Source organism: Lepus europaeus, chromosome 7 (genome assembly GCF_033115175.1).
Source record: "Lepus europaeus isolate LE1 chromosome 7, mLepTim1.pri, whole genome shotgun sequence".
Classification (NCBI taxonomy): Eukaryota; Metazoa; Chordata; class Mammalia; order Lagomorpha; family Leporidae; genus Lepus; species Lepus europaeus.
Window position 1 is genome coordinate 51,727,682 of NC_084833.1, and position 288,358 is coordinate 52,016,039.

The 288,358-nt window shown below is 45.9% G+C and overlaps 2 protein-coding genes and 2 non-coding genes across 13 annotated transcripts; 1 reads left to right on the plus strand and 3 right to left on the minus strand.

The window, feature by feature from the left end:
* Positions 1-2,230: 2,230 nt before the first annotated feature.
* Positions 2,231-2,307, minus strand: LOC133764943 (small nucleolar RNA SNORD81). Its single transcript, XR_009866511.1, has one exon. It is a non-coding gene; the product is annotated as a small nucleolar RNA SNORD81 (small nucleolar RNA).
* A 338-nt stretch (positions 2,308-2,645) lies between these two features.
* On the minus strand, positions 2,646-2,703 carry LOC133764951 (small nucleolar RNA SNORD44). The gene has a single exon (XR_009866518.1). It is a non-coding gene; the product is annotated as a small nucleolar RNA SNORD44 (small nucleolar RNA).
* Positions 2,704-36,789: 34,086 nt separating this feature from the next.
* Positions 36,790-108,355, plus strand: BTBD10 (BTB domain containing 10). Of its 4 annotated transcripts, XM_062196466.1 has the most exons (10): positions 36,790-36,963; positions 59,161-59,226; positions 62,660-62,817; positions 85,419-85,615; positions 87,802-88,087; positions 90,573-90,675; positions 92,481-92,601; positions 98,215-98,412; positions 100,770-100,880; positions 107,242-108,355. In XM_062196466.1, the coding sequence occupies exons 3-10, from the start codon at positions 62,717-62,719 to the stop codon at positions 107,550-107,552; spliced, it is 1,428 nt and encodes a 475-aa protein (XP_062052450.1). In that variant the 5' UTR covers positions 36,790-36,963; positions 59,161-59,226; positions 62,660-62,716; the 3' UTR covers positions 107,553-108,355. The 4 variants fall into 4 exon arrangements, with proteins under 4 accessions (XP_062052450.1, XP_062052449.1, XP_062052453.1 ...); XM_062196465.1 differs by lacking the exon at positions 59,161-59,226; XM_062196467.1 differs by lacking the exons at positions 36,790-36,963; positions 59,161-59,226 and adding an exon at positions 58,897-58,917.
* A 922-nt stretch (positions 108,356-109,277) lies between these two features.
* On the minus strand, positions 109,278-218,063 carry BMAL1 (basic helix-loop-helix ARNT like 1). Of its 7 annotated transcripts, none has more exons than XM_062196471.1 (21): positions 218,043-218,063; positions 180,155-180,227; positions 144,993-145,121; positions 142,482-142,606; positions 141,770-141,917; positions 141,273-141,293; positions 139,634-139,672; positions 139,292-139,333; positions 138,163-138,320; positions 136,446-136,525; positions 130,163-130,255; positions 128,240-128,357; positions 125,741-125,890; positions 122,142-122,388; positions 120,684-120,790; positions 119,372-119,522; positions 118,527-118,615; positions 117,220-117,328; positions 114,404-114,497; positions 110,454-110,556; positions 109,278-109,902 (listed from the first exon to the last, which is right to left on the minus strand). In XM_062196471.1, exons 5-21 carry the CDS (start codon positions 141,907-141,909, stop codon positions 109,742-109,744), a joined length of 1,902 nt encoding a protein of 633 aa, XP_062052455.1. In that variant the 5' UTR covers positions 141,910-141,917; positions 142,482-142,606; positions 144,993-145,121; positions 180,155-180,227; positions 218,043-218,063; the 3' UTR covers positions 109,278-109,741. The 7 variants fall into 7 exon arrangements, with proteins under 7 accessions (XP_062052455.1, XP_062052456.1, XP_062052454.1 ...); XM_062196472.1 differs by lacking the exon at positions 218,043-218,063 and adding an exon at positions 214,051-214,156 and having other exon boundaries at positions 122,142-122,385; XM_062196470.1 differs by lacking the exon at positions 218,043-218,063 and adding an exon at positions 214,051-214,156.
* Between the last annotated feature and the right edge of the window lie 70,295 nt (positions 218,064-288,358).

The following is a 288,358-nucleotide window of genomic DNA, read 5'->3' on the forward strand; positions in this document are numbered from 1 at the left end:
AATTTACAATAGAAGAATATCAGCAACTTTCTGGCATCCTGGTGCAATCAGTCAGGCTTTGGGTTAAGTGCGAACATCTAATTTAAGTGCAACATGTAATTTAAGCAGGAGGGATGCATTCCAGAAGCACTGAGAACGCTGAAAACAACAGACTCTAGGTCACACTTGAGGAAAGGTTCTCAAGCCACCTAGGGATCTGTTCTCTCTTCCAATATGAGGGGGCTTCAAAAAGTTCATGGAAAATGAACTTGAAGGATAATTTTATGGGTGGGCGTTTCATACAGTCAATAAGATGTTTGGGGCCTTCACATCCCACATCAGAGACCCAAGGTCTGAGTGATACTGGGTGATAGTACAGGTGCTTTAATACCTAATACACATGTGGAAGATCCAGATTGAGTTCCCAGAAAGCAGCTGCCACTTGACCCAACCCCCAGCTGTTGTGGGCATTTGCGGGGTGAACCAGTGGATGAAAGATCTCTCTCTCTCTCTCTCTGCTTTTAAACAATAATAATGATGATAATAATTTTAAAGCAATGAAAAGCAAGTGTACTTTGGTCTTTCCTTCTACCTTGAGACTGCCCTGAACAGGAAACAGCTGCTCCAGAATCACACTACTCCAGCTGCCACCCACCCAGCAAACACGGATTCCAGTACTCTGCCCCTTGCCATTCCATCAGAGCCTTGTCACTGGACCCTTTGCTGACACTAGCACAGCAAAATCAGACCTCTTCCCAGCAGTGCTTGCCAACAGCAAGGGAGCAGGGGCAAAATCACCTTTCTGCCATCTAATCTCACAGGACTGAAGATGATTGGCTGAACTAAGCTCTTCAGCACCTGAGCTGCGGGTGTGTCTGGGAAATGTCCTTTTTAGCTTTCCAGACTGTATAATCCAGGAATGCCCACTAGAGGGTGGCGTAGACAATGCCTCCATCTCCCTGGTAGCAAAAAAAAAAAAAAAAAAAACAGAAGGAATATTCTTGATATCCGTTTGTGGAACTGAGAATTTCTTTGGGACATTTGTCCACAAGTGACAACCTAAGACTTGAAAAAGTTTCGTAAGATGCTTGTCGAAAAACATAGTTTATACTTGCTCCAGCAGAGCTATGGATTCTCATATTCCTATTTCCACCTCTAACTGAGATTTATGTGTCTTTGGATAAAGTGTTGGGGCCAGCAGTGTGGCACAGTGGGTTAAGTTGCAGCCTGAGACCTGGCCTCCCATATGAGCACCAGTTAGTCCTGACTGCTTCACTTCTGACCCAGCTCCCTCTAAAGCACCTGGGAAATCAGCAGAGGATGGCCCAAGTAAGTAAGACCCTGCGACCCATCTGGGAGGTTTGGATGACATTCCAAGCTCCTGGATTTGGCCTGGCCTAGACTTTTGGCCATTGTGGCCATCTGGGGAGTGAACCAGCAGATGCAAGATGTTTCTCTATCTCTCCCTTTCTCTCTGTACTCTTTCAAGTAAATAAAAAAAATCTTTAAAAAAAAGTGTTGCCATTCTAATCAAATGGTGTTCAATGTTTTGTATATCTCTGATCACTAGTGAGATTGAACTTCTCTCTACACGTTGGCCATTCAGGCTTCTCTATCTGTGGACTGCTTATTCCTATCACTTCTCAATCTTTCTGTCAGTTTTCTGGCCCTGTTGGTTTTGAGTTCTCTCTATATTCTCTCTCTCTCTCTCTCTCTCTCTCTTTCTTGACAGGCAGAGTGGACAGTAGAGAGAGAGACAGAGAGAAAGGTCTTCCTTTGCTGTTGGTTCACCCTCCAATGGCCGCCGCGGACAGTGCGCTGCGGCCAGCGCACCATGCTGATCCGAAGGCAGGAGCCAGGTGCTTCTCCTGGTCTCCCATGGAGTGCAGGGCCCAAGCACTTGGGCCATCCTCCACTGCCTTCCCAGGCCACAGCAGAGAGCTGGCCTGGAAGAGGGGCAACCGGGACAGAATCCGGTGCCCCAACTGGGACTAGAACCCGGTGTGCCAGCGCCGCAAGGCAGAGCATTAGCCTAGTGAGCCGTGGTGCTGGCTCCCTGGTTGGTTTTACATGTCACATTGTATCATGTATTTGCTACAATTTCTTTTTTTTTTATTTTTTGGTTTGTAGAAATTTATTGATATTTCAGAGATGTTTCCTCTTCTATCCCTTGAGCACCCAACCAGCTGCCTGCAACAAAGAGCACTTTTAGCCACATTACAAGATTTCAGATTAAATGACTACTGACAAACAGAATATCAGATCTGTTATTTTCAGCAGGTAATCAGTGAGAGAGTTCAAGTTGGGGTGAGATCATCATGTATTCTGGTATTAAGAATGGTGCTGATATTTCTAATCCTCACCTTTCAAGAGGTGGCATGTCACTGCAGTCAGAGCCCCTCATTTCCATGGTTAGAGCACAAGTTTCAGGATCTTTGTCTCATGACTTCTTCCTTCACGGACTGGAGCCAAGCTGACACTTCATACCTTTAAGCAAAAGGTCTCCAAAATCTGCACCCAGGCATCCATGGACAGTTAACAGGTAACCAGTTTCAAGAAAATTAAAAGCAGGTTCAGAAAAGAGTTCAGGTCCCCACCTAAGAAGTAAGAGTGATTTTTAGTGCAGTCAGAGCTAAATATTTCTCACCCTGAAGCTCACAAATGCCAACTCAGAGCTAATTAAGACCCTCACATTCAGTCAGCATTTGCTTATCGTCATCCAGGGCTACAGTTTCTATGCTTCGTTTTGATGCGTTCTCATAAAATTTTTCTCTTATTGTTTGTACTTTGGGAAAATTTGCGGAAGAAGTCTTTACTCAAATCTGGGTAACACAGTTATATCTTCTTCACTTTAATGCATTTAGTCACCTGAATTCCAATTCTGGGTAGGATAGATTTCTGTGTTTTGTTTTATTTACTTATTTATTTTCCTATGGACAGTTGATCTAAACATCATCTATCAATTTATTATTTCCTCATATTTTATGGAGATATTTTTAAAGTACTTCAGTCCCTATGAACATAAACTTCTGTTTACTTTCAATTTGTTTAACTTGGAGTGTCAGAGGGGAGATGAACAATTGCGTTACTCTGCCCTGTGAATCAACCTTCACTCCTCGCAAACTCAGTCTCAGGGGGAACCCAGGGCATTGCAGACTCCCTGAAAACACCCACAGCCATTCAGCTGCTCCTTCCGCTCTCACCTCCCAATGTCAGCCAGAGAGGAAGCAAGGAGATCCCAGGGCACAAACATAGGAGATGAATGCCTCATGCTCCTCTGGTGGTTCCACCTGGGAGTTCTCACATCTGACACTCCCCAGGTCATTGAAGAATACAAAGAAGCCATTGCCTGCCGCCAGGTCCCAGAGCCAGTTGCCGTAGAGCATTAGCATCCAGCTACACATGCTCAGCAGAGTCGTCATCACTTTGATCTCAGCCACTTACTTCCCTGGGGTCATGAGGGTCTGGGTCCTGTCCATCCAAGAGATACTAAAGCACTGAGGACAGGAGAGAAATCTGTCCTGGTTCCCCTTCTCCCAGTGCCCGAGGCAGGTGAGGCAGAAGTCATGTTTATCACCTGTCCAAGGAGAACTTTTGAAATAATCCATGCAGCTGGGGCCTAGCCACCTTCTGTGCTTTTCTGCCGCGGTCACTATCTCAGTGTGACTGCTCTCAGTTTTGTAATCCTCTGGGATGCAGCACTTCCTTAACTGGATTCTGAACTTCTCCTAGAGGCATCTTGCTTTCTATGTCATTGCTGAATTAATATTCCTAAGGGGGAATGACTCCAGATACTTCCTATTCCACCATTCTGTGGATGTCACTAACACAGATTTATTTTTGAGCTCTATTTTTTATGTTCTGCTGATGCATTTTTCTGTTTCCACAGAATAAAGGAAGCATGTGCACATGCATATATCCTTCTCAATAGGCCTTTATTTTGCTATATAAACTTTTACAATGTGTTTGTTGAGTTCTCATCTAAAAACTTCCAAGTTGCCAGCGCCCGTAGCCCACTTGGTTAATCCTCCGTCTGCAGCGCCGGCATCCCATATGGGTGCCAGTTCTAGTCCTGGTTGCCCCTCTTCCAGTCCAGCTCTCTGCTGTGGCCCGGGAAGGCAGTGGAGGATGGCCCAAGTGCTTGGGCCCTGCACCCGCATGGGAGACCAGGAGGAATCTCCTGGCTCCTGGCTTCAGATTGGCAAAACCAAGACCATAGCGGCCATTTGGGGAGTGAACCAACAGAAGGAAGACCTTTCTCTCTGTCTCTCTCTCACTGTCTGTAACTCTGCCTGTCAAATAAATAGATAAAATCTTAAAAAAAAAAAAGTCTAAGTTAATTTTACTTGGAACTGTTTAAAATTATATATTAGTTTTAGGAAGAACTGTTATCTTCAGTATAATCCAGTTTGTCAATATAGGAAGAATCTTCATTGATTCTGATCTCTTTTTATGCTTTTTAAATACTTCAAATATTCTCTGGAAAGATCTTACATATACTTTATAAGTGTTAAATCATGTATATTTTTGGGCTTGTTTTGTTACAGTTTATACTTTGATATTTTTGTCATAAAGGAGTATTGTTCATTTTTCTAATTTTATCTTATATCCAAAAACCCTGCTGGAATCTCTTATTAATTCTAATAATTTTTAAAATTAAATTTGTTTTTCTTTGTAGATGATTATATTATCTCAAATAAAGACCTTTTTATTCCTTCTTATTCCATTCTTTCCCCTGATGATGCATTTTCCCCTTCATTTCCTATAGTATTTTTTAAAGATTATAGTTATTATTTGACAGGTAGAGTTACAGACAGTGAGAGGGAAAGACAGAGAGAAAGGTCTTCCATCCGCTGGTTCACTCCCCAAATGGTGCAACAGTCAGAACAGCCAATCCGAAGACAGGAGCCAGGAGTTTCTTCTGGGTCTCCCACACGGGTGCAGGGGCCCAAGTGCTTGGGCCATCTTCTACTGCTTTCCCAGGCCATAGCAGAGAGCTGGATTGGAAGAGGAGCAACCAGGACATGAACCGACACCCATATGGAATGCTGGTGTTGCAGGTGGAGAATTAACCTACTGCGCCACAGCGCCAGCCCCTCCTGTAGTATTATTCAGTGCCTCTTGTACCATGTGAGTGAATGATGATATTGGGCTTCCTTATCATATCTTTAAATTAAATGTGAATTTGTCAAATTGTGTTTAGCATTTTAATATTAAATGCCACAATACAAAATAAATACATGCTACCAAAATACTTTTAAATCATTTAGTTTTGTGATTAAAATGTTTTAAGATACCTTGCCCATGTAAAACTATCTAAAATTACAGCAAAGGGGCCTGGCATTGTGGTCAGTGGGTTAAGCCACCCACTTGCAATGCCAACATCCGGTACAAGTCCCGGCTGCCCTGCTTCCTATGCAGCTTACTGCTTATGCACCTGAGAGGGCAGCGGAAGATGGGCCACACACTTGGGTTCCTGCCACCCATGCTGGAGGCCTGGATGGAGTTCTACTTTGGCCTGGTGTAGCCCTGACCATTGTGGCCATTTGGAGAGTGAATCAGCAAATGGAAGAGATCTCTCTCTCTCTCTCTCTCTCTCTCTCTTTCTCTCTGACTTTGCCTTTCAAACAAATAGAATAAATCTTTAAAAAATAAATAAGATTACAGAAAAGTAGTTAAATATGATATTATATGCTTTAGTATTCTCTTGAAATGTTGAAACAAAACATTGTGAATGAATAATTCATACATACATGAAAAATTATGTAATTTATTTAAGTAGAGTTAAAATTACATTTTTCCTATAGAGAATCCTTATTTAGATTATTTTATGGCTCATAGAACACTTGGCCTTGTTTACTGACATTGAATGAACTGACTGCTGAATTTTATAAGGGTATTTGATAGCCATTTTTCAGCTCTTCTTCATGACATTGTCATAAGGCCATCTCCCTCTGAGAAGAGTAGAGAAGCAGAGCAGAGACATCGGAGGCCAATAGGTGAACGCGACAAAGCCATGATTAGGCACCGGTGCTGCTGTCCCCCAGCTATAGTGCTTGTATCTAACGCAAACTTTAAAAAAGGAAAACATGCATTCTTTTGCTCCATCAACAGTCTCATATTGCACAATGAACTGAAATGTAGCAGATTATGTTTTGTATACTACTTCCATAGGATGTAAATTTTTTTTCAAAGATTTATTTATTTTATTTGAAAGGCAGAGTTACAGAGAGGAGTGAGATTGAGGGGGGGGGGGGGTCTTCTATCCACTGGTTCACTCCCCAGATGGCCGCAATGGCCGGAGCTGCGCCAATCTGAAGTCAGAAGCCAGGAGTTTCTTCTGAGTCTCCCATGTGGGTGCAGGGGCCCAAGGACTTGGGCCATCTTCCATTGCTATCCCAGGCCATAGCAGAGAGCTGGTTCAGAAGTGGAGCAGCCGGGACTCAAAACAGCACCCATACAGGATGTTTTACCTGCTATGCCATAGCACTGACCCCATAAATACTTTTAAAATAAAAATATATGGCAATTTTATGTTTATATTAGAAGGTAGGAAACTGAGCCTCTAGAAAAAAGCACTTCTATACTAACAGCCTTTGCAGTTATGAAAATAAAGATTAAGGCAAAACTATACTATCTTGATAGAAAAAAATGGGCAACAAAGGCAAGGGCTAGGATGCATACTAAAACATTACTGTTACTAAAGTAAGGTGAAGAAATACGAAGCAGGAAAGCATCACTGCGTTAATTTTTTTTTTTTTTTTGACAGGCAGAGTTAGACAGAGAGAAAGGTCTTCCTTTTCTGTTGGTTCACCCCCCAAATAGCTGCTACGGCTGGCACACGGCACCAATCCGAAGCCAAGAGCCAGGTGCTTCCTCCTGGTCTCCCATGCGGGTGCAGGGCCCAAGCTCTTGGCCCATCCTCCACTGCCTTCCCGGGCCACAGCAGAGAGCTGGACTGGAAGAGGAGCAACCAGGACAGAATCTGGCGCCCCGACTGAGACTAGAACCCGGTGTGCCAGCGCCACAGGCGGAGGATTAGCCTATTGAGCCGCGGCGCCGGCCCACTTCAGGTGGAGCTTTGTCTGCTATGCTGCAGCACAGCCTCCCAAGATTTCTAATACTACCAAACTTTATATCTGATCTATTGCTAGCCATTAACTGTGATTTCAACTGATTATCTTTATTCTATCTTCATTCATTTAGGAGTGCTTTTACTTGCCTATTTATTTGTTTATTTAAAGATTTATTTTTATTTATTTGAAAGGTAGAGTTGGAGAGAGGGAGAGGGGAAGGGAAGAGGGAGAGAGAGAGAGAAGGTTCCTCCCCATCCATTCGTTTACTCCTCAAATGGCTAGGCTGGGCTGGGAGCCAAAGCCAGGAGGTAGGAACTCAATCCAGGTCTCCCACATGGGTGGCAATAACAAAATTACTTCAGTTATCATCTGCTTCTCCCAGGGTCTACATTAGCAGGAATCTGGGGTCAAAAGCCAGAGGTGGGTAATGAATCTATGTACTCAGATGGGGGACACAGGTTTCTTAACCACTACACTAAATGCCTGCTCCAAGAGCTCTTTTAATTATTCTGTTTCTACTGTTTATTCTTTTTAAAGATCATTTTTTCAATGCTTAGAAATAAGCTACACTTTTAAAATTATTTTATTATTTATTTATTTTTATTTGAAAGATAGACAATGAGAGACAGAGATCTTTCATCCGTTGGCTCACTCTCCCCAATGTCTGCAATAGCTGGGGCTGGGCCAGTCCAAAATCAGGAGCCAGGAACTCGTTTGGGTTCCCCAAGTAGGTGGCAAAGATTCAAATACTTAAGCCATCACCTGCTGCCTCCCAGGCTACACATTAGTATGAAGCTGGCTCAGAAGCAGAGAAGGAACTCAGATCCGGGTTCTCTACTATGGGACGTGGGCACATCAAGTGGCTGAGCCAAAACATGTGCCTCAAATTACATGTTTTACTCTTTCTCCCTCCTCGTGAGGCAAAATAAAACATTTATAATCCTGATTCTAGATCCATGAATGTAAGCTGTTCTCACTTGTGATGAGCACGTCCTTTTAGGCATGACTAGCACCCATATGTTTATGTTGGTGATGACTAGGCAGTACAACACACAGTGTGGTTTTACACACCTGTTTCGTAATTTTTGCACAATATTATTTTATTATGCCCAAAGTACCAAATTACTGAAGGTCTCCAAGTTTCAGCAGATAGATAGCATTGCCCTTTTCATTTTAAAAAAGGAAACAGGAGTCAGTGCTGTGGTGTAGCGGGTAAGACTGCTACCTGCAGTGCCCGCATTCCATATGGGCAACTGGTTCTGTCCTGGCTGCTCCACATCTAATCCAGCTGTCTGCCATGGCCTGGGAAAGCAGTAGAAGATGACCCAAGTCCTTGGGCCCCTGCACCCACGTGGGGGACCCAGAAGAAGGTCCTGGATCCTGGCTTTGGATCAGCTCAGCTCCAGCCAATGCAGCCATTTGTGGAGTGAACCAAAGGATGGAGGACCTCTCTCTCTTTCTGTCTCTCTGTCTCTGTCTCTCTCTCTGCCTCTGCCTCTCTATAACTCTGTAATAAATAAATAAATCTTTTGTTAAAAAAAGGGAAATTAAAATATAGAAAGTGGCCTGTAACTTGAATGCAGAAGCATTTGTCTCTACACAAATCCATTGATTATATTTCCAGTTTGGACTCCAGATGGCAAAGAATAGAATTTGTATACTTATCAGAAAATAATTTTGTTTATTCACTTGTCATTTGATAGATATCTTTTCATGTCTGTTATTCATCATGGACTCTACTGGAGTCTCGGCATACAACATGATTCCTGTCTTCAAGGGACAATTTTTGTGGGGAAGATAAACACTAATTCATTGTGCACTTTGCTAAGTGCAATGTAAGACAAGTACAAGATATTGCAGGTGTGTAAAATACAAAGCCCAAGTCTACTTAAAAGAGATCAGAAGTTTCCTCAATGATGGAAATGTCCTATATTCTGTGCTGTCCAATGTGCTAACCACATGAGTAGTTATTTGAAATATGGGTAGTATGAGTGATGACTTTGATTTTATTGCAGGTAAAATAAATGGTCACATATGCTAATGCTACTACATTGAACAGTAAGATGAATCTCAAAATGATCCCGCTGAATCAGAGAGGTGAGGAAGACTTACTTAACTAGGTGAAAAGGAGTAGGAGAGCCTTCCAGGCAGGAGGTGCAGCAGGTGTGACAGCCCTGAGTTGGGAGGGAGCATGAGTGCACTGCTAGAAAATGGGATTCCAAAGAGGAGAAAGATACCAGGCCTGAGTTCACGGAGTTCGTGGTGTAATGAAGAATTCAGAAAGGTAAACAAGTAATTACAAGACAGATGCAAAATACTATGAAAGGCACAAAGAAGGGAGTGGATCTGCCTGATGGAGAAACAATAGAAATGGGACTTTAGCAACTAGTGAACAGATGTAAAATGTACAATCGGAGAATATTATCAATTTTATAGTATTCTGGTGAAAGCATTAGGCTTAGTGTAAGGGTAGAGAACAGAATGTAGTTCTCAGGACATTCCAGATGCATTGCAGAATCATTGAGAATGCTGAAGAAAACAGACTTTAGGTTGAACTTTGAAGAGAAAGACCCTCAAAGCTAGTCTGTCTTCCAATGTCAGTAGCCACCTGGATGGATGTTATTCTGAATCCCTCCTGCTCAGGAGCTCACTGCTTGCTGCTGCTGCTCTGCCTCTGCTGCCACTCAGCCCAGCAAAAACGGACGGCCAGTGCTCTGCCCGGTGCCATCCAGCCCTTGTCCCTGGAACCTTTGAAACACTAGCACAGCAAAAACCCACCCCCTCCACTGCAGTGCTGGCCAGCAGCAAGGGAGCACAGGAGCAGGGTGCATGCTTGGCTGAACCTCAGTGTGTTCCAGAACCTTAGCGGAATAAGTATCTGGGAAATGTCCTTTCCAGCTGTCCAGTCTCTGCAATACAGGAACGCCCACTAGTGGGCAGTGAGGATAGTGCTGCCAGCTCCCAGGCGCCATAAATAGCAGAGCACTCTTGATAGGTCTCCTTATGGAACCCTATGAGAATTCCTTTGGTAGACTCACTTAATTCTAATTAATCCTAACTTGTAAACAAGTTTCTCAAGATTGCTGTGGAACAAAAGTATTGTTTATATTCCCTCCAGCAGAACTAAGCCTTCCTGTCTCCCTCTTGCCACCTCCAATTTAGATTTCTGTGCCTTTAGGAAAAGTGTTGCCATATTGATGTCAAGTGACAGCTGATTGTTTTAGTTTTCCTATCTCTAATTACCATTGAGATTAAACTTCTCTCTTTGGGCTTCTTTGTAACCTGCTTAACTGTTTTCTTTGCCAGTTTTTCTCTTGATTTTCTGGCCTTTTTAACTGAGTTCTCTGCATATTCTAATACAAATACCTGGTTGATTTTAATGTCTCAAACATATTTCCCAATGGGTCACATATTTGCTTTCTCTGTACTTAATTTTGATGGACTCAAACACATCCCTTCTTAACTTGCTTATCTTTTGGAGATCCTTACTGAAGACATCTTTCCTCAGCTGCAGGTAACAATAGTATATTTTTATCTGCTTTATATCTACTTTCAAATATTTATTCTTCTGGAGTTTAATTTTGTGTATGACAAAATATTGTGTTTGGGTTTAGTTCATTAATAAGTTTCATATAGACAGTGTTCCAAATTCCATCATTCAAACAATATATTGGAGAGCTGCTTTGAAAAACTTCTTACATTCCCCGCTAACCATAGATATATTTTCCAAGTTAGTTATTTTTTGGTGAAAGCTGAAAATTTGCTTTATTTTGTCCTGTGAGTCACCTTTCAGTTCTCGCAAGGTGAGCCATGGGTGAGGGCCCGCAAAGCCTCTCTTCTCCGGCTTTCCCTTCATCTCTCAGTCCTGTGACTCTGTGAGCCTCCGAATGCTCCAGCCTCAGGATTTTCTTTGCCATGTGGCCCTTACCCGGGAAGCCTTCCCCTCTAACTCTTCAGTGGTTGAGCCTATGAGTCTAACCAGACACTCTTCACAAACCAGTTCTTGGAAACATCCTGAAGCAACATTCCTGGAGGACCCTCTGAGAAAGACAAAACATGATGAAACCATCCCATAACCTACAGGCTTTTTGGATCTGCTTCAACTTCATCCTGAGCAAAGACTGGGCTAGAGCCAGATTTTAAAATTATTTCTTTTTACAATTCTTTTATTTATTTATTTATTTGACAGAGTTAGACAGTGAGAGAGAGAGAGACAAAGAGAAAGGTCTTCCTTCTGTTGGCTCACCCCCCCCAAATGGCCGCCCACCGGCCGGTGCGCTGTGCCGATCCGAAGCCAGGAGCCAAGTGCTTCCTCCTGGTCTTCCACGCGGGTGCAGGGCCCAAGCACTTGGGCCATCCTCCACTGCCTTCCCGGGCCACAGCAGAGAGCTGGACTGGAAGAGGAGCAACGGGGACTAGAACGCCCATATGGGATGCCGGCACCGCAGGCGGAGGATTAACCTAATGAGCTACGGCGCTGGCCCCTCTTTTTGCAATTCTAATCCTAAGTCTTCCTTTTTAGTGAACAAATTATATAATTATCCCAACCTTATAAATAGGTAATGTTCAAAGGAGCAAGAATGTTCAATGGTTCCATCCCATAGGCTCTTTCTTTTGGACAGAGATCAGACGAGTCCTGCAGAGGACTGGGACCAGACTGGACCCTCTGCAGCGTGTGTGGTTCAGATCATCACAGACTGCCAATTTCAACTTCTGTTGGAATTGCCAGTTGCGAAAGTGGGCACAGATACTCCAAGGCACACACATTTTAAGGGTGTCTACATGGAAGCCATCAGAGATGTTGGTAAATGAAAAGGCTCTCATATCACATCCAGAGAGATGCCTGGCCTCTGGAAGTTTGGGTTCACAAGGAGATCAGTCCTCCTATCTATGATGGCAACGGCTGCCTGCACACCCCCCCCCCCCCCCCATGACTGTCTCAGTCTAGATGCTGGAACTGAAGATGCCAAGAAGAGTCTTTCACCATATGCACATTTCCTGAAAACACCTGCAGCTTGCTCATCTCCTGTGTTTACCTGCCAATAGTGTCAGCCAAAAGTGAAGCAGGAGGACCCAAGGACAGAGACAGCAGAGCTGAGTATCTCATCTGGGAGTTCCCCTCATGGGACTCTCTTCAGGTCTTTAGAGAACACAAGGAAGCCAGTGCCCATGGCAGGAGCCAGAGTCGGTTTCCACGGAACCCCAGTGTGCAGTTACTGTAATGCCCAGCCGGGTCAGCATCACTTTGATCTCAGCCACTCACTTCCCCCAGGCCATAAGGATCTGGATCCTCTGGACCCAAGCGATGTCAAGAAACAGGGAACAGGTGAGAAGTCTGTCCCGGTTCTCCCTCTCCAAATACCTGAGGTTGATGAGGCAGAAGTTGAGTTTACAGAATGTCAAACAGAAGTCTCTGAAATACATGTACCCATTTCTAACTGCTTAATCCGTGATGATGACTTATGTAATGGAGAACAATGAATCTGAAAAAATTTTGTGGTAATTTTTTAATTTGAAAGAGAGAAAGAATGAATTCGTCTACTGGTTCATTCCCCAAAGTTCTACAACAATCCAAACTCAAGAGCCAAGAACCAATCTATGTCTGCCTAGTGAATGACAGGAATCCAGTTAGTTGAGACATCACCACTGCTTTCCAGGGATCTGTAGGAAGCTGAAAGAAGCTGAAATTAGGAGCCAGAGTCAGCTAGCAAATCCAGGTATTCCAGTGTGGGATGCAAGCCTCTAAACCACTAGGCTGAACACCTCCCCTACCTAGTGTTTTTACTGTACTTCTCTATATTTCCATATGTATAGATATACTAACACCATCGTGTTATAATCACCTGTGGTATGAAATACAGTAAAATGCTATATAGGTTTGTAGCCTAGGAGCAATAAGCTATAACACATGGACTAGGGTTGTATGTTTGGGTAAAATGAATTCCTCAAACAATACATTTCCTAGAATCTATCACTGTCATTAAGCAACACATGACTGTAATAAATTCAGGTATGAAATGTCAACTGAGTTTTTGTGCCAAGGTCACCATTTCAACGTAGCTATTCTCAGTTTTGTACTCCTCTGGGCTACTGAACTTCTTGACTGAATTTTGTGCTTTGCAGGGCTGGAGTTGTGCCACAGCAGGTTAGGTTGACGCTTGAGACACATCCCATGTTGGAATGTCAGTTTAGGTCCTGGCTACTCTGCTTGATATCTAGCTTCCTAGGAAGATGTGGATGATGGCCCAAGGACCTGGGCCCCCTGCCACCTTGGGGGAGATCCAGATGGAGTTTCAGGCTCCTGATTTCAGCCTGGCCCAGCCCTAGCTCTTGCAGGTATTTGAGGAGTGAACCAGAGGATGGAAAAACTCCCTCTCTCTTTCTCTCTCTCCCTCTCCCTCTCCCTCATCCCTCCCTCTTTCTCCTTCTCTCCCCCTTTATCTATCTCACTCTGTATTTAAGTGGGTGAACATATACAAATGAACACTGAAAAAAGCTAGACATTTCATTGAGGTACTTTGCTTCCTATACTGTTGCAAAGCTGATGGATCTGCAGGATACAGATCCTGCACTTCCTATTCTGCCGTCTTGCTGATGTCACTAACGTAGGTTTAAGTTTGAGCTCTATTTGTTCTGTCCTACTGGTGTATTTGTCTGTTCCTGTAGTATAAATAAGGTATACTTATTATATACCTCCTTACCTGGTCTCCCATGCTGGTACAGGGCCCAAGCACTTGGGCCATCCTCCACTGCCTTCTCGGGCCACAGCAGAGAGCTGGCCTGGAAGAGGGGCAACCGGGATAGAATCCGGCACCCCAACTGGGACTAGAACCCGGTGTGCCGGCGCCGCAAGGTGGAGGATTAGCCTGTTAAGCCACGGCGCCGGCCTGGGTTAGGATTGTGTTGTAGTAACATTGTCTGTTAATTTTAGCAAGAATTGTCACCTTTGCTATATTCATCTGTCAATATATTAGGTCTTCATTTGTTTTCATATCTTTATATGCCTTTTAAATAGCTTAAATTTTTCTCTGAAAGATAATGACCCTTGTTAGTTGTAATTAGTGTATCTTTTTGTGAATATTGTGAAAGATATCTGAATATTCATTACATTTTCTTCATTAGTTAATTTTGTAAAGAGAAACCTTTTGCATATTTTTTAAAGATTTATTTATTTATTTGAAAGTCAGAGTTACACAGAGAGAGGAGAGGCAGGGAGAGGGAGAGAGAGAGAGAGAGAGAAAGAGAGAGAGGGAGGGAGGGAGGGAGAGAGAGAGAGAGAGAGAGAAAGAGAGAGAGAGAGGTCTTCCATCCATTGGTTCACTCCCCAATTGGCCGCAACGGCCGGAGCTGCACCGATCCAAAGCCAGGAACCAGGAGCTTCTTCTGGGTCTCCCACGCAGGTGCAGGGGCCCAAGGACTTGGGCCATCTTCTACTGCTTTCCCAGGCCATAGCAGGGAGCTGGATAGGAAGTGGAGCAACCAGGTCTTGAACCGGCGCCCATATGGGATGCCAGCACTTGAGGCCAGGGCGTCAACCCACTGTGCCACAGTGCCGGCCCCAGGAACCTTTTTCATTTAAAAATTTTTTGTGTTTATATAAAGGGAACAAATTTTATATATTTCATAAATACAGTTTTAAAAACATAATGATAAGGCCGGCGCCGTGGCTTAACAGGCTAATCCTCCGCCTTACGGCGCCGGCACACCGGGTTCTAGTCCCGGTTGGGGCGCCAGACTCTATCCCGGTTGCCCCTCTTCCAGGCCAGCTCTCTGCTATGGCCCGGGAAGACAGTGGAGGATGGCCCAAGTGCTTGGGCCCTGCACCCGCAAGGGAGACCAGGAGAAGCACCTGGCTCCTGGCTTCGGATCAGCGAGATGCGCCGGCCGCAGCGGCCATTGGAGGGTGAACCAACGGCAAAGGAAGACCTTCCTCTCTGTCTCTTTCTCTCACTATCCACTCTGCCTGTAAAAAATAAATAAATAAATCTAAAAAAAAAAAAAAACCATAATGATACTTCCCAACCTGCCCTCCCTCTTTTCCACCTCTTCTTTTCTTATTTTCCTGTTAATTTTTACCATGACGTACTTTCAATTTACTTTATAATTACAAGCTTAGCCCCCATTAAATAAAAAATTAACAAGCAGTAACTAGAAAAGCCATTGTTCCTCAGGAATATAGACATGGGCCATAAACAATAATCAAATCACAAAATGTCAATTTCTCTCATACATATTTTTGTACTCTATATCACTTTTCTTTCTTTTTAAAAATATTTATTTATTTATTTATTTAAAAGACAAAGTTACAGAGGCAAGGGAAGAGGCAGAGAGAGAAAGAGAGGTCTTCCACCCTCTGTTTGACTCCCCCAAATGGCCACAACGGCCGAAGCTGGGCTGATCTGAAGCCAGGAGCCTGGAGCATCTTCCAGGTCTCCCACATGGGTGCAGGGGCCCAAAGACTTGGGCCATCTTCTACTGCTTTCCCAGGCCATAGCAGAAAGCTGGATCGGAAGTGGAGCAGCTGGGTCTCAAACCAACACCCACATGGGATGCCAGCAGTGCAGGCAGCGGCTTTACCCTCTGCCACAGCGCCGGCCCCTCTATAGTCATTTTTCTAACTATTTTATGTCCAAGAACCCTGCTGGGTTCTCTTATTAATTACAATAGCTAGTCTTTCAATTAACTTTGTATTTCTACACAGAAGGCCTTTTACTCTCTATTAATGACATTTAATCCTTTTTCTCCTTCTGATTACACATCTTTTATATTCAGTACCTCTGAGAGCATGTGCATGAGTGATGCTATTGGGCTTTGTTACCATATTCTCGACCTTAATGGAAATGTGTCAAAGCATGTTTAATATTAAATGCCACAATACAAAATAAGTTTGTTTCTTTATTTTGTATTAAAATTATTGAGAAAACTTTTTTTAAAATTCATCTGAAATTACAGAAAAAATAATTCGATTTGATATATTTTTTAGTAGACTCCTTATTGAAATTCTGAAATAAAACAGGATAGTGGTGAATGAATAATAGTGTTGAAAACAATATTTTTTTTAAACAGGCAGAGTTAGACAGTGAGAGAGAGAGACAGAGAGAAAGGCCTTCCTTCTGTTGGTTCACTCCCCAAATGGCTGCTAAGGCCGGCACGCTGCCGCAACGGCAGGAGCTGCGCCAATCCAAAGCCAGGAGCCAGGTGCTTCCTCCTTGTCTCCCATGTGGGTACAGGGCCCAAGCACTTGGGCCATCCTCCACTGCCCTCCCGGGCCACAGCAGAGAGCTGGACTGGAAGAGGAGCAACCGGGACATAACCGGCGCCCCAACTGAAACTAGAATCCGGAGTGCCAGCGCTGCAGGCGGAAGATTAGCCTAGTGAGCCGTGGCGCACGCCTATAAATGTTTTAAGTACAGTTAAAATTCCATTTTTTCTGTTGGGCATCCTTATGCAGATTATTTATTTTATGGCTAATAGAAAGTTCAATCTGTGGGCTGACGTTGGATAACTTCAGTTTTATTGCTGACTATCTATTTCCTTTACATAAACGACAGCCTTCTCAAATTTTCTATTCAGAAAATTGTGCATGATTCTTAAGGATGTTTAATAACCATTTTAACTATTTTCAAGCTTTTTTATTATATTCTTATGAAAAGTCTATCTACCCGTTAAGAATAAGGATGCAAAGCAGACATGTCTGAGATCAGTAGGTGAACATGTTAAGGTTGCTGAATTCAAGGATGCTTTATCCCTGTTAGATGAAGATGGTGATGGCACCATCACAACAAAGGAACTTGGAACTGTCATGAGGTCACTGGGTCAGAGCCCAACAGAAACCAAATTGCAGGATATGATCAACAACCAAGTGACCATGATGGCTAAAAGCATTCCAAGTCTTTGACAAGGATGGGAACATTTATATCAGCGTGGCAGAACTATGTCACATTATGACAAACTCAGGTGAAGAAACAGATGAAATGGCCAGAGAAGTCAGTATTGACAGAGGTGGACAAATCAGCTACGAAGAATTCATACAGATGATGGCTGCAAAATGAAGACCTGCTTTCAACTCCTTTTCCCCCTTTAGAAGAAACAAATTCAAATTTTACTTACCTCTTGCAAAAAAAAAAAAAAAAAGAAAGAAAAAGAAAAATTCATTCATTCATTCATTCAATTTCTATAGAACAAAACTGAACGACAAAAGTACCTTCTGTATACACACACACACGCACACACAATCTGCATGCATTCATGGGCAAGCATTGTGACATAGTGGGTAAAACCGCCACCTGGGCTACTGGCATCTCATGTAGGTGTTGGTTCATGTCCTGCCTCCTCCACTTCAATCCAGTTCTGTGTGGGTGGCCTGGGGAAAGCAGTGGAGGATGGCCCAAGTCCTTGGGCCCCTGCACGCACATGGGAGACCCGGAGGAAGCTCCTGGCTCCTGGCTTTGGATCGGCGCAGCTCCTGCCGTTGCGGCCAATTAGGGAGTGAACCAATGGAAGGAAGACCTTTCTCTCTGTCTCTCCCACTCACTGTCTGTAACTCTACCTCTCAAATTAATAAATAAAATCTTTAAAAAAATATGTTATGATAAATTGTCATAGTTGGATACTGAAAACAAACATTTAAAATTGGTTTACCTCAGGATGACGTGAAGTAAAATTGCTGGAGGATAAGCTGTTGAGATGCAATCCCACTAGTAGAGTGCTCCTCTTGGACATCTGTGTGTTCCGGCCCATGGTGACAGTGACACAGCCCAGGGGCATGCCCATGTATGATGGTTTAGCATTGTCGGCATTGTACCAGAGTGCGATGGGTATCGGCCTGTCACCGTTCACACAAATTTTTAATGAGAAACCTTTCTCAAAGGAGCATCTTTGGACTCCGGGTTTTTAAAGCCTTCTGAAGCGTGGCCTGGAGCCAGCAGAGTAGGCTGCGGCTGTGGACTCCAACACAACCACCAACATTGCTGTTCGAGAAACTACAATTTATGCCCATTCCAAGTTGTAAATGCTAGTCTTTCTCTTTCCAATTAAAAAGACCATTAACTTAAAAATAAACAAACAAATAAATAAGGAGTATCTAGCTCCTTTCTGTATGTGTGAAGAGGCAGAACACTGAGCATTTAGAGAAAACACTACCATAACCGCTACCATGGAAATTACTGAAATGCAGGTTAACGCAAAACTAATTTATATTGAAATAAGAAACTTTATGAGCAAAAGAGAAAAGAGCTAACATGTATACTAAAACATAATTGTTAATAAAGTAAATTGAAGAAATAAGATGCACAGAAGCATTTTACTAAGAGTTAAAGCTTGAAATCATAGACAGTAATTAATCACATGACGCTTTGACACCTTTTAGTGCTAGAAGAAGTATGCATTAATTCAGCAAAAATCTCTAATCAGGGTCTATTAATGTGGTGTTTATGGTTATTATTGCAGTGTCAGAAATCAATTTACTAATGATAAAAGTATTTGCTAATAAACAAATAGTGGTAACAATTTACTTAATTAAGAAAGGTTGTCATTTTCAAGCAAATTATAGTCATGCTTTTCTGAACAGCAGGAACACTTCCTGAGAAATGTATCCTCAGGCAGGAACATCGTGGAGTGTGCTCACATGAACCTAGATGGTACAGCCTGGCATACACCTAGGCTGTATTCTACAGCCTAATGCTCATTGGCTACAAACATGTACAGCCAGTTACCAGACTGAATACTGTAGGCAATTATGACACATTGACACTGGTTTACCTAGATATAGAAAAGATCCGGGTTAAATACCAGCACATAGAATTTATCAACCCCATTAGAATCTCTTGGAATTACTATCTGATGTGGTTCATTGTGGAGTGAAATGTCACTTTGTGGGTAATGACTGTATAAGCATAACCAACAGAAAATATGAAAATAAATTCTTAGAAGTATGCTCTTTCATTCTCCTTGTGGCTTAAAATGTACATATTAACACTGGCACAAGAAATCACAAAAGGACATCTAAGAAAGTAAACTAACCTAATTCCTCCATCAAATTATGCATATACATATATAATATATATTAATGTATCTGTAAATTAAAGAGGCAGATTCCAAAAGGCTCTCATGAAAACCAAAAACAATGATTTGCTGTCACTCATTGGTTGCAATATGTTTATAAACGGCTATACATATATTTGTATAGTTTGTAATATTAAACATTTTGCCCTTTTTTACCATTTGATGTTTTATTTTTTCATGTTAATGTGATATTAACACAAAGAGAACAGATTCAATGTAGTTCATAGATACAGTTCTAAGAATCTATTCCCTTTCTCCCTCCTTCCATCTTTGTCCTCCACCTCTGTCTCTATCTCTCTCTCTTGCTCGCTCACTCTCTTTCCTCATCTTTTTTAATCTTTGAAATAACATTTCTAATTTACATTACAGTCAAAGGCTTAATGCTCCACTAAATAGAGTTTAACAAGTAAGCAGGTGTTCAGCAGGAATATAGGCAAGGGTTATAAAGAATAATCAAATGGAAACATGACCATTTCACCAATATATAATAAATTTTAAAATTATCACAGATCATTAAAACTACAGTAGTATAACATTCTTAACTGGCAAAGATATAAAACAAAGTTTGACAAAGTTATATTTGCAACAATACTGATACACAGAAGCATTTCTATTTTTTGTTTTCGTTTTTTTATATTTTTCTTTTTAAATTTTATTTCCCACATATAAAGGAGAACATGTGGTATTTGTTTTTCTGTTTCTGATTTATTTCATTCAACATGATGTCCTCCAATTCCATTTTTATGCAAATGGAAGAATTTCATTCTTTTTTAGGGTTGAATCATATTCCATTATATATATACAAATATATGTGTGTGTATATATATATATATATATATATCACATTTTTAGCCATTCACATGAAGATAGATACCTTGGTTGATTCCATATTTTGGCTATTGTGAACAACGCTGCTATAAATATAGTGGTGAAGGTATCTCTCTAATACAAATGTGGGATTCCTGGATCATAGGGCAAGTCTATTTCTATCCTGTTAAGAAATCTCTACTGTTTTCCGCAGTGGCTGCATTAATTGATATTCCCACCAGCAGTGTCTATGTGTTCCCTTTTCTCCACTTCCTCATCAGCATTTGTTAATCTCTGTCTTTTGGATAATAGCCATTCTGACAGGGGTGAAGTGATATCTCATTGTGGTTTGATTTGTATTTCCGGGATGGCTACTTCTATTGAGTATTTTTTTCTTATATTTGTTGGCTGTTTGTATTTCTTCTTTTGGGAACTACCTGTTGTGGTCCTTTGCCTATTTCTTAAATAGATTGGTTGTGGTTTTTTTGTTGTGCTTTTTGAGGTACTTTCCATTTTCTTTTAGTGAGGATCATGTCTACAAAAGGCATGGTTTAGTAATGATCATGTTTGTGATTTGTTTTCTGACAAAATTGAAAGGGAAACCTGTGCAGTAAGTACTACATGGTGAGGGCATAAGAATGGGCTGGTTAACAGTGGCTTTATGATTTGGAAGTGAGGAGCTAATGGTGTGGCCCATCTGTCTCTTTTTTTCCCAGAACGAGAGCTGTGAGTGAAAAACAGCGTCTTTACAACCTGAGGGAATATCTGTGCACCAAAGAAAGGACTGCTGGCCGTTCACATGTGCAGGAAATGAACCATCTGGACACATCTTTAGCCCCCAAAGAGGGTGAGTCCTAAGGCTTCCAAAAATAAGAAGACAATGGCCTGCTTGACAATCATAAAAAAAATTCTTAAATAGGCAGACAAAGCTGTTTTGGGTGCATTAGCTAAAACTGAATAGCAAGGGAGACAGATATGATCAGAACACTACTCTAACAGCAGAGGGCAACAATATTACATGCTGCTTCACTTTTCCAACCTCTAACAAGTGCTAAGATTCTAATATTACCCAACTTTACATGGAATACATTGTAATTATTAGTTAGATTCCACTTTTATTCCTTTGAGAGCTCTTTTAAGTATTCTATTTCTGTTGTTTATTTTTAAAGAATGTTACTGCTTAACTTACAAAGGAATAAAATTATACTTTTAACCTCTCTCCCTGTTTATAATGCAAAATAAGAACTTAATGATTATTATTCTAAATACATGAAGTTAATATTTATCAGTTGTTACAAGTATGTCTGTTTGCTAGTGTCTGCTAATACTAACTGATAGAATTAAAAAGGAGAGAACAATCCAACATGGGAAGCAGGATACACAGCAGACTCATAGAATGGCAAATGTCCTAAACAGCACTCTGGCCTCAGAAGCAGCCCTTAAGGCATTCCGATCTGGCTAAAAAGCCCATGAGAGAATTTCAGGCGTGGAAAGCCAAGACACTGTGGCAAAAAAAAAAAAAAAAATGACCTAAATGAAAGATCTCTGTGAGTGAGATCCCAGCAGAAAGAATGGGCCATCAAAGAAGGAGGTACCTTTCTCTGAAGGGAGGAGAGAATTTCCACTTTGACTATGGCCTTGTCTAAATAAGATTAGAGTTGACGACTCAAGAAGCTTCCATAGCCTTGGCAGCTCATGACAAAAGCCTCAGGTAATTACTGACGTCATAAATAAGAGTGTCAATTGTTAAATCAACAACAGGAGTCACTGTGCACTTACTCCCCATGTAGGATCTCTGTCCTTAATGTGTTGTACTATGTGAATTAATGGTATAACTAGTACTCGAACAGTACTTTATGCTTTTTGTATCTGTGTGGGTGCAAACTGTTGAAATCTTTACTTAATGTATGCTAAATTGATCTTCTGTATATAAAGATAATTGAAAATGAATCTTGATGAAGAATGAGATGCGAGAGGGAGTGGGAGATGGGATGGTTGTGGGTGGGAGGGTGGTTATGGGGGAAAAGCTACTATAATCCAAAAGTTGTACTTTGGAAATTTATATTTGTTAAATATAAGTTAAAAAAGTATGTCTGTTTGGTTATGTATATGGTTATATTGATCATGACTAGGTAGAATGGCACAAAATGCCTTCAGGTTTAATATTGTGTTTTGTATTTTGATATTTTGAAGTTACCCTTTCAGTATTACCAAAGTACCAGATCCTCAAGTACTCACTAGCTGGCTTTGTCCTCTTCATTTCAGGAAAGGAAGAGAAATACCTGGGAAAAAAAGGCAGAAGGTGGTCAGGAACTTGAATGCAAAAGCATTTGTCCCTACATGGACTCATGGATCATAGTTTCAGTCTTGATCCCAAATTTCAAGGAATGGGAATTAGAAAATAATTCCATTCATTCATCACTTGGCAAATTATCTATTTAGCATCATTATCTGTCAGGTACACTGTACACAATGGTAGAAGAAACAGGGTTCCTGTCTTCATTGGCTGTACAATTAAGTGGAGAAAGACAGAAATGATTCTATTTAGATCAATGCTGTCCAACAGAACATTCTGGGATGATATATTTCCATGTTCTGTCCAACATGGTAGTCACACCGACATTTACATAGGATGTTGCTAGTGTGACTGATGTCTGACCTTTAGATTTTGTTGAATGTGTTTGGATTTTGTTGAATTTATTTTAGTTTGGATTTAGAGAGCCACATCTGATTAGTGGCTACTATATTGAACAGTAAGATAAATCTCAAGAAGATCTACCAGAATGAGAAAGATGAGTAAGACTTATTTAGACATAAAGGAGTAGGAGAATCTTTCAGGCAGGAGATACGGCCAGTATGAAGGCCATGAGTTGAGAGCGAGCCTGGCTGCAGTGCTAAAGGGTGGGATTACAAAGATGAATGAAATACCAGACCCAAACTCAGAAAATTAGTGTTCTAATTAGTAAGACTGAGAGATAAGCAAGTAATTGTTACAAATGCAAAGCACTGTGAAATACACAGAGGGGGCATGGATCTGCCTGATGGAGGGGAGAGTTGAGATGGATTCTTACTGGCAAGTCAACTTTTCAAAATGTACAACAGAAGAATATTACTAAATTTCTGGCATCCCAGTGCAGTTAGCGATTAGTTTAAACGCAGAACAGAATCTACTTTCGTTTAAAGAGAAAGGAATGCTTCTGGAATCAATGAAAATGACAAGACTCTAGGTTGAACTTTGAGGAAAGACTGGCAAAGCCACCAAGGAACCTGTTCTCTCTTCTAATATCAACAGCTGCCTGGATATTATCCTGAGTCCACCCTGGCCAGGAGCCAGCTGCTTGCTGATGCTGTTCAAGAATCACATTGCTCCTACTAACAACACTCAGCCCAGCAAGAGTCGATGGCCGGTACTCGGCCTGTTGCCATCCAGTCCATGTCCCTGGAAGCTTTGCTAACACTAGCACAGCAAAAATCAAACCCCAGCACAGCAGTGCTGGCCGGGAGTAAGGGAGCAGGCATAGAGTCACCTTCCTTCTGCCTGACCAGGCTCACAGGAGTGCATATGGTTGGCTGAACTCAGATTTCTTCTAGCTCTTTAGATGCAGAAGTGTCTGGGAAATGTCCTTTTGTTTTCCAGCCTGTGTAATCCAGAAATGCCCACTAGAGGGCCGTGTGGACAGTGCCTCTATCTCCCAGGAGGTACAAATGCCAGAATGAGTATACTTAACTATGTCTCTTTATAGAACTGAGTGAGAATTCTTTTGGACTTTCAACCCACCATGAGTGGCATCCCAAGACATAAGCAATTTCACAAGATTGAAATACAAGAATAGTTTATACTTGTTCAAGCAGATCTGAGCATTCTTGTCTCCCTATTTCCACTTCCAGATTTGAATTTCATGACTTGTGAAAAAAGCATTGTCATACTAACATGAAATGGCAGCTCATGGCTTTAATTTGCCTATCTGTGTTTACTAGTGAGAGTGGACTTCTCTCTACATGTTGGCCATTTCACTTCTCTGTGAACTGCTCATCTATATCCTTTGGCAATTTTCTCATTGGTTTTCTGGATGTGTTGATTTGGAGTATTATTTGTGAGTATTCTAATACAAATTCCTTGTTGGTTTTAAATGTTTAAATATTTTCTTCCGGAGTGTCATGTATTTAATAACAATTTCTATGCTTAATTTTGACAGACCAAAATACATCAGTTTTTTACTTTACTGTATTTGGAAGATGTTGTTGAAGAAGTCTTCCACTAAACATAGGCAACAATATTATCTTTGATATCTGCTTTACATTCATCTTGAAAATTTATTTATTTTCATATTAATCAAAAAGGAGGGGGGAAGAGAGAGAGAAGTCTTCTATTCACTGGTCCATTCCCACACGCCCACAACAGCCAGCTCTCAGCCGAAGCCAGGATCCCAGAACTCAATCTAGGTTTCTCACATGGGTGTCAGGGATCCAAGCACTTGAGCCATAATCTGCTGCCTCCCAGGATGCATTAGCAGGAAACTAATCAGAAGCAGAGGAGCTGGGACTCCAACCAGGCACTCCTATATGGGGTGGTGGTATCCCAAGCAGCAACTAACCACGGAGCCGAATGCCCATTCTACAGTCACTCTTAGGTATTTATTCTTCTGCAGTCCAGTTTTGCATATGACAAAGTGTTGAGTTTGGATTTTATATATTTGTTTATTTTCTTGAACAGCCAATGTTTTAAGCACCATCTATCAAACAATTTATTATTTCTCTATAGCTTTGTATTTGTAGAACAATTTAAAAAGTCGTATCTTAAGTACTGAAAACAGAGATCAGAGATTGGTATTTTGTTCTATTAACTTGAAACTGAGGACTGGAAACTATTTTTACTTTGCCCTTTGAATCAACTTTCAGTCCATACGAGGTCAGTCTCAGGTTGGGGCCCACAAGTCACTCTTTCCTGACTTTCCTTTCTCTCTTGAGTTAACCTTAGACACTGTGGCCCTCTGAGTGACTGCAGTCCTGTGATTCTCCTTCCCATAGAGGAAACCTTCCTCCTGAGCTTCTCAGAGGTTGAGACAGTGGATATTCACCCGAGGCAGTATTCACAAACTACTTCTTTGGTGGTCCCTGGGAAACACACAAGAAGACACAACAAGACTAAACTATAGGCCTCTTGAATCTGCTTCACCTTAATCCTGAGCAAAGACTAGGATTTAGAATTAAGTCAAGTTTTAAAATTAATTATAAATCTATTCTCAAGGCTTCCTTTATGAAGTACAAAGTAGATGGTCTTCTCAACCTTATAAGCATCTGTCAATGTCACAGGAGTTTGGGAAAGTACATGATTATGGGATTCCACCCAATATGCTCTTCTTTTTGGACAGAGATCAGGTGTCCCCATGTACAAAACTGGACAAACTGGACCATCTGTGGCTTCCTTGGCACTGATGTAGTTGGGTTGCACCTTCACCAGCCTGTTGGAATCCCAGGTCAAATGACTGAACACAAAGGCTCTGAAGTAGGTACATTGTGAGGTTGTGTAAATGCAAACTATCAGAGGTACTCAAAAGTGAAATGGCTTGCAGGCCACATCCAGGAAAATGCCCACATCCTGCAACTTTGAGTTCATATAGAGAACAGCACGTTTCCATGTTGGCAACTTCATACACCCCCTAAGGCTCACACATAGACCCCCAGTTCTGAGGATACCAGGAAAGGTCCTTTGCCACGTGTAGATTTCCTGCCAAACACTCACAGCACATTCAGCTGCTCCTCTGACGATCACCTCCCGATAGTGTCAGCCAGAGGTGAAGCAGGAGGACCCCGGGACACAAGCAGCAGAGATGAATGTCTCAGTCTTCTGTTGTGGTCTCATCCGGGAGTTCCCACACCCATTGCTCCCAAGGTCGTTAGAGAATACAAAGAAGTCGTCGCCTGTGGCTGGATCCAGAGTCATTTTCCCATAGTACCTCCGTGAGCAGCTGCATGTGCTCAGCAGAATCATCATCACTTCCACCCACATCAGCCACTCGCTTTCCCTAGGCCATAGAGCCTGGATCCTCGGGATCTAAGTGATGTCAAGAGACAGGGCACAGATAAACAGTCCACTGTGGTTTCCCTTCACTAAATGTCTGAGGCAGGTAAGGCAGAAATTTTATTTACAGAATGTCAAGCAGGGATCTTTGAAATCCAGTCATCTGTCAGTTACAATATTTCATTCATTGTTAGCATATGGGACAGTAGTTCCTTAGGCATTTAATGGAGCTGAGAAATTCCTCTGGTCTAGTATTTTCACTGTATCTCTTTGATGTTAAGATACACAAATACTTATAATTTCTATGCTATTACATATAGTTATAGGCTGCATAGGGGTATAGCCTAGGAGAAATGGGCTACACTGTATAGTCTAGGTGTGTAGTAGGCTATATCACCCAGGTTTGTGTAAGTCACTCCATAAAGTACCCTCTCTCTGACAAATTTGCCTCACAATATGCTTCTCAAAATTTATCCCTGCTATTAAGCCACACATGACTGTGGTCCATGCAGATGGGACATGTCCATCCTTTTCTGAGTTTGTTTCCTGTGGTCACCATTCCCATGTGGCTATATTTGGTTTTGTGCTCTTCTGGGGTCCTGCAGCTTCTTAATTGGTTTCTGACTCCCTGTGTGATTACTAAGTTGATCTATCTGTAGGGTACAGTCCTGGCATATCCTATCCTGCCATCTTGCTGATGTTATTAACATAAGCTTATTTTGTACTCTGTTTATTCTGTCTTACTCATGTATTAGTCTGTTACTACAAAATAAATGAATAATATGCACATGCACACATTTTTCTTTTCTTGACCTTCATTTTACCAAATAAATGTTACATGAATCTGAGCTCTTTAACAACAGCAACAAATAAATAAACAAAAAGGACCCCTGCCCCTTCCTCTTAACACCTGAGTTATTCTCTTTTTAAGTGTATTTATTTATGTTTATTTATTTGAAATGTAGATAGAGAGACTGAGAGGTTTGGTTTTTTTTGTTTTTTTTTTGTTTTGTTTTTTTTTTTTTTCCGCTTTCAAAATGCCTGCAACAGCCAAGACTGGGCCAGGTCATATCCAGGAGCCAGGAACACTATCTGGGTCTCCCATATGGGTGACATGGGGGGGCACCATCATTTGTGGCCTCCCTGGGGGGCACATTAATAGGAAGCTGGATTGGAAGCTGAGGTAGGACTAGATTGCCGGCACTGGGGACGGAGATACAGGTGTCCCAAGTCGTGGCTTCAACCCATTGTGCCATGATGTCCATCCCCTAGGCTATTCTTTATCCTTTCCACTTTCATATTGCCCTTTTAGACCCAGTTTGCTTAATTAGTCTCCTACCCCTCAAACACACATACACACAGACAACACATCCTTACACACATGTAAAAATCTACTTGTTTCCTATTGACCCTACAGGTCAATTTTCAAAAAATTGATATCTGTAAATATTAAGTCTCCAGTAATCACTAGGGGCTAGAGTTGTGGCCCAGGGGTTAATCCTCTCTCTCTGTAAATAAATAAATAAATAAATAAATCTTTTTAACAGGAATATCTTTAATTTATCCCAATAAAATAAATAAACCTTTTTTAAAAGGAGTATCTTTAATTTATCTCAACAATTTTTGCACGTACTTACATAATTTTTATGTTGCATATGAAATTTAGAATTGGGAAGTTTTACAAATACATTTTCAATCTCCAGAAGTTTTTTTTCAAGCATTAAAACAGAGATTGTTTTAAAAATGGGACCCAAAGACTTGACTGAGGTATATAATCCAATATAATTAGTATCCTTTTTTTTTTATAGTTTTCTTGATACATTGCAACATAAATTCACCCATTGTAAGGACTGATTTTTTAGTACTTAAAGAGTTGTGCAACTGTCATCCTTCCTACTTTAGAAGATTATTATCTGCAAAGTTTCCAATAGCCTATTTGCAGTCAATCTTCGCTCCCACTCTTGGCCCCAAGCAATTATGGATCAATTTTCTGACTATATAAATTTGCCTTTTCTGGTAATTTTATATAAATGGAAGCATATAATATGTAGTCTTTTGCATCTGGCTTCTTTTCACTTGGCATAGTGCTTTTGCATACTTGGAATGTTTTATCCATGTTATAGTGAGGTAGTATGTGACAAGTCCCAGCTCCATCAACCAGGAAGTGAGCTGAAAAACAAGACACAAGCAAAAGAACCAGTTCCAATTAGCTGACTCCAAGATGGCATCTAACCTAACCACAAGGAGATCTGAACTCTCATTATACGCTCATTACAATGCCATAAGCAAGCAAAGAATCACTCCCTCTCACATCATGATAATTTACAGTTGCCATGACAACCTGTAGAAGTGACCATAATTCCTGAAAGTCATTGCCCCTTTTCCAGAAATAGGGTGAGTATTTCACTTAGATATTAACATACTTTTCGTGGACCCCATAAATGTAGAAATGCAACCACACACAGGCCTGCTTTGTCTGTGGAGTAACCTGCCCTTTGCTGCTTTTTAAAATAAAACTCTTGCTTTCATTTTACTGCGTCACAATTGAATTCCTTTTAAAAAAAAGATTTATTTATTTATTTGAAAGATTGAGTTAGAGAGCGGTGGGGGAGAGCTTCTGTTCATTGGTTCACTCCCCAAATGACCACAATAGTCAGGGCTGGGCCAGGCTGAAATCAGGAGCCTGAACCTCCATCTGCGTCTCCCATGTGGGCAGCAGGGGCCCAAGTACCTGGGCCTCTTCCTTTGCTTTTCTAGGCACACTAGTAAAGAGCTAGATTGGAAGTGGAGCAGCCAAGACACAAACTGGAGACCATACAGAATACTGGCATCAATACTCTTTGTACTCTTTTAGTATTTGCACCTTGATTCTTTAATCTGCTTATTAAGTTTGTGTTTCCTAGGCTTCAACAGTTTCATATAAAAATCATGGTTATGCAAGGGGTTCAGTCACTGCCTGCTGAGGATGGATATTGCTTGCCATTGGGACCCTCAGTGAGGGCCGTGAGAGAATTTTATTCCTCCTGTGATAGGCAGGGCCCACATGCATGATCAGCAAGAAGCAATTACAAAAGATGAAATCTCCATAAATCACTCCAGGGGGACTAAAATAGTGATGTGGCAAGCCCCAACGCCATCCACCAGGAAGTGAGCTGAAAAACAAGATACAGGTGAAAGAACTGGTTCAAAGCAGGTAACTTCAAGATAGCACGTAACCTAACCTCAAGGATTCCTGAACTCTCCGTATACTCTCATTATTATGTTTTGGTATAGTAAAAATCACTCCCTCTAATATCACGACAGTTTGCAATTGCCATGACAACCTATTGAAGTGATGATATAATGATTGAAAAGAAGTAGATCCCTAATTCTGGAATTCACTGTCCTTTTCCCAGAAATAAGGTAAGAATTCTACCTAGATAATAACATATATTTCCTGGACCCCATAAAGGTAGAACTGCACCCACATACATGGCTGTAAAATTCTCTTGCTTTCACTTTTCAGGCTCACCATCTCTCAGATTCATTGGAGTGAAATTGCTAGATAGCACGGTATAGGGTAGGTAAAAACTTTTCCTCTACCATCTTTGTCCAACAGCTGGAAAGCTTGTGAATTAAACTGACCAAAGACAAGTTAACAGGAGAAAAGTCATACAACTTAATTAATTTCAAATTTTACAACCATGTGGGTATTGTGGAAAGAAGTGAATACCCAAAGGAGTGATGAGATTTGAGAATTTTTATGCCATATTAAAAGAAGAAAGCGAAGGAAAGAAGGCCACTTATGGGGGAGCAAAGGACGTTCAGGGAAGATAAACGAACCCTAGGAAAAGAGCTGGGAGGTATTCTAGTTTGTCACAGTGTCTGGGTGTGCTGCTGGCTTTAGTCTTGTCTTCGGTGATGTCAGTCTTCCCCGGTAGATGAAACCTCCAGGAAGAGATTTGATAAGTTTTTTTGAGGATCTGTTTATAAGCAGAAAAAGAAAGTTATGAGAAAGCCCCTTCCTCATAATCCTGTGGTAGAGGGCCATATTCTGGGGTGAGATATTTCAAGCTCCTACAATGGTAGGGGTTTGCATTTAATTGTAAAAAGCTGTCAAACTGCTTTCCAAAATAACAGCAATCATGCCAGCAATGTATGAGGGTTCCAGTTTTCTCTATCTCTGCATCTACACGTTTTATTGTCTGATTTTTGTATTGTAGCTGTTCAAGTGCATGTACAATGACACGTCGTGATCTGAGTTTATATCTACACATTGACTAATGATGGTGAGCTTTTGTTATCAAGCTCAATGCCCATAAAAGCCGATACTATGGCACTGACTTTAGAGAAGAGCAAGGCTTTATTGCAACGTGGACTGGCAAGGAGACAGGAAGCAAAGCGCAAATCTGTCTCCTCAGTTTGGAGTTTGGGACAGGTTTTATGGGTTAAGGAGGACAAGTGGGTATATGGAAGTACTAACGATGCAAGTTCTGATTTGGAGGCTTTAGCACCAGATCTTGGTCCAGCAGAGCAGCCCCATCTGTTTGCAAGAGGCCCATCACCTGTGTTAGGATCTGTGTCAACAATTAAATGCACCTCAGGTACTTGAAATTCCCAGATGTTTCCTATCTATGGTGATCGAGGCTCTCTAGATTCAGTTAGATTACAACCAGACAGAAACAGTTTTCCCTGAAATGTGTGGCTTTAAGGATCTTATGCCAAGTCTTGCTGTGGGAATCCTCTAGTACACTTGAAACTTTCATCTTTAACCCAGTAGCCTTGTATCATCTTATTATTTGAATCCAGAGCTCAGTCCAAGATGGTTTTCTTTGACTGGGAAAGTTCCACTCTACTTGTTATTGACAGAACAGGGCCAGTTTGACCTCATTCTGCAGTTACATGTTTCTTATGCTTATTAGCCATTTGTATGTTTTCATAGAAATATCTGTGCAAGTATTTTGCCATTTTTGAATTTTCTTGTTATTTTTTCTAAGAGTTCATTATATATTTTAGATACAAGTTTTTATACAATTTGCAAACATTTTCTGTCAGTGTGTCACTTATCTTTTAATACTGATTTTGAAGCTCAAGAGGTTTTAATTCATTTATCATTTTTAAAACTTTTATTTTAATTTTTAATTAGTTTTAACAGTCAATGTGATTTGTAGATCCAGTTCTAAGAATGTCATGATTACTTCCTCTTCCCTCCCTTCCACTCTTTCCTTCTCTTTTTTTTTTTTTTAGTTTTTGAGATAACATATTTTAAAATTACATTACAATAAAAAGGTTTAATACTTCACCAAATAAGCAGTTTAACAAGTAAAAAAGACCCTAGTTTAGTGGGAATATAGACAATGCTATAAAGAATAATTGAATGCTTTTGGTGTTATGTTTAGGAATTGACTGATCTAAGGTCACAAAGATTCTCTCCAATTTTATTTTTTATTGATTTATACCTACAATCTTTAGTTTGTTTGTTAGTATATGATGTGAGGTAAGGATCCAACATCTAAGTTTTTTGTTTTACTTTTTTGCATATGATTGTCCTGGCAGCATTTTTTGAAGACCATCCTTTCCTTATTAAACCATATTGGTACATTTGCTGAAAACCAACTGCCCATAGAATCTCAATTCTATTTCACTGATCTATATGCTTAATTACATGCCATTACCACATCATATTGATTTCACTAGTAAGTTTTGAAATTTTGAAGTACAAATTCTCCTTTTCTTTTCTTCTTTCTTTTTTTTTTTTTTTTTTTTTTTTTTTTTGGCCAGGCAGAGTTAGACAGTGAGAGAGACAGAGAGTTATAGACAGTGAGAGAGAGAGACGGAGAAAAAAGTCTTCCTTCCATTGGTTCACTCCCCTAATGGCTACTATGGCCTGCGCGCTGCACCAATCTGAAGCCAGTAGCCGAGTACTTCCTCCCGGTCTCCCATGCGGGTGCAGGGACCCAAGCACTTGGGCCATCCTCCACTGCCTTCCTGGGCCACAGCAGAGAGCTGGACTGGAAGAGGAGCACCGGGACTAGTATCCAGTACCCCAACTGGGACAAGAACCCGGGGTGCTGGTGCCACAGACGGAGGATTAGCCAAGTGAGCCATGGCGCTGGCCCTTTTCTTTTTCATAAATCTTTTGGTTAGTCTAGGTCTTTTACATTTACATGTAAATTTTTAGATAACCTTGTTAATTTCCACCAAGAAAGCCTAAAAAGAATTGTCAAATTCTGAAATTTTACCCTATTGTAAGGTAACAAGTTTCAGAAAAAGTTTACAGCCCCTCACTTTGATCTAACATCCCAGGTCCTTGTGTCCCAATTTCGATTTAGTTTTATTACTTACTATTCATTCCTTTTCATTGCTAATTGTACCCCTAAGAATATACTTACCTTCCATTTTTATGTCTTTTTGGTCTCTCCATAGGAATGTCCCTTCCTTTTACCTCATGTATGAATCCTATACTTTTAGATCCAGATCATTCTTCCTTTCTTCACCCCTTCCTCACATCTTCACAAAGATCTTCAATCAGAAGCAATTTTTCTGATCTCCCACTGTCCCATGGCACTTATTTACATCTCTATGACCCAACCTGTCTTCTGTTACTTAATTTTATATATCACTTTTATCATTACAGTAAGCTTATTAGTAATGTCTGTATCTCAATATTCTTAGATAAGGTCTTGACTAATATACAATACTTGCTGAAAGAGATAGAATTCTTTGTGTGCAATATTCCTATTCCTGCCATTAGATAGCTTTGCATAAATTTTGTTGTATAAAGAAACCTCAGGCTTTAAAAATTAAATAGGATTCTGGATCTGTGGCTTATCATCAGTTTGTCAAGCATTTATCTTACCCTATCTTATTCTCTGCCTTGAAACAACTTTCTTAGCATGCTATAATATAGATGACCAAAGTAATTTTTTTATTGCTTCTATACAAACTTTTTATTACTTCTGTATTTACCTCTTTGGTGTGTGTGCTGATGTGGGAGAAGGATTTTTTATTAAGGGTCTGAACCTTAGCATTAGAATTTATAAATCGGCCGGTGCCATGGCTCACTAGGCTAATCCTCCGCCTTGCGGCGCCAGCACACCGGGTTCTAGTCCCGGTTGGGGCACCGGATTCTGTCCCGGTTGCCCCTCTTCCAGGCCAGCTCTCTGCTGTGGCCTGGGAAGGCAGTGGAGGATGGCCCAAGTGCTTGGGCCCTGCACCCCATGGGAGACCAGGAGAAGCACCTGGCTCCTGCCATTGGATCAGCGCGGTGAGCCGGCCGCGGCGGCCATTGGAGGGTGAACCAACGGCAAAGGAAGACCTTTCTCTCTGTGTATCTCTCACTGTCCACTCTGCCTGTCAAAAAAATAAATAAAAATAAAATAGAATTTATAAATTATTGTGCAAATTTGTGATTGTCTGAATCACTGACATTACCTACTGTGTGTATAGCTGTTGCCAAGACTACCAAATTAATATTTGAAAGGTTTTCTTTTTAAGCAAAAGACAGTGGCAACTTTATTATTATTTCTTTCTCTGGTTACTTCTTTTTCTTGAACGTAAAAGAGCTCCAAGAATCATCAAAGTAGGGCAAAATGGTTTGAACTGATACCAGCATGGGATAAAATTTCCTGATTTTACCTGGAATCTTTTACTGATAAGTCTTCTAATGTTCTCTGGAAAATTCCTAGAACTTGAACTAGAACTTGTGAATTATACTCAACAAAGCATCTGATTGACATGCAGCATGAGAAGTATGACTTCGTTTTGTTGTCCTATCAAGTAGTGAGCTTATTTGTAGGGAAAGCAGCATGAGCCAAATGAAACTACAGTATATATAAATACATATAATACAAAAATAAATCAACTGGTCTTCAAAAAGTTCACAGAAAATGCAAATTATGAAAACAGCTAGATTTCCTTTTTTTTTTTTTGCACCAAAATCAACTTTTTTTTTTTTTTTTTCATTTTCCCACAAACTGTCTGAAGTACCCTCATATGTGTCTAAAGGACGACTGCTGTAGTGGGCAGACATTGTGGTGCAACGTGTTAAGCCTCCACTTGCTATGTCAGCATTCCACATCAGAGCACCAGTTCAAGTACTGGCTGCTCTGCTTCTGATCCAGCTCCTTGCTAATATGCCTGGCAAGGCAGCAGATGACGGTCCAAATACTTGGACCTCTGCCACTCATGTGGGAGATCCAGATGGAGCTCCTGGCCCCAGAATCTGCCAGACCCAGGTATTTTGGCTATTTGGGGAGTTAACCAGCAGATGAAAGGTCTCTCTCATCCTCTGCCTTGCAAACAAATAATAATAATAGTAATAATAAAGATTGGTAGAAAATCTATAGTAAAATATCAGAGCTTTTTAGAAAATGACATTTTTTGATGCAAGGAATGATTCCTGTTTGACAGATCTCACTAACCTTAATTTGGTTATACAATCACCTCCGTTGAGCATAGTTTACAAGAGAACCTTTGGTAATACATCAAGATTAGTGAGGTTTTTGTTTCTGTCTTTTTGCTTGAGGATTTTCAGTTTTTCCATGAGAGAATGTATGTCACAAAATTCCTGTTAGAATTTCCTTACTTGGACATCCTCAAAGATTATTGGTAGTTTCCAATTTAGCAGTGTTGGCTATAATTCAGTATACTATGACATTAACCTATGATTCTCTTAGGTCTCTAACATATAAATGTTCTCAAAGGAGGAAAAGATAGCTAACAACTGTGAGCCCATGCAGGGGGCTCCAATCGAAAAGGAAACAAAGTTTGCCGCACTTCCGCATCCCAGTGACTCAGCGTTTCCAACAATCCAAGATGGCCCCCCGGGGAAGGTACCTAGCCTGACTGGAGACTTCCATACTCGTGAACAGTATGTGTCCTCGGCTGTGATTGGCCCTTGAGGGCGTGCCCAGCTCATGTCCTGCCTTACCTTTCAGCTGGTTGGCTCAGTCCCCTTGTGCCCTGGACAGCCCCCTTTCTGTGTCTATAAAAGCTTTTCCCCCTCCCAACAAAGTCGAGAACCCGGGTGCGCCCTGGGCGTTGACTGATCTCTCGGCTTTGGTGTGGTTCCTTTGCCGACGACACTCATCAACTGGCTTGGCCCGAGCTCCCCGAGCTCCCCAGGCTGGCCCTGAGGAGCTCTATCCGACCTGCTGCCCGGTGACGATCAGCAAGCCCAGGCCGTCATATCCTTAGCATAAAACACTAGTTTGGGAAGCACTAAGGGTATTACAATGAAGACAGGTAATCTTTTTTAAAGATTTGTTTATTTGAAAGAGTTACAGAGCTAGGGGAGAGAGAGAGAGAGAGGTCTTCCATCCGCTGGTTCACCCCCCAATTAGCTGCAAAGGCTGGAGCTGCGACGATCTGAAGCCAGGAGCTTCCTCTGGGTCTCGCACATGGGTGCAGGGGCCCAAGGACTTGGGCCATCCTCCATTGCTTTCCCAGCCCAGAGCAGAAAGCTGGATCGAAGTGGATGCCGGCGCCTCAGGCCAGGGCGTTAATCTGCTGCGCCATAGCACCGGCCCCAGGTAATCTACTCAGAACTAAACAGTGATTAAAGGTCTTTCAGCAAATGACTTTTTAAAATTTTCATTTATTTGAAAGCCAGAGTTCCAGAGGAGAAGCAGAGAGGGACAAACCTTCCATCTGCTGGTTCGCCCCCCCAAATGGCCACAACGACCAGGGTTGGGCCAGGCCAAAGCCAGGAACTTCATGTGGCTGCAGGGCCCCAAGGACGTGGGCCATCTTCCACTGCTTTCCCAGGTGCATTAGCAGGGAGCTGGATGGGAAGTGGAGCAGCCCGGGACCCAAACGCGCAATGCAGGCGGCGGCTTTACCTGCTAGGCCACAGCGCCAGCCCCTCAACAAATACCTTCTTTCTGCAAAGTCGGTTTTCATACCAAACTACCCAAACCAGGTTTTCTTCCTCTTTTGTTTCCTCTTCTTGCAACACCCTTCCGACTCGACTCCAAACAGGCGAGCTCTTACTCATCCTGCGGATTCAGCTCAGAAGTAAACTTCCTGGTGGAAGCTTCCTCAACACCTCAGCCTGCCAGGTGGGGCCAACAGGTGGATCCCTTTCTGCCCGCTGCGAGCCGCGCGGCGCTCACCACATTTCCTGAGACGACCCACCTCCTCTCCCGTGGGGCTGGCTCCCCGCGTTGGGAGCTTCCAGAGTGGAGACGCTGTCCCCCCACCCCCACCCTTTATAGTCCAGTAACTGAAGACGGCGGGCTCTGGGGTGCCGAGCGACTTGAACGCTCTCACGTGGCGGTCCTCCGGCCACAAGAGGCCTATCCCATCCCGTCTGCTCTCCGTGTTCTACAGGCCGGCCGGCTCCAGCAGCTCCAGCTGGCACGCTCCTTCCCGCCAATCGAGCGTTCAAATACAGGCAGCGGCGGACGCCGGGGTGCGCCTCGCGACACCTGCCTCCCATCAGCGGCAGCCGCTCCCCCGCCGGCTCGCGGACCCGCCCCGAGCGGATCTCGGGGTCCGCGCCGCCGCGGGAAACGCGTCTCCCGAACCAGCAGCCCCACAGGTGTTTCTCCCACTCTGGGCTGGGGACGCCGGCCGCTTTTTTTCTAACGGTGACGGGACGTGAAGGGGCAAACGTGGGATTCGAACGTTTGGGAGTGACGGCTCGCAGCCACTCAGGCCCCGGGCTCGTGGCGTATTCCGCCCTGACGTCCGTGAGGAGGGGGTCGCGCGGCACGTGTCACCCAGCCGCGGCAAGCGCCCACCTTAGCCGGCCGCTCCCTTAACTGCTCCCGTGCTCGCGCCCCACCCACCTTGGGAGGGGAGCGGCCGCTCTCGCGAGAACGCGGCTAGCCTCGCCTCTTAGGATTGCGGACTCTCGCGAGAAGAGGCGGAGGAGCCGGCCTGCAACCTGCCCGGGCGGCTCTTGTAGGCGCAGCCGCCTGAGCGGCCGCCTCCACAGCTACCTCTGGAGGGATCCGGCTGAGGAGGAAGCGGAGGTGTCGCTGGCCTCGGCGTTTGCTTTGATCCTCAGCGGACGCTCAAGGGGGACTACAGGTTCGAGGGTGCCTGGACTCGGCTGGGGGACGGTGGTGGGGCGGCGAGGGAGGCTGGGCTTGGCAGGGGCGAAGGAGGAAAGGGGCGGAGGGCCAATCTGGGCGTGATGGCCCGGCTGCCGAAGCAGTGGTCCCGGCGGCGGGACCCTGGTTAGGGGAGCGTGGGTGGCGTTCTGCGCTCCGGCCCCCGGCGCCCGGTTCGGAGAGGCAGGGACAGGGGCTTGAGTTTCGGGGCTGCTGCTTTTGGGTTGGGAGTCCGGAGGCCTCTCCCCGGGGATGAAGGCGATCCCTTCATCCCTCCTAGCCAGGGCAGAGTAATCCTGTGCCCCGCCCCTTTCCTGTCATCTCGGGGCCAGCCCAGCGACATCCTGAGGAGGGCGCATCACAATGGGGGATGAGGTGGTGGGTGGGTGGTCTCCCTGTGGGTGGAGAAGAGTGAAACTCTCCTAATGTGCGGCGTGTTGTTATGCTACGACAGTGTCCCGTGTGGTAGAGCTTTGTTTTCTCAACAGTTGCCCCGAAAGGGTTCGGGGTGCCAAGAGGGGAGACCTCACTTAGTACTTGTGTTAGTGTGGGCCAGTGGGAGCACCCCGAGCCTCCCAGATTTCCGCCTCTTTGCTCCTCAGTATTTTGGGTCCGTGCACTGAGCAAGTGAATTTATTTCACAGTTTCTACTTTAGAGCCTTCCTGCTTTTTATTTTAATTAGCAAGCTGAATAAAGTACAGGATATTGGTTTTACTTGGATTGATACTGTCAAAAAAAGTGTGAATGATTTTTGAAGGTGTAGTTTCATAGATTTCGGTGACATTTCGGAGTTTGTGACCTAACTTCTGGAGCCACAGACTAACACAGGTGTTCCTCTGGAAAGCTGTAAGTGTCTCAACAATGTTTTTGAGTGCTTGCACCTTTCTCTCAAAAGCTGCCAGGTTTTTTTTTTTCAGGTATTATATTTTGTCCTTCCACAAATCCGAATTTTGTTCTTTTTCAGCCTTGTAAGAAAGTTTTTATTATTAACTATGAATTGCAAACTATTTACTTTGTGGCTTTTTGCGTGCCATTAGTGACTTAGTGAAGTATGGAAGTGCTCTGGAAAATATGCACCTTTCAAAGGGGTAGGATATGAGTGACAAACTCACATGCCTTTGGATAGTAGTCAGATACTGAAAATGAATGAAATACACTAAAGAGTTTATGCTTTTTGTAAAGCGGGACCTCCAGTAATCAGGACTACCTGATGAGTGTCCTATATGAATGCCAGTCTTCTCAGGCGTGTACAATAAAACTGGATTTTTCTGTGCAGTTTCTTGATTTTAAAGTCTCAACAATTAGTCAGAATAACTTAAAATAACTTCACATGGCCCAGTTAAACCCAAAGCGCTCTGTAGTGGCATCCTGCTCTCCATTTTAGGAGCTCTGCTATAGGTGAGAATGAATGAAGTTACAACCGAAAAAATATATAGGTTCAAAGCAAGCTTGCCAGTTAGTTTGGAATTTCAAGAGGACTTGGGAAAAATTTCAAGTCTAATTGAACCGTATTTGAACTTGTAGATAGGATTCAATAGCCTTTATATACAGTGGGACAAATTGAAATGGTACTTTGTACAGTGGTCCCCCTTATCTCTTGTGTTGCTTTCCATGGTTTCAGTTACCTGTGTTCAACTGTGGTTCAAAAATATTAAATGGAAAATTCCAGAAATAAATTATTCATAAGTTTTTAACTGTGTGTAATTCTGGGTAGCATGTTGAAATTCCTTGTCATCCTTTTTGTCCTGTCCAACACATCCACACTGTGTGTGTTACCCACCTGTTGGTCACTTAGTAACTTGGTTGTCAGACTATCTGGGTATGGCAGTGCTTGTGTTCAAGTAACCCTTATTTATTTATTTATTTATTTGACAGGCAGAGTGGACAGTGAGAGAGAGAGAGAGAGAAAGGTCTTCCTTTTGTCATTGGTTCACCCTCCAATGGCCGCCGCGGCCGGCGCGCTGCGGCTGGCACACCTCGCTGATCCGAAACCAGGAGCCAGGTGCTTCTCCTGGTCTCCCATGCGGGTGCAGGGCCCAAGAACCTGGGCCATCCTCCACTGCACTCCCGGGCCATAGCAGAGAGCTGGCCTGGAAGAGGGGCAACCGGGACAGAATCCGGCGCTCCGACCGGGACTAGAACCCGGGGTGCTGGCGCCGCAGGCGGAGGATTAGCCTATTGAGCCGTGGCGCCGGCCATAACCCATATTTTACTTTAATAATGGTCCCAAAGTATGCCAGTAGTGATGCTGACCATTTTGGGTGTGCCAAAGAGAAGTTTGAATTGTTTCATTTAAGTGAAGAAGTAAAACTTCTCAAAGAAAAAAAAAAAGTATGCAGCAGTTGTTAAGATCTACAGACAATAATATGACAAAGACCACAGTCACCTTTTATTACAATGTTATAATTGCTCTATTTCATTGTTAATCTCTTGCTATGCCTACTTTATAATTTAAACATCATTAGGTATGATTAGGAAAAAAACATACTATGGGTAGTATTTGTTCTAAACTATCTGAGTTTTCAAGTACCCATTGTGGGTCTTGGAATGTATCCTCCATGCATAAGTGAGGACTACTATAGTAGCATTTAAAACATGAGCATAGCTAAAGGGAAAATAAACCTCAATGTTTATGGTTTAATCAGAGTTCTTTTTTTTTTTTTTTTTGACAGGCAGAGAGGATAGAGAGAGACAGAGAGAAAGGTCTTCTGTTTTCCGTTGGTTCACCCCTCAATGGCCTGCTGTGGCTGGTGCGCTGTGGCCAGTGCACCGCGCTGATCCGAAACCAGGAGCCAGGTGCTTCTCCTGGTCTCCCATGCTGGTGCAGGGCCCAAGGACTTGAGCCATCCTCCACTGCACTCCCGGGCCACAGCAGAGAGCTGGACTGGAAGAGGAGCAACTGGGACAGAATCCAGCGGGACTAGAACCCGGTGTGCCGGCTGTGGTGGAGGATTAGCCTATTGAGCCGCAGCGCCGGCTTTTTTTTTTTTTTTTTAAGATTTTATTTGAGAGGCAGAGTTACAGAAAGTGAGAAACAGAGAAAGGTCCCCAGATGGCTGCAAGGGCTGGAGCTGGGCTCTTCCTCCAGCCTCCCACTTAGGCACAGGGGCCTAAGCACTTGGGCCATCTTCCACTGCTTTCCCAGGCCATAAGCAGGGAGCTGGATAAGAAGTGGATCAGCCAGGACATGAACCTACACCCAAATGGGATGCTGGTGCCACAAGTGGAGGCTTAGCCTACTATACCACAGTGCTTGCCATAACCAGAATTTTGACCAAAGTTGATGTATAGGTTTCTTGTCAGGAAATAAATTTGCTTAGATGCTCTTTATTGTACTTGAAGCTAATATGTAAAATTGGATTCAAGAGACCCAATTTAAAACATTTTAGGATTTGAAAGTTTGTTATTTTGCTATGCCATCCCACATTGTCTTCCCTGGATTTGACTTTACTGGGAAAAAATAATGATCTGGGGGCCGGCACCATGGCGCAGTGGGTTAATCCTCCGCCTGCGGCGCCAGCATCCCAAGTGGGCCCCAGTTCTAGTCCCGGCTGCTACTCTTCCCATCCAGCTCTCTGCTATGGCCTGGGAAAGCAGCAGAAGATGGCCCAAGGCCTTGGGCCCCTGCACCCGTGTGGGAGACCCGGAAGAAGCTCCTGGCTGCTGACTTGGGATTGGCGCAGTTCTGGCCATTGTGGCCATCTGGGGAGTGAACCAGCGGATGGAAGACCTTTCTCTCTTTCTCTCCCTCTCACTATCTGTATCTCTACCTCTCAAATAAATAAAATCTTTAAAAAAAAAAAATTGATCTGTTGGATTTTATTCATTGACAGTTGGAGATAGGGGAATGTTAGCAAAGGGATGGAAAGGAATGGGATGGGGCAAGTGTAATGAGGCAGGCATTCTTGTGCCTCTTCCTTATATTGTCCATGAAAACACTGATTAAAGTTAACTAGTTCTTTCCACTGGAACTTTTTTTTTTAAGATGGGTGCCAGGAGCTTCTTCCAGGTCTCCCACGTGGGTACAGGGGCCCAAAGACTTGGACCATCTTCTACTGCTTTCCCAGGCCATAGCAGAGAGCTGGGTTGGAAGAGGAGCAGCTGGGACTAGAACCGGCGCCCATATGGGATGCCGGTGCTTCAGGCCAGGGCTTTAACCTGCTGTGCCACAGCACCGCCCCCCCCCTTTTTTTTTTTAAAAGATTTATTTATTTGAGAGGTAGAGTTAAAGAGAGGGAGAGAGAGTGAGAGAGTGTGAGCAAAAGAGGTTTTCCATTTGCTGGTTCACTCCCCAAATGGCCCACAACAGCCGAAGCTAAGCCGATCTGAAGCCAGGAGCTTCTTCCGGGTCTCCACGCTGGTACAAGGGTCCAAGCACTTGGGCCATTTTCTACTGCTTTCCCAGGCCATAGCAGAGAGCTGGATGGGAAGAGGAACAGTCAGGACTTGAACTGGTGCCCATATGGGATGCCAGAGCTGCAGGTGGAGGCTTAATACTATGCCACAGCACTGGCCCTGGTTAACTAATTCTTATAAGAAGAGATACTTTGAATTGATTAAACTTAGTGTCTTATATATAGTAGAACTCGGTGATGTTTGTGGAATTGAACTTTGTGGATTAAAATTCATTTACTTGGCTGGCGCCACGGCTCGCTAGGCTAATCCTCCGCCTGTGGCACTGGCACCCCAGGTTCTAGTCCCGGTTGCTCCTCTTCCAGTCCAGCTCTCTGCTGTGGCCTGGGAGGGCAGCGGAGGATGGTCCAAGTGCTTGGGTCCCTGCATCTGCATGGGAGACTGGGAGGAAGTACCCGGCTCCTGGCTTTGGATTGGTGCAGCGCCAGCCATAGTGGCCATTAGGGGAGTTAACCAATGGAAGGAAGACCTTTCTCTCTCACTGTCTAACTCTACCTGGCAAAAAATTCATTTACTCATTAGTATGAAGTACTTTAATCACATAATCTGATAAATAGATCATGGAGAAGGGCAATATCAGACATCAGACCTGAGTAAGAGATGGGCCTTTGGCATATAAAGGGCAAGGGGAAAGAGCTCAATAAGGGTAATTGTCAGAGTTGGCTAGGTGAAGGATGGTTTTGAAAAGGATAATGAATTGGTGAAGTATTTACCTTTTATTAATAAACTTATCATAATTCATGCAAAGACTGCATAGGATACTTTTAATCAAGTCTGCTGTGGGTATTTACAGAATAGATTTTTTTCTTCATTTTAGCTGTCTTCTCAGGTCAATCCAGGCTAGTATTTCTTCATTCATTTCCTTTCTGTAGAATAAGAGGTGAAAGGAGAACTATATATTATGTTTGTGAAGGATTCCTTTTTGAGAATTTTTAAAACATTTTATATTTGGAGATAGTGCTTGTTGAAGGATGAACCATCATTTTCCTCTACCCATGTTTCTACTTCTAAAGTAGGAAATTCTGTCTTGAAAGTAGCTTTCTCCCTTCTTTCTACCCCTTGAAATGCTTTCTCAAAGGAGGGTTGGGTGAAGCTAGGGGAAGGAATTGAGTATACTTTTTCTCAGTACCTTCTGATTGTTTTGGTATTCCTCATTCTTACGATATACATTCTCTGTTCATGGACTTCCAGGAGAGGAAAGAAAATGGAATACCTACAGTTCTAACAGCTTATGATTTATTTACAGTCAAAATAATACACTTTTTAGGGGTCTGTTTTTTTGTTTTTGACAGGCAGAGTGGACAGTGAGAGAGAGAGACAGAGAAAAAGGTCTTCCTTTGCCGTTGGTTCACCCTCCAATGGCCGCCGGGGCCAGTGCGCTGCAGCCCGTGCACCGCGCTGATCCGAAGGCAGGAGCCAGGTGCTTCTCCTGGTCTCCCATGTGGGTGCAGGGCCCAAGCACTTGGGCCATCCTCCACTGCATTCCCAGGCCACAGCAGAGAGTTGGCCTGGAAGAGGGGCAACCGGGACAGAATCCGATGCCCTGACCGGGACTAGAACGCGGTGTGCCGGCGCCGCAAAGCAGAGGATTAGCCTATTGAGCTGCGGCGCTGGCGGGGTCTGTTTGTTTTTAGTTATTTTTATTTATCATGTTTCTTTGAACTAAAATTGAGGGAAGAGATAGTTATAGGTGTTTGTTTATGGAAGAACTGCAATTTGAGTATCCCTAACCCAAAAATCCAAAACTCTCTTGAGTGCCAGTATGCCTACAAGTCTGATAATTGAGTGTATGCAATCTTTATTTCATGCACAAAATTATTAAAAGTGGCATATAAGGGGCCGGCACTATGGTGCAGCGGGTTAAAGCCCTGGCCTGAAGGGCCGGCATCCCGTGTGGGTGTCAGTTCTAGTCCTGGTTGCTCCTCTTCTGATCTAGCTCTCTGCTATGGCATGGGAAAGCAGTAGAAGATGGCCCAACGCCTTGGGCCCCTGCACCCCCGTGGGAGACCTGGAAGAAGCTCCTGGCTCCTAGCTTCGGATCGGAACAGTTCCAGCCGTTGTGGCCATCTGGGTAGTGAACCAGCGGATGAAAGACCTCTCTCTCTGTCTCTACCCCTCTCTCTAATTCCGTCTTTCAAATAAATAAATCTTTAAAAAATAAAAGTGGCATATAAAATTATCTTCAGGCTATGTATATAAGATGTCTAGGAAGCATAAATGAACTTTATGTTTAGACCATCCCATCTCCACGATATCTTCATATATACACACACAGATATTCCAAAATCTGAAAAAAAAAATTAGGAATCTAAAACACTTAATAAGGAATACTCAACCTATATTAAGATTTTTTTCTCTCAAATAGAATATTAATTAAGGTTCAAGTCGGTGTTTGATTTTCCCTAGTATGGTTTGCTCTGGTTTACTTGGGATCCTTAAAACAGACCTGCCGAGAAGGTAGGAATATTAAATTACTGGGTGGAAGGTGACTAATCAGAAATGAAAGAGGGGCGGCACTGTAGCCCAGGGGGAAAGGCCAATGCCTGTGGTGCCTGCATCCCATGTGTGTCGCCGGTTTGAGTCCCAGCTGCTGAACTTCGAATCCAGCTCCCTGCTCTGGTCTGGGAAAGTGGTGGAGGATGGCCCTAGTCCTTGGGCCCTGCAGCTGCATGGGAGACCTGGAAGAAGTTCCTGCCTCCTGGCTTCAAATTGGTGCAGATCCAGCTGTTGCTGGGGAGTGAACCAGTGGATGGAAGACCTCTATTTCCCTACTCCCTCCCTTTCTATAACCCTGCCTTTCAAATAAAAATAAATCTAAAGAAAAAAAATGAAAGAGATGTCCTCTCAGGATTAAGAATCTGGTAAATGTTAGTTGCAAAGCCAAGGAAATACAACAAACTGAATATATGTTGAGCACCCCTAATCTAAAAATCTCACATTTTGAATTTTTTGATTTTAGGAATGCTCAAAAGGCAGTCTATGCAAATATTCCAAAATTTGTAAAACTCCAGTATCTAAAATACTTCTAGTCCTAGACATTTCACATAAGGGATATTCAGCCTATAATGGAAATAGTAAAACATAGAGGGAAGGTTTTATATCAAATATTTGTCACCATAGAATTCTGAAGATGTTAGGTATCCTTGACAAAGCGCCTTCCTTTATACGATTAGATTACTCTATTTAAAAATGTAGAGTACCTGATTATATGGTAAAGTCATCCCTTGGTATTTGCACAGGATTGGTTCAGGACCCCTACAGATGCCAAAATCAAATATCAACATATGCTCAAATCCCTTATATGATTTTTTTTTTTTTTTTTTGACAGGCAGAGTGGACAGTGAGAGAGAGACAGAGAGAAAGGTCTTCCTTTTTGCCGTTGGTTCACCCTCCAATGGCCGCCGCGGTAGGCGCGCTGCGGCCGGTGCACTGCGCTGATCCGATGGCAGGAGCCAGGTGCTTCTCCTGGTCTCCCATGGGGTGCAGGGCCCAAGGACTTGGGCCATCCTCCACTGCACTCCCTGGCCACAGCAGAGAGCTGGCCTGGAAGAGGGGCAACCGGGACAGAATCCAGTGCCCCGACCGGGACTAGAACCCGGTGTGCCGGTGCCGCAAGGCGGAGGATTAGCCTAGTGAGCCGCGGCGCCGGCTCCTTATATGATTTGATGTAGTATTTGCATATGGCCAATATATGTTCTCCTATGTTTTTTAAGTTGTATATTAGTTATAATACCTAATCTATATAAGTACTGTCTAAATAATTGTTAGACTGTATTGCAGGGGTGGGGAACGTCCAGCCTGCGAGTTGTAAAGGCCTACAAAATCATTGGTCTGGCCCTGCCAAGGCAACCAACCTCAGGCAGAACTTGAGATTCAATAAAACTGTAGCAGACTCATGTTTAAGTTGATAATTTTGTATGGCCCACAAATGTTGAATGATGTCATAAATATCCAAATGGTCCTTGGCAGAAAAGATTCTCCACCCATGGTAGGGAGTAGTGACAAGAAAAGTCTGTAGATGTTAAGTACAATTTTTTTTTTTCCTGAATCGGTTAAATTGATGGATGCGGAACCTACAGAAATGGAGGGCCAACTACTTATTTTTTTTATCTCTAGAGTTGAAATTAATGATATATTGGTATTTTTAGTCAAACTAATTTTTACTACTTAGCTGAGGGGAGAAGTCTGTCAGTGAAATCACTGAATAAGTGACTACTTGATTAGAAATTATGAATAATACTTTTCTAAGATCATTTTAAATTGTAATCTTATTTTGCTGTTTGGAATGCCTTTTTTTTTTTTTTTTTTACAGTAATTTAGATCTGAGTTTAGAGCATGCTATTAACTTTCTTGACGTTAAAGTTACTTAACCTCTTTGAGCCTGTTTCCTCAGGAATAAATGTATGTAGAATTAGCCAGGGATTTAAGTATGAAATGAGGTATATAAAAATGCTGATGTATGAATTTAAGTTGTTAGCGCATTGTTCTGTTTTTACTCAGCAGAGAGCACTCTGGCATTACTGCCTCCCTCCTCCTCTTTTTCTACTAGTTATTCCTGAACGCATATGTCAGTTAATTTACATTCACATCTGTCTGATTTGGAGAGAACAAGTTCAAATGACATGCCAGTATGACTCTTGCTGGAAATTATGAAGCTTTTTGTCCTTTCATTTATTCTAGTAAGCATTGAACAATGGGAAGCTCATTTAAACATTTTAAAATTTATATAAACAGAGCAGATTTCATGTATTTCATATATATGGTTTTAAGAGCATAATGGTACTTCCCACCCTAATGTCTCTCCCTCCCTCACTCCCAGCTACCTTATTTTTTATTTATTAAAATTACATAGTTTGAATTTATAATCACAAGCTTAACCACCACTAAATAAAGAATTCAACAAGTAGTAAGTAGAAAAACCATTATTCCTCAGGAATATAGACAATGTCTATAAACAATAATAAAATCTCAAAATGTTAAATTTGCTCATATATATATTACATTTTTGGGGGGGAAGCTCATTTTTGTTTTCATGTTGGCATCTATTGACTGATACCTGTTCTGTGTAATTTGAATTCAGCTGGAAAAGTAAACAAAGGGAAGAGAATAGATTGAAGACAGCAATATTGTGTTTGAAAAAAAATCATCTAGTGGAGTACTGTTATCTGCTTCTATAAATAAAGATATTAAACATTTTTATTTCTCTTTAAGATCTTTGACTATGATTGTTTACAGAAGTTGAATAGAAATTTATCATGAGGTTCCTTTTTGTAGATTATATTGCGCATCAGCTTAGAAATAAAATTTAAAGATTTAAAGCTCAGATAAGTGATAAAGGTATCAGGTGCAAAATGCTCAGCAAATATGATTAGGCTTTTCTCACTTTTGGATAGACATACGAAGGGCTAAATTATTTTAAAGGTAATTATTTCATTACAGGCGTTTTCTTTTATATGATACAGGCTTACATTTGATTTTTCACACATCTAGAAAGCAAGCTATATAGTCTTCACCTTTCAACTCTTTCACTTACTCATTTAGAGTTTTCTTCAAAAGTCTAGCTTCTTGTAAGATGATTAAGTGTTGGGTACTCTTGTTTCCTTCATGTTAAATTTTCCAAATGGCCTAAGTTTCTTTTTTAGAAGATAATGTTTATTGGATTAGTAAGATTATAAAATCATAATACTGAAAGTACTTTAAAAATCAGTAATACTCTAATAAGAGAACTGAAGCATGGATCAATCTCCATGGAAGATTTTGATAAAAGGTAGTAGGAAGTAGCTGACAGTAGGAAAACAGAGACTATAGTTCATATCCATGAGTCTCCCATTGTGAGTGGTTTATTCCAGAGGCCTCTCTCATTGGCTGCATGTTCTTTCAAGGTGGTATATAAAAAATGTTCCATTGTGTGATAAAGTAATAGAACTTGTGTTTATATTTTTCACTGTATTTTTTCCCATTTTTGTATATATGTATTATACTGATAATGTTATCTGAATTATTTCTAAATATGCATACATGAGTTCATTTGAGTTGACATTTTAAAGGAAAAGTGGCATGGGATCTTGGATCATCTTTTCTCCTCTAGTGAATGATACTATTTAACAGTGTCTGTGAACACTTGTTAACTTTAAAATTGTTTTATAACGAGTACTTTGAAATTTCTCTATAAAAGTTGCTTTTGAGTAATTTCTTTCTAAGGGTAATGCACAGTGCATGTAATTTGGGACATTTAGCAATGGGCAAAGAAGAAAATAACACATTCCATGACCCAATGACAATTATGTCCAGTCACAAATATATATGTGTACATACATACACACTCAAAATTGGGATTCTGTATGTAATGACTTAAAAGTTTTATTTTGAGAAATTGAATGAAAATTCAAGTAATGGTCACTTATGACTAGATTGAAAAATTAACATCTTACACATGTGAATTTATTATTACCTGTAATCACTTAAGAATTAGTAGAAACTGTTTGCCATGTTATTATATTCTTCAGCACGGTGGTACTGTACTATATTGTATTTACTTTATCAGTACCCAACTGTTAGAAATTTGGACCTTCTCTTTTCTGATATAAACACTCTGATAAAAATACTAGGATAAATTTTTAGAAGAGTTCTATGTCAAGAATGATTCTCTGAAATCAATTTAAACTCCGATGTACTTGAGTAACCATTTTCCCGGAACCTTAGCCGTCACTGATTATCATTAAAAATACATATCTGACAGGTTAAACACCTCAGATTAAGGCTGGTGCTGTGACATAGTGGGTAAATCCACCACCTGCAGTACTGGCAACCCATATGGGCACCGGTTTGAGTCCTGGCTGCTCCTCTGCCTATCCAGTTCTCTGCTTATGGCCTGGAAAGCAATGGAAGATGGCCCAAGTGCTTGGGCCCCTGTCCCAGTTGGGAGACACGAAAGAAGCTCCTCGCTCCTAGCTTCAGATCTGCTCAGCTCCTGCCATTGTGGTCATTTGGGGAGTGAACCAGCAGATAGAAGACATTTCTGTCTGTCTCTACTTCTCAAATCTTAAAGCTAAGAGCTAGGAACTCCATCCTGTTCTTAACGATTAGCTTCCCAGGTGTGTTAGCAGACAGCTGGATCAGAAGTGGAGCAGCTGGCACTCCAGCATGGGATGCCAGCTTTACAAGCTGTAGTATGACCCACAGCACCACTATACTGGCCTTTGTATGTTTATTTTACTTCCCTTTTAGGTCATAAAAGGTGGCAAACTATATATTGTTCTGCACCTGTTCCGGCCTCCTCCATCCCCCCAACACCTATCACTGTGCCTTGAATATTAATCCCTATTAGTCCACGGAAATCTTAGTGGTTTTACAGATGCGTAGAGCCATGGTGTAAATATTAGTTTGAGTGTTCCCCTAAAGGCCATGTGTTAAAGGCTTGCTTGATCCTCCAAAGTTTATGTTACTGAATTAAGGATGGAAATACCCAATTCTGGTGTTGGAAGGTGGAGCCTTTTGGATGTGATTGGATTAAGTTGATGCAGCAGCTCCCTTGTGATTGAATCTTCCTGGCTTTATAAGGGGTGGTCACATAGAAGAAACATACTTCCTAGCTCTCTGTTTCCGCGTTTGTCATGTGCTTGTTCCTCCATACATGCTCTGTGTTGCAGCCTGCAGCCTTACCAAATGCCTGAACCAGTGGGGCTCACTCCATCTTGAGCATAACCTTTAAAACCATGAGCCAAAATAAACCACCTTTCTTCATAAGAATAGATATTTAGTTATAGTATTAGGTATACAAAAAGTATCCTATTGTGTGGATGTATGAGTTGTTCAATTAGCTTCTTTTGATGCACATTCAAATTTTTTTGTTTTATTATTTTTTCCCAGTGATACCTTTTATTTAAGAAATATAAACTTCGTGCATTTCATAAATATGACTTTAGGAATATATAGTGATTCTTCCCACCATTCCCGCCCTCTCACCCACACTCTCACCCCTCCACATCCTCCCTTCGTAACCTCAGTCCCATCAATTCTTTTTTTTTTTTTTGAAAGCTTTTATTTAATGAATACAAATTTTATAGGTACAGCTTTAGGAATATAATGGTTCTTCCCCCCGTACCCACCTTCCCACTTCCATCCCACCTCTTACTCCCTCTTGCATCCCATTCTTTATTAAGTTTTGTTTTTAATTAACTTTATACACAGAAGACCAACTCTATACTAAGTAAAGATTTCCACAGTTTGTACCCACATTGACACAAAAAGTATAAAGTACTGTTTGAAAACAAGTTTTACAGTTAATTTTCATAGTACAACTCATTAAGGACAGAGGTCCTATATGGGGAGTAAGTGCACAGTGACTCCTGTTGTTGATTTAACAGTTAACACCTTTATAAAGATTTATTGATTTATTAGAGTTACACAGAGGTGGGGGGCAGAGGGGGAGTAGAGAGGGGTCCAGAGGGCGGGGGGCAGAAAGGGAGCAGAGAGAGTCAGAGAGGCAGAGAGAGAGAGAGAGCAATCGATCTTCCATCCGTTGTTTACTCCCCAAACGGCTGCAACAGCCAGAGCTGAGCTGATCCGAAGCCAGTAGCCAGGAGCTTCCAGGTCTCCCACGCGGGTGCAGGGGCCCAAGGACTTGGGCTATCCTCTTCTGCTTTCCCAGGCCATAGCAGAGAGCTGGATTAGAAATGGAACGGCCAGTACTCAAACTGGTGCCCATATGGGATGCTGGCACTGCTGGCGGTGGTTTACCCACTACACCACAGCACCGGCCCCACCACAGACTTTTAGTTATTGAAATAATCCTAAATCCAAAGATCTTTAATGTAAGAAAATAATTTTTATTAAAATGAAACTACCTGTAATATTGATACATAAAGTGTCTAGAGAGTTTCTTTGTGAGCAAGTATTTTGCCTCAGGACAAATTTTAGATTCCTTAAAATAAAACATTTATATGGCCCTTCTTTAAATTTAAATTAATTAAAAAGGAAATTGAAAAATTTAGTTCTATATTTGTATTTGGTAGCTACATTTCAGGTGCTTAGTAACTACATGTAGCTAGCAGCTACTTTTTGGACATTGCCGATGTAGAATATTTCCACTGTTACAAAGTTCTATTGGATAGAACTGTAGACTGTCTTGAACTTGAATTATATTTAGAGCCTGTCCTGGCCTATTAAGTTGATAGAAGATAAACAAAAACAAACATATGAAAGGAGTAGAAGGAAAAGGAGTCATGAATAGTTCAAAATGGAGCAATGCAATAATAATTACATGAAAATAACATGACTTATAAAGAAAAGCATGGAGAAAAAAATACTGCTTAAGAGTCTGACTTTGTTTAAAGGATGTTGCCTCTTAGTAGTTAAATGTAATCTCCTTTGATTTAGTCACATCATCAGCTTACAAAGGAGCTTTGCCTGTATAAAATAAATATGTCAAGGTGATTTGCTTCAACTGAAGTATTTCTGGTTTTGAAGGTGGCCGTAGTAGAAAAGGAAGAATAGGGTCATAAGTCTAGAAAATAAAACAGTAAGACTTTATTTTAGAATATTAAAATAATTAGTACTGTTAACAGAATCTAGCTATTTGCAGAGCAAATTATCTAATGTAAGTACTGTGTAAATCCCTAAAATTTAGAAAGATTTTCAAACATTGGAATATTTGAAATAGGGAAAAAATTGAATGAAAACATTTCTTTAAGTATTAACACCTTAATTATGTCAGCAAATTTGAATAGGAATCTATATGAAAGTATCTTTTTTTTTTTTTTTTTTTGACAGAGTGGATAGTGAGAGAGAGACAGAGAGGAAGGTCTTCCTTTTTGCCGTTGGTTCACCCTCCAATGGCCGCTGCGGCCAGCGCACAGCGCTGATCCGAAGCCAGGAGCCAGGAGCTTCTCCTGGTCTCCCATGCGGGTGCAAAGCTCAAGCACTTGGGCCATCCTCCACTGCCTTCCCGGGCCATAGCAGAGAGCTGGCCTGGAAGAGGGGCAACCGGGATAGAATCTGGTGCCCCAACTGGGACTAGAACCCGGTGTGCCGGCGCCTCAAGGCAGAGGATTAGCCTGTTAAGCCAATGCGCCGGCCGAAAGTATCATTTTTAACTGTGGCAAGTCAGGAAGGATAAACCTTGACATTTGGAAGGGCTTCTTTGTAAACTGGCATCTGAGAATATTTTGAGCTTATTTGATATCTTGAAAAATATTTCTAGGAATGTTATACTTTTTCTCCTTTATTCCTACTTTGTTAATACTGCTTGATAGAGCAAGTATTGGCATTAAAATTGAACTATTGTAATTTCCGCCTCTGTTTATTTTATTTATTTTATTGTTTATTTTTTGACAGGCAGAGTGGACAGTGAGAGAGAGAGAGACAGAGAGAAAGGTCTTCCTTTGCCGTTGGTTCACCCTCCAATGGCCACCGCGGCTGGCGCGCTGTGGCCGGCGCACTGCGCTGATCTGAAGGCAGGAGCCAAGTGCTTCTCCTGGTCTCCCGTGGTGTGCAGGACCCAAGCACTTGGGCCATCCTCCACTGCACTCCTGGGCCACAGCAGAGAGCTGGCCTGGAAGAGGGGCAACCGGGACAGAATCCAGTGCCCCGACCGGGACTAGAACCTGGTGTGCCGGAGGATTAGCCTATTGAGCCGTGGCGCTGGCCCCGCCTCTATTTATTTTAATGATAGTTACAGAGAGAAAGAGGAGACACAGAGAGAGGGAAAGGTCTTCCACTGCTGGTTTACTCCCAAAATGGCTACAATAGCCAGGGCTGGGCCAGGCCAAAGCTGGCAGCCAGGAACTTTTCTAGGTCTCTCATATGATTGCATGGCCTAAGAACATGGGCATCTTCCACTGGTTTCCCAGATGCATTAGCAAGGAACTGAATTGGAAGTGGAGTAGCCAGGACTCTAACCTGTGCCCATACGGGATTCTGGCATTGCAGGCAGTGGCCTAACCTGTGTCACAGTACTAGCCCCGAATTATTGTAAATTTTGCTCATTTGAAGATAAGATTCACATGGTTTGTGTTCTTTTCCATAGCTAAAATGTGGGTATAATTATGTGATAATATTCTTTTTTTAAGACAAGCAACTAGAATTGAAACACTGCTTATGAATCTTAATATTTTGTATTTCCTCTGCACTAGTGGTTGCTAAATGAAGGGTCTTTCATTTCTTTGATCTTAAAGTATTTTGAAAAGATTATTTAAAATTTATACTAGGCTGTGGGGACATAAACATAAATCATACTTTGTTCTTGTTCTAGAGAGTCTTATGGTCTAATGGGAGACTTAAAGCAGAAACGTTCTGTTAATGCATGCTTATTGATTATATGTAATCAATCCACAAAAGTATAGGACCACACTTAAGCAGTAAGTTTTTAAGCAGTAAGGTTTTATTTTTTATTTATTTATTTTTACAGGCAGAGTTAGAGAGACAGAGAAAAGTCTTCCTTCCGTTGGTTCACCCCCTAAATGGCTGCTACGGCCGGCGTGCTGCGCCGATCCAAAGCCAGGAGCCAGATGCTTCCTCCTGGTCTCCCATGCGGGTGCAGGGCCCAAGCACTTGGGCCATCCTCCACTGCCCTCCCGGGCCATAGCAGAGAGCTGGCCTGGAAGAGGGGCAACCTGGACAGAATCCGGCGCCCCAACCGGGACTAGAACCCCGGGGTGCTGGCACCGCAGGTGGAGGATTAGCCAAGTGAGCCAGCAGTGAGATTAAAGATTAGAAAAAGAAATTTTCTAAAACTAAGTCACTTTCAGATGCTTAATTATGGAGCCTTCATTATAAAAACAGTGTGTGGAGAATTCAAATAGCATGAGAGAAGGGATACAGTAAAAGTAAGTCTCCCTCTTAATTCAGCATTTCCTTAGAGGCAACTAGTTATAAATTCCACATGATACTTCTAGACATCTTAAATCTGGCTTGTCTCATTTAGCTAATGCTTTTCAGATTCATCCCTGTTGTATGTATCAGAAAATCATTCTAATTACTTACATGTTGTATCATTAGATACTGTCCCACCCATATCTGCAGCCTTATTCATTTTTCCTCTCTGTCTGCTATTGTGCCCATCAAATTTTTCATTTTATTATTGGCAACTAGAGCTGAATTTCCTTTTTTATTTTCTTGAGAGTTTTTACTACCCTTCTAAAATTCCCTGTGAATCAAGACTTTTTTTTCAGTTCTTTTGATATATTTTTCTTTAATTGTTTGAATATATTTATGATAGGTGCTTTAATGTCTTTGCTAATTCAACATCTGGAACTATTTGAAGTCAATTTTTTTATTATCTTTTACTATCTTGTTTCTTTGCATGTATCATAATTTTTAGTTGAAACCTGATCGTTGTGGTGTTCTTATGAGGATTTTGTTGTTGTTGTTCTAGTGACTGGTGACTCACCTGGACTCAAACTGCAGACTTGTTTCCCCTGCAGTGTATAGCAGCTACTATTTGTGTTCAGATCTAACTTCTTCAAGATACTTATTTTTTAGCTTGGTCTGAGAAGAGGAAAGGCCCTCTTGTACCTCTGTATTTTGATGGTCAGCCAAGAATTTGGGCAGCGATTATACTCAGAGTTTGGAATTTATCTTGTGTGTCCTTTATTTCTAGGAATTCCTTCTTAATTGCCAGCTGCGGTGGTCTCTGTTCTCTGATACCCCAACCAGTGAGGACTTCCCACGTTGTGTTGCTTAAGCTGTGTATAGTCAGGAAATACATTCAGTTGAAAAAGAATCAAACTCAAGGATTTCGTGCTAGGCTACTTTCAAGCATAGATGCCTCTGCTAGGCCATCCAGGGTCTCCCCTGCATGCATGTGTAATTCAGCAGTAAGCAAGGGGTTTGAGCAGTTTTTGTCAGATACTGGGTCTCACCTTTCTGTGGTTCTCTCATGCTGGTGTGCCTGACTTAAATTTCCATCTGCACTTCCAGCCTGTAAGTTTTCTCTACCACTTTAGTCTCTGGCTGATTTCTGTCACCATATTTGTGAGGAATGGGGAATACATTCAACACGTCAACTTTAAATTGAACTCATCCTGTTCTCCATTTGTAGTTTTTCAGGAGTAAACTCTTGAACTATTTGCTTTTGGACACTTTCCAGTACTTTAAGTTTTTAAGAGATAAAATACTTAAACAGAGATAAATTTTTGTAGGAAGCTTGCATGATCACTTTACCAGGCTGCATTTACAGGAGGTCCCTTTTTATCCTTGTTTTCCTTTTAAAAAATTGCTTCTATTGATTCTTTGTGCACATGATTATTTGAATAGTAGTATCTGCTTTCTCAAGCTCCTCCAGTTTTTAACTTTCCTAAAAACAACTGTTCAGTTCCTTGTCAATTAACTTATGAATTTATGTTATGCTTAATGGTAAATCATCAAAAAATACTTACTGGGCTCTTAGAAATAAACTCTAAATTCCAAATAATCCAGAAATCATCTCTACAGAGGCAGGGATAATTGATCCTGTTAGTTAGGGACATGTTTGGAAGACTGGCAAAAATCAACTGAGAAAAGGGTGATTTAATTATTTCTCCTTCTCTTGGGCATTACTATCTAAAAAGGGGACAGAGGAATAGTTATAACAGAATCTTCAAAACTACAGTGACATAATAAATACGTGCTGCCTGAGACACTGTTTCCAGATAGCATTAACTAATGGCAATGATCCATGGAAGGCTTTTTTAAAAACATGATGTAAGGAGACAATTTTTTCTTACTATCAATCAGTGTGCTAAAGAGTTTTTCTCCTTCCTCCTATATAAAGCTTTAAACAACTCGGTATTGTTATCCTGTTTCATATATGAGAAATCTTGGAACTAAAATTAACCCATTATGCCTATCTCATCCAAAGCCCATATTCTTTCCTGTGTACCAAACTAGGTCTATAGGATCAGATACTGTGATTCTTTATTTTCAACAGATGTCCCTTTTAAGGCTCAGCCGTCTTGTGTCTTTGACCATCATATTGAGATCTCAATCTAAATACTGTCATCAGATAGAGTTTTTCTAATAGTGTTGTGAAATCTCTCTCAAACCTTGCAAACAAAGTAAATTCAAGGATAGTGGTTGTGGTTATTGGGTAGAAAGACTTGGTAGGCAAAAGAGGAATGGTGAAAAGGGCAGAGGGCTAGGAGCCAAAAGTTGCCTTTGGCTGGTTAGAAAGCCAGATATCCAGAAATGTGGGTAGTAGAGGCTAACTTGGAGGTAACCAAGAAGACCCCTTGAGCCAGCTAAATGTCATAAGGTAATCATCCCCATGTGGAAAAGGGGGAGACAACCACATAGAGAAAATGAATCATTTGAAACTGGAAGTCAGAGGAAAAAATGCCTCTGCCTTCACGCAGTTAATTCTAATTGTACAGGAGGTCTTCTGAGGGACCTAGAGGGAAGAATTCTGAAGGACTAGAAACTTGAGGATCATTTGATGAGCCTCTATTTTTAGAAAACTGTACCACCCAGAAAAGCAGAAAATATAATGATTATAATCACTTTGAAAGTTTTGAAATTTTTTTCTTTTTGAAATAAGATCCAAACAACAATACATTTTATTTTTGCTTAATATATAATAGATATTGGTGATTCAAGTATCGGAATTTTTTTTAAGATTTCTTTTTATTTATTTGAAAGAGTTACAGAAAGGCAGAGGCAGAGGCAGAAAGAGATCTTCATCTGCTGGTTCATGGAAATGACTACAATGGCCAGAGCTAGGCTGATCGAAGCCAGGATCTTGTGGGTCTCCCACATGGGCACAGGGGCCCAAGTGCTTGGACCATGTTCTGCTTTAACAGGCCTTACCAGAGAGCCGGATTGAAAGAGGATAGCTGGGACTCGAACCAGCACTCAGATGGTATGCTGGCACTGCAGGCTTTACCTACTGTGCCACAGTGCTGGCCCCTCAAGTGTCAGATTTTGAAGGAACTTTTTAAGTTAAGATTAGCTATAGGAAATGGTGAACCATTATAAGCTTTTAGAGAGATAATTCTGGTTACAACAGAGGAAATACAGAATTTAATGGTGATAAGGATGTCAGCCAATAGGCTTATGTGATGAGGTTTTAAATGAAGGTATTAGCCATATAAATGGAAAGGGAGAAAAGTAAGAAGAAAATTTTGAAGTAGACCTGATGTGGAGAAATGAGAAGTTAAGAGTGACATCAAAATTTTTTGACTTTGTGAATAGTAATGACACTAGTTGATGGAGGAGACCAATCTAATGAGAATTTGGGGTACTGGGGCTGGCGCTGTGGCACAGCAGGTTAACGCCGTGGCCTGAAGCACTGGCACCCCATATGGGCGTTGGTTCAAGACCCGGCTGCTCCACTTCTGATCCAGCTCTCTGCTATGGCCTGTGATATCAGCAGAAGATGGCTTAAGTCCTTGGGCCCCGGCACCTGTGTGGGAGACTTGGAAGAAGCTCCTGGCTCCTGGCTTCGGATAGGTGCAACTCTGGCCGTTGTGGCCAATTGGGGAGTGAGCCATCAGATGGAAGACCTCTCTCTCTCTCTCTCTCTCTCTTTACTTCTCTCTCTCTCTCTGCCTCTCCTCTCTCTGTAACTCTGACTTTCAAATAAATAAATAAATCTTTAAAGACAGAATTTGGGGTACCTATTGAAGAATTCAGATAGTGATAATAGCTACAGATTGTATGAAGGTATTTCAAAAAGTTTGTGGAAACTGGAATGAAAAGATTACATTTTTTGCCTCATTTTTACCCATAATGTGCATTTTTCCATCAACCTTTTGGACATTTCTCATGTACTATGTAGATCCTAATGTTCTTAAGGGTCTGGCCCTGATTTCTTTTTTTGTCTGCTGTCTTCCTGGACCCAGCAAACAGAGTCTAGAAGGAAGGTAGAATCCTAAAAAACCGAGATTTAGTGGGAATAAAGGGTAGAGTTACAGCACAAGAAGTTGAATAGAGGTGCTACAGGAAGGAGAAAGATAAAGGAGGAAGTGGCATATGGAACCATACTGGTATGGGGGTAATCAGGGAGGAAGGTTAGATAGGGATAAATTGAGAGGGAACATTTTCTCACAGTTTCTGCCAGACCCGCATTGTAACTGTATCCCCTTACCTGTCATCTGGTATGCCCACTTTCCCAATGTGCAGCTGGGTCTCATCTAGGACCAGGAAGGAGGAGAGGTCATGATGACCACATGGAAATTAAACTCCCAATGGAGCTGCATCCTGTTTGTATGTTCAGTTAGGACACTGCCCCCTATCTCAAAAGAGACATAATGTGGAAGGGGTTGGCTTTGACTCGGGGCTTCTGGACCATGCATATGCATCCTTCTCTCAGCTCCTCACTCTCTCCTGATAGGCAACTCTCTAGCCCACTCGTGACAGGTATTTTCCCATGTGGGGTGGCCCACACTCATTTGTGAATGTAGTTTTACTCTCATTTAAATAAATCGTGCTATCACTTGTGTACTGTATTTATGCATCTGCTTTGAATCCTTAACTCTGTGGGAACAGGAACCTGGAATAAAGATTAAGATATTTAGGCTCAAAACAATTCTAGGATGAAGTTTTTGAGGAATAATGTCTGACTTGTTTTAGTATCTTGCAAATTGGTTGGCATATTGTAATAGGTACTCAGTAAGTGCTTGAATGAATAAATGAAGCCATACAAATATAATGTCTTTGAGTGTGGTACAGAAGGTGGTTAAAATTAAAGAGATTATTAGTTTTTCTGTTACTATTGAGTACAAAATGGCATATGATGTATATCCCGTACCTTTTAGCCATTTATAGTTACATTATAGTTTAGTAATAAAATTTAAAAATATTCTAGCATGTAGAGGCAAACATAGGCTTACTTTTCCCAAAGATCCCAACTTGAATTAATGCTTGTATTCCTATGACTATTGTCAGGGAGAAATTTCTCAGATAATGTTATAGACATGAAATGTGAACATATTTTTTTAAAAATATTTATTTATTTGAAAGACAGGGAGGTCTTCCATCCACTGGTTTGCTCCCCAAATGGCCCTGATGGCCAGAGGTGGGCCGATCCAGAGCCAGGAGCTCCTTTTGGGTCTCTCATGTGAGTTCAGGGTCCCAAGCACTTGGACCATTTTCTACTTTCCCAGGCACGTTAGCAGGGAGCAGCCTGGACTCAAATCTGCGCTCATATGGGATGCTGGCACTGCAGGCGGGCGGCTTTTCTCTGCTACACCACACTGCTGGCCCTGTGAATATGATTTTTTCTTTTCTTTTTCTTTTTTTTTTTTTTTTTTAACAGGCAGAGTGGATAGTGAGAGAGAGAGAGACAGAGAGAAAGGAATTGCCGTTGGTTCACCCTCCAACGGCCGCTGCGGCTGGCGCATCTCGCTGATCTGAAGCCAGGAGCCAGGTGCTTCTCCTGGTCTCCCATGCGGGTGCAGGACCCAAGGACTTGGGCCATCCTCCACTGCACTCCCGGGCCACAGCAGAGAGCTGGCCTGAAGAGGGGCAACTGGGATAGAAGCCGGCGCCCCAACCGGGACTAGAACCCGGTGTGCCGGCGCCGCAAGGCGGAGGATTAGCCTGGTAAGCCACAGTGCCGGCCCGAATATGATTTTTAATTGAATTTTTGATAGCCTTCATGTGAACATTCTTTCTTGTGGCCTTCTTGACATACATGCTTATTAATTTCAACAGGATTAGGAAAACATTGGTATTTTCCTACTTCTAGATGAGTGCTATCACTGTAATGGTGGTGGGAAATCTGAATCTGAATTTTCTTTGTTTCTTGTGGTTTTACTTTTTGGGACATCACCTTCCATGTTCTAGAAACATCTTTCCATCAGTGGACATCTGTGGCTATCCTGTTCAGAGGAGTATCTCTGATGGTTAAGGGTAAGGAAAAGATAAATTGCCTCGAAGAAATGTTAATCCCTGAAATTGCTTACTAAAAGACCTGCAGAATTAGGAGAAAATGTTGTCTCTAATAGAACAATGCTGTGTCTTTACGTCTTTCTTTTTCCTGTTTACTTTGCCCTACAATTTTTTTTTTTTAATTCATTTATTCAGGAGACAGAGTGACAGAGAGAAAGAAATCTTCCATCTGCTGTTTCACTACCCAAATGATTGCAATGACCGGGGTTGGTCCATGCCAAAGCAAGTAGTTGGGAGCTTCTTCCAGGTCTCCTATGTGGGTGCAGGGGCCCAAGCCTTGGGTCATTTTACACTGCTTTCCCAGGAGCGTTAGCAGGGAGCTGGATTGGACACAGAGCAGCTGAGACTCAAACTTATGTGCTGATGATGTCAGCATTATAGGTGGTGTTTAACCTGCTGTGCCGCAAGGTCCCTTCCCTATTCTTCTTTATACCTTTTGTTTGTCTCTTGGTGACTGTATCTGTCAACTTTTTCCTTTGTATCTCTGATTTCTTCTTCTTTTAAATATTTATTTATTTTTCTGAAAGAGCTACAGAGAGAGAGAGAAGGAGAGACAGAGAGAGAGAGAGGTCTTCCATCCATTGGTTCACTCCCCTATTGGCTGTAGCAGTTGGAGCTCTGCAGGAGCCAGGAGCTTCTTCCGGGTCTCCCACACTGGTGCCAGGGCCTAAGGACCTGGACAATCTTCCACTGCTTTCCCAGGCCATAGCAGAGAGCTGTATTGGAAGTGAGCAGCCAGAACTAGAACTGGTGCCCGTATGGGATACTGACACCACAAGTGGAGGCTTAACATACTACGGCACAGCACCGGCCCAAAAGTTTATTTGTTTTTAAGGCAAAGAGACAGAGGGAGGTCTTCTATTCGCTGATTCACTCCCAAAATGCTCACTACAGCCAGGGCTGGGCCAGGCTGAAGCCAGGAGGCAAAAACTCAGTCTCAGTCTCCCACATGCTTTGGTCAGGAACCCAAGTACTTGAGCCATCAACTGCTACCTCCCAGGAAGCACAGTACTGGAAAACTGAAATGGAGAACAGAGCTGGTGTTTGATCCCAGTGTGATATTCCATTTGGAACTCCATATGAGATGTAGACATTCCAATCACTTTCTTAACTGCTGAATCTAAATTTTCTTTTAGTGGGTGCCAGACACCCATTCCACTGATTTTTTTTTTCTCTCTCCCCTTCTCTTCTGCCTCTTCAGTATAGGTAACTAGCCATAATATAAATTTTTAAGTTTCCTTTGTAGTAAAGACATTTTATTTTTATTTTTATATTTAAAATCCCAGATAAGATTGAAGTATTTCTGTGTTCAAAATAATTTCATAGTTTTTGTTACTTCTTAATACCTGATTTATTTTTGATAATTCAGTGATTTTTAATAGATTTCCTTTTCCAAGAGTATTCAGAAAATAAACTATGTATCATCTACTTAGATATTTGAATCAGCCATTGTACTAGTCCTATTTTCTTTTTTCTACTTTTTTTCACTCATTGATCTATGAATATTTTAATGTATGAAATAAGTTTTTTTTTTTTTTTTAAGATTTAGTTATTTGAAAAGTAGATTATGGAGACAGAAGGATAGACAGAGATCTTGTATCCCCTGATTCACTCTAAATGCTTGCAACAGCCAAGGCTCGGCCAGGGAGGAGCCTGGTGCTTCTCCAGGTCTCCAATGTGGGTGGCAGGTGCCCAAGGACTTAAACCATCTTCAGCTGCTTTCCCGGACACATTAGCAGGGAACTGGATTGGAAATGGAGCAACCCAGGACATGAATTGGTGCCCTTATGGGATGCCGACACTGCAGGCAGTGGCTTAACCTGATTCTCCAGAGTACAGGCCCCAAGATTTTCAGTTGTGTTTGGAAAGAAGGTACTGAGGAAAATTTGTAAAACAGCAAAACTATTTATCTAAAATGGAAGTGCTGCTTCTATTGATTTGGATACAGATTAAAAATTTTAATGAGTTTATTTTTGTCATTCTTTGTGAGATTGTACTGGAACACCATATAAAACTGAGGAAGGTATCATATTTCCCAACACTAGGATTTCCCTTTGACTTTTGTGTTCAACTGCCTCTCACTTCCTTCCACTAATACAGCTCCAAAAAGCATAAAAAAGTAAAGAGGAGTGGGTTGGAGGAAACCTGGGTTATGTTTCAACTTATATAACTTCAAATTGTTTGGCTTCACTTGGTTTCTCTTTTGATGTTTACAGTCTTTATCAAATCTGATCTGTTTTCAAATACTGTAACCTGAGCATTTTTCAAGATGAAGACTTTTTTTTATACAGTGAATACTACTTTTTTTTTTTTTTTTAAAGACTTGTTCATTTGAAAGGCAGAGTTAGAGAAGGAGAGATTTTTCCTTCTGCTGGTTCACTCTCCAAATGGCCCCAAACAGTTGCCAGTGACAGGGGTTAAAACACTACCAGACAGGTAGGCCCATTACCCCACCAGGTACATCAGCAGAGAGCTGGATCAGTACTGGAGCAGCCAGGATTGGAACTGGCACTCAGATGGGATGCTCACTTCACAGGCAACCACTTAATCCACCATTCCACAACACTGGCCCATGTATAGAAAATTCTCATTGCTCTTTATAATTCTACCATTTACCAGCATTGTGACCTTTGACAAAGTTACTAAAATTGTGAGGCTACTTTATGCTTTATATATGGGGATTACAAACTTATCTTCCAAGGTGATTGCGAAGATTAAATTGGGTAGTGAATATACTTTGAAAGTGCTAAGCTTAGGTATCCTGTGAAACTATTGTTCAAGTGAGGATTTTAAAAATAATTTCATAAGTCTATAGTAGAAATAGTCACAAGCCTCACATGAGGATACATTTAGTGTATGAATCACATTGACAACATTTCCGTGGTAGTTGCATCATAAACAAACATCAGAATGTTTATATACATTTATATTTGTCTTTAACTGGATTAAATAAATAATACCATTGTTATTTGGTCTTACTAGATGCTTTATTAAGTATCTTGACTTTTAGTAATTAAAAAACGTGTTCTTTGTAAAATTTTATCTAAAAGAATCATACTATGGAATTTTTTTTTTTTTTTTTTTACCATTTTAGGCCTACCTTTATGTTTGGAAATAAGTACCTAGGTGACAGTTAAATATATTTACTAAAATACAAATATCACAGTATTAAAGTATTACCCAAGGTAGCAAATTTAATAGTAAATCAAATGGAAAGTATCTAGAAAAGGTTTCTAGCATTTATTTTCACCTGATTTGTGGCATTTTATGCATTTAATATTTTAAAATCTTTTCATCACTTCAAAATATGTCACAATAAATCAAGTGTATTACATTCTATGACTTTTATTCTGCATGGAATAGATTTAAAGGTCAACACTACTCTTTTATGTAGGTTATGGGTGCTACAAGTGTGCTTTCAGAGCAGTAGTTTGAGGAAACTTGAAGTGGGATGGCAGGACGGCCTCATCCCTATGACAGTAACTCCAGTGATCCAGAGAATTGGGATCGGAAATTGCATAGTAGACCTCGTAAACTTTATAAACATTCAAGGTAGGTAGAAAATATGTATTTCACATATCAAAGCTCTGCTAAAACTGCATTTGATTATGGCAAATCCTGTGAGAGGACAGGGACTGATTTACAAAATATTATGAATGTTTGTATTTATCCTTAAATAACTTTTAGAGAAACATTTCTTTTTTTAAATTAATTTATTTGAATATTTGTTTCTACTTCTAAATAAGTTCTATAATTGATTTATTGGAAACTATAGCAAAGACAGGTTAGTTCTTTAAAACTCTTCTAAAAGGAAGTCTTTTCATGCTGTATATATGTTGTGTATGTAGATTATATATGATAAATTGTGGGTTTTTGTCAGTATTTGCCGCCATACGTTTTTAACTAGGTGATTTTGTGTTCTCATCTTGATCCTCATGGGGAAATTAATGTATCTGGAATGACAACTGGTTCATGTAAAGTGTGATGCATGCAATGAATTTCTTTTAAAAAGTTTCAGTCCATCTGTGACGTTTTTTAAGCTTTCATTTTGTGCTCGGTGACTTAATGAGTGATAACCTTATTTAGAACAGCACTTTGTGATCTGATATTCTAAGATATTAATTGACAGCCCATAAACCTCACATTACAGGTACGTAAGCATGTTTTCATATAGGAATTTGCTTTATGAATATTACTTAGGGGATATTATTGAACATATAACTTACTTGAATATAAATTCTCCTGATCATTGATAAGAAATACCACCTTCCTTAAAAAAATGCCATGATATTGAAATCCTTTTTGTAATATTAAAGAAATAGTTCATGTACTTTCCTAGTATAGTTAGAAAATTTGAATGACTGGAGTAATTTTAAGTCTCCTGACAAGACTATTCAACTTTTTAATAGACCTTTAATGTGATGATATATAATGTTAATATTAAGGGGTATGTGTGTGTGTTTCAGTGTCCTGCAAGTGGGGCTGTAGTTCTTCTCTATTTCATGGATAATTTTCTTATCTTTTGAGATGAAAGAGTTATTGGTTTTATCATATTATATGAAATTGTATTTATATCTACTGTATATGTTTTTTCAGATGAAATATGTTTCCTAATTTTTTATAGTGTTATGATGAGGTACACTACTGCATTGGTATTCAAGAGGTGACTAGGGTAAAAATAAGTCGTTGTTTGCTTTATAAAAAGCTACGTGCTTACAGTGGAAAAATATAAAAACAACAGTATTCTTTTCATTGCTGTTTCATTTCAGTAACAAGTATCATAGCTGTTCTTGATAACTATAATGTTATTGACTTGTTTTTAAGTCTCTTGTGTTAGTATTTAGGATTCTTTGAATGAAAAACCCTAAAGTGAAATAAGAAAACAAATATCAATAAATTGATTTTTTTAATAAAGATCAAGAAGTACTTTGAATGAGTTTATTTAATCTTCATTCATGGAAACTCTGCCCAAGGAAGAACAGCTTACTTTTAGAAACCTCTTTTCCGTATGTACTTAGAAACGTACAAGTTAGGATATTTTAAAGAATACATTTTGACTTTTTTTTTTTTTTTTTTTTTGTCAGAGTGGACAGTGAGAGAGAGAGAGACAGAGAGAAAGGTCTTCCTTTGCCCTTGGTTCACCCTCCAATGGCTGCCGCGGCAGGCACGCTGCGGCCGGCGCATCGTTCTGATCCGAAGCCAGGAGCCAGGTGCTTCTCCTGGTCTCCCATGCGGGTGCAGGACCCAAGCACTTGGGCCATCCTCCACTGCCTTCCCGGGCCATAGCAGAGAGCTGGCCTGGAAGAGGGGCAACCGGGACAGAATCCGACGCCCGGACTGGGACTAGAACCCGGTGTGCCAGCGCCACAGGCGGAGGATTAGCCTAGTGAGCTGTGGCGCCGGCCAACATTTTGACTTTTTAAAGATAGTATGTTTTGAGGTTGATAGTAAATTAATTGCTTGAGAGATTTTAAAAATAACAGCAAGTACTATTGAGAACCTCAGTTTATGAGAGAGTCAAAAGTACATGTGGAATACTTTATTATCCATATATGTGTGGAACAGTTAAAGGACTACAGAGCACTTGAAGTATGGTATTGGGTTGTAAAATAAGAGTGAGTGAAGAAATCATTATCATCTTGAGTAGGTGAAAATGAGATTTGAGCTTATCTTTGGACGATGAGAGTATTTGGATAGATGAAGGCCACTACTGACAGGGACCTTTAGTAGATTACCTTGGCTGGATCTGGAGATAGAGCTCTGGATAGTATTACTGTCCCCATGTGTCAGATGAAAAAAATGAAGGTTAATATACTTACCCAAGGCCATCCATATTGTAAATGCCAGAGCTGAGATTTATAAACAAATTTCTCTTTTCCTTTCAAATTTTAAATAATTTGAAAAAAAAAAAAAGGTATAGTGAATCCCTGTTACTTTCAGCTGAATTTTGTTTCATGTATGCCTTACCTACTTTGTGAATATTCTGTATTTTATTTCAGGATGCTTGAGTAAAAGTAATCCAGAGTAAACACTGGTTTAAGTTAGGAATTTACTTTTCTTGTATGTGGGAAGTTCAGAGGTAGGCAGTGACTGCTGAATCTTTAGTGGCTTAAGGATGTTGGGGTGAAAAATTATTTTCTTGACTTTTCCCTCATAATCACAAGGAGGATACTATAGTTCCAGCCATCATGTTGACCCTTTAGACAAGAAGGAAGGAGAAAGGAGAAAGAGACAATGAGAAAGGTTTTCATTTATAAAAGGAAATTAAATTTCTCAGTAATTCCCAGCAGGTATCTGCTAATAAATCATTAGCTAGAACCATGTCATATGGCCATCCCTAGGTCAGGAAGACTAAGAAATGTAGGAGTTTTTTTGTTTTTAAGATTTATTTAATTGAAAGGCAGAGTGACAAAGGGAGAGACAGACCCAAGATTTTCCATCTGCTGGTTCACTCCCCAAATGGCCGCAAAGTTCAGGGCTGGGCCAGGTCGAAGCCAGGAGCTGAAACTCCATCCATTCGTTACATACTAGGACCATATTCTGCAGCCTTCTCAGGTGCATTAGCAGGGAGCGGAATGAGAAGTGGAACAGCCAGAACTCAAACTGGCACTTATATGGGATGCTGGCATTGTGGGGGACAACTTAACCTGCTATGCTGTAATGCCAGCCCAGAAATGTAGTTTTTAAACTGGGCAGATAGCCACCTCAAAAGAAATTGGAGATTTAAATTTACAATATATAAACAAATATACTTTTCTTTATTGATTCAGTTTTCATAAATAATATGGAAGTCTTGTTTCAAGTTGTGTTTTGTCTTGTTGTATTTTGGAATAGCTTGGTATTTTTTCAGGCTTTAGTTTTGATTTTTTTCCCCTATTTTTTGGTGGCTGTGACAAAAATAAGCTTTTGAATTGTAAAAGTAACAATAATAGTTACTGTCTTTTGTGCTTACTATTGACAATTGAAAGTTTGGACATTGCCTTATGATTTCTATTGTATTAATACAATTTTAAGGTATGGTTTTAAGGTTTTTTTTTTTTTCAATTTAATGTAGACTTTTAAGTGTAATATTCTGTGATATAAAAATGGACAGAAACTGATCTGGGATGGTGGACTTCAGGGTGCCCATGATCTCTCTGCAGGCGTATACAAAAATAGTTTAAAATTAGTGACCTTAGTGTGAGTAGTTATAGTTAATACTATAATGAAGGATTTGGTGTCTTGCTGTGATGTTACAGATCATTTCAGTTGAAGTATACTTGGCCTAAGATGTGACAACTTTTCTTTAAATTATGAATTAGAAAAGATTTTGCTGTTTAAAAAAGAGTACCTTTTCTGTGTAACATTGAAGAGTCTAGGTAGACAGTATTTTAAAAGCTCTTTGATATTTGAATTGGGTAGAATACAACTGTATAAAACTCAGATATGCAGTCTGCTCAGGTTACTAAAGATAAACGCATCATACATTCAATATCAGACTTTGCCGCAAGGTTTCATTGCCACGTGGAAGTACGCATGCTCATTTCTTCTGAGACTGCATGAAGCGTGAGCTTCCCAGTTTCCCTTTTAAGTCATTAAATAGTCACAGCAGTTTAGAAATGGAAAAGTTTGGTTGCTTGAAAGAATAGTTCTTGAGTGAATTCTTAAATTACAAATAATACTTTGGTTTTAAAGAGAAGCTTTATTGCACGGAATGGATACACAGACATTGAAAGGAGAAAAGAAAGTTATCTGCATCCTAGTTCTCCAAAACCTGGCAAGCTGGCAGAGCTAGAATTAGCTTTACAGATGGCATTGGCAGCATATCTACATATCTCTAAGCCCTCATCCCCTGCCTTGTCTTCAACCTGTCCATCAGTTACAATACCCAATCACTGCTCAGAGATGGAGAAAGGGGTTGATCGCAGCTCACAGGATCCTGTTTGGTTAGAAACGTCAGTGCTGCACAACCCAGGGCTGAGTCAGTGTCTGTGAGAAAATGAACTGAATTAATATATAGAGGGGGTTGTGTCTCTGAACATTTAAAGCCTAAGTAACCGCAACAGCATTATTACACAGTAGAGGGAGGAAAGCTAAAAGAAGTCTGGACAGGTGAGGTAGGGGAGCCTGGGAAATTTTCTGTTTGTTCAGAGGAATCTTGAAGATAATGGAAATATCAGATGTTTTAAAGTTTCCTAGTAATGCCCAAGGATCCTGACCTGGCTTTCAGTGCTGCATTATTTGAAAGAGCAGAGTCCCTTTATACTCTGATTGCAAAATTTTTTTCTTGTTTTTGTGTGTCTACCTTGGCATGTACTAAAGGAAGGTGTGTATTCATTTATTACATGATATCTCTGGGTTATAATTATGTACATATAGAAATAGATTGAAAGCTATGTATGGCTCTTGTTTCATTATGGTCATTTACATTTCTAGATATAAAATATCATAATTGTCAGTTTAATGGTGAGTTAATTAAAATAAATGGAGTATGTTTTCATGGGTTTAATGCTTTATTTTTTATTTCATGTAATTTGAGGAGGTATGTTTAGGATTGTTTTAGTGAATATATAAATTTAAGGAAAGACTAATTGTGAAATAATATTTTTGATATGCTTGAAAATAAAATTTAAGGTAGAGAAATGAAAAAATAATTTCCTAAAGAAGGAGTTGAATATATTTTTACCTTTGAATGAATTAAGGATTGGTTCAACCACTTAGAGAGTAGTATTTTACAGGACTAAATGTATTTGAATGATAGAGTTCTAATTGATTAAAATGGTTTTTCATTCTAGGTTTACAGAACACAGATTTCAAATAGATTTAGATACTGCTAATAAAACAGATAAAAGATAACTTTTTGAATTAGTGCAACTGATTTTCAACTAGATAAATTTTCTGTATAAAGATAATTGTTCTTTCTGTGAGATGTTAACTCTTAACAGGTGACATTGCTTACTTTATTAGGAAATTGTAGCATAATTCCAAACATTTTAACTGATTTTTTCTCCTTCTCTACTACCCCCTACCTTACCCATCCTTCATTTTGTAGGGACTTTTGGTATATACACATCTTTAGATTGTTTTAGTAGTTCGTAACATTGTTTCCATGCAATATAAAAAACTCCTGTGATTTGCCCCATTTAATTTCTAATAGTTTGAATGGCTCTCCTGATCAGTGTCATGACTTACTTATATAGCTAGATTAGTGGTATCTTATATTGACTTTTTTGTGGTTGGGGGTCTATAAATGTTTTTCTAAGCTTCTGATAGTAATAGTGGTAAAGCAGAAACTCTAGGTAGACATTTTTATCTCATACTTTGTAGAATACTTTCCTCTGATTCTGCTGTTTTAATATAATAATGCTTGTTTTCTTGTAAAAATGCATATTCATTGCATAAATATTAAATATAGGACAGCATATAGAAAAATTATCCTATTGAAGGAAGAATACTTTAAATATTTTGGCAGTAGCATTTTTTTTCTATGTGTACATACAAATAAAATCAAGACATGTACAATTAAAAATTTCCAGATATTACTGTATGTACTGTTATATAATCTATTTTCTTTTAAAAATTATGAACATCCTCTGTCATTTAATAGTCTCCTATAGCATAATGTTAAGAATTATATTTTGTGGGTATATATATATTGTAATTTATTTCACCAACCTGAGTTTTTCTGATACTTGATCAGAGAAAAAGGTCAACATGATTTGATAGCATAAATTTCTCCAGAAAGGAAGCCTATCTAAAGGATGTAAGGAAACATGTAATCACATGATAGTGTGATTACAAAATGAACTCTTAAAAAATATGCTTACTACTTTTAAAATAAAAGTAGATAGGATTGCCATAATAAGGTCTAAAAAATAAATCTTTTTAAAAACACTAGGAAAACTAAGGCTCACACAAGTTGAATCTTTAAAAAAAAGCTAAGACAACCCAACATTTGGTAAGAAGGTAACCAAGAAAAGTATAGTAATGATGTATGACAATGAGGGTAGTAGAAAAAGAATTTTAGTTCTTATTTTGAAACTTGTTTATCAAAGTGGAAGAACAAACTACCACCACCACCAACAATAAAAATAACAACTCAAACATTTCTAAGAAGGACATAAAAATCTGTTTAGGTATGGAAGTAATGAATGTGTTTCATTAAATGAATTGCCATGGGGGTCATTTGAAACATAGTTATAAAAAGAATTGTTTGCAGCATCTTAAAATTATTGGTAATAATCGTTTTCTTTGAAGATTTTGTGAGAAAAGAATAGCTGTTAAAAATGGGAGATTCTACTCCTGATTTCAAAAGAGATATAAGATTTTAGGATATGAATAAAAATAATTATTTATGACTAACTTGAACAAAAAGGATGAAGAATGATCTTGAATGGGTTTGTTAAAACCATTTTGTCAGACCAATTTTGACTTTTCACTGATTCAGTTAATAGACTGATAGGTTGGTAAATCTGGACTTGAGTTTGGCTTTCAGTAAGGCCCTTTTTGATATACTTGAACATTAAAGTGAGGGAACTAGTAAGCTAAGAGGTGATTATGTTGATTAATATAGTTTTGATTTTGAATGACCCTATTCAAAGGCAGGTTGATCTTGGGAAGTGGCTTTATTCTTGGCTTTGTCTTCTTGCTCATCTGGAAAAAATAAATTGCCAAATTTTTCTATGAGGCTAATGAAAGGATAGTAAATATATATACTGAATGATCCAAAATCATGTCTTAAGTCTAGATTGTTAGAATAATTCAGATGAACTTTTTCAGAGTCTTTGTAAGGCCTGAAAAACAGCAGTTTACCTTAAAGTTGCATGGCTTTAGGATACCACATTTGAAAAAGACCTAAAGGTGGTTTTTATCAGTAATGTGACTTAAAACAGTAGTACAATTAGGCTGTCATCATCTTCCTCAGAGCAGCCCCTCCCCAAAAACCATTTGCATTTCAGTTAATGGAAAAGAAGATAGAACTGCTCTGCTACACACTGAGGTGCTGTTTATTAGTTGTGTGTATATTCACGGGGAAGGATGCGAAGAAGTTGGATGCCTTGTAAGCTTACAGAACTAAGAACTTAAGAAAGATCTTGATGTGGCACTGGATGGATATTAAGGAATCTTGCAATGAGAGATATCATTACATATTTGAAGAATCATCCTTTGGCAAAGGAATTGGACTTGATTTGATTCAGACTTGTTTGAGGTTAGGAATGTGAACTGTGAAGTTAAACCCTTTAACCTCAGACACACTACTGAATTAACTATATGATTTCAGGCAAGTTGTTCAGCTTCTAAACGTCCATATTCTCAGCTGTGAAATGTGGATGGTTTTGAGAATTAAAGTACTCAATATTATTGTGTCTGGCATATAGTAAATGTTCAAATTTAGCATTGTTGCTGCTTTTATCTGATCCTACCAGGTAGAACTAGGGAAGTTGTACTCAGCCCAGGGTGATTACAACTGGGGACCTAATGAGTGTAAATATTTGGGGGCCAGGATTGGTACTAAGATATCTTATGGTGCACATAACAGCCTCCCTACAACAAATAATTTTCTGGTTTAAAACCTTAAACTAGGGTTAAGTAAAAAGATTTAAGACTTAAATGTTAAGGAAAACCTGCCTTAGGAGTTTTCCAAAGGTAGAACAAAGCTATTGAAAGATAACTCATGCCACAGGGTCTTAGAGAGCTTCATTTCATAGCTCCATTTCTTAACTTTCTTTAGGTCTTTGCTCAGACATCCCCCCTCAGAGTTCTACCTTGAGCACTCAAAGTGGTGATGCTCTACTTACTCGGCTTTATTTTTCCTCATAGCATTTATCACCATATGACATCAAATATGTTTATATACTATGTCACTCTTTACTAGACTGTTTTAATTTTCAGGGCAGAGATTTCTTCAGTTATAGTCACCAGGGTTAGAACAGTACATGGCATATAGTTCAGCTAATTTATTAGAAACATCTATTCAGAGTCTCCTCAGTTTAAAGAAGTGCTTGTTTAACATCTTCCTTTAAAAAAAATAAAAAACAAGATCATAAACATTTTAAAAGAAACCTCTGCAAGTAGGGAAGTGGGCATTTACCTCAGCAGTTAATAAGCCCACATCCCACAATTGGAGTACCTGGGTTTGATTTTTGGTTTAGGTTCCTGACCTCAGCTTCCTGCCAAGGCAGACCCTAAGGGGCAGCAGTGATAGCTGAAGTACTTCATTCCTGCCACCCATGTAAGAGAGCTTGATTGCTTCCTGGGCATTTGGAAAATGAACCAATGAATGGGAGATCTCTGTCTCTCTGCCTCTCAAAGAAAATTTTAAAAAAGTAAAAATATAGCTTTTTTTTGTTTCCACATAAAATCAGTTTCTCTCATCTGAAAAACTTTTACCTTGTAGTAAAATGTTAGTTTGGTCATTAAGGATACTTATCTGTCAGGACTGCTAGTATCTAGATCTTAAGTGACTTCAGTTGAAATTTGAACATATTTCTGAGAGCAGCCCTACAATGGTTGAGAACTTCCCTTTTCTGTAATTGGCCTTTGTATCTTGGTACACTGACTATGTATTAAAGTGGAAGAGCAGAAAGTTTATAGAAGGCTAATTGAACAAAAGAAGGAAATGATGAGAGAAGTTTTTAGTAAAGCTGTTGAAAATAGTTTTAAAAGTTTGACAGCATTTCTTACGTCATCAGCCATTGAAAATATAGGGGCCAATGAATGTTTTCTTTACAGGGTTGGTTAGCAAATATTTTTGGTTATGTGGGCTACACTGTTTCTAATACTGTACTTTGCCACTGTAGTGTGGAAGCTGCCATGAACAATAATATAGGTTGAGTAGCTTTTATCTCAAATACAGAAATGTTTCAGTTTGGATTTTTTTTTTTTCAAATTTGGGAGACTATTTACATATATATATAGTATATATATATATAGTATATATATATATATAGTATAGTATATGTATATATATATATATATACATATATATATAGTACATATATATATATATATATATATATAATGAAGTACCTTGTGGGTGGAATCCAAGCCTAAATATAAAATTCATTTGTTTCTTGTATACTTTATACACCTGAAGATAATTTTATATAACCTGAAGATAATTTTATATAACATTTTTTATGTACCTGTGTTTTGATTGCAGTGGTCGTGTGAGGTCAGTTACAGAATTTTCCACTTCTGCTTAGAAACATTTAGACTTTGGAGTGTTTTGAATTTCATATTTTCAGATTAGGGATGCTAGGCTTGCCTCAAGCAGTTTGTGTTTTGACCAAAAGGCTACTTCTGGTGTACTGTTTGTATCTGTGTATGCTCCTGACACCTTACCACAATCAGGATTATAAGCATGGATATCACACCAAAAAGTTTCCTTGGGGCCCTCCTTAACCCTTCCCTTCCAATCCCTATAGCTTATGCCAGTGCAACCCACAAGGTTTTTTTTTTTTTTTTTTTTTCCCCGACACTACACTTTAGTCTATGTTTTCTAAAATTTTATTTAATTTTTTGAAGAGTCTGGCTTCTTTCATTCAGCATAGTGCTTTGAGGTTGACTCATGTTCAGACTTGTATCAATAGTTCATCTTTTTTATTGGTGAATAGTGGTCTGTTATATGGATATTGCAAATTGTTTATCCATTCACTTGTTCATGGGCATTTAAGTTTTTAGTTTTGAGCTTTTACAAACAAAGCTGCTAAGAATGTTTTTGTACAAGTCTTTTTAATAGACATGTTTTCATTTCTTGTGAGTAAATGCAGAATGGAATGGCTGGATTATATGGCTAGCATATGGTTAACTTAAGAAAGAAATTTTTCCAAAACAATTTTCAAAGTAGTTTTGCCATTTTCTATTCTTGCCAAAAGGGTATGATAGTCCCATCTTATACACACACTCATCAGTACTTGATATGGTCAACGTCTTTAATTAGCCATCCAAATAGATGCATAATGGTATAACATGGTTTTTAATTTGTATTTCCTTAATGACTAATATTCAACATCATTATGTGTATTTATCTTTTCCATCTGTGAACATTTTGCCCATTATTTTGAGAATTCTTGATATAATTTACATACAAATCCTTTATTATACATGATTTCAGATTTTTTCTCTGAGTTTGCTCATTCTCCGAGCACTATTTTTTAATGTTTATTTTTATTATTTTTTTAATGTTTATTTTTATTTATTTGAAAGAAATCTTCACTGGCTTATTTCTTACATATCCACACCAGCCAAGTTTGGGCCAGTCTGAAGCCAGGAACTAGAAACTCCCTCTTGAGTCTCCCACATGTGTGTCAGGAACACAAGTACTTGAGCTGTTGTCTGTCACCCAGGGTGTATATTAATGGGAAGCTGGTTCAGAAGCTGAGGCAGGACTCAGACCCTGGCACTCTGATATGTGACTTGGCATCCCAAGTGACAGCTTAACTCTCTGTACTACAATAGCTGCCCCTTAAAAAGTGGGTTTTTATTTATTTATTTATTTTATTTATTTATATTTTTTTTTTGACAGGTAGAGATACAGACAGTGAGAGAGAGAGACAAAGAGAAAGGTCTTCCTTCCATTGGTTCACTCCCCAAATGGCTGCTACGGCCGGCGCTGCCGCTGATCCGAAGCCAGGAGCCAAGTGCTTCTTCCTGGTCTCCCATGCGGGTACAGGGGCCCAAGCACCTGGGCCATCCTCCACTGCCCTCCCAGGCCACAGCAGAGAGCTGGACTGGAAGAGGAGCAACCAGGACTAGAACCCGGCGCTAATATGGGATGCTGGTGCCGCAGGCGGAGGATTAGCCAAGTGAGCCACAGCGCCGGCCTCTAAAAAGTGTTTTTGAAGTGCAAATTTTTTTTTTTTTAATTTATTTGACAGGTAGAGTTATAGACGGAGAGAGAGAGAGAGAGAGAGAGACAGAGAGAAAGGTTTTCCTTCCATTGGTTCACTCCCCAAATGGCCACCACGGCCGGCGCTGCAGCCAATCTGAAGCCAGGAGCCAGGTGCTTCTTCCTGGTCTCCCATGTGGGTGCAGGGGCCCAAGCACTTGGGCCATCCTCCACTGTCCTCCTGGGCCACAGCAGAGAGCTGGACTGGAAAAGGAGCAACCGGGACTAGAACCCGGCGCCCATATGGGATGCCAGCGCTGCAGGTGGAGGATTAACTAAGTGAGGCACGGCGCCGGCACCTCCCCAAAACTTTTTTAATTTTGATGAAATTCAATTATTAGTTTATTCCTTTTGAAACTGTACTTTTCTATTTCTAGAAGTTTTATGGTTTTAGATTTTAGATGTCTGTGATCCATTTTGAGTTAACTTTTATATATGATGTGAGCTGTTGATCAGAGGATTTTTGTGTTTTAAGAGGTGCTGGAAATGAATTAACCATTGTATATGCATTTATTATAGGACTGTTTCATGGAAAAACTATTCTTGAATTGTTTCTGAACTCTGGTTCAAAATGAGTTTTCTGTACATGTATAGGTGTATAGATCTTTTGCTAGAGTTTCTATTCTGGCCCACTAATCTACTTGCATGCTGCATTCATTACTGCAGCTTCATTATCAGTCTCAAAATCAGATGTGTTAGTCTTCTAACCCCATTTTTCCCCCTTAAAGTTATGTAGGCACTTTAAAGCCCTTTACATTTGCATATTAATTTTAGATTTAGTTTGTCACTTTTGAAAAGGAAGCTGGCTTAATTTTTGATTGTGATTTTGTTGGATCTATACATCAACTTCGGGAGAATTGACATCCTAACACTTTTGAGTCTTCTGATGTGTCAGAATATTCGAGTTTTTCAATATTATTGTAAATGGTATTGTTTTTAAGTCTTCAAATTCAGATTTATTTATTTATTTATTTATTTATTTTTGGCAGGCAGAGTGGACAGTGAGAGAGAGACAGAGAGAAAGGTCTTCCTTTTGCCGTTGGTTCACCCTCCAATGGCTGCCACGACCGGTGCGCTGCGGCCGGCGCACCGCGCTGATCCGATGGCAGGAGCCAGGTGCTTCTCCTGGTCTCCCATGGGGTGCAGGGCCCAAGCACTTGGGCCATCCTCCACTGCCTTCCCAGGCCACAGCAGAGAGCTGGCCTTGAAGAGGGGCAACCGGGACAGAATCCAGCGCCCCGACCGGGCCTAGAACCCGGTGTGCCGCGCCACAGGCAGAGGATTAGCCTATTGAGCCACGGCGCCGGCCCAGATTATTTCTTTCTTTTTTTTTTTTTTTTATTAAACTTTTATTTAATGAATATAAATTTCCAAAGTATAGCTTATGGGTTACAATGGCTTCCCCCCTCCCATAACTTCCCTCCCGCCCGCAACCCTCCCCTTTCCCGCTCCCTTTCCCCTTCCATTCATGTAAAGATTAATTTTCAATTCTCTTTGTATACAGAAGATCAGTTTAGTATATATTAGGTAAAGATTTCAACATTTTGCCCATATAGCAACATAAAGTGAAAAAACTACATTGGATTACTAATTATAGCATTAAATAGCAATGTACAGCACATTAAAGACAGAGATCCTACATAATTTTTTTTCAAATTAATTAATTTTCTATGCCATTTCCATTTTTTTTTTTTTTTGACAGGCAGAGTGGACAGTGAGAGAGAGACAGAGAGAAAGGTCTTCCTTTTGCCGTTGGTTCACCCTCCAATGGCCGCCGCGGTAGCGCGCTGCGGCCGGCGCACCGCGCTGTTCCGTTGGCAGGAGCCAGGTGCTTATCCTGGTCTCCCATGGGGTGCAGAGCCCAAGCACTTGGGCCATCCTCCACTGCACTCCCTGGCCACAGCAGAGAGCTGGCCTGGAAGAGGGGCAACCGGGACAGGATCGGTGCCCCGACCGGGATTAGACCCGGTGTGCCGGCGCCGCAAGGCGGAGGATTAGCCTGTTGAGCCACGGCGCCGGCCGCCATTTCCATTTTAACACCAGGTTGTTTTTTTTCATTTCCAATTCTCTTTATATACAGAAGATCACTTCAGTATGTAATTAGTAAAGACCTCATCAGTTTGTGCCCACACAGAAACGCAAAGTATAAAAATACTGTTTCAGTACTAGTTATAGCATCACTTCGCTTTAGACGACACATTAGGGACAGATCCCACATGGGGTGTAAGTACACAGTGACTTCTGTTGCTGATTTAACAATTTGACACTCCTGTTCATGGCGTCAGTAATCTCCCTAGGCTCTAGTCATGAGTTGCCAGGGCTATGGAAGCCTTTAGAGTTCGCTGACTTTGATCTTATTCCGATAGGGTTATAGTCAAAGTGGAAGTTCTCTCCTCCCTTCGGAGAAGGGTACCTCCTTCTTTGATGGCCCCATTCTTTCCACTGGGATCTCACTCACAGAGATCATTCATTTAGGTCTTTTTTTTTTTTTTTCCATGATATCTTGGCTTTCCATGCCTGCTATACTCTCATGGGCTCTTCTAGTTGACTTTAAAATAATGATCTTGTATTCTGCACCCATGGTAAACTAACTTAGTAAGTCAGTAGTTCAAATCACTTTTTTGTACTAGAGTGAATATATAATCATGTTATCTACAAATAAAGATGGTTTTATTTCTTTACCCGTCTGAATTCTTTCAATGTCTTTTTTTTTTTTTTTTTTGCTATATTACACTAGCTGGAATCATAAGTACATGATTGAAAAGAAGTGATAAGAGTGGATATCTTTAGTTTTTTTAAAATTTATTTGAAAGTTACAGAGAGAAAACAAGTTGTTTTTTTTTTTAAATTTATTTGAAAGAGTTACACAGAGAAGAGGCAGAGAAAGAGAGAGAGAGACAGGTCTTCCATCCACTGGTTCACTCCCCAATTGGCCGCAACAGCCGGAACTGTGTTGATCCGAAGCCAGGAGCCAGAAGCTTCTTCCAGATCTCCAACTTGGGTACAGGGGCTCAAGGACTTGGGCCATCTTCAGCTGCCTTCCCAGGCTAAGCAGAGATCTGGATCGGAAGTGGAGCAACTGGGACTCGAACAGGCGCCCATATGGGACGCCAGCACTGCAGGCAGTGGCTTTACCCACTATGCCACAGTGCTGGCCCCTTGTTTTGTTTTTTTTAATTTATTTATTTGTTTGAAAGGCAGAAAGAGCGAGAGCAAGCAAGCTCCCATCCATTGGTTCATTCCCTAGATGACAGCAATGGCCAGGACTAAGCCAAGCCAAAGCTAGGAACTTCATCTGGGTCTTCCATGTGTGTAACAGGGGCCCATACGCTTGGGTAATCCACCACTGCTTTTCCCAGGCCATTAGCAGGAGCTGGATGGGAAATAGAGAAGCCAGGACACTGACTGGCTGCCCATATGGGATGCTGGCATTCCAGGCAGCTGCTTTACCAGCTATACCTGGATCAAATGTGGAGCAGCCGAGACAACCACCACCACCCATATGGGATGCCTGCGTTGGAGGCTACGGCTTACTGCTACATCACAGCACTGGTCCTGAAAGAGATTTTCCATCTGCTGGTTCACCCCCCAGATGGCGCAATGGTCAAGGCTAGGCCAGGCCAAAGCAGGAGCTTCACCTAGTTCCCGTGTGGGTGGCATGGGATATTTTACTGCTTTCCCAGGCCCATTAGCAGGAAGCTAGGGCTGGCATTATTCTGTCTTAAAGCCTTAGAGGAATTCTTTAGTGAAGCCACGTGAAATTTTCTTGTAGAGGATGTTTTTATTACAAATTCATTTTCTTTGATAAATACCCAGCTCTTTAGCTTACCTTTCTTCTTGAGTGGGCTTTGGTAGATTTGAATTTGTTCAGTTCTTCTTAACTTGTGAAATTTGTTTGCATAAAGTTGCTTACAATATTTTGCTATTTTAATATCTGTGGTTTTGAAGATATTAACGCTGTTATTTCTGATGTTAGTAATCCATATCTTCTATTTTTGAACCATTCTGGTTAGAAATTTATCAGTTCATTTCTAAAGGACCAGGTTTGTTTTCATTGTTTTTTCCCTGTTTGTTTTTTCTAATTATGTTGATTTCTACTTTGATCTTGGTTATTTTCTTACACTGCTTTTTGGTTTAACTTGTTCTTTATTTTCTTCAGGTGCAAAGTGAGGTCATTTCCTTAGACTTTTTTTTTTTTTTAAATGAATGTAGAAATTTAATGTTACAATTTACTTGCTAGGTGTGCTGGTATAATGTCATGCCATGCCACAAATTTTAATGTTGATGGGAAATTTTTTTGTTTTTAGTTTCTCTCAGTTCAAAATGTACTGATTTCCTATTTAATTTCTTCTTTGCCCATGACTTATTTGGATAAAATTATTAATTTCCAAATACTTGGGAATTTTCCAGATAGCTCTGTTGTTGAATTCTAATTTAATTACATTGCGGTCAGAATAAATGCTTTGTATGATTAAAATTTTCAAGTTTATTAAAACTTGCTTTATTGCCCAGAATATGATTGAATAAATTTTCTGCCTTTGTTAGGTGAAGTGTTCTGTTGAATGTCAGTTAGGTCAAGTCAGTTGATTGGGTCATTCAAGTCTTACTAATTGATTTTCTGTTAAACATTATGATGTTTTTTTGAAATCTCTGACTATAATTGTGGAGTTGTCTAGTTCTTGTAATTTTACCAGTTTTTTTCCATATATTTTGAAGCTCTGAGGCAGAAAAAGCTCGGATTGTTGTATACTCTTAATAAATTAGCCCCTTTATCCTTATGAAATACTTTGATAACATTCTTTGCTCTGAGCTCTATTATTATTATTATTATTATTATTATTGGACAGGCAGAGTTAGACAGTGAGAGACACAAAGAGAAAGGTCTTCCTTCTGTTGGTTCAGCCCCAAATGGCCGCTTACGGCCGGTGCGCTGCGCCTATCTGAAGCCAGGAGCCGGGTACTTCCTCCTGGTCTCCCTATACTTTTGCTTTCTTTGGACTAATTTAGCCTGCTGTATGTTTCCTCCTCCTGTTATATTAAACCTCGTAATACCTTTATATTTAACATATGTAGATGGCAACAAATAGTTGGGTTTAGTTTTTATGTCCAATTTGATGATAATCCCCTTTTATGGCTTAGATCATTTACATTTAAGTGATTTAGACCATTTATATTTATGTTTTGAGTCTGTTATGTTGCTTTGTATTTTCTATTTGTCCTATGAATTTTTCTTCTCTATTTCTCCCTCTTCCTTTTTTATCTTTGTTCTCTTTTGGGTTAAATGTATTGTTTAAAATGATTTCATTTTATCTCCTTTGTTGGCATATTAGCTATAATTCCTTATGTCTTTAAAAAGAGGAACTTCAAAAAGTTCATGGAAAATGGGATTAAAGATAAGTTTATTTTGATTCAAGAAATTGTGAAATCCATATGTCTTATTTTCATAGTATGCATTATTTGTGAAAGTTTTGAAGATCCCTTCTGTTAGTAATTGCTTTAGCATTTATGGTATGTATTTTAACTTAGCACAGTTTCCCTTCAAATGATGTTACACCATTTCTTTTCTTGTATAAAAACTTTACAGTATGGGGCCAGCGCTGTGGCTTAGCAGGTAAAGCCACCGCCTACAGTGCCGGCATCCCATTTGGGCTCGGGTTCAAGTCCTGGCTGCTCCACTTCCAATCCAGCTCTCTGCAAAGCCTGGGAAACAGTAGAGGATGGCCCAAGTCCTTGGGCTCCTGCACCCATGTGGAAGACCCAGAGGAAGCTCCTGGCTCTTGGCTTCAGATTGGCGTAGTTCTGGCCATTGCAGCCAATTGGGGAGTGAACCAGCAAATGGAAGACCTCTCTCTCTGCCTCTCCTTCTTTCTCTGTGTAATTCTGACTTTCAAATAAATAAAAATCTTAGCTGTGTAGTCATACGTGTATGTTATAAACCTCACATTATAATGGTATAATTATTAATATTTTGAAGAGATTTAAACAGTGAGAAAAGTATCATATTTGTCCATGCAGTTACTATTTCCAAGGTTCTTCATTCCTTTGTGTAGATGCATATTTTCATTTGGCAGTATATTTTCTGCTCAAAGGACTTCCTTTTTGTAGTACAGATCTGCTCATGGTAAATTTTTTTTGTCAAAATGTCTGTATTTCTCTTTTTTGAAAGATGTCTTTTCTGACTAACAAACTTATTGGCAAATTTTGTTTTAGTTATGGAATTTGTGCATATCCCATCTGTGAGTTTGATCTTAGGAACACATTTCTTTTTGCTTCCTATTTCTCTTCCTGTAAGGACTCTATTTATACCTGTATTGGGCCAATTAAAGTTGACCCACAGTATACTGCTATTTAATAGCTATTTTCTCTATTTCATTTTAGATAATTTAATAAATACTTGTTATCAAATTCATCAATCTGTAACATGTAATCTCCCATTAATTCCACGCAGTGGTTTTTTTTTTTTTTTTAAGATGTATTCATTTGAAAGAGTTACACATAGAGAGGAGGAGAGGCAGAGAGAGAGAGAGAAGGAGGTGTCTTCCATCTGCTGGTTCACTCTCCAATGGTCCACAATAGCTAGAGCTGCACTAATCTGGAGCCAGGAGCTTCCTCCAGGTCTTCCCATGCAGGTTCAGGGGCCCAAGGACCTGGGCCATATTCCACTGCCTTCCCAGGCTACAACAGAGAGGTGGATCGGAAGTGGAGTAGCCGGGTCTTGAACCGGTGCCCATTTGGGTTGCTGGCACCTCAGGTGTCAGCTTTAGCCACTAAGCCACAGCACTGGCCCCTTTTGTCTCATTTTTATTTCTGGAAATTTAATCCATGTCTTTGTCTTCTATTTCTCTGTGTAATTTTTTGGAGGAATACGGTTATGACGACTTTTCTAATGCCTTTTTTTTTTTATAAAGATTTATTTATTTGAAAGAGTTAGAGAAGGAGAGACAGAGAGAGAAGGAGAGGTGGGGTGGGGAGGTCTTCCATCCACTTGTTCACTCCCCAATTGGCCACAACAGCCGGAGCTGCACTGATCTGAAGCCAGGAGCCAGGAGCTTCCTCTAGGTCTTTCCATGCAGGGGCCCAAGGACTTGGGCCATCTTCCACTGCTTTCCCAGACCATAGCAGAGAGCTGGATGGGAAGTGGAGCAGCCTAGTCTTGAACCAGCGCCCATATGGGATGCTGGCACTGCAGGCAGCAGCTTTACCCGCTATGCCACAGCACCAGCCAAATGCCTTTGTTTCTAATTCTAGCATATGTGTCAGTTCTGGCTTGATTTCAATTGATTTTTTTCCCCTTATCAATTACGTGTTCTTGCTTCTTTACATAGTACTTGGTCATTTTTAAGTTTTATTTATTTATTTGAAAGAGTGACTGAGAGAAAGTAGCAGCAGAGAGAAAGGTCTTCCATCCATTGGTTTACTCCCCACATGCTCACAACAGCTAGGGCTGGGTCCCAACAAAGCCAGGGACCAGGAACTACATCTAGGTCCCCCCATCTCTCTTACCCTAACTTGGGCCATCATCCACTGCCTCCTAGGCACATTAACATGGATTGGAAGGAGAGTCAGGACTTGAACCCAAGTACTCTGTTATGGAATACAGATTTCCCAAGGGGTACCTTTTAACCCATTTCACCAAGATGACTTTCCTGTGCTTGGTTATTTTTGATTGAATGTCATACATTATGAGTTTTACCTTGTCAGAGTTGATATGTTTTATTCCTACAAATATTCTTGAGCTTTGTTTTTTATTCAGTTATTCAGAAACAATTTGATGCTTTCAGGTCAAGTTAAAATTGGTTAGGTGTGACTAAAGTAGTGTTGACTCTGGGTCTAATTATTTATTATTTTGGAATCGGGACCTGCCTGGTTCTCTCTTCCATGTCCTACATATACATTACAAGGTTTTTCACTGTGGTTTATGGAAAGAGACCCTATTACTGGTTCTGTGTGTGTGCTGGACATTGTTTCCTCAAATCCTTTGAGTGGTTTCTTTCTCTACCCTCTTGTAGTTTCCTTGTATGTATTTACTTCTGATATTTAGTTGAATACTCAAGGAAGACTCTGCTTATCTCTCAAATGTTCTCTCTCTGTGCTACTTCTCCTCTCTGGTCCTGTTCTGAGAACTCTGGCCACCTATTCCAGTATCTCAGCTCTGAATCTTTAACTTAAGAGTCTACTGGGTTTTCCTGAGTTTCCTGTTTTTGTGCTTACTGTGGAAATTCTCTCAAGTTGAACAGTCAGCTGGACTTAATGTCATTTGCTTTTCATCTTTGAGGGATTACTCTTCTTCATTTAATGCTATATTGTGTCTTGAAAAACTGTTGTTTCATATTCTATTTTTTTTTTAATTATTTCAGGAAAGTACGTAAAATACAGTCCTTATTCTGTCACGGCTGGAAGCAGGTATTGGGGTTGATTTACTCTTCATCTCCTTACCTGTCCTCAATTCATGTCTCTCACATCCTTTCAAATGTACCCTAAAGAAGAACTGTCCTTTTAAACCTGCTCATCCTCATTTTCTTTTGCACATATTAATTATTTTTATCTTTAGAGTGCTTCCCTGATCTGAAATTATTTAATTAAGCAGAGTAGGACATAATTAGTCCTCTCTGACATCTGATTTTGAGATCAGGTTCCAGGTACATAGCTATTTGGGAGTGAAAAGAAAGTAAGTAGAAGTGTATTATGACACTTTTTGCATTCATTTAAAGTATAAGCAGTTTAGAAATGAAGCCAATATTTCATCAGAATACTTAGCAGTGTCTAAGCTACTGAGGTGTCTAGTAGAAATGCTTTTTTAATTAATCAGTCTACTTGGCCCTTGCTCAAACTGAGCATTTACTCTCCATTTGCCTTAGTTGTAGCTGTGTTTATTCCTTATTCATTAAATTAGCAGACAAACTTTTAGAAAATATACTTATAGTTGAAAATGTTTAAAATTTAGCAACCAGAATAATTTTAGGTTATTTTTTTTTCCTGTGTATGATCCTTGTTCTATTAATATGGGTTCTTTTTCTTTTTCCTACTTTAGAAAATGAACCAGTAATTCCAGTGTTCCTACTCTGAGGTTTTTAAACATAAATGCATTAGGATCTTTTGACTTCTTCTATTTGAAGAAAGATTATCTTTCAAAGATACAATCATCATGTGAATTTTTTTTTTTTTTTTTTTTTTTTTGCCAGAAAGTAGATGGGAGTGGAATTTTTTTCTCTGGATGTTTATCAGAGACAAATGACTGTTAAAGGCTCGTAGCTTTTTTTTTTTTTTTCCTTAAATTTTTCTAGAAGTGACTTTTGGCATGAATACAAAGTTCTTGTATTCCATGTTATAGCAAGGTGATGATTGGTTTTCATAATGAAAAAAACTACTAAAATGATGAAAAGGCTTATAGCTAGTAAACCAGCAAAGGAGATGACCCTGAGACGTTGAAGGATTTAAAACTTTCTAAGTCACTAAGAAAATTAAATTTTAGGGGTGCATCTTTAGCATAGCAGTTAAAGCACTGCTTGAGATACCTGCATCCCATATTGTAGTGTCTGAATTTAAATCCCAGTTCCAGTCTCAATATTCCAGCTTCTTGCTAATGTACACTTTGGGGAGATAGCAGGTGTTGGCTCAAATATTTGGTTCCCGCTACCCACATGGGAGAACAGAGTTAAATTCCTGACTCCTAACTTAGTCCTGGCACAGTCCTGGTTGTTGTGGGCATTTGGGGAGCAAACCAGGAGATGGGAGATCTCTCCTTGTTTCTCAAAAAAAAAAAAAAAAAAAAAAGAAAGAAATATTAACTAGTATGATTTTGGTAAAGATGAGAAGTATAATATTATGGAGGAGGCACTAGAATGAACCAAAAAGCTTAAATGATAGAGGATTTCCACTAAATATGATGTGACAATTAAACTGACATTTAATGGGTAGATTATATTGTGGCAGCTGATCAGTTTACTTATAGTTCACATTTAATCCTCGTGTTAACTTACTTATTACACTTTATTTAATCCTCATGTTAACCTTCAAAGGTAAATAGAATCTACATTTTACAGATGGGAAACCTAAGCTTCCAAAATATTAAATAACATTCAAAATGTCAATTTTAGTATTAAAGGACAATTAGATTGCCTTTATAATTCTAAATTGATTAAGTTCCTTCTGTTTCTTAAAAAAAATTAAGTAACTTTAAACTGTGAGCCATTATGTATGCTAACATGGTAAATTTCTGAATTGCCTGTGTCTGGTGCTCTCATTTTTATAACCATCAATTTTCTAACCTGCAATATGTTCTGATTATTGAAATCTTGTCTATTTGTCAGGGCCTTTTGGACTAGCATTAACTCTGATGTATAGCAGTGTCATCTTGTGCTGAGTTCCTAAAGCATCTCTCACTCACTCAGTAGTTATATAACTGGGATATATGTAGTAGCTTTATATTTGGAAGATGAGATAACTCCTGAAAATTGCTACATGTTCATATATTACTGCTATGCCTAGATCATAAGCTCGTGAAGGAGCTTCTCCCCCTATTGACATTTAGCAGTGTTGAACACATAGTACATGTAAATAATTGTGAATGAATTTAGAATATTTTGATTAACATTCTCAATGATTTTACTTTCTCTGTGTGTGTGTGTGTGTGTGTGTGAGAGAGAGAGAGAGAGAGAGAGAGAGAGAGAGAGATTTTACTTCTTGTGGACCAGTTTACTCTTTAAGATGTTTTAAAGTCCCTTGACTTTATCTAGGCAGTCAGTGCAGTTAAAATTTTCAGAGAAATATTTTTCAAAATTTTTGTTTAAAAATTAATAGTGTTTTGAAAAAGCTTCTCAAAGTGAATTGATTGAAGTTGGCATGTAAATTTACTTAGCAGGGAGACCAATTACTTTGCCCTGTACTTTAGTTTTTTAATGTTCTAAAAGCTGATACACTTCCCACCTCCTTTTCCTCCACAATCAAAGAAATCAAAAGGAATACTGAGTAATATTTGGAATATCTGAGTGATCTACTATTAACTGCTACTTGTACTTATAACTCAAATGTCAGTTAACCTTTTAGGGTTTTAGTTTCCTCATCTTAAAAAATGAGTTCTATTATGTGATCTCTACAAACCCATTATTCCAGGATTCATGAAACCTACAAGTTTGAGGTATGTTATATTTCAGAACTGGAAAGTAGCATTTGATTTTTGTACTTAAAAATGTTATGATAGCTTCTGTTAATCGTGTCTTTCTTTAAAAGGATTTTGTGATCTGATCTTTCTATTTTAATTGTGAATTTTTTTCTAACTTATCAGTACCCCTTCGCGTGTTGCTAAAGGAGGAGTGGACCACACCAAAATGAGTCTACATGGTGCTAGTGGGGGGCATGAGCGATCGAGAGATAGACGAAGGTCAAGTGACAGATCGCGAGATTCATCACATGAAAGAACAGAGTCTCAGCTTACTCCTTGTATTAGAAATGTTACTTCTCCAACTCGACAGCACCATGTTGGTATGTAAAATCATCTAGTCTGCTCAATGGTTCTTAAGAGCTGTGGGTTTACCTTTTTAAAGTAGTAGTAGTGACACTGAAATGTGCCTAATACTTCAGAGTAAAATTACTTTCTATTTGGTTGTTTCTGTTTCAGCTGAGTTTGGTTCTTCTTGTGAAAAAACATCTTATTAAATGCAACTTAAAGGTGAACTTTTTTTTAAAGTCTAGGGCAATATTATAAATGAAATAACTAAAATGCATTTCACACTGGCCTGTAGATTTCTCAAGTTAATTTTTATCTTTAAAGGTGTATATTGTAATATTTTATTTTAAAATAATTTGTAGTAAATTGTTAATAAAAGTCTCTTATAAAGAAAGTAAAATTGGAATAACCATTATAGAGTTATTGACTTTGGTTTTTAAGAATATTTCAAATTTAATAAAAGTAGAAGATGAATGAGGAGGTGTGAAATTTTTTTTTTAGCAGCTAACTTAAATATTTCCCCTTCTTCCTACTTATTACTATAAATGAACGTTATTACTCCAGGTGAATACATTGTGTGACTATCAAGCACTAGTCTGAAACAAGGTGCTGAAGGAATGTGAGCTTGCTGATTTTCATTTTCTCCTGGGGAAGGGACAAATTAAATACTTCAGTTTACACTAGGAAGAGGTTTCTTATAGTCTATTGTAAATCAAATTTATTTATACTAGTGTCTATTAGTAATGCAGAGAAATTGTCAATATTTAAGTAGATCGTTGAAAACAGACTAGTATTTATAAACCAGATATTAAATAAGTATAAATAAGAGTTAACAGTTTGTTAGCTGTGAAGTTTAGTGTCTGGCAGTAGAATTGCAGGATATAATCAACTATGTTATTACTTTCAGCAAATTTTGCTTTTGGAAGTCTACCAGCATTGTGCAAACAGGCAAAAAAAAAAAGGGGGGGGGGAGGTGTCAGAGTATCTCTGGAGATACAGCAAAACCTAATTATATAATCAGTAATGCTGTACAGAGTGTTCCGAGTAGCCTGAGTCATGGAGGAATTTGGCAAAAGCTGATGAAACTGATGAGATGAAGGTACATTTTTAGGTCACCTTTAAAGTTTGGTGTTCCAGCTTCTAAATGAAACTTAGCATAAAATCTTAGTCTTTATTTTCTCTTGGTAGAATATTGGAATATGTGAACAAAAATTGTATTTTAATCTGTAAGAGACATAGACAATAATTATAGATCATTTAAAATTTGTAGCAGTGCTTTATATAACAAAAATGAGAATGAAAAAGCAGTAGATCATCAGCTGTTAGAGCACTTTATTTGGTGGGCAAAATAGTTTTTGCTGGTCCTTAGTGAAAAAAAAATTCTTTTTTTTTTGACAGGCAGAGTTAGACAGTGAGAGAGAGAGAGAAAGGTCTTCCTTTTCCATTGGTTCACCCCCCAAGTGGCCGCTACAGCCTGCGCGTTGCGGCCGGCGTGCTGTGCCGATCCAAAGCCAGGAGCCAGGTGTTTCCTCCTGGTCTCCCATGCAGGTGCAGGGCCCAAGCACCTGGGCCATCCTCCACTGCACTCCCGGGCCACAGCAGGGAGCTGGACTGGAAGAGGAGCAACCAGGACAGAACCAGCGACCCAACAGAGACTAGAACCCGGTGTGCCAGCACCACAGGCAGAGGATTAGCCTAGTGAACCGTGGCGCCAGCCATTAGTGAAATATTTTTTTTTTTGGACCTTTCTTTTGTGAATGTGATAAATTGCAGGTTTTAGAATGCCTTTATTAACATAGTAAGACTCCAAAGTTTGTGTTTTCAGAATAATATTACCCACTTCAGTAATTAAAAGTTTAAATTGGTATTCTTAGTAATCTGTTACTAACTTGAATTAAGCTTATTGGACTTACAATACTTGATCCCTTGGGTTTCTTATAATTTTTTTAGTGGAGTATAACATTTGCTGTAATTTTTTATCTTAGTCCCAGTCCCTCAGTCAGCTATACTTTTTTTTAAAAAAATCTACAAATAAAGATGTAAAAACGTTTTGATGTCTTGAGTTTTAATACTGGAAAATAAATTAATGTTTATGGCATTCTGATAATATGTGAAATCAAAACAGAAATAGTGATTTAAAACAGCTTCTGTAAATTTAAAAGATGTATCAGGGATTGAATATTTTTTAAAAATTTGCGTAACTTTAACATCTTTATTTCAGAACGAGAAAAAGATCACAGTTCCTCTCGTCCAAGCAGTCCTCGTCCTCAAAAGGCATCGCCCAATGGTTCCATCAGTAGTACTGGGAACGGCAGCAGAAACAGTAGTCAGTCAAGTTCAGATGGTAGCTGTAAGACATCTGGAGAGATGGTTTTTGTATATGAAAATGCAAAAGAAGGCGCACGGAGTGTAAGAACATCAGAACGAGTAACACTAATAGTGGATAACACTAGATTTGTTGTAGACCCATCCATTTTTACTGCGCAGCCAAATACAATGTTAGGCAGGTTTGTATTATGCTCTTCTTTTTTATACCATTAATTGTAAAGCTCTTTCACAGTCATCATTTTCATTTAACTTTCATAGTAGTTCTCTGTTGGAATATAGCATTTCTGTTTTACAGATAAAAACTTGAGTTTGGGAGGTTAAATCACTTGTCTGAGTTAATATGGCGAGAAAGCTTGAGTTTGGTTTTATTTCTAATATTCTTTGCAATACCAGGAGGAGTAATAAATAGTTATTGAAGTCAGGATACTAAAAGATCTTTATATATTAAGACCAAATATTGAATCTAACCATGTAAATTTAGCAGTGATACATTTCCTGCACTTGTATTTCCAAGTCCAAACACCAAATAAAGAAGTGTTAGCATTATTTAAGGAAAAAAGAAAACAGTTGGTTAGCTATAAAGTCAGCATCAGTTACCAGTTTGATGTAGATATTTAAAAAAAAAAAAAAAGGAATGCCATTAACAAGTACACTTAGTAAAATGAAGGAAATCATAGACAACATAAATTTGATAGTATGTCTAAAATTAAGATCAAATACCTTTTAGTTATAAAAATTGATATCTTTGTTCACACTACTATAAAGTGAAGGTACAAGTAAATAGAAGCTTATGTACAGTGAGAATTTATATTTTTCTATATTTTGTGATTGTGTGTGAGGGAGAGAGAGAGAATTAGTGTTTCAAGATACAGAATAAATGCTGGAGAATTCTAACACTATATACATTTTGAGTTGCTAAATGTTTTAATATTGACACTAGGCTTTATAGCCAGGAAAAGAAGTACTTGAACTATAAATAGGCTTTTTTATACATTTTCAGTATTTTAGGAGGTTATTGTTGGTAGCTATTAGGAAAAGAGTGACAGTGCTAATACTTCATATTTTGATGTAAAATTTAAAGAAACACAGTAAGAAATGTGGGTGTTTGACAATTTGCTTCAGCTGTTGGGCTATATTTTAAGATTTTTAGTTTTTTAAGTATTCATATTGATCTGTAAAGAATATTTTAGCTTAAGTATTTTTAGTTTAAGTATTCATACTGATCTGTAAAGAATATTTTCCCATTTGTAAAAATTTCAGGTATTTGAGAAAACTGCATGACATTTGATTCTTGAAAGACTGTCTTTTTCTTTTTTCTTTAATCAGTGAAGCCTTCTTTTCATGTCAGTTGACTAACTCATATCTTTGGGAATGAAAATTAATATTCATGGGAACTATAAAAAGCAGATGACATTCTTTTGGAAGCTTTGAAATAAAAAAGCTTTGTTCTTCCTAGGTCTCTGTGTTTCAACAAAAGAGGAAAACATTTAAATTAGGAAAGTTGAGCAGAATTCTTAGGCCAGTTTGCATTTACTTTGAGAATAGTGCTGTTACCGAATTCTGAAGTTCAACTTTCTTTAATCATGATGTTTTAAGTTTTATTGCGAGTACTGCCTGCAGCATTTCTTTCCAAAGGGCCATAAAGGCCTCCTTTCTAAATACTGTTAAAGGGCCAACAACATGATTTGAAATATAAATCTTATATAAAAATTCAGAGCTTTCTACTAAATTTTTGATTCTCTACTTCTCCATACTAGTCTATTCAGGCATTTGATTGCTTATTTTTCAGTTCTAGAATTAAAATCTGAGAATTTTGAGCCTGAATTCTTTCATTTATATTTATGATTTTTAAACATGAAATAACTTGTTTTGCCTATTTCTTCTTGCTTTTTTTCTCAGTTTACAGCTTGCTCTGTGTGCTTCATTAGAGCATTAACTTTGCAATAAAAATAGCAATTTTAAGGAAAAGGCACAAATAAAAGCTTCCTCCCCTCCCCTTCTTTCTGAAGTATAAAAATCACTCTTCGGGGGCTGGCGCTGTGTGGCACAGCGGGTTAATGCCCTGGCCTGAAGCACCGGCATCCTATATGGGTACTGGTTCGAGACCCGGCTGCTCCTCTTCCGATCCAGCTCTCTGCTATGCCCTGGGATAGCAGTGGAAGTTGGCCCAAGTCTTTGGGCCCATGTGCCCACATGGGAGACCTGGAGGAAGCTCCTGGCTCCTGGCTTCAGATTGGCAAAGCTCTGGCCGTTTCGGGCATCTGGGGAATGAACCAGCAGATGGAAGACCTCTCTCTGTCTCTACCTCTCTCTGTCTCTACCTCTCTCTACAACTCTTTCAAATAAATAAAATAAATTTTTTAAAAAAATAACTCTTCCTTCTAGATTTTTTTTTTTTTTTGATTTCAAGAAGATGTTTGTTTTCTGAGTTAGATTTTATTATTGTTTCAGGGAATCTGTACGACTGTTCCTTCCCATCAAAAGAAATTCTAATACTCCTTCATTTATAGTGTTTGCCAGAAAAAATTTGATAAAAATTCTCAATTTAACATAACTTTTAGTGCTTAAATTATAATTCCTTTTTATTTTTGTGCAGGAAATTGATTTTTTCCCTTTTGAAGGAAGTATTTTATTGATGTACTTCTTAATTCTTTGTTATCATAGGATGTTTGGATCTGGCCGAGAACATAACTTTACACGTCCCAATGAGAAGGGAGAGTATGAGGTAGCAGAGGGTATTGGTTCCACTGTGTTTCGAGCTATTCTGGTGAGTGATTTTTGCATATATTCATTTAGTTGTAAGACCCCTGCTTGGTAGGGTCTTGAATTAGAAGCAAAGTTCTACTTAAATATCTCTTTGGAGGTATGTAAGATATTATTTTCCTTTTAGTACCATTTAATTCATTTTTATTTTAGTACATAAAGAAATGATATAAGCAAATTTTATGACCTTGAGAAAAAATGATAGGAAAATTCATTTCTTTCAGATATTTAGTAGTAATATTTCTAGAGTCATATTACTCCTTCCTTCTTAATTCTGTTAAATATGGTAAGTCAGTCATTTTTGCTATCTGAGAATGAATGTGATTATTTGAATTTTAATATTTTATTGCCTATAACCAACTGTATGAAAATTTATATTTGAAAATCATCTCCAAAATGTATTTGTTGTCATCTGTATTTCAAACTTTGAGTTTTTAACCCTTTGTTTCAAGGAATATTTGAAGTAGCATTTCATTGTCCCTACTTGTAGTTTGCAGTTAGTGATAAAGATCTGATTTCTGGTGTGATACTTGTGCCACATTCTGAAGATATATAGTTTCCTTAAATAGTTTTGGTGATATTAAAGAAGGAGCATATCCTGAGATAGAAGATAGGTGGGGAAAAGTAGTTAATTTTTGGTCTGGGGCCAGAGCTGTGGCACAGTGGGTAAAGCAGCCGCCTGTGGTGCTGGCGTCCTCCATAGGCACTGGTTTTGGTCTCAGCTGCTCCACTTCTGATTCAGCTCACTGCTAATGTACCTGAGAAAGCAGCTGTAGATGGCCCAAGTAGTTGGGCCCCTGCAACCACATGGGAAACCCAGATGAAGCTCCTGGCTTCAGATCAGCCCAGTTCCAGCCATTGCAGCCATTTGGGGAGTGAACCAGCTGATGGAAAATCTCTTTCTCCCCCTCCTCCCCACCTCTTTGTAGCTCTGGTGCTTTCAAATCAATAAATATTGAAAAAAAAATTTTTTTTGGTCAGGTTAGTACTTGGACAACTACCAAAACTTGATTTGCTTCTGTTGATGCAGTAACCTTTGAAACAGTGTTTCTGGTTACTGTGCTTCTAAATTTTTGAGAAACTTGAGACAAGTCTTAATTCTGGGGGGAAGTACATTTTCAGCTGCCCATACCAATGTTTGATCCTCTTTGGAGTTGACAATTTTTGTAACTCATCTGTGAAGTGACTTATTTGTAATTCTGGGGTCAATCTAACCACTTTTTAAGTAGATTTTGGAAATAATTAGTATTGACTGCTTGTAATACGGAAACAAGAAATGATTTTGTTTAGAAGAATATCCATTGGTGCATCTTATTTGACATCTCTTAATACTTGGATACAACTATGTAATTATTTACTAAAAATCTTAAATTTTGTAAAGGTTAAATTCATTAGGTAATATTTAAGAAACTCGGAGAATAACAGTTAATTTAGTTACTTTAAAAATTTATAATTTTATGGTAAACGGTTAGAAAATGACTGGTAAGATGAAGATATATATGAATGTGGTATGATGTAACAGATGAGATGCACAAGGTAATAGGAAGGACCTGTATTCTAGTCTTATATCTGCTGTTAAATTGTGTGACTGGTTAAATCAGTGAATCTTTCTGGGCCTGAATTATCCTTATAGGTAAAATGAAGAAGTTCTTAGGTAAACAGAGATCCCACCTAACTTAAAAATTTCATAATTCTGAAATGTCAAAGCTCCACTATGTTTGAAAGTATTACCAATTCAACCTTAATAATGTTTTGGCTACCTTATACTTAAATATTTTATGCATTTTTTACATTTGTTTATTCATTTAGGATTACTATAAAACAGGAATAATCCGTTGTCCTGATGGCATATCCATTCCTGAACTGAGAGAAGCATGCGATTATCTTTGTATCTCTTTTGAATATAGTACTATTAAATGTAGAGATCTCAGTAAGTATTATGTTTTATGTGTGAGTGATTTATAGAATTATGACTATTGTAATAAAAAGTCTGAACTAGTGCAGTTTACCTAGTTAGACTTCAGATATTTAGTGGAATTATAAAGCATTTTAGTACCATGAAAATTATTATGGAAGTGCACTGAGCTCTTGATATAATCTCTGTGCAGTTTTCCAACTTTAATAATTTATTTTTTTTATGAACTCTTAGACTTTCTCCCTTGACTGGTTCCTTTATCATTTATTATCAGTCTTTATCTCCTTGCTAAGGATCCTGATTTTGGTCAAGTGTTTCATTACTCAGATCACAGCATCCAAAATTTAATTTTGATAATTATCTTGTAATGTCCTGAGCACTCTGGAAGAAACAAATAATTCTCAAAAACAGTATTTGAGGTATGGTTCCTGGCTTCAGTCTAACCCAGCCCTAGCTGTTGCAGGCATTTGGATAATGAACAGCAGATAGAAGATCTCTCTCTCCCTCCCTCTCTGTCTCCCTCCCTCCCTGCCTGCCTGCCTTTCAAATATATATATATTTTAAATCTTAAAAAAAAATTGTAAAGATCTTGTTCTCTACTGTTACCTTCTCTTTCCTTTATCTCTTTTGTGCATCTCTACACTTAAGGAACACCTCAGTGTTGTCCTTCATCACTGTGGCTTCAAAATGACCTTTACACTATGATTTCTACCTCTGTATTTGCTAACTGCTGAGTACTAGCTATGCATTTCTGGTCTACCATTTGACTTGTCATGTCTTTTTTCTCTGTTATTAATCAAGCTCTGTTATTAATCAAGTTTTCTCTGTTATTAATCAAGTATTCCTTATAGAGATGAACTAGACAGACATTTTCCATAGTTTATGGTGTCCAATGGGAAAAACAAGCACTCAACAAATAAAGTTGTGAAAGATGCAGTGGAGAAATTAAATGTTGTGAGAAGTATATTTCAAAGTGACTATGATGAATAATTATCTAAGTGATAGTAAAACTGAAGGAATAGCAACGAGAAGGGAAAGCTAACTATACAAAGCTGCAAAGATAGTGTTTGCAGAGGCTCTCTGTGGGGAGGAACATGACATGAAGAACTGAAGAAGGAAACTGGCTAGAACAGAAGGATAGAGTGTAAGTGGTGAAGAATAAGGCTAGAGGGTGAGGAAGAAACATAACAAATATTTAATGACTTCATTCTACACTAAGTACTGTTCTAGATGAGATGAGCAGGAACAAAGTTAACAAAGTACTAGTTCATCTATTCTTTGGCTTTTGACTGTGAGAAGTCATTTGAATAGTTTTGAACAAATAAGTGAATTGATCTGTAAGGCTGCCACCTTATGCCATTTCATGGGGATACTATTTTTACAATATTAAGTGTAGAGTTGCTTATTGTTGTAGTCCTATTCTGACTTAGGGTGTAAAAGAATCACTTGGGCCGGCGCCGTGGCTCAACAGGCTAATCCTAGTCCCGGTCAGGGCACTGGATTCTGTCCCGGTTGCCCCTCTTCCAGGCCAGCTCTCTGCTATGGCCTGGGAGTGCAGTGGAGGATGGCCCAAGTCCTTGGGCCCTGCACCCTATGGGAGACCAGGATAAACACCTGGCTCCTGCCATCGGATCAGTGTGGTGCGCCAGCCGCAGTGCGGTGTGCCAGCCGCAGTGCACCGGCCGCAGTGGCCATTGGAGGGTGAACCATCGGCAAAGGAAGACCTTTCTCTCTGTCTCTCTCTCTCTCTCACTGTCCACCCTGCCTGTCAAAAATTTAAAAAAAAAAAAAAAATCACTCTTGACTGTTTAAGGATGAACCAAGGGGGCATAGTGGGTAAAGCTACTACCTTTGGTGTTGGTATCACATATGGGCACCGGTTCAAGTCCCAGCTGTTCCACTTCTGATCCAGCTTCCTGCTAATGCACCTGAGAAAGCGATGGAAGATGGTCCAGGTGCTTGGGCCCCTGCACCCACATGAAAGAAGCTCCTGGCTCTTGGCTTTGGATTGGTACAGCTCTGGCCATTGTGGCCATTTGGGGAGTGAACCAGCAGATGGAAGATCTCTCTCTCTCACTCTCTCTCTCTCTCTGCCTCTCCTTCTCTGTAACTCTAACTTTCAAATAAATGAATAAATCTTTTTTAAAAATGAACCAAAAGGAGAATTGAAGTAGAAGTGAAGAGGTCACTTAGGATGTAATTGTGAAACTCCAGGTAAGAGGTGGTAGTGGCTTGGATCAGGATGGAAGTTGTGAGAAAGTCAGATTCTGGATATATTGGTTACTAGAATTTTCACCATTTGCTTGTTGCTTCAATGTGGGGTGGGAAAGAGAGAAGAAGCCTTTAACAGAAAGTGTAAGATTGTCATTAATTGTAGTTGAGGGAACTTCATGGAGATCAGAAATGTAGAAGCCTTATTTAATGAAAATATTTCCTTAAATTATTGTACACACTGATTTATAACCTTTTTTGTATTATAGACTGTATGGATCATGTTGAGGATTTGGGACTTTTATTCAAGAGTAGTACAAGTCATGAATGGTTTAAGTTAGCGGAGATGATTAGATTTGATTGCTGTGCGGGAAGATGGATTACAGAAAGCAAAAGCAGTGTTGGGGGAATATAATTAAAACACTTTTGTTGTAGTTTGGATGAGAGTTCAGAACAGAACGTGTCTGGTTAACTATTGCAATATAATAAATCATTCTAAACTTAGTACCATGAACTACAACCATTTTATTCTCATTGATTCTGTGAATCAGGGATTTGAACAAGGCACAGCAGAAGTGGATTATGGCTGCTTCACACTGTCTGAGGCCTCATCAAGGAAGAATTGAAGGGCTGGGGCGATGCTAAAGGCTAAATGAAGACTTCTTGACTCACATGCCTTGTATGTGGGCTGGGATAACTCGGAGGCTAGGCTCAGCCAGAAATGCCAGTCAGAATACCTACATGTGACCTTTCATTGTGACTTGGGCTTCTCAAATCCTGGAGGCTGTTTAGGGAGGGAGCATTTGGAGAGCAAGCATTCCAGAGACCAGAACCTGTAAGTTTCTTCCTGATGTAGCCATGCTCTCATGGTAATGGGCCAGTCTGTATGACCAGCCTACATTAAAGGGGAGGGAAATTAGGCCCTACCTTTCAGGAGGAAATGTCAAGGCAGAAAGCATATAGCACGAGAGAGTTTGCAGGCAACTTTGAAATATGTAATCTGCCACAGTAAGAAAACCTTAAGTGCAAGATATGTTTAAAAGGACTTGGGAAATGATTTGGATTAGGACGTAAAGGAGAAAGCCAGGATTTATTCATTTATTCTGCAAATAAATTTAAGTGTCTATTATGTGTTTGACCGTGTTCTGAGAACCTGAGTGGATGATAACATGGAAAACATTGCAGAGAAAGAGGCATAAGTAAGTTTAATTTTGAATATCTGAGTTTGAGATCTCTGTGAGGAAGTATCTGGGTGGATATTTCCAGAAGACAGTTGCTGATAATACATTTCAAATATAGAAGACAGAATTAAGGTAAATAAATTTGAGAATTGTCAGCATAGAATGGTAGAGGAAAAGAATATGAAATTATCCTGAGAAATATCAATATTTAGTGAACACTGGAGGGAAAAGACTTGGTAAAGGTGACTGAGAAGAATAGCGGAGAAGAGAAAGTAAACCAGGAATAAACAAATTAGATTTTTAGGGATGAGAGTATTTCAAGAAAGTGGGAACAGTATAGTCTAAGAGATTCAACTGAGAGGTCAGGTAAGCTTGGGACTAAAAGGGGTGCGCCATGTGGCATAGTGGGTTAAGACACTGCCTGAGATATTGGCCCCTGCCACCCATGTAGGAGACCTGGAAGAAACTCCTAGCTTTGGCCTGGCTCAGCCCTGGCTATGGCAGCTCTTTGGGGGAGGGAACCAGCAGATGGATATCTCTCTCTCTCTCTCTCTCAACCAGCAGATGGATATCTCTCTCTCTCTCTCTCTCTCTCTCTCTCTCTCTCTCTCTCTCTCTGTGTGTGTGTGTGTGTGTATCCCTCATTTTTCTGTAATTCTGCCTTTCAATAAATAAGTCTTTGAAGAAAAAAAGATTGGGACCAAAGGTGTTTATTTCCTTTAACAATGTAAAAGCCACTTGGAGAACAATATAAAAGCCATTTGGAGACCATTGTGTGAGCAATTGTATAGAGTAGTGAGAGTAGAAGCCACATTGGAATTGGTTCAGAAGTTAGGAGGGGAAAGACTGTTAACATCTATAAATTTGGCTATAAAGAGATTTTATAAAAATAATGGAATAGCTGGCAGAGAGAGAGACATGGCTAATAATGTAGATTAATCATTAGTTATCCTTTATTATATATAATTATAGAGATAACATGTTGGAGGTAAAAGCTTTCCTTTAGAAGATTGTGGATTTGAAATCTAGTGCCCTTCTCTAACCCACTGCCAATTCCTATACACACACACACACACATACATACACACACAGTCTCTCTCTCTCTGTCTCCTTCCCCCTGTCTCCCTCCTCACTCCCCACAGAATTGCTTTATCTGCTTCCAGGGTGATGTGGTAGTAGTTACACCTAAGATGGTGGACTCTTAGGTAGGAGATAGGACATTGCTATTGAAATAAGAATAAAAGAAAATAAGATTAGGTCAGTTCAGGTGAGTTTGTGGCTGTGTTCTTAGGAAGTTGACATTCACTTAAAGAGAGAAATCAATCACCTTTCTCACTTCCATGTTCAAGTCTGCTATAGAATTCCTAATCATGTTATATTTGGCTTGGCCTTTTGCCTGCATTATTCCTGTTGATCCTTCTCCTCTCACCTCTCTTGCTACACTGAAACACTGTTTGTGAATAGCTTTCTGAGAGGGAGAATGTAGGAGTGGAATATGGGAACTATTTTAGTTATATGGCTAATCTGAAATGTATATTTAAGATATACTTTAAGGCCGGCGCCGCGGCTCACTAGGCTAATCCTCCGCCTGTGGCGCCGGCACACTGGGTTCTAGTCCCGGTCGGGGCACCGATCCTGTCCCGGTTGCCCCTCTTCCAGGCCAGCTCTCTGCTGTGGCCAGGGAGTGCAGTGGAGGATGGCCCAAGTGCTTGGACCCTGCACCCCATGGGAGACCAGGATAAGCACCTGGCTCCTGCCATCAGATCAGCGCCGTGCGCCGGCCGCAGCGTGCCTACCGCAGCGGCCATTGGAGGGTGAACCAACGGCAAAAGGAAGACCTTTCTCTCTGTCTCTCTCTCACTGTCCACTCTGCCTGTAAAAAAAAAAATAAAATAAAATTAAGATATACTTTAAGACATAATTCCATGTTCTGATGGAAGATAACATAGAATGAAAAGTACCCTGGGTGGAATTGAGGTATTAATTTTGATTTTGCAAATTAGTTTTGCAACCTTGAGCAGATGACTTCATGATGTATGAATTAGGGGGGCTTGTGTTGGTTGTCTTTAAATTGGCCATTATTGCTGTCATATTCTACAATTCTTTAAGAACTCGTTTTAGTTTTGGTGACTAAAGAATAACCATTATATTGTTTGTAGGGTCCCAAAATAGATGCTGAACTAATGCTTATCAGTCATCCAAAAAAATCGAGATATTTTTGTGGGTTTCATTTCAGGTGCCCTAATGCATGAGTTATCAAATGATGGTGCTCGTAGACAATTTGAATTTTATCTGGAAGAAATGATCCTCCCTCTCATGGTAGCTAGTGCCCAGAGTGGTGAAAGAGAATGCCATATAGTGGTGCTTACAGATGATGATGTGGTTGATTGGGATGAAGAGTATCCACCACAGATGGGAGAAGAATATTCACAAAGTGAGTATTGTGGCATGTTTCTTCTCTCCAGAATCATCAGATTGTTCATCTTTTATCATATTAATCAAAGGATAGGGTTTGTTTATAAACACACACACACACACACATACACATACATTGAACTCTCTCCATGCACTAGGGAGTGGCAAACTATGGCTTTAGGGTCATATCCAGCCTACCTCTTGTTTTTATAAATTTGATGTATTGCCAATGGCTGCTTTCCTGCTATTATGGCAGAGTTGAGTAGTTGCAAGAGGTTGCATGGCTCGCAGAGCCCAAAGTATTTCCTCTCTATCCCTGTCCAGAAAAAAATGTGCCCACCCTTCCACATGCAGAGGTGGTTTGCTCTTTGTTGACTGTCAGTAGGGGATAACTCTAAGATGTTCTTTCATAATACTATATGTGTTCCAGAAAGACACAATGGTCTTTCAGAAAGTTTTGTGGAACTGTAGTTCTTTTAGATATTTTTTGGGAAAAAAAAAAAAAAAAAAAAACATTTGTTGAGCAGCAATGTCTAACATTTTTCTTAATCCACTTCCACACTTTTGTGATTAGTCTTTTAACTTATTTGTTAGAAAATCTATCTTACATTTTTGCTTGATAAACCCAATATTAGTATTCTTTGCCAGTTTCATAGATGGAAAAGAAGAGTTGAAACAATGGCTCAAGGGACTGAGTAAAATAGCTAACTTCCTGTTCTGTGTTCCAGTCTGTTGGTTTAGGAAGGATTAGAGTTTAAGTAAAAAATACAGTAATATAGAAAGTACCAAAAATCTTTAATGTCTGATTTTTTTTCATTTTTTATGTCTTATTCAAAAATTGAATAAAATAGAGCCAACCACAAATAGTATTCTTTCTGACTTTGAAAAAATATTTTCAAAAGATTAATACAAGTTATGGTAGCATTTTTCAGAATTCATACTGAGATACTTCCTTTGCATGAGGTACTTAAATTAGTGTTGTGATTCTTTTGTGGATAGTTTCAGTAATAGGCATTTCTGTTGCTGTTTGCTCATCCTTAGGCTCCTTGCTGGCAGTGGTTTTATTATGAAAAAGGGATAAACAAGCTTATAATTTATACTTTAATTTTAAAAGGTTTCCCTCCAAGAGAATAGAGACAAAGGTAGAATACAGAAATGACATTGTAGTGATAAAGGAATTAAAATGGATCTGGCTCTTTTTTTTTTCTATTGCTGAACTTTACATTTCAGCTTTTTTTATTTTGTATTCTTGTGTGTATGGTTTTTAAAAGCTTAAAAGAACTTAAAAATGATATTTAATTTGTGTATGTTTCATTTTGTGCCAGGGTGGTCCAACCTAAGGAAGATTTGTGTGAGGTGATAGAGACAGCCTTCTCAGCCTAGTTTTCCTAAAATGTAACTCTGTGACACTATTCTTTCCGAAATGTCAAAAAAAATCTTCATCTTAAAATATCAGTAATCTTAAAAGATTTGGTAATCACAGATTTACTCCATGAATAGAATTTGTATATGTATTTTCCTTTCATTGGCTCATAAACCAGCATATTTGGTTGGTTTATGAGTATGTTTTTCTTTTTTCAAAAAAACCTTTGCAGTTCACCTTTTAAGGGAGATAACTTCACCTGAAAGAGAGAAGGCGAGGAAGGTCCATCAGTCTAACTCCCCGAAGTTCCCAGCACATTTGGAAGACTCAACATGTTGTCAGTGGAATGTCTGTCCTTTACAAAGCCAGTTTGCTCTAAACGGACTAACCTAGGCAGAACATGCTCGAATCTGCCTTTTTTTTTTTTTTTTTTTTAACAACATTATTAAATGGGGCTGTTCGCCTGAATGGAAAACAGTTTGTGAGTGGGTCTTTGGCTTTGGGGGAATTATTAATAGCGCTCAATCCATCAACTGTAAAAATATATCTGTTTTGTATTCTTTGAAAAGGCAGTTTTTCCCCCTGTCCAGAGTGGGCCTTACAGGCATCTTCGTGAAGTCCTTTTCTTTGCCTGCTCAATAATAATGTAATATTGTTTTTTTTGTTTGTTTTTCTTTTTTTTGTTGTTGTTTTCTTATTTGAAACTTCGGGCAGATCCCATTGCAGTAAGCGTGTGTGTGACATATCTTTCAAAAGGAGATTCTTCCTATGGATTGGGTTACCCAATTGGTTATCAAAGCTTTTCTTGTTTCCACTTCAGTAGACATTTGCTTTTAAATTAACTGCACTGAATATTGTCCTGTCATGTTGGCTAGTTACCCTTTGGCATTACTGCATCCATTATTTGGGCTTTTAGGGCTATCAGGTCCCTTTGATAATCAACTTAAACTTAAGTTGCTCTCAATAAGTACTTGAATATTAAAATGAAAACACTTTTGTCTTTTTTTCCCCAGTTATTTATAGCACAAAATTATATAGATTTTTCAAGTATATTGAAAACAGAGATGTGGCCAAATCAGTGTTGAAGGAGAGGGGTCTTAAGAAGATTAGATTGGGAATAGAAGGTAAGGTATTTTTGTTATTGTCTTATTTATTTTCATTTGAAAAAACAAGGTTAAACAATTGGATCCTATTCAGAATATAGTTGAATACTTTGAGAAAAATCTGACAGGTGATTGAATATTTATGCAGAAGACACAAATGACAGAAATCAGCTACATTTATCTGAGATGACAGATATCATTAGAAATTACTTATTCTATGAGTTTTCATAGTGATGTAGGGAAATAAATTAGTCTTTTCTGCTGCAACTTACCCTAATTCATTTTGACAAAGTTCATGTCGTTTATGTGGGTATGCATGTGTGTACATTCTCATAAATTTGGCAGTGCTCTTTGCCTAATGGTGATCATGGAAGCCCAATATAATTAAAAAGTACTTTTCCAGAAATTCCCGTAGAGGCAGGACTAATAGCATATACTAATCTAGTATCTTAACATATGGTAATAGTTAATATGTTTGAGTTACTTTCATCTTACTTAGGTGCATATACTCTTCAGATAGCTACTTTATGTTATAAATGAATTTTTCCATATGCTTTGTTGGATATTTGTTTTTAAAATACCCCTATTAAGAACAAAATACCTTTTTGCCATATAAAACATGGCATATTATAAAGTGAAAGGCTCTATAGCCAGATTGCTTATGTTCAAATCCTATGAATTGGTAACTGTATGAACTTGGCCGAGGCAGTTAAACTCTGTACCTTAGTTACTTCATCTAAAATGGTAGCATTAATAAGTATTTTGATATGGTTATTGTGAGAATAGAATGAGTCAATATATGAAGAAAACACAAGAGTAGTTGGTTCATATTAAGTTCCAGTAAATGTTTGTGAGAGTGATAATGAAGATAATAGTGTTGATTAATGACCTGGATGACCTCTGGAGAGCCCAGTAGTGGGCTATTGAAATATATGGGAAGAGTGACCACAAACAAGATGTTTGCAGCCAGAAGGGGACTTTGGGCTTAAAAAATGGAGGAATTGCTGACACCTTAGCTTCACCTGTGTGTGTTTTGGTTCATCACTTTGCAAACAAAGTGATTTAGCTACTTGGTCTCAGAACTAGAGAGCAGGCAATTGAAGCCACTTTAGATTGGAAAGACAAGGAGGGCCTCTCTGAGGAAGAAACATTTGAGCTGAGGTCTGATGACAAGGGTGATGCTAGACAAAGAAAACAAGCCCTACAGAGGTGTTGGGATAGGAATGAGCTTAGTATATTTGAGGTACAGAAAGCACAAATAAGACTGGTATGGCAAGTGATGCAATTTGATGAGATACATGAACGTTGATAGGAGCAGTAAAGTAGATTCAGAAGATAGAGGGTGCTGCAGATTGGTAGAGAATGTAATGGCCAGGTGTCTTAAGATAAATCTTTCACTCTTTCTGAGCAGCAGTTTCTTTACGTGGATAGTCTGAAGAATATTCTGTATATTCTAGAGGATAGCCGTGAAAATCAAATGAGATATATTAGAAATCGCCTCCTTCCAACCTTAATTTTGAGTGTTCGATAGATAGATACTATTACTCATCCTTCGAAAGTTTCTTGGAATTTCAATGACACTGCTCCCCAAAATAAACTTGAGAGAAGTCAGGTAACATATTACATACCTAACATGTGGCCTAGTAACTGGCATAGAAGGGTTCTCAAATAGTGAATAGGTTTATCTAAAAGCTATCTATAAGTTACCTACTAAAGGACTTCTTTCTCTGTCATAAGGGATACTAGCACTACTTTAAGCATTGAGCTAAACAATTAAATGAATTTTCATATAATCATAAGGACCTATTTGTCTTACTTTAAAAATCATTTCACCCAGCAGAATTAAGGAAAATTTCTTAATATTAATCTTCATTAAAACTTCCCAGTGGTTCCCCCAAATGTCTTTTTAAATTAAGATTTATTTAGTTAGAGAGATAGAGCCTCCATCCACTGGTTCACTCCCCAAATGGCCACAATGGCCAGGGCTAGGCCACGCCAAAGGCAGAAGCTTCATCCAGGTCTTCCACATGGGTGGCAGAGGCCCAATGACTTGGGCCATCTTTCACTGCTTCCCCAGGCACATGAGCAGGGAGCTGGGTGGGAAGTAGTGCAGCTGGAACTCAAACCAGTGCCCATATGGGAGGCCAGCATCACATGCAGTAGCTTAACCCCATGTACCATACAATGCCAGCCCCAAAAGTGTCTTTAATGGCTGGTCTCTAAACCAGGATCCGGTCCAGGACCATACCTTACAACTCAATGCTTGTTTTATCAGATTGCCTAATCTAGAATAGTCTCTGATTTGTGACCATCAGTGTTGCAGAGTCTGGGCCAGTTCTCCTGTAGAGGGCCCTGCTTCTGGATGTATCCTACTTCTTGGTGATGTCCTTCAGTTTTCTCCTCTCTTCTTTAATTACTAGAAACTATAAGTTATATTTAGAAGCTTAATTTAAGTCTTCTCTGTTGATTAAATTATCAATAACAGATTAGCTTCTACCAGGATTTAGGATTCTGTTTTACAATTTTCAAAAGGAAAAGATTAGATTTGATGGAAAACTGTGGCTCAGTGTCTACATATTAGCTAGGAAAAGAAAAGAATGGTTCAGAATCTAGAAGCAGTTATTGAAGGAACAGTAGACAAGTCTGGTTATTGCCCTGCCACAGTCAAGACCAATTTACCTAAGCTTCTAGTAGACAGGCAGGTAAGTTTGCATATTGTGTCTTTTAAGGCATATTCAGTTAATATTTCAAAACTATTGAGACTCAAAAATTGGAGACATGATTCAAGTCCTGGTTCTGCTATTGGTTCCCACTGAAACTTCAACAGGTTTCTTCCTCTTAACAAATAAATCTTTTAAAAAATTATTTCTATTTATTTGAAAGTCAGAGTTACACAGAGCGAGAAGGAGAGGCAGAGAGAGAGAGAGGTATTCCATCTGCTGGTTTACTCCCCATTTGGCTGCAAGGGCCAGAGCTGCACTGATCTGAAACCAGGAGCCCAGAGCTTCTTCTGGGTCTCCCTTGTGGGTACAGGGGCCCAAGGACTTGGGCCATCTTCTAATGTTTTCCCAGGCCATAGCAGAGAGCTGGATCGTAAGTGGAGCAGCCGGGACTCGAACCGGCACCCATATGGGATGCCAGCACTGCAGGCTACACCACAGCGCCGGCCCCTACAAATAAAAATAGTTTTGAATAACCAAATGGCCTCATTTGATAAAGGGAAAAACTCAACTTTACTGAAGGATACTAGCTTATGAATGTAAAAAGAAGGACAGAATTAGAAAATAATGATTTTGCAATTCGCTAATGAAACTACTGACTCAGGAAAGATTTTTCAACTAGTATTTAAAAATTGTTAGGTAATATTTAATGGGAAGTTGAACATTCTTATGGTGTTAAAATAATATCCCACAAAGGAACTGCTTAATCTTATAATGAAGGATGTGGCCTTTACACACTTAATCATTAGAGATGAGTTGAATTAAGCCTTTAATTAAAAAATTCTAACTTAGTTTCTGGGGCCAGCGCTGTGGCGCAGTAGGTTAATCTTATGCCTGCGGCGCCAGCATCCCATATGGGCACCGGTTCTAGTCTAGTCCCAGCTGCACCTCTTCCAATCCAGCTCTCTGCTATGGCCTGGGAAAGCAGTAGAAGGTGGCTCAAGTCCTTGGGCCCCTGCACCGGTGTGGGAGACTGGAAGAAGCTCCTGGCTCCTGGCTTCGGATTGGCACAGCTCCAGCCATTGCTGCCATTTGGAGGAGTGAACCAGTGGACAGAAGACCTTTCTGTCACTCCCTCTCACTGTCTGTAACTCTACCTTTCAAATAAATAAATAAAATCTTAAAAAAACATTCTAACTTAGAGTTTCAAAGGCAGTTTAGGACTGCAGGGGTTTGCTAATATGGCCTTATTCCTAACATTCGGAGCCTTGTCTTGAGTTCAGTAGAAAGTTCTTTGCCTAAGACTTTGAACAGAGCTGTAAGTTTAAGTTTAGCCCTTTAAAATTTCATTCTTTTTCTGAATTCTTATACCTACGCCTCTGTCTTCACATTTTCTCTTAGGTGTGTAATTGGCTATTTGGGATGTTCTTTTGATGGACAAATTTTATCCAGTAGATTATAAAAGCCTTTAAGGCAGCACCTTGGTGTATACATCTTTGATGCAGGAGCTGCTAAATCATTGCTTGCTGAGTAAATAGATGGGTGAATCTGCAAGCCAGGCACAAAGTTGATTTTTGTTTTCCAAATCAGGTGGCTATGCAGGAAGTGGGTATCATTTGAAACTGCTATGTCCTGATAGTTTACAATTTGCTCAGGTATTTGGTGCCTGCAATATTATCAGGCACTGTGCTGGGTTCCAGGGAAACACCTGCCTTTGCCGTGTAGGAACCCTCTGTTAAGGTGAGACAGACATGTAAAGAATTACAGTTTAATGACATAGGTATTGTTACAATTTAATGGCATAGTGGAAATGCTATGGAACATGAGGAGCAAATTATTTACTCTGGGGGGAGCCTTAATATAAAACATTAAGGGAGGAGAAAAGAGGTTGGAGCTGTAGGAGTGAAAGGTGTGAGAGGAAGCAAGGCAGCAGTATGTCTGAACGCACCTAGGCATATTTAGAGAAAGTGAAAGATTAACATGGCCAGTATATTTGAGAGTTCTAGGGTTAGAGGGAGTGTAGCAGGACAGATGAGGTTAAGTAGATTGAAAATAGGTTTTTAAAAAACTTCATATGCTATTTAAGGAGTACAGAACTTCTCTTGAAGTATGGGGAAGCCAGTGGTAGTTTTCTGCTAGGATACACATGATCACATTTGTCTAGGATGGTGATTCTGTGTGGAGGAAAAATTGGGAAGTAAATACAATGAATGAAATGGGAATTTTAAAGACTTTCTAATTGTCCAGGAGTAATCAAGGACAAGAGAATAGAGATGGAGACCTTTCTAATCGCTGGTGCTGCCCTAAATGCAGATGGTATATAGATCTTCACAAGATTTTTTAGTCTTATGCATCCCCCACACTCCATACAGGGCTAAATATACTACTGTCAGTAATACCTACATACATCCTTTTGCATTTATCATTAATTGAACCCTTACTATGTGAGGCCTATTTTTTTTTCTGATAGTAAAATGGTCTAAGTTGGCACATAAGCCAAAATCAAAAAAAAAAAAAAAAAACCTTTTTAAATAAAATTTTATTGGAACATATTATTTTAAAAAATATTTATTTTATTTGGAAGGCAGAGTTAGGAAAGTGGGTGGGGGGAGGAGAGAGATCTTCTGTCAGCTAATTCATTCCCCTAATGACTACAATCAGGCCGAAGCCAGGAACCAGGGGCTTCATCCAGGTCTCCCACGTGGGTAGCAGGGGCTTGAGTACTTGGGCCATCTTCTGCTGCTTTCCCAGGTGCATTAGCAGGGAGCTGGGTTGGAAGTGGAGCACCAGGACTTAAACTGGTGCCCATAGGGGATGCAGGTGGTGGCTTAATCTTGTGTCACAGTGCTGACTCTTGGGATGTATTCTTGCTCACTTATTTATGTATTTGTTACTTTACATGGGCAGAGTTGAATAGTTTCAATAGTGGCTCACAAGTCTTGAAACATTTACTGCCTGACTATAGAAAATGTTTGTCAATCCCTGGTCCAAACTAGAAATTCTAGCTTGTAGAAAGGAGGGCAGGCGCTTGTGATTAGTTTCTGAGAACTGGCAAATCTATGGAAAAACTGTCTTACTGGTAATTAATTGGAATGTTTCCAAAACTAAGATTGTCCTTACCAGTTGCTACTTTTCAGTGATTAAAATCCAATAGGAGAATGTATAATTAATCAGGGATGGCTACTTTTGTTGAGAATAGTAATATTGAAGTGATACAGGTTAAAATATTAACCTTGCTGACCCAGGTACAGAATTATCTGGAACCACCTGAATAACTTTGTCATTTAACAGCAACAACAAAATACTCAGAGCAATATAATGATGATGAGACTTAGGTTTAAGGAAATGAGAAAGCTACTGTGGTTAGGCATTTAGGCCAGATCGTTCTGGGAAGAGAATGGTTTGGGGATATTACGGATACACAGCTGGAGTGCAGGATCTCTGTAGATCATATGTCACTGTACTGGGGACCCATCCCCTTCATACCTCCACTTGAAGCATGTTTTTCGGTGGTTGGTGTACTGAGTAAATGAGAAGGTGACAGGTTTTGTGAATCACATCAGGATTTTAGTTCCTGGCTCTTGAACTCTTGATGAAGTGGATAGAATGTTGGTTTTCCTTCTTTGTTTTCATTTGTGAGTGTTCAGGATCTGCAGCAGAAAAGCTTTCAGAGGCTAAGTTGGGTGAGGGATCCTAAGTTTTTAAAACTTTTCTTTTCTCAGGTTACCCTACCTACAAAGAAAAAGTAAAGAAAAGGCCTGGAGGTCGCCCAGAAGTGATTTACAACTATGTCCAAAGACCCTTTATCCGAATGTCATGGGAGAAGGAAGAAGGAAAGAGTCGGCATGTAGACTTTCAGTGTGTGAAGAGCAAATCGATCACTAACCTTGCAGCAGCTGCTGCAGACATTCCCCAAGACCAGCTGGTAGTCATGCACCCAACTCCCCAAGTGGATGAGCTGGATATTCTCCCTATGCATCCCCCGTCTGGCAGCAATGACCTCGATCCTGAGGCACAGAATCCAATGCTGTGATGCTGATGTTCCATGAAACCATAGCATGCTACTCTTCACAGTGACGTTGTACTCTCCTCATTCTGCACTGCAGGGCCACTCTTCATTGTAAGATGCACATAACGTCTAGCATATTGCAATGTAGGCTTTTTCAAAGACCAAAGGTAGCTGAATGGTTTTCTTAAGTGAGTACAACTCTAGCATCTTGAGGTTCCAGTTACATAAATGTTTTGTTTACCAGTAGGTTTGTGAAATTGGTTCTTTGTATGGGGACAGTCCTTTTTCACACATCTAGGTCTTTTCAGAAGTGGTCAAAATTGGCAGCTGGGGTACTTTCAGTCTTTTCAGATTGGTATTTGTTATACCCCAGATAAAATGCAGAATATTATATAGTTGCACTTTATAAATGGTGGTCAAATGGAACTGTTCAAGCCATTTTCTAGTTGTGATGCACAATATAACTTAAATAAGTGCTTCTATCAAAGTATTCCTTCAGTAAGATGTGTATAGTTTGCTGCCCATGATGAGCAAAAAATGAGTATTTATCTTGGGCTTATTTGGGTGATTAGGATGAGTCAGTGCCCACGTCTTACCTGTTCACTTTTCTCCAGTGCCATTTCACCCTCTCAGTGAGTCACATGCAAGGAGTGAACAGCAGAGGTGGTTTATGATCCAGTTTGCCTTACCCTTAATCTGTTCACAGATATTTATTTACTAATACTTTTGAGAGTTTGGGATAGGAAAATGAAGTGTTTGCTCTTCATTTACTAAATGATTGTAAACTTGAGTTTTTTCATCAATAAAATTCCATTGTTTTAAGGTTTCTGACCAACTTTATAACCTCTGTGACCAGATTTTTAGTTGCACAATTAGCAGATGTCCTGTCTTGTTGGTGTAAATGTAACCAGAAAGCAAATAGTAGCTCAAGGAGCTCTAACTTGGAATATGTGCGATGAGGCACTTTTACACTAGAGCTGAGCTTTCAGCTGTGCTGCTCTCTTGAGCATGTGATTCATGAAAATTCTATTTGAAATATTCTGCGGCCAGAATCAGAAATATTTCAGTGCTTTGGGTCAGGGGCCACTTCATGTTTGAAGCCACACAACCATATTTTGTAACCTCTGGACTCCAAGGTCTTATGTTAGTGGTACCAAGAAGACGAGAAGCATAATCCAGTCTATTGGCATGCGCTCAGAAGAGGCCTGGTTATCAAAACCAACTTGGTCACTCTGCTTCCTGGCTCCTCATGCAATCCTTTGTCTACATGTGCTCAGCCATTGCTGTCCTCTGGCCTCACCGGATGGCTGAACCAGTGGGGCCGCCTGATCTTGAACCATGAGTCGAAACAAGCCTCTCAGGTATTGTTACAGGGATGAAAAGCTGATGAATGTAGACTGCAAGTAGCATCAGAGAAGCCAGTGTATCACATCTAACCTTGACTTTCTAAACTCAGGATTCAGAATTTCTAAGCAGTAACATTTTTGGCCTTGCATAAATTAAATCTGCAAACAGTTTGAAAATTTAGTTGACAATAGAGCTACACTTGTAGCCTGGGAAATGAAGTCCCAGAAGTGTTGTCCAGAAAGGCATTGCAAGTGACATTAGCACAAATTGTCACCCTTAAACACCCACTGTGAGAACTGACAAGCCTCTGTATTCCAGGACTGGATTTTTTTCTTATCGTTTGAAATGGAGCAGGATATATAGAACAAGGGAAACATTTATTAAAAATATTTAACTGTCTAATACATTATACTTTAACCCATATTTATAGTAAAGGATTCTTACAAGGAAGAATAAACAGCTTTATGATACAATTAGTATAAGAAATATCCACATGGGGGACTTTTTTGTAGTGTAAAAACACCATACATCTGAAATGACCATTTGCATATAAAAGCTACCAATGATGCTTCTGTGCACAATGATTAAAAAATTCAACACAAACAGAATCCAAAATATACAATTAATGCAAGCTATCCACAGCTAGCCCAATAATCAATGATGAGGAAACACTGGAGCAGGCTTAGTTCCACTTTGTCTGTAGTTACACATAGTAAGATTGACTTGTATCAATGGCTCTGAGATGGCTTTTATGAAGTCAGCACATAAAAGCTGTTCTCTCCTTATCCAGTAAGCTTCACAGACTGTAAAACTCCACCAGTAATGCACTTTGATACTGTAGCTGTTGCCAAAGCAACATGTAGTGTTTACAGCGGCCATGGCAAGTCGCTAAAGTCAACAGGGCCGCCCAGCCCAGCGTCTGCTTCCAAGAGGCTCATGATGACGGCCATTGCTGCTTCATCGTTACTGGGACTACTCGAGCCTTGGTCGTTGTCTAGCATGTCTATGCCTATGTGGGGATTTTCACCTGTGGGAGGAGGCAGATTGGTCAGTGATTCAACAGAAACCAAACATGTTTAGATTTAGGAAGTGCTAGGAACAAACCTAGATCCCCACCAAACTCTACCGTTAAAGTCTACTCAGATTTAAATTTCAAATCTTTACCTTTTTTAATGTGAAAAAAAATTTTTTTCTATTTAGTAAATATAAATTTCCAAAGTACAGTTTATGGGTTACAATGGCTTCCCCCCCACATGATTTCCCTCCCACTCACACCCCTCCCCTCTCCCATTCCATTCACATCAAGATTCATTTACAATTATCTTTATATACAGTAGATCGATTTAGTATATATTAAGATTTCATCAGTTTGCACCCACACAGAAACAGTGTAAAATACGGTTTCAGTACTAGTTATAGCATTACTTCACATTGGACAACACATTAAGGACAAATCTTTACCTTGTTCTTGACTTTATCTACAGCTAGTTTCTTTTGTAAAATTCAGTCTGACAGGTGACTTTATGCCAGATTTTCTGCAAGCTCATTACAACAGAAATGAATAATAATGCCACTTACCAAGAATAGAAGAACTATCAGAATATGGATAACCTGGGTTCTCCTGAGCCTGACCTGGTAATAGGCCACTGGAAGGAATGTCTGGAGTCCCTCCATTTAAAATCTACAATGAAAAGGGGGAAAATATGAAGTTTTACATTCATTCTTTCACACCACACACTCTTTCAAATAAATAAAAAGTGACAGGAGAGAGAGAGAGAAATATCTTCCATCCACTGGTTCACTCCCTAAATGCCTACAACAGCCAAATCTGGGTCTCGCCAAAGCCAAGAATTCCACCCAGACCTCCCATGTCGGGGGAAAGGAGTCCAAGCAATTGGGCCATCTGCTGCCTTCCCAGGTGCATTAGCAGGAAGCTGGACTGGAGGCAGAGAAATCAGGACTTGAACTGGGACTCCAATATGGGATGCTAGTGTCTGGCATTGCATTCAGCAGCTTCACCTGCTACATCACACCACCAGCCCCAGAAGTTTTCCACTCTTAAATGAAACTTTGAATCAATATCACGTGCAGTATCACCAAGAAAATGAAGTATATTGGAAAGAGGAAGTTGGGGGAGCTTCAAATGGCTTCAGTGTCCTATTGGATGATTTTAAACAAGGAACTTTTAGGAATAGTCACAATAAAATGAAAATCTCTCCCTCCAGACTACTCTCTGCATTTGATTCAGGTAAAGTCACAGCTGAATAAACCCCTAGAGAATTCAACCACCTGGGATCATGTTCACATATTTCATGAAGTTCAGTGAGCCAGCTGGGCAGTACCTCTGGTAAGGGAATAAGACATCTTAAACATAGCAACAGATGTTACTGAAGAATAATCAGTTTGGAGTCACAAATGAACAACACAACACCTAAAGTAAATCTTTGAGCAACAGGTATACTGCAAGTGCCAACATCAGTCATTTCTGGTTTAAGTTCTTAAGCAAGGCCACTGAAGAGTATCACTGCTGCACCTCAAAGGAATGCTGTCTCAGAATCCCACCCTACCCCACAAGGTTCCTTTCTCTGCCTGAGTCTCGCAGAAGAGCATTCTTCCAGAAGTATTTGGATAGCGGTAAGGAAACAGTTCGGTGCTGGATTGCAGAAGCAGTGATTTCAGGCCTTGCCAGTAGGTGGCGTTACAACTTTTCTATCTCCACAGTTCAACTTTTTGATCTAGGGATCCCTTTACATTCTTAAAATGTATTCAGAATCCCACAGAAGTTTATGTAGGTTGTGTGTCAATTTTTACCATAGTTGACATTAAAACCAAGAGATTTTTGAAACACAATAAGCCCATTCATTACATATTAACACTGGATAATGAATAGCATTTTAATAAAGAACTAAGTTTTCCTAAACAATAACAAAACATTAGTGAAAGGACTGTTACAAATTTTACATTTTTACAAGTCTAACTTTAGGGTTAACTAAACTAGAGTCTCCTGTTTCTACATTCAGTCTGTATAGAGAGAACTTGACACATGGAAGTTTCTTAAAGATTAGTTGCAGTATGGAATCTGCAACCTAATAATGAATTCTCTGTACTCTGTTCAAGGGTTTTGGTGTAGCTTGGCATTTTGGATGTACTTTTTTTTTTAATCCTTGGATGATTCTGGAAGATCTTGCATTGGTCATTTAGAGACCACTGAGTTATGCATTCACTGATTTATATCTATCTTTCAGATGTTGATACATTACATAACTCAGTAGCAACACATTGCCAGTGTTCGTACCACCTATCTCATCAGAAATATCTTTTGAGTTTTGAGAAGCTGTCAAGCTCCAAGTCAGATACAGGTTTTCTAAAAATTCCAATATTTACTTGAAAGCTCATATTTTATCATTGGCAACAAATGTTATCAGCTGTTTTCCTTTAAGGGACAGGTTTACTGCATCCATTAAAAGAAAAAAAAAGAAATGCTTGCTAACTACTCTGAATAGCCACAGTTCACCATGGTAGAAATGCTATCCTATAAACAGACAGTAGGTAGTTGAGCCACTGTCATACTCTAGTATGCACAACAAGCACTTGCAAGACTCTTAGTGCTTTATTAATGTCATTCTTAAATGAAACTGGCTTTTAAAGTATTTTTATTGTGAGTCTGTGGTGAAGAATACAATGACTGGTAGTACAGTTTGGCACCACTGCCCTCATTTTTGCAAATACGCCAGTAGTCTTACCCAACATTGCTTCTGCACTGTTGATGTATACAATACAATGCCAAAAAAATTTAATGCTTTGGCATTATTATGAAATTAGCTTTGATCTTGCAGACCCATGAAATGGTCTTGAGGTACACTCTCCATCCCCTTGGTGAACTGGCCTTAGTGCCTCTGGATGTCCTAGGACCTGCGGAGGCCAACTGAACCTCCTCTTTTTTAGCTTGATCCTGACTGAAACAACTCCCGGCTAACTGGTTCATTTCTGGACCTGCCAAATTATACAAAATAAAAAAATAAATTAACAAATGCCTCAAAAATACTTGGGGCTTTATGATACAGAGAACATCTTTTTTATTGTTGGCAGTTGTTGATGTGAAAAGAATGAGAATTCTGTCTTGAGACCTGGATTGTAGTTTTGAGGCCCTGCTTATTAAATGCTGGGGAACCTGAATTGCAAAAGTTGTGAGAAGAAATGAGACTGCATAAAAGCTCTCAGAGTGATATTTAAGCATCCACTGCAACAGTAACCTTTTAAAATCAAAGCTGAGATGCAGAGACAGGCTACCCCAACAAGACGATGGATCCAACATGGAGAAAGGACCTAGGGTATATAACAGCACAGCCAACAAGCAGTGGGTAGGATACCAGGCCCACCTTAATCTAGTGCCGTTTTCTGAATCATTACCAAGGGCCAGGCACTTGCACTACACTGTTTCGTAATAAACGACTTCTACAAGGATGCTGATGGCCCTAACCAGTATCAGCCCCAATAGAAAGAAGACTGGGACTTAGAAGTTATACAAGGCCACATAACTAGCAAAGCCAGGCTTCAAACCCAGGTCTGTCTGAATTTGATTGTGTTCTTTCAACTTTGTGGGGGGAACCAAATCCTTTTCAATTATAAACACCTGTAGAAGATTCACAGAAAGTAGAGGTAAAACTGCCCTGGTAGAAGCAGAAGTCTTGCCCTTCCCCCCAAAACTCATCTCACCTGGTAACACGGTAGCTCCTGGTAACCTGCTCCTCGGAGGAGTCCAGTTTTGAATACCCTGCCATGGCTTTATATATACTTTGTACCCTAGGAGCCCTCCCATGTAAATCCTAGTATTCTCCCCTACCCTGTGCCCTCAAGTGTTTGCGGAAATAGGATAAGATGTCCTAAGGTGCTAGCCCTTGGGCTGCCCTAACCTATATTGACTTGGACACTAGAAATAGATTTATGGCTCTCAATTAACATGGACCTAGGCTTGCAAATTCTCTGACAAAGGTGAAAGGTGAGTGGTTTCTAACCTTATTTACAGTGCATACTTCTAGCCAGCTCTTTGTGAGGGCTGGTGGCCAATGCTGTCACATCATGAGGAACCCAAGCAGTAGACCCCAAGTATTCTGCAGCTGGAAAACATGGCTAGAATTCCAAAGTACACAGCTGTGCCACTGCTGTGTTTAGCTCCTCACCAGGCATATTTTCTCCCTTGAAAACTCCGAGAGTCAGACGCTTCCCTACGTGAGGCACTCTAATCCTACCCTCGTAGGAACTCTAGAATTGCTCCCTCAGCCAATGGACTGCAGAATTCCTTAGAATGTCTTTTCTGCCTCTCCTCATTCACATGGACTCAGTCCTCTGAGGATGTGAGCAGGCCCAGGCCTCCCTGGCTCCACCACTGTTACTTTGTACCCACCTTTGGAGATGCATTCACTTCTAGGACAAAAGCCACTTGTGTCAGTAACGACTAAATCTCTACCCTGCTCCCTACCTGTGAGCGTCTGGGCTCGAGGCTGCCTGGCCTGAGTCCTGGGCCTTACCTTCTTGCCTCCTGGAGAGGAGGCATCAGGGGGAGGTGTACTTGTGATGTTCAGCGGGCTGGAGCCACAGCTGGAAGGTGATGACCCTCTTATCCTGCCGGAGAGAGAAGAGTTAGTGATACTAACCTTATTTCGGTGCAGTGTGTGTGTGTTGTTAAGGAGTAAGGGTAAGGGGAGAATGAAGATCTAGATTAGGAGTGGGCAGGTGTTTCGGTAGGGCCAGGTAGTACCTATTTGAGGCCCTGTCGGCCCTAAGGTCTCTGTCACTGCTGCTCTGCCTGCATGAGCACAGCGATGCTTCGGGAAAGCTTATTTACAGACACGGGATGCGTTCTGCAGGCACCTGTAGCAGGCGTTTCACTGACAAAGCCCTTGGGTTGGAGTCTAGATTCAGGCTCCTGAATTTAGAGTGAGTAGCAGTTGTATTTCCTCACAGATTCAGATGAATGGAGACCTTAGAAGCTCAAACTTCATCTTTGATATGATGAGCTGGAACCCACAGCAAATGATCTCTCCTCCCTATGAACAGTAACACTAGCTAAACGGAGTGGGAACAGGCCAGGGGGGCACAGCCACACCCACAAAGTAGCAGTGCTGGTGGTCACAGCCGTAGAATTAGCAGTAGTGAAATAGCAGCCTTCTAGGGCAGCTGATGGAAAACGGGACCAGGCCTTCCCCAGCCAGCGTGGCAGCTCGCAGGCTCAGCCTGTAAATCCACATGAACTCTCAGGCTGACGTGGGGTCCGCCACGCGACCATCGGACTCGGCTCCTGCATGGACTGACGCGGCGCTGGGGCCATCTGGGGAGCACTCCACTGCGCACCGGTCTTTTGGCTCTTGGCCTGTACTGCTAGCTGTCTAGATTTGTAGGTTTTCCCTGTCCTCGACTATAAACTCCTCAAAACCAGCATAGAATTATATACCGTGTCCTCCCTGCATACCTGTGCACTACTCATTGCTTCCTAAAAAGCTGCTCAGTTTCTCCTGTCTGTACCTCCTTACATCTGCACAAGCACGGCTTCCCAGGTTCCCCAGCATAGGATTTCCATCATTCCTTCTTTCAACGTTTAGCTCTTAGATCGGTGATTTCTCTGCTGACAGCATCATCGAGGGCTCATTCCTGGGTTATCAGTCACGCCCGCCCTCTCCCAGTGCAACCTCCACATGCCCAACACATTCTGGGCCCTCGCTCGGCACCCTGCAATGAAGGGGCTCTTAGCATTTTCATCTGCTCACTATCATTTCTTAGGGTTCTTCATCTCCCATCACAGCTCTGTGGCTGTTTCCTGGACAGAGCCCACTCGGATGGCCTGTTTCTTGACCCTGAAGGTGCCACTCCCAGCCTACGCAAGAGCATGCCTGCCGTCAGGGCCGGCACCGGGCGCAGCAGTGTAAGCTGCTGCTTGAGAAACAGCATCCCACACTGAAGGGCCGCTCCGGATCCCGGCTGCTCGGCTTCTGATCCAGCTCCCTGCCAACGCACCTGGGAAAGCAGCGGAAGTGGCCCACATACTTGGGCCACTGCACATCCGTGGGAGACCTGGATGGAGTTTCTGGCTCCTGGTTTCAGCCTGGCCTAAGCCAGGACATTGAGGTCATTTCGGGAGTGAACCAGCAGGTGGAAGACCCGTCTCTCCCCTCGCATCCCCACCCCCAGCCTCTCTCTCTGTCACTCTGCCTTTCAAATAAATACATCTTAAAAATTATTTTTAAAAAACCTATGCCTGCCTTTTTTTCGAGGGAACACCTTTGTCATTGCAAACCTGGCCTAAGGCCCTGCGTTGCTTGCTTCAGCCCCCACACTCCCCTCCTTTTCCTGTTAATATAAAGATTGAGATCCTGAGATCAAGGGCTCTGAGACTGTTCTCGGATGGCCTCACACAAAACACAGGGCTTCATGTGGCCCTCAGCCCTGTTGTACTGCACACGACCTGCGTGTCTCCTCCTGGAGGTGGGAGCAGAACTGCTACATACGGGGCAGGAGCCCCTGGCCCCCAGGAAACAGGCTAGCCTCCGCTTTGGAGAGAATTCATGCAGTACAGCAAGGCACATTCATCATTTGCCCCCTTTTTCTATGATTACGTTCCTTTCAGGCTGCATCTCTAACTATCTGGTTACCACGCTCTCCATTCCCCCAGATTCAGATGGATTTATAATAACTGCTTCCGCCTACTGACTGCTTTTAAAGACTTGGATTTAATTATCAGTTTTGGAGCACTCACTGTCAGTGTTCCTGGAACTTGCCTGAGTTCTCTGCACTCCTTGGGAGACAGAGACCAAGAGGACAAAATGAGCTTCCTAAAACAGGACCCGGGAGAGGCAGGCCCAGGACTCAGCTGCGGGGCGGGGGCAGGGCGCAGCTTCGGTCTCCGCTCTCACAATGGAAGGAAGTCTGAGAGAGCTGCCTCTCATGCTGGCTCATCTCCTCGGTCTCTGCCACTGACCCTAGGCAGCCTCTCGATCAGAAGCAGCGACTGCCCACTCCACTCCTGTAGTCCCGTCCTCAAGGGAAGCCCCGAGTCAGACACAAAGCCTCCCCACGAACCCCCTTTTGCTTCGGTCTATCTCATGTAGCTTCTTTATTTAAGGCAGCCTCACTACTGACACTTTGGACCGACGGGTTCTGGGCTGTGGTCCCATGTGCCATGGGGCGCTCAGCAAACGGCCCCCTGTGCTCTATCCCCTGGAGAGTGAGCAGCAGCCTTCCACCCAGCTGTGACAACCCGGACGTTGCGGACACTGCAGAACACACCCCCGCCAAACTGGCCCGCTGGACAGCTGCTGCTGTCAGAAAGCAGCTACGAAGTGTTACTTGCCTGTGGATTTCCATGATTTCCTCGGCAATCATTCGACCTATTTTTCCTGCCCCAGCCCGGGTTCCCCCTGGAATCCCGGGAACAGTGGGGTGGGTCCGTTTTGGGCCACCTACAACAAAGGAATCAGAGTGGGAAAGGGGAAAGCTGAGGAAGAAATACCACGACGTGTTACAACCAGTTCACCATCAGGGCTATGCCGTGAGATGTGACCACCACAGCTCACCAGAAAAAGGCATTCCAACAGGAAGGGTCACGCTTCCTCCCAGGACCAGAGGCCCCGGTTAGGGCGGGAAGCAGCCGATTCCTTTGGCGCAGTGCTATGCGCCAGGATGAGAGAGATGCACGGGGGTCCCTACCCTCGGGGAGCCAGGCAAGATGAAGGATGGCTGCAGCCACGGTGTGATAAGGCTACCAGGCAAGCATGCAGCAGGGCCCGGGGCAGCTTTCTGCAAGAGGTTCACTGGGCCGAATCTTAGAGACGAGGATGAGCGAGCTTGGCAGAGCGATGAGCAGGTGCAGGAAGCATTCCAGGCGCAGCGGCCAACATGCACATGAGCGCCGAGACAGGGCGGAACTTGGGACGCTAACGCAAGGAGTTTAGGAGTGGTGATAGGACATTAGACATCAGACTGGAGTGTCCAGTACCCATCAGATCACGAGGGCGCTGGATGCCACACCAGCATATTTTAGACTATCCACAAGGGGGAAAGGATTAGCATGGGTCTTAACCCAGAGGATGCACTGAGTGAGATCTGGGTTATTAGAAAGCTCACGGCTCGGAGAATGAACTACTGTCATCCATGAGTTAACGAGGAGGATGCCCCCGGAAGAATGCGTTGCTAAGTGATTCCATTGCTGGGCAAACATCACAGAGGAACTCACACAAACCGAGACAGTACAGCCTACAGCACGCCGAGGCAACAAGGTACAGCTGTTACTGTACTGAACGCCGCGGGCCAGTGGCCCGAGCCCTGGAGGGAGGAGCCCGCTGGGTGTGGCACACACTGCCCATAGCGACAGTCACCAACCGCACTCCACGTCACAGCCACTGGGCAGCTCGGGAGCAAAGCACACGAAGAGCAAGGGAGTTGCTCTTTCAAGGGTCTCCGGGGTCCAGGCAGCCTCCGGAAGCGCAACAGAGAGTTCTCAGCGTTCCAGGCTCAGCAGACAGACGACAGTGTCCCATCAGCACAGCGCCCCCTCAAAGGCGCCCCTGGGGCACAGCGCACGAGGACAGCGAGCCTGCGCCCTGGCAGCCCCAAGCAGCATCTCCTGGGCGAGCCCCGGCGCCCCGGCAGTACAGTTACCTTCTCCGGAGGGCAGCACGCTGTCCACGCTGTGCGGGGACGCCGTGAGCTGCGGGAAGGCTGGGTCCCCGCCTTCCAGGACGCTGGCTCTGTGAACATCGCATCGATAAGCAAATGTGAGTCAGGCCTGCTCAGAGCCGCGCACCTGTCCCCTCAGCCTGGTGTCCTTGTCCACTGTGGACCTGGACAGGCCGGAAAATGAAGTGTCTGAGTGGCTGACAGGTCGCCCTGCTGTCTGATAACACAACGGACAGCACTGCAGCCGCTGGCCTCACTGCCTGCCTGGGGGACACAGTGTCGTGGAGGCGGTGGCTGTGCCGGCTGACTGCCACCACCGCTGTGGACCCCTCCGCACCTGCCAGCTGTGTGCAGCTCACCGGCCCCGCCCCCACCCCAGTTCGGCTCTCAGCACAGGTGGAGGTCGGGCACCGTGGGGACGAGGTATGAGGCGCAGGTGCCTTCCCGCCGCCACCTGCTCACCCGGCAGGCGGCAGGCTTTGAGGGAGGATGGAGGCCCGGCTCAGCGCAGGCCTGTGGGAGCCTTTTGTGGGTTGTCAACCCCCTCCCTCCACAACAGCCCAGGAGGATGCACCGCCGCGGGGCCTGATGAACCCCAAGGTTGATTGCTCTTTCTGGAAGGCTGTGTTGCTGCTTCCTGGAGCAGTTCCACCCAAGCCAGGGCCTGCAGGGGGTGAGCACCAAAGCTAGTCTGCTTCCAACAACCCCTCTGGAGGGGTCACAGGTATTAGCAAGGTGGCACGGATGGAGCTGATCCTGGCTGTTGCCTGGATGCCCCTTCTCAGCTAAGGAGCAGGAGACCCTGGGTCCGGGGGAAGACTACTTACAAAACAACCGTGTTGGTGGAGACAATGTATTCTACTTCCTTGGTCCAGGGGTTCATGAAACTGAACCATCGACTTCGTAGTGTGATGAAAGAACCATCTTTGATTTTAAATTTATAGCAGTTGGTTGTAATCTTTTCTCTTGTCTGTAAAACTGAAAAGACAGGAAGAAAACAAAAAACTCTCCATACCGTCTCCTTGGAAACAGTGGAGCGTTCACTAGGACACCCAGCCCCAGGCTCCGGCACCATCTCCCTGGTCAGCCAGGAGCTGGCACTCCAGGCTGCCCCGAGGGTCCAGCACGGAGTCTCACTTCATTCGTGAGTCTGGCACAGTTTCTGGGAACCTGTGAGAGGACGGCTCCAGGGAAGGAGCGCCTGCAGCCTACACACCTGACCGGGGTCTGCTCTCAGCTGAACGCCAGCGCGAGAAGCAGGAGCCACGGGGCCTGCAGGCAGCGCAGCACCTGCCACAGCTATGGAGACCCGGGCTGGAGGGAGGCCACCCGCCTGCTTGAGCCCCAATCCCGCAGGCGGCAAACACCCATGAGTGCCCTGCAGGGGCCAAGCACGGGAGCCGCAGAAGGAGACAGGATGTGACTCCTGCCCTCGGGGAGTGAGCAGATATAGCAGGGCCTGGCGGGGCAGGGCCCCGGGGACTGGCAGCGTGGCTGCAGCAACGCCCCTGCAGGCATGGATGGGGGGAAACTGAGGCAGTGAGAGGGCCTGGATTCCAAAGCCTGTCAGAGGCAGCTGGGCTGCAGGGTTTTCAGCAGGGCTGAGACGTGCCCAGGACAAATGGGATCACTACAGAAGATGGAGCGGGGGTGAGCAGGAGCAGGAAGACCTGCTGGGAGTCTGTGTCGGGTCCCCAGGTAGGCGCCGGGCCTGAGCCCACATCCCAGCAGGTGTGTGATAGAAGGGGCCCCTGAGGCGAAGGCACTGGGTCTGGTAGAGATGCCGCCAAGGCAGGGGTTGACCCTGGCTTCTCCCTCAGGGCTGCAAACATGCCACACGCTAGTTAGAAAGACGGCGCAGGAGGCCAGGCCGGCTTCTTCGGAAAAGACACTCAGATGGGCCTGGGCCGTACGGAGCTTACAGGATCTGCACAAACACTCTGAACAAGATGCACCCTCACTGCCACGTGGTCAGGGGCGGGGCAGCCGCCAGGGGCTTGAGCAGTGCCTGGGCGTGGCCTGCCTCCCTCTCAGCCCTGCCTGCCTCCCACACCGGGGCAGGCTCCTGCCAGGTCACAGGGACCAGGCTGGAAGCAGGGGACGCCTCCCACTTCAGGCCTTCTCTCCCGCGCCGCTTACCTTGCCGGTGACATTCGGCAAGATGCCCTATGTCATCTTGGTGAAAATATTCATAACATGACGTGCCTAGGAGTTCCTGCGGCAAATATGCCAAGATAGCCGTGGCCCTGAAAGGGAAGGGGGACACATTTAACGATGACAAAGCCACGTGGCCGAGTAGTCGCAGCTGAGTGAGCGACCCCACTGTAGCGGGTGAGCGCACGTCACAGTGGGAGAGGGCTTACTGTGCCGCTCTTTGGTTTCTGTTTTTTCCCCAGGTATCTGAATTTAACCAAGGCTATAAGAGAGGAAAACAAAAGCAAAGAAGCCTTTCAAAGGGACTGCTCTCACAAGAGATCAAGTTTAGCGGTTTGTAAAGGGGCAACCGTGTTAGTTAGATAGCATTCACCAGTTCACTGGCCTTTATCTTTCTTTTCTTTTCTTTTTTTTTTTTTTTTTGACAGGCAGAGTGGACAGTGAGAGAGAGAGACAGAGAGAAAGGTCTTCCTTTTTGCCGTTGGTTCACCCTCCAATGGCCGCTGCGGCCGGCGCATCGTGCTGATCTGAAGCCAGGAGCTTCTCCTGGTATCCCATGCGGGTGCAGGGCCCAAGGACTTGGGCCATCCTCCACTGCCTTCCCGGGCCATAGCAGAGAGCTGGCCTGGAAGAGGGGCAACCGGGATAGAATCCGGTGCCCCAACCGGGACTAGAACCCAGTGTGCCGGCACTGCAAGGGGGAGGATTAGCCTGTTAAGCCACGGCGCTGGCCTTTCTTTTCTTTTCTGAATCAGGATAACCAAACCAGCTGGTGCCCCAGCAGCTGGGACCACAGAACGTTAAGAAGCGGCCTTTTCTAGCATTTCGTGGCTGTCTGGTAGCCAGAACGTTTTGTAGCCTCTGGCTATCTTTAAGGGAGGCAGCAGGGAGCAGGCATTTGGCACATCTGGGCTCCCGTCCCAGGTCTGCTGCCGAAGAGCTGTGAATCCTGCAGACGCCGGGTCCCCAGGCCAGGCCTCAGCTCCTCAACCGCTGAATGAGGCAGCTGGACTAGACCAGTGCGGCCGTCAGAGCTGCGTGTGAAAAGTGGGACTGGTGAGCCTGAGGAACTGGATCTTTCATTCTAATTGATTCAACTGAAACTAACTGGCCACGTGAGGCTACCATGGCAATGACTCCCGTGTTAGATAACTCAGGGGAAAATAACTGTTCCCAGGTCCTGCATGCCCCGATTCCAGTCACAGCGTGGGCCCATACAGACGGCGAGCGACCCTGCCGTTCCCCTTTTGGCCCCACGCGCCTGTCTCTAAACGCCGACGGCGATGCTGTCCTGGGCCTCATTTCCCAGCGGAGGCCCTCACCACGTCCCACCTGGTCTTTCTTCTTAGACAAGCTAACTGCGGACTCAGCCTCCCCTACTCCTCAGCTCTGGGCTGCAACCCCGCTGCCACCCTGGCCTCGAGGGAACAAGGCGACTCTTACCTCTGGTCTACGAAAACAAACTTCCCGTCTATGGCGTGCCGAGAAACGTATTCCATGGACTTCACTCGGATTTCCCCGTTCACCGGCTGTGGAACCACGTGAGAGTGCAGCCGTCCGATGGCCACGAGGCAGCTGAGGTTACACCCCTCGTTGTCTGGCTCGTTGTCTTCATCCAGCCCCATCTTGGTGGGTGGCCAGCTTTTCAAATACCCTGTGCTGTGGATTGTGCAGAAGCTTTTTCGATCTGCTAGAAAATAAAGTCCACGGTTAGTGTCAGTGCTGGCTTTGGGTCAGGGAGGCCTAGCCAGCTGATGGCGGGGTGGGATGTAGGTAGGGAGTTAATCCCTCGCCTGTGCTGCCGACATTCCACCTGGGCACCAGTTCAAGGTCTGGCACTCCATCTCTGATCCAGCTCCTTGCTAATGCACCCGGGAAGGCAGCAGGGGCCCCTGAACCCATGTGGGAGACCCAGGAGAGGCTCTGGGCCCCTGGCTTCAGCATGGCCCAGCCCTGGCCATTTGCAGCCATTTGGGGAGTGAACCAGCTGATAGAAAAATCTGTCTCTTTCCCTCTCTGGGTCACTCTTTCTTTCAAATAAATAAAAAATAAATCTTAAAAAAGAGAGGCAGAAAGAAAAATAAGACAAGCATCATCCATCGCCATACACTTGGTAGAGCCAGTTATACCAAAGGCATTATATATGCCAAGGAAGGAATACCGAAGTCTACCCGGGAATAGGAAGGCACTCCAGAAAAGCCAGACAATCAAGAAAGATGAGCAGGGAGCAGGCATTCGGCCTGGCAGCTAAGACACCTGTATCCCACAGTGGAGCCCCTGGGTCCGGTTCCCAGCTCCTGACTCCAGCTTCTTGCTGAGGCAGACCACAGAGGGCAGCAGTGTGGGACCCTGCCACCCATGTGGGAGATTTGGACGAGTTCCTGGCTTCAGGTTCAGCTCCAGCCTGGCCCCAACCATTGTGGGCATTTGAGGAGTGAGCCAGTGAATGCGAGTGCACTCTCTCTCTCCTTCTCTGCCTCTCAAATAAATAAATAAGGGTGGGCAGTGGCTAAGGTACCAGAACATGTCAAGGCAGAGACTGTCCAGAGACACGGAGGCACATCCTACACAAGGAACAGCAGGGCACTGTGTGTGGCTGAGGCGAAGTGGGGGAAGCTCCTGGGGAGAAGAGGCGGGAAGGCAGGTTGGGGCAGATTGTAAGGACGCTGGGCTAACAAGTGAGTTGATCTTTTTTCTAATAGGAAAGGAGAACTTCCAAAGGTATTTAAGTGGAGATACAGAAAAATCAAATCATGGCTCAGATGTTTCAGAAGCAGGGTGATGGGCGAGCAGGAAGAAATCAGAAGTAGAGGGGCTGGCGCTGTGGTATAGCAGGTAAAGCCGCTGCCTGCAGTGCCGGCATCCAATATGGGAGCTGGTTCGAGTCCTGTCTGTTCCACTTCCAATCCAGCTCTCTGCTGTGGCCTGAGAAAGCAGTGGAAGACAGCCCAAGTCCTTGGGTCCCTGCACCAGCATGGGAGACCAGGAAGAAGCTCCTGGCTCCTGGCTTCAGATCAGCACAGCTGTGGCCATTGCAGCCAATTGGGGAATGAACCAGTGGATGGAAGACCTCTCTTTGCCTCTTCTTCTCTCTGTGTGTAACTGACTTTCAAATAATTAAATAAATCTTAAAAAAAGAAATCAGAAGTAGGAATGCTAGTTCAGAATCCAGTGGCGACAATGCAGCAAGAGATGATGAGGACTGAACTATGGCAATGAGGAGAAGGCGGGGAAGGAAGCAAGAGAAATTTTCGATGTAGAACGGCTGGAATTTGGCAGGATTACTAGGCAGCAGGAAAAGCAAGAAAATGACTCCAGTCTTTCTGGGTCTGGTGGTTACCAATGTCACTCACTGGCTAGGGAAAGACCAATACATACTAGATAGAAGGGAAGGCAGACTTGAAGTTAGGACACAGTAGGTGTGGAACACCTGTAGGCTTCAACAACAAAGCGATCACAGAGTGTTTGCCCTTTGCCAAGTACAAGTCTGCATTGGAATACGGTGGGAAGCAAATCAAGACATGCCCTTGTGGCGTTTACAGCCTAGTGGCAAGACTGACCTGAAACAAATAACCACACAAGAAACTAACAGCTCCAACATAAGCAGGTACCAGGGAGAAAACCTGCAGGGGGCTGCAGGGAGCCAGGAGGCATCCTGGGAGGGAACAGGCCGACCTAGGTGGGGAAGGGCAAGAGACTCCAATCAGAGGTGACAGCACGTCCAGGGGCCTTGCCCACAAAGGGGCTTCAGCTATCAAGAGAAGTCAGCATGGCTCAGATGTACTGAGTGGTGGGGACAGGGGTTGCATTCTGAACTTTTCTTCAAGAGAAAAGGAAAATATTGAAGAGTTTTAAGCGAGTGACTGAGGAAAGAGATTTGCTTTTTAAAAGACCATTCAGAGGGCAGGTGTTAGGGTGCAGCAGGTAGAGCCGCCACTTGGAACAGTCACACCGCATACTGGGCTCCTGCCTCCACTTCTGATCCAGCTTCCTGCCGATGCAAACTCAGAGAGGTGGCAGGTGACAGTTCAAGTGCTTGGGTTCCTGCCACCCATGTGGGGACACTGGGGATTTGGGGAGTGAACCAGCAGATGGAAGATGGAGCTCTTTCCTCTCTCTCCCCACTCCCTTTCAAATAAATAAACATAAAAGACTCTGGCTGCTATGTGGATGGTGGGAAGCATGCAGAGCCTGTATCGCCAGAGCTGGGTAGGAGCAGAGGGTGGTCTGGACGTGAGCGATGGTGTGAGCATGGAGGTGGATAAACAGTGCAGCTGGCTTCTGCAGGAGGGTGTCACTGTGGCAGGCCGGGCAGCTGAAGGAGGTGAGGGAAGGGTCTCTCCCAGACTTCTGGCACGAGAGGCGATGCCACTCACACGGAAGGGGAGGCTCAGCGGCCCCTTCGGCATGCACGCATCGTGTTTGGGATGCCCTTGGGATACCCAAGCAGGTAGATGTACTAAGCAGTAACTGATGAACCTGGCGTTCAAAAGAGAAGCTGGGACTGGAAACACTGTCACTGGCAGGTCAATGGCACTAGAAGCTGAGGGAGTGGTGACACTGCCTGCGGATCTGCAGGGATGGAGGAAGGAAGCTGCCCCAGCACAGAGAGGAGCTGGCACAAGGAACCAGCAAGAGCGCCCGGAGCAGCGGGACGGGGGACGAGAAAGGCACCCTTTCAGGGACTCCTGGGGAGAACACTTCCAGAAGGGAGAACAGGCACGTGACCACTGCAGTTAGCAACATAAGGGGAGCAAGAGTGACCCAGAGGGCTGGCGGGCACTCGGGGGCAGTGAGGAGCCACTCAGAGGACGCGTGCCCAGCCACACCAGCACAGACGGGGAAGGCACAAAGCCTCCCCACAAATCCCTGTCCTCCTGACCACACAGCAGGGCTGCCCGGCCCCCTCCCCTGCCCCAGCCGCCCTCAGTGCGGGGCGGGGGCCAGCAGGGCCCTGGGTGCAGCCCTGCGGCTCTGGTGGGGAGCGCCCCTGCAGAAAGCAAGCCTCACCTGTCCGGGACTGTGAAGTGTGAGGTGGTTACCTTTTTTCTTTGAGCAGGTCGAGGGGAAGTCCTTGTCTTCCACCTTTACGGAAGGCCTGTTACACTTCATCCTACAGAAGAAAGAACGCCGTGCTCCAGAACATAATCGGGATGGCCCAGGGGTTATATCTGTCTTAACTGGAAGTCCAGCTGCAAATCAACACACAAAACGTGATAAACTGAGCGCAGTGTCGTCCGTCAGGAGGGGCGGTGCGACCTTGAGCCGAGCCTTTCCTTAACGCCTCAATGTCTTATACGGAGCCTGAGAACACCATTGCTCCCCAGTACGGGCCTCAGAAGATGCACCACGCATAGATGCACTGCCAATCAGATCATGTATGAATGGACTAGGTGTTCTGGGGGGCGTGCAGAGAAATACAGCGTGGTATCCACAACCAGGAGCTCCTGACTGAAATGGGGAACCGGAAGCGCACGGAGAAAAGATGGAGAACACACAGGGGGGTGTGTGATTGACGCCAATACATGGCAAGGGCAGCCTGTGCTTCCCAGAGGAGGAAGGAAGGTTGGCACTGGCGGGAAGGGCGAGACAGCGGGAAGCGTGTGGCTCCAAGTCCCCACCCTGGCCTGGGCCAGAATCCCCTGGGGGGTTATCCACATTCCTGAGCTCCACTTGGGATCCATGCTGATATAGCTGCTAAGCTGAGGGCAGTGCCTGAGCCCTTGACTGTGACTTATCCGAACTGAGTCGCTTTAAAGGTGAAATGCACACAGGATTTCAAAGAGTTAGTACCAAAAAAAGTAATGCACTTACTAATTTTTTATAATTATGACATGTTAAAGTAATATTTTAGATTTACTGGGCTAGAAAAAATGTATTATTCAAATCACTTTACATTTTTTTTTTTAAACTTTTTAAAAATGTGGCTGCCAGAACAATGTGAAACTGCACATGTGGCTCATGTTTGAATTCCGCAGTAGTTTCTCAGCCTGGGCTGTTCCGGATCACCCTGACTAGCCTGCAGGTGGCGCACGAGTGCACTGGAGAGCTCCCCGGGATTCTGACACACAGGGGCTCCCTGCAGCACAAGGCTACTCCTCAGTGCCGGTGCCCGGCGCTACGATCACTTCTGGAGGGGAGTACTCCCTGACCACCTTCGGAGCAACCAGGCTGAAGTGGGGCTCTTCCTGTGTGTCCTCCCCACCAGTCTACCTCCCACACTGCCACTTCGGTGAGCACCCCCACAACACCCACCCAAGCCTGCCCCACCTGCGGCTCAGAGTCCTCTACTATCCCCAACGAGCAAAAGGTGTTCGTGGTCCAGCTCCCCAGAGCCAACACACGCATTCTACTGCAACAGCACCAAGAAGTCCACTCAGCTCAGCACCTCTGTGCCTGTCTACACGCCTCCTCTCCTCTCTTCCTACCCGGCAGACCCATCCCAGTTCTCCTCTGGGTGAAGCCTGTGCCCACACCCGCACGAGGATGGCTCATCCTGCTCGCTCTGTCTGATCTATTTCTATGGCTGCACCTGCCACTGTGAAGGTGCTGTCTCCTCATCTCCCTGACCATAGGGTAAGAGCTCCGGGGCAAGGGCCAAACACCATTCATCTACTCCTCTCGAGGCCACTGGAAAGACGCCCAGGCCAGACCACAAAGGGCCACAGGCTCAGGGGCACGTTTTACTTCCAGGAGGCAGAGGGGCAAGAGCCCTCATGAAAAGGATGTGTACAAGGATGTGTTTTACACATGTGTTCCTCGGTGGTGGTTCCCTCGGGGACTCACGTGGAGAGCGTGGGAGCAGGCTGGGCCAAGGCGACACAGCTCTGTGCTGGGACCTGGCCCGAGTTCTTCATTTAGTGTACCGGCATATTCAGTCCTCACAAGAACCCCACAAATAGGTGCCGCTCTGCAGCTGAGGAAACTGCGGCGTGGGGAGGCTAAGCAACTCGCTCAAGGTCACATGGCTCGTGGAGGGCGGAGCCAGGACGTGAGCCAGGCAATCTGCCTCCAGCGTCCACACTGGGCTACGGGAGGCACTCGGAGGGCAGGCAGCCACAGCCTCATCCAGGGAGTGCGTGAACAGTGGCCCCACTGCCGTAAGGAGGAAGCCAGGAGCTAATCTACTGAGCAAACACTCTGGTCAAAGAAACACATTTATATCAGAAATATTCTTACTTTTATCTCCTGAGGCTACATGTGTGCCACGCAGGTAAATAGAGCTAATTTATTCAGGGAGAATGAATCAAAGCGGGGAGAGCCCTTGAATCCTCAGGCGCACACAAGTGGGAATTTCTAGAGTCTGAAAAAATTGACTGAAATCCAGGAAGGATCAAGTGAAAAGAGCTCTTCTTCCTCCCAAAACATTTGGACATTGAGGTTTGTTTTTTTTTTTTCTTCTCTACATAAATAAAACAAACCCAGAGGATGTAAATGATTGCCCTCAGCCACTGATAGCAGCTGTAGGCAGAGGGGCTGAGGCCACACATCGCGTTCCCTGCGCTGGAAGGGCACTGCGGGGCGCCTTCTCCTCTACTCACTTTTCGCATCTATGAGTCGCTCCCGGGGCGCAGTGTCGGAGGAGGACAGCTGCTCTTTGACTTTGGCGATATCTTTAGGATGCAGGTAGTCAAACAAACTCTGACCAATCAGATCGTTCTGTGAGGACGGAATGTTGGAAATGACAGGTTAGCCGGGTGCGGAACATAAATTATGCAACAAGTGCACAGCCTGTATGTCTGCGCCTTCATTTCATATTTTTAAGCCTAAGAATTTCAAACATTTCACAAGCGAACCTCTGTCTAGATTAACACAATGAAGGAGGCGTTGAGAGGGTGATTCTGATGAACACCGAGGGGGAAAGTCTCAATTACAGTAACAGCTCACGCACCCCCAAGGCAAGAATCTTTGAGCCATGGATATTCTTTCTCATGTATTTCTGAGGCCCACACACTCCCCCCAGGAGGAATGCAGGGTGTGGGCTCACTCCTGCTCTGCCATTAAGCCCCTCGGTTCTCAAGTTATGTCATCCTATACGCCTCTGTCACCTTATTTTAATAAAGAGATGAAAAAAAAACTTCCTGCTTGATTTTTCTGAGGTTAAAAAGCATTACATTTACATTAGTTCTATTTATATAAATGTCACTTGGATTCAGTTTTTCCGCCTACCAAGCTCCTGTGCAAACACTAGTTGTGAATGAATGAGTGAGTGGAGGAATCAATGACTGACTGACTCTGGGGGACACGGTACTTGAAAAGCTTCACTCCTGAGGCCGTCATGAGTGCTACTCTTACGTGCTCTTATAAACAGCCGTAAAAGGCCTAGGTAACTGTAATCCACTTTTAGAGCAGCATGAGTTTCGACAGGGCTGACGTCACTGCAAGTGCAGGATGGGGAGGCGGGGCTATTGGCCCAGCAGTTAGGGCAGGCACTGCGGTGCAGTGGGCTGAGCCCGTGAGGGGGTGCCTGCGTCCTTTCTTGGTATGTCTACTCTGAGTCCTGGCTACTCCGCTTCCCATCCAGATTCCTGCTAACGCATCCTGGGCGGCAGCAGAGAGGCCCAAACGGTTGGGTTTCTGCCACCCTGTTAGAGACATAAGTGAGAGACCTGTTGGCTTCAGTCTGGCCTAGCCCTGGTTGTTCCAGACATTTAGGGAGTGAGCCAATGTATGGAAGATCAATCTCTCTCTCTCTCTGCCTTACAAATAAATACATTTTTAAACAAACTATTCAGAGGCACCTTGAGATGCCTACATCCCATACTGGAGTGCCTGGGTTAATGTGGACTCGGAAAGGTAGCAGGTGACGGTCAAGTACTTGGATCCCTGCCACTCATGTGGGAGACCTGGACTGATTACGGCTCCTGGCTTCAGCCTGGCCCAGCCCCAGCTATTGTAGCGGTTTAGGGAGTGAACCATGGAAGATCTCTTTCTCTGCCTTCAGATGAAATGAAAATAAATAACAACAATAGTATGGGGTGGATTCTCAAGTTTCTTACTCTCTGGTATACAACTACCTTCCTATCTTTCTCACCCTTTTCCCATAATTGTTGGATGTTTATGTTGCAGCAGTAAGAAAGTAACAAAGTCGGGACTGGCGCTGTGGCTAGCGGGTAAAGGTGCTGCCTGCAGTGCCAACAAACTATTAGGCACCAGTTCCGAGTCCTGGCTGCTCCACTTCCAGTCCAGCTCTCTGCTATGGCCTGGGAAAGCAATAGAAGACAGCCCAAGTGCCTGGGGCCCTGCATTCCTGAGGAGGACCTGGAAGAAGCTCCTGGCTTTATCTTCCAATGGTGGGAGGGGAAAGACATGGAACATATTCTAAGTTTAAATTAATTTCTCTATTGAGAAGTTAAATCCTCCTGGAGGAAGGATTTCATGAGTGAGATACACTGTAATATTCTGAGAAATGGTGCTATCTCTGTCGTGAGGCTGCCCACAACCAGTGGAAGCATGGACCATACCTGGCTGTAGTTGAGGATCTTGAAGACAGACTCTGAGACAAAGAGTATCTTCCCTCGGTCACATCCTACGACAAATAAAAATCCATCTGCTGCCTAATCAGGAGAAATGGATAATCGAGTTATCACACTTTAGGAAATATGACTTGTCATCACGCTGACAGCAAATCAAGGACTTGTTTCCCAAAGATCCCAACCACAGGAACATTCATCGACAGTTCCACAAGATACTTAAACACCTGATGGGAAGAGGCTCTCCCCAAGGCAAACAGACATCTGCCTGGATATTCACATACATCCACAGAGCACTGAATGATTACAAGGAAAGAGTAACTAAACAAACCATTTCGAAGAAGTCAGCAAGGAATCATGTTTCATTGTTGTAATGAATGAACGCTATGGAGAACTGTAGAAGCTAAGCCTGGATTCCCTTCTCCAGTATCTCAGCCACCACCTTCCCTGAACATCTCCATCTTGAACACATCAGCCAGTGGGGAGCTGAGTCCAAAGAGCCAGCATGGGGGGACCGGCACTGTGGCACAGCGGATGAAAGCCCTGGCCTACAGCGCTGGCATCCCATTTGGGTACCGGTTTGAGCCCTGGCTGCTCCACTTCCAACCCAGCTCTCTGCTAGTGCACCTGGGACAGCAGTGCAGGACCCAAATCTTAAGGCCCCTGCACCCACGTGGGAGACACAGAAGAAGTTCCTGGCTCTTGGCTTTGGATTGGCTCAACTCTGGCCATTGCAGCCATTTGGGGGGAAAACCAGCAGATGGAAGACCTCTCTTCTAAAAAAACAAACAAACAAAGCCAGCATGGAGCAGGTGAGGAGCTGAGTGGTCACCCATCTGCACAGCTGTGGGTAGGAGTCACGCACATGTGGAAGAGAGCAAAGCCCTCAGGAGCTGCATTTGCTACGTGCCCGCTTCAGTCTCCACCAGACGTGCTCCTGTCTTTATTGGCACTTCGGATTTCTACCTGCCTTTAAACTGAAGAATCTAAGTGGCAACTTCTACTTTCCTTTTCCCTGTCTTAGAATACAAACATCCCAGTCCTGAATCAAGAGAAAATTTTTGAGAGCAGTAGTTCTCAACCCTGTGTGCATTTGAGCCACATCGGTGTGGGGGATTTTTTAAAACAATACCCGTGATGCAGCCCCATGTCAGACCAGCAGCACTCAAGTGAGAGCCCAACAGCACTGCAGGGGAGGCTGTTGCGGTGTGGTAAGTTCAGGGGTGCTTGGATACCAGCATCCCATATCGGCACGCCTGGGTTTGAGTCCACCTCTGCTTCCAATCTAGCTTCCCAGTAATGCACAGCCTGGGATGCAACAGTTGATGGCTCAATTACTTATGTCCCTGATCCCCATGTGAGACACCGGGATGGAGTTCCAGGCTCCTGGCCTTGGTCTGGCCTTGCTGTGGGCATCTAAGGAATGAACCAGCAGATGGAACATCAGTCAGTTAATTTCTCTCTGATTCTGCCTTTCAAACAAGTAATTTGATAAAGAAACCAGTCCAGATGTTGAGAACACTCTTCTAAAGAGCTCCCTCTACTCTCCTTAGCTTCTTCTTACTCCTTCCTCAGTTTAAATACAGGTAAAGTGTGCAGCGCCAATAGAGACAGGTACAGAGACAGCAGCACGTCTAGTGGAGACTGAAGCCGGCACACACCACAGCTGCGGAGCCTGAGAGCTTCTGTCTCGTCCGTGTGTGTGGCTCCCACCCCCAGCTGTGCAGATGGACAGGGACAACCATGGCTTCTGCTGGGGCTCTCCTAGTGACAGGCAGGGTGCTCCTGGCTCTTAGGCCTCTGTTCCCTCCTTTGGTCCACACAGTGGGCCAATCTCTTGCTTTGTTTACTAACCTTCAGTCTGTTCTTTGGAAAAATCCAGAGAAACTCTGTGCCCTTCTCCACAAAATACTTTTGGGGTACAGTTTAATTCAGAGAACTAGGAAATGAATGCAAGTGCCAGGAGGTAAAGGTTTGGTACACCTGCTTCTGCCAGGGAATGAGGGATGGAGGGGAACAGATTGCTGCTCCTGTGTGCACCTGGCAGGCCACCCAGCCGGAAGGAAGCTAGAAGGATCCTTTCCTAAGTTAGGTCGCTAAGCCGGCCTGGGGGCAAGGGATGACAGTGAGGGAGGAGTGCCTCTCTCCGGGCACCCTCTGCTGGAAGCCTCACTCTGTGAGAAGGGAGGTATTAATAACTTCCTCATTTGCCTCCCATCTCACAAGAGGAGAGGCTTGAGGCTTTTCATTGACGTGGCGAGGTGGCTGGAAAGGTGTCTGGGAAGAAGGCGATGGCGGCAGCCTGCAGTGCAGGGGGTGGCTGGGCAGAGACAGGCCTGGACTGAGACACAAAGTGGATTTCAACCCGGGCAGGGGAAAGGGAGCTGGCTCCGGAGCCCCATGAATGCAGTCAATGCAGGGAGGACTCCACTGCACTCTGCAAGTAGGCCAGTGGGGGAAGGGGCCGGGCACGAGGGAACAGCGGGGAGCAGAGGTGGTGAGGATACCGTGAGGGCCGACCAGGGGCAGGTTGCTCTTGGGGAACACGTCCACACGTGACAGAGCCCTGCTGGGGTCTGCCAGGCTTGCGAAACACGGGGAAGCAGGGAATCTAGCTATAAACCGACAAGGGTGGCCAATCCCTGACCACAGCTTATGAAAGACATCTTCAAGTACAGTAAAGGGACCAGTGCTGTGGCTCAGCAGGTCAAAGCCCTGGCCTGTAGCGCCAGAATCCCATATGGGTGCCAGTCCGGGTCCCAGCTGCTCCTCTTCCAATCCAGCTCCCTGAGAAAGTGCCTAGGAGAGTCCCTGTAGAAGACAGCCCAAGTCCTTGGGCCCCTGCACCCATGTGGGAGACCAGGAAGAAGATTCCGGCTCCTGGCTTTGGCCTGGCTCAGTCCTAGCTGTTGGGGTCATTTGGAGAGTGAACCAGTGGATGGAAGATCTCTCTCTCCTTCTCTGACTCTGCCTTTCAAATCAATAAATACTTTAAAAAATAATAATAAAGTACGGTAAAGGAAGCTGTTAGACTGGCGTTGGTGAAGGGAAGCGGGAGGCTGGTCCCTGCAGCCACCCTGGCATTTAGGCTGTTGCTGAAGCATAGAAGCAGCAGGAGGACCATCAGGGCCGGCTACGTAATTTTCAGGGCCCAGTACAAGATGAAAATGCTGGGACCCTTGTGTGAAAATATTACGACTTTCCTGAGGGTGACAGCAGAGAATCCCACCCACCCTGGACCCTGTGTGACCGCCTGGAGCCAGCCCAGATAGCAGCTCTTGCAGACATCAATTGTTTCAGCCTCAGCACGTGCGCTGTGGGATGGAGGACGTGTCTGTGGACAGGCCCCGAGGGAGGGCAGACGTGGGTATCAGAATAACCGAGCACCCACGGTGGTCACTGGCTGGGACGACTGGGCCCCGCCCTGAAGGGGTCATCACTGATTTGCATATTCCTAGAACAGTGCCAAGCATCAGGATGCTAGAATGCTCTCTGAGCTGTGAATACACAAGAGTGAAAGGCACAGAGGCGTGCCCATCCTTTCGGCAAGTGTCTCTGGGCCATTTTGGTAGGGATAATAATCCCATCTTGGTTCAAAACCATGAGCTCCACCCACACAAGATGTAAAGACCTAGCATTCGTGTATAAGGGAGCCGGAGCCGGGGAGAGGAGTACTGCAGGTACCCAGAATGTGGCATCGAGAGGACGGATTCTTAGGCGAGGGAGCCTCAGCCCCAGCTGTCCTGAGGCCAACCAGCAAACGGCTGAGGAGCTGCACCGGGCTGTGAGAGCCACTTCTCGATGGAAACTCAGCAATGCATGTGGCTCCAGAAGGTGTGTTTGGGAAATGCTGATGGGGGAGGGGGCAATTCCCAACCCCAACTCCACTCTGGAGACTGGAAAATCTGCATACTTGCTTCTCACCCTGTTCAGCAGCTAGAGGTGACCAAGTAACATACTCCCAGTAAGCTCAAGTCCAGACCCAGACCTCCAGGGGAGGCACACCCTCTCTGATAAGAAGGACAGCAGCCTGGACTCCCGCATCTCTCCTTTTTTTCAGTTGGTCTGACTACACAGACCTGATATAGCCATCTTTTTTTTAGATTTACTTATTTATTTGAAAGGCAGAGTTACAGAAATGCAGAGGCAGAGAGAGAGAGAGGTCTTCCATCTGCTGGTACTCTCCCTAGAAGGCTGCAATGGTCAGAGCTATGCCAATGCAAAGCCAGGAGCTTCTTCCAGCTCTCTCACCCAGGTGTAGGGACCCAAGGAGTTGAGCTATCCTTCATTGCTTTCCCAGACCAAGAAGAGAGCTGGATTAGAAGTGGAGCAGCCAGGACTTGAACTGGCGCCCGTATGGGATGCCGGCATTGTAGGTGGTGGCTGGTTTCTATTATACCTGTTATACCACAGTGCCAACCTGGACATAGCCACCTCGTTATAAAAAGGAACCCAGCTCGGGGCCAGCGCTGTGGCATAGCACTGCCAGCATCCCATATGGGTGCCAAGTTGAGTCCCAGCTGCTCCACTTCTGATTCAGCTCTTCATTAGCCTGTGTAAGAAGACGGACAGCGGCCGGTGCTGTGGCACATTGGGCTAAAGCCCCTGCCTGCAGGGTTGGCATCCCATGTGAGCCCCAGTTCTAGTCCTGGCTGCTCCTCTTCCGATCCAGCGTTCTGCTATGGCCTGGGAAAGCAGTAGAAGATGGCCCAAGTCCTTGGGCCCCTGCATCTCCATGGGATGCCTGGAAGAAGCCCCTGGCTCCTGGCTTCAGATCAGCTCAGCTCTGGCTATTGCGGTCATTTGGGGAGTGAACCAGTGGATAGAAGGCCTCTCTCTCTCTCTGTCTCTACCTCTCTCTGTAACTCTTTCAGATAAATAAAATAATTCAAAAAAAAAAAAAAAAAGATGACAATGACAGACAGAGCCTGGCTCAGGCTGACCTCACTGAATCACTGCAGTAACTCCACACAACCTGCCCAGGACCAGTTTTACCCCCAAAAATGAAACCCTTGTTATCCATCTGGTCTTCGGTCCCTTACAGCTGAAAGCTTTCCCAATTGACCGAGCCCAGCATGAGGGGATGGCCAGAGAACACTGCAGAGAGTACTCAGGCCAGATCAAAGGAGTGGCGGAGCCAGGGGGAGCTGAAAATGGGCGACGGTGACAAAAATCCAGCTGGACTGGCTCCTGCCCCAGTGCTCTGCAGACTTCTGCTCTGGCTCCTAGAGGGCGCGGGAGATAAGGCCGCCTTGGCTCTCTGGGAGGTGGAGGTGGCTCCTGGTTTTCTTGTTCCAAAGTGTAAGAGACATACTCCGAGTCCAGAGCAGGTGAATCTTACTCTTCCCAGCAGCCCACCTGGGCACCTGTGCAGACCTAATTCTGTACGGAAGCCAACAGAAGCCTGCTTCTGTACAGGGAGCCACCTCCACCAGCTTGCTGCAGAGACTAGACAAAGCAGCACCAGCACCAAGCCAAGCAGGCAAAAGCATCCACCTCTTCTCCTTGGTTTCCCCTTTAGGTTTGTGGTTTTGATGGGACTGTCACACAGACTTAGGTGGAACTTTTTACAGCAGTGGTTAAGCCAGGGGAAGACAGAGTCTCCAAAGATTCAGGAGCGTGGTTCCTGACCCCACCTACTTTAAACAAAATCCGGCTCTTCTGACTTAAAATCACAGTAGCAAAGACCTTCCACTTCTGCCTAAGCAAGGTCAGAGAAGAAGAGGAAGGTTCTGTGGAAGGAATACGAAGCCTGTCCAGACAGTTAAGGTAAATGTGGAGAATCGAGGCTGGCATTGTCGTGCAGTGGGTTTGGCGGCCAGCGACGCTAGCATCCCATACTGGAGCACTGGTTTGTCTCCTGGTTACTCTGCTTCCAACCCCTGTTAATGCACCTGGGAAAGCAGCTGAAGATGACCCAAGTGCTTGGGCCCCTGCGACCCATGTGGCAGACCTGGAAGGTCCAGGCTCCCGCCTTTAGCCTGGCCCAGCTTTGACCATTGTGGCCATTTGGGAAGCAAATCAGTAGATGGAAGCTTGCTCACTCTCTCTCTGTCGCTGTCTGAAACAGTGACAGATGAAACACATCTTTAAAAAAATGAAACACATCTTAAAAAAAAAAAAAGGTGGAGACCCAAGAGAAGACACAGGTATAAAAGGTCCCTGTTCAGACATCAGATTCCCACATGCTGGTTCTTACTCTGAAATGTACACGTAAGTAATAAATAAATGCTATGTAAATGCTATGTAAAACAATCCCATATTTGCCACATACCCTGAGAATGAGGTGTTTCAATTCGTCATCTGACAGAAAAGTTGGTTTGTAGTTTGCTTCTGTATATGGATTGGTGGCACCTTAGAGGGAAAAAGAAAGAGTTAGTACACTTGATGGTTACATAGCATCTCTCTCGACTCCTCGCCTCAAGCCATCTGGGATGGGACCCAGTCCCTACCACGTGGGGTTTCAATTTCATCTCTTTTTCCTTAACTGAGACAGCACTAATCTGGCTTTGGACACAGGAAATTTAAGCTCGCTTTCCTCATTTAAGGGAAAACCAAGAGATAACAGAAAATGTTTTTGAAAAGTCTGCCTCTAAGAAGGAAAGTGGCTCTAGAAGAAACTGGCAGTGGCCCCTGGAGGCCCACCCTGCCCCTTCAGGCTGTCCGGCAGTCCCCCAAGCCACCAGTGGCAACGTCCTTGGCAATCATCCAGTCTGCAGGCCAGGCCCTGGGGAAATGCGCTGCAGAAGCTATTTACTGCGGGTTTCTCTTTTTCGGGCCAGTTAAAGGTGCCTGGCAATGTAGAGAAATGCGTAGCTTCCTTCAACGCAGGACTAGCTTCCCTGGGCTGAGAGAGGGCGAGCCTTGGGTTTTAAATTGGACTGGCCGTCTGGAGAGCGATACCTGGCAAAATGCCAGCAGCCAAAGACCTGGCCTGTGCAGATAGCGAGTGGAATAGAGAAGGACTAGGATGAAATGGACAATTCAGAGTAGGTGGGCAGGCGATCAACTCCATGTGTTTGTGACTTTCATACAGACTAACTCAGGGCCTCTACTCCTGATCCATAGCTCTGCTTTTGCGTATAGCTTGAGATCTGCCACTTTCCTCTTCCATTTTAATAGAAATTAGTTTCTAATAATTTAACTCATCGCCTTTGCTGACATAAACTTTTAAATGCCATTCTCTGAGCACAGGATACAGCATTTAGAGTTTTGAATAATGATCAGAAGTCAGACAAAATCAGCTTTTTATCTCCTGGCCTCGTGCAAGTTTAAAGACAAATTCTTTTATGACACAGGTCAGAGGTCAGAATGAGCGTCCATTTTCCAATTTCCTCCAGTCGTCCAAGACTAGCTATGGAAAATTCCAGAACAGCATTCACTGAAATGCCTGATACATTTCAGATTTCTCTTGCGATCTGGAAAAGTCACTTCCACTTTTCTGCCTCTGTTTTCTCACCCTCCCCACACTCAGAAAAGAAGGAAGCTAGTGCCTCCCTCACAGAGTCAGCCTGGCTGGGGAAAATTCCAGGAAGATGAAAACACCATCAGTGCTCCATCCTGGCAACGAAACGCAGCAGGAGCCATCAGTGACGCACTCCACAAAGGAACCGTAACAAATTACTCTGAAAAACCGAAAGCGCCTTTTGTGTGTCACTGTGTGCACCTGCGTTTCTGATTTAAACCACCGTTGAGGTGGAATCCAGGGGCACCCACATCTACACAAGATGGGACCTCCTCAGGGTCCCGATAGGCATGTAGCCCAATGGCAGACACACCTGGGGACACGCACGACACAATGCCTTAGACGCTCCAGAGATTTACGACCTGCAAAACTGCATCTCGAGACCCACGCAGGCTCAGTAACTACCTCACAGCTACGGATTTCGATGTAATCAACATGTACCTAGGCACTGAGGAACATTCTAGACGAGGGTGGTAACATCTGTGAACAAGGACAGAAGGACAGTGAAGCAAGCCCAGGGTCTCACCTCGTAGCGTCTTCATGTGCTGAACGGCCATCCTCAGCACGGTCAGTTTATCCAGCTTCCTGGACATGGCGTTGCACGTGGGAACCAGAGAAGCCAGCTCATCAATGAAACTGTTCATCTTATCCCGGCGCCGCTTTTCAATCTGACTGTGAGCCTCTCTGAACACACCAATGCGGACAGCGATTTTTCAGCAAACAGAACCCAGCGGCAACAAGAAGACAAAAATAAATGAACTGTAACTTTTCAATATTCATCTGATAAGGCCAATTCAGACTTTGCACAATGTTTCCAATCAGGTTTTTCTACTCCAGTCAGCCCCTAGAACGCCCCCCTTGCCAGGTCTGTACCAGTTTTCTTACGCTTAGCTCATCCTTAGGATCATGGAAGAGAATTACATAAACTGTCCTTTTGAGCAAACTCAATTAGTTTCTCCTCATTGCTTCCCCTCCCAGCCCCTGTGAAACAGGATTTGGAGATGGGAATGGAAAGAGAGAGAAGGGAGGTGGAGGTTTCCCAGAACAGCCACAGCAAGGGCCTCGTCCCTGGTGGGCTGTCTCTGAGGTCCAGGAGGAGTGGGCAGTGTGGCCTGTGGGTGGCATCACTTCCTTTCGGAGCCAGACAGGTCCCTGGGCACTAGTGCCACCACTCATGGTTCAGCGTTCAGACACTGCCTCCGGGTCTCCGGGCTTCCTATTAGGGGTACTGAGGGGCAGCTACACGCCCACGGAACCGACTGTTAGAGATATTAGGCCAGCCAACTTGTGCAGCCCCTGGCTGTGTGTGTGTGGGCACTGGGACTCCACGGGAAGAGGACCGCCAAGCACGGCAAGTGGAATCCTCCCCTGTACCTCATCCTCCGGGGGCCCTCAAGTCAGGGAGGAGCAGTCTGCTCAAGACTCGGGGGAGACTTCAGCCCTGAGTGACTTCCTGTCACCTCCAAAGTCCCCTATAGGCTGAATGTGCTCCGACAGAAAAGGCAGAAAGCAGAGGGCAGGTGGTGACGTCGTGTGGGGACCCACTCCCCGCTACCCTGTTCCCTACGGACATATAGACAGGCCAGGGACCAAGCTCTCGGCGCACCGCAGCCGGAACCCGGACAGATGGTAGAGGAAATGCGGTCCAAACTCACCTCGCGTTTTTGATCCTGCCTTGGTGCTCAGTGTATTCTAACCTGGAGGGGAGAAAGCAGATGATCAAAATGCAATCCCCTGGCAGGAGGGGAGGGGGCAGGGGATGGCCGCCATGCACTCCTGTTTCCTCCTGCCTGGCCCCTGTCCTTTCTCTACAGACACACGGGGGCTCTCACTTGTTACCCACATTGGGGAGGGGGCATGCTGGGAGACAGCCTTGAACCTGCAGGCTCTCTCTAACCAAGGACTTGGGAGGAACCGGCTCCATGTCATATAGTTTGTAACCATGCAAGAAAACAGCTACAGGGATATAGAAGTTCAAATGACCAAGTTTGTGGTACCTTCCATGAGGGTCATCTTTGTCTGTGTCCATGCTTTCTCTGGAAAAACAAGACAGAACGTGATTGTGTGTCAATGAAGACATACAGAATAGCTCGCTATCATACAGAAAGCTCTCATTTATCCAGAATCAAACTGCCAGAAAGCTCAAGTAACCTTAGTATTGATTAATGATGGATAATAGCAAACCAGACAGAAACAATGAACTTGAACTTACTGTAGTACCTGGAACGGTTTTCCAGATTATGAAATAAAATTATATATAGTCTCTACAGAGTTTGGGTGTTAACATAAATTTTACCTTATCCTGTTTGAAAACTGAGAATATATGGTGTTTACAGAAACTCTTCAAATATCTACAACATTTCATTCCTCCAGCATTCTGGATAAATGGAGCTGATTCTATTTGCAAAACATATCAAGCATCAAAGACACGTGTGCATAGGTATCTACTTGGAGGGGAGGGGTGAAGAGAGGAGGGGAATGAAAGTACTAACAGAGAAGTACTGAACAGAGCCCCAGGCAGTGTTTCAAAGGCCCTGCCACCAAACGTCTGCCTCTCAGCTGGGTAGGAATCCTAGGCTTCGGGAATCGGGATGGAGGGGAGTAGTGGGGCTGGGGCCACACAGGGTCACGGCAAGATCTGCCTCCCTTTCACAGGCCCTAGAAACACAAGCTACCTGATGCCCTGTGGCTCAGCAGGAAGCTGACCGACATTCCCAAAGACAGGACTTCCAAATCCCCCCAGCTCAGCCCTGACCCTTCTCTTGGCCTGCTATGAGGAGGCCACTGACTGCCACCTGGGTTTCTCTCCTTTCTTCATAGCCAAGGAGGGAATGGGGTCCTTCAAACAATGAAACCTCATGGGCACAAACAACTGTTCCTAGAGCATCGCTCACGCGGCCGCGTTCTAGAACAGCCATTCCCACACAGGTGTCTTGCTTTCCTCAGGGCAGAGTTTCTTTGGCCAGCCCTTAGGTTCACAAGAAATCAGACAGGATTCCTTGGAAAACAAGCTCCACCCCTCCCCTTTGGATCCACGGGATAGCTGTCCTCGAGGACAGACCAATCATCTTAGGGGAGCGGTTCCAGGTGACCCTGGCAGATCCCAGCTCTAGGGAAATGGATCTTGGTTGCTTCACTGGTTCTGTCTTCTCAAATTAGAGAAGATTGCAAACTGGGCTCCACGTGGGAAGCCACAGGGCCTGGGGTGGTGACAAGCATGGCATAGATAGCTGCCCTCTGGCTCAGGGTGTGTCCATCTGTTCTCTGCCGGGAAGAACACCCTCACGGTCCTCACACCCACTCTCCATCCCCTGGGCATTGGCTCTCTTCATACTCTGGGGTAACCTACATATTAATCATAGCAACTCCTAGTGGGCATCTGACCTCCAGCCACTGTGCTGCCCAAATCCGACCCATGAACTTCAGCAGAAAGGACATCTGCTGGGGGGTGGGGCGCTGCCCGGGAGACCTTTCCCTCAGTAAACAAAGGAAAACCTCTTCAGTGGACACAGGGGTAAGATCCACACAGTTGCCTCAGCAAAACAAAGCGTGCCTTTGAACAAGCTACACTGCCTTATGCCCTAAGCGTTTGGACAGATATAGGAGAGTTGACTGCAGGTGTGAAAATTTACTTACTCAAAAGAAAAGTCATCAAGTCTAAAAAGAAACAAAAATACTATTTAATACAACAGGTACACACTACTTTCAATAATGTTTCAGGACGATCGCAATGTCCCTACACTGTTTTCCGAGGTGGCCTCCGAGCACTCAATCCACAGCCACGCACCAAGCACCTGCTGCTTGCTGTCTTTCTCACAGGAGGCCTCAGGCCAAGTCTCCTTGAAACCCCTGAGATTACATCCACAGCCTTCACCCTCCTGCTCAAAGGAGCAAAGGAAGAAGGGATAAGAGGTACAATTTGGCTCTCAGGCGACACATGGAACAGTTGGGGGACGAGAGGGGATGTGACCCACTCCGTGGTGCCGGAGGCGCCCCCGTACTGACAATCCAGGCGAAGATAAAGGCAAACCCAGCCATCTGGGGGTCAGCTCTTGTATCCCAGGCCTTGGTCCGGGAGAAGCTGGGCCTTGGATGGTCCCTGCCGAGGGGCGGACGAGCCCCGGGGGCCTTACTGGTAGTCGGTGGAGCTTCCTTTCCGCTTGCGGTTGCAGTCTACACTACTGGAGCCGAGGGAGCTGGACAGCAGGTCCGGGGGGCCGGGGGACATGAAGTCACTGATGGTGGAAGAAATGTCCATCCTCTGGTCCGCCATGGGAAGCTCTGCAATCGTTACCAGGAGGGCATTTATCTCGATGTGCTCTTGCGAGGCACACGGAACTGGCTTAGCACACCGCACAACCCCCAGCCCGCAGGCACGTGGAGGAAAGGCAAGGGTGAACACGGGCCATGGAGGGTCCCCTGTTCGTTTTCTGGAGAAGACCCAAAAGCCCCGAGAAGCCGAGTACCCACGCTCCAGGGGTGACAACCCTGCACTGGTCCCACTAAGGGGCCCAGTGTCCCCGATGCCCTCTGATAGTCCTAATTTTATTTCTTCTCATCAATACATTTGTGATCAAAGAAATCAGTCGATGGGATTTACTCATTGTCTTTGCACTCTGAGCCTTTCTTTCCTAGAGTGGAAGTCCCGCCTGGGACGCAGGAGACCCCAGTGCCCGTCACGAGCCCAGGTCAGGTCTGCCCTGTCTTTCTTACTGGCTGTCTTCCGTACCCAAGGAAAGTCTTGCATAATGCAACGAAGTCACTGTCCACACATCTGCCAAACATTCTGAGAATTCCTAGTTTAAAAGCTTGAAAGTGACTTGGCTCCAAAAAGAGGCCACGTACCTCACAAGGGACTCCAACGCCAAAGTCAGGTGAGGAGGGCGGGCCCTGGCCACAGTCAGGGGTCCTGGCTCCAGGTGACGTGACTGGAGCGGTCACTCCCTCTCTCTGGGCCCACGTTCCCGCATCTGCAGAATGGGAAGGTGAGTGTGAGCACTGGGGAACCAGCCCCTGCAGGGTAGCTGCACACTGATTTGCACGTTTATAAGCACTGCTGAGCAAGGATCTCTGTGTATATGTTTCCAGGCACTTGAGATTTTATCTTGCTCTCAGAACACACTTTTTTTCAACAGTGGAACTAGGGGTCAGCATTGTGGCAGAGCGGGTTAAACCTCCACCTGACATGCCAGCATCTCTTGAGTCCTGGCTGCTCCATTTTCGATTCAGCTCCCAGCTAATGTGCCTGGGAAAGCAGTGGGAGGTGGCCCAAACACTTGGGTCCCTCCACTCACATGGGAGACCTGGATGGAGTTCCAGGCTCCTGGCTTCTGCCTGGCCTGACCCCAGCCATTGTGATCATCTGAAGAGTGAACCAGAAAATGGAAGATTTCTCTTTTCCTGTAACTCTTCCTTTCAAATAAATAAAATAATTTTTTTTTTGACAGGCAGAGTGGACAGTGAGAGAGAGAGACAGACAGAAAGGTCTTCCTTTTTGCCGTTGGTTCACCCTCCAATGGCTGCTGCGGCTGGCGCGCTGTGGCCAGCATACTGCGCTGATCCGAAGCCAGGAGCCAGGTGCTTCTCCTGGTCTCCCATGGGGTGCAGGGCCCAAGCACTTGGGCCATCCTCCACTGCACTCCCAGGCCACAGCAGAGAGCTGGCCTGGAAGAGGGGCAACCGGGACAGAATCCAGCGCCCCGACCAGGACTAGAACCCGGGGTGCCGGCACCACAGGCAGAGGATTAGCCTATTGAGCCACGGCGCCTGCCTGATAAAATAAATCTTAAAATAAAAAAGAGTAAGATTGACTGGTCAAAGGGGAACACATGTTGCATTTTTTTTTTTTAAGATTCATTTTATCTGAGAGGTAGAGTTACAGATAGAGAGGGAGAGAGAAAGAGAGAAAGGTCTTCCATCTGCTGGTTCACTCCAAATGGCTGCAACGGCCAGAGCTGGACAGATCCAAAGCAAAGAGCTTCTCCCGGGTCTCCCATAGGGGTGCAAGGGCTAAAACACTTGGGCCATCTTCCACTGCTTTCCCAGGCCATAAACGGAGCTGAATTGGAAGTGGAGCAGTCAGGACACAAACCGGCACCCGAATGGGATGCTGGTGCTGCAGGCAGAGGCTTAACTTACTATGCTACAGTGCTGGCCCCACTTGTGTGTTTCAGAACATACTGAAACACTGTGCTCTAGACCAGCTCCAAGAATTTCTATCCATAATGTGAAATCTTATCTATCTGAAGGGGAAAAAAAGAAGGAAAAGGAAGGGCCAGTGCTGTGGCGTAGAAGCTAAAGCCACCGCCTGCGCACAAGCATCCCATAAGGGTGCCGGTTCGAGTCCTGTCTGCTCCACTTCCACTCCAACTCTCTGCTATGGCCTGGGAAAGCAGTAGAAGATGGCCCAAGTCCTTGGGTCCCTGCGCCCACATGGGAGCCCTGGATGAAGCTCACAGCTCCTGGCTTGGACCTGGCTTAGCACTGGCCATTGTGGCTATCTGAGGAGTGAACCAGCAGATAAAAGACTTCTCTCTGCCTCTGCACCCCCCGCCCCGTAACTCTTTCAAATAAACAACTAAGAAAACCACAACCCCTCATTGTTTTCACCTGCATTTAAAATTATTACTGATGGTGCTCATGTAAGTATGGACATTTCTCTGTCTTCCCTGTGTCTATGTATGTCCTAATTTCCTACCACGTTGGTTTCCCACCCCATGTTCACCTGCACACTGAACATGGCTGGAAAAACACAGCACAAAGGCCTCGGTGCTCCCCAGCATCCCTTCACTCCCCGGCCACTGATTCTCCCACGCTGCTACCACCACCTTCAATTTCTCTCCTCGAGCTCCAGCATCTCCCCAGTCCTCGCTCTCAGCCAGTGCCTCTGCCTCTTACTCCACTGAGAAGAGGCCAGCAGCACATCCGGCAGCCCAGCGGCTGTTCCCGCAGGACCCCGTGCTCACTCCACGCCTGGACCCCTCCCTCTCACCACTCAAAGCCATGACAGCCCAGAGCCCTCCCAACCCCTACCCTGGCCTGCATCATCTAACTTCCCCACGCTCCAGGGTCATTCCCATCCAGAGAAAGACATGAGTTACGTAACTCCCATTGTGGGAAATATCATGCATTTTTGACCACCATCTCCCTCCAACTACTGCCCCATTTCTGACCCCCCCTTGGGCTGTGTGCCAGACATGGGGTGTCCCCAGTGTCCTCACCCCATCTTTTGGAGCAGCCAAATGACCGCATGTGGCAAAGTATTGTAAGTTTCAGATTCTGGGGAGAATCCGAGAGGAAGGAAGACCAGCCACGCCCTTCGAGCTGCAGTTGGGAGGGGGTGTGGTTATTCATTACCTGAAGTCACGGTTGGTAAACTTCAGAGCCAGCGTGCGAGGACCGAGGGACCGCTGGATTTGTTGGTCACCTCGAAGCGATTTTCATGTTTTGTAATTTCCTGTCAGCCCGTCAAGTTCTTCCGAAAGCCTACAGCAGGAACCGGGGGAAAGAAAACCCAGACAGGTCACCTTGGGACAGGTGAAGTCCCAAACCTCGTAGAGCAGGGGAGGCGTGGGCGAGAGCACTGGCCAGGCTCCCTGTGAGAGCCACACTGCAGGTGCAGGAGACGCTGTGACACACAATGCCCTCCAAGCCACCAAAAGTGGACTCTTGGACGTGGCCTAAGGGAAGGAAGGTAACTGTGTTCATTTCTCCTGCAGTCACCGTTTGGGGCAGATGCTCTCCTTGATTCCTGCAGATGAACTCATTCAAATCGTGAAGTCACTCCATGTTGTTGCTCCCTACGTGCTACAGAGACAGGGATGAGCCAGACACAGTCACACAGCTCGAGGGGCATGGCCTCCCGAAGCTGCCCCACAACTCTCCCCAGGGAGGGTGGTCATGCAGCGACAGCGGCGAACCCGGCTCTAGAAAGCAGCAGGCCAGAACCAAACACCAGCTGCTGGCAGGGAGCTGGGCCACTTAGAGAAAACCTCTGTGAATCTCAACCACACCCGGCACACAGGAAGCTGGCAGAGAAACCCACGGTGAACGGGCACACACTGCCTCCAGCATCACTGGCAGCACAGGCCCCCTCGCTGCCTCCTGCTCCCAGGAAGAGAAGCATCGCCTGGGCCTCCTCACGCAGGCCTGCTCTGACGGCAAGTTCACCTCTCCCGCGGGGCTTCCCTGGCATCTGGCGGTGAGGTGAGCGGCATTTCCCACCATGCTGGCTAATGCCCGCCCTCTTTGGCTCGCGTGCCCTTGTAGTGCACCCTAAAGGTCCCTCAGGGGCTGGACAGTGAGACTGAGAAAGCTTCCCTGGGGCACTCACCCCAGACTGGGCACCTGCTAGTTCCCAGCCTTAATGCATGCAATAGCAGCAAAAAGATGCAAAATCCCCAGGCTAACGTACATAATTCTGCCCACATTGGACTCCTTATGTGGGCTACATGCTATCCTCCCAGTCCCCAAATCAACAGCCAGGCATCCACGCTGGACTCTCTCTGCCCTCTGAGGGACACATGGGTCTAGCTGCCACCCTTGGTCTCCTGCCCCTGCCTCAGTCCAGCCAATGTGCCCTCCAGGCCCAGCCCTGAGGCAGAGATAGGACACACACACACCGTGGCATCACTGCTCCATGCTGAGCCTTCCAGACAGAATCCCAAACTGCCTGGCAGAAAACATCAGCCCTCGCTCAGTCTCCAGCCCAAGCTGTCCGTCAGCTGTCCAAAGCTCTGGCCAGACCACAACAGCGAAGCTCGCAGCAGCACCCGGCCTGTGCTGGGCCCACAGTTTGGGCAGGTGCAGCCCTCCTTAGCCACCCAGCCATAGTGAAGTCCCTCTGACATGGCCTCCTGGAGCAGCCAGGTGAGATGCTCCTGTCCTCCCTGGTGCCAGCTCCTCCACACCCAGAGGTCACTCCTGGCTTTCATGCAGTAGCTGGCACGTCCAGGCTCTGGCTTGTGGGTGCCTCCCCGGTCCCACCCCACACCTCACTCCAGGTGGTACTTAGCAAATGCAAAGTGAATGAACAACTTCAAGTTCACGTCCTTTCTCTTTCCCCCACTTCCCTGGAGCTTGGATTTCGGTTCTGCTAAGTTCCACGTGCCAGACTCCATATGAAGAGTCTTACCTACATCCCTTTTCCCAGCGACCGTGCTTCCAGAAGTAATAACTGCTAACGCAGGTGTGGACATACCTTTTGTGAAGCAAAACTCAGAAAGTCTTAGACAAGGTAAGGCAGCTGTGACACTTAATGTTATTTTTGGAAAACTTTTCACTCCAAGAAGGTGCACTTAGATACAAGAATAGTAAATAAAACAACAAAACAAAAACCCATTCTTTTCCATGCTAACCACTGCCAAAAGGAAGCTGAGCTGAGGCGGTGGGGACCCAAGAAACCTTAGGAACCAGTGAGAGGTCCCCCTGCTGGGGCTGGCCTCGGGTGCGGCCCCGGTACAGCCATCCAAGTGGTGCGTGTTGAGGATGAACTCAGCAGCACCTGGCCTGTGGTCCTGGAGGTGGGGGGTCATAGGTGTGTCCACTTCCGAGCTAGCGACTCCCAAAGTGGGGAGGGGAGACCTGCCGGCCGGCTAGGGGAAGCAGACCACCTACAGGAAGCTGCCATGCCCAAAAGTTAACCCATCCCACTGCAGACCACCATCTCTCTCCTTCCCCTCCTCCCTGCACTAGCACCCACAGGCTACCAGACAAGAGAGGGGAGCCCGGGAGATGGGACTTACGGTCAAAGCTACACAGCCCTCCCTGTGTGAAGCGCCCACCCTGTGGCCCACCCGTGTTGCGACCCATCCTGACGGATGAACGGATGAATGAGAGCAACTCTCCAGCAGGACCTGTAACCCCCAGCCCTCGGTCTGTGCCCAGGGCCAGCGACTGGGACCCCAGAAGGACGCAGCGATAGGAAGACTGAAATCCTTCCCACCGTAAGGCACTGCCGTGCGGAGCTGTAACCCACTCATCTGCTCGCCCAGGACTTTCCCGTTTTAGAGCTCACAAGCCCTGTGCCCTAGGAATCTCCTGGCCCAGAACACTGGGACAGTGGGTCAGGCTAGCGACCAGGGCTGTGGGACCCATCGGAAGCTGCTGACACAGGTGGGAAGGAGGAAATAAAGACTAGGCCCCTAGAGCCAGGTGAGGAGGAGGGAAAGGGGACAACGACGTTATGCTGGACAAGCTGAACTCCACAACAATCTGTGCATGACCATCATTACTCCAGGTCTCCAGGTGAGGAACTGAGGGTTGAAAGGGCAATAGTGGGGCCAGCGCTGTGGCACAGCAGGTTAACGCCCTGACCTGAAGTGCCAGCATCCTATTTGGGCGCCGGTTCTAGTCCCTGCTGCTCCTCTTCCCATCTAGATCTCTGCTCTGGCCTGGGAAAGCAATAGAAGATGGCCCAAGTGCTTGGGCCCCTGCACCCATGTGGGAGACCTGGAAGAAGCTCCTGGTTCCTGGCTTCAGATTGGCGCAGCTCCGGCTGTTGCAGCCATTTGGGCAGTGAACCAGCGGAAGACCTCTCTCTGTAATGCTTTCAAATAAATAAATATTAAAAAAAAGTGCAATGGTACATGTTGCTACGGACAGCACAGTTAGCAAGTGGGGACTGAAACCCAAGTGTGACTTCACTGCTGGTGCTTCTAATTACCACACTGCTACAAATCCTGCCTTCAAATACCACATCCAAAAGTAAAACACAAAGACAAGAGCAAAGCAAAACAAAACACAAGCATTCCTGAGGAAGGAATGACGGGAAATCATAAGAAATCCTGGGTCATGAAAGCTATGGGAACTGAGCAAACAAGTTCTGAGCCTCCTGGCAGCCATGGCAAAGATGGACATACACAGCCCTCACTGTAAGACCAGGAAGTACATCGGTCAGTCCCTCAGGACAGATGTGAGCAAGAAGTAGCTATGGGGAGAGTCTCTCTATGGGGCCTGAGTGGCGATGTGCTGAATGCCTCAGGGAGAACAAGCTTTGTGAAAGAACAGAGGGCTTCCCTTTTCAAAATGGAGGCCCAGGGGCTGGCATTGTGGCACAGTGGGTAAAGCAGCCACCTGAAATGCCAGCATCCCACATGGGTGCTGGCTCATGTTCTGGCTGCTCCACTTCCAATCAGGCTCCAGGCTAATGACCTGGGAAAGGTGGTAGAAGATGGCCCAAGTGCTTGGGCCTCTGCCACCCACGTGAGACACCTGGATGAAGCTCCTGGCTTTGACCTGGCTCAGCCCTGGCTATCCAGTGGTTGGACGATATCTTTCCCCATCCTTCCCCATAATTCTGATTTTCAAATAAAAATAATAAAATCCACAGAGGCCCAGTGAAAGCCTGGCTCCCCTCCTGTCCTCCACCACCCCCAGTGGGACAGCTAGGTAGAGTTAAGACACACGTGAAGCTCAGGATGTCACTCAGACACCAGCTTTCGATGATGCTACCTAACAATGGGATATGGCCTAGGAAAATACATACAATAGTGAATCAATGCTCTTAACCCCTTCTACCCCCCACAGTTGTTTGCTCAGTGACCTACGTTCTCCACAAAACCTCCAACTCCCCAGGAGGGGCACCTGTGTCACCACCTTTGCAACCCCACAACCTATGAGGAGCAGGCCCCCAACACAGCACATGGTCTGGAAGTCCTGCTTCCCTTCCCCTGCCCAAAGAGACACTGCAGACGGCCCCTGGGCCCGTTCTCCATGACACTGGGTCTGCCTCAACACTTGCCGAGGGAAAGATAGCCCAGTTTCCCTGCTTTGTTCAGAGGCCGGAGGCTAGCCCCTGTCTGGTTCCTCTGACATTCTGGGGGGAGTCGGGCTGCCTTGCTTTGGAACACATGGATGTAGAGAACCCATCACTGAGTGAGACCACAGACCCTGAACCTAAGGTGGCAGGTGTTTGCACCAGGGTCACTCAAACAGTACTTCCAGCTCCTAGCTGAAGCCCGGCCAACGTGGATAAAGGGAGACTTCAGCAGTCCTTATGTTCAAGACGCCCTCAGCGCAGCTGGAGAGATAAGCATTGAAATAAACACATGGCAGTGTGGCAACAGTCTGGACCAGGCTTGTCACTGCGTGAGCAGTATCGCACTGCCCGACTCCAGGAGGTGCCTGTGTGTCCTGGCGAGACATGTGTTACGCCATCCAGCAGATGGCAGTCAAGCATCTTGAGGAGAGACTATTTTTCTCCAGCTGTGGGGCACAGATGAGGTGCAAGCTTATTGGCCAGTGGGGAGGAGGAGGAGGCGGCGGTGAAAGGAGAGATCAGGGAGGAGGCGGGGCCCAAGGGAGGTGCTGCAGGCATTTGCCTGGTAGCCTGGGGCAGCTGGGTGAAGGTTCTGTGGGAACCAGAGCAGTATCTGCAGTGGGACCTCAGCTGGAAAGGTGCTAGCCCTCGGGACCAGGGGACACCTGTGTGTCCAATCCCACTGGTAGCTGTAGATGCTTGGGGGCCCTGAAATCAAAGAGATCGCATTTGGAGCTACAGGGCTTGCACAGTCAGCTGAGAGTGTCTCACGAGTAGCAAGATATGTGAATCTGGGGCACCCTGCAAAGTTTGTGTGGTAAATGACCCCCAATACTATTGATGGGGAGGAGTCTGCAGAATTCCAGCCCTGAACAGCTCCCAAGGGTGGCTACAGGGATTCAGCATCCTCACCTAAGGCTCCTCTAAATGTCCCGGGGCTGTGCACCCAGCCCAGCACAGGCAGGACAAGAGGGTGTCTTCCAAAACTGTGCATTCGACCCAAGGCACGGCAGTGAGAACAGGCTGCCACCCACTGGGCGTTCGGGCAGGACTCTTGGCCGTGGGAGTGGATGCACAGGCCACGGATGGCACGGCTGTGGGGAGGAACCCAGCTCTGGCTGATGGCTGAGCAACTGCAAAACTTAAGGTGGACCAGGACGTGGAGGCGCCAGAACAATCACGCTGAGGCCATCGGGCACAGGTAAGCAGATGACGGAGTCGGCTCCTAAGAGGCTAGATTAAAAAGACTGCAGAGCGATTCGGAGTCTCGGGAACCTCCGAGCCCCCTGGCAGCACCCACAAACCGTCTGAGGAGGGACCAGATATGACTTAGCATTTCTAATGCCCAGACCATGCTAATACAGTGGTGACGGGCATGCTGTCCAGTGGGCAGTGTCAGGTTTCTAAGCCGGACTCTGCCCGGCACTAGTGCCTGGGTTCAGACTGTAGGTCTGGCATTGCCAGCCCAGCCGTGGGCCATTGGGTACAACACCCAGCCTGTGTCACGGCCTCCTGACACCAGGATGAGAACACTGCCTGCCCTGGAGTGGAGATGAACAAGCCTTACGAAGTGCTGAGAATGGCGCCCGGCACACGGCAAGTGCTGGCACAGGTGCTCTCATTAACCCTCACGGCAGCTCTAAGGACAGCTCGTGCTGCCCCCCACCTGACAGGTGGGTGAGTAAACTTGCCCAGCGGTGACTGTACAGGAAGGGAGGGTTCAACGCACGCCAGTCCCACACTCTCTCCATGATATGGCTCCGGGGCTTGTGTGCATCACCTGGGTGACAAACACGGGACTTGGAGCCACACAGAGGGCTCAAAGGGCCATCTGTCCCTGAGCAGGGGCCTGCACCTTGCTCTCCTCTGCGGCCCGACATCCAGGGGAGGGGCAGGTGTGCCGTCTGCAGCCCTCGGTCCTGAAAGCCTCCTTGCAGGGCAAAGCTCTGTTTGCTGACCCCTAGCCTTGCTGCGCCCCTGCATTCAGAGAGGGCACAGGGATCCGTCCTGGTGACACCGAGAAGGATCAGTGGGTCACGCTCAGGAGTCAGCTCACAGAGACCTCGGCCTGACTGCCGCTTTCTTGTGACTTGTTTTGAAATACTACAAAGACAGCCTGGCTCTCAGGGGAAGGACACTCTTTCAGCTAGAAAGCTTACTGCCCGAAGTTGAAGAAAATTCTGGAAAACATCTGCACCTTGTTGTAAAGGAAACAAAAGGACACGCTGCTGTTGTTTGGTGGCCACAGGTGAGATGCTGGCATGAAGGAGAGTGGGTCAGAAAGGTGCTTCGCTTGCAGTCAGGGGCTGGGCCCGGCAGCGGGGTGGGCTCTGTACAGCTGAGACTCAGCCAGGAAAGCACGTGCCTCCCTGGAGGAGGGGGGCAGGGGCCGGCCGCCGGGCCGGGCTGCTTGGGCAGGGGTCTGCCGAGCAAGCATGTGGACTTCCCAGCCTCTCAGCGAGCGGAGGCAGAGCTGAGGTGTGGATTATCCTCAAGGCCTGGCTTGGTGCGGGGGAGTAGCACACACAAAGACAGAGAGTTGTGGGGTGTGGCAGGCAGTGCAAGGCCCCTTGGGGTGGAGTCCCAGCTCTGCCAATTCACTTCGCGCTGTGTGGCTTTGTGTCTGTGTGTCCGGGCGAGGCAGGCCGCCTCTCGGAGCCGAAGGTCCCGCCTCTCTAGAAGGGGCAGAGACCCCTCTTGCTGGGCTGCTCAGCTGTCCTTCGTGAAGGGAAGCACCGAGCATGGGTTAACCGTGGTCACTGGCGCCGATGCCCTCACGCGGGACACAAAAGGGCCAAAGGCTGTGGCGAAGAAGCCAACTCTGACCGGAAGCCTTAGAGAGAGAGAGCTGCTCACAGTGGGGAGGAAGAGAGGCACAGAGGACAGACCCCGGACAGTGACCTGTGGGGAGCAGGGCAGACTCTGGAGGGCGCCTGCCCTCCCCCAACCCAGTCAGCCTTTTGCTGCTGGCCACACGGGGCACATGGAGGGATTGCAAAGGCAAAGGGATGTTAAGAGTCCCGAATCCCTCTGCCTTGTTAAAGTACAATAGCTCCTCCTATGGAAAGCTCGACCAAAGGGAAGCCAGAGAGAGAAGGGGATCTTGGAGCTGCTCAGATGAGGTGGAGAAAGTGAGGGACCCAGAGCCCGCAGGGGGGAGAGAGCAAGTTTAGCAGGCTGAGCCCAGCAGGCTGGCAGCTCCGCCCACCGAGGCACTGCATCTGGGTGGGCGGCCCGGGGACACAGCAGCACCTGGCTAGGGGTTGCCAGGGGCACCACTTTTGTGCTGCCCAGCACAGGCTGTGGCCTTAAAGGGATCACCCAGCACAACAGCCTGAGCACCTCTCTAGCTAGGTACTTCCTGCACTGAGAGAATTGGTGATTTGAGTAAATTTCCACCACAAACTGCGCATGGCAGCCAAACTTCAATTCGGGGCAATTTTGTAATAATGAAGACTCTGTTCATGTGCTGGCCCACGATCACACATTAATCCCTCCACAAATATTGACTGAGGACATCCAAGTGCCAGGCAGCGTCCTCCCTGGCAGTGCCAGCACGGTGCGGGGAGACAAAAGTCCTTGTCCTCATCTGGGCTACGTGCTGGGGAGGAAGGCAGGCACGGGCAGCAAGGCCATGAATCCTGGGGGGTGCTGGGTGGTGGGAGGTGCCTGGGAGGGAAGTCAGGGGCAGAGGAGGAGGTGGGCAGTCAGGAAGGCCCCTGGGGATTGGGGGTAGGGCAGGTGTGAGGCCCGGAGGGGGTCTGGGCAGGGGGCAGCAGCGAGCCCCCAGAGTGCTATTGGACACCTACTTCCCCACCCTTCCAGAACAACTACCTGCCTGTCCAGGGCAGCAAGCACATGCCCAGGGGACAGCGCTGGCCCCCACACATCTCGTCCTGTCCTCGTGAAGACCTTCCGTGGAATGCATTGTTATCAACATTGCGGAGAAGATAACACCAAGATTCGGCGAAGTGAGGCAACTCACCCAAGGTCCCGTGGCCAGGAAGGGGCAACACAGGGACTCCGATCCAACATGCCCAGTTCGGGCTTTGTTGAATCAGTGACTCAGCAAAAGCCCTCCCTCACATAGGGGAGAGAGGGCATGGCAGCCTCCCACCCACTGCCTCCACCTACGGTGCAAGGGTGCAAACCTGTAACAAGGATGCCAAGTAACCACAGGACAGGGGGGATGGACAGTCTGGTAAATGGGTCAGAGAAAGGTTGACCAGATGATCCTTTCTGATGAACTCGGAGGGACTGGCAACTCCTCTAAAATTGTTCGATGACCTGCCTGCCTTGGCGAGCACAGTTGGAGGAAGATGATTTAATCCTGCCATCAGTCTCAGGGTCTTGCTGTGCCCCAGACCTATCACGTTGCCCTCCATGGCTCCTGACCCTGAGGACACCCCTACAAAGTACAAGCTCCTCTTAAGTCAAATACAATCGGCTTGTTCTCTGCCGCTTGCCTCTCTCCTACATGAAGGATGATGATGTTGGCAACAATAATACCACCGCAGTGATGTCAGTTTCACTTCTTCTAAGCTTTGGTTACAGCAGGCAAGCTGGATGCCTCTAAGAAGCCCTGGCTCAACCTCCGAGAAAATATTCACAGCAGGAATCGCAACAAAAACAACCCAAAGCGGTGGTGGCAGAAGCCCCCCCCCCGGGGGGGCCAGTCGGGGTTGTTTCATTTCCCTCTCAGGGAAGAACTAACTACTTCTCAGGTCAGGTGCACTGTCTGACATCCCTCGGCTCACATGTGGGAGAGGCAGCACTCCAACCCCAAAATGCTTTGTCAGGGAAGGGGCTCGATCCTTCCTGAATTAAAACCAAACAAAACCTCCTGGAAATTAATTTAAAAAAAAAAAAAAGGCAAATACCTCAGAGTAAAAAGAAGCAAAGAATACGAAGAGGAAATCATAAAAGATGAAACAGAAAGGTATATATGTGTGTGTGTATGTATGCATATATGTATGTGTATGTATGTATGTATGTATGTATATGTGTCTCAGAACATGTTCTACTTCATCCTGATCCAAACGTAATTAGTAATGAGATGCCACTTTCCACCAAGATTCGACTGTAAGGGTAGAACCAGGATCACTGGGGGCTAGAAACAAGCAGGTAAATGAGCTGTAGATTAGAATAGAACCTGGCACAGGCTTCTGGGAAGAGATGTGGTCTCATGTATCAAACGCTTTTAAAAATATTTATCCCTTCGACAATGTAATTTCATGTCTAATTTAAACATTATGTCTTAAGACACATCTGTTACAGAGTATTCATTTAATAAATACAAACCCATACCTGCATATATAAGTAGACCAGTGAATATACACAGATTTTCTTACAGCATTCTAGTGAGGAATCATCAGAAACATCTAAATGTTCCACTGGGGTGGGCATTGTGGCATAATGGGTTAAGCTGTTGCCTGCAATGCCAGCATCTCATTTGGACACTAGTTCAAGTCCCAGCTGCTCCACTTCTGACCTGGCTCTCTGCTGATGCACCTGGGAAAGCAGCAGAGGACAGTCCAAGTCCTTGGGCCCCTGCATCTATGTGGGAGGCCCAGAGAAGTCTCCTGGCTTCAACTGGGCCCAGCCCTGGGTGTTGGGGCCTTTTGGAGAGTGAACCACTGGATGGGAGATCTCTCTGTCTCTCCTATCTTTTACTCTGCCTTTCAAATAAATAAAATAAAATCTTCTAAAAAAATTTCAGCAGAAGGGAGTAATTCCAGGCATATAGAAGATGAAATGTTATGCAAATGGCTAAAAGACCAATGCATTCAATATGTCCAATCACGCTACACAGCTATACGGAGAAAGACGAGAAAATTCATTCAAGTATTAAGACTACTGTCTGACTGATGCGATAGGTTACTTCTGTTTGTTATACTTTCTCAATTTTCCATATTTTTATATAATGAACATAAATTATTTATATTATGAAATTAAAAAAAAAAAGAACTGAAAGGGGGGCTGGAGCTGTGGCATATCAGGTTAAGCAGCCGCCTACAATGTCAGCATCACACTGGGTACCAGTTGGAGCACTGGCTGCTCCACTTCCGATCCAGCTCCCTGCTAATGCACCTGGGAAAGCAGCAGCAGACATCCTGGCTTTGGCCTGGCCCAGCCCCCACTGTTGTGCCCATTTGGGGAGTGAACCAGTGATGGAAGATTCTCTTCCTTCTCTCCCCCCCCCCCCATGTAACTCTGCCTTTCAGATAAATAAATCTTAAGAGAGAAGAGAAGAGAAGAGAAGAGAAGAGAAGAGAAGAGAAGGAACTGAAAGGAAATAAACCAAAATGTTAATGATAACCATCTTTGGCAGGCTGAGACAATGGGTACTGCTATTTACCTTTTAGTTTTTCTATCACAAACTTTGTCTAATAAGCATGTATTACTTTTGGACTATGCAGAACTATAAATCTTACTATGAAATATTCAAATTTGCTCTATCAACATCATATAAAAGATTTCAACTGGTTTTTAAGATATGAATACCAAAGGACAAGGGCATCTTCCAACAGCAGCTACAGGAGATAAAGCCTTGTGAAATCCACACTACAGGGAGGGTTAAGGGTCTAGGAACAGAGAGCTCACACGTTACCACCAGGGCTACATTTCACAACCAGCACCAGGAGCATTCCGACCGTTCTGTTCCCACTGCGCGCTTGCCCTTCAGCTGCGGTGGTCCGGTCTGAGCACCTGGCTAGGGCAGGCGCCAACCCACGGGAGCGCCTCGCTTGGGTGCAGAGCAGTTCGTGCTGGACAGCACTCCCCCTAGCAACGGCTGCTCCCGGGTGTCAGGCCCCACGCCCCTCCAGGAAAACGGGAGAATTCATGCATGGACAGAGGCTTGGGCTCAGAGCAGAAAGCCAAGGGGAAACCGACCTCATACACTCAACTCCGGCGCTAGGGCAGCCCCTCCGATGCTGTTTCTTCCTTGCCCGACCTCGGACCTGTCCCTGGCTCGCAGAGCCAGTCTGACCCAGGGAGCAACCACAAGGAACTTGGTAAGGGCAGGGAGCCCCGCTAGCCTTCCTTTCTGTAAAACTCTACTCGGGGGTGTTTTTTAATCTGTGCGTATGATCAGGAGGGCAGGTGAGAAGCCCAGAGCAGGCAGAGGTGAGAAAAGGCCATCATGAAAATCATTCCGCCTCCTCAGGGCCGTGTAGCTCCTGAATGGGGCACCCTCAGAGCACCTCTGTGACAAACAACCGGTGTAGCTGGCAGCCCGACTCCTACCGTCCTTGTGTAAAAGGACACCTCTAGGAGGAACCAAGTCATTGCTTGTCATTTCAGGTCTGCCCTGGGGTTTCTCCAGTTCCTTTATAAGCTCACATGCCTACACACACACACACACACACACACACCACATGCACACACTCCTCCTCTTGTACCTTCAAAGAGGCAATACAAGTCTTTTTAACATGTCTCTCTTTGCTCTCAAAGTGAAATTTGGACTATGACCTGCCAACACTTATAATTTCAAAAAGAATCATTGCAATATTACAAAGAAGAAAGGAAATAAAGTCTGTTAAATAATACAGAAATCAGCATGCAAGTGTTGGGGCACAGCTACACGGGAAGACATATGAAAAGCACAATGAGATGTAGCTTTCCAGGATGTAGAGGTAAACCGCATATCCTCGGCAGATGTGTTCCTGCAGGATTCAGCATGTGCAAAAGCGACCTCTGTGTCCACATGTAAAATGGAGTCTGGCTGAGATCATCATAACCAAGCAGTGCCCACGAGTATGCCCAGTGGACTTCCGTTATACAGATGCTGGACAAGGCTTTGTTGCCCAGGCAACACATCCAGTACCCTCAGCCCTTAGGAGAGCCCTGTCACCACCACAGTCAAATCACCCCCACACACACTTCCAAGATATCCGATAGGGGGCGCTGCATACCCACTCAGGACCAATAGCATGCTTCGCCCCTCTGCCAGACACAAAGAGGCAGAGGTTAAGACATCCAACCAAAGCTATCCAGAAAATCGACGGCAGACAGGACTAGAAAGGGAATGGAGAGCGGCAGAAGGGAACTACTATGGTAACACTATTTCCCCACTGTGAAACCTTGTGCTGGGGCTGTTAGGCCTGCACAGGTCCCATAGAGTCCTGCCGTGTACCTTACAGGTCAGGGCTCTCATCACCCCCATGTTTTTCAGAGAAGATACTACATTTAGGAGAGGCTCAGCCACTGCTTGTAGCCTCATTCTTGGAGATGCCAGAACCCAATTTTATCCAGTGCTTTTCCTACTATGACAAGGTGCTTCTCTTCTAGGTTTCTCGCGCCTGCACGTCAGGGACAAGGGCCCTCACTTTGCAGCTTAACTCTCAAGGAAATAGTGTCTGGGCTGCGTTCCACCTGAAAGGCAGCTCACGAAGAGAAAGGTGGCTCAATCCCAACCTCTTGGGTGTTCTGGCCCAGTCAGTGTGTGGCTGCAGGCAGAAAAGCTCAGGCGTCCTGCGCACAGGAAGTGGGGGCTCTGGATGAAGTCACCCGTCAGCATTCCCCAGACTCTGGTGGGAGGTGGGGGAGCCCGGTCCAAGCCACCTGGGGTCGTTTCAGGAAAAGGCATGTTTGGCACCCAGGTCCTAGCTGTGCAGGGGAAGTGGTCGTCACATCTGTACGCCCTATGCCAGCTGGGCTATTCTGCGGGACTGAGGCCTGGGGTAGGTATTGGAAGAGGGGATCCAGTTTTGTAGTTCATAGGCCTCTCTCTCTCTCTCTCTCTACTTTCTGGCCATAAAACCATGACTAAGCACTTTGAGCAAGAGACCTATTGCATCAGACATCGTGTTCAGGAAAAGAAAATATTAATAGCCTATGCTTGTTACCTCCCTCTGCCCACTGCTTACTGCATGAGCACGAGCCCATTTGCTGGAGACAGTGCAAAGGCCTCTGCCCTACAGGAGCGCACTCTGTCCCAACAAACTCTGAGAAGGTTTCACAGAAAACGGCTCCACTCAGGCTCCTGTGAACCGACGTCTTGCACAGTAAAGCAGGGCCAGCCCAAGTCTGCTGCACCGTGGGCTCTTGTTTTTAGCCCTGAGCGGAAACGCTTGTGACACAGCACAGGCTCCGGAGTCGCGCTGCCTGGGCCCGAACCTCCACTCTGCTATTTCCTGGTATGGCTCTGGGCAAGACCTGCCCTCTGGCCCCTTTGGTAAAAAGATCATGACAGTACCCACCTCGCAGTCAGTGAGAACTCCTGTGCAGAGTGCAGAACCACACCCGGCCCAGGGTAAGCACTCACTCAACCAATGTCCCGATAATTAATACTGATCCTGACTTCTGTGCTCTATAAAGAATGGCTAAAGGCAATGGTGAACATTAACCCCAGGGAGGGAGATAGGGGAGCGCGGCCTGGGCCCAGGAGAACGGCTTGCAGAGTCCTCCAGTTGAATCATGCCATGCCTGCAGACCTTTGTTCCATGTGGCTCCGAAAGGCAGAACTAGGTCAATGAGGAAACACTGCCAGGAGGCAGATCTGGAGTCAGAGAAGAGGCTTTTTCAGAGAGCCGGAGACATCCACACAGGTGAGCAGGATGCCTGGAGCAGAGGTGTGCGGTGGGACCAGAACACTGCCTGTCACAAAGGGTGCAGACAGGCTTTCTCGGCCAGCGGAAGTGACCCTGGTGCCCTCTCCCACTGGCCCTTTCTCTCTCCCTGATAAAGAGCAAGTGCGTGCCGATAGCCAGGGTGTGCCTCATCAGCCTCAAGGAAGCGGGCCGGACTTTGGCCCCGTCTTCACACACACAACCTTCAGGACTTTCACTCCGTGCTCTCAGAACACCCGCTGGCCGTGGCAGTGGCCGTGACAGTGACCAGTGACCCAAAAGCACTGGGTGCCAGGACAGTAATTTAGAGAGTGCGAAGACGACAGAGCCGTGACAGCAAGCTATCAATGCTTTCTTATTTTGGAGGATTTAAAGGCAGTATCAATTACTAATGCCATTCCTACCTGCGGGCATACAGAATGAAGGGAGCAGACCAAACCCCTGGGCTGGGCTTGGGACAAGAGGTGTGGGGGCCATGCTCAGCACCCTTGTCTCGGGCAAGGGCTCCCAGTGCTCCCTACCGCCCTCCCAGGCACTACCCCCAACGTAGGTCTCACCGAAGGATGTTTCCTGGGCTGAGCTACACAAAGACGATGCTGGGCCACACTGAGCAAGCCAGAGCAAGGAGGGAGAGCCGCTACCTGGAAACCAGTTCAGAGCGGGCGCCCCCAGCAAGCATCTGCTATGATGACATGCTGCTATCTTTATAAACTATAAAAACCAAAAATGGCTAAAATAATCAAGTGACTTTGCCAACAAAAAACATTACTGGTTTGTATTGACGTATAATACATATCTAGGGAAAAAAAAATGTGATTCCCAAACTAAAGCTCATCTGCTGTTTTCCAAGATATTGCCTATTACTGTGAATTCATGTATTTTCTACTGAGAATGTGAAAGCAGGCAGTTGGCAATAAAAAAGATCAAGGGGGAAAGGTATATAGAGGGGATCTTGGGCATGTCCTATGTACTCACATCTCATTGTCTGAGAGCCACTGTCCAGGCTGACTGGGAATCCGTTGGCAGGAGGAAGGCCCATCTCTTTTCTAAGGTACCCACTGGCCCAAAGGTCTCTGCTTTGGAGCCAAGCTGCCATGGACCTGCCCACAGCCCCTACTTCCTCCCTTTCCATCATCAACCTCCTCTACAGTGGGCAGCCCATGGCCCATGTCGCTATCCACTCTCCGGCTGCTTGTCTGCCTGCAGACAAATCCCAGTGCTTCTTCCTCCCTGAGAACCGGCCCCCTCCAGGTGGACTGCTATAGACTTGCTTCAGAACCAGGTCACCCTCTCGTGCCTCACTCACATCCTCTGAAATCACTGGCCTCCAGTATGCATGAGGTGATGTCACAGCCCGTCTTCCCTTGCAAAGCTTTGTCTAGGGCCCTGTGCCTTACCTTTGAAAGAGAACCAACACCTTGCACCCAATTGGGCTGGAGCCATGCTGGCAGGTGGGCCAGGGCAAGAAACAGATCTAAGTTCCACCTTACCTTCCAGTCCCAGTCCATTGACATTGCTGCCTGCACACTGCACAAAGAGGGGTTCAGAGGGCCAGAAGAAGGACCATCACAGTCAGCGGTCACTCTGACTGGCAGAATGTAATACAAAGGTGGACTCAGAGGGGCACAGAGAGACACCAACCACGACGCGCTGTCACACTTCTAGCCGTGTGGGGCGAGAGGAGTGTGAACACAGCACTAGGGCCACCCACACGGGATCCCAGTAAAGGGCAGGGCATTCCATGGCCTGTGCCCCAGCCCTTTGCTCCCTCTGGCAGTACCATGAAATCTTAATAATCCATTCCCAGGGCTCCTGCAAAGTTGCCTGCTTTGTTCATCTTCCCTGCTACCCACCAGCCACTGCCCCTGACTTCCCTCCGACACTTTACAAATGGGCTGTACCTTTTCCCATTAGAAAACCTCACAGCATCCGCAGAGCTTTCCCCAAGTGTATGAGAGAGCAAACTGATTCTACTCTTGCTTTGGTATCCGAACACACAGATTCCAAAACACCCTGCTCGACACCTCCACTGCCCAACTAAACTTTCGTGGATGTATTACTTGGTCTGCTACATAAGGGGTGATTATTCGACTGTCTTAGCATGTGTCTCAAGTGCAGAAATTAGATCTACTGCACTTCATTGGCAGGGTACATCTGGGAAACAGCCCACCACTGCCAGGACTCTCCAGCCTGGGCCTGCCTCCCACTTGTAGTAAGACGGAGCTGAACTGCAGGGTCTCGGAAGCCCCTTCCGGCTCTACCACAGCATGAGATGGCAGGCCAAAAAAAAAAAAAAAAGCAGCACTGGATTCACGTCTTCTCATGACTCGGGGTGGGGCTCTGTGAGATATCACAATATGGCTCCTCTGAGTGGCACAGATCTGCCACGGCAGTGAGTGAAAACCCTAACGTGGGGAGTCAGTGCTATGGGATGTATGTTTGTGAGCTAAGTATAATGGACAATGAAGAGTGATTTTATCTCCCTTTGAGAACACAAGTGCGCTCTTCTATATTTATACCTTCCATCTCCTGATTTAGACAGGGAAGAACTTTCTCTGATCAGCACTCAGTTGCCAATAACTCCGCTCTACATCTAAATGAAGAATGGGAGTCATATAAGTTCACAGATTGAATGGATGGTTGATTTACAAAGCCCTTAAAACTGTGGCTGCAGGCCGACGCTGGCAACCCCATAATTAGATATGGCACGCTCTGCAATGATGTATTTTTTTTACTGTTTTTTAATAACTCAGTCCTCCTTCTGGGATGAGGGGAAAAATGGAATTTGTTAAAAATAAATCGGGATTTAGTGGCTTTTCAGCCTTCTGCTGCTTGTTGCTCAAAATATTCTATAAATAAGAGAAGCTCTGCCCTATCGTGCACTGTAAACACCCACAGACACTCAGCGCCAAATTCTTCCGATTATGACCCTGTGCCTGTTGCCAAGATACTGCAAGGACCTACTTGAAAGGCGGCCATCTAGGCCATTTCCTGATTAAGCTGCCCTGTAGCGAGGAATCGAGGCCTGCTGCTTTGGCATCATATCTAGTCTCAAATAATCGCTCCGTGTTCTGGAAATTAAGCCTTTTCCTTGTGGTAGAGTTACAATTTAGAGGTGAGTGAAGAACTAACCACCTGCCCAACCAGCCACCCGCAGCCTGTGTGGATTTAAGATCCTATGGCGGCACGTGTTGAATTAAATCAGACAGTGAAAGTGCGTTGACGACGGACGGCATCTGCCACGGTGCCTGCCAGGCAAATTAAGGCCATGCGAAAGCAGGTCAGCTATCGCTAGGACAGGTGAATCACATGCAGAAGGCCTGCCCTTCTGTTCACGCCTCAGCCTGGGTCCCTGTCGGCCACGGCTGAAATGGTCACTGGAGGGTCCACGCCCCACCCAGAGAGGGCCCACATGTTGGGCTTAGTGCTCTGCGGTTCACACACCAGAGCATGAGCTGGGACTGGCCCAGCCACCAGGCTCCACGTAACCCCAGAGAACTGCAAGCAGGGATCCAGAGCCTGTGGCGGGCCATGCTCTCACTGAGAGAGAGAGAGACTTCCAGTTCCTCAGAAACCAGAGTGCTCAAAGCGGCACTGGAGCAGAAAGGGCTCTGGGTGGAGACTCCTCACCAGGCTTCCCAACACGAGGCCCGTCATTCGGTGTGGGCTCAGTGGCTGGGGACTCCAAGAGGAACACTCAGGCACTCTGGCTCTCAGGGCCTTCAAGGGCCCAGGGATAGAGCACCTGCTCCCTGCCCCCAGGGGCCCAGATTATGAATGAGGAGTCCATTAGTGAGCGAATGAGCAGTCCATTAGTGAGCAAGTACTGCCCAGGAGAGAACTGATGTGTGCCATGAGGTTACATTTTTCATACTCAGAATTGGGACATAGGGAGCGGGATTTCTTAAAAACAGTAGTCCTACAAGACAAGGGTGCTGAGTTGGGGGAGAGAGGGAGGTCATAAACCACCCACCCAACCCCTGCCGCTGGCTCCAGTTCCTTAACTATTGACATGATCTTGTGCACTTGTGTCTGCTCTGCTGAAAACGTGAGCATCAGGAGAGCAGAAGCTCCATCTTTATTCCAGACTGCTTCCAGAGCAACGTGGGCAGTGACTGCCTCTTAGGAGGCACTCAGCAAATACTCACTGAAGAAACGAATGCATACCTGGCCTCTGTGACAGTGTTCTATAGACGTGTCTCCCTCTATCTTTACAGTCATGGGAGGAGGTAAAATGGAGATGAACCATGACAATGATCAAGGTTTGGAGAGGGTGCACATTTTCCCCAGGGGGGCATAGCTAATAAGTGATGGAGCTGGAATTCAAAGCCAGATTTGGAGAGCCCTAATCCCAGTTTTCTATGTATTACTTTCATAATTTGGAGGGGGGGGGGAAGAAAAATTTTAGAGGAAAAACTGCTCATCACCCAGTAGTTTTGTATCAGATGATGGATTCAGTTCTTATACTCAATAGCCAAGTCCCATCTCCAGCTAAAGAAGTAGTGCCACTGCAGCCATAGCAGGAGGAAAGGTCCCAGGGCCTCCTTTATAGGAAGAGTCCATCCCTGTCTTTCCATGAGCCCACAATAGCCAGGCAGGGAGTGGAATCAGCAGCAATAAAAATCATTTCTCCCGTCACTGTTGGAAATAGCAGGCTTCAGTCCACGGTTCACTGGAAAGATGCCAAGTTGCAAGCAAGACAGGTTGGGTAGTTAAGGTGCTTGGAACCTGCCTTCTCCCAAACCCATACCTTGAAACCCAAAAGAGAGGGGAAGAAAAAGCATACTTTTTACACTTGACATTTCAAAAATGTTTAAATTGAAAAGTAGAGGTGTACACTCACGTAAATAGAACATTAGACCCCACCAAAGCTGAGTTTATCACCCTGTGTCACCTATAAATCACAGTAAAATTCCTATTAGTCTGATATTTGAGGCTAAAAAACTTCTCCAGTCCATCTGCAAGATGCAGGCTATGGCATGAATTTAGGCACAAGTCAGCAGGTGCATCTCATCAAATTGGCCAGGCTAGATGTAACATGAATACATTTCTCAAACACAGGGAACAACTGCTAATGATTAATGGTGTCAACAAAGCAGGTATTTCCAAATGTTACTAGGCTGTTGTGCCCAAGAACCTTGCAGTACATACAGCCAGCGGCAACATCCTTGGGTGTGGATGGAGAGGAGCCTAGTGACAAAAGAGCACACAGCCTCACCTTCTGGATCTGAAATTTTCAACTGAGACCCCTGGGGTGGGCTTCAGGGACAATGCCTCATGAACAACACTGTTGTACTGGTCACGTGTTTGTTTTTCCTGGAGAGACAGTCTATAAACTTCCCCAGGTTCACTAAGTGATCTGTGACTCTTGGGAGCACCAGCTCTTCCTGCTGTCACTCCCTGTTTTATTTAGACAGTCCTGCTGGCACAAACAGTTATCAGGGAAGACCTTCTGGCTTTCACAGTGATCAAGATGGTGATGATCAGGGAAATCATCCCAGCGCTTGCCCAGACAATCCAGCCACTGGGAACTCCTTAATGATCGAAAAGACATCATTGTCAGCAGGGAGTGAGAAACTGCTGAGTCTTAGCTTGACCCTGCTGCCCAGGTAGACACAAATGGCACATCCTGAGAAGACCAGGAGAGCAAACCAGGGACCAGAAAGTCTTGAGGCGAGATGAACTTGGGAGCAAGTATGTGGCACAGAAGAATGAACACAGCCTTTGGCTCCAGGCAGGGCTCCACCTACACACCAGCTGTGAGGCCCTGGGATGGGGATGCTGATGGCGATGACAACAGGATCTGCAATGAGCCATTATTTACTGACAGCACAATGTCTAGCACACAGTAAGCAAGTACTTGTGTACTAATGAAATAACACATTAGGTTTCCTTTAAACCTCACAGCAACCCTAGGAACCCTCTCTACATAGTTTCATTTCCATTTTCTAGAACTGGGCAAAGAGTAAAGATATCAAGTAGTATGCCCAGGAGCCACAGAAAGCTGGGATTCAATTCCGTATCTGGTCTGCTCACAGCTCCTACTTTTTTTTGACAGGCAGAGTGGACAGTGAGTGAGAGAGAGAGACAGAGAGAAAGGTCTTCCTTTTTGCCGTTGGTTCACCCTCCAATGGCCGCTGCAGCCGGTGCGCTGCGGCCGGCACACCACACTGATCCGAAGGCAGGAGCCAGGTGCTTCTCCTGGTCTCCCATGGGGTGCAGGGCCCAAGCACTTGGGCCATCCTCCACTGCACTCCCAGGCCACAGCAGAGAGCTGGCCTGGAAGAGGGGCAACCGGGACAGAACCCGGCGCCCCAACCGGGCTTAGAACCTGGTGTGCCGGTGCTGCTAGGCGGAGGATTAGCCTGTTGAGCCACGGCGCCAGCGAGCCCGTACTCTTAACCACTCAACTCTACTACACTGCCAGTGCCAGCTTCCTCATCTGTAGTAGAGGACAACAGGGTGGTTGGGATGAGACAGAATGCATGGGGAGTACCTAGCACAGTGCCGGCACATGGGAAGCTCTGGTGGAGCTCATTCTGATATTTCCACATCGGGACCCCTGGGAGGGAGAGAAGGGGGGGACGTAAGCACGTGGCCACACAGAGGGTGCAGCGCTTCACTTCACAAGCACGACCAGGGACTGTGGGATGACATAGCCTTGTTTGGGCATACAGAGGGACACCTCAGCAAGATGGAGAGGGATGGGTTTACTCAGCGAGGAAAGAATCTGGACAAAGGAAAAATTCCAGTCCAAAACAAAGTTCTCAAAAGGCAGCAGCAGACAGCACAGACATGCCTGTGCCAGGAATGTGCGCCCTTGACACCCGAGGGAGAGCAAGGGCTCCTGTGCGTGCTCGTAGCAAGAGATACTGAGTTCCTGGGTATCAGCAAACCCCACCTGGAACCTGAGCACAGTCTAGGCTTTTTTAACAGCTGATTTATTTATCTGAAAGGCAGAGAGACACAGATCTTCTATCCACTGGTTCACTCCTCATGTGCCCCCCAACAGCCAGGACTGGACCAGGCCAAAGCCGGGCATTCAATTCAGGTCTCCCATCTGGGTGGCAGAGATCCAAGTACTTGAGCCATCACTTGCTACCTCGCCAGGATGTCTATTAGCAGGAAGCTGCAATTGGAAGCAGAGCGAGGACTCGAACCCACATACTTTGATCCCAAGGTGCAGTTTAACTGCCAAACGCCTGCCCCCAGGCATCCTTTCAAAACAGAGAATGTGTTACAGCAAGTCTGCTCTGGAGTCAAATAAGAAGAAATGCAGCCACTGCTCCAAGGAAGAACCATGGACTTAATGAGGCTGACGGTGTGCAATGACCAGCGGCCCCACGTCCTCACTGATGACACTAACTTGAAGACAGCCCTAGCGAAAGCTGATGGGTGAGGCTGTGGGGAGCAGCGTCGCTCCTCAGAGAGCCAGTATCCCTGCAGAAAACATGTATCCCAGGGCTCACGTTTGCCTGGTGAGAAAAAACAGCATGGCGTGTTGCCAGCCTCTCCCCAGGCCAGCTCGTCCCCTCCTGCTTTTCTTATAGAGGAATCACTACACCAAGCATCCTAATCGAAATCAAAGATACTCAGAGGTCCCCAGGTCCTGCCATCTGGCCCCTCTTCTCCACCCCCACAGCTCTGGCACAAGGCTCAGCATCAATTTCCTGGACCATTTTAACAGCCTTTAAAGTAGTTCTGCTGCCTCCCTCCCACAGTTCAGCCCCCACACTGCCACCAGCTGGTTTTCTAAAATAAAACTGCTGACCACGTCACTCACCTCGTGAAAGATGGCTACTAGCTTTGCGCTGCCCGTGGAAGAAAGCTCCAAAGTTCCAGCTCGCCTGCAGGCACGCAGGAACTCATTCACTGGATCATGTACCTGTTAAACATTTCCTGGCCACTTCCCACCTGCCAGGCATGCTTTTAGGTCCCTGAGTGTTGAATTCAGTAAGACAAGGACCCTCATCATGGATTTATGTTCTAGTAGGGGAAGACAAACAGTAAACAAGAAGACAATTGCATAGCATAAAGCTGGGTAGTGATGAGAGCTAGTGGAGGGAAACCCAGCAGGGAAGAGGCCAGTCACTGTGGGAGTGGGAGGGCTGGGGGAAAATGGTGCTTTTAGACAGGTGATGGAGACCACAATTGCCGTAGGCGAGTCCAGTGAAGACACGGGGGAAGAGCAATCCAGGCTGAGGCCCTGGGGCAAAAAGGAGAATAGCAAGGATGACGCAGGGCCGAAATGGAGAAAAGCACAGGGTGCTGAGAGATGAGATCGGAGAGGCGGCGCTGGCAGGCCATGAAAAGTAGTTTAGGGTCTATTCCGAGGCCGCCAGAAAGCCACTGCGGAGCGCTCAGCAAGGCTGGCACAGGCACTTACTCTCTTTGAAAAAGATTGTAGGTTGGGTTTTGTATCACAATGAGTTAAGCTGACGCTCGGGACACCCGAATCCCACATCAGAATTGGCTGGTTTGAGACCTGCCTACTCTGCTTCCAATCCAGCTCCCTGCTAATGCCTCTGGGAGGCAGCAGATGATGGCTCAAGTGCTTATGTCCCTGCCACCCACACGGCAGATACGAATGGAGCTCCTGGCTTTTGGCTTCCTCCTGGCCTGGCCCCAGAAGGAAGCTGGGAAGCTGGGGAGCTGGGGAATGTTGGGAGCATTGGGGAATGAATCAGCACCTCCCTCCCTCCCTCTCCTTCCTTTACCCTACCTCCCTCTCCCTCCCTCTCTCTCTCCCCCCGCATGTGTGTATGTGCTTCCCTCTCTCCCCCTTTGCTTCTTAAATAATCTTTTAAAAAATCGAAGATGCTTCTGCTTGACTACATGGACAACTGATATCAGTGGGGTGAGGAAGGAAGTAGGCGATCAGTGGAGAGCGGACCGAGCGGGGGTGGATGGCGACCTTGAAGGAGGAGTGGTCACCATGGTGTGAGGAAGGGGAGGGGATGCTGTGCTGACTTTGGGCCTGGGTAACCAGGTAAGTCGTCAGGCCACATATGAGAAAGACTGGGGAGGAATAAGGCTTGTGTTGAGTTTCCTGGATCTGGCATGTCCGTTACACCTCAGAGTGCAGCTGTGGTGTGGGTGTGGGTATGTAAGTTGTGGCACAGGACAAGGGTCCTGGCAGGTCACAAGGACCTGGGGGTTGGCAGTATCTGGATGACTGCTAAGGTGCGGTGACTGAAGTCTTCCACCTCTCAGCCCCACCTCCTACCAGGGCTCTGGCTCTACCCTGCGGCACCCTTTGCTTGAGAAACCCTTCCTGGACACTATGGCGGCTGGCAGACTTGTCCCATCTTTTTTTTTGGAGACAGGCAGAGTGGATAGTGAGAGAGAGAGACAGAGAGAACGGTCTTCCTTTTTTGCCGTTGGTTCACCCTCCAATGGCCGCTGTAGCCGGCGCATCTCGCTGAGCCGAAGCCAGGAGCCAGGTGCTTCTCCCGGTCTCCCATGGGGTGCAGGGCCCAAGAACTTGGGCCATCCTCCACTGCCTTCCCGGGCCATAGCAGAGAGCTGACCTGGAAGAGGGGCAACCGGGATAGAATCTGGTGCCCCAACCGGGACTAGAACCCGGTGTGCCGGCGCCGCAAGGCGGAGGATTAGCCTGTTAAGCCACGGCGCCGGCCAAGTCCCATCTTTTGAGACTCGCCCCAAAAGCCATTTCTTCCCAGAGGCCCTTTCTGATTCCCCAAGAGAAGGCCACTGCCCCTCTTCTCCTACCATACCCTATGACGCTCCTTTGACGAGGGCACAGCCCACGTGCCCTCTATCTATTTACACCTTTCGCCCCGTGACTCCTGGGCACGGCGAACGTTTACTGAATGAACGGAGCTCTCCTCTCTGCAGAGAGGCGCACCAGAAATGACGCACGTGCCGACTGACTCACTGTGCAGCTGCCGTCTGCAAGGGGGGAAGGCGAGAGCCCAGGCCCTGGCACTGAAGCACTCCTGACGCTCGGCAGGACAGACGGCACCTTCCCGTGAGCTTCTAGGCAAACGTGAACTTCAGGAAATCTAAGAGGTGAGTATTTCAGGGCGTTTCAAGGTGTGATCAACACAGCACCTGATCAAGGTATTCTGGGGTTCAGCACCTGGGAAGACCCCTAATCATCTTTCAAGACTTCTCAAAAGTCCCAGACCCTTCCTGACTCCCAAGAGAGCGTCCACGTCCTCCCACCCAGGGTGCAAAGCCAGTGCCCTCACAAGTCAGAAACAAGGCCAGGAAGCGGATGTCCTTCCCTCAACCCTGCCGCCGCGAGCCCCTGGGAAACAGGCCTTTACTGACAGCATCATAGAGGTCATGGGACCGCCCAAGCTCACAGAGCTGGGAGATACAGAAGCCAGGATTCACCAAGGTCTGTGTTCCTTCCAGCACATTCCAGACAGCCTCACTCCACGGTCTGGGGTCCCACAGCAGGCAGGATCCTTAGGACCACTCAAGCCGCAGATTACCCCAGGGACACGGGGTTCTGGAGAGAGGATGTGGTCTGCCCACAGTGACTGAGGCGTTACTGGCAGAAGAGAAGTCAGGCCCTGGGTCTCCCACTCCCAGGTGGGGCTTTTGGAGCCCTGTGTCTGCCTCTCTCACAGATTCCCTAGGAAGCAGAGACAGAGCAAGGAACGAAACCTTAACAGCGCAACCCACCTGCTTACAAGAACCTTAGAAAAATCAACAGGAGAGGCAAGGACAATGGTGTTCTCAACTACGGTCACTGCTGTGCCTCTCGGGGGACCTCCTAACAGCAGGAAGGTAACCGAGCAGCTGTGACAGCACCGAGCAGGTTCCAAAGCCAGTGGCATGAATGGGACTGACCAGTGCCTGACAGTTCTCTTGGGCATTCTGACAAACGCCTGCTGTCCACCTACTGTGCGCAGGGTCCCAAGACTCAGCCAGGCAGCACAGGATAGGGGAAAGATGCCTGGAGTGGCTTATCCTCTCCCAGCCTCAGTTTCCTCATCTACAGAAAAGAAGCCACGGCCCATCTCCCGAAGCAGATCTGCTATTCTGGGGACTCAGTGGGATGCGTACGGGCCCGGTATATGGGAGACATGCAGTCAATCTCAGAGGGTTGGGAGTTTGTCCATTGCTGAACAAAGAACGTACGCACATTGTAGAAAAAGAAATGGGGGAAAAAATAGCTACAGCAAAGCTCTTGTAAAATCTTACTAGGGCGAAATAGCATCCTCTGGGGATTTACTAAAGGATAAGGAAATTCTGTAAGAAATTTTTAGTGACTGAGTATTTTAAGGCAGAGTGAGGGGAGGGAGAGGCAGAGCGAGAAAGAAAAGAAAGGAAAAAGAAAGGAGCTGAATTTGAACATACCCATATACTGGCAGGCTTTGCAAGTAAATGTGTATATGAAAAGCACTGTAACTTTATCTCCAATGGAGAGAGACACACTTTAATTATGTCCTAATCCTCTCTGCCAAACTCCTATTCAGTCTTCAATACCCCACTTGTGTGATGAGCCTTTCCACCTACCCCACCTGGAGGGTTAATTCCTCTCTGTCCATTAATGACTGTACTATTGCACACATTACAACGTCTCTGCTTGTTGGACTCCCCTACTAAATAATGAGCTCCTGGGAACACGCCTTGCTGCTGACTCATCTCTCGGCTCCAGTGGTGGACTTTCCCTGGCCCAGGATCCCCAGCCAGTAGCCAGCAGCTTGCAGCATCCCAGGAGGAGACTTCTCCCTCTATGTGCAAGAGGATGAGAGAGGACTCATATTTGTAGAATGTGTATTCCATGCTGAACATCTGACAGGCACCTGTCAAATGTTAATTCATGTATTTCTCAGAATGCCCCATAAGACAATTACTGCAGAAGGGGACACTGTGGTTCAGAGCGGTGATGTCACCAGACAAAGGGCCACTTGGCTAGTGAAAATGATGACGTCAGCAGTTGAGCCTGCATCTATCTCATTCCAAGTCCCTCTTTCCATGAGGCCAGACTGCCCAACAGGGGTCACACGAAGCCAAGGGCATCCTGGAAGGACTGGGACCCAAACCTCCACAGTCTCCCAAGTGAGCTTAGTGCCCAAGGAGCTGTGGCCAACAGAGAGCAAGTTACTAGCAGAAGCCAGACCCTGGCCCAGGGGACCCGAGGGCAGAACTTCACATGCAGATGGCAGATGGCAAGCTGCCCATTACTCAGACCTAGGGGAGGAGAACTCCTGGGCCAGGAGTTCTCAACCATGTGGGTCGGTTAAGGCTCCTGGTAGAGAAATGGCAGAGCCTTTTTAAGTGCAAAGAACTTGAACTTTCCAAGGTTCAAGAATATGAATCTAAATGTCAGCACTCCTAGGAGAAAGCTGTGGTCACAAAAGTGACCACAGGAAGTCTGGGAATGTCACTTCCCTTTCCTCTCCACCCCCACCCCCCACTCAGCTCATTAAAGGAAATTTCCATGATGTGTCATAGGCAAAAACTTGGTCTCAGCTCACAGCAGTCACCTGCTGCCATCTCCCTCCCTCCCAAGGTACCCTGGGTCCAAAGCCAGCTCTCCTTTGTACAGTCCCTCAAATGCCACCCCAGACTAGGAACTCACAAGCCCACCCAGGTACACCTCTGGGAAAGGAGCCTGTAATTTGGCCATTATTCTTCCAAAGACCACCTGGCACAACTGATATCCTTAGATAATCATCCAAAGATTGGTCACAATATTTGAAGACAGTTTCATCACCTTACAGGATAAGTACTGGATTGCCAGAGACAAGATACGAACATCATTTAATTAGATATACAGAGTTATGTATGTTGAATGCTTTTCTAAGACAAACTTGTCATTTTAATGGCATGTATGTGAGCTTTTAAAATGTGTTTTCCATTTACATGTTGCAGCCAAAACCAAATTATCAGAGCCATAATAGAATGTTCCTGGGAATAGTAGAAATTGGTAGAATCTTTTTGGAGGGCAATTTGGAAATACTGATTCAAACTTTAACTGACAAAACCCTGAATCCCATTTCTAGCTTTCTACACCACAGAAAATCTCTTGCAAAAGCTCACCGGTATTCACAGTAATGCCCACAGCAGCAATGGCTGTGATGTCAACAGATCAGAATCCACCTGCGTGTCCACCAACACCACATAAACTTAGACTCCATCCATCCAATGGAGTGCAGTGGTGAAAAATAAGGAGATGGAGCTGTATAACACTGACTTGGGAAAATGTATGCCAGGACAGAAGACAGAGAGCAGCGTCAGGGGGTTGGGGGTAGGCACAAGCAGACACAAGCATGCAGGAGTGTGAGCAACAGACCATCAGAAGTGGCTGCCTTGGGGGAACAGCTGGAAGCAGGCATTGCAGAAGACTTCTTGCTTATGTCTGAACTCGTGACAAGTATAGACTATGTTCCCCATAGCAAAAACCCGTTTCTGAAAGTTCAGAGAGTCGGGGCAGGTGTTTGGCACAGCAGTTAGGTTGCCACTTGGGACCCACGTCAGAATGCCTGGGTTCATGCCCCAGCTGTTCCGCTTCCAATCCAGCCCCTGCTAATGTGCACCCAGGGAGGCAGCAGCAGACGGCAGGGTGACACCTGACACCCGCACGGGAGACCAGATTGAATTCCCAGATCTTAGCTTCAGCCTGGTGCAGCCCTGGCCATTGAGGGTATGGGGTGGGGGGGAAATGGATGGAAGATCTCTCTCCATCTCTCTGCCTTTTAAATAAAATGAAAATTAAAGCTTTCTAAGAAACAGAAAAAGTTCACATATTAGTAATAGTTTTTCAAACTTTGGTGTCTACAAGGACTCCCCCAGGTGCCACCATTGGACACTGCATCTCCTCCCCGCCCTCCCCATGTGGTCACTGAGCAAGCTCGCTAGCTGAAAGCAAGCCCAGCTCGCCTAAGGGAAGGCTGTAGAAGAGAATGGTCTCCAGGCCTGGGACTCTTCAAAACCCACACCTACTGCACTAAATTACTGCCAAATTACAACTATTTTAGTGACAAGGCGAATAAAGAGTCTACTTTTAATTTTTCAAATTTACTGCATCATAAATTATTGAATTTAAGCAGTTCACTTGTTTGCAACCTGCCTTAAGTAGTGGCCATCAAAATTTACAGCCTGCATTATCTAACATTTTATGTTGATGGATGAGTCTTGCTGAAGACTTTAAAAAAAAAACTGCTAACGAGGCAACCCCACGGGGAGGAGAGAAGGTAACCCTACTAAATGCCAAGGGGATGAAAATAGGACCGTGATTGTCATTTGAGTTATCATGAGAATGACAACAAGCGCAATAACCTTCCTACTTGTGGTCAGAGTTGCTACTGAAAACAACTCTAAATTGCTCCACAGTATCCCAGGGCTGTTAGCTATGTTTGGCAGGGATGACAAACTCAATTACCTACGGGGTCCTGTAGGCCCTGGGAAGGTACAAAAAGGCTGGGCAGGGCCGGCACTGTGACGTAGTGGGTAAAGCCACTGCCTGCAGTGTTAGCATCCTATATGGGCACTGATTTGAGTCCCAGCTGCTCCACTTCCAATCCAGCTCTCTGCTGTGGCCTGGGAAAGCAGTAGACAATGGCCCAATTGAGTTCCTGCACCTGCATGGGAGACCTGGCGGAAGCTCCTGGCTTTAGATTAGCACAGCTCCAGCCATTATGGCCATTTGGGGAGTGAATCAGCAGATGGAAGACCTTTCTCTCTGGCTCTCAAAAAAATAAATCTTAAAAATAAAAATAAATAAACAAACAGCTAGGCAGAGTTGGGGCACACAAGAAAGAGCTCCTGGGACTGGGACCACTGACCTCCAGCGTGGCCAAGAGGGAGATGGGTCAGGCCTGCCAGACCTGTGGTTTCTCATTTAGAGTTGGAAAATCTAGAGTTTGATACAAAAGTCACCAAATCTTACATGTCAGGCACCACGACAAAGTTTTCCAAGACTGTGAGAGCTGACCATAGAGAAATGCAGGCTGGGTGCGAGCAGCAGCCCAGCGGTGCCTGGGTTCACTGTCAGTGAGCCTGCAGGAACGTCCTACCAGCTGTTAAAGGAATATCGCAACATTTTCAAGTCCAGGAGCAACCCCTGAAATGTTCCTTCATGCCAGGTGCTGTCCAAGTATTTGGCATCCAGGATTTGGGTCACACAGCCACTGGGAAAGATTCCAATACAGGCTTTCTGACAAACCTCCCTCCACAACAGCAACAAACAGCATGGAGCATGGACGTAACATCAGCACGCTGCACACAGTCATGGTTCCCAAAGCCACAGCACGTAGGTCTGTGCTAATAATAATATGGACACAGCTCAGTCCACTCTCTCGCTCCCTATACAGCTCTCGACCCACGCAAAGTCTTCTCATAGTAGCCAACAAGTAACCAGTGAGGCTTTAGAAACAACAATAGTGATAGAAGCTTGTGACTGTTTGGTATTGTCTGCACCCCAGGCACAGTGCTAAGCAGGTTCCCATTTTATCTTTACCAGAACCTGAGATGCCATTTTACAGGTGAGGAAACTGAGGCATGGAGAGCTAGCATGTGGAGCCCAACGCCAGCGTCCTGAGCACCCTCTGAAGAGGTCTCCAGGAGGCCATGTGGGCCTCAAGGCCGTATCGGCGTACTGCTGGCAAAGGTACCTAGGGTGTGGCTAACCTCCTCCTCCTTCTTCCCCACATCCACTTCCCCCACTTGGTCTAAAGCCATTTTTTAATTTTTATTTTTTTCCCACTTAAAAACAGTGTGAGTCATCTGGAGTTCATCCAGGGTGGCCTTAGAAGGCCCTGGAGGCCCAGGGAGGTGCCCTGAGGGACAGGGCTTCCCTGCGCAGCCAGCCAGCCAGTCACTGCCATCGGCATGAGGCCTGGGAAGAGGGTCCCCGGAGCCACACCAACACTTTGAAGTGGCTGCTGAGGTACCACAGAGGGGGCACAGGGAAAGGGGGGCATGCGCTTCCAATTGGGAGGGGAGAGACTTATTTTGCCAAGAGCCAGATCTCTTACCCAAAGCCCCGCCCCAGACCCCTGAAGAAGAATCGGCAGAGGGGTAAGTTACGAAGGTAGACAGTGTGGAAGAAACACACACGCCTACTCACACATGCACACGTGCAAATGCACCCCCTGCACGGCAAGGCAGCTGCTCTGTGGGCGGCGACTTCCGTACTTCCCTCTACCCTCCCTGGACAGCCCAGGGCCCTGAATGCTGTGTTTACTGCCCGGCCCGAGAGACCACAGGCCAGGGCTGGCTCAAGGGGGTGGAAGGAAGGACAAGGACACTACGACTCACCACAGTCAGTCATCCTCAGAGGCTGTGCCGTCCCCAGGACAGCAGAGAGCACAGCTGGCCCTGCCCGGGGAGGCCAGAGGGGCCCTTGCCTTGCAGAAGGGCCACAGTGGGTTGCGAGGTGGAGGGGAGGGCAAAGGCATTGAGGGACAGACACTGTCAAGGCACAGGTGCCTCCTTAGCACAGCGGGCTTGGGGACAGACACAGGAAGGTGATGGTGAGAGCTGAACCCCCCCCCCCCCCATAGCACACGTACACACACACATGGCCCGGAGCTCCAAAGAGCAGGGGCCCTGAGTGGCTCTCCTATGTCTGTTGCCCAGGCCCACATGCTGCCAGGGGCAAGGTGGCCATGCTGGGGCTGAGACCCAGGTCTTCCTACTGTCCTGGGGCTTACAGGGGGCTGTGTGGCAGGGGAAGGTTCACTAGTAACCACACAGCCCGTGTAAAAGGACCTCAGCGACAAGAGCTACGGAGGAGCAGGAGGATGGGGCTGCTGAGACGTGTGGCAGAGGGACCGTGGAGTAGAGAAGGGGTATGAGCTGACCGCAGGCGGGTGCCTGGGACAACCCCTTCCCCGCCACAGACTCCGCTGGGCAGGGCCCCAGTTCCCTAGCGGGCATCTTTGGTGGAACAGTGATAACGCTTACCACAGCCAGCATGCAGCGAGCGGCTAATACTAAGTGGTTACCCCACCAGGCACTCGGATGGTGCTGGACAACGAAATGGGAATGGAGATAAGATCCAGCCTGCTCCTCAGGGAACGCTTCCACCGGAGTGGCTAGGATCTGAAGGCTGTGTGAGCATGAGCTGGGCAGAAAGGGGAAAACTCTTTCACGCAGAGGGAACAGCTTGCAGGATGGCCCCGCCAGCAACGGTGGCAGCAGCAGCACTTCCAGGCAAGGAAAGCAGCCCTAAGAGCCGGGGGGCTCCTGACACGGGACACCTCTATGCCAGATACAGCTCTCCCGGATCGCTGGGAGCCCCCAGATGACAGCCACGCTCCTGGCAGAACTGAGAAGTGAGGAAGGCACCAGCGCCCAGCTGAAGGCCCTATATGAAAACATGCAAATGCACTTGCCATGGACAAGGGGCACCACCCCAGCTCCTGTGGGGAGTCAGTCAGGCTCTCCAGACTGGGAGCCCCGGAGTCAGAGTCAGGGCTTCTTCCTGTTGGTTACTGCTGAGCACTGAGTCTTCAAAAGGTGCCAAAGACAAACATGCCCCTGGGCACCTCCACAGAGGACCCCGGGGAGGGGGGGGGATGTGGCGGTTAGTTCCCCCCCACCCCCAACCCCCGAAAGGAAAGCATTCTCAGTGCCCCATGCAGGGCAAGAGGTGGCCAGAGAGCGGCTGGGCTAATGTAGGAGATTGAGATTCATCCAGGACCAAGCCGGGCAGACCCCATTCTTGAGAATTCCTTGATGGATTATTTTTTATTTCAAATCGCAATTATGCCATTGGCAACAACAGGAACTTCAAAAAGTCAGGGGTAAAGAAAACAGAGAAGTGACGTTCCTGAAGCTCCATATGCTGGGAACACCGCAGGCAGTCACAGACCCAAGGCCGGAACAACCTGTACTCGACGCTGAGAAGAGGAGGGGCCCCCACCAAACGCAACGGCCAATGAACCTCCAATTTCCAGTATAGGGGATCATGTTCTAAATCTGTTGTTCGGCTGCACAAACAGACTTTGCTACCCTCTCTCTTTCAACAAACACTTCCTGAGCCAGGTGTATTGTGCTGGCACTGGGAACACAGAGATTGTGTGTGTGCTCTCCACCCTGAAGGAGCTCAGTTTACTGAACATAACAGATAAGTAAATCAACACTTACATTGATAAGTGCTTTGCGAGAGAGACAGGCAGGGTGTTCTGGGAGCCACAGGAAGGTCACCTCCAGGTCACAGAGGGGTACAGGATGGAGAAGGAAGGTACCCAGAAGGGCAAGGGGCAACTGGAGCTGAGTTCCCTCTTGGGAGGCAGTGGTCAGGCCACCCCCAACACAGAACACAGCCTTGGGAAATGTACCCAGCAGTGATGGCTGGGCTAAGGTTAGGAATGTGTTACAGGGGCTGGTGCACTGTGTTAATCCTCCGCCTGCAGTGCCGGCATCCCATATGGGCACAGGTTCGAGCTGCTCCTCTTCTGATCCAGCTCTCTGCTATAGCCTGGGAAAGCAGTAGAAGATGGCCCAAGCCCTTGGGCCCCTGCACCCACATGGGAGACCCGGAAGAAGCTCCTGGCTTCTGATAGGCTCAGTTCCGGCTGTTGCGGCCATCTGGGGAGTGAACCAGCAGATGGAAGACCTCTCTGTCTCTACCTCTCTCTGTAAACTTTGTCATTCAAATAAATAAAATGAATCTTTTAAAAAAACAGGTAATTGGGGAACACATGATATACTACATGCCCACTTCTCTGCTAGACGCTGGGACTGTGACGATCAAAATGACAAAATAGGCCCCTGTCCCTGGAGCTCGAAGTTGGAAGGGAGTGGAGAGAAATACCAGGTACGTAAGCAGAAATGGCATTGCTGAGTGCCACAGAGTGGGCCTGGAATCTGCCTCACATGCCTTCTAGGGATCTGCCTTTCCCAGCCCAAGGCTGTGGTCTTCTCCAACTAGAACAAGGTTTCACCCGAGGATACCACGAAAGCATCTGAGGTTCTTCAGTCTCTTCCCACCCTTTTCACAGATTCCCAGCAAGTGCAAACATCCACCACAGCTCTGAATATTTAACCTGGAGCAGGAAGGGAGATCCAGGCTCCGGCAGAGAAAACAGGGAGCGGCATAAACCAGGGATCATCCAAACTGGCTTCAAATCCTTGGGACAGTTACTCAACTTCTTCACTATGTAATCTCTGTACTGCTGAAAAAACAGAAAAACTAACTCTCCTGTCACCGGCAGTTGCAAAGGTGAAGTGAAATGATACACGGAGCCCTGAGCACTGTACTGGTACATGATGAGCATTCAATACATGGCGGCTGCAAACCAGTCACACCTGCTGCTCTAACTACTAGATTTCTATTTTCACACAAGGCAAGTCAAAAACCACTTAGAACTCAAATCAAAGGACATACCCTCACCATGCTAGAACACAAAGTGATACACAGTCGATGACCTGAGGGACTGTCCCAAATTCCTTATGCTGGTATGGACTCTGCAGTAAGAAGCTCTATTCCAATTTTTGATTCCACTCCATTTTATCCTCCAATTTACACAAACGCAACTATTTTCCCAACAGATCACATCTTGTCTCATGGCAAGAGTCCCAAACACGGGCTGGATTCTGTGGTGCAAGTTGTGGCAGAGTTATGGATACCACACCTCCAAGGGAGCCTAAGAACACACTCACAAGCCCAATGTACACAACAGCTCCCAAACACGGCTTGGCTCCAAAGAAGGAAATGAGAACTGGTCACAGCATGCTTTGCCTGCCTGAGAACTAAAGTAAAGTTTAATGTCACCAGCAAAGAGCTATAGCTTATCCGGAGTGGTGTGCTTCAGTAACATCTCAATTCTTTATCATTCACATGTGACCCACCCAATGCAACCTGGCTCCCCCCCCCCTTCCTCTTTTGGGACATCACATTCCTCAAGGTCAGTGTTAATACCTTATCACAAATTCAGTAGCTTCCCTGCAGCCCCTTTCCCTCAACTCTCTGCCACTCCCTCCTCTCCTCTTCCTAGGACTGCTCTGCCACAGTCTCTGGGTCTCCTCTACCTTCTTCCTCCCACCCCAATGTTACACCCATTCCCCAAGGCCTCGCCTACTCTTTCTATAATTTCCATTCTATGTCTCCACACTTAACCTTCCCAGTCCAGCATTAGTCCTGAATGTCCAGTATCTACTGGACATTTCCTGCAAATGAACCATTGTCATCTCAAAATCGAACGTATCTAAAACTAGGTGCATCAACTACCCTTTCCCGCCCTCAATATCCACACTTCTGCCAATGGCACCATTGTGGACCACCAAGTTGAAGCTTTCATCTTCTGGATTCCTGTCTTTAAAGTCTAAGAAGACTGAAAATAGTGTTCCTTTGTAGTATCTCTTCTAATGGTCCTTTGCTTCCACTTTAACCACCATTAGTCACACTACCTCAGGATTGAATTGCTGCTCTTGCCTTCTAACAGGGGTCCACACCTCTTATCCAGTCATCAGATCAATGTTCCTAAAGTATCAACTGTGCCATTTTACTTCTTTGGCAAAATAACATCAATGACTTCCCACTGCCTTCACGATAAGTGCAACTGCCTCAGCTCAGCCTTCAGGGTCTGGTAAAGGAGTTGGTAAACTACAACTTACTGGCCAAATCCGGTGTGCCACCTGTTTCTGTGAGTTCTATTGGCTCACAGCCCACCCATTCACTTATATATCATCTATGGCTGTTTGCATGCTACCCCCGCAGAGTTGAGTAGTTGTGACAGAGACCACGTGGTCTATGAAGCCAAAAAATATTGAGCATCTGGTCCTTCACAAAACAGTTTCCAGACCCTGGGGCAGAATCATCAGATGCCAGCAGATCCAGCCAAGGCTCTTGCCCACGACTCCTTGGAGGAAGCTTTGGCTCCTGTGGGCCTGTGACTGAGCCTACTTTCTTTACACTTTACACTCATGTCATCAAGCCTCAAAAACTCTTATTTCATTCCTCCCTCAACTTTTCCCAGTCTACCTTTTCCTTCAAAAGGCCATCAAAGCTCTACCTCTCCATGAGCCCAGCTGTATCCATTCCCTGTGGATTCTCTTCCTTTGTCTTTCATCCCTGCACCTGCCACAGAAAACTTGAGGGAGCTTTTGCTTCTCTTAGGGATGCTTTTAGCCCCTACTATAGAGTCTTCTACAGTTCAGGTTTGGGCATCTCCATAGAGCACTTGTCAATGATAACTCATTCCAAATGCCAATCTTCAGCAGCACAATTCAGTAAAAAAGGCATCAAACAGACTTACCATCGAAAGCCTAGAATTCCACATTTGAAAAGTTAAAGTTGAGTCCAAAAGCATGCACTCTAGCCAGCACCACCTAAAAGCCAATGAGATAAGAGTTTAGCTGAAAAACAGAAGATTTACATTTTCTTTAAATTCATAATGCCCAATAGGCTTCAATTCGTCATCCTCCAGGATGCCCAGCTCTGCTCTTTTTTCCCATAAAACCCCCAAGTAGCTTTTAAATCCATTGGACAGTCTTCCCTTGGAGTCTCACCATGCCTCAGGCAGGCCAGGTACCCCTCCCTCTCAGCTCTTATAAACTGGTGACACGTTTATGGCAACACATGGCACATGAAGCACACTTCCTTATTTACGAATGGGGATCTCCAGTCTGTAAGCTTTCTGAAAGACAAAGCCTGTTAAATCAGCCCATCCCCAGCCCCCATTGCCTGGAACACAGAAGGCACAATTTAGATGGTCCTCAACAAACACTTGCAGCAGTAGGCCTCGTGGTACAGTGGGTTAAGCTACTGCCTGTGAAGCCTGCATCCCACATCTTAGTGCTAATTCAAGTCCCGGCTACTCCGCTTCTGATCCAGCTTCCTGTTAATAAATCCTCGGAAGGGACCAGAGGATTGCCCAAGTACCTTGGTCCCTGCCACCCAAGTGGGAAAGCTGGATGGAATTCCAGGCTTCTGGCTTCAGCCGAGCCCAGCCCATCCCTGGCTGCTGCAGGCATTTAGGGAGTGAACCAACGGATGGAAAAATCTGTGTGTGTGTGTGTGTGTGTCTGCTTCCAAACCAACAAATAATAAAATCTTTGAAAAAAACAAACATTTGTAAAATCACTGTAAAAATAACCTATTCAATTCATTAACACATGCCTGGGAATCTAAAATTTTGCCTGGCCACAGATTTCACCAGAGAAATGCAGACTTCAGTCCCATTACTTTTAATAGGCAATAGTTTGACAGGAAGGGTTAATGAGATAAATCTAAACACACACCTCTGGGATGACAATGCCCAGGGCAGGAACCTAAAAGGGCAAGCCCAGCTCTGTAGCCAGAACGCCAGGCCTGTATCAACCAGCCCTGCCCGACTCTGCAGCCTGAGCACACAGGTTTCCTCCGCAGACCCCACCAGGCAGACAGCACTGATGGCCAGCTCCCAAACACGCACTCTGGCTGGGCATCCACCCCTGCTTCTCTCCACATTATCTCTATCCCAGTTCATGGTGAGGACCCAAACATTGTTTCCTTCACTTTTTAAAATTGCAGTAAAATCCACATAGCACCAAATTTATGACCTTCACCACTTTTCAAGGGAACAGCTCCGCGGTATTAAAGTGCCTCCACGTGACTGCACAACCCTTACTGCCACCACACCACAGAACTCTTTTCACCTGCAAAACCGAAACACCACAGCCATTAAAGGATAACTCCTCCCTTCTCCTTTTCCTCAAGCTCCTGGCATCCAATAAGTCACTGTTGAATGAATGAATGATGAAACAAAGGAATCTGAGTCCATCCTCCACACAGAAGCCAGGGTAGGGTCCCCTTCCGCTGAACTCCCATGGTACTATCTTTACATCCTGCTCAAACTTATTTCAGTCCATTTTAAATGATCCCCCCCACCCCGCCAGCATTATATTCCCCTTCAGGGAAAGAATGGTATCTTCATTGCAAGGTTAAACTTGGATGCAAACGCATGCATTTGGCCTGTCCTCCATGTTGCTGGATTCACTGGTTCACCTCTTCATTCTCATCTTATAGCTTCCATCACCAACTATTGTCTTCTGGCTCCACTGCTCTCTTCACTGGGCTTCCAGACTAGGAGTGGCTCTGTGTTCCCACCCTTCCGCAGGCGGCTTCTCCCCTTTTCCTGTCCTTTCTTATCTCCCTGCCTCCTGGATCACAGGGCCCCAGGGCCCAGTTCTGCTCTCCTCTCTTGTCTGCACACTCCCTTGGTGATGTGCTGTGATCTCGAATCAAATGCCACGTCTATGCTGAGCCCAGCCCCCTCCTCTAAACTCCTGACTGCTATACTCAACTGCCACCATCAAGCACTAAGTCAGATTCATAGGAGCTCTGAGTAGGACAAGCTGGACCACGTCTCAAACTCAACACATCCAACACAAACCCCTGGCCTCCCCCAGCACCTGACCCATCTCAGTTGAAGACTACATTCTTCCAGTTGCCCAGGCTAAAGGATTAGCGGTGGGTCTCATCTCTCTCTTTCCCTCCTCCTCCACAGCCACCCCTCACCAAAACTGGCTTTCACCCTCAAAATAGGTGCAGAATAGGACCCTTTCTCACCACCTCCGCCATCCCAGCCTAGGCTGTTGCCACAGCCACCTCACTGAGGTCTCTGCTTCTACCTTTGGTGCCACTCCCACCTCCACCCAAAGGCTAATCTGTTCCAACACGCGTCAGTTCATGCCATTTCTTTGCTTAAATCCCCTAAACGCCTTCCCAGTGAGGATGATGCCACAGTTTCAGCTGGGTTGTGGGGAACAGTAGGGTCTCTGGGCCAGGACCCTTCTCTCATCCAGCTATTTCCCCACTGGCAGTCCTGATGGTATTTCCTATCATCTCATGTCTCCTACAAAGGAAACTTTTTAAAGGGAGGGAAATGTAACCAGTCAGCTTCCTTTTCCAGTTAGGGCACTACACGAAGCCAACGACTCTCCCAGTTCCCAAGAAGCAGGAAGGTATGAACAATCTGCTACTGCTTCACTTCTAGTTTGCAAAGACAAGGCCAAGCTTCCACGGAAAAGCTACCCTTTCCCTTGGTGGTGGTGTGGAATCTTCCTTAAGCCCCTCTTCTTCCTGTCTCCAGCTGGTCACCAGTCTTGCTTATCTGTCTCTGGACCCCATCCCTCTCCTCCACTTCCCTGACACTGAGCTGGAGGTGAAGTATAAATAAAATCCTTCAGGACTCTCCCCAGCTCAGGGCTCGGCAGCCACCTGCGCAGCTCTGGCAGCAGCCTCCTAACACCTCCACTCCCTCCCTCCCTACCACAACTCTGTACACTGTCTGCAATGACTTTAATAAAACCTAACTTCGGGGTAGGCAGTGTGGTGCAGAAGGGTAAGCCACCACCTGTGAGGTCTGCATTCCATATGTGCATCCCTGGGTTCAAGTCCCAGCTCTGCTTCCAATTCTGCTACCTACTAATGTTAACTGGGAGGCAGCAGATGATGGCCCAAGTACTTGGGTTCCTGCCACCTGCGTGGGAGGGCTGGATAAAGTTCTTGGCTTCTGGCTTTGGCCTGGCCCAGCTCTGCCCTTGCAGGTATCTGGGGAGTGGTTAGGTCTGTCACTCCCCTCTTTCAAAGAAATAAATAACTTTAGAAATTAAGTCCTTCTGCTCAAAATTCTACAGTGTTCCTATGCTCCCATACTATTTACTCTATATAGCCTGCTACAGTGTGTTCCATGCTGGGTAGTTTTGTTTAAGATTTTATTCATAAGGCAGAGAGAGAGAGAGAGAGCAATCTTCCATCTGCTGGTTTACTCCCCAAATGGCCATACCAGTCAGAATTGAGGAAGGCTGAAGCCAGGAGCATGGACCCAATCTGGGGCTCATGGGGGGGCAGGGGCCCAAATACTTGGGCCATCATCTGCTGCTTTCCCTGGGACATCAGCAGAGCACTGGATCCGAAGCAGAACAGCCAGGACTCAAAACAACACTCTGGCACAGGATGCCAGCATCACAAGTGTTGGCTTAACTCACAGCACATCACTGGCCCCAGGGAGGGAGTCTTTTTAAATCTTCCCTGGATTTGCTTCCTCTGCCTTCTTTATCTTCTTATTTTAAAAAGATTTATCTGAAAGGCAAAGTTAGAAGGGAGGGGGAGAGAAACATCTTCCATCCACTGGTTCACTCCCCAGAATGGCTGCAATGGCCAAGCTGAAGCCAGGAATCTGGAACTCTATGTGGGTCTTCCACCCGGGTGCAGGGCCCAAGGATCTGGGGCATCTTCCACTGCTTTCCCAAGTACAGCAGCAGGGAGCTAGATTGTAAGTCGAACAGCCAGGATGCAAACCAGTGCCCATATGGCATGCCGGCATCACAGGCAGCAGCTTTACCTGCTACACCACAGTGCTAGGGCCCCTCTGCCTTTTTCTTAAAAAGGCTGTGCTTGCCCAGCAGAAGGGGGCACATAATCCAGCCCAGAGTAGAGCACCCTCTCCCTGGCAACAAGAACTGGTCCAGAAGATGGGCACATCACCCAAGCTAGGCCACTCAGAGGCTCTTTCTAGAGCAGACGGACACACAGACATGGAGAAAGGAGCTCCCAGTCACTCAGATAGTGACCCGAGGTTGTTGGCAGCTGTGTCTCCACAGGGAGGGCGGCCTGTGTCTGCACTAGAGAGGACCAACGCCAACACCCAAAGAACAGAAAGCAAGGAGCCGGTGGACTACCTGCAGAGCCAGCTTGGATTCCAGATCTATCTTTCGTCAACTCCTCCAGCACCCTGCCCAGCTACGGAACCAGCGACCAGCCACTTCTGCCTCTACTAGCCAAAGCCTCAAGAGAGCTGCCGTGCTGTTTCCTGTCTCTCTGCCTCTTCCCACAGCGTTTCCTCTGCCCAGCGCGCCCCCTGGATTCAGACACGGCAGCCAGATTCCTCTGTGGCTCCTTCCCTGAAGGGAAGCAGGCTCACTGCAGCCTTCCAGGGCTCTAGGACAGCTACCACTCTTCCCTCTCCTTCCTCACCTCACAGGTGGCTTCCCAAGGAGAAAGCTCCAGCTCAGCCTGTGGTCTCGCACTTCCTCCCTGCCTACGGGGACTTCCTCTGCTTCCTTTCTGCCCTAGGTCTGCTGCCCCAGCCCAGGAGCTCATTATCTTGCTTTCTCTACCACTGCCCCCCCCAACCACTGCTCCACACCGCAGTCAGAGTGAGCCCCCAGGAGCCCTGCCATCACTTGCAGAGCCAAATCCTTGATATCTAAGGCCCTTCACAGACTGGCCCCAACCTACACACCAACTTCTCCAAGCCATTTCCAGGAAGATGAAGTAGACCTATTCGACTTCTCCCTATTCAACCTGCTAAGTATCACTCAAACCCCCAGGCATTGTATATGAAAACCAAAGCAGAAAAGGCAGATCCACTCAGGGACCTCAGGACCCAAGGAACAACACAAAGTGAGCTTCCTACATTTTCTTTTCACCTCATATATCCCAGTCTTAAAGAAACCAACAAATTGGAAACACCACATACACAGAAAATGCCCTAACAGAATCTCCCTCTAGGAAGACAGAAAACGTGTAGACAATAGGCACTCCAAAGTAAGGGGCCAGTGTTGTGGTGCAGTGGGTTACACTGCTGCCTGAGACACCAGCATCCCATATGGGTGCCAGGTTCAAGCCCCAGCTGCTCCACTTCCTCCAGCTCCCTGCTAATGTGCCTGGAAAAGCTGTAGAAGATGGCCCAAGTACTTGTGTCCATGCACCCACATGGAAGACCTGGATGAAGCTGCTGGCTCCTGGCTTCAGCCAGGCACATCCCCAGCCGTTGCAGCCATCTGGGAAGTGAACCAGTGGATGGAAGATCTCTCTCTCTCTCTCTCTCTCTCTCTCTCTCTCTCTCTCTCTTCCCTCTCCAACTCTGCCCTTCAAATAATAAATAAAAAAATAATTTTTTAAAAAATAAGCACTCTCTTTTAGCCTTGTTTCCACCCACACCCATACCAGCAGAGTACAAGTGACGTCTGCAACAAACCTCCAGCTCATAGCACACTTCATGGTGAAGACGAACGCTCTTCCCACACGACTGCACACAAGGCAAGGACGTCAACTCTCAGCACCCTCATTCAGCACAGTACCCGCAGTCCCAGCCAGCACAGTAAGACAAGGGGCGAGGAAGACACAGACAGACTGGAACACAATCCCTACGTGAGGATCATATGGCTGCCTATGTAGGCAATCTCTAGAAATAAGCAAAACAATTCCTAGAATTAATTAATGGGTTTAGCACGGATGAAAGGGAGAAGATAAAATACAAAAACCAATTCATTTCCTACATACTAGTAATGAACATATGGACACTAAAATTAAAAATACAATGCCATTCATATCTGCTAAAGAGAACAAATACTAATCACTCCTTGATTTAGCCACATGAATCCATCTCTGCCTCGAATGAAATCAAGTGCCCAGTACCTAGTAGGCACGCGGTGTCTGTTCACACAGCTCATGTCCCCTCTTCGTGAGATGGATGTTATGTCCCCAGTGAGATCATGGCCTTGTGAAAAGCCCCATCTCAGTGTCCGCCTTGGCAGGACCAAGGAAACCATGTCTGCTTCCATTCCCAAGCACACTGGTCTTGTGATAGCACGGCCAGGCCCTGGCCAGTGGCCGCACACTGCAGGGTTCGGAAGTGGCCCCTGTAGGCACTCTTAGCCACCCAGAGGGCACGTGGGATGCCTCCCAGATCAGGCCAAGGAGGTCTCAAGGCTCAGCCCAAAGACCCCAGAGGAGGACTAAGAGCACTGCCGATGGTGTCCATCATCGTGCGAGGTGGCGCTGCAGGAGCCCGCCCCTGTCTCCAAGCTCAGCTGTGACTGAGTTGCCTGTGTGTGAAGAAAGCACTGTGGGAGAGCAGCAGCTGTGGGGAGAGCAGAGCAGGAGGCCACAAGACACTCGGATATCTTTTTTGAAAAAAAAAAAAAAAAAAAAAAAAAAAAAAGTCCCTTCTTACCCTTGAGGACAGAAAGTGAGCCCAACAGTCACAAGCAAAAGCCAAAGCCTCCGAATGAGCTTCACTCCCCTCTTCTCCCATCCCTACCACCCACAGCAAAACCTCAACTGTTCTAGGCTCCACTCTGTCCCTCATAATGCAACCAGGTTCTCCCAATGACACCAACGACCTGGCCCCGCTACTCCTCTGCCCTCGCCACCACCACACTCCACTTCAGCCACACTGGCGGCCTCTGCTGGGCTCTCCCCCTTGTGTGACAGGTCCTTCCCCCAACTAAGCACACAGCTCGCCTCGCGCCCTCATTCCCTGTGATACGCGTTACACGGAGCTCACCAGAACCCACTTCCCTTCCCAGGTGGACACACGGCTTAGATCTCATCACCCACCTGGTGGGCTGCTGCGGGCAAGCACGTGACCAAGTCCCAGCCAACGGGTGGGGGGAAGCGTGCTTCCTCCCCAGTGTCCAGGAAGATCTGCCTTTCTCTTTCCTTCATGCCGCCTGCTAGTCAGGGGCAGCTGCTCTGGGACTTTTCTGTCCATAAGAATCTCGGAGTGTGGGTTTGTAATACTTCACAGTGTGGTCCCCCTCTCAAGGAGACATTCTTTAACCACCCCACTGAAAATCCTCCCAACACTTCTGAGCTGAACTCCTCGCTTTATTTTCCTCACTCCTACATTGCAAATGTCATTATTATGGTTTCACTATTAGAATAGAAGCTGAAAGCAACAGTTTTTCCCTTTTCCCCTCTGCTTTGCAGGCTGGGTCTAAAACAGTCCCTAGCATGTTGCAGAAAATCATTTGCTATTGAATGAATGAATAAATGAATGAACGAATGGAGCATGTGGAATCAAGGACAGAGAGACCTGGTCGAGGCCCAGTTCTGCTGCTGTGTGGCCTGGAATGAATTTCTTTAGACCCCTTTTTCTTGGTCTGTACATTGGAGGAGTAACAGAGTTCAGGAACGTAAGTCCCTCAGCCTGGAGGCAGCTCCGGCTCCATGGCTCCCTAAGCACTCCCCGCTCCTGTGGCCGACTCAAGGTCAGAGGCCAACACCGGGCTGCAGGTGTCAGCATCCGCCTCGGTAGAGCTGCCCGCCAGACAGGGAGGTGCTGAATGCAAGTGTGCGTGCACAGGTTCCCCAGGAAGAAATCACGGCAGACGCCCAGGCAGCGAGACTCAAGAGCTGCCTAAAAGTTCTCAATCAACTGCCACGGAGCAGAGCCGGAGCAGAGGGGCCGGCAAGGCGCGGCAGGGGCTAGGAGAGGTGTGTGCAGGGGAGTGCTGCCGCGCAGGGCGCTTCCCAAAGCAGAGAGATCATTTTGTGCCTTTTACAAAACAATTTTCACAGCAAATCTCGAGGAGAGAGAGAGGCTTCTTGCATCATGGGGACAAGGTAATAAGGCTGTAAAAATGGAACTCAAATAAACCCCACACGGAGCCCACAGGGGCCCAATTTTCCAAGAAAAATAGCGATTGCCACAGCATTCAGATGGGGGGAAGTCACACTCGTGCCTCAGCTCGGCAAACAGCTTCCAGAACTCATTAGGCTGCAGAAAAGCCGCCGGCTATGCCAACCTAGCAGTGCCAGCTCTCACCTGCCCCCCGTCACGGAGGACACAACGGGAGGCCCGCGGGCTGTGCCAGACTCCCCAGCCCCGCCCCTCAGCACGGACACCCCAAGCCTAGGACATATGGTCTCTGCCCACCTTTCGGGTTCCGGTGTCTGCTCTTCCCCAGTGCACTGGCAGGACAGCTTCGTGATTAGACGCAGGGATCCTGGAGCCATACCAACGTGCTCCCATCTTGGCTCTCGAGCGGTGTGATGTTGGGCAGTTCATTAACAGCTACACATCTTAGCTTCCTCTGCAAAACGCAGATCCCGACGGTCCCTCCTGTGAGTGGCTGTGTGGCCTGAGTGAGCTCCGAGAACTATGCCCGCTGCACTCTTGAAGTGCTAGGACCACTGCCACACGCCGAGTGCACAAACTCCAAACATAGCCTCATGTCCTTGCACCTCCGCCTCCTGTCCTGGGGCCTGTACCTTTGCAGAGTGTCCAGCCTCCACTTCAGCCTGTCCTTCAGGCACTGACAAAAGCAGCCCCCTCCCAAAACCTTTCTTGATTCCCCTGGTCCTGTCTCCCCTCCATGAGATAGAATTTCTCCCTTCTCTAACAGCGCTGACTTCTCCCAGGGCCCTTGTCTTAGTATCCCTTAGAAAACCATCAGACTTCAACTTGTTTTGCTCTTCCCACTCCCAGGCAGGGAGCCCCTGAGAAGCAAGGGTGGATTGAGCTCTGTCTCACCCAAGTCACTGCATCAAGCCCTGTAGCAGGGAGGGCTGGGAACCAGTTGCTGTTTGCAACTGCTATGCAGGGTCTACGTAACAACCAGGGACTGATAAAAGCAACAAACCAGCAGGTCAGGGCAGCCTCCCTCTTACCTACAGCCAACCAGAGCCAGATCCACAGGCTCCAAACCAGCAGGGACCAAGCTGGCACTGTCTGACTGTCAGCTTCATTCTAGCCGCTTCTGAATGGCCAACAGGAAGCCCAACCTTTGCAGCAAGCTTGCAAACTGCTTGCAGGGCTAAGAGCACCTCCCGACAGGCTCACTCTTGCTTGAGGAGACATGTTTTTTTTTTTTTTTTCTTTTCTCAAAAATCCTATTTACTTTTGTTTCAGGGCATTTCAAAAACTACCGTAAGAAGGGCTCACTGTTTATTCTGTTACTGTTTTAATCAAAGCCTCAGACGCAGGGGTAGAGAACTGTTCAGTCTGCACAGGTAGGTTGCTCCTCATGAGGCGGTATTGGCTCCTCTGCACGCTTTGGAACAGACGAGCTGTGAACCGCTTGTACACAAGCGGTCTTTCACTCACAGCTAATTTCACATTATTGTAACCCTGCTTCTTCATTCATGAAGAACACAAAAAGGACTGCTTCCCTGCACATGAGATACATTTTTAATATATCCTCACGACATTCTTCTCAAAAAAAAAAAGAAATTCTGATTCTCTATTAAATCTTGGGCCACTGCCATTAGCTAGATAAACGCCAACCTAATGAAATGATTCTGTTATACACAACGATGGCTTAATGCAGCATCAGCTGAAAGGGCAAAAATTAGAAGCAATCTAGATGCAGCCTAACAAGCTCATGGCTTACTGGAGACATTCTCTTGATAGAATATCATGCAGCTGTCTGAAGGATGCCTGGGAGAAGCTCAGGGACCCCAGAGGAAGGCTGAGCAGACATTGCGAGTGAAGACGTTGGGAATGGTAGGAACTCACATATTTGTGCTGGGGGGAGGGGGTCTGGCTGGGGCAGGTTAGGTTCAAGGTTTGAGGTTAGATGCAAGGCAAGTTAGCGCAAAGCTAAGAGGAAATCTCAGGGAACAGGATAAGAGCGAGTGCAGGAGCCCCAGGAAAAGGAGAACATGGACACAGAGCAGGGAGCAGCTTAGGAGCGTGGCACAGGAGCTGGAGAGGCTCCATGAAGCCCAGACCTTCCCAGGAATTCTGTCCCAGCACAGGCGAGGGGCATGGGGATTGCCCCCCACCCCCCAGGTCTGCAGAATCAGAGAACAATCTGCAAAACTCTCAGACACGCAATGCCACGCTCTCCTCTCCACGGTGTGGTCACTGGTGGCTCCGAGGCTGATCCTGACCCCAGGCAGGTCAGCTTGCTCGCCCTCTCACCTGAACCCCCAGGACACTGAGGCCTCCGCCTGCTCTGTCCCTTGGACACACTGCTGCCCCGAGTGTATCCATGCTGGTCTCTTAGAGCACGGCCTGCGTGAGCCCCAGGCAAGTTCCCCGGGACAGTCCTTCCTCTGGAAGGGGACATGAGAGCTCCCCTCCACCTTCCTGGTCCCCTGGATTCCTACCTCCTCCCACAGAGTCCCCGACGTGGACCCCCCCTGCCAGACAGAAGAGGTCACAATCGTTGCCCTGGCATTAACAGTCCTCGCTCTTCTTCCAAACCGCCTACTTCCCTGTGCCTCACAGGGCTCTCACTTCTTCCCAGACTGGGCAGGGCTGCTGTCCTGCTCCTGAGACCACCCAAGAAGCAGTGCACCCCCCTCATACTTAAGGGCCAGCTCAACCATCTTCTCCTGCTGCCCTTCTTCCTGGCTACTTTTTTTTTTTTAATTTATTTATTTACTTGAAAGCCAGAGTTGCACAGAGAGACAAGGAGAGGCAGAGAGAGAGAAGAGAGAGAGGTCTTTCATCTACTGGTTCACTTCCCAATTGGCCCCAACGGCTGGAGCTGCTCTGATCCGAGCCAAGAGCTTTCTCCAGGTCTCCCACATGGGTGCAGGGGCCCAAGCACTTGGACCATCTTCCACTGCTTTCCCAGGCCATAGCAGAGAGCTAGATTGGAAGTGGAGCAGCCAGGACTAGAACCAGCGTCCATATGGGTTGCCGGCACTGCAGGTGGCGGCTTTACCCACTATGTCACAGAGCTGGCCCCCTGGCTACTTCTAAACACTTTAGTCTCGTACCGTGTCCCTTGAAAGACTCCTTAAGCTGGAGTGGCCAGAGGACCATACTGTCCTAAGTGGAACAACCAGGTCCACCCAGATGCTGTCAGCCAACGGACTCTTGTCCCCGGGACGTGCCCTAAGCACTCCATTAGAGGCTCTGTCATTTGAGTGGTCCTCAAAGTCTCTCTGGAGGCCCCTCTGGGGGTGGGGGGCATGAACATGAGGCAGTGAGACTGGACCTAGAGACCCTGGAAGGGTACTAATGGGTGAAACAGCTCTCTGCAGCTGCCCGCACCAAACACTTCCTAAAGCTCCTACTGTGTGCCAAGTGGGGTGGGTGCTGGGCGCCTGAGGTACAAATCTGAACAGGCCAGTCTTCGCCCTGCAGGAATCCAGAGTGGAGCAGGGGAAGCGCAGCGATGAGCCCCATGGACTTAAACGTCAGGCAGAGACAGAGGGCCCGGAGGAACGAGGAGCAACGGGCGGAAAGGCAGCGGACGTTGTCAACCTGAAAAGGGGCTGGGGAGGGCTCAGAGAAAGCCACGTCCGGGCTACTCCCTGCAGGATGATTCACGACCACAGGAAAAATGACAGCCAACATGGGTTGGGTGCTCGCGGTGTGCTAAGCGTTGTGCCTAGTACTTCACCTGCTTTGAGCCAGACTCGTTCACTCGCGCTTCATTGAGCCCTTACTGCCAGGCACCATCCTAGACACCACAGCAGATCAGAGAACAATAGAAACACGAGTACCCGTCCTTACAGAGCTCACATGCTGCTGAAAAAAGACAATAAGTAAGGGGCAGAGTGTGCCCGCGGTCAAAGTGCAAAGAGGGAAAATGAAGCAGAAAAGGAGAAGAGGAGACACGTAGGGACGGTGGGCTCGGCAGCACATTTCTCAGCTGGGTGACATCTGAGCAAGACCTGAAGAAGGTGACCCACAGACATTCGGGACATCTCCGGGGAGAAGGTGCCAAGCAGAGTGGGCAGCCAGTGGGAAGAGCTCCAACAAGCAGCTATCTGAAGAACTGCAAGGGCCCCGCTGTGGCTGGAGCGGAGCAGCAAGGACTAGCGTGTGCAGTGGCATGAGTGGTGTACTGTGTAAGTCAGACAGGCACCACTCACACACATCACACTGAGCTGCGCAGAACCCAACCTGATCAGCCACACACGTGGCCGGGGGGTGGGAGATGAGGTCAGAGAAACACCATGGGAATGTTCAGCTTTTCCTCCTAGGGAGACGTGAAGTTACTGTTGAGAGGGTTCGAAGCCGAGTCCTGTCCTGATCTGAGCCCCCTCCCTCCCCAGTCATAGGATCACTGGGCAGAGAGTACTCAGTAACAGGTCAAGGCTGGAAGCAGGACACCGCTTTGGAGGCTACCATAATGATCACACTCAACTGTGTTGCTTCATCCTCACAAAGCAGATTCACTGATCATTCTCTCACAGAGAATCAAGAGACTGAGGTCAGTGGCCAGTGTTGGGGCACAGTGGTTAAGCCACCGCCTGCAATGCTGGCCCCACATGGGTGCTGGTTCAAGTCCTGGCTGCTCCACTTTTGATTCTTCTCCCTGATAATGTGCAGGGGAAAGCAAGAGAAGATGGCCCAAGTCCTTGGGCCCTGCTACCCATGGAAGAGACCTGGAACTCCTTCCAGGCTCTTGGTTTCAGTCTGACCCAAGTCTGGCCATTGTAGCCACTCCTGCGTTGCCATGGCCTTACCCAGTCTTGTCCTGCCTTACGACAGGGGAGAGGATCCTGCTTCTTCCTTCTTCCCTGAGCAGAGGGCCACCGCCAAGAGCGGCTCAGCCCAAGGCCTGGCCACCGTGCTGGCAGTCAGCACGCACCAGGGGAGAGCAGAGGGCCGCTCCCACGACCGAGGGGCAACTTTCAAGTCAGTGTTGTTGCCTTAATAAAGTCCCTTACCCCAGCAGGCTGGGGTGCCTAGGTGTAGGCCTGCAGACACACGCGGGCTGTAATGACAGCGAGGTCACACTCCTAACAGGAGCTGTGGCACCCTTAGGCCAAGCAGCACTTGCACAGGGAGGAGGCAGTGGCCAGGCCACTGAAGCCCAGCAGAGCCACAGGGCAGCACAGAAAACCCTAGGTCTGAGCATCTCGTCTGTGAATTTAAGGCACAGGGAACCCCAAAAGCCATCTCTCAAACTGGGGAAAACTATGAAATCAAAGCTGAAACAAAACACTTTACCCATTTGATCCAGGGAATACTTTTTTTTTTTTTTTTTTTAGGATTTTTATTTTTTTGAATTTTCAAAAAAAATTTAATTAGCTTTTAACAGATTCATTATGATTTGTAAATACAATTCTAAGAACATAATGATATTCCCTTCAGGGACTATTTGGAACAAAAAGTGTACATCTCCCAAACAATCAATGCCAACTCCAGGCCCACTGAGTTAGGGGAAATACATACACAAATGGGGGTCCTGAAAAAGTTCATGGAAATGTGTATTATGAAAAAACCGTGTATGAATTTCAAAAATTTTGCACCAAAATAAGCTCACCTTCTAACTCCATCTTCCATGACTTTTTTAAGTACCCTCATATATACATTCAAGGAGTATGTGTACGTGTGTGTGTGTGTGTATACCTTTGAGAGGTAGAGAGAGGCAGACCAAGAGCTACCATCCAGTGGTTCACTCCCCAAATGCCCACAGCGACCAGGGTTGGCCTGGCCAGCAACTCAATACAGGTCTCCCACATGGATGGCAGGGACCCATTGCTTGAGCTATCACTTGCTGCTTTTTAGAGTCTCACTGGCGGGAAGCTGAACGTGGGAGCTAGAGCTGGGACTCGGACATGGAATGACGGCATCGTAACTGCCAGGCCAGATGCCCATCCCTGCAGATACATTTTTAGAGGAGAGTCATAACCAAAAGAATGGGAATAGCAACACGCTCCTGTGGCCCACGAGACTGCACTTAGTAACAGAGTCTTCCTGGGGGGTCCTGGAGGGTATAGGAGATGACCACTGCATGAAAGACCTGCACTCAGATTAAAAGTCCCAGTCCCTGGGTGGGGAGGAGGGAAGGCAGCTCTGAAAGCCAAATGGAGCCCCAGATCCTTTCGGGGGCAAGAACTTGTTCCTCCAAACTGCATCAAACAGGCATGAGACAAGTTCTGAAAAGGAGGATGGGAAGAGAAGGGTTAGAAAAGCTTCATCATTTATGTTTGCAGGAGAAAGGTTCTGAATCTCCAGGGAATTGAGGGTTTCCAGAAACAGGGGACGTGAAAAACAGGACAAACGGCCAAGTCTCCTAGAGCAGACAGGAGGTTAACATGAAGAAAGATCCCACAAGGGTGCCCAGGGAAATCCCTTGCTTGACGGACACCATGCTTTTCTGGGTGGTCTGAAGCCTAGCACACAGCAATGCACAAAAGTCTTGTGAATATTGACGGGCAAGGGCTTAAAAAATAAAAAGTTTCATAAAGGGCAACAAGGCAAAGATATTCTCAGTGTATGCAAAGGACAGACTCTGAGCTACCAGGTAAGGGCTGGGCAGAGCTGGGTGATGGAGAGGTGAGGAGGAATTAGTTAAAAATAATTCATGGGGAGCCGGCGCTGTAGCTTACGGGTAAAGGAGCCACCTGCAGTGCTGGCATCCCACACGGGCGCCAGTTCGAGTCCTGGCTGCTCCACTTCTGATCCAGCTCTCTGCTGTGGCCTGGGAAAGCAGTAGAAGACGGCCCAAGTCCTTGGGCTCCTGCACTCGCATGGGAGACTTGGAAGAAGCTCCCAGCTCCTGGCTTCGGATTGGCGCAGCTCTAGCCATTGCGGGGGGGAGTGAACCAGCAGACGGAAGACCTCTCTCTCTATCTGCTTCTCTGCAACTCTGCCTTCGAATAAATAAATCAATCTTTAAAAAAAATTCATGGAAGGTACCAACCCAACAGCTTAGCTGGAGGGACATCAAGATGCTTAATCTCATCAGAAGTTGAAAGAATAGGGGTGAAAATACCAGCTCAGCTTTAGGCAAAGCGGCAGCCTGCGAACATCTGGACTGGCATGTGCAAATAAGCTCACCACTCTGCAGCAAACACAGCGATGCACCTGAAGTTGTCCAGAGATGGAGAGCACAGCAGCCACGAGAGCCAGCCCCTAGCTCATGCCCTCAGCTTTGGTTCTCTGCCTGAAGGCCCTGACCTGGACCAGGCTGGCTAAACGGGAGAAGCTCAGCCTTCCTGAGAGATCTCCATCTCATCTCTCCCCACCACAAAGTCCAGGGGACATGGAACAACTAGGCTCTGGGGCTGGTGTTGTAGTGTAGCAGATTGAGCTGCCACTTGCAATGCCAGATCCCATATGGGCAAAGTTCGTGTTCCGGCTGCTCCATTTCTGATCCAGCTCCCTACTAATGTGCCTGGGAAGGCAGAGGAGGGTGGTCCAGAAGCTTAGTCCCCCGCACGCATGTGGGAGACCTGGCAGAGGCTCCTGGGTTCAGCCTGGCCCCGCTCTGGCCATTGTGGCCATCTGGGGAGTGAACCAATGGATGGAGTGTCTCTTTCTTGTTTCTCTCTCTTTCTCTTTGTAGTTCTGGCTTTCAATTAAGTAAATCATTTAAAAAAAAAAAAACAGTAAGAAGAAGGAGGACTAGGCTTTGAAATAAAGACACCTGGGTTCTATCTCAATGTAGATCCATCTAGTCCATTGCACTAAGACACCTTATCATCATCCCAGGAGCCACTCTTAAGCCTGTGGCACCTTCTTAATGGATCTGCCTGTTAATTGTCTATATCTCCAAGAATGAAAGGTCCATAACAACCAAGGTCAGCCTGTCTTGCTCATCACTGCACCCCCAGCCGGCCTCTGGAACACAGGCTGCCTCCCTGCAGGACCTCAACAGGGGAGCACGTGGCTTCCAGCGCCACGCAGTCATCCTCATGAGCCATATCTAGCTGCCCTGCCAGAAGCGGCGGGTGCCCAGTGCCTTCTCCAAGGTGCTGCTGCCAGCTCAGTGCCCCCAGCCCTTCCCTGCAGTCCTGGCCCCTCCTCTTCACCCAGTCCCAGAAGCACTGCTCTGGCCACTTGCCTGAGCAGTGAGGACCAGGAAGGGGAAGCAGCACAGGGGGAAAAGGAGAGCACAATGTACTCTTCCCAGTCTATGACAATGTGGGCAAAGAACCTGCAGCCAAATCCAGGGAGTCATGAACGTGAACAGAGAACATCAGAAACGGAAAGGCCTCAGAGAGCCAAGGGTAAGGTCATCCAAGCCCAGGAGAACAGAGGCAGTGGCCCCAGGGTACTTATGGGTGCGGAATAAAGGAAGAAAGGTTCACACAGTGAACATGGAAGCCACAAAAGCCGTTTCCGTAAGTCACAGTAATCGAGGCTAGTCCAGGTCCAGGAAGGAGTACTTGGGACATCTTTCCTAGCCCACTGTAGCCCTTAGCTCGCTAGTTTCCAGGACAGCATCCATGAAATAACAAGTTTCTTAAGGCCTCCATCAGAAAAGAATCTAGATAGGACTGAGATAACAAGAGAGTTAACAGCCCAAGCCAGGCTGCCAAAATTTAAACTTCTTGATTGGGCTCAAGAATATTAATTTGTGGAACTAACTTTTTTTTTAGACAGGCAGAGTTAGACAGTGAGAGAGAGAGACAGAGAGAGAGGTCTTCCTTCCTTTGGTTCACCCCCTAAATGGCCACTACGGCCATCACTGCGCCGATCCGAAGCCAGGAGCCAGGTGCTTCCTCCTGGTCTCCCATGAAGGTGAAGGGCCCAAGCACCTGGGCCATCCTCCACTGCACTCCTGGGCCACAGCAGAGAGCTGGACTGGAAGAGGAGCAACTGGGACAGAATCCGGCGCCCTGACCGGCACTAGAACCCAGGGTGCCAGCGCCACAGGCGGAGGATTAGCCTAGTGAGCCATGGTACCAGCCATTGTAGAACTTTTAACTACCCTTTTATGATTATAAAAATAATACCCACTCATGGGTTGAAAAATAGGAAACCACAGAAAAGGAGCCAAGAATAAAAATCACTTCTAATTCTGCCAACTGAGAACCGCTGTGAATATCTGGGGGCATTCCCCTCCTTCCAGGAGGGAGATTTAAACGAGCTGGGAGCACACTGGGCATGCAATTTCAATCCCTGCTTTTCTCCTAGTACAGTTAATCTAAAAGCACTCCCAGAAAGTTCTCCAAGAAAGTGGAATATTCCAAGAGTTCCAAGAAAAGACACTCGCCCTTAGAGAATAAGATTAAAAAACAAAATGAATAGAAACTCTGCATGAAGTTAAAATACAACAAAGCTGATTATTCTACTACTCTCATTTCCCACCACCAAGAGGAAAAATAAAAAACTATAGCTAGAATAGAATGGCCCATGATAGAAAAATTAAGATTCTCTTGTATCCTCTTACCTATGTATCACATCATCCAATAAATACTGCCTTGAACTTATACATTTTTCCCCAAATCAACAAAAGAATCTTATAAACTGCATCTCACGATTTTGAAGCAAGAAATCAAGTGTGTCATGTTGAGAAGGTTTTCTCTTCCAATCTGCTAGTGAACCCACTCATTTCAAAACCATTAGTTCACATCCATGGACTCCACCTCTTATACTGCTGCATTGTGTCACCCATGCACTGCAGTAAGCAAATGACCTTACCAAGGACATATTATGTCCTGTGTTCCCCAGCTGCTGCCCTGCCATCCACCCACGTCCTCAAGGGGTGCCTGGTTTCACCTGTAGACCCAAGGTCTTGACCAGCATACAGCAGACCCGTTCTGCTCAGTAGAAAAGACTGCCCAGGATCAAAGTCTCCTTGATACCACGTACTCTGTTTTCTGCCTCTTGTACTATTTCATTCAGCCAATATGCCTGAGCCAGGCACTGGGCTGGGTGCTGGGAACACAGGCTGAATAGCACAGCCACTGTGCCTGTTTCCATGGAGCTGCAGTTCGCAGAATATTTCCCCATCCATTAGCCGCACACTAAGCCTGGGAGGCAGAAAAGGCCACCACTGCAACTCCCATTTTCTAGGTGATCAAATATTCAAAATGGAGTGTTTTGCCCTAGGTTATGAAGTGATAGGGCTGGACTCAAACCTGGGCCTTCTGACACCTGGTCCAGGGCTCTTTCTACTGCACCACTAACACTGGTGAATTTCCTCTGACAGACAACTTCATGGCATTTGGGTTATTCATATTCCCCACAACGTCTGAGTGCTCTCTGCCTGCTTAGTCCTTGGCAATGAGCTGCCCTGACCCCTGGATGGCTGTGCATGTTCTGGTTTCTGTGTGGCTGCCTCATCTTGACTCTTCCCACCTACGTTGGCACCAGCTTCAAACCCTACTTATACCCTCCTCCCGTTGCAACCACGTGTAACAGACTGACTGCTTCCCCCAACAGTCATTCTCTCTCCCACCCTTGAAAACAGATTTTGCAGGACTTGTGGCTTCTCAACTAACGATATTTCCCAACCTCCTATGTAGCCACAGAACTAAGTGCTGGCTACTGGTAAAAGGGAATGTGCTTCTTCCAGGTCTTCCCCCTTAAACTGACTGTGCATCCCCTGACTCTTTCCCCCTAGGAAATGATAAACTGAAGCGTCTCCCTTCAGCCATCACGGGGAAGTCACGGTTGAAGATGCCAGTCTGGACCACCATCCTCTGGACTGGTACACGAGAGAGAAAGCCGCCTATACCTTCTTGCAGCCACTGTGCCTGCAGGGCTTGTTACCAGAGCAAACTGCCCTGAATCCTGACCAATACAAGAAGTTTCAACGAGACCAGTTCCACATCCTTCTAGCAAAACTGTTGCACCAGTTAAGTATTCTAAAGCGGGTATTCAAAACCACGTAAGAAAGTGTTCCACTCGGTTTTATTTCATGGAAAACTTAAAAAAAAAAAAAACTGAAACCACCAGGATCTCAAAGACAATTTATGTTCTGGTCATGGGAAAAACTGAAAGGCTCCAGCAGAGAAAATCAGCCTCCTACAGAAACAGCAGGCCAGAGAGCTTTAGCTGACAACCACGACCAGTCCTTCGCTTTCAGCAGTTCACTCTAATCCTAGAAAAGGCACGGACACTGGAAATGATGGGAGTCAAGGCTGTTGTCTCCATGGAAACAGTACTGTAATAGGACCTTGTGCTCCTGGCCAAGAACTCAATGGTCAACTTTTTAAAGAAATTATATCCACTCCGTGTTTTATCACCTTGTAAAAGTCTTAGGTCTTCTAAAGTTAGGAGGGCTGTGGGACCAATAATATACACAAAAGATACAAGCTCATTTCAAAAGTTTATAAAAGACAGAATTAAAAGTTTATTTTCTTGCACAAAGACAATGGCTTACTGATTTCATGACAAGGTTGGGATGTGCCACCTGGGGCATCATTGGGTATCAACTGTTGGGGTCATATATGCAGAGACCCCATGCTATCTTGTGTATCACATTTTCCATGAACTTTTTTTTTTTTTGACAGGCAGAGTTAGACAGTGACAGAGAGAGGTAGAAAGGTCTCCCTGGCCGGCGCCGTGGCTCAACAGGCTAATTCTCCACCTTGCAGCGCCGGCACACCGGGTTCTAGCCCCGGTTGGGGCACCGGATTCTGTCCTGGTTGCCCCTCTTCCAGGCCAGCTCTCTGCTATGGCCCAGGAGTGCAGTGGAGGATGGCCCAAGTGCTTGGGCCCTGCACCCGCATGGGAGACCAGGAGAAGCACCTGGCTCCTGGCTTCAGATCAGCATGATGCACCGGCCGCAGTGCACCAGCTGCAGCGGCCATTGGAGGGTGAACCAACGGCAAAAAGGAAGACCTTTCTCTCTGTCTCTCTCTCTCTCACTATCCACTCTGCCTGTCAAAAAAAAAAAAAGAAAGAAAGAAAGAAAGAAAGGTCTTCCTTAAATTGGTTCACCCCCCCAAATGGCCGCTACAGCTGATGTGCTGCTGCTGGCATGCTGCGGGGATCCAAAGCCAGGAGCCAAGTGCTTCCTCCTGGTCTCCCATGCAGGGCCCAAGCACTTGGGCCATCCTCCACTGCCTTCCCAGGCCACAGTAGAGAGCTGGACTGGAAGAGGAGCAACCAGGACAGAATCCAGCACCCCAACCGGGACTAGAACTGGGGTGCTGGTACTGCAGGTGGAGGATTAGCCTAGTGATCTGCGGCGCAGGCCTCCATGAACTTTCTGAAGTCCATGTATGTGTGTATTCTGTACCACACAAAATAAGTGCAGATTAATTAAACTCAACTAACTACCAATCATGTGAGCTGGCTTGGTACTCTACAATTATAGTATATAATGTGAACCCTGATTAAGTAACAATGTAGAGAATAACGTATTTGACTCTAGGATTTCCTGTGGACTCCCGAATACAGTAAACCCCAACATTTAAGAACATCTTCAATAGGGACAGCAAAGAGGACACTTGGGTACAAAGTAGAAGTTGAAGTCAGAAAAAGCAATAATTAAGTCCTGGCTCTGCCACTGGAACCCTGGACAGTTGTTTAATCTTCTAGGTTATGTCCCAGCCCACAAAAGGGGATGTCCTAACACCTGTCTCATATGGTGGTGAAGTCTAAACATGAAACCTTCTTCACAAATCACACAGGAACGTTAAGTAGTATTGCTAACAGGATCAGGGGGGACACTTTGTCAAACATCATCAGGCAAACTTTGAGCAGATGACAAGCTCCTCAGGCACCCTGAAAAACTGATCCAGAACCATCTCTTTTGCTGTCTTTAAAACTCCCCCATGTGCATTAGTTCCTAAAAGTTATCTTTCTGTTGCATTCATCTCAAGCGTCTATTTGCTCACTGGCCACAAAGCAGCTGGCAAGGACGTCAGTCACAAGCTGTGAAGGAGAGAGAGCTATAGCAAGCTGAGGCCACTCCATGGAGACACATCCATCAACAAGAAGTGCATTCCCAAGATACACTAAGCTGTCAAAACCAGAGACAAGGAAGCATGTGGGGTGCAGGAAAAGGGAGGAAGAAGATCGTAGCAGTTTTGAATACAGGCTCTGGAATGAGATGGTACTGGGTTTGAATCAAGGCTTTTCTATTTATAGTGCATGATCCGAGTCCCAGGCTCCCTAGCCACAAGGTGGGGCTGAGGCTGCCCACCATGCAAGGACACTGCAAGGATTAAATCGGCAAGGATGCACTTAGCACAGTTCTTAGCATATGGTCAACAGTCAAAGATTGGGTACTGTAACAATAATAATAAATGCATATGTAGTGCTGACAAAAGTGAAGATTTGGCAGATCTCCACGCACGGCTTGGCTACAGGCTTTGTAACCTGGACAGCACACTAGCTCACCCATTAATCCCCTAGGCTAATCAAAGTTCCTTTGGCTTTCTGCCTAATGCCTCGGGATAGGTGAAACATCCAAGAACGCCAGACTGGCCAGCTGGCTAGACTCTTGACACTTGTTTTTCTGGTTCACAGCTGCCCATCACCATATGCCCATGCAGAAGAAAAGATTCACATGGATATCTGTGCTTAGCCCTCCCACCCATGCCCGAACTTGGCTGCTCCCCATCTCTGGGGTGAAATACATAATCTTTGAAACATGGTTGTATCCAGCAAACTGATGCCTGTCAGCACCCATCTGGTGGACAGCGCCACATCCCTATCTGTGCCCTGGAGGTAGAGGAACTTCCTTCTGGCCCTTCCAGGATCTTCCTGCAAAGGCCAGGCTGCCCTAGTTATTAAAGCTGCACTGCTGCTCCCTGAAGCCTGGCAGCAATGTCGCAGCTTCAAAAACCCTCTTCTCCCCTCATCTCACTCAAGCATCAGACTAGCACTGGAAGGGGCTGGACAAGAATCGTTACACCTGTTCCACAGATAAAGAATCAGACTCAGTTTGAGACATTTTATGATTTAGCTTAGACTATATGGTGATTAATTAGTGGAGCAGCCTGGAATGCAGGTTTTCTGACTCCCAGAATGAAGGCGCTCTTTCTAGAAAATGCACTTCCATAATGGCATTATTATTATCTCGGTCACAGTACAGTGCAGATTCCCACACTTGAAACCACTCACAGGGCAGATGCTCCACGCACTCTGGAAATCTAAAGGTGACTGGTGGCCACGCCCATTAGCATAATTGACAATTAATTCTCACTTTGGACTTCCTCTCGCTCTCTGCTTCGGTTTGTCTAGTGGTTTCCTATCACGTCTCTGCTGCATTTGCTTCAAACCACCTGGAACACTAACACTGCATTAATTCTTTAGGAGCAGCGTTCACACCCCTAAAATCATCATCATAATCAAGCAATTCCAGGAGCTCCCCACTACCTCCCTGTATCTCCCTCGCTTGGTAAACCTCGACTTGCCATTTAACCTTGCTGAGCATCCTCAACCGCACAATGAAGGGATGGGCTAACGAGAGCATTGCCCACTCCCAGCTCACGACCCAAAACCCCCAATCAAGGCCAAATCTGCCTCCACGGCCTAGCTTTCAATCTACCACTCATTAGCCACATGACCCTAGGATCACTCTGCCTCTATTTTTCCATTTCTATAATAACTACAATGATAGCACCTCCTTTGTGGGGGGTTTTATAAGAATTAAATTAGATAATACATGTGAAATGCTAAGAACATTGTAAGAACACTCTCTCTTGTATATATACATTATATGCAGGTTATCTGACTCCTAGATTGCAGTTCTTCCTAGGAAAAACAGGTATTTTTCCACACACACACACACACACACGTGCACGCAATAAGCAATATCATCAGAAATGACAGGCTTTGGGCCTGGGCCTTTAATAATATCCCATACTTAAATTCCCACCATATTTAAGAACTTTCCATTCCAGGCAAGGCTGTGTCCCTGAAGGCAAACTGGTATCCCTACCTCCATGCTTTTAATTATGATTTGTTGGTGCCAACACAGTAGCACAGCAGGCTAAGTTGCTACCTGCAATACCAGAATACCTTACTGGAGTAACAGTTCTAGGCTCATCTGCTCCACTTTTGATCTGGCTCCTGCTAATGTGCCTGGGAAAGCAGAAGATGCCCCAAGGACTTGGGCCCCTGCCACCCACGTGGGAAACCCAGGTGGACCTCCAGACTCCTGGCTTTGGCCTGGACCAGTCCTGGCCATTGCTGCTATTTGGGGCGAGAACTGGCAGATGAAAGGTGTCTCTCTCTCTCTCTCTCTCTCTTTCTCTCTCTCCCTCCCTCCCTCCCTCCCTCTCTCCCTTTCAAATAAATAAAATTATTTATAGTTAGAGAGTTAGAGTGAGTTAGTTAGAGAAAGAGCAAGCGAGCAAGCAACAGTGACAGAGAGAGAGAAAGAGAGCTCTTCCATCTGCTGGTTCACTCCCTAAATGGCCACAACAGCAGGGGCTAGGCCAGGCCGAAGCCAGGAGCCACCTCCAGGTCTCCTATGTGGGTTCAGGGGCCCAAGTACTTGTGCCACCCTTTGCTTCCTTCCAGGCACATTAGCAGGGAGCTGGGTGGAGGCAGCCAGATCTCCAAGTGGCACCCATATGGGATGCTGGGGTCATAGGTGGCAGGCAGCTTTACCCATTACACCACAATGTCAGGTTAATCAAGTAAATAAATCAATACAGAAAAAATTAATTATGATTTGTTCTCACCCATCCACTCCTGGGAGGCACCCTTCCCTTCCTTGCCTATGAATCTAAATCCTATGCATCCTTAAAGTCAGAGTGAAACCTGACCACTTCCATAGCACCTCCTCTCTTCTGTGATACAAGGATCTCTCTGCTCTCTCAGTTCCTGTAGCAAACCCTTATCATCTAGACCACTTCACTGGCACTGTATGTGGCCTGGGATCATCATCTTCATATGGAGAAAGCTGCAGGCTCCTTGGGCACAACAGCAATGCGTGTGCATGGCTTTCAAAGCCTGTTTGCACCAAAATAATTTTTAACTTTTAATTCCACTTTCCATTAACTTTTTAACGCATCCTTGTATTTCTGTTCTTCTAGGTCTGGTCTTCTTGATCACAATTATTTCTGCTCATCTGAGCCTGGCATGGTGCCTGGCATGTGACCCTTCAGATATTTGTTGACTAAATAAACAAACATTTAGTACCTATGCCCAAATAAATATGCAATAAGTTTCCTTTTAGCTGATGTGGCTTAGCTATTGATTTGTTGTACTTTGGAGCCAATTAAAGATAGCATAAAGATGAACATCAGCAGGGCAGGGAGAGCCATGGCCAGTTAACTCATCATCATCATAAAAGATAGCAGTATCTAGCCAACTCACAGAATAAGAAAAACATACCTGTCAAAAGGAAATGTTAAGTTAAACTCCAAATTACGAGGCCAAGTCCAAGGGCCTCTCCTGCTAGCAGGTAAGGGAAGGTTGAGGCTTCCCCAAGGCTGAATTCACTCTCTGAATGAATAAACAAGTGTTTGTAGATGGGGGGACTACTCTGTGTAGGCGCTGTCTTAGTTGGTGGGCATACAGCAGGGAACACACTCCTGCTTGCTTTTCAGCAGTTATGGTGGAAGGCTAGGAGGAATGGCACCCTCTAACTCCAAAGTGAAGCCCACAAAGCAACAGCTTCTTGCACCACACTGCTGGCTGTGGCTTCAAGTAAGAGGTGGGGGAAAATGGGACATCTCATTCACGAGTGACCAGCTACAGGCATCCCTGACAGTGCTCTGTCACTCCCAACAAAGCATCGATTGTCTAGAATCCACTGGGAAGTGTGCAGCATCGCTCTCCGCACCTAAGTCATTTCGACACTGCCAGCTGAGCTCTGCCACTAACGTCATTTAAATATCACACCTCTCAAGTGGCACATGTGGCTCAGGATGCCCGAAACAAAACTCAGAGGTGGGACACGAGGGACAGGCAGCTGGTTACATGATCAGGTAGTTCTCCCCACTGCAAAACCTCCGGCTTCTTTCTGTCTAGAGCAGAAACTTCTTCTGTCTTCTGAAGCCTTGAAAAAAAGATTTTTTTTTTCCTCCAGCAGGATACTGAAAATAGCTTTGCATTTAACATTTAAAGTTGTTTTTGATCCCACACTCTTTCAGCTCTGCTCCCTCCTGCAAACTCATTCCACTCCCTAAGGACACTTGGAAGTGTATTTCATAAGCAAACAAACCACAGTCACCATTTTTATCCCTAAGAGTTAAAAAGAAAAAAGTGATTTTCATAATTATATGGAAGATAAGTTGGCCAAGAACACAGACTCTTATCTGGACCTAAAGTTCTAGGACAAAATTTCTTTGAACTCATCAAGAAAGATAGCAGATGAAAATCAGGGTTCATACTGAAAGCATAACTGTTGAGCACTACACACAGGAACTTCTTCACTTCCTCATTATTTGCATGCCATATACTTTGTCAAGAACAAATGAGAGGCCATTTGAGGGCAGGTTTGAACAATGAAGTAGATTTTCCTGTTATGGTGAGAAGACAGAGGACTTTATGGTCAGGAAAGGCCTGGGACATCAAAGTTCAGTGAAGCCAGCTTTACTCAAAGTTACCCCGTCAATCAGTGCCTGGGCCAAGACCAGAGCAAGGGACTCTCCCCCTTTCCACACCAGGGTTTTCCCCAATCTCTGCACGACTGTCTCATCTATGACAACTGAAACCAAATCTTAGTGGCATGCAGGTCAAAACTGCCTTTAAAGAACTTTGTGATGGACAGCAGAAATAGAAGTGGCTGAGGTACCCGGGTCCCCCTAATGCTAATAGCAAGTGACCTGTGACGCTGTGTAGAGGAAGTGGACCCAGCAACACGACGCCTAATTAATGCCACTAATGGCTTAGTTCCAAACAGTATGGTTTCAGGTACAGCCGCCACCACGTGGCTTTGTGGGCTCACTTGGGAAGCAAATCACTGTTTAGTTTCTTTATGTAGGAAAATGTTTTCCAAGCTTCCACTGACTGCCTTACAAATCAACTTCTGGCACCAAACCTGCTTTTAAGAAGGCTGTGCATGGAACACAGAATTCTGAGAGCTGAAGCTCTGCACTGAGCACTACTAAAGCAGCAGTAGCTGGTGACACATTCTAGGAATGTACTTAGGAGAAAACTCTTTAAACCCTTCATTTTATATTCAACAATGCGTACAATGTATTAGGACTTATTAAAAGCCTTTGATCAGGTTGCAGTAAACCACTATTTATACTATATATAACCAAGGACAAATGCTCTAATTCTATATGCAAGTACTTACATGGCCTGACACAGAACTCAGGGTTACAGAGAAGGTAAAAGGAAGAAAACATCTGTACACATGGAGCTCAAAATCCAGCCTTGCTTGCCTCCCTAACATTTCTCAAAAACACCACATTATTTCCAATCTCAGGGCCTTTGCACCTGCTGTTCCTTCTTCCTGGACTATTTTTTCTCAAATCATCCCAGAGCTGAGCTCAAATGCCACCTCCACAGAGAAGTCACCCCTGATTACCCAGTGAAAGCAACCTCCTGCCACCATTCATTTTCACTACAGTTTTACGTTATTTGACTTCTTTCCTAGCGCCAGCAGAATCAAGAGTTAACAGACTGGTTTATCTCCTGCTTCTTCCTCCCCAGCCTCTGTTTGTGTTCTGCTACAACCTCAGTGCCCAGAATGGTGTTCTGCACATGGTGAGCGTTCAGTCAACTTCACTCAATGAGCAGAACTGGAGGGTGGGGAGTGAGGACAACATAATTAATCAGGGCACGACTAGAAAATGAGAGGGTTGGCCATACCTCATACCAATTAGGTAGCACATGGCGATTTGCTGATTGTGAAGTATCAGTGCTTCTGAATGAATGGTTGGCAATCAGAATGTTTATTTTTTTTTTTTTAACTGCAAAAGAAAGGGACCAGCACTGTGGTATAGTGGGTAAAGCTGCGGCCTGCAATGCTGGCATGCCATATGCATACAGTTGCAAGTCCCAGCTGCTCTTCTTCCAATCCAGCTCCCTGCAATGGCCTGGGAAAGCAGAAGATGGCCTAAGTCATTGGGCCCCTGCACCTGCGTGGGAGACCTGGAAAAAGCTCCTGGCCCCTGGCTTCAAATCAGCCTAACTCCAGCTGTTGCAGCCATTTGGGAGTGAACCAGTAGATGGAAGATTGATATCTCCCCCCACCCCTACAAGTCTGCCTTTCAAATAAATAAGTCTTAAAAAAAAAAAACCACAGGAGAAAAAGCAAATAGGGTAAATGTCATCAGAGGAGATGGCACAAAGAAGTGACATTCAAGGGACACAGACACAAGGAAGAGAAATTACTTAGGTCAAGGGAACAGCTTAAGCAAAGCAGAACAGCAAGAGAGAAAATGTGGCCTGGGAGGGCAGAGGGCGACCAGCAGAACTGAACCTCTGGCTTGAGGCTACATCTGCGAATGGGAGTTGGCGAGGAGGGCATGGTGGGGAAGAGGGAAGCAGGGCTAGAAACAGAGAGTGGGGCCCAACCTTGGAAAGCCTGGGAGTCTGGACAGAGGGGTGTCAACCGCATGCCCCCAACAACAGGGCTGTTAGAAGCAAAGCTGGCCACATCATGTGGGAAGATTTGAAAGTACAAAGCAGAGCTGAAAGTTGGTGACACGATAACCTTGGCAGTCTAGGTATAGGGACAAAGAGCTTCTTTCCACTGCTGAGACAGGAGAGAGAGTTAAGTGAGCAAGAGCTCAAGGAGGGTCCCTTCCCACGAAGCCGAATCCCGGAGATTCAGGATTCGCACTGGAAGCAGTGCCCATGGCAGCTTCAGGTCAACTCCCCTACGAGGAATACAGCAGAGTTCAACCCAACAGCTGAGAGCAGAGTACATCTGTCCACACCCTCACACTCTCCAAATCTGAGACAGAGCAAACACATTCAGGATAGCCAGTGTTCATTAGCTTTTTATTCTTTGAAAAAAAGAAGTGGCATCTAATTTCACTGTGCAGTATATATTTGAACATTATATAACACATTTTTATGTAACAGGTTCTTGACATAAAACAATGTTTCCTTCACCATCTGCATGTATTCACAGAACAACTGGCATTAAAAAATACACATACACACATGTGCATGTGCGCGCACACACACACACACCCCGAGGCTATGGGTGGACTTCAGGTCTTTGAGGGTAAGGAGCCAGGGAGAGGAGGACCAAGGGGAGAGACTGGGCAAGGTCTCCCCCACAGTGAGAGCTCTGCAGGTGGCTTTGTGGGAGCAGATCTGGAAGTGCATCTCACCCAAGGACCTACCTGAGCCACACAGGGCTGGTGGCAAAGCCAAGCCACAGAAAGGCAGGAGGAAGCAAGAGAGACAGACAAGCAGGGCAGTTTGTGACAAGCAGCCACAAGCCTCTGCAGCTGCCACTAGGGTACCACTCAAAGGGGTGGCCTCACGCTGCACTGCAGAGGGCATCCGTCCTGCGGTAAAGGAGGTACACGCGCTATGTGGACAGTAAGACCGGTTCCCAGCCACCGGGGGCCCAGCAGGCTCCGGGCCTGGTGTGGGGCCCATTACGGGAAGGGTATCACACAGGGCTTCCTCCCAGCAGGCACCAACTGCCCTGTGTGGGAGAAGCCTCCGGAGGTCCCTGGGGCACAACCCTTGCCACACCCCATACCAGCTCAATGACCTTGGGCAGTTGACAGAACCACCTCACTTGTAAAATAAGGATCATAAGAGGACCTACCTCACGGGGTAGACCTGAGTTAACAAGCCCGAGGTGACTAATATATTTTCTGGCACGTGGAAAGCGCTCCATAAATGTTAGCGGCAGTTATAATCACTATGATTCCCATTTTGCAGATGAAGTCAAGCAGACCCCAAGCAGCTAACTAGTCTGCCCAGGTCACACATTTCGAGCAGCTGTTAAAGGAAGGATCACATGTAAATGTTCTACTCGGCATACACAAAACCCAGCAGGGACAGTATTAGGCAGACTATTAAGTTAGAGGACATCCGTTTCCTCCTTTACCCAGGCAGAGTGCACATGGGCTTCTACTATTCAAAAGGACGGCACGTACTCAAGTGAAAACCATGATCCATTCTATGCCAGCACTCAACGTTCCCTTGAAGCCAAGATGACTAAAGCTTATCAAAGCTCATCTCCCTCAGAGGTTAAGTCCCAACTTGAACCCTGCTTCCACGGAAACCTAACCACCCACCACCACGGCCACTCATGGCCCCGTGGCATCCCTCCTCTCCCGCCTCCACCCACCCCCCACAGCACACATCCATCTTTTCCCCCACATGCTCATTCCCTGAGCGCCCATCCTCTCTCTCCTCCTCCAGCCCTTGAATGAGATGTACACTGGACAAACACATCTTCACAGCTCCCTGTGCCTGTCATTTGGGGACAGCCAGGATGACCACATCCCAAAGTGCTCAGCCTGAGTGAGTACAGGACACATTCCTAAGGACAACTCAACACCAGAGAGAATGTAGCAGAACCTAAGAGAATCAGAACTGGGTCAAGGGCCAGGGGCACTGCTGCCAGGCGTGGGAAGAGGAGCAAACATGAAATAGTATTTCCTTAAGCAGTAAGCACCCAAGCTGGCTCTTGAAAGCACAGGATTTGGACACATGATGATGGGGAGGTGGGGGGTGAGAGGACTGGGAGGGTGCGGCAAAGGGAGAGCCCTTCAGCTGCACTGCTCAGTCTGGGGCTCACAGCAAGCTCTGGCAGACGGGCAGGCTGAAGTGGAGAACACATGGGGCCAAGGAGCCTGGGCCAGGCAACAAGGGGCAGCAATGCCACGACCAGCATTCCTTCCGTGTCTGCTGCGTGCTGCGAGTAGAGCTCCGTTTCTTTTCCATGTTTCCCCTCATTTAAGCCATAGCACAGCTCTGCGAGGGAGGGACTACTAGGATCCCAGTTTTGTAGAGGGGACCACGAAGACCGAGAGCAAAGCACCTCACCCACAGGCTCTGAGGCCACATAAAGAACAGTTAGGATGTGAAGTCTGCACTCTACATCATAGAGCACTGTGTGTGTGTGTGTGTGTGTGTGTCAGGGCAGGGGAGAGGGGGTGGCAGTGAAGGGTTATAGGCTCCAGGGTGACAGAAGGGTTCAACAGGAGAGAGCTTGCAAGGAGCCTGCAAACCTGAAACCCCAAGAACACAAATGCCGGCTACCAGCTGCCATTACCATCTATGATGGACCTGACCTGCTAGCAGCTAAAACCGGGGGGATGGCCCAGACTCCCCTCCCCCCAGTCAAGAGACCAGTGTGAACAAGCCAGGGCTCGCACACACATCTCCCTCCAAGGGCTGCAGGACAATCTAGGAAGCAGCATGACCTAGAGGCTGGAGGAGGATGGACTTGAAGGAGGAAAGACAGGCGAGGCAAACACTGCAAAGGGGCCGAGGACAAGCATTGAATGGGACCCTGAGGCTTAAGACTGGAAAGGCTTTGGAGAAAACATGAAGGGTGGTAGACAGAGAAGCTGGAGGACAAGGGGAAAGAAGATGAGTGTGGAGGAGGCACATGCTCACAGCTCTGCGAGAGGCTGGCAGGAGGGCAGAGACACACACACACACAGACTTGGGGGTACCCGGCGCATACACATGTAGACTGCCCCGCGCACAGCAGGCCCACAGCAGGGCTGAGTCTTCCTCTCCTAAATGGAGAGGGTGGTAGGGAAGGCTAGGGACAAGGAGCACACAGGATGTTCTGAGAAAGGACCCTGGCAGAGGAGGGAGGGAGGGTGGCAGCCGGCTGTGAGGACGGGCTTCCTGTGTGGCAGGCATTCTACAAGCACCATCACCTTAATCCACACCAGGACTCCATGAGGCAGATGCCGTCATTACAGCACAGAGAAGTCAAGCACTTGTCCAAGGCCACACAGCCTGAACCCAAGTCCCAGACCCTTTTAGCACCAGAGTCCCAGCTCTTGCCCACAATGAGAGCCCAAGAAGAGGGAATGGCCGGGGCGGGGGAGATCCACTTGCGTTCTCTGAACCCGGAAGACAGGAGAGGACAATAGGGAAAGCAAGGGACACTGCTGTGGGAAGGAAGAGAGGCTGAAGGAGCTCAGGTCAGAGCAGGTGAGAGGAGGAGAAAGTCAGGGAGAGTGTCTTGGGCAAGTCCGAGTCACGGTGGGGAGAGACAGGGCTGCGGAGCAGGATGCTGTGCCTGCGTCTCCGTGCCCCGTGCTGCACCTCAGCTCTCGAGAGGAAGTTCTACTTCCCTGCCAGTGCCTACGTTAGCTAGCACGATGCCAACCCAAATCGTTTTCTGTAACTAGAACACTGCAAGGGGCAGGAACGGTTTCTGAAATGCTTTCTCCTACCATAGTGAGAGTCAATAAAGGAATCACAAATGAAAGAAAGCTCACAGACGGATGGCAAACAAATATTCAGTATTTCATGTTTACACATTCCTGTGTTTTATTAAGGTAACCATGTCTTTCTACAGGGCTTGTCCATCTCCTAGTAAACCAAGTCCAGGGAGAGCGCTGGTACGGAGGGATCGATCTGAAAGCACGGCCACTTTCCTGTCCAGCCCCGAGGCATGCACATGTCGTTTGCAAATAGCAGAGATACTAGGGTAGCCAGCATTTTATAAATCATCTGAAATGGATCCTGCAAAACGCCATCTGTTGATCTGCTTAACTTTCCTGTGAAAATAGGGCTTTGGCTCATATTCTGGAGGTTCCGGGAGGTAAATACCAACCTGAATTCCAATGGATTAAACACTTAGTGACTAACACCTTTTGAGCAGAAGGAACATGTGGGCTCACCTGGTTCAACTGTCTGACTTTCCAATAGAGGCAAACAGAACCCAGAAAGGTTTAGGCACTTGTCCTAGGTAGCACAGCCATGAACATCCAAGCCTGGGCTAGAACCAGGATGTCTACCTCCAAAATCCCAAGTCAGTGGTCTTCCAACTACCCCTGCTCTTCTCTCTCCCCTTTTAAACTTTAGGGGTTGGTGGGAGGGAGAATAACATACAAATTTAACTATCCTTTTAAATCAATATGACTATTCTGTGGCTACCTCACAATAAAAACCAAAACACCTCGAGAGCCCCAGCTTGAGATAATGCTGACAATTTAAAACCCCATCCAGGAAATTTCCAAGCCTTCTAAATGCGTTCAACAAACCGTTTTTAAAGAATTGATAAAGTGAACTCAGGATTAAAGTACAAATGAAAACATCAAATTTTGTATTTTTTAAAAAAATATTTTCGAATTTCATTGACACCATAATCAAATTTAACAGCAGTAATTTTTTTAAACTCTTGCTTGCAGCACAGGGAGCACGAGATTATTCAAAACTGTTCAGGAGCAGCGGTGATTATTTTAAACTCATGATTCAACGGGCACATTAATTAAAAACTCCACCAACCCAAATTGACAGATCCTGGTATCAATGGGACCAGAAGAATTAAAATAATAGTTGCCACATAAAAATAGATTAAAGGTGGGGAGGGAAACGGCAGCAGATATCCGCAGGACAAATGACACACAAGCCTGTGGGACAGGAGACGCACCTAACAGGCAAGCTCGTTCGGATTTTTGAAAAACGAAGATCCTGGAAACGGGGTTACTGGCAAGAAACGCTTCTTCATAAATATCGAATCTGATTTCTAGAAGCATTATGACAAAACTTGGCTAATGATTCCTCGCTGAGTCGCAGCAATGTAAGAAGGCAGGAGAGACCGACCGGCAAGCGCCAAACGACCACACCAGGCGACCGGGAACCAGGCAAGGGAGCGGAGGGGCGACGCGGCCGGCCCGCACCAACTCCGTGACAGACCCCACGCGGCCCTCCCTCGCCGGCGCTCGCCAGCCGCGCGACCCCGGGGACCACACGTCCCCCCAGATCACATTCATCTCTCCCTGGAACTTCATCCTCAGAGCAAACCCGAGTTGTCTGGGAGGCCAACCCCGACGGGCGCGAGCGGGCACCTTTCGCTTCCCCGACACCTGTCAAAGCCGGAGCCCGAGCCCGCTCGCTGCGCACTCCCCTCCGCCGGGCTCCGGGGCTCCCGGGCCTTCCGCAGGCCCACGCCTGGGCACCAAGCTCACCCTCACTCTGTCCGACACCTGCTCGCGCACCCGCGGGAGATCCTCCCCGGGCCACCCAGGACACAGACCGCACAGGCCCGAGGAAAGTTCACCGGCTGCGGTCAGCTCCAGGCTGGGCCGGGGATTCCCGGGTGCAGCACCGGCCGCGGATGGCCCTAGGGACACGGCTGAAGGGGTGGGCGGGCTCGGACTCCCCGAGTCCCGTGGAGACGCCCTCCCCGCCCCCACCCAACCTCCCAGGCACCCGAAAGGGAAGTGGAGAGGAGGAGGAAGGGTAGAGGCGGCATCCTTCGTCCAATGCCCTTGGGGGCAGCTACCAAGGATGGTCCCCTCAGGGAACCCCCGAGGACCCATCCTGGGACTTGTCATCAGCCTGCTCACCGCTCCCAAAGGGCAGAGCAGTCCCTTTAAGGGGCAGCTGGCTGCCCCCTCCCCCCCGCCAGGTAGCGATGTCCAAGGTGGGGACTCCCGCGACCCGCGACCCGCAGCCGACACTTCGCTCTTTCCTTTAAGGGCACCTCCCGCACCCCTACCCGCCTCGGCCCGCAGCTCCGGCCCAAGAGGAGGCTGGGGGCGGAGGAGCGCGGCGCCTTTAAGGGGCGCAGCCTCCCCGAGGCCCGGGTGGGGGCAGGGAGAGGGCACGGGCCCTTTAAGGCCGGCAGCGGGCACGTCGGGCAGGGTTCCCCGAGGCCGGGCTGCGCCCCGGGCGGTGGCGGGGGCGCCGCGCCTGCCCCCATGCTAACGGCCCGATGGCCGCCCGGGGCCGCGTCGCTAGCCGCAGCGGCCGACACTCACCGTGGCCCGCGGGAGCGCTGGCGCCCGCACTCAGATCCTGCGGCGGCAGCGGCGGCGGCGGCGGCGAGTCCGGCGCGGGTAAACAGGCACCTCCGTCCCTGACCTACTTTCTGCCTTCCCTAAATGTCGCACCACTAACCTACTTTCCGACCAATCCGCTCCCCGCCGGCCCAGGCCCGGCCCCCCGCCCACCAATCGCTGTGCCCAACCCCCCTTCCCCGCCCACCAATGGAGGAGCCGCGGAGCCCGGATACCTGCCTCTTCCCGCCAGCCAATCGGAGCGCGCGAAGGGAGCCCGGGCTCAGGGGCCGCCGCTGGCCAATCGGCGCGCGACTCGGCAGCCCGCCGGCCAGTCGTGTGGCTGCTGGAGAGGCCGCTGACCAATAGCGGGGCGGCGAGGGTGCGACTTACCTGCTCCTTTCGCGCCACCAATCAAGCGGCGCAGAGGAGCGCACGCCCCGAGGACAGGGCCAATCCGCGCGTCTCTCCGGGTTTCCGAGCCCCTGCCCTCTGTCTCTCCCCTCAGGTCTCCCACTGGCCGTGACCACTGCGGGTCCGGACACCGAGCTGCCCGCGGCCGGCTGCTCGCTCGCTCGCTCGGGAGGTCCCTCTCCTCTCGCCCCAGGCTGGTCCCGGCGCTCGCCCCTCCTCCAGCCGCCTCTTCACTGGGACAGCCTGACTCAGGGCAGCATCTCCTCGCTCCCCGCCCTCCAACTCCATCTAGGAAACTGATTTTAGGAACGCAGACTGCCAGACCCTCCCTAAAAACCCCTGGTTTGCCAAAGCCCAAGCGAGGGAAAGGACATTCGGCATGTCCCCGAAGGCTCTTCCACCCCCAGGGCTGCGAGCGTTCTCACTTTCTTTTCCTTGGAGCTGACCTCCAGGCGTCCCCCTGGGGCTGTCATTCTCCGGCGTGGAGCGAAGTCCTTGCATTTCCTTGCCGGAGCAGGAGCCGGCTTGGGACCACCAGCTGTGTGCCAGACGCAGCCCCAGCTACTGCAAAAGGCTGTCCAGTGAGCTAGGCGGGACGAAAGTTACAGAAAATACAAATGCAATACTAAAGGGCTGGTTGGGTGCTGAGAGCGCAGACTTACTTTCGCATCTCACGCCACATAGCAGAGGGCTTTTAGCACAAAGAACGCCTAACCTCTCTAGATGTCAAACTTCTGGATACCAGGACAGTCTGCTTTGTTATCCATGTCCTGCTCCCCCTTTAATCCCTAATGGGGCGGGTAGGGCGATTACTTAGCAAGGGGACCGAAAATGTGTGGATGCATATACAAGTGGAATGAAGTCACTTCACCCAATTCTGTGGCCCAGCTCCCACCGACCCTGGAAGTCTAGCTGCATTTTTATCATTGCGAATCTGTTTTTGCATTCCCAGCTCAATGCTAGGCACAGGGCGTTTGCCCGCTAACTCCTTGTGAACCGAATATAGGCTGTTTCCATGGTCAACCAACTTCATGGGTAGCTTACCGTTTTTTCCTAATCTTATGCACAGATGGAATGTATTGCTATTTATTTTGTCTCTGCCACGTTTCCTGAGGTCACTCAAAAAGGGAACTTTAGCAAAGTGCTTGACGAGATATTGTGGACAAGATAAAGAGCATGGGCTGCATGCTAGTATAATTAATTGGGCTAATTAACTAGTTAAGTAACCATAACCTAAAGATGCTGATAAATGTGTTCAGGTTGACTCAAAAGAATGGTAGAGGGAATCAATATTTTGGCAGCACCTACTATGTGCCTGGCACTATGCTCAGTGCTTTCCTGGCACTTTCTACCTTAATCCTCACAACTACCCCAAGAGGAAGCTCTTATTACCTCATTTCACAGATGAGGAAACAAACTCAGAGTTTAACTAGATGGCTCAAGGTCACACAGTAAGTGGCAGAGCTATAACTCAAACCAGATGTTTATCTCTGTATTTAAAAACCTCCACACCATGAGCTACCAGTAAGTAAGATGACAGAAGGTTCTCACCCAGGTCCAGACTTTAGGACTTTGAGCAACGTCTTAAATGAAAACCTGGAGGACTTGCATCCTATCTGCAGATAACACAAAGCCAGGAGGGGGAGAGACAGCACTGCACAGATTCTCTGTTGAAGTCATGGGATAAATGTGGGGTCCCATTCTGGAAAACCAGCTGCACCCGGGCAAGCCAGGGGATCTTAGCAGCTGTGGGTAAGAATGAAAGACTTAGGTGAGTAACAACTCTCTGTGAGACCCTAGTGAATTGTGGCTGGCAAAATAAACGAATGCTGTTTTGGGCTGCATCAATAGAAGTCTAGTATATAAAGCAAGACAAGTGCTATTATTGTGTTGCTCAGTGCTGGGCCAGTACCCATGTCTGCAATTAAGACTTGGCAAAGAGAAATTACTACATGCACCAGGAGAGGGACCAGGATGTAGAGAAACTCCCAACCACGTCACCCGAAGGAAGGTAAGAGGAAGCAAAGCTTTTGCCCAGGGGATACAAGGCAACTATGGTCATGATTTGAAGAGCTGTCCAGGAGAAGAGAAACTAGACTTGTTCTTTGGGGCCCTAAGGGATAGGAGGGGGCTCTGTGGGTAGACACTCTAGTATGATCCATATGAAGAATTTTCTAGCAACCAGAGCATCCCCTGCCCCGGTACATTGAGGTTCTCACCACAATAAGTGGCCAAGCAAGAATCTGATGACCGTGCCAGGGAGGTGGTACCAGAGATCTGTTCTTCTGAGGTCATGTGCTTATGTTCTTATACCTGGGTTTTCCTCGCTGAACAGTTATCACCCTGCCTTTTCCTACCCTCCGTGGTTAAACACCTGTCTCTCTCACATGAACTCGTTCTTCATGTCTAACTGTACCCTCCCATTAGGTGATCCCAAACACCCCCATCTACCACTGGTACCTACCTTCCTATTTTCTACCTTCCAGAATACTGCTTTCAATTATATAGGCATTGCTAAGGCCAAAGTATTGCTCTCAACCTAAATGAATAAATGGCATGAATAGAATCATAGGAATAAAAGGAAGGGAAAAGAGAACTTTCTTGCAATCTCTACTGTATATCAGCTACTTTAAATATATTTAATATAACCCTCACTAAGTCTAGCAACTGATAGCTACCCTCTCCACCATTGCTGCTGGCTGACTTATCAAACTGCCTCATCTCTTTTTACCTCAGTTTCCTCTTCTGTAAAATGGGGGTAATCTAATACGTATTTCAAAGGACTGATGTGCGAGCGTAATGAGGTAACAGATGGAGAGTTCTTTGCACATCACCTGGCATACAATAAAAAATCAGTATATATTAGGTATCACTGCTACCAATCCCATCAAATAGGCATTTATTGTTCCCAGTTGTACAGACGAAGTTAGTGAGGATAAACTAATATATTTCACAAAGGCCTCTGATGCAATACCCAGGTCCATTAGAATTACCTGGGGAGTGTTTACAATATAGAAGCCTAAGTCCCAATCTGGAATATTCTGAGTCAAGGTTTTTGGGATCTGAGATGCAGATAAACTTGCAAACTGCTGATCTAAAGGAATAAGTACAGGCTCTGAAGTCAAACAGACCCAAGACCAAATCCAGAGTTTGTTGGATTGAGTGGAGAAACCAATGACAGCACAACTTATGCAAGAGAGTTCTCTTTGGGCGAGTAGATGTTGGGGAATCTTGAGGTGGACATGTTAATGTTTTTATGGAAAACCACATGGGAATGTGTTGCTATAAATAACAGTACTACAGTGTTTCAAGTGCTGTTCTAAGAATTTTGTATGTATTACCACATTTAGTTCTCACAACCTATCTACTAAGTTGGTACCTCTATTATTCCTATTTTACAGATGCGAAAACTCAAGCACAGAGAGATCCTGAGACCCCAGGAGCACAGTGCTCACCACTTGGCTATATTGTCTGTTCATAATTCCTGTGGCAAAACAAAGTAACTTGATATTTTTGGGATACAGTAGCAATTCAAGAATCAATTTATAAGTGATACTTACAATTAAAAATGAATTTTTCTGGGGCCTGTGTTGTGGTACAACTGCTAAGCTGTTGCTTATGATGCTGGCATCCCCCATCACAGGGCTGGCTTGAGTCCTTGCTGTTCCACCTCTGATCATGCACCTGGAAAAGCATCAGAAGAGGAGTTGAGTACTTGGGCTCCTACCACTCACATGGTGGACCTTGACAGAGTTCTTGGCTCCTGCTTCTGCCTGGCCAAGCCCACGTGCTTGCCATAATTGAGAGGGAGCCAACAGATGGAAGATCTGTCTCCCACTCCCTCTGTCACTCTATCAAATAAATAATGAAAATCTTCAAAAAAAATAAATAAATAAAACAAATTTCCCCATCAATTGGGGTCTTATGTAGAGAAAGGGAGATTGCCAGGACCGTGTTCAGGGTTTAGGCCATCACGTACTTAGGGAGCACAAGACACAGAAGCCTCTTTACCCTGTTTAAGTCAGAAGGGGGAGACTTACTACAAGCAGCAATATAGCAAGGCCTTATGAAGGACAGAACCAGGGTGCCCTCGGTCATGCAAACAGCTCCCATTCACCTTTTTTTTTTTTTTTTTTTTGACAGGCAGAGTGGATAGTGAGAGAGAGAAAGAAAGGAAGGTCTTCCTTCCTTGGTTCCTTCCTTCCTTGGTTCACCCTCCAATGGCCGCTACGGCCGGCACATCTCGCTGATCCAAAGCCAGGAGCCAGGTGCTTCTCCTGGTCTCCCATGCGGGTGCAGGGCCCAAGCACTTGGGCCATCCTCCACTGCCTTCCCAGGCCATAGCAGAGAGCTGGCCTGGAAGAGGGGCAACCGGGATAGAATCCGGCGCCCCAACCGGGACTAGAACCCGGGGTGCCAGCGCCGCAAGGCAGAGGATTAGCCTGTTAAGCCACAGCGCCGGCCCCATTCACTTCTTTTTTATTTATTTATTTTTGACAGGCAGAGTGGACAATGAGAGAGAGAGACAGAGAGAAAGGTCTTCCTTTGCCATTGGTTCACCCTCCAATGGCTGCTTGGGCCAGTGCGCTATGGCCGGCGCACCGCACTGATCCAAAGCCAGGAGCTTCTCCTGGTTTCCCATGTGGGTGCAGGGCCCAAGCACTTGGGCCATCCTCCACTGCACTCCTGGGCCATAGCAGAGAGCTGGCCTGGAAGAGGGGCAACCGAGACAGAATCTAGCGCCCCGACCGGGAAAGGAACCCGGTGTGCCAGCGCCGCAGGCGGAGGATTAGCCTGTTGAGCTACGGTGGCACCGGCTCCATTCACTTAGAGGATCATGTGGCTTCTGGCTTCAGCTTCTCTCTGCCTGTCTGCTTTAGGACTCTGTGTGGCTCATCACCCCCTGCCCACTGCACATGATCCTCCACGGCTGTCTTCCAATAGGCTCAGACAGTGGGAGCCCAGGTCAAGGGTGCCCACCGAATGGAATGAAGAACCACAACAGGAGAAAATGCAAAATGATGAAAGGAGAAACAAGAAAGAAAAAGGTCAGGTTTGCAAAGCTGCAGAACAAAGTCTCAACAGATGGGATTAGAGGCAAGGGAACAGAAACTTATACTTGAGGAAAGGTTAGAGAAACAAAGAGATGTAACGATAAGAAATCCATTTGCTAAAACTGGCTCTGAGGTCAGAAGATCTGCCACAGGACACTGGGGAAGTCAGACACAGAAATGAGTGAAGCCAACACAGTGCCATGGAGCCATGACCTTTTGAAGACATTTGTCATCTAAGGGGAAACTGGAAAGACAGTCACAGATGAGAGGAGCTTATGTATGTGTGTGGATGAATGGCTTCATTTTTTGAACCAAGGCCAACACCTGATCATACAGAAATAGGAATTTTTAAAAGTCAGGCATTGATGGGTTAGCCAGTGACTATAGCTCTTTCAGCTGTTTTGAAAGACGTCCCTCGGTTCCTTTTAAAAAAGATTTATTTATCTGAAAGGCAGAGTGACAGATTCATCCTCCATCTGCTGGTTCACTTCCTAATGGCCACAACAGCAAGCCAGGAGTCAGGAACTCCACGTCGGTCTCCCCTGTTGGTGGCAGAGGTCCAAGTACTTGGCTGTCTTCTGCTGCCTTCCCAGGTGCGTTAGCAGGGAGCTACGTGGGACTGCTGCATCACAACCCTGGCTCCTCTTGGTTCTTTCTTGAATGGGATGGCCAAGGCGGCTCATAACTGGAGAGCAGTAATACCTCATTTGGAATGTGTCCAGGACTGTGTAGTTAGGCCTTATACTTAGAGCTTGCTTGCAAATGTGGCCAAGATTCCAAAGATCTTGGTGTACACCTCGTAAAGGGGGCTTTTCCATCTGGCTTGAAGGAGCTAAGACCACATCACTTCTCAACAGAAGCCCCGAAGAACAGATAGACACTGTGCTAAGAGAAAAAAAAAACTGGCATTGTTTTTACCCTGCTTCTCTAAAATGAGCAGCACTAACATTCTGGGGATAATATAAGAAAGGAAGAATCTATTCTAGTTAGTACACTGTTAAGTCAAGCCATTTAAGAAATGCAACAGCTCAAAGAATTACACTATGCTTTTGACAAAGCTGAAAGAGGATGGATTGGGAGAATTTGACCTAATACATCATCAAAACAAACTATAAAACTGTGATAACTTAAATAGCCTAGTGTTGATATAGAAATAGACCAGTAGATTGATGAAATGGCATTGGATCCAGAAACAGATCCAAAGTACAACTGAACATCAAGTAAATTGAATTTTAAATTATTGGGGAGGAAGATGGAGTTTTCAATAAATGCTGTTGGAGTGTTGTGGTGGGTTGAGCCAGTACTAGGATACCCATATCCCTTGTCAGAGTGCCAGTGTGAGTCCTGGCTACTCCACTTCCAATTGAGGTTCTTGCTAACGTGGCTGGGAAGCACAGCAGATTATGGCCCAAAAACTCGAGTTCTTGCCACCCACATGGGAAACCTGGATAGAGTCCATTCCTGACCCTTGACTTTAGCCTGGCCAACCCCTGGCTGTTATGGCCATTTTGGGGAGTGAATCAGCAGATGGAAGATCTGTCAGTCTGCCTTTTAGATAAATAATATACATCTTTAAAAATGCTATTCAAACAACATACTAGCCACCCGACAATGCATAGAACTGGCTCCCTACCCTATCATCATGCTAAAATATGACCCACAAGAACTTACCGTTTGAGAAAAAGTAATGAACGGCCGATGTCATGGCATAGCGGGTTAAGCATCAGCCTTCGATGCCAGCATCCCATATGGGCACTGGTTCGAGACCCAGCTGCTCAACTTCCAATCCAGCTCCCTGCTAATGTGCCTGGGAAAGCAGCAGAGGACAGCCCAAGTATTTGAGCTCCTACAACCATATGGGAGACCTGGAATCAGCTCTGGGCTCTTGGCTTTGGCCTGGCCCAGCCCCAGCCATTGTGGTCATTTGGGGAGTGAACCAGTGACTAGAAGACTTTCATCTCTCTCCCTTTCTCTTCCTCTCCCTGCCCCCCATCTCTCTCCCTCCATCTCTCTACCCCATCTCTTTCTGTAACTCTGCCTTTCAAATAATAAACCTTTAAAAATAAAGAATAATGAAAATTATAAAAATATTAGAAAAACAGAGCAAATTTATGAATTTGAAGACTAACACAAAATCCAGAAGCTATAAAAGCAAAGATTAACATCCCTCACAAACAATATATAGGGCCAATCATATCCCATCATACAATATCTATTAAGTCTGCACTGTATACATTCCAGTTAGAAGGGCAGTAATGTGGGTGGGGAGATGTAAGGTTGCTTCTTGGGGCATCATTTAAGCCTGCCTTTCACAGAATCGCTGCTTACAGTTACTACTCATCAAGTTGCCCGAATTTGTTGGTTCTCGTTCTTTCTCTCCCCAACTCTCTCCTTGTGCTATTTCAAACAATAAAGCCTGTTTGGAGCCTATGCAGTGCACCCTTGGTGCTCTACTTCACTCACACAAGAGCTATCAATTCAAAACCTACCTCAGAAAAACTCCCATGGTACACAGAGGAGTGTCCGTTCTAAGAATGATTCCTACTGAAACCTCTTCTCTTTGTAATTAAAAAAAGAAAATCCATTACTTTTTTCCTGAGATTACAAGATCAATACACATTTGTGACCCAAGAAAAATAGAAAACACAAACATGAATAAAAATCTATAATTCCATTAAATAGTTATAACCCCTGTCAAAATATTGATGTATTTTCCATGTTGAGTTTTCTTTGTAATTATATTGTTTTGACCTGCTTTTTACCACACTGAAATTTTGTTTGGCATCTTGTTTTTTAAAAATTAATCTATTGTGAACACTGTCCCATGTCATTAAGCCTCCTTCTGCAACATAATGTCTAGTGTTTGCAGCAGATTCCACTTTATGGAGGAACCATATGCCATTATGCAACTCCCTCTGGCTGGGAACTTCCACATTGTTTCTAATTTTTCTTTATTATAGTTTGAACAGAATATTCTTTGGGATTTTTAAATCGCAGGGTCCTCTGTGGGGCACAAGCTAAAAAGGGACTGGCTCTCTGCTTTCCCACCCTCTATATCATTATCATACTGGATTTCAAGGAATTAGTCAATAAAGACAGCAAATAAAATTTACATTTTTTTCTTGTAAAAATTTGATATTTTATTCTCCTGCTGCTGCTTCTGTCTTTGCCACAAACAATATTTTAAAGACCCAGAAAAATTTATATGTAACTGAGTTAAACATATCCCAAAATGACAATAGTTTGATAAATGATCTTTGGAAAATTTATGACCAATACAATCTTGTATTGTATTTCAAGGGGCAATGCTGCCATCAAAAAGACTGACAATAAAACTTACTGCAAATAAAGATATCCAAATCTCAAGGATGAATAGTCAGTTTGGGTGGTGATATTATTTTGAACCCTTGAGCTGTGCCTTTGCCTTTATTTATCTACTGCCTAAATCCTGCATTTGTGCAGCTGCCAGAGAGAGCCAAGGAAATATAATCAAGTGATGCTACTTCTTAGCCTTTGCTAGACTGGATGGGTGGCAAAGTTGAAAGTAAGTCACCTGGAAAATAAAGGTTGCTTACTGCCCCTCTGCCTTGCTCCCTTGCTTTTATCCACATTAACCTGCCTCACTGCTTAAAGGTCACTACTTCAGGGAAGTGCTCCCTGACCTCCCAGCTATAAAAATCTGCCAAAACAGCACCTTCAACTTCCTCTCTCAGAGCATAGGCACCCGTATTTTCTTGCCTGCTCATCAACTCTGCGAGAAAGGTAGCATACCTGTATCTTTTATCTCCCACAGCCATCCATGGAGTAGTAGTACCTTCACAAAGACATCGATTGAACGAATGAATCAAAGAACGAGATGAAAGTGAGCTGTACTTTTTACATGGACACGCACAAGGCAGCCTTCTCCGACACACACACAGCATCAAGCACTCCCATTGCTCCCTCATCAGAGAAAACTCCCCAAAGCCCCTTTCTCAAACAGCAACCTCCCTATTTTATCCTCTACCCAGTCGCCCTTCTTGAAGTTTCTTTACAATATTACTACCTGATTCTTCATTATGTATATATTTATTTAGTAGGTGCTGCCTTCAATAAGGTCTGCAATAGAAGGGATTTTTTTTTTTTTGCTGCTATTATAGCTCTCATACTACTCTGTCCTAGCATAGAGCAGGTGTGCAATAAGAACTAAACAGTGGATGAATTCAAGAAATTCTAGCACAATTGGGTCATTTTGGCTTTCTGAAGAGTGATTTCAGCTTTGAGCGAAACCCACCATATTCTATAGCAAGAGTATAAGAAAATGAAATAACTTTTTTCACTTTCTTCCTTTAATTAGCTGCAGTATTTCCATCATTTGTTAGCCAATTTTGAGATGCCATTTGTCAAAACTCTTATTTTATTGTCTAATTGTGAGTTAACATGTTCAGATAAAATATCTTGCTAGGTATAAAAAGAGAAAAAAATTTCATACATGATAGTGTTACTGTTGTGTTTTGTTTTCTTTGTTATCAGTCAGGGAGTCCAACAATATGCAGTTGATTCTCCTTTGAAAAAATAAGTTATATCAACCAGATAAATGTTGATGTCATCCTTTAAACTATTAAATATCAAGTTTGACCACAGACATAAAGTAAAAACGATGTGACTTGACAAGACTTTCATCATCACAAAGTTTGTAAATCAGATGTACACATATGAATAGGGTTGTAAGTGTTTAGATATCTCAATAACTACATTTTGTTGACAGGCTATGGGATAAACCTTCTGCAAAGTTGTTTATAGTAATAATTATTTTAAAAGCAAATCCAGAGAGCCAAGAATCGCAGAACACTTGGTGTGTTTTCTGGCAACGTTTTATGTTATTCTGGTTTTCTCTTCTTAAAGTCACCAGTTATCCACCTCAGAATTGGACAGCCTTTAAGATGACTTGCCCTGGCTGTGCTTGGATCCCTGGAAATTTCCAAGGTGATTTGTGTTTATACTTTGGATTCCCTTTTTATCACAATATACTAATTGAGTAATACCAGGAGCTGCAACGTGACTTTCCAATTCTGAGACAGGATCCAAAATAAGGTTCACTGGTGCTTAGCCTGGCTTCTCTTTTGCTCATATTCTCCAGCTTGCAAGCTCCTCTTGGTGGGGAAGACCTCCTGCTACAGCAACCTCATGCTACAACAACTCAACCTAACAACCCACATCAGCTTGTTGCCTCAACCAAAAGGCCCCTGTCTGGGCTGAAAACAAGGAAAATATATATTTTTCCCCCTAAAGCCATGGCCTTAGCAACTTCCTGCTTCCCAGGAACAGGTTTAGAAATTAGGAGGTGACCTAGTTCTTGTCATGGAAGCCCCACTTCATTCACCCCTCAACTTACCCCTCTGACACAGAAAGCTGCGCTGTCATCTTGGAAGGCTGGCCACACCTCCCGGCTCATTGTGATGCTCAGGGGTTAACCTTTCCAACTAGGTGAAGCTGAAATAGTTGGCAGCCTCCCTATTAAAATAAAATTTCCTCTCCACCCCTGCCTAATCCTAGGAGTTAAAGCTATGGCTGACAAACAACAATTTCATTGTACAGGGGAAGAGAATACACTAAGACTCTGTGGAATACTTCAAGCTGGGTTTTAAGCATCCAGCTGTCTTCATTTGCAAGGCATCAAATATTTTCATATTCCACCAATGGGGCTATTGAACAACGATGAATGAATGAAGTCTAATGTAACTATTTTTAGTATGGTAATTGTAATGAAGAGGCAGTGGAATGACAATCTTGCCCAAGCATGTCTGAGATCTCCTTCCATTTCTTCAAAACAATACTTTCTATGTCTGGCTGCAGAGACTTGTTGCTTGTTTTCCTTCTGGTGAAGAATAGAGAACACTTGATGTGCCTTCTAAACCAAGTGAATGGTGCATCTAAAAGTGTGCTTTTGGCTAGATACAGTCCTTCCTTCTTTCCCCATGTATTCATTTACAAAACCTAGGGGATGAAGCTGATTTTCCATATATAGTGGTAAATTGCCATGAACCAAGTCAACTTCCTAGCCAAGTCTTGTATCTGTATCTCTTATGATTTAGGATAGTTCATTATTGCCATTTAACAAGAGACAGGAAGCATGCCTAATAATAATTAACACTTTTATGGTGCTTACCAAATGCCAAGTATTATTGTAAACACTTATATGTATCAGCTCAACCCAACACAATCAGCTCTACAGGCAAGTTTCTATTATGCCCTCATTTTACCAGCTGAGGACACTGATGTGTGGAGGTTAAATAACTCTGCAAATAAATGACAGAGTCAGCACCCAGGCATAGGCATTGGGCTCCAGACTGCTCTCAAGCCTTGCCCTGTCTCCACAGCATCACTCCTGAGGTCTGGGCTTCATCCCCACTTTATGGATGAGGCCATGGAGGCTCGGTGTGGGAGAGCTGCTTTTTCAGCATCACAAAGCTGGCGAGCAGCTGACCTAGGGTTCAACTCAGGTTTCAGGTGTCTCTGACTCCAATGTCGGTGCACTTTTCATCCTTGAAATAGTGCAAATAGTACCTTTTATCGGTAGGAATAAAAAACCAATACTTTCTAGTCCCACTGTCTTTTTAGGCACATCATGAGTTAACTGGATTTGTGTGAGTGTGGAAATGCAGTCATTGAAAAGAGCTTTCTCCTCCATTAGAAAATGTTTTCAAACTTCCAAAGCATCACCTTATAAATGATTGTTTGCAATTCACTACATTTGAAAGTGACAGATCAGTCAAGATTAGAAAATAAGATCCAGTTCTAAAATGGAAGGCACCATGGTCTGCTGAAAAGGTAGACAAGCATTCCATTCTGTTTCTTACTCTGCAAAGAGGGAAGGGGTCTATCTGGTGAGTTCAATTTGAAAAATACATTTTCTCTAAAGTTAAAAAATAGAAAAGCAGAAACACAGAAATCATGCTCTAATTTTTTTCTTGCCTAGTTACTAACCATGCTTGAAAACTGCACATTCGCTCCTCAAAGCAGGCAGGAGGAGGCCATTAACTGCAATGCAGCTTTTATTATAAATCTGAAAAGCTTCCCTCTCCAAGTTTCTGTTTGCAGGAGAGCCCTGGATGCACGGCTGAACACGCAGGGGACGGCGCGCTAGATGAGCTCGCCTCGAGAATGGATGTGAAGATAAAAGCTCCTTGAAAAACAAGCAGTCAAGCCTGATTATCATCGAGCCCCCTAGAATAACACATCACTCATGTTGTTTTGTACAGATGAAGAGCCAAAGGATCTCGTGTTGGGTCTTTATCTCTATTTCAGCAGATTTTAAGCTGAAGTATGACTTCCACGTTCAGCATTAATGAGGATTTTTGCTGTGCTTGGAAATTTGCTGCCATCTCATTTCCTGTGTATTCCTGTTTTTAAGACCAACTCAGCAATCAGAGTCCTACTTGCTCTGTCCTGCCCAGGTCATTAGAATCTGATTTATTGGGGGCTGGCATTGTGGCATAGAGAGTTAAGCTGCTGGCTGTGGTGCCAACATCCTGTATGGGCACCTGTTCAGGTCCTGGCTGCTCCACTTCTGATCCAACTCTCTGCTAATGTGCCTGGGAAAGTAGTAGAGGATGACCCAAGTCCTTGGGCCCCTGCACCCATGTGGGAGACCCCGGTGAAACTCCTGGCTTCAGCCTGGCATGGCCCAACCCTGGTTGTCGTGGCCATTTGAGGAGTGAACCAGCAGATCAAAGACCTCTCTCCTTCTAACTCTGCCTTTCAAATATATATATTTTTAAAAAATCTGATTTATAAACAATGTTTCTCTCCTGGTGTGTAGGGGGAGATAGATTGCCCATTTTTAAGATCTACCTTTTAAAACAGCTTCAGTTTTAAAATAAATATTTTAACTGCACTTTAAAAGAATACACATGGGAATCCATTGAAGGAATCACCTTTGCAATGAAGCAATGACTGAATTATATGTGTATTTCAACTTCACAGATGGCAGAGAAAAAATGGTGGAACTTCAGATTTAAGAATGCCTGCTACTTTGCATTAACAGCATTTCAAGGGGCTGGCATCCCACGTGGGCACCAGTTTCAAACTTGGCTGCTCCACTTCCAATCTGGCTCTCTGCTGTGGCCTGGGAGGGCAGTGGTTGATGGAGTCCTTGGACCCCTGCACCCTTGTGGGCGACCCAGAGGAGGCTCCTGGCTTTAGATTGGTGCAGCTCCAGCCTTTGTGGCCAATTGGGGAGTGAACTATTGGATGGAGGACCTCTCTCTCTCTCTGCCTCTTCTCTGTGTAGCTGTCACTTTCAAATAAATAATCTTAAAAACAAAAAACAAAACAAAAAACAACATTTCAACTCTGGCATATGTTACATCAGTGAAAATATTTATTTTCCACAGTTACATTGTTCAACAAAGAGTTGCTATTATCTCTTATTTGTTGCTACTCTTCTCAAAAAATGTTACCCATGTTTCTTTCCTCTTGTTACTCACTCTGAAATTCTGATCCTTCTCTACGACCTGTTTTTCTGAATAAGGATTTTTTAAAGTCACTAATGATACCCTAAACACCAATTCAAATGGCTTTTCTTTCATCTTCAGTCTCCTTGTCTAGAGGACATCACAGTTTAATGCTGGAAAAATAACTGCCAACGTTCATTTGTCATCCATTTAGTGATATGCAAAATAGTATTTTTATGCTTAGAAATTAGACATAAATATTAGGCAAGTTTTATAAATAACTTTCATGGACAATGTGACTTAGTCCAATCCATTTTCATATTTCAACTCTTTATGAACTATTGAAATTTTATTAAATATTGGTTTAAGTTCTCTGCTAGACAATTATATATTAGTTCATTTAATCCATACACACACACAATCACTGTCCTTATCTTACCAATGATGAAATAAAACTCAGAATGAGTAATTTAGCCAAGACTGCATGACCAATGATTCAGCAAAGAACTGAACTCAACTTTCACAGACAAGAAAGTACTTGCTACCAATTTTCAAGATCTGTATGCAGTATCAATTTTGACAGCTTTTCCCTGTACCACTTTAATGATTGTTAAATACCCATTTACGCAATCACTGGCAGTCAGTAAGCACGGAAGCCCTGAAGGAGATCCTGGGAGAGACGACACAGTTCCACCCATAAAGCCTTCCCCGTCCAGTGGGAACCGGGGGTCAATAAACAAACTTACAGTCCAGTGAAATAGTTAGCATCCGAGAGTGGGGACTGGCCAAAAGCTGTCTAGGGAAGTAAGGAACACCAGCAGGAGGTGGCTTTGATTCGAATAGGGGCTTGAAGGACAAGGGCAAGGCTGAAGGTGACTGGACCCAGGATCTAGCAGCTGACGTAACTTTGCCTTCAGATTCCTCCTTTAAGGAGAATAAGCCCAGTGTATCCTTATCAAGGAAAACAAGCTATTAGAAAGACAATAGGTAATGGCTTCTCACTATCCCTCCTCCTAACACTCTCTTGCATCGGTTTGCAAAGTGTGGTCCTTGAACCTCCTGCAGCTGCAGCAGCAGCAATACCTGGGAACTTGTTAGAAATGCAAATTTCTAGAATCTATGCCAGATTTACTGGGCCTGAACACCAAACCCCTGTGAGTAGGGCCCAGCAATTTTTTTTTTTTTAAGATTTATTTATTTGAAAGTCAGAGTTACACAGAGAGAGGAAAGGCAGACAGAGAGAGAAAGTCTTCCATCTGCTGGTTCACTCCCCAAATGGCCGCAATGGCCGGAGCTTCACCAATCCAAATCTAGGAACAACTTCTGGGTCTCCCATGCGGGTGCAGGGGCCCAAGGACTTGGGCCATCTTCTACTGCTTTCCCAGGCCATAGCAGAGTGCTGGATGGGAAGTGGAGCAGCTGAGTCTTGAACCGGCGCCCATGTGGGATGCTGGCGCTGCAGGCCAAGGCATTAACCTGCTGTGCCACAGTGCCAGCCCCCAGCAATCTGTTTTAAATGAGCTCCCCCAGTGACCCTTAGGCTGGAGGACCCCTACTGTACCCTCCTGCGTGTCCCTTAGAACAGTAAAGCAAATTGCCCGAACCAGCTTTGAAGTGGTGCGCTGATGTTCCACTCACCCTTGCACTCCCGGTACCCAGCTCAGCACCGGACACCATCTCAGCCAGCTTTTCATTATGACAGCAAAGGACCTGAGACAACTGTGTAAAGAGAAAAGCCTGATTTAGCTCACAGTTTTGGGGCTTCATGTCCAAGATCAGGCTGCACCCATTGGTTTTGCATCTGATGAGGGTGGCAGAAGGGAATGGCGCATGGGTGCCCAGAAGGCTCACGGGAAGGAGGGAGACTGGTTCAGGCTTTTATGACCCTCCTCTCTGAGCCACGCCCCCAGCCACCTAAGGACCTCCCACTGGACCCCACCTCCTAAAACTATAATTGGGTTACATCTCTGTGCGATTAGAACACTAATTTATGACTTTTGGGTTTAAAGTCCTGCATGCTTTCAGGAGCCGAATCATATTCAAACCATCACAGGCACATCGTAGGCGTTCATATAAATATTAATATAAAGAATGGGCAGACAATTAAAAAAATGAATTTCAGGAGCGTATAGAAAGCTTTAAATGCCAACACTCCTGGAAGAGCTCACGTTGTTCCACTAAGCATCTGATGAGAGTGGGAGCCCACAGGCTCGAGGGCTTTCCGAGGCATTTGTATAACATCCTCACCTGAAAGAGAAAAAACCTGTGACCCAGAGAGGATGTGCTTGCAGAGGCCCACAGAGCTGGGGAACACAAACCCAGGCCTCTGTCTCCACAGCCCTCTCTCTTTGCTCCTCTCCTGGGACCTCAGCGGGACACCAGTGGCAGCCAGGAAGGGGCACATGGCGGCAGGAAGCCTGTGCAGAAAAGCACCATTAACCACAGTTTTGCCTGTTCTCATCACCAGCCACCATGCAAGTGTGTTCCTGACTTTTAGTTGGCAGGACACAGCCAAGTGGCATCAGTGACCTGTCATCATGTATCCCCATCAGCCTTTTCTTTGGGACCCCACCCCACCTTGTCCTCTCCTGCCTGAACACACCAGCTCATTCACTGACCCTGAGCAGAGACCCCGATCTGCCACGCCATCTCTGTCCCAGCCGGCAGAGGTTTCCCGTGTTGAGTGACATGACACTGCAGGCTTCCCTCCTGATGTCGCCTTCCTGAACTCCTTAGGTTTATGTTTCATAATCACATTCTCTCCTACAGCCCAGAGACTTCGCGCCTCATGGTTACTCTTTCCCTCCTTTCTCACCCTTTAAAGATCTCTTTCATTCTGGAAAGTCAAACACCATTGTCAAGACTTTGCAACAGGCTTCTTCAGCCCTAGCCTGGCCCTGAGTTGTAGCTCAGTCTCATCCTCCCTCTCTCTATCCCTCCCTCCCTCCCTCTCTGTCTGTTGGATATTTCTCACCTGGATTTCCTGCCACACTTTCCATGCAACAGGTTTGAACAAAGCCATGGGTTTGCTCTCTAACCTTATTTTCCATCCCAAGCTCTCTCTGTCATTGGCATCACCTGCTACTAGTCTATAGGCTTTTTAACCTACCCATCTTGGTACTTCACCTCTCCCCTGCTCTATCTCCTCATCCTCCCTCCTTTCTCCCTTCCCTCCTTTTCCCTTTCTCCTTCTCTTTCTCTTTCCCCAGATCTGCTTCTCCCCACTGCCTAGGGCTATTTATTACACACTTACTGCATGCCAGCCCAGGTACACACTTTGCTTTCCTGGAGCCTACAGCCTAGTAAGAGAGGATAGTCACAAGCAAGCAAATAAACGAGATGTAGCATATGTTGGTGCTTGAAGAAATTACTTGGGGCTGTGTAAACACTAAGGAAGGGGATGGCCAGGAGGGGGCTTTTTTTTTTTTAATTTTTTATTTGACAGAGTTATAGACAGAGAGACAGAGAGAAAGGTCTTCCTTCCAATGGTTCACTTCCCAAATGGCCACCATGGCCAGTCTGCGCCGATCTGAAGCCAGGAGCCAGGTGCCTCCTCCCGGTCTCCCATGCAGGTGCAGGGGCCCTAGCACTTGGGCCATCCTCCATTGCCCTCCCGGGCCAGGCCACAACAGAGAGCCAGACTGGAGGAGCTACTGGGACTAGAACCTGGTGCCCATATGGGATGCCGGCGCCACAGGTGGAGGATTAACCAAGTGAGCCACGGCGCCGGCCCCAAAGGGGCCTTTTATTTATTTGTGTATATATATATATTTTCCCCAAATATCTACTTATATGAAAGACTGAGTTAGAAAGGGGAAGAGAGAGAGAGCGCTTCTATTCGCTGCTTCGTTCCCAAAATGGCAGCAATGGCCAGGGCTGGGCCAGGCTGAAGCCAGGAAACTGGAAAGCCATCTTGGTCTCCTACCTACGTGTGTGCAGGGGCCCAAGCATTTGGGCCATCCCCTGCTGCCTTACCAGGGAGCTGAATGGGACATGGAATAGCCAGGACTTGAACCAGTCTCACATGGGATACTAGTATTGCAGGAGATCAGCCTAACCCACTGTGCCACAATGCCAACCCATATTTGTGTGCTCTTACTTTATCTGAAAGAGAGAGAGAGAGAGAGAGAGAGAGAGAGAGGGAGCAAGCAGAATCTTCCATCTGCTGGTTCACTCCACAGGTGCCTGCAACATCCAGGGTTGGGCCAACATCCAGAAACTCAATCCAGGTCTCTACAGGACTGGCAGAGACCTAAGTGCTTGAGCCATCACTGCTACCTCCGAAGGTCTGCACTGGCAAAATGCCGGGGTCAAGAGCCAGAGCCAGGACTTGAACCCAGCCACCCTGGGTATGGGATGCAGGCATCCCAAGTGATGTTTTAACTGCTACACCAAATGTCCATCCTGAAGAGGGTGCTATTTAAGCTGAGATCTACAATAAGCAGTGGGTGTAGGGAAGTTGGGTGAGGGTGGGCTTCCTGCACCAGGCCCTTTGGGAGACCAGAGCTTAATGGGCTGGCAAGTGAGTGGAGGGAGCAGGATAGAAGTGGGAAGGGGGAGACCATCAGACTGGCTTCACCCAACAGGCTTTGGAAGACTTCACAGGGACTCAAGTAGGGAGCTGCCTACCCCGATTTACACTTAGAGGAAGATGTGTGGAGTGGAAAGAGGTCTTTCAGCTGGTTCCTAGAGAAGACTGGAGAGGACGTGGCGTTACCTTTATCCTCCCATGTCTCCCTCATAGAGTGTCCAGCGAGTCAGGACTGAAATTCTTCCTTCCAGTCACATTCTGCCTGCTCAGCAGCTGTGGTTCAGGGAGGGGATTTTGGGAATTGGGGATGGTTAACAGCAATGGCACAGCAAGAGTAGCTTGTGGGAATGTGACTGACTATATGCACTGAACATGAGTGCTTACCTAGGTTATATGTTTGGATGAGTTATTATCTTTGCTTCACAGAGAGTCAGAGAGGTTCATGACCTTGCCCCAAACCACACAGCTGCTAAGACTGATGAAACTATTTCCAAATAAACACTTAGGGTTTTGATTTTTTTTTCACACTTGATCTTAGCCAAAAGGCCGAGAAGCGATGATTTTTTTTTTCTTTCTGTCTCCTTACCATACTCATTGTGGAAAATTCAAACTGTGGGAAGGCGTGTGAAGCAGCAAGTTAGAGCTGCCCACACTCCTGCCCCCGGTGCTCCTGTGGCCATGCCGACCAGCTCTCAGACACCCAGGTCCTGCGGAGGGGCTGGTCCTCCCCAAGCTGCCTTAGAAACAAAGGGCTCTGAAGCCACTTTCTCACCAACGCAGCTGCAGGAAGAGACCGCCCAACTGTTCCAGCTACAAAGGGAGCCACACCCACCGGGGCAAAAGCTTTACGGAGTTCACACCAGCGCCTAAAGGACAGCCAAAAACAGCAGGAAGAGGCCAAGGAGAGGTTACCTTCACCACCGCCAGCCCAGCAGGAGTTGTCAGTCCCTCCTGATTGCCAGGTCTCGGAAGGAGAAATCGTTTGGTTTTCCTCTGTAACAAAAACTACAGGTTCAGCAGCAAAGCTCATCACCAGAAGACAATATTCCGGTGTTATTTTACAATTCCGAACGAAAGCTGGAGTGTTCCAATTTCTAAACCCTACAGCACAAAAGGCACTTTTCCAAGCAGGGCTCGGCCACCCTCACTGTTGAATAGGAAAACTAATTAGCATCCTGTGTGAACTGTCTTGTCTTTTTTTAGGACCGGAAATCCAATGGGAAGGGTTCCCTCCTGTTCCAAGTGAGTTCCAGAAGAATTACTCATGCTCCTTAACCTCTGAGTCAGGCAGGAGTCTAGGAGAGTGTTTCCAAAACAGGCTGACGAGAAGATAAACAAAGCCACTGATATGTGACAGTCAGGAAGGCAGGGCTGGGCAGGGATTGGGTCCAGCGGGAGGGAAAGGTACGTCTGGCATGGGCAGGGCTTTGTGGAAGGATTCATGGGAAACCAAACTTGAAGCATGTTTTGAAAGTCAACGTCCAGGTGGGGGTTATTTTCAGAGCCTTTATTCGATTGCACAGACTTCCTCTGTGGAACTATAGCATCTGCACCCCCCCCCCCACCTCCATGACTCAGGAGCACCACACGGCCTGGGGCTCTAAAAGCTTCGGCTATGCGTGCATTGTGACATCTTGCCACACGGGATATTAATCACTTTGGGACTCTGGGCCTGTTCCCAGGGTCCGTGTTTGCTGCTGTTGATCTGCAGCCAGAAAAGAACTCCTAAATGACAGAGGCTTTCCCAAATAGAAATGCAGAGTAATCGAGAAAGCTCAGCCTAGGAAACAGGCCAGCATCAGGTTCATCCTCTCCTGGGCAGGTGAACAGAAAAGCCTCCTCTTGGTGCCCTGGAGGAAGGAGTCTGCAGCCTCATAGTGACTCTGGCTGAGCCTGATAAGTAAGGGCCCACAGGTGTCCCTTGGGTAGGGGTCCAGGGGTGCACATGGGGCTCCATGAAGACACTGCCCAAAGCCCCATCTCTGTCATCCCCAGAGAAAACAACAGGTGGGAGGCCAGGGGTCCGACCTGCCGTGGCCCAGGAGTTAAGACTGACTATGCCTCACTCCATCATTCCTCAAACCCATCGGTGTGCAGAGGCCAGCCTGGGGAGAGGGAGGGGAGGGGAGGAACAGGCCATCCCTAAACAAGGACCTCTCTCATTTGCTTGTTCTCAGACCTGGCCCTGCCCGTCATCCACACAGCAGCAGAAGGATCTCTCTAAACACAGCTCTGATCCTCTCACTCCTCCTAACGTGCTTCGAGGGAACCCCTTCCGCCCAGGCACCACACACACCTACAGAAGTGCCAAAGTTTGAAGGCGATCTGAGGTCCTTCAGTCCTTGATTCTTGGCCTAACTTTCAGTTTCATCAGCAGCCAATCTCTGCCTCTCTAAGTAGCTCCTACAAACCTTGTGTACTTTCAGTTCTGCCTCTTAATGCTGCCTCCTTCTTTATGCTGTTTCTTTCTTTCTTTTTTTTTTAAATTTATTTATTTGAAATCAGAGTTACACAGAGAGAGGAGAGGCAGAGAGAGAGAGAGAGAGGTCTTTTATCTGCTGGTTCACTCCCCAATTGGCAGCAACAGCCAGAGCTGTGCCATTCCGAAGCCAGGAGCCAGGAGCTTCCTCCAGGTGCAGGGGCCCAGGGACTTGGGCCATCTTCTACTGCTTTCCCAGGCCATAGCAGAGAGCTGGATCAGATCAAGACTTGAACCAGTGCCCATACGGAATGCTGGCACTGCAGGCGGTGGCTTTACCCGCTACGCCACAGTGCCAGCCCCTTTTATGCTGTTTCTTCTACCCTTGATGACTGCCTCTGGCCCAGCCCCCCACTCTCACCTCTTTCTGCAGGAGCTCCGCTTCCCTTCCCTGGCTGAGGCTTTGGCTCTCTGATCTGGACTTCCAGCACACCTATGGCTGCCTCTCCTCTGGCAGTCTTACCTTGTATGGGATCAGTCCATATTATTGGGCTTCCCCAGTGGCCTGTGAGCTCCCCAGGGATGGGTACTATGTCTACTCCTCTGTTGCCTCTTGAAAAGTCTACAGTGCATTGTAGACAGTGCATTGGAGGGTTTACACATCACCTGCTGCACTCCTTCATATTCAGAAAATGGCCAAGCATTTAAAAGAAGCCACGGTGCAACTTATCAGTCTTGGTACTTTCCCTCCTCGCAGCTTTCTGCATTTCAAGTTGATTTCCAGCAACATTCAGCTTGTGCCACAAGACTTAACCACATCCAATTCCAAAATGATAATGATTTCAAGGTGCACTGATTTTCATGTTGAATTTTTAAAAATAGGAACAGATAAAAGCATACCTATGTTGTACCCCAAGTCTCTCTCTTTCTCTCTGACACCACATGCACACACACACATGCACACACACAAATTCCTACAGATACATGAATGAGACATAGGATAGGAGATATAGCAGGTAACTGTTTCAAATGCAGGTAGTGCAGGAGCCTTTTAGTTAACATGTGTTTGCAGGAGGGCACACTGGGTCCTCAGCAGGGTAGCTGCCATAAAGGATACCAGAGAAGGCAAATGCACCATGCCATTTTTGAAACTGGTTACACTGACCTTCCTTCCATTCTCAAACAGGGCTTTTCTCTCCCCAGTGTTTGTACATGCTGTTCTCTCTGCTTAGCATGCCTCTGCCCTTCATCCCAACCCTTTCATTAAGAAATGTCTTGCCACCCTGCAGGTACCAGCTTAAACAAGCTGCCTTAGAGGTGCCTGGCTAGACAAATCTCCCCATGTTCTCCGTTCCCACAGTCAGTATTTTTTGCAAAGTCTTTGCCAATTATTTAATTTTTTAGAAGATTTTATTTATTTATTTGAGAGGTAGAGTTACAGTGAGAGGGAGAGACATAGAGAAAGGTCTTTCTTCTGTTGGTTCACTCCCCAGATGGCCACAACGGTCGGAGCTGCACCTATCTGAAGCCAGGAGACAGGTGCTTCTTCCAGGTCTCCCATGTGGGTGCAGGGGCCCAAGCACTTGGGCCATGTTCTACTGCTTTCCCAGGCCACAGCAGAGAGCTGGATTGGAATAGGCAGCTGGAACTAGAACCAGAACCCATATGGGATGCTGGCACCACAGGTGGAGGATTAACCTACTGTGCCACAGAGATGGCCCCTATTTGATATTTTAATTTTGGTTTTTGAATGCCTCTCCCATCAGTCTGAAAGTAATTTGAAGTGAACACACAGATAGGATTAAGTGTTAAAGTGATCATATAAATAGGATCAAGTGTCTGGTAATAATAATAGAAGGAATTATAAAGGAGAGAATGTTCCAACATGGGAAGTAGTTCACACAGCAGACCCATAGAATGACAATTGCTTTAAGTAGCATTCTGACCTCAGAAACAGCCTTTAAGTTATCATCATGCACCCTTCCCCAGGCTGGTAGTTCCTGGGCTTCTAAAATGCCATAGTTTTCTTCCACATTCTCCCATGTTTCTTTTACGACAAAAATTAGCAAGCGGCTCTAGAAAGCCATGAGAAAACATCCAGAGGTATATAAAGTAAAAAGTGAAATTCCCCTTCAGCTCTCATGGTGCCAAGTGGATGGTGGTAACACTGAGGGCTTTTCTCTGAATTTCAAATACACAAGAAGTCTATCTCTCAAATAAAGAAGGGGGCTTTGTGTACTTCCAGAAAATGAAAACAAAGCAAACAGATGCACAAACCAGGCCACAGGATATTGTTTAGCAACTTCTTTTCCAATTACTATCTCTGATTTTTTTTTATGTCACAATAAAGAACAACTTTAAATTTTCAATATCTGATTATTGGTCCATTGTATACTCATACCACCATTTAAATTTTTAATTATTGGGGCCAGCACTGTGGTATAGTGGGTTAAGTTGTTGCTTGCAGTGCCAGCATCCCATCTGGGCAGTGGTTCAAGTCCTGGCTGCTCCACTTCTGATCCAGCTCCCTGCTAATGCACCTGGGAAAGCAGTGGAAGATGACCCAAGTCCTTGGGCCCCTGCACCCATGTGGGAGACCCAGAAGAAACTCCTGACCCCTGGCTTCAGATTGGTCCAGCTCCAGCTGGGGAGTGAACCCATGGAGAGAAGATCTTGCTTGCTCTCTCTCTCTGCCTCTACCTCTCTGTAATTCTGCTGCTCAAGTAAAATAAATCTTTTTAAAAATTTTTACTTATTTATTTATTTATTTTTTATTTGACAGGCAGAGTTAGACAGTGAGAGAGACAGAGAGAAAGGTCTTCCTTCCGCTGGTTCACCCCCCCAAATGGCCTCTATGGCCAGTGTGCTGTGCCGATCTGAAGCCAGGAGCCAGGTGCTTCCTCCTGGTCTCCCATGCGGGTGCAGGACCCAAGCACTTGGACCATGCTCCACTGCCTTCCCGGGCCACAGTAGAGAGCTGGACTGGAAGAGGAGCAACCAGGACTAGAACCCGGTGCCCATATGAGATGCCGGCACCACAGGTGGAGGATTAATCAAGTGAGCCATGGCGCTGGCCCCTACTTATTTATTTTAATTTTATATGAAAGGTAGAGCAACACAGAGAGAAAGACAGAGATCTTCCATGTGCTGGTTCACTTACAAAATGCGCACAACAGCCAGTGCTGGGCCATGCAGAAGCCAGGAACCAGGAACTTGAGCTGTATCTGCCATCAGGTAGTAGGGACTCAAGTACTTGAGCCATCACCTGCTGACTCCTGGGTTGCACATTAGCAGGAAATTGAAATGGAAGTAAAGTCAGGACGTGAACCCAGCAGTGAGATGTAGACTGCAGATGTCCCAAGTAACCAAACAATTATACGCCAAGTGCCCAGGCACCTGCATCCCAAATCGGGGTGCCTAGCTTGAGTTCTACTCCCAATCCAGCTTTTTGCTAATGCACAGCTGTTGCAGGCATCTGTGGTGTGAACCAGCAGGTGGAAGATCTCTTTCTGTTTGTCTCTCTCTCTCTGTCTCTTCCTGTTGCTCTGCCTTTCCAATAAAAAAAAAAAAAACTTTGAAAAATCATTTCGTTGATGGATATTTGAATACCTTCTATTTTAAAGAAATAGCAATGCTAGGAAAAAAATCCCCTTACACATTTGAGTAGCCATTTCTCTGGGACACATTCCTAAAAGTGGAGTTGTTGGATCAAAAGGCATCCCATTTTGTAATCTGATAGATCCACCTTTCTCTCTTCTAAATAAACCAAGCACATTTATACTCCCACCCATAGTGCTTAAGAGTGACAGAAGCTCCACAGCTACGATCAGTTGTTACTGCTGTATTTAACCTGTGTTTATCCAATGAGTCAAAAATGTTTTCATTTTTTACTGTAGCATTAGGGTAAATTCTCATATTTAATCATCCTTGGTGTCTTTCATTTGTAAAATTTTGTTTTATCGATTGCTCATTTTTTTGATGGGAGTGTTTTTCTCATTTGTCATTTGGAAAAACTGTGATTAAACAGACATTCAATAAAATTTCATTGTTTTAAGTGTACAGTTCAGGGGCATTCAATATAGGCCCATGGTTGTGCCACCATCACCACCATCCAACTCCAGAACACTTTTCATCTTGCAAAACTGCAAGTCTGCACCCATTAGACCACAACGCCCATTCCCTGCTTCCTCGGCCCCTGGTGACCACCATTATACTTTTTTTTTTTTTTTTTGACAGGCAGAGTTAGACAGTGAGAGAGAGAGATAGAGAGAAAGGTCTTCCTTCCATTGGTTCACCCCTCAAATGGCTGCTACGGTGGGCACACTGCGCCGATCTGAAGCCTGGAGCCAGGTGCTTCTTCCTGGTCTCCCATGCCGGTGCAGGGCCCAAGCACTTGGGCCATCCTCCACTGCCTTCCCAGGCCACAGAAGAGGCTGGACTGGAAGAGGAGCAACCGGGACAGAACTGGCGCCCCCAACTGGGACTAGAATCCGGGGTGCTGGTGCCGAAGGCAGAGGATTAGCTTAGTGAGCCGTGGCGCCGGCCCCACCATTATACTTTATGTCTCTATGCATTTGACTACTGTAATAGCTTTGAAAGTGTATGCTTGGGGGCCAGCACTGTGGCATAGTAGGTCAAGCCTCCATCTGCAGTGCCAGCATCCCATATGGGTGCCAGTTCGAGTCCTGGCTGCTCTGCCTCCAACCTAGCTCCCTGCTAGTGGCTTGGGAAAGTAGTAGAAGATAGCCCAAGTGCTTGGGCCTCTGTACCCATGTGGGAGACCTGGAAGAAGCTCCTGGCTCCTGGCTTCTGATCAGCCTAGCTCTGGTCCTTGTGTCCATTTGGGGAGTGATCCAACTCTCTCTCTCTCTCTCAAATAAATATATACATCTTTTAAAAAATTTAAAAATTTAATTTTGTAAACCTTCATCTGTTATGGAGGTTAAACCCGTTTTTCTAGATTTTTATCTTGTCAGAGTCTTGTCATGCATATTCTATGAACCTTCCTATGTTGGTATCAGGAAATATGAACACCATTTGCTTCTGGCTTCTGCATTTTATGTTTTGCTTTGAAAGACTTCCTCACCCTAAAATCATAAAAGCATTCTCCTGATTGCTTCTGATAATAAATGTACTCTGGTCACACCACATTTCAATGCTTCTTCTAATTAATAGAAACAAATACCATTCATGAGAACTGTGTTCTAGACATGGGGCTAAGTTCTCTTCACATATTATACCATTTCATTTTCATTACAAGTGCATGAGGTAGGGCCTATTATTATCCCTGTTTTATGATGAGAAAAACTGAGATGTGGAGAGCTTAAGTAACTTGTCTACTTCAAGTGGCAAAGTTGTGGTTTGAGCCCAAGCCAGCTGATCACACTTTACTCACTGAGCTATAAATCTTCTGGAAATCGTACTCCTCAAGGAAGTGACTGTGCTGCATCTCTATTCCTGTTATTGGACATAGGTCTGCATCAATCACTTCTGGAATTTAATTCTACAACCTGTACACAAGCTGATACTGCTGCTTCCATCTCCTCCTCTGCCCTCTTGCTCTTCTATGAATTCAGTCCTAACCTTCTAAGTCTCACAGAGCAGCTGGTTTTCCTTCTAAAAAATCTCTATCTATCTATCTATCTATCTATCTATCTATCTATCTATCTAATCTGAGATCCCACTCTCTGGTTCACTCTCCTAATGCCTACAATGGTCAGGACTGGGCTAGGCTGAAGCTGGGAGACAGAAATTCCATCCAGGTCTCCCATGTGGGTAGTAGAGACCCAATCACCTGAGCCATCACTGCTGCCTTTCAGGTATGCGTCAGTAGTAGAAAGCTGGAGTAAGGAGTGGAGCTGGTACTCAAACCCAGGGACTCTGATGTGGGGTGTGGACATCTTAAATGGTATCTTTTTAAAAAAAAAAAAAAAGATTTATTTATTTGAGACAGAGAGAGAGGAGAGGAGAGGAGAGGAGAGGAGAGGAGAGGAGAGGAGAGGAGAGGAGAGGAGAGGAGAGGAGAGAGACTGAGTGATTCTATCTGCTGGTTCGTGCCCCAAATGATCACAACGACTAGGGCTGAGCCAGGCTGAAGGCAGTTTGGGTCTCCCACATGGGTGGATGGAACTCAAGTACTTGAGCCACTGCTTCCCAGGCTTATTAGCAGGGAGTTGGATCAGAAGCAAGGTAGGCAGGATCCAAACCAGCACTCCTACATGGGATGTGGGCATCCCCACTGCACTGCAATGCTCTCCCCTTAACCTCAACTACCAGGACAAATGCCTTCTCCTGCTGCCTTTTTTGGGGAACAAACTCTGGTGGATGGTCAGGGTCCTCCCCAGCATCACTGCCACTTTCTCAAGGCGGTCACTGCCCTATCAAGACATTGCCCCTTCCCAGGGTTCTCTACACTCAGACTCCACCTTAATGTTCCCATTCTTCCTGGAGGGGCCGTAGCCTCTGCCCCCCTCTCTGGTTCACAGACCATCCTTCTGCCCTTGTGCTGCAACATTCCCTTCTTGTCTGGAGTCCACTCCACCCTAGTCTCTCCATGCCAGAAATTCCTGATCTCCAGCTGGGTCCTCCTCCTTCCTCAAGAATTTTGTCACCAGGCTCCAAGCCTTCAGATCCCCAGCTTCCACTGTCTCGCTTAAGAGCTCCAACCTTCCTATTGCCTGACCCTGCCAATGCCCTGCCTCAAATCCTGAGAGTTCACTGTGAAATATCTTTCCTCTCCCTGATCCTTCCAGGGATCCCTCCAGCTCTCTTCTCACTTTTCCCACTCCAGACTCTTCTACTTAAGTCCCAGTCCCACTCCCTTTCTCTCCGGGGACAAAGCCACTAGGTTGTCTCCTGCCTGTTTATGAATATCTTGTCTTTCCCTTTGACAAAATACTTTTTCTGGACTTACAGACATGCAATGCTCCTTCACCCCACCAATTCCTTTCTGTGACTCTGCTAACAGTTTCAGCCTCCATCCTCCCCTTTTCTTAAATCTTCCTGCCAGATCTTTTGAAAGAACAATCCACACTAGCTGATTCTGTTTCTTCTCACCCACTCTTATCCTTCCCCATCTATTCTCCATCCCTCATTATCATACTTAAATTGAGTTCCTGAGGCTACTTGGTTTTTACCCTACCATGCTCAGCTGTAGTACAGAGCAACACCAATGCCCAGTTTCTGCTTAAATAAAGCCATCTTGACTTCATGTCACTGTGCTCTGTTCTCCTGCTTCTCTTGCTACTGCTTCGGTTCATTCCTTCAGCAAGTTTTATTGCGCATCCACTATATACCACAACTGAGTTAGGTGTGGGGATACAGTGGTGAACAGCATAAGGCATCACCACTGGCTCATTAAGCTTATGGTCTAATTGGACAGACATCAAATAGGCATACGCATTCCCTGTGTCAGCCACCTGCTCTGTGTGTGTGAGTGTGTGTGTTTTCATTTTTACAGAGTGTAATAAAAGCATATAACCAGGAAGAAGACTGGGGGAAGGGAAGTCAAATAAGGGCAGTGTGAGGAAGTGATATTTAAACTGTGAGCAGCAAGACAAATAAGTGTTAGCTGGGGGCGGAGTGGCACAGTATGGAGAGGTGGCTTCCAGGAAAATGGAAACCTGTGAAGCCTATGAAGGCTCTAAGGTGAGAAGGAGCTTGGCAAATTCAAGTACCTGAAATAAGGCCAAGAATAAGAGGTAAGGGAAGTCGAGAAGATCAGAGCCAGGGACAAAGTTCTAGAGCGTGTGGAGTCTTAGATGTGGGGATGGTCAAGATTTACTCCCAAGAACAATGAGCAACTTTGAAAACCTCTTTTTCTCCTGCCTGTGCCCTCACTCTGGATGCATCTCAGAGCAGAGTCTTTGGTCCTCTGCTCTTTGGGCCATCCAGGATGTTGGCTGAGTAATCATCTCTCAACAGTTGGCTCCTGAATCCTAACAGTCTCCTGAAATTCCAATCCTTTTCCCAAGTACTCAGTGGGATCCTCCTGTGGGGTGTGCAACTGAGCCAGTGAACATCAGTGTTGGAAATGACATCATCTTTCTTTTTGAAGTTCTTCATCTTGGTCCATGGCAGCTTTGTTGGCATCCCACACATCCAGATTGGAAATGCTGGTGTCCCCTTGCCTCCCCTTCATGGATTCATTCTCCCTGTGAGGGCACAGCAGGGACCAAAGCTGATGGAACTGGCACTCTGGTAGAGATGATGAACAGTAGATGCGTCAATGTATGTTATCATGCCAGCTAATAGGTGATACATACCACAAATAGAAATGAAGCAGATAGAAAGTGGTACAGTGGGCATGCTGCTTATTTTCCTCGAGGAAGATCTCTTCGAGGAGGTGCATTTGAGTAGAGAGCAGAATGACAGTGTAATCAAGCTGTGAGAATGTTTGGGGAGACAGTGTGCCATGCCTTTGCAATGCAAAGGTGCAGAGTGGGCGTGTGCTGGAGGGACAGCAGCTGCAAGGCCCTGAATGGCAGGTTGTGCGGAAAGACACAAGGCCAAGGAAACAGCACTTATAGACAGCACTGGAAGGTGTGGCAAAGGGTTCAAAGAGTGATGAGAAGTCATTGAAGGGTTTTCATTGGAGAGGTGACATGATGTGCTGTCCAGTTCTAAAAAGTCCAACTGGTAGCTATGTGGAAGACAGACCCCAGGGACAAAGTGAGGACCACACAGCAATCCACGTTATCTCCATATTCATCCACTGCTGCCCACATCTGTGCCCCTGCCCATCCTCACAGCTGCCGCCCTAAGCTAAGCCCTTCCATTTCAGGCCTCAGCTATCACTGTGGTCTCATAAATGATCTCCTTGCACTCTGCATTTGTCTTCTGTAGATGAAGATTTCTAAAATTGTATTTATTTTCATTTTGCTTGAAAAGCAGACAGAAGAGACAGAGATCTTTCATCCATGGGTTCATTCCCTAAAAGCCCTCAATAACCAGAGCTGGAGCAGGCCAAAACCAGGAGGTTGGAACTCAATCCAGCTTTCTCAAGTGGGTAGTGGGGACCCAAGGACTTGAGCCATCACTTGCTGCCTCTAGGGTACACATTAGCAGGAAGCTGGAATCTGAAGTGGAGCCTGAACTCAACCCAGGCACTCCAATATAGGATACAAGTACGCCAGGTGGTGTCTTAACTGTTGTGACAAATGCCTGCCCCCAGTTGCTCAAATGTGAGCAAGGTGTTTCCTTCTCAAGCCTTCATTACCCCTGCCCTGAAGAGCTAAGTATGACTTCTTTAGCTTTGTATTTAAGGTCCCTTCTCCCTTTCAACCTTTTCTCCCACTGCTATCTTTTGCACACCCCAAGCTAAAGTCACAATGAACTACAGTTTCCCATGGGAGATTCATGCTTTTGCCCAAGCTGTTCCATATTCCCACAAAGTCTTTTCTTGCCATCTCCCATCTCTGTAAGGCCCAGATTGGCTGAGTCTTTCATGATCACCCCAGGCAAAGAGATTCTTCTTGCCTTTGGATTCTTATAGTTTTCCAATGACATTAATTATTCTTTACCCAAGTTACAGTTCTTTAGTGTACCCATCTTATCTTCTGCACATCACTGTGAATTCCTGGAGGTCAGGATCCACGCTTGATATATCTTATCCTTTCCAAAGACAATGCCTAGCCCAATGCTCATAGTGAGGACATAACAGGTATTTATTGAATGAATGAATTCTTGGCATCAGAGGGCTTTAAGTCTATTTGGAGAGACAGAACCAAGTCCCAAATCCATGAAAGTTAATAATTTAAGACAGTAGGTGATGGAGGGATATATTATGTGGCACATAGCCTATTGCTGCAGGAATTCCAAAGGGAGATAAGTAGGAGGTAGCTTGGTGGGGGAAGATTAACAAGAGCTGATATTTTTGGAGTCTAAGTCACATTTCCGGCTCTAGGTGGGGCATTTGACATGAATCGTCTCCCTCTTTCCAACTACCCTATGCTAGGGGAATATATGTGATTCTCATCTACAGTTGAAATGGAGGTAGTAAAATGAAAGCATTTCCTTGAAGTCACAGTGCTATAAAATCTATAGAGGTGGAATTTGAACTCATGCCTACCTCACTGGCTCACCAATCACTCCACTATTTTTCCTTTGTGAACACAGAAAATACTTTGCTGTGAAAATAAGATGTATGTGTGTGTGTGTGTGTTTAAATCTCCTATCTCATTCCAAAACGGATCTGAAAGAGCCGAATGTGAGCTAAGCTATACCTGAGAAGATGACTAGGCTTTGAAGATGGTGTTGTGTTCCAGGCTGGGAAGATAGCTGTTTGTGAGCTGGAAGGCAGATCTGTTTCTAGATGGAAACAGTGAGCTGACCCAACTAGAGGCTGTATGTTGGGGGCTGTTGGTTGGGTAAGAGGAGAGTGTGTGGAAACCCTTGACTGCCAGGGAGGATTGCTGAGTGTTGATGTTCTAGACAAAATAAGAGAATGATAGATTTGTGAGCAGGGTCAGGATACAGCTCCACTGAGAGCACATTTGTTGAGACAGTCTGCATGAGGCAGATGAAAAGGACTGCAGGATTCTCCTAGTAATATCTTGCCTCCAAAGATCTAACAATCTTTTAGGAGAAACAGTTCACAGGATGCAAAGCACAGTGGAAATGGCTGAGGGCCAAAAATTTATGATGGAGGATCAGAGAGAACTTCCTAAAGTTTGTGGCATTTGAGGCAGGCCATAACAGAGAGGTGGGAATGGAGGAATGGAAGATGGAGCTCACTTGTGAGCCTGAGAGAAGGCGGCATATAGAGAGAAGTCCCCTGGTGATCATCCATGGGCTAGGCCAATGAGCAGTCTCTAGCTCACTGAGGTTTCACAGAGGGTTTACTTATAGCCAAAAATGTATGTGCACAGGCAGCAGTTCATGTGATAAAGACACAGAGGTATCAGCATTCAGCGAGCTCAATGAGAGAATGGAGCTGTTTAAGTGTTATAGGAGCTAAAGGGATCTCCAGCTGCCTAAAAAGATGTCAGTATTGCAAATACAGCTCCCAGACTATGTCCCAATAATTTTTTCTGTATTGGGACATAGTGATTCATAGCTAGGGATAGTTTTGATCCTCAGGGGACATTTGGCAATGTCTGGAGACAATTTTGGTTGTCATAACTGGGAGGCAGTAGGACTGACACCTAGTGGGTAGAACTGAGGGATTCGGGAAACATCTTACAATGTACAGGACATCCAATCAAACCCCACAGCAAAGAATATGTAGCTCAAGCCCTCTCTGTAGGATGGAACACCCAGCACATGGTTAGAAGAGGGAACAGTTTTTAAAACGGTGACTATGAGGGAAGTTGATAAAAACTGGGAATATTTATCCCAGAGAAAAGTTAGGGACCAGAGAACTCTCTCCGAAAAGCAGGAAGAACTGACTAATCCAGAGCAACTGGTCCTACCATCATCCACCCTCATGATTGTGATAGGAATCCAACCAGACCCAGTGTTCGAAATGAACAACGTTGTTTTGTTTTTGCTTTAATTTTATGTATTTGCAGAGACAGAGAAGGGGAAGGAGAGAGAGGGAAAGAGTGAGGGTACTCCTATTCATTGGTTTACTCTCCCAGATGCCCATAATGGCCAGGGTTGGGCCAGACTGAAGCCAGGAGCCTAGAACTCAATCCAGGTCTCCCATATCTGTGGTAGAGACCCAACTGCTTGAGCCATTATTGCTGCCTTCCAATGTATGTGTTAGCAGGAAGCTGGAATGGAGAACAAGAATCAGGATTCAGACCTACGCACTCCGATTTGAGATACCGGTGTCCAAACCAGTGGCTTACCCACTAGGCCAAACACCTGTCTCAAGGGTCATTTTGAGTACAAACACTTATAAGGCACCTGCTGCATTTCAGGAACTATTCTCAGAACTGTTTATACATGAACACTTCAAAAAGTTATGGAAAATGCCTATGATGAAATTATGAACAGATTTGAACATTTTGCACCAAAATAAACTTAACTTTTAATTCCACTTTCCATAAATGTTGTGAAGGACCCTCACATTCCAACACATTTAATTGTCACAACAAACCTCAAAACCATTTTTCAAACAGAGTTACCAAGACAGAGAAGTAGGTATGTAACTTGCCCAGGATCACCAAGCTGAGTGAGTGCAGAGCCAAGATTTGAGCCCAGGAAGCTGTACTATTTTTTTTTTTTAAAAGATTTATTTATTTATCTGAAAGAGTTCCACAAAGAGAGGAGAGGCAGAGAGAGAGAGAGAGACAGAGAGAGAGAGACAGAGACAGAGACAGAGACAGAGAAGTCTGCCGTCGGCTGGTTCATTCCCCAATTGGTCACTATGGCTGGAGCTGCATCGATCCAAAGCCAGGAGCCAGGAGCTTCTTCCAGGTCTCCCACATGGATGCAGGGGCCCAAGGACTTGGGCCATCTTCTACTGCTTTCTCAGGCCACAGCAGAGAGCTGGATGGGAAGTGGAGCAGCTGGGATTCAAACCGGCGCTTCTATGGGATGCTGGCACTGCAGGTAGTGGCTTTACTCACTAAGCTACAGCGCCAGCCCCTGGGAAGCTGTACTCTTGGCCACTGTAGAATGCTGCTATGCTGCATCAGAAAGACAGGTGTGGTCAAGAGACAGGCCAGAGGACAAATTCCAGCTGTGCAGCCACGGGCATGCCACTTTACCTCTCTGAGCCAGTTTCTTCATGCTGCGCGGCACAGTGATGACAGAAAGGTGATGAAGATTTACTTGGTTCTTGTGTTGTCACACTCAGGGAGGTGCATGTTCATGATCTTCCTTTTATATGCATGAAGGTCATGTGGCTTAGAGAGGTCGAGGGACTCGTCCACTGCCACAGAGCTGAGGAGTGGAGAGCTAGGATTTAAACGTACATCTGTCTGACCCCAGAGCCTCTTTTTTTCTGATTTATTTATTTGAAAGGCAGAGTTACAGAGAAAGAGAGAAGGAGAGGGAGAGAGGGAGAGAGGGAGAGAGGGAGAGAGGGAGAGAGGGAGAGAGGGAGAGAGGGGGAGAGGGGGAGAGGGGGAGAGGGGGAGAGGGGGAGAGGGGGAGAGGGGGAGAGGGGGAGAGGGGGAGAGGGGGAGAGGGGGAGAGAGAGAGAATTCTCTGGTTCACTTCCCAAATGGCCGCAATGGCCAGGGCTGAGCCAGTACGAAGCCAGCAGCCAGGAGCTTCATCCAGGTCTTCAACATGAGTACAGGAGTACAAGTATCTACACCATTTTCCGCTGCTCTCCCAGGCACATTAGCAGGGAGTTGGATCAGAAGTGGAGCAGCCGAGACTCGAACTCGGTGCCCACATGGGATGCCAGCCCTACAGGCAGCAGCTTTACCTGCTACATCACAGTGTTGGCCCTATCCAGCACTTCTTTGTAGCTACAAAGCCACTGCATGTTCAAGCTGTGGTGAGGACAGCAGGACAAAGCAAATGAATACTTCTTGGAACCTGGTAAGCAACCAATGATAACTATTTATTATTACCTTGATAAGCGTGGTGATTTTCTTCATGACCAGCACCATCAGGTATACAGCAGCGACATGGTATTCTAGCCAAAAGAACAAGGTCAGCAGGAAAACCAATGATGCAGGGCTTGTGTGTGGATCACAATCCTTCAGCTAGCTGTCCCATAATCCCGGGCTCCAGCTTCCTGGGTAAGGTGTCACCACTTTGATTCGTTCGTCCTATGGTCTGCAATGTCTACCAACTCTTCATAGACTGGGAGTGGGGGAGCAGGGGCAGGGGAGACTAATCTAACGCTGAGCTCCCACAGCCCAGATATTTCCAGGATTCCACTTAGTCATAAAAATGAGTGAATGCAGCACCTCATGAAACACCAAAGGTCACCACGAACTCACCCATTGTGCTGCCAATAGAACTGATGGTTAATACCACCCAGGAAAGATCTCACTTTAAAACAAGTGCCTGATTTCACTGTAGGGAACGCTACATGAGCATGGCACCTCAGAGGGGTGGCATCTGCCTGGCAATCACAGGGGCTGGAGGGCTGGCTGCACAAAGACTCTACCTGCAAGGGATTAAAAAAAAAAAAGATTGATTGATTTGAAAGTCAGAGGTACAGAGAGGGAAGGACAGACAGATCTCCCATCTGCTGGGTCACTCCTCAAATGGCTGCAACAGCCAGGGTTGGGCCAGGCTGAAGCCAGGAACCTGGAATGCCATTCCGGTCTCCCATGTAGGTGGCAGGGAGCCAAGCACTTGGACCATCTTCTGCTACTTTTTCAGGCACATTACTAGGGAGCCAGATTGGAAGAGGAGCACCCAGGACTTGAACCAGTGCTCATATGGGGTGCCAGTGTTGCTGGCAGTGGTTTAACCCACTACACCACAATGCTGGCCCCTGTAATGGGTTCTTACACATGACTCATGGTCAAAGACATGTCAGACAGGAAAAGAACTGGGAGCCTCTTGGACTTCATGTAACAGAGGTCGATACAAAGAACAGTAGCAGCCCTGGGCAGGGAGTCACTAACTGCCTACTTGGTGGAACATGATCAGAGAAACCTTCCCAGGGAGAGGATATCTGAGCCGGGTCTTGATGGACGACTAGGAGTGCTAGGTAGAGAAAGGAGAAAGGCACATAGACAGGAGAGAACAACAGCACTACCAGACCCCTGGGAGAATGCAGCATTGTGACTGCTTTGTGCGAGAGCCCAGGTGAACGGGAGCACGTAGCGAGGGTGATGCGGAGGTAAGCATGGGCTGCCGTCAGCTCACTAAGGCTCTGCAGCCTCAAATAAGGCTCTGGACAGTGTGGCGTGATGGTAACCAGGAATTCTAACACCGCACTACCAGGAGGAACCCCCTGGAGATGTACAGTGAGTCAGCCCTGGTTTGTCTGAGGTTCTTGCTGACTACGTGACTGAGGAAGAATGACTGTGGCCGTGGCAATGAGACAGAGCGTAAGGCTCACCTCAAGGGGTGATGGTGCTGGGATGAAACAAGGAGGAGGATAAGCTCCCGACATGATCACGGCACACTGCAAGCTCTCAGGGAGCGCTCATTCCCCACTGCAGGATGGGGCGGGGGCTGGGTTGACGGGGGTGTGCTTCCAGCCGGGCAGTTTCAATCTGATTTCTGTCTTAGAATATTAAGTCCGGGGGATTGTTCTCAGTGGAGACTGGAGGCAGAGGGCAGGCTCTTGAGAGCAGGTTGCTTTGCTAGTCTCAAACTGTAAATGTGGAGTTTTAACAGCTTCAGTGTCAGGGGTTTACATCCTCATTTCCAGGATGAGATCCTGGGGCTGATCCTGTGGTCCCAGTGTCTGGAGAAGACTGGACAGGGGTGGGCCCTTGGCATAGCTCTTAAGACACCAGATGGGATACACATATCATGTACCAGAATGCCTGGGTTTTAGTCCCAGCTCCACTTTTGATTCCAGCTTCCTTGGAGTCAGCATTAGCATCCTTTGGCCCATGTTACCTACATGGGAGGCCCAGGTTGAATTCCAGGCTCCTGGCCTTGGCTTGAACCAGGGGATGAGATATCTCTCTGTGTGTCTGTCTGTCTCTCTGTCTCTTTCAAATAAATATTATTTTTTAAAAGAAGACTGGACACTGAGCTGGTTTGGCTAGTTCAGTTTCTCCAGTGTGGAGAGACCCATCTCGCCCAAGCAAGTTTAAATTTCTTTGGCCATGTACAAGCTATCCTGCTCTTTCAAAAAAATTATTTATTTATTTGAAAGGCAGAGTTACAGAAAGTGAGAAGGAGAGACAGGGAGAAAAGATCTTCCATCTACTGGTTCACTCCCTAAATGACTGCAATGACCAGGGCTGAGCCTGGCCAAGGCCAGGAGCCAGGAGCTTCTTCTGAACCTCCCACATGGGAGGCAGGGGCCCAGGGACTTGCGTCATGTTCTGCTGCTTTTCCAAGTGCATGAGCAGGAAGCTGGATTAGAAGCAGACCAGCTAGGACTTGAACTGGTGCCCATAAGGAATGCCGGCACTGCAGGCTGTAGCTTTGCCTGCTGCGCCATAGCACTGGCCCTACTATCCTGCTTTTGTTCTCCATTTTATTTCTTCAGTTGTTCACTCCTCCAGCATTTATTGTGTGGATTGGGTGGGTGATGAGGGCAGAATTGCCCACCTTCCCATCTGTGTGGTTCTCTACGATCAGAACTGAACAAGCAACAGTCCTTCCAGTGCTTACAGAGAGCTAGGGCTTCCCGATGGCCAGTCAGACCCATTGTTTGTCTTTGGGAAAGATAATCAGTGGGACAGGGAAGACAGTCCTGCCAGAAATTCCTGAACTACGCTACACTTTATCAACCTCCATTTTCCAAAATTTCTAGCATAGTATTTTGAATCTGGGACCAGAGACCATGAATTCTTATCTTTCTGAGAAAAATTTCAGAAAAAAATAAAGGAAAACAAATACCTGATAGCTGGTCAAAGAAATCAATTCTGGTTTCTTATCTCAGCTGGAGTTTAGGAAATATACTCAGAGGGTAAAGTGGGTTCCTCTATTTGATTAATCAGGGAAGGCCATCTTGGAATTTAGAGAATTAACCAAGAAAAACTACAGTCAGTCATCTCTCAATGATGGCAATATGTCCTAAGAAATGCATTGTTCAGCATTTCCTTGCTGTGCAAACATCATAGCTTGTACTTACACAAAAGACATCTCTAATGTAACTAGTCTTATGAGACCACCATTGTATATGCAGCCCATAATGGACTAAAATATTATGGAGCACATGGCTATACATCAAGTAGGTCAAGCAGGGCCTGGCACTGTGGTGCAGTGGGTTAAGCTGCTGCCTGCAATGTAGGCATCCCGTATGGACACAGGTTCGAATCCCACTGCTCCACTTCCAACCTATCTCCCTGCTAATGCACCTGAGAAAGCAGTGGAGGATGGCCCAAGTACTTGGGCCCCTGCCACCTATGTGGGAGACCCAGGTGGGGTTCCAGGGTCCTGGCTTCAGCCTGGCTCAGCGCTGGCTCTTGCAGCCAGCCATCTGGGGAGTGAATCTGAGGATGGAAGTTTCTCTCTCGATCTCTCTCTCTCTGCCTTTCAAATAAAATAAATCCCCCCAAAACAGGCAGTTAAACAATGCTATCACCAAAAGAAAAACAAAAACAGTGAGATCAGTGATGTCTAAACTTCCACACCTCATTAAGATACCTTTAATCACTCAATATCCTCCAAATCCAGACCATTCGTTTCCTCGTATGGATCATTCTAAGAACTCCTAATGGGTTGACCACTGCTTTGGTTTGGGTATTAGTTGAATATCTCCTTAAGATGCATATGTTACAGGTTTGGTCCCCCAAGGTCCTATATAAACAATGTAAGAGGATGGGGATGCCATTACGGTGTTTGGAGGTGGGGTTTTGAGATTGGGCTGGGTTGGGTAGTTAGGATGGATCCCTGTGATTAAATCTTGGTGGCTTCATAAGAGACTACATAGACCTGGACACGTACGTGGCCTCTTGTCATGCGATGCTCTACAGCAATTATGGACTCTGCCAGCAAGAACAAATCACCAGAGGCCAAACCAACGGGGCCTGCCCGGTTCAGCCTAGTTTCGAACTGTGGACCTCGAAAGTCAGGAGCCAAAATAAACTTGCTTTTTTTAATTTTATTTTATTTATTTATTTATTTATTTTTTTGACAGGCAGAGTGGACAGTAGAGGGAGACAGAGAGAAAGGTCTTCCTTTTTGCCATTGGTTTACCCTCTAATGGCTGCCGCGGTAGGCGTGCTACGGCCGGCGCAACGTGCTGATCTGATGGCAGGAGCCAGGTGCTTCTCCTGGTCTCCCATGGGGTGCAGGGCCCAAGAACTTGGGCCATCCTCCACTGCACTCCCTGGCTACAGCAGAGAGCTGGCCTGGAAGAGGGGCAACTGGGACAGGATCAGTGCCCCGACCGGAACTAGAACCCGGTGTGCCAGCGCCGCAAGGCGGAGGATTAGCCTGTTAAGCCACGGTGCCGGCCTAAAACTTGCTTTTTATAAAGTCAGTTGCTTCAAGTATTTTGTTGCAATGATGACTAATAAAGCCACTATACCACCAACCCCTTCCCATCCCTCCTCTATGGTATTCTTGGAGCTCTCTACCCAGGGAGAGCTCTACCTCAGCCTCTCTTTGCCCAGGTCCTTCCCTGACTCCCAATCTCCCTAGGCAATTTGCTGTCACCAAAACCATGCCCAAGTGACCCTTCTTGAGCGCCATTTATTTCTCTCAAGTTTTATTATTTAGCAAGACAGAATTTGAAAACCACACTGTGATTTAATAGCTTAGAGTTATTTTCTTTTCTAACCCTTTCCTTCAAAATCCAGTGATCACTTCTAGGCACCATTCCCTTGACTTGCTCTCCGATGCCCACTGCTCAGCTCTGTATTCTAATGTCTCGCATGTGGCACTTTATTGGCTGATGTCTTTCTCACCTGCTGTGACCTTCACATACAAGGTCAAGGACACTGCTTTACATGTCTGTTTCTCCACTGCCATGCACAGTGCTGGCACACGATACATAACTCCGTGTGTGTGTGTGTGTGTGTGGTTAAATTGAATGATGAAATGAAATGAAGGAGAATGAATGTTCTGAAATTGCTGAAAGAAAAGTGAACCAAGCAAAGCCAGCAAGCAGTCAAACTCCCTTTATGGTGAGGGTCTGCTTTGTGCAAGAGGCTGGGGATTTGGTCCCAAGAACCATCCAGACTTTGCTCTTTTATTACTTAAAAGTGTGGGCTTTGGAGTCAACCTGCCTGGGATCAAACCTTGGGACAGGGGCTCAGTGCTGTAGCATAGCAGGTAAAGCCACCGCCCGCAGTGGCGGCATCCCATATGGGCGCCAGTTCAAATCCTGGTTGCTCCACTTTTTTTTTTAAATTTATTTATTTATTTGAAAGTCAGAGTTACACAGAGAGAGGAGGAGAGGCAGAGAGAGAGAGAGAGAGAGAGAGAGAGAGAGAGAGAGGTCTTCCATCTGTTGATTCACTCCCCAATTGGCTGCAACAGACGGAGCTGCACTGATCCGAAGCCAGGAGACAGGAGCTTCTTCTGGGTCTCCCAAGCAGGGGCAGGGGCCCAAAGACTTGGGCCATCTTGTACTGCTTTCCCAGGCCATAGCAGAGAGTTGGATCAGAAGTGGAGCAGTCGGAACTCAAACCAGTGCCCATATGGGATGCCGGCACTGCAGGTGGTGGCTTTACCTGCTACGCCACAGCACCCACACTGCTGCTCCACTTCTTTATTTATTTATTTATTTGACAGATAGAGTTAGACAGTGAGAGAGACAGAAAGAGAGAAAGGCCTTCCTTTTGTTGGTTCACCCCCCAAACGGCTGCCACAGCCAGCGCACTGCGCCAATCCGAAGCCAGGAGCCAGGTGCCCCCTCCTGGTCTCCCATGCGGGTGCAGGGCCCAAGCACTTGGGTCATCCTCCACTGCCTTCTCAGGCCACAGCAGAGATATGGACTGAAAGAGGAGCAACCGGGACTAGAACCCAGTGCCCATATGGGATGTCGGAGTTGCAGGAGAAGGATTAACCAAGTGAGCCACGGCGCTGGCCCTGCTGCTCCACTTCTGATCCAGCTCTCTGTTATGGCCTGGCAAGCAGTGGAAGATGGCCCAAGTCCTTGGGCCCCTGAACCCACATGGGAGACTGGGAAGAAGCACCTGGCTCCTGGCTTCAGATCTGTGCAGCTCCGGCCGTTGTGGCCAATTGGGGAGTGAACCAGCAGAATGGAAGACCTTTCTCTCTCTGCCTCTCCTCTCTCTGTGTAACTCTGACTTTCAAATAAATAAATAAATCTTAAAAAATATACATTGCACATGCAATGATTTTAAAAAAAATAAATCTTGGGCCAGGTACTTATTGTGTAACCATGGACAAGCTACTTAACTTTACTGTGCCTCAGGTTTTCCTCTGCAAATCCCAGGTCACAATGTCCAGTAAGGATCAAGGTTTGTCAGGAGAACTAGTGATAGAATCCACCCGGCACAGTGAGCCTGGGATAAACATGAGCTGTGACTGAACAGCTCACAGCCAGGGCAGCTTGAAGTGACAAGCCGATCAAGAGCATCCTGGTGGAGGAAATACTATTTGCATAATTTGAGGGCTTTAGAGTTATTGGGTAGACTCTGATGAGAAGTTCAAGAATGGGACTTTGAGGGAGAAAAGGTGTGGTGGTTGAAATGCTTTTGAAGGGGACTGGGACCAGCTACCTCTCACGTTTTTGTGGGATATTTGAGGCAGTGGCCACCACCAAACTATTGGGAACACCAAAAAGGAATGGGTGGTCTAAGGGAGAGGAAAGAGAGGAGACAGAATTGCTATTCCTTGGGAAAGGCCTTTGGCAAGGGAACTGAGTTTTGAAAGAAGAGTTTTTGATCAATTTTTCTCTGTGCTGTGTGATTCAACCCTCCCCTTCGGACTTCTCATGAGGGTCTCTGGGAAACATCTCTCTTTGCTGCTGGAGTTGGGAATGTGAAGTCTGGGTCCAAGATAGTTGGTGACACTCCCGGGAGGCCAGCCACATCTGGGTTACAGATAATTACAGCCCAGTGAAAGGGTTTATGAGAAAGGCACTTCAGGTATGCCTGAGGAGGTGAGAGCACATGGAGTATGTTGCCAATGGTAAATATATAGGGGAAGTGCACAGCTGAGTCAGATTCTAGTGTCTTGCGGTTGCCTGCCTGGGGTGCAGGCACTAGAGAAGTTATCCACCACTGGACACTTTACATCCCTCAGAAGTGATCATCAGCTCAGGTTACAATCAATTATATTGATTCCAGCTGAACAAGTAAGAAACCTGGCACCTGCCTACAGAGTTGACATGGATGACTGTGCACCTGAAATGTTAAAGAGAACCAAAAAGATACAGCACTCTATGCTGTATGAACTACTAAGTGGATCAAGCACTTGGATGCCTAATTCAAAAACCTGAGCTCAGAACTCCATAAATGAACTGTTTCTAGACATTGTTCTGCTTTTCCATTTTTAGCTGACTACCTTTGAGCACTTACTACCTGCCAGGTGCTGTGCTATGTGCTGTATTTATACCTTCTTTTCACTCTCCTTGAGACCTAATATGTTCAGTAAAACTGTTGGCTTTATACAACAGATGAGGAAAATCAAGTGGGGAGAGGTAAATTGCTGGGTGCGATATTGTACATCTTTTAAGTAGTGGAACTGGATTAGAACCCAGTCATGTCTCTTTGGACTCCTGAGCCCAAGATCTGAACAACTGCATTAATTGTTTTGGCAGGAACCAGAGATTGTCCAGTTCAACTAACTGCACATCCAGAGGGAGCAATTTGCAATTAGAAAGCACATGGTACAATAGGTCTGCTTTGTTTTGTCTGAAAATATGTTGCATGACACTGGGCAAGTCATTACAGCTTTCTAGGCTCCAGCTTGCTTCAAGAGAAGGAAAGAACAAATTGCCCTGTCTACTTTATAGATTTGCTTTAAGGAGCAGCTAACTACATGTGAAAGCTACACGTGTATAAGGAGTGGAACAGGGTGAAAGCTTTTCCCTCTGTCGTCCTGAACAGATAGCAGACATATGCTAGTCCTCTTTTATGGGCTAGTGAATTTCTGGTCCCTCTAGCCAAATGTGGTTAACAAGGAAAAGTTTAATATAGAACCACTGCCTTTCCTGACTCACTAAGAAAATGAGATAATCCTGAATATTGTACTAAAATAAAGAATTTAAAAGTTAAGTTTGATATTTGGCTGCTCTGTGCTAAGCATTTTCATATGCATTTAGTTTGAGTAGAACAAACTGAAGAGTCCAGATGGTTAAGTGATCGCCTCCAATCACACAGCTAGTAAGTAGCAGTGAAAGGATTGGAACCCAGAGCTACCTGGTCCCATCTGCAGGTGCTCTGCCATGCGGAAAGGATAAGGTCAGAACCATTCAACTGTAGGTGGCAAATTTTGTTTTCATAGGACACTTCTGTGTCAACTGGAGTCACCATAACATCCCCGGGACTGTTACCAAGATCTCCATGCATCCAAAATGGGAGAGCTTCTGTTTTATCCTCTGCCATATCAAAGTCTAAAGGCTTAGCAACATCCAAATTCAGCTAAATAACTTAGCCAATCTCAAATCATAGAAGAGCTAACAGAAATAGAGTACAATATATATCGCTCGGTGTAGGATAAGCTTCATAGCTTAGAAGTAAGAGAAGAATGTTTCCTTTTTCCTTTTTTGTTTATTTGAAAGGCAGGGGTGGGGAGGGATAAATAGAGATCTCCTATCCACTGGTTTACTCCCTAAATGCTGGCAACATACAGGAGTGGGCCACAGCCAAAACAGGGAGAATGGAATGCAATCATGGTCTTCCATATGGGTAGCAGGAGCCCAATCACTTGAGCCATCATTGCTACCTTCCAATGTGTACATTAATAGGAAGGTGCAGTCAGGAGCTGGGACCAGAACCAGAGCTGGGCCTTGAATCCAGGCACTCCAATGTGGGACATGGGTGTCTGAACCATTAGCTCAATGCCTGCTCCCTGAAGGAAGGATTTCTTTTTAAGATTGATTTATTTATTTACTTGAAAGTCAGAGTTACACAGAGAGGAGAGGCAGAGAGAGAGAGAGAGAGAGAAAAGAGAGAGAGAGAGAGAGAGGTCTTCCATCCATTGGTTCACTCCCCAGATGGCCACATCAGCCAAAGATGCCCTGATCCAAAGCCAAGAGCCAGGAGCTTCTTCCGGGTCTCCCACGTGGGTGCAGGGGCCTAAGGAGTTGGGCCATCTTCTACTGCTTTCCCAGGCCATAGCAGAGAGCTGGATCGGAAGTGGAGCAGCTGGGTCTTAAACCGGCACCCAAATGGGATGCCGGCACTGCAGCAGTGGCCTTACCCACTATGCCACAGTGCCGACCCCAGGATATTTTAAAATCTATAAAAATTATGGAATATGTGGGGGGCTGGTGTTGCAGCAGAATGGGTTACATAGCTGTCTATAATGCCGGCATCCCATATGAGCACTGGTTGGAGTCCCAGTTGCTCCACTTTTGATCCAGCTCCGTACTAATGCACCTGGGAAGGCAATGGAAGATGGCCCAAGAATTTAGGTCCCTGCTACCCACATGGAAGACTCTGGTGGAGTTCCAGGCTCCTGGCATTGGCCTGGCCCAGCCCCAGTCATTGCAGCCATTTGGAGAGTGAACCAGTGTTGGAAGATTCTCTCTCTCTCTGGACTATGCCTTTCAAATAAATAAATAAATCTTTTAAAAAAGATATACAAGAAACTGAGCAAATATTTTACTAAAGATGATTAAGTATTCAACTACATGATATATGAAGAAGCAATTCAAACATTAAAAAGAAAAAAACATAAAATCATAACAGATCAATGACCAGAGGACATGAGGAAACAATTTATATAGATCAACATTAAACCCTTATTCAGGAAAACATTCTTCCTGAACAGTAATAAAAGAATTATAGTTTCAAACAATCTTTTTCATCATAATAATAGCTTTATAGTTCTTAATATTTACTAAGTACTTAGCTATTTAAGTCCTAAAATCACCTTAGGAGATAGTGCTATTTCCATTTTGCAGGTGAGAAAGTGAAGTCAATAGCAGTTTAGTAACTTGTTCTACTCCTATAATTAATTAGAGTATGGCTGAGATTTAATCCAGACAGTCCAGCTCTTATATCCATGCCACACCAAAGAAGCTAGCAAAACTAAAAATACTTAGAAATCAAAATCTAGTGCTAAGAAAGTTCTTGAGAGACCTAGTGCTTCGGTATTTATAAGCTGGCACAACTCTCTGGAAAAGCAATATCGTGCGAGGGAGCAAGAGTCATAAGAATAGGCTTTTTGTTCTGGTGAGCTCCCTCCCCGAGCTGCTGCGGAAATAATTCAACAGAAGCAGAAATCCACACGTGAGCAGCTGTGAGCTGAGGTCTCAGCTAGACCAGCACTCCCCATCAAAAACGTTAATGCAAACCACAAATGTCATTTTCAATTTTCTAGAAGCCATATTTTAAAAGAAAAAAAGAAACACGTGAAATTAATTTTAAAAATGTGTCTAACCCAATATATCGAAATATTATAATTTCAGCAAGAAGAATCAGTAAGTATATTTGCATTACTTTTCTTATACTTAAAAATCTGGTGCATATCATGTTTTTTAAAGATTTATTTATTTGCCGGCACCGCGGCTCAATAGGCTAATCCTCCACCTTGCGGCGCCGGCACACCGGGTTCTAGTCCCGGTTGGGGCACCGATCCTGTCCCGGTTGCCCCTCTTCCAGGCCAGCTCTCTGCTGTGGCCAGGGAGTGCAGTGGAGGATGGCCCAAGTACTTGGGCCCTGCACTCCATGGGAGACCAGGAGAAGCACCTGGCTCCTGCCATCGGATCAGCGCAGCGCGCCTACCGCGGCGGCCATTGGAGAGTGAACCAACGGCAAAGGAAGACCTTTCTCTCTATCTCTCTCTCTCACTGTCCACTCTGCCTGTCAAAAAAAAAAAAAAGATTTATTTATTTGAAAGGTAGAGTTGCAGAGAGAGAGAAGGAAAGACAGAGAGAGATCATCTATCTGCTGGTTCACCTCCTCAAAAGGACACAATGGCCAGGGCTGTGCCAGACTGATGCCAGGAGCTAGGAGCTTCTTCCACATCTCCCACATTGATGCAGGGGCCCAGGGACTTGGATCACCTTTTCTGCTTTCCCAGAAAGGGGAAAATCCAGGGGGCTGGATTGGAAGTGGAACAGCCAGGACTCCAACCTGCACCCAGATGGCGTGCTGGCACCGCAGGCCGTAGCCTAACCTGCTGCATCACAACGCCGGCCCCTCGTGCATATCTCACACTTATGTTACTTCTCAGTCCAGACAAGATACCTCTCCAATGCTCAATGGCCACATGTGGCTGGTGGCTACCACACTGGTTAGCCTAGATCTAGAACAGCAGAAGATGGGAGATGTACTACAACACCCAATGATGCAGAGAATGCTTTGTAAAATAATGGTATGTCAGTCTCTGGTTTAGAAAACTATATCAGTCTTTAGAATAGTATAAAGAAATTAATAGCAATAGTAAAAGCCATTTAAAAGATATAATATATTCATGCCATAATAAATGAAAAAAGAATCCATGGGTACAAAAATTAGGTTAATAGATATTTTAAATGTGCCTACATGCTGGCCAGGATTGAAAGAAAATGTGCAAAAATTAACACACTTGGCATAGCATGATGAAGGTTGGTTTCTTTGCAAAATTTTCTATTCATTTAAATAGGCATTTGGCATGTCTTAAAATTTTTTATTTTTTGAAAACTTATTTGAGAAACAGAAAGCTCCCATCTGGTGGTTCACACCCCAAATACCTACAACAGTTGGGGCTGGTCCGGGCCTAAGCCAGAACCCTGGAACTAAACTGGGGTCTCTCAAATGGGTGGCAGGGACTCAAGCACTTGAGCCATTACTTGCTGCCTCCCAGGGTGCACATAGTAGAAAATTAGAATTGAGAGCAGAGCTGCGACTCAAGCCCAGGTACTCTAATAGGGGATGCAAGTGTTTCAAATAACATCTTTTATAAGAAAAGATTGATTGATTTAAAATGCAGCGTGACAGGGAGTTGTGGGAGAAGGAGAGAGACAGAGAGAAAGAGAGAGCACTTCTCTCCACTCATTCATCCTCCAAATAAAATAACGGCACAGTCAGGTCTGGGCCAGAATGAAGTCAGGAGCCAGCAAGTTCACCCACGTCTCCCAAGTGAGTAGCTGGGGCTCAAGAAGTTGGGCCAGCTTCCATTGCTTTTCCAGACGCATTAGCAGGGAGCTGGACTACAGTGAAGCAGCCAGGATGGAACCTGCACGCTGATACAGGATGCCAGCGTTGCAAGTGGAAGCTTAACCTACTGTGCCATAGCACTGCCCGCCCCCCCAACTGTCTTAGATACTAGGCCAAATGCTCACTCCCTCAACAATTTTTTTTAATATTTATTTTATTTGTTTGAAAGAATTACTGAGATAGGGAGAGAAAGAGAGGGAGAGGGAGAGGGAGAGGGAGAGGGAGAGAGAGAGGGAGTGGGAGAGGGAGAGGGAATGGGAGGTGGGTGGAGGGAGGAGGGAGAGGGAGTGGGAGAGGGAGAGGGAATGGGAGGTGGGTGGAGGGAGGAGGGAGAGGGAGTGGGAGAGGGAGAGGGAATGGGAGGTGGGTGGAGGGAGGAGGGAGAGGGAGAGGGAGGAGGGAAAGGGAGAGGGAGGAGGGAGGAGGGAGAGGGAGAGGGAGAGGGAATGGGAGGAGAGAGGAGGGAGGAGGGAGGGGGGAGAGGGAGAGGGAGGAGGGAGGAGGGAGAGGGAGTGGGAGGAGGGAAAGGGAGAGGGAGAGGGAATGGGAGGAGAGGGAGAGGGAGTGGGAATGGGAGGTGGGTGGAGGGAGGAGGGAGAGGGAGAGGGGGAGGGAGAGGGAGAGGGAGAGGGAGAGGGAGGGGGAGAGGGAGAGGGAGAGGGAGAGGGAGGAGGTTGTCCATCCTTGATATCCTGTTTTTAACTTGTGGAGACTTGCTTTGTTATCTCCTTTATGATGTCTTTGGGGAAATGTTCCATGTGCTATTGAGAAGAATGTGTATTCTGCAGCTGTTGGATGAAAAATTCTGTAGATATCTGTCAGGTCTAAGTGAAGCAAGGTTCAATTGAGCACTGATATTTCTATGTTGATTTTTTTTTTGACAGGCAGAGTGGACAGTGAGTCTATGTTGATTTTCTGTCTAGATGACTGTCCATTTCTGAAATGGAGTGATAGAGTCCCCTACTATTATAGTATTAGAGTCTATCTCCCCTTTAAGGTCTATTAATTTTTGCTTTATGTTTAGGTGGTTCAATATTGGGTACATATATATTTATGTTATTTCTTCTTGCTGGATTGAATGCTGTTAACATTATATCATGATCTTAAAATCTACTTCATCTGATAGAAATATGGCTATTCCTGCTTTCTGTTGAGTTCCGTTTACATGGAATATTTTATTACATCCTTTCACTTTCAGTCTACATGTGTCCTTTGTGGTGAAGTGCACCACTAAGCATTTGGTTGGGTTCTTTTCTAAAATCCATTTGGTCACTCTATGTCTTTTAATTGGAGAACTTAGTCAGTTGACATCTAAGCTAATTATTGATAGATAATGCCTTAGTATTGCCATTTTTTAAGATTTATTTATTTTATTTATTTGAAAGTCAAAGTTACACAGAGAGAGGAGTGGCAGAGAGAGAGAGAGAGAGAGAGAGAGAGAGAGGGAGACAGAGAGAGAGAGAGAGGTCTTCCATCCATTGGTTCACTCCCCAGATGGCCGCAACGGCCGGAGCTGTGCCGATCCGAAGCCAGGAGCCAGGAGCTTCTCCCAGGTCTCCCACATGGGTGCAGGGGCCCAAGGACTTGGGCCATCTTCTACTGCTATCCCAGGCCATAGCAGAGAGCTGGATCGGAAGAGGAGCAGCCGGGACTAGAACCAGTGCCCATATGGGATGCCGGTGCTTTAGGCCAGGGCTTTAACCCACTGCGCCACAGCGCTGGCGCCAACTACTGCCATTTTGATATTTGTTTTGTGTTTTTACTTTGTATATTTACTCTAGTTCTTTTCTTTCTTCCTCTCTTAGAATCTTCATTTGTGGATAAGTGATTTTATCTAGTGGTGTACTTTGATTCCTTGTTATTATTCTCAGTAAGTCTATTAAAGGTTCCTGCTATCCAACAAAACTTTTTGGCTATAATAAGCTATCTTGAAATGATTTTTAAAAAATGTAATTCTGACTATAAAGATAGGGAAAGAGACAAACAAAAGCAAAGAAGAAATCCTGATAAAGAACTCTGCATTTGCACTCCATTGCTCTTCACATTTTGAATTTCTGATGTTACATCTTGCCTCTTTCAATATTGCACATCTCTTAACATTTGGATATCATGATTAAAATTCTTTAGTCCTCACAGTAATAAATGTTTTACACACCACGTTTATAATATTAGAGCGCTCTGGATCTGTATAGTTACTCTTACCAGTGAGTTTTCTACCTTCTGACATTTTCTTCTTACTTGGTAGCGCTTCTTTCAGTTTGAAGAACTGGCTTCAGCATTTCTTGTAACACAGGTCTGGTGGTGACAAATCCTCTTAGGCATTGTTTGCCTAGGAGTGTCTTTATCTCTCCCTCATATCTGAAAGATAGCTTTGCTGTGTGTATTCTTGGTGGCATTTTTTTCCCTTTAGTACTGCGAAAGTTTCACCCCATTACCTCCTGACCTGTAAGGTTTCAGCTTAGAAGTCTGCAGCTAGGTGATTTGGGACCTGGATAACTGTTATTTGCTTTTTCCTCTTGTGCCTTCAAGAGCCCTCTCTTTATCTTTAACCTCAGAGAGCTTGACGATAATAGATCTTCCAGTAGACCTGGTTGGGTTGACGCTGAATGGTGACCTCTGACCTTCCTGTAATCTCAGTTGTGCGTTTCTCTAGGTTTTGGAACTTTTCTGTCCTTATCTCTTTTTTTTTTTTCTTTTTTCTTTTTTTGACAGAGTTAGACAGTGATAGAGAGAAAGGTCTTCCTTCCGTTGGTTCACCACCCAAATACACCAATCTGAAGCCAGGAGCCAGGTGCTTCCTCCTGGTCTCCCATGCGGGTGCAGGGCCCAAGCACTTGGGCCATCCTCCACTGCACTCCCAGGCCACAGCAGAGAGCTTCTGTCCTCTCTTTGAATATGCTTTCTACTCCTTTGGCATTCTCGAGTCCCTCTTGGATCCCACTGACTTTAAGCATTCTTTCACTCAATGCTGTACCATATTTCCTTTAAGTTTTCTTCATCCTCTTGACTCTTTGCTCTCCTCCAACTGTGTATTTTCAAATATGCTGTTTTGAGCTGACTCTTTCTTCCTATTTGATCTGTTCTCCTATTTATACCTCCTGCCACATTTTTAATTTCAAGCACTGTAGTTTTCAGTTGAATAAGTTCTGCTTTATTTTTTTAATTATTCCATCTCTATCAAATCTCTGTGTTCTCTTGAATTTCACTGAGTTTCCTTAAAACATCTGTTTTGAAATCTTCATCTGAATACTCAGAAGTTCAGTTCGTAGAAGGCTGGTTTCTGGCACCTTATTTTGCTCTTTCTGTGAGGTCATGGTTCCCTGGCAGTTCCTGATGCTAGTTGATGTACATCATCATTGAAGGATTCGTTTTAGTAATCTGGCTTCATCTGTGGCTGCCCTTCTAGAAGTTCTAAGCAGTCTGTTTAATTTCTCTGAACCTATGGACAATTCTGCTCTTTCAACACTAACTTGTGGCTTGCCAGGGTCTGCTGTTGATGTTTTCATGGATTCAGTCTTAGAATACCTCCAAACTCAAATCTCTTCCAAATATGCAGTTGATGTGTTGTTCAACGTGAACTGAGAAACAATTAAGACGTCCATCCCGACAGGCCTCTTCCTGGGCCTGTGTAAGGAGCAGACTCCTTGTCCTGTGACCACAAATGTCACAATACTAGGTCACATCCAGAGCGCTCCGCCTCCAGATCACAGTAACCTGGGGGTAGGACCAAAGCTCACCATAGGATCCCTTGGCTGCCGAGGTGGGCTCAGTGTCCTATGCCAAACCTATCAGATAGTGATGGTGTTGGCTGGGGTATCAACCGGGACCACAAAACTCTGCTGGGCACTGAAGCGGCTCCAGATACTCTATCTCTAGGTGCTAGCCTGGAGAGAGGGACAATGAGGCATCTGCTCAATGCTAGGTTTTATCATTCTGGCACTGAGTCCCCAGATAGTCCTGTGATTCCTTGCTGTCTGCTCAAGGCCACTGGAGTAATGACAGAGGCAGCCCTTCAGCTATTTGGGTTGGCCTTAGGTGGGTCACATCTGGGTCTTACAGGCACCAGACCCTGTGAAATCTTGGGGGTGCATACTAGGCCTGTGAGAGTCTGGTGGTGATACACACCAAAACAAGTCTGGCTCCCAAGGGCACAGGTCTCCACCTGTACTGGGGCAAGACCAGACACACCATCCACAGGAACTCACCTTGGGATGGAAACCATTAAGATCTGCCCAGTGTTGAGCTTCACCAACCCAACACTGAGTTCCAAGACACAGACCCATGGCCCTGTTGCTGTCTGTCCTAAGTTGGATGAGAGTGGTAAAGGCAGCCATCTTGTTACTGATCAGAAGTTCTTGTTTGGCTCAGGAAAAGAATTTCAGATGTGCGACAGAGTAGCGGGAAGCATGCTAGCAAAGTTTAATGAAGAGAATACACCTGGCAGGCCAGGCAGGCATCTCAGGAACGAACCGAGAGCCCAGTCTGTTTCACAGTGGAGTTTTTATAGATGTGGGTATGGCCCACCGTTTCTCCTCCTCCCTCTCTTCTGGGATATTGGTGGGCACAGGGCTTTCTGGGTGTGGAATTCATGAAATTCCTAACACACATTATGGGACCTGGAGGTCCCCTTGGAACAGGGAAGGCAAGATTCCTCTACGCTGCCCCTGGGGTCTGGGCTGGGACCCACTTAACAAGGTTGTGGAACATGGGCCCGACTTCTGAGGTACAAATACTGGTCTGCTTCTACGTTTCTTCCCTCATTCAAACCACAAGAATTTCCCGTTTTTGTTCTTTCTGCCCTTCTCACCCCTGTAGGTCAATATCTACCTTCCAACCAAGGCTCTGGCCACCCAGACTGGCCCAGGCTGGTTGCTCCTGGTTCCCATAGGAACAGGAAATGGTCTCGGGGTGTCCTCTGAGTCCACAAGAGGCCGGCAGTGAACCACACCAAATTGGATGTGACCCCCAGCGCGCAGCTCCGGGAGGCTCATTCTGTGAGCACCGCCAGGGGTTAAGAGGCCTCTGGGCTTCACCAGGGGCCAGAGCCCGGGGCAGGAGGCCGGGCTCTGAGCTCTGAGGCCCTGCTTAGCTCCTTCTCCCAGCCTCTCCACTCGGGGGGAGGGGTGGCAGAGGCCCAAATAGTCATGCCACAGAGACGGGCCTGGGGTCCAGGACAGGGGAGTTCGGATGCACTGAATTTTTCCTAGCAGGTCTGGCTCTGGGATTCAGCCGCTCCACACGGGGCTCCTGGGAGCTGGGGGAGGGATGACGAGGGCGACTCTTCCCTTGTTGGTTTCCTCAGAGAGACTTTTCCTGTGATTAGACCAAGACAGGCACTGAGGTCTCTCCCCTGGCTCCCGTGGCTCTGGCGAAGGTGACTGGGTGCGTGCCTGCAGCTGTTCACACTGGTGTCTCTGTGGGGTTGGGGTCGCCGGAGCCTCTGCCTCGGCTGCCATCTTGGACTTTCCTACCCCCGTCAGGAATCGATTTCTCTAAGGAGAAGCAATGCTCACAAGTGGTTAAAGGTAACCTTTTATTTGACAGGTGAGAAACAACAGTCCAGAGTGGCAAAAAAAAAAAAAAAAAAAAAAAAAAAAACAAACCAGTCTTGGAGCGCAGATATCTTGCTTGAATTGGGGTTGTTGGAGCACTGAGGTGGGTGGTGGAGGGGGGGGGCAGCCAGGCTCCAGTCGGAGTGCTGAGTTATTTTGACGCCTTGGGCAGCTTCTGCCGCTTGATGAGCAAGTCACATATGCTCTGTCTCCGTTTCCACATCTGTGAAGTAGGGACAATAACTGGGGCTGAGTCAGGATTGGCTGTGAAGTGTAAGAAAGTGAAACCGAGTTTTGTGTCTGGCACATTGTCACCTCGCAGGAAACGTTCCTATTGGGAGTAGCCATCCAGGAAATTGTGTTTGCGGGCTTTTGGGGCCCCCCCATCAAGCCTTACTGTCTTTCTGTACATTCAGAATGTAGATTTCCCTCATCAATTGGTTAAGTCTTTTTTTTCTGGAGTTGACGTTATGCTAAGGAATTAACTTCTGGTACCTCATAGGAAAATAAAATGGGAAGCTGGGGTGGGGGCCTTGGACCACCACTACTACAGGGGGTATTGGTGAGATTTTATATTTGTATTTTTGTTAGAAGCCAGCCAGGGAGGTTCTGCCGTGAGACAGGGACTGGTGGAAGGAAGGGAAGGAGGGGTGGGTGCTCAGGGAAGCGCTGGACTGCTCAGGAAGGTGTGAGCTATGGTCCTGACAGAGGAGACCTGGCACAGAGAGAATGAGAAGGCGACACTGCACACTGGCAATTGCCCTCTTTTACTGAGCACTTACTCTGTGCTGGGCCCTGTGCTGCAGCCTGAGTTTCTGCCTATTGAAAATGGGACTAATAATACTACCTCCATTATAAGCGTTATGAGAAGTTTAAGTGATACTATGTATAACATTTTTGAACAGTGAGTGCTGGACACATAATACACGAATCAGTTGCCACTATTTTTATGACTATTCCATCTCTCCAGTTTCAGATGAGGAAGATCAAGTACCATGCCCAAAATCATGGAGTTACTAAGTAGCAGATATCCTCCTCTGCCTGGCCAGTACCCCTTCCATCTTCTGCTCAGCCTCCAACTTGACCTTCTAGTGATGCCCTCAGCTTGCACCTGCACTGATTGCAACCCTTGGTCTGCCACTCCCTGGCTCTGACCCAGGCAAGTCACCTCACCTCCTGCAACTCAGTTTGTTTATCTGTGAAGTAGGGGTTGCATTTCTCATAGGGATTCTGTGGGGGGTTCAATAACATTTATCAAGTAGAGTACTTACTCCATAGCTTGGCACCTACAAAGCTATTATTGTGAAATGGGCCCTTGGGTTCTCTGTGACTAAAGCCCCTGACATTTCCATACTTAATCTTCATTCTGGAAGACTCTGTGACAAAAGAAGTAGAGCAGAAGCCTAGGTTTCAATAATCTTCTCTCTTTTTCTTTATACTTTGCCATGTTCTTAATTCAGCACCGTATGAAGCAATGCAGCTTCTAAATTCATTCATTGGTGGTGTCTGTCAGCGATGAAATGTCAGAGCATTTGGATCCAACTGTCCCATTGCTGTTCGCCGGCTTTCCCTGGGTGAATGGTAACATTTTCAAGTGGATGAAAATCTCCAGGCAACTGGCTCTCCTCCCCCAGAGCAGATTTATAACAGAGTGGTTGGCATTTCCACACGCACCACATTTGTCAGTGTCAGATTCATATACGCTCTTAGGTCTCTACACATATATAAGCATAATTTAAATATCCAGTGAACAAAGGCTATTTTTCTAACTTGGAGACATTCCAAAAGAGCTTTGCATTTCATCTATTTTTAAATGTTTGTGTGATTTAGAAGTATGGTAATATCAAATGGTACAGGGGAAGGCTGAATCTTCAGCTTGCAGCAACACATCATGTGCCATGTGTCAGGCACTTTATGTATGATACGTAACTGCAGGATGGGTACGCAGCATCCTCAGAGTACAGTGGGGGAAACCAAGGTTCACACACACACACACACACACAATCACACTAGCTGAGCGTGGTGGGGTTGGGACAAAAACCACTCTGATTTCATGTGTGATGTTCCTGCCATTTTATAACAGCTGCCTCTGCAGGATAACATGAGGGCATTTGTTCAAAAACTGTTTGCTGGGTGCTTATGAGGCATTACGCTAGGCTCCAGCAATCTAGAAAATGAACAACATTTTCTGCCTTCAAGGAGTTCCCAGTCTAGCCGATGAATACCACAGGCTGATTCTGGGAGTTGGTGAAAAGTTCCTCTCCACCGGATGGGTTGGAGGTGGGGGAGGGAGGCAGAATGCAAGTGTGGCTGTGAGTATAGTTTCTTCCCCTCCCTAGACTGTACCGCTGTGGGCCATCTCCAGGGTGCATGTTTGGGGAAGATGTGAAAAGAATGGTGGTTAATTAACCTGTGACAATTCTTGCCAGGATTCTATTCCTTCTCTTGAAATGCTTAAGTTGCTTTCTTTTAGGGCTCAGAGTTTTGACAGCAAACACTGCTGCTTTAGAGCAAGTTGAAATATTTTGAAATGGGGCTATTGGGCCAGCGCCATGGCTCACTTGGCTAATCCTCCGCCTGTGGCGCTGGCACCCTGGGTTCTAGTCCCACTTGGGGCGCCGGGTACTAGTCCCGGTTGCTCCTCTTCCAGTCCAGCTCTCTGCTGTGGCCCGGGAGGGCAGCAGAGGATGGCCCAAGTGCTTGGGCCCTGTACCCGCATGGGAGACCAGGAGGAAGCACCTGGCTCCTGGCTTTGGATCGGCACAGCATGCTGGCCATAGCGGCCATTTTGGTGGTGAACCAACGGAAGGAAGACCTTTCTCTCTGTCTCTCTCTCTCACTGTCTATAACCATCTCTCTGTCTCTCTCTCACCGTCTAACTCTGCCTGGCAAAAAAAAAAAAAAAAAAAGAAAGAAAAAAGAAAAAGAAACAAGCTATGGATAGGGCATGTACATAAAGATGGAGAAGAAAGTGAGGGTTCTGAGATCCCTACAGCACTTAACAAGTGATAGTACGTGGACTAGATCACAAATACTCCTTTCCTCAGAAATGCACAGTGGAATCAATGGAAAAATAAAACCATCTTCCTGTTACTATTTTCAAAAGCAGTGTTGCTAGCTACCATCAATTGAGAAAATTCTATGTGTCATGATATTCTATGTTATGCTTCTTGTGTGCATTGTCTAGTTTAATTCCAGAAACTGAAGATGAGGCCCAAAGAAGCTAGTGAGTTGTTGAGACTGAGATTCGAAGCTGAACCTGTGCAACAGTGAAGCTCTGGTCCTTTTCTTCCACTTCAAGCTACCTCAGTGGCTCCCCAGAAGGCTCTAACAATGTAGGATTCATTCATGATTTTCTCTGTGTCTTCTACATCCTTGCAATCAAAATATGGGCCATGGGCCAGCAGCACTGGCATTACCTGGGAGCCTGTTTGAAACGTAGAATCTGGCCGGTGCCGTGGCTTAACAGGCTAATCCTCCACCTTGCGGCGCCGGCACACCGGGTTCTAGTCCCGGTTGGGGTGCCGGATTCTGTCCTGGTTGCCCCCTCTTCCAGGCCAGCTCTCTGCTGTGGCCCGGGAAGGCAGTGGAGGATAGCCCAAGTCCTTGGGCCCTGCACCCGCATGGGAGACCAGGAGAGGCACCTGGCTCCTGGCTTTGGATCAGCGAGATGTGCCGGCCGCAGCGGCCATTGGAGGGTGAACCAACGGCAAAAAGGAAGACCTTTCTCTCTGTCTCTCTTTCTCTCTCTCTCACTGTCCACTCTGCCTGTAAAAAATAATTAAAAAAAATGTAGAATCTTAGGGGCCACCTCAGATCTTCTGAATCAGAATCTGCTTTTATAAAACCATTTTTCAAACTTTTTAAAGAATTTCCTCACTTGAAAGACAGAGACAGATAGAAATAGAAACTTCCATCCTCTGGTTCATTCCCCAAATGCCCACAACAGCTGGGATTGGGCCAAACCAAGGCTAGGAGCCTAGAACTCCATCCCTGTCTCCCATATGGGTGGCAGGGACTCAGTTACTTGAGCCACCATCTGCTGTCTCCCAGGGTGTACATTAACAGGAAGCTGGAATGAAGAGTGGAGCCAGGACTGAAACCAGGCACTTCAATATGGGACGTGGGTGTCCCAAGCAGTGACTCAACTGCTGTGCCACACGCCTGCCCCAGGAATCTACTTTTTAATGAGATCCCCAGCACATTAAAGTTTAAGAAGCTCTGCTCTGTATCTGGTGCCAAAAGATGACATACACACTCCAAAAGGTGGCAGGAGATACTTCTCTCTGGTTCCAAACATTATGATTTCCAGAATTGAATTGATTAACTATAGTTAGAATTAGTCAATAAATGAGAGTTTTCAAACTCCTCTGGGTTCTTGTTAAAGAACATTAGAAGGAGAGATCCACTAAGAAGTGAGCAAAAGTGTAGAAGGTGAGTTTCTGTTCCAAGGATGTTTACATAAAGTTTCTCAGGAAAGAGATGCCCATTGTTAATGAGGGTTGTTTTTCCAGTGGGAATCTCATATCTGGAGATAGCAGCCTGGGGGAGGAGCAAAGAACTCTCGTGTTCCCAGGTACTAGTGTGGAGTGCAGCTCATTAACCCGGATGTAGGACAAGGTGTGGTGCACCAGAACTTTTATCTCACATTCATCCATTGAATCTCTTTATGGTCTTGGGCAAATCATTAACACCTCATGATTTATTGGGTGGTGGTGGCCTGGGAAAATATGCATAATGTGTGATTGTTGTTCTGCCACTATAGTGATGACAAGGGAAACTTAGCAGGAATATTAGCGGGTTCATATTATGAAACCTCGAAAATGTACGAGATTACTGTTTGCTAGTTCTTCCATCCACCAACCAACCAACCAATCAAATCAGTAAGAAGCATCATTGGACTGTTGCCATGTGTCGCGGAATACATGGGGGCAGAAAACAGGAACTGTGGATCACTTTCCACCTGCTCCCTGTTCCACAGAAACACAGAGTTGAGTGAGAAGGGGCTGAGATGACAGGGCCAGGCACAGAGAATCAGGCAGGTGCAGGAGGCTGATGTGCCCATTTTCCTGCTTACCTGCTGACTCTGGGTCTGGCCCCTTTTGCCTGGCACCCGGAGCAAGATGACCAAAAGCCTGTTGGGCATCTACCCCAGGAACATGCTACTGGGGTGAGAAAGTCCAGGCTTGGCATTCCCGTGGCTCTTCCTCTCTCACTTCCTCACCCAATCCCATTTCCTAACCATGGCACCTCAGGAAGATTCTTTCTGCCTGCCTGCCCCATTCCATTCATTAACTCAAGATCTCTTTTTATTTTTTAAAGAGTTATTTTATTCCTTGGAAAGGCAAAATGAGAGAGAGAGAGAGAGAGAGATATCTTCCATCTGCTGGTTCACTCCCCATATGGCCACAGTTGCTAGTACTGGGCCAGGCTGAAGGCAGGAGCCAAGGCATGTGAATGGCCAAGCACTCAGGCCATCTTCTGCTGCCTTCCCAGGTGCATTAGCAGAGAGCCGGTGGGAAGTGGAGCAGCAGAGGCTTGAACTGGCATTTCAATATGAGATTACAGCGTCACAAGCAGTGGCTTGACCTGCTGCGCCATGCCACCAGCCCAGTCAAGCCTTCTCTGTCTCCTAGCCTTCCTAACACGCAGGACAAAGCAGTCCCTCATCACTGCTTCTTGGCTCCAGAAGGAAGTCCGCCACCTTAGCCTGGCTTAATTCTAGCCTCTTGTTTCCCTGCGCATCCTCTCCCCATTTCCAGTCATAACACTGTAGTCATCACCAGCTGTACACCTTTGTCTTCTTCTTTCTACATAGACTGCCCCTTCTGACACACTCTCCAGCACCAATATCTTCCTTCTCCCTCGAGTAGGTTTAAACTTCAAGTCCATGAAGACTTGAAATCCTCGAATAATCCTAGAATAATAATGTCTAGCAATGTGCTTACCAAAAATTATTCTACTGGGGCCAGTGCTGTGGCAGAGTAGACTAAGCCTCCGCCTGTGGTGCTGGCTTCCCTTACGGGCACTGGTTCCTCTTCTTATCCAGCTCTGTGCTGTGGCCTGGGAAAGCAGTGGAAGATGGCCCAAGTGCTTGGACCCCTGCACCTGCATGGGAGACCCAGAAGAAGCTCCTGGCTCCTGGCCTCAGATCGGCCCAACTCCAGCCATTGTGGCCATTTGGGGAGTGAACCAGCAGATGGAAGATTTTTCTGTCTGTAACTCTGCCTCTCAAATAAATACATAAAATCTTAAAAAAAATATTCTATGCCAGGCTATGGGCAGTCTGAGGCAGTGGCCATATTGTAATCATCTTCATGTCCTTGGGTAAGCCTGTGCTTGTTAATTGAAGACCACTGAGCCAGGGCCACCACCTACAGGAAGCCACAGGGATGTTCTTAGCATGAGAGATGCTGTAGCCAGGACTCTTCCTCCTGAGGCAACATGGTGCCATCACGGATTAGCTGTGCGGAGTGAGCAAATGAACTGAGCTTGCTGAGTCTGTAATAATGTCTATTCCAGGAGGTTGTTGCGAGGATGTAAATGAATGGAAATTCAGGAACATGCAGTTCTTGAACATCTGCCCTTCTATGACCGTTCCTCTTGGTCCTCCCCGTGATCCTTCCCTCTCCCCTGATTTTTCATGCCAGTTCTGCAGATCCCAGCTTGACATCACTGTTTTCTAGAAATGTTTCCTGACTCCCCCACTTCTATGGGGAGTGCCTCCAACATGGCTTCCTGTAAGACCCTGGCCTTCCTCTGCCATGGCCACGGCACTCATCTCACCACGGTGCACTTGTTGGTGACGAGTCAGTAGCTAGAGCAGGAACAGTAATGATGCGGATTGAGCTCCTACTGGGCGCCAGGCAAGGACCATGCGAGGTGCGTTTCACACTCTCTCTTATTCAGTGCTCACAGTGACCCTCGGCGATGGGCTTTATGATTGCCATTTCCATTTTACAGATGGGGAAACAGGACAAAACAGATTCAGTGACTTGTCCAGGATCATCCAGCCAGTGAGTCTCAGGGCTGGAATTCAAACCCAGCTCTGTCCAACTCTGGGCCCATGCTCTTAATACTATGTGCAATGTCTCCTAAACCAGTGTACATGCACATACACACACACACACACACTCCCCACAGAAACCCAAAGCTATGATTTTGAAAAGTGCTTTGTAAACTGATAAGCCTTGCATCATTCCTCTTTTGCTTCTCTGGGGGTGGAGGGTGGTCAGGAAGATGAGGGTTTGCATTCTCTGGTCTGCATCACGTCTGGACTGGGAATCTCCCGCTGTAGTTAACTGAGCTCATTAGAAACCCACGGAAGTGAATTATAGAAACATGACTTGTGCCAGCCTACCTAGCCACATTTTAGGTTCTGGGGCATATGGGCACCAGCTCATTTAAAAAGCATTTTTAACAAAAGAAATGTTCAGCATATGTTAGAGTAGGTAGAGATTCATGGAATCCTAAATCACTTTGCTTTTTATAGCCGCTTGCTGGGGGGCACATCGGTGGGGGCCCTTTTTTCCATCAGTGCATCCTGCGGGGAGGCCAGGTTGAGGAGCGGGTGCAGGTGCAGGAGAGCATCGGTGCTTGTGGACTGGAGGGACCCTGCCACGCTCCTGCCCCCTCTTCTACTGTCCCCCACCCTCCTACCACATTGCTTGAAATGTACCCTCACATGCTCCTTCTCCCCAAGGCAGTGCCAACTCCAAGCACCCAATAAAAAACATTTTTTTAAAAAGATGACATCAGTAACATATGTTAATTAGAAAATAGGTTTAAGGGGAAAAAAATCATCCTTACTCCCACTTTCCTAAAGAAACCATTTTGGTTTCTATCCTTACAGATTTTTGTTATTTTTTGGTTGTTGCTATTTCGTGTGTGTGTGTGTGTGTGTGTGTGTGAAGACACATGTATGTATGAATACAATTCCCTTTACCAAATCATGGTTACATTAAATGCTCTGAAATTTGTTTCCTCCTGCCAATTTAATGCTCTCATTTCAAGCCAATAAGCACACATTTTAACATGACTTTTCATAGTTTTATGCTATTTGGTTGTGTTGTTTATTATAATTTGTTCAACAATAAAGTACTAATGGGCAGCTAGCTTGCCTGACTACTGCCATTGTCAACAACCCATTGATTCTCCAGGAACACCCTCAAACACACCAATCACTGTGAAGACAGTCACTTCTAAAAACCTAATGTAATCACACCCTCCTTTCTTTGTGACAATAATTAAGCCTGATAAGAAAAGGAAGTCAGTTGGGTGTTAGGGTCAGTAGATATTTGGGAAAAGATAGGAGCAGGAGGAAGGATGTCCTGGAGACCAAAGACATTACAGGGGAAAGATAGGATTTGGTGCCATGGGACTAGTGATGGATGAACAGTGTGCAGAGTGATGTAGTCACACAGTGGAATACTATTCAGCCTTGAAAAAGGAACAAAATTCTGATACATTCTACAACATCGATGACTGTTGAAAACATGATGCTAAGTGAAATAGGCCAGACATATAAGGACAAATCCTGGATGATTCCACTGATATGAAGTTCTAAGAATAGGCAAGTTCACAGAGGCTGAGAGTAAGACAGTGGTTCTCAAGTGGGTGGGGGAGGAGATTTTTGTTTAATAGCTTCTGAGTATCAGTGTGGATGACGGTGAAGTTCTGGAGGTGGATGTTAGAGATGATTGCAAAACAATGTAAATAAGCTCTATGCCCCTGAATGGTTCAGTAAAAGAGGGCTAGGGTAATGCATTATATATCATGCAGATATTGCCATTAAGAAGAAAAGAAAAGGCCTAATGGGAGAAACAGTGGGACTTGGTGGTAAAGAATAGGACTCCAAAGACAGGTGACTTGGGATCAGATTCGGGATCAGATGTGTGGGCATCCTCCCAGTGGGGGGAAGCCTAAGATCTACTTCTGGGTGGTCAGGAGGGTGAAGATGAGTGGGTTTAGGTAGCTAGTCTTACAACAAAGCTGGGCACATAACGCATTCTCTGTGATCCTGGCAAGAAAACAGATGACGTTCTAGGTTTCTCTGGAGACACCGTGAAAGAGAGACTGGAAATCCTCACGCTCAGGGTAGTGGCACGTTGTCTCTGTGCAGGCAGATCCCCTGCCAGTCCTCAGGTTGCTTGGCAAACACAGAACGGAGCAGAGCAGTTAGAGAAGCTGTGTATCTAATGGTTGTGGTGAAGACAGCCTGGTTTTATCATAGGGTTGGTCTGGCCTGCACAATTGCAAACACAGCCCACTGACGAAGGCCATTTCCTGAGTTTCCTTTGCCAGCACTTGCTACTCTGAACGGCCCCTCTCCAGGGCATCTGAGCCCCCAGAACAGACCCACGACCTGCCTTGCTCTGTTCCACTCTGCCACGCACTGCCTTTCCCGTTCAGTTCCAGAGAGATTCCTGCCCCTCGGAAGGAGCTGTGGGAAAACAATGGAAGCCTGATTTACTGGGGGGTTGCAGAATTGTGGGTGAAACATGTGCAGTTCTGCGACAGGAGCCACCATGGCTGTACAATGTTAGAAACAGATTTTAAATAATCCTAGTTGCCCAGTATTTTCCCATTTGTGAGCTTTTTTTCAATGGGCTGCGTATAAGTGTTCAGAGCCCTGCAGGCAGTGTGAATAATGAGATGGAAAGGGATGCCGGATGGGGCCACTGGGTCCCATATTCCTTGCAGGCAGTTAGTCGGCTCTGGATCAGCTTCGAATTCCGAGTGAGCGTACTGAGGGGCCTGATGTGATGTCTGAATGTATGATGAGCCCCATTCATGTGCTTTTGTGCTCCCGGAAACAGCTGCTGAACTTTCTCCTCTGGTTGGCTTATTCTCAGCCTGGTGTGGCTTGAAGTAGCTTCAAAAGCAGCCCATATATGTGTGTGTGCATGTGTGTGTGTGCATGTCTACGCCCCTGGGGTCAGGATCTGCCCCAGCCGCTCCTAGGCCGTCATTCACAGACGTGGTCCAGCGTGAGTGGGTGTGTGTGTGCCTCTCGGTGTTACCTCACCCTGAACAGAGGCTGTATCTCCCAGCATGGTGTTGCAGTCTGGGGTGAGTGCCACTTCTCATCTGGGTTAGTAAGACCAGGAAGGCAAGCAACCAGGACTGGGTTCCCCTAGAAGGGGTGGAGAACCTTTCTTCTGCCAAGGGCCATTTGGATATTTACAGTATTGTTTGCAGACCATACAAAATTATCAACTTAAAAGTTAGCCTGATATAGATTTATTGAAGTTTGAGTCCTGCCTGCAGCTGCCTTGACAGGGCCAGACCAAATGATTTTTCAGGCCTTATACAGCCTGTGAGCAGGGTGACCCACACCCCTCCAAGCCTGGAACAGCCAATATTGTCAGTGTGCTCCACACGGCCCCTGAAACTTACTCAACCAGGTGCATTGGTCAGCCTTCTACCTATGTGTCTTTGTCTGTGTCAGGACTTATTTCAGAGCTGCTACAAACTAGAAGTACTGGGGAAGGGACATTCCTGGAAGCAGGCTTTAGAACAATGAACCTTGCTAATTGGGGCATAAGTATTCCAGCTCCCTCTCCCCTTAGATGGGAGATTGTTTTCCATGGGTCTAAGTTCCAGTTGCCCAGGTGGCCAGGCTGTCTGTCTTGGCTCTGTCTTTCCTATTGCTCCAGGCAGGTCCCTGAACCTGCCAAATACACCCATTTCTCTTGCACTCCTGTCTCACGGTCTGCTCCCGGGAGAACCCAGAGGGAAGACACAGTGCAGAGGAAAAAAACACAAGGTTTCAGACTGGAAGACCTGGGTGTGGCCCTGGCTCAGTCACTCACATACCAAGTTGGGCCTCAGAGGACCCACTTCGTTCTGAGTTACATTTCCTTTAAAATACAAACTGGTGGGGTCAGTGCTGTGGCATAGTGGGTAAAGTCGACACCTGCAGTGCCAGCATTCCATATAGGCGCTGGTTCAAGTCCCGGCTGCTCCACTTCCGATCCAGCTTTCTGCTATGGCCTGAGAAAACAGTAGAAGGTGTCCCAAGTGCTTGGGCCCCTGCAGCCATGTGGGAGACCTGGAAGAAGCTCCTGGCTCCTAGCTTTGGATCGGCACAGCTCCGGCCATTGCAGGGAGTGAACCAGTGGATGGAAGACCTCTCTCTCTCTCTCTCTCTGCCTCTCCTTCTCTCTCTGTGTGTAAATCTGACTTTCAAGTAATTGAATAAATCTTTTTTTTTTTTTTTTTAAGCTACAGCCTGGAGTTCGAGAGCATCTGCTGCATTGATCGTGCCGTTTAGGGCTAGAGTGGCTCTGTGAGAGGAGGAGCTGAACGGATGCATTTTTTGGAGATGTCCACCATGCTGGCACGTGTGGCTCTTCCACTCTGCTGCTGCCTTCGGAGTCTTCCCTCTGCGGGATGTCTCTCCACACTGTTCTTACTCATGCCAAGAAGCTACGTACATCTCCGGTGAATTAAGGCTGTTATGAAAACTTCAGCTTTTTAGTATTTTCATGGCTAATTCTTCCTTTGTAATGCTTTTTATCTGTTTCTTATCATGAAAGTATTCTCTCTTTTTAAAGATGTATTTTATTGCATTGAAAGGCAGAATTAGACAGGGAGACAGAGAGGAGAGGGAGAGGGAGAGGGAGAGGGAGAGGGAGAGGGAGAGGGAGCTATAAAAGGATCTGCTATCTGCTGGTTCACTCCCCAAAAGGCCGTAACAGCCAGGGCTGGGCCAGATTGAAACCAGAAGCCTGGAACTCCATCTGGGTCTCCTATGTGCGAGACAGGGGCCCACACACTACGGCCATCTTCTGCTGCTTTTCCCAGGGGCATTAGCAGGGAGCTGGATCAGAAGTGGAACAGCTGGTGCTCGAACTCATAGGGGATGCCAGTGTTGCAGGTGCTCGAACTACACTACAGCACTGGCCTTATTATAAAAATTTTCAAACATAAAGAAGAGTTGAAAGAATAGGCTCATAAACCCTTGGCTAGGGTGTGACGGCTGTGACCATTTCGCCATACTGGCATTATCTGTTGGTCAGTCTTTTTGTCTTTCTCTCTATCATCTTGCTACATTATTCAAAGTTAATTTCTGAAATCATGATGCTGTACCCTGAACCACTCCATCTCTCAACAAAGCCCCTCTCACACCTAAGAAAGTTAACCTTAATTTATTTCATATCATCTGCTACTCTCCCTCTATCCAAATACTCCAATTTTGCCAAGAATGTCACTTGTAGCTTGCTTATGTTTTAGGCAAGATCTGTGCTTAGCTCATCGCAGGATGCATTGCTTGGAAACAACCGTCCTGGCCCTGACTGTGTGCATGAGAGAGCACGTGTGTATCTGCGTGTGTATGCACATACCTGAAGCACGTGCTATGCTGGCACCTGAGGAGCCTCTCTCTGAGGTCAGATCGGTAGGTGGCTCCCTGGGCCGTGGGTGACAATGGGACAGACTTGAGCTTTGATTGCATATGTGGTTTTGACTGGGCTGCCAGTAGCAGAGGGCTCCAAGCAGGTGGTGCTGCCAGGCCCGCCTGGCGGTGCGTGTCAGGGCTGCGCCCACCACCTCCATGACTGCCTTGGTGGTCGCCTGCCAGGAGCTTGCACAGAAGTGTTGCCAGCAGCATCAGCTGTTGGTGGAGGAAGAAGGCATCCTGCCCACTGAGTTAATGAGAGATGGATTTTATCCTTTTGGGAAAAAATAAAACTATTTGGCAGGTAGAATGCCTATTTAGACAAGTCAGTAAATGCTGTTCTGCATTGGTGAATGTTCTTCTGTCTCTTCCTGTCTTCACTGAGAAGTTGAAAAACTGGAGACAAACAATGAGAGGGTGAGTGGTGTGTTTGGAGGGCAAACAGAATGTGGACTTGAATAACAGTAATGAATGGAATCCTTAATAAATACTTACTGAGAGAGTGAATAAATTAATAAACAATAAAAATAAGCAGATATTTGGCCCCATGGTTAAAACACTGGATAAAATGCAAGGGTTTAAGTCCAAGCTCTGGCCCCTGACTCCAGCTTCCTGCTAGTGCAGACCCTGGGGGACAGTGGTGATGGCTCAAGTACTTGAGTCCCTGCCACACATGTGGGAAATGTGGATTGAGTTCCTGGCTCCTGACTTTGGCTCCAGCCTTGGCTATTGTGGGCATTTGGGGAATGAACCAACAGATGAGAGATCTCGCTATCTTTTTTCTTCTCTCTCCCTCCCCCTCGCTGCCTCTCCAATAAATAAATATTTTTAAAGGCAACCATTTATGGGAGGCCTACCGTGTGCTATCATGTTTTTTATTCTTCACTGTAAGATTTTTATGGATTATTGTTTCCATTTTAAAATTAGTACCTGGGGCTACTAACTGGCTCAAGTCACATAGCAGTGCCATTATTTGAGCCATTGTCAAATTGCAACATCTGAGTTCTTTAACCAGAGCCCTAACCAGTGGGCACTGTGTCCTACTGGACATTAGCATCTCCAAGCACAGTTCCTGCTACCTCTTGGTTGGCTCCCAGTGTGGTGTGCTGCACACTGTAGTTGTCAGGTAGTGCCTGTGAACCAATGTGTGACCCGAGGTAGGCAGACAAGGGGAGACTATCAGAGTGTCAGTAGTGTCATTAAGCTCAGGGACTCTTAAATCTCCACTTGCTTCACTTCTTGCCTTGCACGCGTGTCATTGTCTCTATATACCTGCCTACTCCCCCCCTCCCCACTCTTCTCCAAATACTCTCCCCAGCCAAGAGCAGCATCCTTCTCTGCTGCTACTTTCTTCAAAAACCTAACAAGGGCCCAAATGCAGTAGGCGCTGGCATCCCCAAGTCCCCAGGATCTTTCTTCCCAATAAGCCCTTCTTGGAAAAATGCTCTCTGCATAAACTAGTGTAGAATGTTCTCTACAGTTTCCAGAAACTGTGCTTCTTGGTTGTCTATTCTCCTAAGAGGTCCCTTTAGGGGCTTACCTGCGAAGAATAAGATGGAAGATGCCTTCCTCTGAGCTCTGGGAAGTCAGCCGTGAGATACAAGTCTCTCCCAAGAAACCAAGCAGGACACAAACTCTGATCCTGAGTTTGGACCATGAGTTTTCTCTATGAGTGAGTGAGGGGCCAACCCCACATATGGAGATGATCTGGAAGTCCTGACAGCCACCAGCACATTCTTGTTCCCTTAGGGACAGTGGATGTGAGTGTCACCCCCTCCACACTTGGTGAATCAGATGTTTGGGACTCCTGAGTTCCTCATTCCCGATGCACACTTCCTTCCACCTCAATGCAGGCCAGGACATGAGGGACAGAAGGGTGCCTGGTGGGGAAGCAGGCTGATGGAGAGACTCCTCAAGGGGCATGCGTGGGTGACACTCAAGGAGGGCTTGCTGCTAGCCCAGGAAGGTGGAGGCGGGAACAATGGGTATGAGAGCTACATTTCCACAAACACCAGGCAACTGTATGGGATGGAGCTGGGCTGTGATGCAGGCACCAAGAGTATCATGGAGGGCAGAAGGGAAGGCTTCCTGGGGGAAGCAGCATCTAAGCTATAGATGGAGGGCAAACAGGTGCTTACCAGAGCAAGCTACAGGAGTCGAGAAGACAGGAAGAACGTCCCATAGATGAGGAAGGCTGAAGCGAGAGAGGACTGCAGATCAGGAAGGGGTCAGGGACCTAGGATGGAGCAGAGCAGGAAGGAAAGGCACAGGAGCAGGAATGGCCTTGTGGGCCTGAGGTGGGGGCGTGAAGGCTGCTCAGCCCATGCTCTCAGGTCTCAGCTGGGAGGGTGGGGGCGGAGCCAAGGGAGGAGGACGTGGGGCCCAGGATCTGGGGTGTGGAGGGCACTGCTGGGCTGAGCTCTCTCCTGCTCTCCTCCAGGCTGAATGTCTCCATCTGCATCCCCACATTCACTGTACCTCACGTGGCCAAATCGAACTTCCCTACCAAAGCTTTTTCCTTTTTCTACTCCATTTCAGTTCATGATAGCAGCACCCAAGCAAGGAACCTATCAGGAATGACAAGCAAGATTCACACTTGGCTGTCAACACCGCTTAGTTTGTAACGGCTGCCTGGGACACTGTGTTGAGGAGGATCCTGAGGCTGTGTCAGGTCTCCATGAGAGGTGTGCACTGGGAAGTGATTCCTGCAGTGGGCACAGGGAAGGGGCCAGGGCACTGGGATCATGTGTTTGTTTGCTGAGCCATAGACACCTGGATTCTCTTCCCTCTCATTCTCACTCACGATCAGTCTCTGTGGCTTCTTGCTGAGTTTTTGTCTTTGTGCAGCCTGAGCTATTTCACAGGGCACCTGGGCTCTCTCCCATCAAATCCATCTTGCCCACAGCCACAAAGCAACTTTTACGCGCTACACTGCTGAAAAAAATCTTTCATTGGTTCCCCATCACTTACAGAATAAAGTCTAGAGTCTCCAGCAAGCCACAGGAAGCCAATTACATCTGGTCCCTGTCTACCTCTCCATGTCATTCCCTGTCACTCTCTGACTTCCTCCTTATATAAGTATTCCAGGAACAACATGCTACTTGCAGCTCCCAATGGGCCATGCATTTCCATATGCCCCAGTTACTTAGCCTTTGCTTTGCCCTGCTCGGTACATTCTTCTCCAACAGCCCCGCCCCACGGCCTCATCCATTACTATGCTCATATGGCAATGCCTCCTTTGCCAGCTCTCCCCGCACGGTCAGCTTCTGCTCTTCAGGGCTGGTGGCTTCTTCTTCCTTGAGCTGCTGGTGCATTTTGAGGCTAAAGCTACGGTCCCTCACCCTGCGGCATCTGCACGACTGCGTGGTTCACTCCCATATTCATTCACCAAACATCTACTGAGCAGTTACTGTACATGGAGCCCTGCTCTAAAGTCACGCACCAAACAAGCCCTTGCTCCCAAGGAGCTTCCTTCCCCTGTGTCTGTGTGTGTGCTGCAGTATGCAAATAGACACATTCACAACCTCATGTCAGAGGGAAAAGAAAGAAGGGCTGAGAGAAAGTGGAGAGCTGTTTCAGATAAGGTAGTCATGGAAGACTTTTGGTCCAGTGACGTTGGAGCAGAGATCTGAACGATAATAGGGGACAGATAAGCTAATACACCTTTGAAGGAAGAGGGCCTCGGGCAGAAGCAATGGTGTGGGAACACCCCGGGGCATGTCTGAGGGATGTAGCAGGAGTGGCAGTGGACTCTACCTGAGAGCAATGAGAGAGAGGGAATGTGTCGGAGACCAGGTCAAGAAAGAGCGGAGGCGGGGACAGCACGCCCGGTCCTGCTGGAACATGATTGGCTCTGGGCAGATTATTCTGCATGAGCAGGGGAGCCTCTGATACACTTTGAGCGCATTGTGAGCAGAGGAGGGAAATAATCTGCTTCCTCCTCTGGGCGCACAGGCCGGCTTCTGTGGGTGGAGAATAGACCGCAGAAGCAAGGGTGGAAGGATGCTCCTGGCAGGAGTGATGGCGGGGTTGGGGAGGCAGTGGGATGGTGAGGAGGGGGTGGATTTGTAACGCATTTTGCAGGGGCAGCCAACAGGGTTTCCTGACAGATCCGATGTGGAGAAAAAGATGAAGTCAGTCGATCAAAGGTGTCTGCCAGAAACTATATCTTAGCATTCTGTCCCATCAGTGTCTCCTTCTAGACCAGTGGTTCTTAACCCTTTCTGCTCCCTGGCCCCACTTGCCCTCAATTCTGGATGCCTTTCTCCCTGAGAAATTCACACATACAAAATTTTGTCTATGATTTCAGAAAGGCCCCCAGCCTCTGCGCCCCATCCATGAACGTGGGATCATGGCCCCTGCTCTGACCCTGGAGCTCTTTGGGAGTAGCTATGGCACAGTCCTCTTGGCTTCCCCAGCAGAGTAACCTGGATGCAGCCGCTGCTCAGGGAAGGTTCCCGGATGTGAATGGGCGAAGCTCATTCTGTGCTCTTTAATTGTCCTGGCAACGAGGACCCACATCCCATTGACACCCTCATCAGCAACGGGGACTGTGATTGCAATGGAGTATTAACCAAACCAATCAACAAAAAGACCGGGAGAGGGGGGAAGGAAAAACGACGCAAGGGAATTATAGCAGAAATGCAGCTTTAAAAAATATTCCTTTCAAAATGCGTTGGTGGAAATACACAGGGAGGGAAAAAACACGTGAATAAAAATACAATCACTCTGCTGGTAACGCTGAGACATTTTCCACCTCGAGTGGAGAGAATGGCTTGTTTCAGGATTTCTGCACAACAGGGGGAACATTCTGGGGTCGTGGCTGCAGCTCAGGCGCTCAGAGGGAGCCAACGTCTCATCCTCAATGGCGTGAGCTCAGGGAGCCTTGCCAGCAGGCTCAGAGCTCCCCTGCGGAGCAGGCAGGGATTGCCACAGGGAGGGCTCAGGACCACTACACACATGTGCGTGTGGAATGATTGCCCGCCCAGGCTGTCAGCAGGCAGAACGTGAACCTGCTCATGAGGACAAACCGATCGCACCAAACAAGTGCCTTTCTAGAAGTTGCCAAGAGGATGTTGTCTAAACAATGGCCTTTCTCCTTGAGAACTGCACAGGAGTCTTACTTAGAAGTTGAAGAAATCCAGGAGGAAGTCTCCATCTTTCAACAGAGGAGTTAGAAATAACAGAGTTGGCATCGTCTATTTGCCCTTCTGCAGGTGAAGGAGCCAGGTCTGGAGCAGTGCCCACGACTTAGAAAGTGGTAGAGCCACACTGAGGCGATTAGCTAGCTGCAAATCCAGGCCCCTCATTCACCAGCCGCTTTTTAAAGCAATGCCTACACGCTCATCTGAATGCCTACATGCTCAGCCAAGAGGAAAACAACGAGCCCTCGTCGGTCCTGTGAGTCAGGTGGGAGGCTGGAGAAGAAATGTCTGCTCACCCTTCCTCCCAGGTTGCACATCTCTCGGAAGACTGGCATGGCAGCCCCGGCCCTAGGGGAGTGGGCTCTGGTGGGCAGCTGCCAGGGAGCTGGGCTCTGGCTGCCTGGGTTCTGCTGCTGGTATCTGTCTACACCTCGTTTGATGCTTCCTGCCTGAGAAGCCAGCTTAGAACGCAGCTGCAGTTTGGGGAGAAAGAATGTTCTGGGCTTTATCCTTTCCTGGGGTGAGACAGCTGGCCCTGTGGAGACACAGCATGGATTAAATGCACATCTTCCTCTTTTGACTTGTGGTGCCCAGGAGTTTAAGAGGCCACTGTAATTTTGGTCTTTATTTGGTTTTCATTTTCTAGACATTTTTTGTTTGCCTCAAAATATGAAAAGGCAATGTGAACTTTTTCTTATTTTTTTTTATGTACAGCAAATAGCGAGACAAGGTGGCAGGAACGCTTGGGAGAGAAAGCTGCCGGAGTCGTTAATGTGTCTCTTTTGAGCTTCTTACAGTAAAGAGAGCAAAACTCCCAGGCAGGGAGAAAAATCTTAAGAGGCTCTTGATAGGAAATATGCTGCCACTTGTCATCTACCCGATGGCTCCTAATCCTCTTTCATGAGCTGAAATCCCCTTGAATTGGATTATAACATTCCTCTGGGTAGAAGGCACTTTGCTTGAAAATGTGAAGCCCTTGATTATGAAAGAAAACAAACACTAATTTGACATTTTTTTGCCACAGGAACGAAGATGTGGGTAGAAGCCTTGAAGTCCCCCTACTCCTGCCTTCTAGGCCTCCAGAGGGTTCAAGATGGAAGCCACCTCTCTCCACTCGCTTCAAGTCATGCCCATACGAGATGCCACTTTGCCTTGCGGAAAAAAAAAAAAAAACTACCCAGCTGGCATTGTAGTGCAGCAAATTAAGCCACCACTGGTGATGCCAGCATCCCATATAAGAGTGCTGATTTGAGTCCTGGCTGCCCCAACGCTCATCCAGCTCCCTGCTAATGTGCCTGGGAAGGCAGTAGGAGTTGGCTCATTTCCTTTGGTCCCTGCCACCTGTGCAGGAGACCCAAATGGAGTTCCTAGCTTCTGGCTTTGGTCTGGCTCCTGCCTGGCCATTGCAGCCATGTAGGGGAATGAATCAGTGGATGGAAGATCTCTTTGTCTCTCCCTTTCAACATATTTCTTTAAAAAAAATTATTTTAAGCATTCCACAATGGGAAAAGAAAGCCTTATTTAGAAGCCAAAGCGCCCTTTCAAATGACTCATAAAAGTGTGTGTCAGATTTCCTCCATGCAGGAATAAAGGTTTGTAACTGGCTGCGGTCTGCACCCTCGAACTGGACGGTCAAACATCAGATGCAACTCGGGGAGAAGAGAGGCGATAAAGAGGCAGCTGCCAAAGATCCGGGGGCTGAGGGGGTGGCAGCTGCTAGAGGCCCAATTTCCTTGCTGGCTGCAGCTCTGATTCTTCTCATCTGGATTTGGGGCTTCCCCCAAAGCTCCATCCCTCCTCTGACCTGTTTCTGCAGCTGCTACTTAGCAGGTCGTGCACCGTCATGGCTCACAGTAGGGGGGAAGCGTGCATCGCTCCTGTGCTCCTGTGGGGCCCTGGGGCCTTGTTGGGGCTGCAGGTAAGAAAATTGGGTCTGGGAAGTGCTGGACCTTGTGTGGGAGCAGAAAGGGGTCCCTTACCTCACATGCCAGCACCAGGGCGCTGTCTGTGGGACGCCGTTTAAGCATCTCACGCTCAGCAGTGGTAATGAGATACACTGCTGTTTAATCGCTTTGTGCTTAATATTGCGCAGGGTTTATTAAGGCCTGCAATTACGTGATTTCTTGTCAGCTGTGCTAAGATCCGCACCACTGCCGTGGGCGCCATTCTCTTAGTGCTCTCTTGATCACGGAGAACGGGGAATTGTGAATACCAAGGAGCAGAAGGGTCAAAGGCTCTCACCACCCCCACCCCTTTACTTCCTAGCAGAAGCAATGCCAGCAACCACCCAGTATTGCCCATGCTGCTTCGTGCCCCTGCCCTGGACCCCACATCAGACAGCACTTCCTGGGGTGGGGAGCTGAAATCATGAGTCCACACGGGGGGCACACAATTCTTTTGCCTTATCTGGGAAGGGACAAGGAACTGTCTTCCTATTTCTCAAAAACTTAAGAGCCAGGCAAGCAAGATTTTGCATCAAAGGCAGAGTTCAAACAGAAGACTTGCTGTGCTTGCCAGCTCTCTTCTCTCAAGGCCTCCACGCGGCTACTGTCCAGGAAGGGCACACAGACCTGCTTGGGATATGCAAGAACCTTACCCTGTCCACCACAAGGAAGCGCAGCCAGCAGGTGCTGGACCCCAGAGTCACCAGCTCATATGGGGCAAATTAGAAAAGCAATTGAGGTTTTCTTTCAGTTTTTCATTAAAAAAAAAAAAAGCCTTTCATTTTTTATGAATGGGTAATTCACACATGGGATCCAAATTGTGAAAGGTCCCCCAGAGTACAAGGGTATTTGCAAAAGTCCAGGGGGGGGGGTGGGGAATGGAATTGAAAGCTAAGTTTATTTTGGTGTGAAATTTTTTTGAAATCCATGCACAATTCTTTTCATAATATGAATTTCCTATGAATTTTTGGAAGACCCCTCATAGATGGTGATAAGTACATTCCACACCTCCCCCCACCCCGCAACGCCCACCCCTCTGGATCCTGATTCATCTCCATGGAGGCACCAGGAGGTGGGAGACGGCTGGGAGGAGGAGACAGGAGTCAGGCACCCAGTCCAAGGGCTGGTGCAGGGGTCTGGGAGGGCGAGTGGGAATGCACCGGGGAGCTATGGGGTGTGCCTCCATGGAACAGGAATGGGCAGGACTCGGGGGCTGGCTGGAATGAAAAGTAGGAATCAGGACAAAGTGTCAGAAACCAGGGTCCTGTGATGGAGAGCCAGTTACAGGAGGAAAATGGCAAACCTGGCTGCAATGTCACACGCTGAGGGGGTGGGGTCCTGTGTACACTGTGGGGTCCCAAGAGGTGCAAAGGAGACACAGAGGGGCCTGGGATGTGGAGTTTGGTTTTCAAAGAGCAGGTAGAGTTTTGATGGGCTTTAAAGGTCAAATAGGATCTGCACCTGGGTGGACATGAGAGGGAGGGTCCTAGAGAGTGGAAACTGTGAGGCCAAAGCAAGGAGGTCAGCCCGAGGGATGACGGAGGGGTTGTCTGACTGTAGGGCAGATGGATTGACAGAGGGTGGACCAGACCATCAGCCACTGTGAAAACTGGCCAGAGATGTTCAGAGGAGAGCTAATGCTCGGGGTGACTCTGGGAAGATGAGGAACATAGAGGAGGTGGCTCCCCTGTGTCCTCGGCTGACCTCTTAGCAGCTTCCTGTTTGGGGACCGCCCTATGCGGCTTTCCGAATCCTCTCCACAAGGTCAGCCTTACCCACGAGCTTTCCCACTGATTCGACCACAAGGACAAGTTCGACCACCTGGGTTCCCTACCCGAGTATCACTCTCACTTCTCACGCTCACATTTCTGGCACCACCACTAATAACAGTAAAAGCAATAACAACAGTTAGTGTTATGGGGTGCTTATGTTCCTTATGAGTATCTCATCAGAGCCTCTCACTAACCCTCAAGGTAGATATCTATTATTAACCCCACCTTACAGATCAGTAAGGCACAGAGAAATTACTTGCTCACAGTCATGCTGCTGGTAGGCTGGGGCCAGGATTGGAGCCCGAGCAAGAGCCCACACTCTGCCCTCCTAGTCACCCTGTTTTAGTAACAGTGAGAGCATCTGGGGAAAACCAGAGACTGGGAAAAATGTTTTGCATGCAATGGGTTGCAAGATCCCTCAACAACCTTAGGGCGTAGATCTTAGGATTGTCCCCTCTTGCCAGTGAGGAAACTGAACCTCAGGGCATGCCTGGACCAAGGAGGAAGAAAGCAAAGGCCCTTCACCCATGGCCTCAGAAGCTTCCATCCTGTTCTGTGCTCCCTTCCAGCACATGGTCTATGCTCATTAGATATCTAGGGAAGAGTAAATGAATGGAGCAGAAGATGGAGGGAGGAGAGGGTGGAAAAGGAGAGAAAGGAGGAACAGAGGAAATATAGAAAAAGAAAACACGAGGCTATTGTACTCTTAAATGCAGTTAGCGCATCAGGGAAACACATGGAAAGAGGACTCGGAGTAAAACCTTTGCCACAAAGGAAACCTCCCTACTGTGGAACTTCAGCCCGAGGGGACTGCCTGGGGGAGCTAGAAGGCTTCCCAGAGCTCACATATG

What these genes read in the sequence shown, in the direction of transcription:
- BMAL1 (XM_062196471.1), bottom strand. Translation starts at nt 141,909, where the DNA reads ATGGCGGACCAGAGGATGGACATTTCTTCCACCATCAGTGACTTCATG. An exon ending in GGCAGGATCAAAAACGCGAG is followed by an intron (nt 138,321 to 139,291) that starts GTGAGTTTGGAC and finishes TGGTGTGTTCAG; the next exon opens with AGAGGCTCACAGTCAGATTG. An exon ending in TGCCGAATGTCACCGGCAAG is followed by an intron (nt 119,523 to 120,683) that starts GTAAGCGGCGCG and finishes CTGTCTTTTCAG; the next exon opens with TTTTACAGACAAGAGAAAAG.
- BTBD10 (XM_062196466.1), top strand. Translation starts at nt 62,717, where the DNA reads ATGGCAGGACGGCCTCATCCCTATGACAGTAACTCCAGTGATCCAGAG. An exon ending in TATTAAATGTAGAGATCTCA is followed by an intron (nt 92,602 to 98,214) that starts GTAAGTATTATG and finishes GTTTCATTTCAG; the next exon opens with GTGCCCTAATGCATGAGTTA. An exon ending in GATTAGATTGGGAATAGAAG is followed by an intron (nt 100,881 to 107,241) that starts GTAAGGTATTTT and finishes TTCTTTTCTCAG; the next exon opens with GTTACCCTACCTACAAAGAA.